Below are 223,608 nucleotides of genomic sequence, written 5' to 3' on the forward strand. Positions count from 1 at the left end.
TATAATAATCAAACAGTACTTTACTTACTTACTTACTTATCAGGCGCTACAACCACTTCGCGGCCTTGGCCTTGAGCAACAGTCCTCGATACCGCTCACGATTTATCGCCATCGTCTGCCACTCCATTATTCCCGCCATTCTGATGGTCTCATCAACGTCATCATTCCATCTCAATTTGGATCTACCACGCCTCCTCTATCCGTGGGTCTAAAAGCGCTGTAAGGATTAGATCGTCCGGTGTCATTCTCATGATATGATCAGCCCTCCGCAGCCTGGCGAGTCTTAATCGCTGCACGATGGTGAGATGATCGTACAGCTCGTAGAGCTCGTCATAACTACTAAGGGAATTATTTTAGATGACAAGTTGAAGTTCCATGCTCATATTGACTCATCGCTAAAGTGGCTATGAAGTGTGGAGTGATAAGTAGTGGCAGGCGAACGATCACGATTTTGTCCGGAAAGTTCACCTCTATAAATCACTCTGCTGTTTCTCGACAATAAGGGACAAATCGTTAGGCTTTAATCAAAGGTTGCAAAACCCCGTATTATAAGGTTAATATTGGGTAGTGATCGACGTGCGCGGTCCACCGAAATGATAGATATTCCACAATGGATGTCTGTACAGCAGAGGATTGTGTATCAAACCATGGGGCTTTTATATTCCGATTGCTGAACGGATTATTGCCTGCTTATCTAGGGGAGAGAATAGTACGAGGATCTGAAGTTCATAGCACACGCATCGCAGATGAGCCCAGAGTTCCGAACTTTAATTAGTTCCTAATGCCTCTCGTTGGTATTCTAGTGGATACGGAAGTTGCAGCGGCATTCTTAAATGCGGTGAATCAGTTGCAATAAGTGGTTCTCGGTTTGTTCTGTAAAGAATACCTAGGAACAATAGTATTGTTACGAAATTTGAACCGGTTTTCTCGGTGGAAACATGTCGGACAGCCTAGACGCATCAATCGGTAGACTCTTCAGAATGCTAGTCGATGCCACTGCTTACTCGTAGCCTTTTTACTTAAAAACGTAGCCTTTAAGCTTAAAAACATCAGAGTAAAAACATCCTAACGATAATTTCGTCCTTCTCAAAACTGTGTTGGGGGGTAAATGTGGGACTTATCATCATCATCATCATCATCATCCTAGGTAGATGAAATTTTGAACGACTTCAAAAGTGCAGTCACCTTACTGTACATCTTCCCTGCCTAAAGTTGTATTCTCTCTCGCTCACTCTCTTCTAGGCTCAACGACCTCTGAAGGCCATGCCTGCCATTCCTGGCTTACTAGACCACGTAGATGGATAGTCAGTCCTCACTACGAGGGAATGGTCCGGATGGGATTTGAACCCCGGTCCTGCCTTATGAAGATCGGCGCTGTTTTCGTCCGGTTATCGGGCCGCCCCTGAAGCTGTATTATTTCTAATGGAAAAATAATGACCCCGTATGTGTGGAAGGACAATGGGGGAGCTGCTACAATGACGAGCTCTACCAGCTGTACGATGAACTCACCATCTTGCACCGAACGACTGTATGAAATTTCATACCTACAATTTCTCAACTTCTAAAGAATTTCTAACAAAACTGTCGAGTTTTACCTACACTAAATGCTTACATTACATTTGTAGTATAGTACGTGGCACAAATACATCATAAAGAATATTATTAGCCGGTACACTTTCTTGATACTAACAAATGCATTAAAAAAGACTGATACAAAACAAAAATCGTGCAAGGGCCCATGTATTGCATGTACAGCCAAAACATTGCAGCATTGTGAGTTGGCCAAGAAACATCCGAGCAAACTGCAATTGAAGATTTTTTCGCCCGCTAAGAGATTTGTCCCTGAGCCAAAAAAGTTGGAACTAGTGAAGCACTTTCTGTTGACCGTTTTACACACTGCTTCGAGTTTTAAAACTTCTTCCCATTTCCAACGAAAGACGAAAAACTGATTTCGGTCAAGCGAAAGCGTTGCGAAGAATACTTCTAGCAGCATCAGAAACTTATCAAGAAAATCAAGGCTCTATTGTCAGTTGGTTTTGTCATTGGGAAACTTGAAAAGCACCTGGACAAGGTGAACAAATTTGCGCAAAACTTATCATCCATGGTTGAGATGGAGCTGTCCATGCGGAAATCATTCATTCAAGAAAATCAGTTAATGGTGCATCGCCGATCGAGGAAATTCGCAACGTTGATCACCCAAGCGATTAATCGAATGTTTAAGGCAAAAAACGACCGTAGGACCTTGCTGAACCGGTTTTTTAGTCAAGTCGCAGTATTAAATGATCGCCAAAGCTCATATTAACCTTAACCCTATACCATAGTTATCCTTTGTGCAGTGTCTAAAGTCCTCGAGCGTGTTATCTATTATGTATGATCGATCTGTTTCCTCACACAGTGGGCAGTTTGACGTCATCTATACCGAATTTAAAACTGCGTTCGACTGTTTGTAACACATTAACTACTCATGACATAGCTCGAGTGAATGAGTTCTTCTCTGGCTCTGTTCCTTTCTGGAGGACCCTTCATACTCCTCACCCTGTATGAGGGGGTTCTCGCTGACCCTTTTCATCAGCAAACCAGGAGTTTCTCAGGGTAGCGTCTTGAGTCCTTGGTTGTTTTCTCTTTCCATCTCTTTTCATCTGACTGCATCAGATCGCTATCACCAAATGATTGTCTGTTGGACTCCGAAGCTCTATAATCCTGTGTCTTCGTCCCACGATTCCCACTCCCTCCTATCCTATGCTGATGCTTTTGCAGACTGGTGCATCTCCAACGGGCTCGTTCTCTGTGTCTCGGAGTGCTGTTTAATTTCGTTTGGTTGTTCACCAGTATCTACTCTATATTTGCACCAGTATCTACTCTACGACTCAACGCTTTCGCGAGTTTCCTTGGCCAGGGACCTTGGGGTGTCCCAGCTGGATGACAAATAGTCCTGCGGGCCGCATCTCAACTCGGTCCTGCGAGAGAGCTAGCAAGGCCATCATCATCATCAAGATGACCTATTCTTTTAAAAAGCACGTCGTCGTGACATGGCCCGGTCAAGAATAAATTTCCAGGAAACTTGATCCCTGGCTGCAACTTCCCATCCGTGTAGGCTCCCGATCTCCGACAGGTCTCCCTTCACCTGATCCAGAATGAACTCGCTGTGCTCCCCGACGCCTCGTGCCGAACTGAGGGTCGCTGAAGAATACCTTCTTGGCGGGGCATGAGTCCGGCATCTTCATAACATGGCCCAACCATCGTATCCTGCCGGTCTTCGCCACCGTCAGGATGTCCGGTTCGCCGTATAGCTCAGCAAGCTCATGGTTCATCCTTCTCCTCCACACTCCATGCTCGAACACACCGCCAAAGATGGTCCGGAGGATGCGTCGCTCGAACACGCCCAGAGCGTTTGCATACTCCGCTCGGATGGTCCAAGACTCGTGGCCATATAGGACCACCGGGCGAATCAGTGTGCGATAGATCTCACATTTCGTGCGGTCGCGAAGTCTTCTGGATCTCAGCAGACGGTGAAGGCCGTAGCAGGCACGATTCCCCAGCACAATGCGTCTCCGGATGTCGCTGCTGACATCGTTATCCGAAGTTACGACAGTCCCAAGATAGCAGAACTCCTCTACCACCTCGAGATTGTCGCCGTCGACTAACACGCTGCTCTCTCTTCGTCTTCGTCGCATTGATCATCTGTCCAATTCTTGCTGCTTCACGTTTCAGTCGGGTGTACGCCTCACACACATGTCTATGTCGTCCGCGAAACCAAGATATTGGAGAGACCGGTAGAGAATCGTGCCACGGATGTCGTTGTCTAGCACCGCGACTCGTATGACACCTTCCAAGGCTATATTGAACAGTAGTCAGGAGAGTCCGTCCCCTTGACTCAGACCCCTGTGAGTTTCGAGCGACTCCGACAGCATGTTCGATACTCTCACACTGCACTGCACCCCGTTCATGGTGGCCCTTAGCAGCCGGATCAACTTTCCAGGAAAGTGGTGCCGCTGCATGATGTTGCATAGCTCATTCCTATCTATGGTATCGTAGGCCGCCTTAAAGTCTATAAAGAGGTGTTGCGTAGGGATCTGGCGCTCTCGGCACTTCTGGAGGACCTGCCGAAGAGTAAAGATTTGGTCGGTGGTGGATTTGCCTCCAACAAACCCAGCTTGGTAGCTTCCGACGAAATCCGTAGCAAGTGGGGCAAGTCTGCAGAACAAGATCTGGGACAGGATCTTATAGGCGGTATTGAGGACGAATGAATGACGCCCAGCTTCCACTGCTCCGGTAATTCTTTCTGTTCTCAGATTCTCGTGATCAGCTGGTGCATTTCGACGGTAAGCCTCTCGGGCCCCTTCTTGAAGAGCTCGACCGCCAGCCCATCACTAGCAGCAGCCTTGTTGCTTTTAAGCTACTCGATGGCGCTGGCAATGTCATCCAGAGATGGCGGAGGCACTTCGTCTTCTGCACTATTGCTGTCACTAATGTTGGTGCTGTGTTGCTGCTGCTGTTGGCTTGTTCTGCTACTTTTACAAACCTCTCCTGTCTCTGCTCCGTTCAGGTGCCCTTCGAAGTAGCACTTTCACCTTTCGATCACCTTTCGCTCGTCTGTCAGGAGATATCGGTCTGCGTCCCGGCACATCGCGTTTTAGGAGCAAATCCACTCCGTGCCTCTTTCAACCTCCTGTAAAACGAGCGAATGTCCCCCGGCTGAGAGAGCTGCTCCAGCAGCTGTTCATCTGACTCTTCGAAACGGCGCTGCTTTTCCTGGAAGAGCAGGGTCTGTTGTCTCAGTCGTTTGTAGTTTTCCACGTTCTGACGGCGCATGAGGGCGCGTGCTGCATTTTTCACGGATAATTCACGAGTGCATTCTTCGTCGAACCATTCCTTCCGTTGTCAGCTAGCAAGGTGTTGGGTCTCATTACTCGTATGGCTACTGAGATTGTTGAACCGTCGTGTCTAGGAGCGCTGTACTGCTGCTGAGTGCGTCCAATTCTGTATTTTATGGCGGATTACCCGCCAGAGTCACCACTATGAATAGGTTGGAGAGGGTGCAGATGGAGTTCACTCGACTAGGCGTCAGGCGTTTTTCGAACGACTCCTACGCTACCTTGCCTTAATATTCTGATGTCAGCTGCTGGGTTTGGTTAGACTTGAGGATCGTTATGCTCATGCCCGCAAATAATTTATAGCCAACATCCTTCCTTTCCAACATTGGCTCTCCCACCCTTCTGGCAGATATTCATTCATATGTTCCTTCCCACCGCTCACGGCGCACGTCCACCCTTGCTTATCCCTTTGCGTTCCGTAGGTTTGATCTGTTTGATCACCATGTTTCTGTCAATGTTTTCCGCCTCTTGTCATCCTCATCCTAAAGTTCTGTTATTCCGCCTTCCCACATTCTCACCTCGACCTGTTCCTTGTATTTGTGAATATGTGTTACCTATGATAGATTTGACTTTATTGAAGCCCTTGATGCAAACAATTTTAATAAATAATATTAATTATAATAAAGGCCTTAAAAATACCAAAACCTTTTTAATATGACAACAGTACGTACAATTGAAATAAAATTATCGCCATGCAAAAAACATACATTCTCAAACCGCCCGTTTATGTCAGACGCTTCTGCTAATCCCCTTTAGATTTTAGACTTAACCTAAAAAACACTATATAAACCGCAGCTAATAATAGCGATAAGGAAACAATCTTTCTGCACTTTTAATCACTGCTGCCTGGATGTCAATGTTAAAGTCCCAATGAGTGAATGGAGGCAAACCAAGCAACCAAGTACCGGTCGGTCGGTTGGATAGTTTGAATCGTTGGCTGATAGAGAGCAATTAAAAAAAAAGGCTCAAAAACACTCGAACGTTCTTCAAATGCCCTGCCCTGCACACACTTCGTCCATCCTGCGCCAGCCGTGATGATCACTTAAACGATGCAAATGATGAACGATGTGAAATAGACTTGCACGTGTAGAATCGGTTGAGCACTATGGCTATATCCCAGAGATTGAAAACCAGAGCCCTGTCCGGTGTGCCATCGTTTGCATGTCTTTCGCCGGCCTTCGCCATTCGTCGCCATTGCCGCCGCCGTCCCCACTGCTTCCAAATCCTTTAACCGTAATCAACAGGAAGAAGGTAGAAGATACGCTTCAACACACTAAGAAACCAAAGCGACACTGCACAACAAACTCATTACGGTTGGATATTCGGGTTTAGAATGGCTGCGGAATGGCACTAGAGGAGCGTCGGCAAACATGGACGATATACACTGTATATAATCTCATTTGCATTGTTGTTTTGATAGTATCCACCTAATGGAAATGGCTCTGAAGCAGTGGTAGACGAACAAAACAAAAAAATGAAAACGAGAAATGGGAGAAAACCTCACCGAAAAGCACTCACCAGACAAAGCAGACTCTTGTATGTTTCCTTGCAAAACAAGCAAAGAGGTAAGCCAACGAGAGTGAAAAGAGTTTAGCTGAGATAACAGGCCGCCTTAACGTGGATGGAGAAGAGGATGCAAACAAAAAATGTAATTTTGCAGCTGCCGAGAATAATTTAGCTGGCAAAAGGTAAGCAGCAAGGTGCTGCATAAGCTCATATGGCTGGTTGTTTTGTTTGCTAAATGCAATGAACGAACCAACAGCCAGCAGCAGCAGCAGCAGCAGCAGCAGCAAGGTATGTTTAAAACACTTTTAATAATAATCTTTTAAAAAGGGGCGTGCAGTTGCTCAATAGCGCTTTCTGAAAATAATTAATTATTATTAATAAAAGGAAAGTAAAAGCAACCGCCGTTAACTTTGACGCTCACCGATCCTATCCCCGTGGTGCGTGAGCTTTGGTTGGCGCCAACTCGTGCCCGGAGGCTTTTCCCGCGCAGCCTTTTCAAATATGCATGAATCCTTTCAAAACACTTTTATCGTTTCCCGCTCGCGTGTAGTATCAATTCATTGACATTCTAATTCTTTAACGCTTTGATCGATCGTAATTATGACCTAGCGGAAAACCACCGATAATACCGATCGTTCCCAATTCTGTTTTCCGCCTCCAAACCGAGTCATTATTGCACCAGCTGCTGCTGCTGTCTCAATCGTGCGAAACTCGCCCGAGCTAAAACCCCTCGGTCGAACATTCAATTGCACGTTCAATTATTTCATCATCCAGATCCAATTTCAATACACTAATGGCTTTTGATACCGTTCGCTATTTCCGCTTTCTGACTTCAGGAATACGGACTCTCGCATTGATACGTGCTGAAATTTCACAATGTTTCTGTTGCACGTTGCTTTGTCTCCGCTACCCGGCAGATCGGTATATTGACCCGAATCGGTACTATTAATTCAAACATGCCCATTAAATCATCCACGGTGCCGAGCTGCAACGCAGCCAGGTAGCATGTGAGCATAATTTCTACGAATACGAAGCGGCTTAATCGACAATGACAGTTTTTTGTTCATGCTTGAAACATAACACCGGTGTGAAGTTAAATTGACACTTTAAACAAAACATACTACTAATTTTGTTGAAAATAGTTTAAAAAAGTTGCGTTAACGTAACAGAAGCTGCTTCCATTTTGCTTTGGGTTTTAAGCAACTAGTCAATTAAAACTTTAGCCCGTTAGATGCTAGTACACACCAGCCACGTTAAACAGATGGTCCGTAGTGCGCGAATGCTATCACTCCGGCCCGCATCGAAACATACCGGCACATAGGTGATCGTGATTAAAATTTAATAACACATTATATCACAATTTTCAGGATATGAATTAGTTCACTCACCGAAGGATGGCTCGTCGGTAGAATGGATGTGGCGCCAGTCTTGCACAAGGCAGCACTGTATTCGAATTCCACCCAGAAAGTCTCCTGGCGAATCTGCTGCGGGTGTTACAATTATGTGCAGGGCGCTTAAAATAGAAGTGTTGACGAAAAAGAACAAAAAATTGCATGTGAATGAGCCCACGAGCCAAAATGGGTTTCGGGTCACTATTACTTACATGATTGACATGGTGTCCTCGATACTGTTAGTGGTCTGTCTACATCGTCTTTCAAGCCAATATACCGTCCATTTAGCCGGATGATCTCAAAACCGACTACTCGAGCTGGGTTGTTCGGTGCCATCCTCATGACAAGCCTTATTCGCTGTCCAAGAGAGCTCGCGGCGCTCATAGAACTCGTCCTTTTCCCGGTTCGTTTGTCGTCCTACCTCACAAACAGGGTTCAAACTTCTTCTACGTAACTTCTATTTAGAACACGGCTTAGATATTATCGTCGTATGCGCTAATCAGTAGTTGTTAGGAGGGTTTATTGGGTGGTGCCACCATCAATTTAGGTATCGCCTCAATTATCTCCAAACGGAAATTTTGCACCGCTTGTAAGATGATCGTTTGGTACATGGCAAGGCCTCAAATTAATGATGTATATCTGCATCTGAATTAAAGTCTCTCTAGCGCCAGACTTACGTGAAGAGACACCCTTGATGCTAGTACAGAGCCCTACCGCCTGCCTTTATCTGACACAAGATGTAGGTCATTGTCGTTCTATTATACCTGGTAAGCTTGACCAATGCGTCACAAAGTAGCATTTTCGTTATACTGCGTAATAAATCAAGATTTGCTAACTTCTTGTCATCAGAGCAAGAACAAATGTTTCGCTATATAACTGATTTATAATAGGGTTTGTCTTGTGAGCCTGCGTTTGTCGAAGTCAAAACATATTTCTGAGCAGTATTTTTCTCAAACTCCTTGGTTAGCGTTGGACAGAGTCCATGTCTCTATTATCTGTATACTCCTGAAGGGGGATATAAATTGAGTGTGCGGATTCTAATGAATAATTTTAGTTTTGAGTCGCTGGAACTGGAAATTACGCCATACACACACACGTCAAATGGTGTAGAGTAAAACTTGTTGTTCAACTTAAGTTTAAAATATTCTTTTCTTCCTTTCTGCGCCGTTTATCATTAATTTACGTTCATTACATTACTTTCTTCTGCCCGTTGAAGATTTGTTTTTATGTTTTGTCTTCCAAACCATTTATAATTATATGCCAGTCGGTAAAAGTCGACATTGGTTCGCTTATCCCTTTTTCTTCTGCTAAATGCATGCACATTTATTTTCTTGCCGGTGTATGATTGTTTGTGATTGTCTGTGGGCAAGGAATATTACTCACCTCAAGTAATCTATTGTCGGGAGCCCCTATTGTTAGGGAACAATTTAGGTTTTTTTTCCCCCCCGTTTCTTTATTTGATCCAGGATTTCAACCTTACTGCTACACCCCTACCTGCTGCTGTTACCCACGGTAACAGAACAACTCAAAAATAAAGGCACCGGGCAGCAGATGAAAGATGCAAAACCTTTAACAAAAGCTGGTGATCGTAGAGAAAGAATTAACGAAAGCAACCAACAGCAGAAAAAAATGGAGCAAAAATAAAAAGCTTGACACAAGAAGGTAGGAAACAGATATCGTACAGCCCGACGAGAAGCGCGCTGGTGGCACAGCAACATGACGACGGGGCATCGTGAAAAGTTTGTCCAATTTTCATATCCGCGCTTGTTCCACATTTGTTTCCCGGGTTTTTCCTTCGCAATTCGTCAAACATGACGGCAAAAGTAGTGGAAAACAAATTCATGAGACCGGACTTTTCCGATGCACACGCGCTTACGGCCGTGTTTTCCATTCACTACTGGCACGGTCGGCCCGACCCGGCCCAGCAACGGTGGTTGATTTAGTTTTCGCCTCTTTTTTGGTGGGTTATGCACCTCCTCCTAACCTACGGCCACAACACGCGGGCCACTCTGGTTAGATGCGTTTTTCGTCACTCTCATTCACCTCATAAATGCTCAACAAGGCGCAAAACTTTGTTCAACTTTTTGTTCGGTCGCTCTTTGCAAATTGTGTGCCGATGGAGGGATATAAACAGAACAGGAACAGGAAGAGAGAGAGAGAGGGCGAAAGAAAAGGGAAGCAGCATGCACATCCTTCTACATCCGTACAGCCGTAGTTTTCGGTGACTTTCACTCGTATATCCTTTTGTTCGGTTGTTTAAATAAAAAAAACCCTCCCGTCCATGTGTGTTCCTTTTTTCCTGTGTGTGTGTGTTGGATGGAAGTTGTGGAGCACACACATGATTATCGGTTAATGATAGAAATAAATGTATGCTAAACTAAAAAGTAGACCAACGAATTAACTTTTGCTCTGAACGTTATTTGTAACTAGGAAAACGTGTTCATAAAATCCAAATAACCTCAATAGAAAATATGTATAAAATATTAAACAACACTTATGAAGCAAGTAATCATTTACAAAAAATACATAAAAAGGTTTAAACGTTAGCAGGTATCGCGAAAGTAATCGTTTAACGTCGCGAAAGTAAAATTAACAGTCGGTAGAAAAGTCATAGAAACGGCATTGTATCGTTCGATCGATAAATTTAAGGCAGTCGTTTACTCCCAACACCCTCTGGGTTCGAGGGTTTTCCGGGCATAAAGGATGCATCGGAAGGGACCTTTTCCAGTGAGCTTTTCCGGTCTCTCACGAGTCGATGGGCAGATTATGTAGGACACAGATGATCGGGATGATTTTTATATTCGATCACTCCTTAAATGTCCTAATAAATAAGGCTTCAATTATTGCTATGAAATTTAAGGAGATCGTTCCTTCGTCCATATGTTGTCTAGGCTATGTTCTAATCCTTAATGTATAGGTCATGTTGTTTCCAAAGCATGAGGCTGCTTCCTCGGATAGCACGACATACATCAGTCTTTTAGATCTTTTCTGGAGTACAAGGCTCCACTACTCGTATTTCTGGACGCAATTGAAGACATCGGAAAGTTGCCACACGTTCCTATAAACGATCTACTGGTAGACGAAACCGAAGTTTACCTTGATGAGTTTAATTTTGGTCGAGATTATTGATTCTTTAGACGCCCAGGACCCACTACCAGCGTATTAAAAGATTAAACCCTATCGTTATTATAGCGCACCATCTGCAAAATTTCTTGAACTGTGAAGTGTCTCTGAATGAAGAAAAGAATATGCTTGGAAGCTAGAGAATGTACTATCGCAACTATTGTAGAAAGCTAGGATTCACTGAAAAGGAGCAATTTCGTTTCATGGAGGTACACATACTACGTTATGAGAAAGGAATTTTATTCTTTGTTCTTCTTGACTGCAACGAGTAATTCAATCACATCCCATCCAGATGGAAACAGAGCGCATCGATGACCGTGAGCTTGATTAGAGAACTAAAGATAGACAGAAAGACGATCCTTCAAGAACCATCATCAAAGTATTTGGTTTGTCTCGACGATAGCGCGAGATGCAACAGAGACGGGACCATCCTTCATGGGTTCATTTTTATAAGACTACAACAGTAGGTTTCGTTCGTTTATGGTACTGCTGGACATTTTTATATGCATTAGACGACAAGACGTATGATGCTATAACGATCGTTAATTTGATCCAAAATGAACACCAGATGAATTTGATTTAACAAAACAACTTTTAACGCTTGGTTAAAAACAACTTTTAACGATTGGTAAAAGCAGTTAACCACTGGGCGATACCGGCTGTAGTAATACAAAATTCTAATTTAAGAAGGAACAATAATTTTTATTAAATTGAGCGGCTACTTCGAACCCAAAAAATTATATTAAAAATTTAGATTAACAAGAAAAAGTCTGGAACGCAATAAAATTGAGCCTTCATTGTTTTCACTTAAACGATTCATTTCCTGTATCAAGAACAAGATCAATCGATTCGTAATAATGTTCAAAAGACAAAAAAAAATCGCTCGACTCAGCAATAATAGTATTCGTTTCAAACGGACAAAGAGGTTATGCGATACTGTTGAAGAATGCTTTTTACGATTTTTTTAAATGTATCAACTCTTTCCCACTTTTTGTTTTTGTTTTACCTAGCCGATATCGAACTCAACAGGATCAGATACACGTGGCAAGTGTACCGGAATGAATGGTCAGAGTATATTACAACACAAAACGAATGCAAAAGATTCTGGTGACAGACAGTAGGCTGAAAAATAAATTTGAATACTTAACAGCCGATTTTGCACGTGAGCGTGGTTCATGTTTAAGTTTGAGAATTCGAAATTATTTTATATTCAAAATGTTCCGAATATCCCGCAAAACAATTTCAAGGCCCCCGAGGCATGCAATAGGTCTAATAATAAAATAACAATTAATGCCATTGTTGCATTGAATGTGTCCATCCTGATGCTGCATGTTCAGAGCCGTCCCTAAAAACAATACAAATCACCATTGGCGAAAAGAAGCACGAAACATTCAAATATTCACAATAATCTCCATATGCATAATCGTAGCTCTTGCACTACACATTATTTCAGCATCAAAACAAGTTGTGCTTCAGCAAAAATTTGCAAACCAGCCAGAAACACTACTCGCACAAACACACACCGGGGCCACGTACAAAACACCAACCGCCCCCTCGACAATGAACATTGCCAACACCCAATTTGCGATGCTGGATGGACGAAAAATTGAGAAGCATGTGTGTCATGCCATTACTTATTCACTGCATGCCCATTTATCGCTAGAATCCAATCCGACTTCTGTACGTCATCTGTCGTGTCTGTATCCGATTTCCCTTGGCCGGTGCCCCTCCCTCCCCTGTTCCTACTGCTCCTTCCGGGGTGCATGTGGACAACATGAACCCGTTTTTGTATCGGATAACACCAAAGTTAGAAGTGTGCACATGTATCAACGCATCGTATTTTTCTTGCCGAGCACCAGCACTGATGAATGCAAACTCATATGCTCGATCCGAAACAATCTCGAAACTTCGTTTCCACCTGCTCTGTGCACTGCTACGCTTCAGGTGCGCTTTTACTGCATGCAAGAAGCTCACTCACTCTAGGGCTCACGTTTCCACAGCATCTGCAGTGCGATCTGGCCGATGTAGAGAAGTGTTTGGTCCCCGACTGGCGCTGCATAACAGCATCACACTCATTAGACATTTTGCGGAATTGAGGAAACGGTTCTGTCGTACCACAGATTAAAACCGAATTGTATTGTGTTTATCGACCGAAACACAAATCATTTGCATTGAATTCGGGGGCAAGGTTTCATCTGCAAGGGTTCGGATTTTTTGAAGCGTGGCATTCGCATTGTCCTGACAACGCGTGTGGTACACCGTAATATTTAACTTTTTTCTCAAACGTGATGATGTATTAAACTGGACTGAAAAAGATACGATATTTAATTATTTATAACAACAACAGCAATAACTGATCGCAAGGATACGAAGTGAAACATCTCTTTTACACAAATGGATTTACAATTTAGATACATAATATTGCAATTAATGGTATACCTTAGCTGAAGCTTATTGAGGGTATGCTGTAGTGATGGGAGCTTCGGTGCCGGCTCCGCTCCTACTGCTCCGGAGCCGGCTCCGACCTCATCCCGACGGCTTCGGAGCCGGCACCACATCAACTGCTTTGGAGCTATATAAAAAATAGTTTTGGTATTCCCTGAAATTCTTCATTATGTCCAAATTTTGTATACTTTTACCTTTGGTATTCGATACTCTCGACAAACTTAAAGCAATTTATATCCCAAAAAAGAGTCATTTCTCACTGCATTTATAAATATCCTGGACTTGTTATGGATACTGGACCTGGGAAGATAATTTTTGTAGTTTCATATGCTCAAAAATGGGATCAAAAGAAGCGATTGAATAAACTTTTAATCAAAATATACGAAATAAAAATTCCAATAATTACATCGCAGGGTTCCCTGAACTTAACATAAAAAAAGGGTTTTACATTATTTTTGAGCTTTTCTTACTATCTGTAATTTTTATCGAATTTTAAAATGCTGATTTGCATCATAAACGATGGATTTTCGTAAGAGGCCTGATAGTTATGATACATGAAGCAATTTTCAACCCAATGAAAAAAAATGTATTAGTGTGCGTAAGAATATGCAAAAAAGTTCCTACAAATTTGCTCAACATTATTTTTACCTATGTCTTCATCATTTCTAGTTATTCTTAAAAAACTAGTGGCCTTATAGCTCTGTTATACACTGTATGATGCCCTAAACCAGAGGCGTTAGTGCGGTGCCAGCTCCGGAGCCGTGGATGAGGTACCGGCTCCGGAGTCGTCGGAGCGGTCGGAGTGGAACTGGCGCTGGAGCAGAACCTTCACCACGTTTTACTGGAGTTGGTGGGAGCCAATATTCCCATCACCAGTATGCAGAATTAATTAAGCAATCAGTATTAGATCTCCTATTAAAAATCGTCACAATCCAAACCGAAATATAATCTTCTTCTTCTTCCTTGGCACTACAACCTCGAGAGGTCTCGGCCTGCCATTACTGGCTTTCTGTGACTTGATTCGACCCGTAGCAAAGTAGTCAGCCTTACGTACGGGGGGAGGAGGTCTGGATGAGATTTGAACCCCGGCCCTGCCGTTTGAAGGCAGGCGCCGCTGTCGCCTCTGTCACAGACCGCCTCAAATAGAATAATCGAATCCAAACTGAAATAGAATAACAAGTAATATTTTATTTATTAACTATTACGGTCCGATGCCGTATTGTCAAAAACAAGTAATAATTCTTATAAAAATTACTATAAATGCTTCAATTAACATTACCCACAACGAATAATTCAAATCCAATGTGAACATTCGCCTGATTAATGCCTATTGTTTACTTATGATGCTACAGCTTCCACTTCCATAGATCGATAGCTCCGAACACATTTGCATAATGTTATCTTTTTATCATTTAGCAAAAACTACAAGAATTATGCCTAGCAATTCTGTCAGGTCGTACCATAACATGTACAAAAAAATCGCCTAGTAATTTTCTGCTTTTTTGCTGTTTGCCTTGACAAAACAATAAATGTCCGGTTCTGTTGGACGTCTCGGTGCTAACTCTTAATGCTGCGGGCGCCGTATTTCACGTTTTTACCTTCAAACCAGCAGGAAACCCTAGACATAAAACATATTCTATTCACTGCTAATTAGTTTTTTGTGGCGATATGATTTTATGCAGATGGACGACCTGATTCCCCCAGCATCTTTAGATGGTTTATCAAGACAGAGAGAGGGAGAGAGAGAGAGAGAGAGAGAGAGAGAGAGAGAGAGAGAGCGAAACACTTGATTGCCGGTGTTTGGTTTTGGTTTGGTAATTGCAAATATTATTGTTTGAATATGCATTTTAATTTACTCACTGACAATGGGACATTCATCTCTGGGGAATGCATGCAATCGAGAGGGAGGACAGAAAACGATTTGTTGGCAATATGGAGCATAGCTACTAAATATTGCTCATCAATCTTTGATAACGTCATGATAAAAACATCTTGCAGGTAAACCTATAATCTAGAATGGTTAGTAGGACATCTTCAGATTTGGCTCTGCAAGGATTCGGTCGGTCTTGTGACTTGTGACCCAGAGATTTATCAGTCGGGCAGCTCAAATCGAGCTGCAGTTCGAATCCCAGGGAAAGTGTAGGCTAAATATTTCTTCTGATCATCATCGAAATTAACAAAGCATAAACATAATACATTGCAATTCTTTAGCTAACTCTTCCAGTCGTAACCTCATCAAATCGGCATGTTCTACGCAATAATAAAATTCTGCTAAATGCGAATGTTATCATTTCAAAACTATTTTCCAAAGAGTTCCTCTCGCTCACCGGTTCAGTTTCGGAGTCGGTAAAAGCTTTCTGCTGCCAAGCCCATTACAAAGCCGAGAACTATGGTGAGAAGTTTAATGGCAACCCCCAAATGAAAAAATAAAACACCAAAAATAATATTCTTAGCGGCTCCTCCGTTCACCCGTTCCTCCGTAGTGCTGGAACCACAGTTCGAATGATGCCATAGATTCAAACGACATGGTGACAAAGTTGCAGGCTGCCACTTTCACTTCGATGCACCGTATTTAACATTCGAAAGGATTAAACTCTCGGGAGCGCGCTACATACATTAGAGCCCACGATGAGCAAGCAAACATAGTGGGACGTTCCTCTTGCTGAGGAGCTGTGATGTGCAGCGTTATGTTGTGTGCGGCGGTTTGGTTGTTTTTGCTGAGATTTATTCGAGCACTTGTCGCGTACGCACATCACTGACTGGCTGTGGCAACAACCCAACAACAAGCTCATCAAATAATCATACTTCAAACCACATTCTTACAGCACCATCGCGCCGAAAGCGAACCACTTTTTTGTTCATAATCTTCTGTGTCATATGTTTGTGATATAATAATTGTGGATCTTTACGATAAATCGCAAGCGTATGCAATATGCTTAATAGTTTTAGTTCTGCTTCCGCTTAAAGTAGGAATTAACACTCCAACAAACAGAACATGTCAATTGCAATAATCACACAAATTCCACAAATTTAACATACAAAACAAAACAAAACCCCAAAAGAAGAATCCTTTGCAAACTGCATAACAACAAGAGATTATAAGTTACAGCATCAATAAACACAGTTTTATTTGCTCATCAATCCTAACAATTCATCACAAACTTTAGATAGCTGTATCCGCATTTTTTTTATTGCTTTAAGCACTTCTTGCCATGGTTTAAGTTTTCGCACAAAAGTAATGATAAAGTTTAAGTTCAGATACTGGTAACACTATGTCACACATGGCGCATCATATTAGAACGCTTAAAACGCAACGAAACAATTTTGCCGGTATTTTTCTGCAAGCTGACGTAATTATGTTCAGTGAAGCATGAATAAATCAATTACAAAGTTTTTAGAGGGATAACACTTGCACAATAGCTCCTCAAACATTTGTTTCTCACTAAGTAAATTTCTGCTTGCGTAATAATTGTAGGCATTTTGGCATTTTTTTCCTCTACTTTTTTTTTGAGTTTTAGGTCAAACTGTTGAAAGTATGCAAGTTGCAAGTAAGTAAGTTGCAAGCACAATTTAAAATCATTAACTGACAACTTTCTCAATAATGTTTTAACATCGTTTGTCTTTTTTATGAATCGCGATCAGGATCTTCATTTCTAGAGAACTGAATGTCTGTGGAGCAATGTAGCCATTACCTTCCCAGTTGATAACGGCGGTCATCTTTGTTTTAAATCATCGTTTTAAGCATGATCATAATACACATAATGATAAAAGCACAATGAGATCATAAAAGAAATAAAAATATCATGACAGAATGAAAATATACCCCTAAAAAATAGAACTGCATGGCACACGTTGGCCTGATACCTAATATTTGCTGCACACTCATCTATTCAAGAACTTTTCATCATCGTAAGCTCCGCCAAATATCTAAGAACGTGACCTCAGATTTATAAAAGCAACTGAATCGACATCCGGAAAAATGTTTCAAAAGAAAAAAAAAACATTTAAACGTGTTCATCCTTAAAACTGTCATCAACTGTTAACAACTCAGTGGTATCGAGATCAAAAAACGACATGGAGTCAATATTGGAAAAGGTGTACTCACTCTTGACCGACTGTCCCTGACTGGTGTCGCACGATTCATCGGTTGTCATATCGACGGGAGGGAAGATCAGTATGGCGCGCAGCTCCGTCGCGATATAGTTCGTCGATCGGGCTCGTTCTGCATTGCGTCGTTGAAACGCTTCGTGCTTCGGAGTGCACGGGTACAGATGGGTGAGCACATCGAAGTCGAGTATGCGATCAGCTAGCGACCGGATGGACAGGTCCCTTGCCGTAAACGGTTCGATGTGCAGTATCTCGAGCTGCCCGACACTGTTTTCGTGCACAAAGCCGATGGTGATGCCTCCCAGTACCGTGTCGGAAAAACGCAGCAAGAATGTGCCCGGCTTACAACTGGCCAGATACTGTTCCGCCTTGCTCTTGCGTATAAAACCGAAGATCCTGCCCTGAATCCACTGCTCCAGAAAATGGTCACGTGTCAACTTCATCACCTGGTAAAACCATCCCCAAAAGCTGCTGCTACAATCGGGCAAATTGTCCTTACAGAACTGGGACCAGGTTATGGTGAGGCCGTTCGGTATCGGGAACGGTACTTCTGTTCCGAGCGCTTTCTCGCACAGAAAGTGTATGTGATCCGCCGACAGTGGGTGATCTCTGGAGCCACTGAACCTCATGCTCAGTACGTCGGCTAGCCAGTTCCACAGCACCAGCTTTGGCACGTCGAACGTGGTGTGGCTAATTTTGGCGAAAACATTTTCCCAAATGATTGTTGCGCATGATTTCTGATCCTGGGACACATGGACGATACCAACGACCGGCCACGATACGGTCCGTATCGGAAGAACGAGATCTTTACGTACTGTAGCAATCGTTGCCTGAAACAGCAAAGCAAGCTTTTCATCCAGCACGCAGTTATGGTTCTGCTTTCCGAACATGCGCGTAATCTTTTTCATGCACAGTTTGCCTAACACCGCCGAAAACTGCTTAGTTTGCGTGTTGTACTGCATTTGGCCGACGTTGTTCAGAATGACGCCGACAGCGGATGTAGTAGCGGCTCCCTTCATACGATGCACTGCCCGTGCTTGGGCTTCGCTTATGATGGACACACTCACTAGCGGAGGATTCACCTGGTCGCATAGCGTCGTACCGACGAGCAGCCGCACGGATGCGGAAAACCGGTTATGCATACGAAGAATTTGGGGCGGTTGTTGTTCCACCACGAACGAATTGTAGATGAGCGTTTCTAGCAGATTCGTCACATCCTTCATGGCTAGCGTCAGCACCGGATCCGCAGATAGGTTGACGTACCCTTCCGACTTTAACTGCATCGTCTGCATAATCTGCTCTTTCGTTCTCAGGATAATCTCCATTAGACTTTCGCACCACAACTGTATGGTGTCCAGATCGCTCTCCAGCTTGGCATACGCACCGATAGCAGCGAGCCGCTGATTTATTTTCCACTGCGCGAGATACTTTTTCAGGACCTTGTCCTGCAGCTTGCCCGTCTTGTCTATCGCCGTCCGAAATCCGCTTGCCACAGCAAATTGCATCTCGGAAAATTTCTGTAAACGATCATTCGCCACTGCCTGATACCGGACGAGCTGGAATTGGGCGAGCATCCGTTCCTCCGGCTGCTTTGCCGTATTGATCGTTGCCTGTACATTCTGAACCTCACTTATCGCATGCGCCAAGTAGCCGTGCACCATTATCAAGCTACCTTTATCGTTTTCATTGCCATGCACCATCACCTTCAGCTCCTGGAATTCTCGCCACACCTCGGTCCTCTCGATCGCGTCCAGATTGATGCAATAGTACGGGTGCTGCTGCAAACAGTTGATCAGCTCCTGGTAGAGTGCGATCGGGTCGCGCGAAAACAGCTGTAGTAGGATGCAGGCCGTCCCGTCCAATTCGTGCTTGATATCGTTTGCATAGAGCGCACCCGTGCACCTCAGCTTGTCTATGAGCTTGTTGAGAAATTTGGCCGCTTCTTCATACATATCATCAATAGCATTCTGATCGTCGTAGAAAGCCGGTGCATTGATAAACTGAGCCTGGATCCAATTTGCTATATGATTGCGCACGTCCTCCGGTATATTGTTACCATACAGCAAACGAAATGGTTCCAGCGTGGGTTGGGGAAGCTGACCCAGCCAGGTCGATGACTGCAAAGCCATCTCTGCTGCTTAACGTGGCCAGTTTCGCTCCTTTGAAGTGATTTACTCCAAGTGCAAGTATTTGATGGGAAGGCCAAAACTGCAACTATCACCACGCACCCCGATTGAACGATTCGCACCGGAAACCACGCGATGGAAAAATACAAATCAGAAAAGGTCCTTTTTAGCGCATCAGTATGCAGCGCATAAATATTGTCCGATCAGTGCATGATATGCGCACTATGCTTCACGTTCTTGATGCACATAAACCGCGTGAAATGATGTTCGACTCAACGCTTGCAATGCTTGCCACAAACACGAAAAGAAAGTCCATCTTTAGTTTTTCGATGCAGCGGGGAAAACACTAGCAGCCATTTTGGAAATGGTCATCCCCACAAATTTGAAAGCAAACTGAAACGTTAGGTCGCGGCTACACATAGCAGGACTGAGGTTGCAAAACTGACAACATATTGAGAGAAATAGAGTCTGTATGGGCACACGAAAAGATATTTTTTTTTTTTTTTGCAATCATCTCAAAACGGAATTAAGGGAGCAAATTGGCAATAGAATTCGTTGAAATAAATTTAAAATAAAGGGAATGGCAGGCGTATAAACGTACAAAACATACCCAAAATGTCTTTCTTCGGCTATTAAAAAATTGCCTGCATGCAATAGTGCCAAAGTTAGTACAAGCAAGATGTGTCATCAAGTGCCAGCTTCGATTGCAGATGCTCTGAAAAAGGCAGTCATCATTTGACAAGTGCCAATGTGACTGTGTAGAGGAGTGTTTGTGTGTGGAGTGCTGTGCAGGAGGTACCGAAGCCGAGATCAAAAAATATGTTTTATGTGTCCTTGTTGCATAAATTGCAAGCTAGAATTGGTATAAAATGTGGTGGTGATGCTGCCTGAAACATTCTTTAACGATTACGCGCATGCTTAACAACCTGTGTCACAAATATGGCGAATGACACACAATTCACATTTGCCGGTAGTTTCTTCCCCGAACGATGGTGACCTGAACTTGAGCCGGGTAAGTTTTTTTTTCCATTTTGTGCAAATTAAAAGTGTTTTTCCCCATCAATGATCAATTCGAAACTATGTCTCAGTTTCATGGATTATTTGTATGTCCTTGAAAGTCGTATTCATGAAGTGCACCAAAGTATTGCTTTTCATAATAAGTCTGCACTATCCAAGGGAGTTGCCCTGCCAACACCAAAGTTGACCATCCTGGCAAAATACTCAATATCATTACCAAATAGGGCGATCATTGGTTCCGTTCGAAAAGCCAAAAGATCAGAAAATTTGCTGCATTTATAGCAATTGATGCAGTATGTTGCTTTTATTTGCATTGCGGGTTTTTCTTTTTGGTCCATTCCACCATTCTCGGGTGTATTTTAAACGCCTGGCAACATAGCGAGGCGGCGCTATGGCGCTGTTAGGTGCTGCCCGTGCTGAGATATTCCCTTGTGGGTTCCACAATATCGACAGTCACGGGTTCGTTTGTGTAAGCGCCAAAAGTTACGCTCACGCTTCAGCATTCACGATCTGTTGCATCGCATTATCTTAGTACGGATAGATGAACATTCAGAATGTCAATTTATCCGTACGGTCAAGTTGCTTTTGCCCATTTCAATTTAGATCAGGAAAGTTGTATAATCTGGGCATATATTCGTGGGCAATGTATGACGCCCGAGTGTATTTAAACTGGTAGAAAGCGTTGAAGTCCAAGCATGCTTTCATTCTAAAACATTTCAAAAACCTCCCCTGTTGATAAGGGATGGTAATAAAGTGTGTAGGTTGTTAGCATTAAACTTAGAGCTAGTTCATTAGTTCAGCATTTTTTCTCTACTGGTTTTAGTGGTAGTGCTCCTTCACACTAGCGGCCCGAGAACAAATCCCAATCTAAATGGCATGAGCCCGCTCCCGGCAGCAGCAAGGATTGGCTGTTCCGTATTTGCTTATAACAAATTTCGAAATTTTCCACTTTGCATAAGCTATAAAACTGTGGTTTGTGCCGCTCTTGCGTGTTCTATTTTGTTTAGCAAAACTGCTAAGATTAAGCTTCGTTTTAAGTCGTATTCATCCAGCTTAATCATACAACGACACGACTCTAGCTACGACCATGACCAAATTCCCATTTGCTATCCTGGCTGGATGAAATAAGAGTACCGAATCGCATGCTCTGTGCCATTACTTATTCAGGGCATGTCCATTTATCGCCAAAGTCCAACTCGACTGCTGGCCGTCATCTGTCGTTGCTGTATCCGATTTCCCCTTTGCATATCAGCTCATCCCAAACTTTCTATGCGACTGGTATGCAGACAACATGAGCCCTTTTGTACGGGATAACTGAACATTGCTAGAAAAGTTTACGTGCATCAACGCACCAGCAGTACACCTCTCGCATGTGCCATGCACTGGATGCCTGAATGCAAATTCATCTCTCGGAACGAAACAATCTCAAAACTTCGTTTCCGGTACCTCATCTACGCAGTGCTTTACCGCACACGGGAATGTGCGCTGTGCGAGAGTGGACAGCAATGGAGGGAGGTGGAAAGCGGGGAAGACGGGGGGTAGAGTCGCAATTGCAAGAGAAAAGCAAGGCAAAATGCAATTAAAACCGGCCGAGCTGGACAACTTTGGTCGAAATATTGCCACATAATAGCATCAAACTCATCACAAACCATTGCAGGATTGAGGAAATGGTTTGGCGATGCATAGATTAAGGGCAAATTGCATTGTGTTTTATCGATTGAAACGTACACCAGGTGCCGTAGCTTGCACAGCGTCATTTTATCGTAAATAAGAAATAAAAACACCACAATATGGGGGATACAAGAAACGAACTTGTCCCCGACGATTTTGGAACACGATTCACACCTGAATGATAAATGAGTCGCCATAAGTTGCCTTTCGGAGCAACATATTGTCAATGAAAATCTTTACCAAAGTTTGCAGTAAACTAAAGCCCACAAGGCATTGAAAAGGAATTTACAAACTGTTTTACAAATTGTCCTATTTGTTAGTCCAACAGTTCAGATATAACTTGTAGAAGTTTTTCAGGCATACCGGAATACGAAAAAGGGATAAAATCGTCGAGCCTACTAAAAACAACTGTGTGCGTTTCGATGATCGTTCCTTTGAAGTCGCCCAAAATTTCACCTATCATGGTTGCGCAATGAAGGAAATTTGTCCACTCAAACACATAATCTGTCCCAATCCGACGATAACTGCTGCGTTTAAAAGGATCGATAGTCAGAAGGACTTTAGGACCTGCAGTTGTGCAAGCAAACTGAAGAGCCCTAAGGGTTGTTCGATTATATCACTATTTTGTACAGCGAATTTGGCCATCTAGGATCCGGTGGCTTGATCATGTCATGAGAATGACACCGAATGACCCGACTCGTATTTATAGGGATATTCACATGGAGACAAAGAGAAAGCGTTGTGGGTCCAAATTGAGATGAATTTGATACGTTCACCAGAAACGTCGAACAATTGGATTGACAATAGACGGACTTTGGCTGAGAGCAGCATCAAGTAGGACTTTTGCACTAAGTAAGCATTGAAGAAATGTCTTCTAAAAAAAGATTTGTATAAAAGCCTTATAGAGTTCAAGTCCGATGGTAGCTGCAGTATCCCCGCCGGTCTCTTGGACATCGCAAGATCTTGGATCGAATCCCGCAAACCCGGCTTGAGAAATGGCAGGTCAAGACCACTCAAGGTAGTAGTGCCAAAGAAGAAGAAGAATACAAGCCTTATCAAAGGTGTTTTAGGACTCTAGGAAGTAATTATTAACCGTAGTATTAACTATGCTAAATGTTGTTTCAAAATTAATAAACTCAAGGACTGCATGAGGTGAACAAGTTGAATCACATCTGAATCGTCCTTGCGTAAACATTACAGACTATTTATTAAGGTACGAGCAAGATCAAGTCACGGAGGACATATTTGGTTGGGCAAGACGAATCGAGATTATAAGGAAAAAGAAGAAAACAAATTACCCTTAGGAACCCCATTGAGCTAGATAACCGGATATCGAATCTCCGTTCGACATAGCTGATGTATATGCCAAAAGAAAAACGATGTCCATTGCAGGTCCTTTCTAAAACTCCAATTGTTTCTTTTTTTGTGGGTTTACTTTAACTTTTTACTTACCTTCCCCATTAGACATTTGTTATCTTTCAACATGTATGAGATAAACAATCAAACGGTGTGGATGTTACTGATCGATTCATTTCTTTTAACTGTATTTCAGTTTCTTTCCCTTTTTTTCGTTGTTAATGTATTGTATATCGTACATTCGAATCAATTGGATGCCTTTGCTTTTTTGGTTTTGTATAACTACTTTCTTCACTTTTAGACGCAATTAGCACATCAGTACTTGGTTGTGTTTGTTGTACTGTTTTGAGCCAAATAGTACCATTTGCCTGGGTACTGTCTAGCGGTCTCGTCGGCTCAATGTTGAATGTTCCTATTTTTCCTACGATCTTTTCATCGAGTGGCGATAATATAAATAAAATGTTCATCTTCTTTCTAAAACGTTTATAATATCTCTTACATCCCTTATCTGTTACGCCTCATGTTTTAGTGTCCTTTAGTGTGATCTTAGCGTAACATCTAGCCTTTGCGATTTGTCTCGTTTTGATGGTTGTTTTGAAATGAATCCTTTTTTTTATTTCACCTGAAAGTCCTGTTCTTTTCCACATCCCCTTAAGTTAGAGTGTTACTTGTTATGTGCAAGCTCTCGCAGAAGATTTCCGAATATTGTTTCGTATAAAATCTCTATGCAAAAATTAGAAGAAAAAACGTTGTGAGCAATTTTTGTGCCTTGTCACGAAATTGCAGTTTTTTTTTATTACCTAAAACATAGAAAGCATCATTTATGGTGTTGCTGGCATGTGTTCGAAATGATATGGCACGCGGTTCAAACTTTGAGCAGGCAGGCACGCATGAGCGTTATGCTCTCATGTATGAATATAAATCTTGAACGCCAAGCTTACGGAAAAAGTTTTCGTTCCGCAGGTCAGAGCAGGTAACGCTTCCCGTGCGTGTTGGCAGTACGTCGGGAGTAAAGCTACGAATAAAAAATAAACTTTTTTTAATGTATTGTGTTGTGCAACATACGTTGCTTTCAACTTTTTTCCCTTCTATTTGTGTTTTTTTGTTTTGCAGAAAGTGGCCGAATGTGGAATGCTATTCAAACAGGCTCCAACTCGCTCTGAAAGCTCTGAAAACTGACCCAGTGCCGGAGGTGGCAAAGCCCGAAGTTTAAACAAATTGTGCATCACACATGACTTTTTTCTGTAAGTCTTTTAATTATAAATAAGGTATACAGCAAAAAAAAAAAACTCAGATCTCAAAAACAAGTGCCGAGCATGTAGAGCGTGATCTAGAGGGTATGTGTGTGTTAATTTGAAGAATCAGAAGTTAAGCTAAATTTTAATCGGATCGGAACTCGTAGTCAACTTCTTTGGTCCTCCTGTGCAACGTGGTGGTATAATGGGCGTGATAATTAAATTCAAACTAAACACGATAAACATCCATGGCAGAATATTGTTCTCACCCGACTGCAAGCGTACGGAGAGTAATATGATTCATACAAAAAAAATTAACATGATTCATTGTGTCCGTATCATGTGTTACATTTTGAGGATTATCTTTTAAATTATACCTTTTTGTTAGTTTATGTTTGGAATGTTAACATGTGATTTTGATTTGTTTTGTTCTTCGAGCGCATTATATATGTTTTATCGATATCTATTTCTCAATGTCGATTGCTGTAATTGATTCTCTCCGTTTGTGGTCCCGTAAAATAAATTATTTTTACATGACAACGAAATTATTATTCCCCCAAAACATTTGCCAGTCGAGCAGTAGCTAAACTTGCAGTGTCTGTTCTGGACTGACGGTGCGTTCCAGTGCATTTAGCAGCTGAGTAGTGTGGAAGGAATATACGTTGCTAAAAGCTCTATTTACACATACTCGTGAAGATTGGACGTACTGTATATGAAGTACTCTTTCTTTCTCTCTCTCTCTGTGTCTCTCTTGTTCTGCTAGTGTGATAAGTTCATCATGGTAAGAAATGATTATGTTGTCTATATTTACGCACAATAATCAGCATGGTTTATGACTCACACTTTGCCTCTTCGATTGGGTTGCAATAAGTTGTATAAGTTTTTTTTTCAGAATGAATCCACTGTAATCTACAGTACAGTGGTTTGTTGCGCGTTTTGTGGAAGCGATATGCAGAATGAGAATTGTACATTTTTTAACCACATTTCGACAGTAAAATACATACAGATGTGTGTTCCGTTTTATTACATGTACACAGCATTTCGAGGGAAAGATTGTTTCCGTTAGCACGTTGTTCGTTCATTAATTAATAGCCTTTGATTCGCCTACCATCCACCATCCCTTCCTTCTATTACTTGCTAGATGCGTCAATATATTACATTACTCATTTCGAACGTCTCTCTTGGCGTTGATGTAATTAGTGTTATAATTTGTCTTTTGTGAGATTACGGGGTCGTGTTGTGTGTTGAAAGATAGTATTCAACTAAAACTTTGGCTTATGTATTTCATTCAGTATTAAATTATGGGGAGGTTCAAGATAATAATTTTAAAACTAACTAAGAGAACTAAACAAAATTGGGTTCCAAGCTGAAAACTGTCCCACTGATGATGTTGTGTTAGAATGTTGCTTGCTCTCCCATGGAGCAAAACAAAGCGAAGTGATCGCTTATTTTTGAACACACCTAACCGCATTCGTGTTTCCGGTTCGTTCGTTCTTAGCATCCAGCATTTTGTTGACATCGTAATCGCAACAACTGCCCCATTTGTCCATAATTCATGATAAGGGCTGAGAGTACGTCGCGCACGTATATGAACTGAACTTAATTTACTAGATTAATGGCAAATTGAAATTGAGTATCGTCGATTGCATGCTTGAAAATTCTGTTGCCCATAAATTAGTGGTTGCTGTTGATAATATGTTTCCATACCTGCGGTTCCACAACGCACGCAGTAGTAGTGTAGCAGTATGGAGCCTGGGCCTTTCCGGTGAGGAAATATTCGGTGGATTTTTGGTCGAGCTTCGATGGTGTACTGAAGAGCGGATGTGGCGAGATGATGTTGCTGGGGGCGGGGGGGAGGGATGGGGGCGTGCAATGGGGAAGCTCCATGTAGCGAGTTTTCAATGATTCATTGGAATGGAAAGTGGAAGATACGCAAATCATACCGCCACCACCGATAAGGCGGCACGCAGCGACGGCAGTAGGTGTGTGGTAATTAATACGATGAAAATGGAAAGTGTCCATGATTTATGGAAATGAGTGCCTGCGATCGTACTAGTATCGCTGCTGCTGCTGCTGCTCAGCAATCCCTTATCTAGCAGCCCGGCACCGTGGACGGCTGGTTGGGCGGACGGTTCCAGCTCCATATCTACTAAGCAGGGTTGGGAAAAAGGGATGAAAAAAAAAAAGAAACACACGCGAACCGTGGTGGAAAAAGTATTAATGCAACGTCAGGAAGTGAGACCGAATGATGTAATTACTGAAAGATATTTGGCGGTTTTTTGATGTGGTACAGCCCATTGAAGGTGCGTCTTGCTAGCTACCGTTTTGCTTCAAAACCATACATTTGTATGCCAAAAAATAATGTTTAAAATCAAATTCACGCTATCTGACGAAACAATGCAGCAAGCAAATCACGCAATCAAGCCCGCACTGGACTGGACTGTTTTAACTTATTGAAGGAACCAGAATTATAAATTTGCCGGAACAACACACTGGGGTGGGGTTGGGTTTTATGAATGTAAACGACAGCATTCCCATAAAAGCAAAATTTTCATAAACGCGAGCTCTCCTGTCCGCGCGGGCAGCAACGGAAGGTGTTGTTTTCCGCTCTGCCCCTCTTTTTTGTTACTCGCCGCCATCCCTTGCCAATGTTTGGCAAGCGATGGTTCGCTTTTGGTAATGATTTGAATGAACAGGTAAAATTTATTCTCTCTAGTGCAATCACGCCAGCGCAAAAAGGAATCGAAATAATGAGATTCTCTAATTTCTTGCCGGAAAAGTTTCAAACTACCGCCCCCGTTCCTCCTGTGCTGTGCCACACTCATAGTGTCCTGGTGAAGCTGCTGGTGCCTGCCAGGGACTTACCTTCCGAACGAGTGGAGAAGTGAAATATACTCGACAGCTTGTTCCAGCCGTGATCGTTTCGCGCCTGCACCCGCGCCTCGTAGTTGCTGGCCGGTTTGAGATTCTTCAGCTGGAAGCTCATCCGGTGCCGAATTGTGGTGGGCTGGTGGTACGTAGCGTACGGTGGTGCCATGTTGAAGAAATGATTGGGCGCACCGTAATCATTCATCTCCGGTATGACAACGTTTTCCCACTGGTCGCCACCGTGGGCACTGACGCTGCCACTGAATGGGCTGTTGTACAGGTGACTGTTGGCCGCCGCCGCCGCCGCCGCCCGATCGCTGTAGATGTGATTGTCAAGGGGTTTTTCGTGGTGCAAAAGGTGCATGCCTTTCGAGGCAAGCCGGAAAAATAGACGGTACTCGCGGATGGGCGAGTAGCTCTGCACGGTCCAGGAAATGTTGTACTGATCTCGATAGCTGCTCAGCGTGGGCTGTAAGAGGACGTTGAACTCTCTCATGAAATATTGCTCTTAACCGAATGGACAACATGACGCACGGCAGAAAACAAGGCAAAGGTTTTTTGGACCGTTACTAACATGTTTGTAAGAACTTTGATACTTTTTTGCTTTTCGTCCACCTTTGCTTTGGATTTGCACGTGGTTGTCTCTATCGAGTATGATTGTTGTTCGGAATCAACGAATTTAATCACATTTAACGTTGCATGCAAGGAACTACACCGTCGTTTAGCATAAAGAAATGGATAAAATTCAGTGTGATACTTACCGAGTCAAAGTAACATAGCGTCGGTAACCCGCTAAGGGATAGTGTGCCTCGGTCCTTGCCAAGCGCATTCGATGCCTGGCAGGTGTAGTTGCCGATGTCAGAGTATGTGACATTTCGAATGACGAGACTGTACTTGTTTCCACGGTTCTGTGTGTGTGTGTGTGTGTGTGTGTGAAGAGAAAATCATTAAAAGGTAAGAATGATTAAAAATTAGCGTAATTGCAACATCTGCAAAAATGAGCGCAGCGTGAAAGAAGGGATTTTGAAAGTCGCAATTTAAGCTCACTGCTTAATTACTGACTTCGCATAGTATGGATTAAGCATATTTAGCATAGTACGGAAACTTAATGGACATCTGCTGATTTCAAAAGGTGTGTTGAGCTGTTTACCGCTTTTCTCTTTTCATCAAGTTCATTTACCAATTTGCTTCAGGTAAAATTGTATCAACATTTAACGCAAAGAAAACCCACTTCGGGCTCGTGCTCGCTCGATACTTTAAGGATCACGATTTCAAAAACGATGTAGTTACGGGTAACATACATTTCACTCATCAAACAACCATCTTTCGCATCAAGTGAAATGATGGTAAAGAACAACCACGCGGAGAAGGTCTTGAACTCTACACTTTGCGGCTGCAGCTCCCACTGATGGGCAAACACGGCCATTTCACAGCACGAGAAGCGATAGAACAACATGACGTTCTTGACGGGGTTGTGTGCGCTATCATGCTATCTTTATACCTCGGCACGACGCTTGTACGCCAACCCGGCAGTGACAAATCCGTCTGCCGGTCCGTCCGTCCGTCCGCCCCGTTTTTTGATGCTTTTGCTCGCTTGCAGCTCATGCAGGAAAATGGTGGTTTCAATTTCTCTGTTTCAAAATGAATTATTATAATAAAACCCCTCCACACTCATTTGTCGCATGTGTCTTAACGTTTCTTCCTTGGGTCGCAACTTGTCCCTGGCAATGACTCCTCGCATGCTGTCGAGTAAATTAAATTGAAAGTTTTAATTTACTTGGCGACACATGGGGGAAGCGCGCTACCACATAACTTATGTGAGTGACTAAAATCCGGCCTGTCAGCAAGAAAAGGGGGGAGGGGGGGGGGGGGGTTTGGTGATTTTTGTAGGGGGTATTGTTACTGGATCTTTAGCCAAAACGCCAATGAGCTTTGATGGTGATGGAGTTGTAAAATTTGTATGAACACAGTGTAACATATGTTACGCTTTGAACGTTTAAGCTACAGCTGGAGGATAGTGAAATTCATTCCCTTAGACTTTTAATTTTTAATTTGAAATCAATATGTGCTTTGGTTTAAATACAGTAAATGAAAATATAAGTCCTGATCATCATGCTCGAGTGTGAACAAAAGCTCTCTAAATCGTGTAATCGGTATGGTGGTTTTCACATGGGCTTTCCGCTAGACAGCGCAGATAGCTAAAAAACGCAATCTTTTACGCTAACCTCCACATTACGGTTCACAGAGCCAAACGGAAACTTGATTTATATAAAAAAAAAATCCGTCAGCCCAAAGCTACGGAAAAGTTGTCTTATGGTTTTATTTGCGGAATTTTGAGCACTTTTGAAGGGTTCTTTTGATGAATGGTTATGATTGTGCTTGATCTTATAAGTATAATAACAATTTCAATTATTTGTTTACAACAGGCTGCTTTTTGGATAATTCTTCTTGCTATAAAAGCTATCATTCCTCTGTAGGTTGATGTTGGCCGTACGCCCAGGTCTGCGGACTTGAATATTTTGTGTATGCATTTTTGTTATGCATAGAATTGCATGTTTCATTCGACATTCTATCAATCATTTTAAGAGCCGAATGAGGTCTCAGAGACTTACAGAGTTTATAGATAGACGATAAAAAATCTACAACTATGAAGACTGGGAAGAAGAATATCAAGAAACGGCTGAACGGATCCAACGGGCTTAAACTATTTCGTGTTTTTTGAACAAAAACATTATTTAAGCTGTTGGTATTGTATCCAAATTTCATTATTAGCCATAAGTTAAAAAACATCGGTTATAGCTGCAATTGCTTTTGCTACGTTAGTTATACATCTGTGAACCGAAATCATCAATTTGACAGCTAGCGTTGTCGCGATTCAACGAAGACAAAATCTTTTGGCGAATGTTTGACTTCTCTAACACAAAGCATCAATGCCGATCTACGCGATATGTGATTAGACAAGTTTTGTTTTAAAGCTTGACAGTTAGAATGTCGTAATCAGCATTATAATATGTATAACTTCATTTGCTTATGTTATGCATTGCATTATGCATTTAAAGTTTTGTTTTAGAACGATGCTACTTGCAAGAAACAGTACAATACACATAATATCCCTTGAGTTGTGTTGAAAATAAACATCTAATTTGCCTGGTATTCAGTTTCTTGTTCTTTTTTGGCACTATAACCTCGAAAGGTTTCGGCCAGCCATATTTGGATTTCTGTGACTTTATTTTACCCGGAGCGCAGTCTGGATGGGATTTGAACCCCGGTCCTTCCGTGTGAAGACCGGTTCCACTGTCACGTGAACTCGGAGTCATGTTGTCAGAGAAATATCAAACGAGATTTTCATCAAAATATTTCACAACTATTACAATTTGTGTTTGACGTTGTCACTTTCATTTCAAGTAGGGAATTATGAAATGGTTACCAAACTGGACGTTGGTCGTCGTCATTTTCATTCCACCCAGTTAGTTGGTCAATTTTGTGTTTCCACTTGTTTTTTTTTTGGCTTTGTGTTTGGCTTGTTCAAAGTGGCACACCCCGCACAAAGTAATTAAAGTGAAATTTCAAAACGTACCCTACCGCTGCAATCAAACAATGTTTCAATTACCAATGGAATTACAACCTGCATTCGCAAGTGAGCAAGGTAACACGTTCGTGTGTCATTCGGGGGCAGGGTAACAATTTGCAAAGTTTTCTTCCATTGTTGATACGTGAATAAAGTTGTTAATTTAAAGTTCTAAATTGTTACAGTGAACTTTATCGTGGTCGCCCAAACATACATTCAGCAGCCAATCGACGCGTGCAAAATTTCATTTTCATCCGTGCTCATATTCATCTTCCGGTGAATAGCAACATCAGGACATTAGTTGCTCTATTTTCTCCAACTCTGCGAACGTAAGAGTTCTCGGTAACCATTCTTACAATGTTACGTTTGCATGCCGTTTTGCTACATGAATATCTTGTTGGAACGCACCTGTTGTGAGAACTGTTCTGTAATGCCGAGCTGAGTTGTATCCTGGTACCAGACAACGCTCGGCGTAGGCTCGCCATGTACGATGCACACCAGCTGAGCTTCGTGGCCGATTCCGCTGTGCACGATCGGCTGTTCGACTTCAATTTCTGGAGGATCTGCAACGATAATAAATCTATCATGGTGAATCTGAAGTGCCAAAAATATTACATCTGTGTTGAGAAAGGTCCTTTTTTCCCTGTTCTTGTGAAATGGCGCAACCGTGGAATTTATTCGTACAAAGCCTAACAATTTAAAAGACAGGAAATTTGACAAAAAATTCCATTCAGTGCTAAACTGTGCGCCTGTGTCCTAACTGTGTCCTAAATTTGAAATTGTCTAATGAGTGTGCCACCATTGTGCCGCAGTAGCAGTGGGTTCTATTGGGTTTAATTGCATTTTGCCTTGCTTTTCTCGTGCAATTGCGACTCCCGCCATTGCCATCGCTCAGCACACATTTTCATGTGTGTGTGTGTGGTAAAGCACTGCGTAGATGAGGTCCCGGAAACGAAGTTTTGAGATTGTTTCGTTCCGAGAGATGAATTTGCATTCAGGCATCCAGTGCATGGCACATGCGAGAGGTGTACTGCTGGTGCGTTGATACACGTAAACTTTTCTAGCAATGTTCAGTTATCCCGTACAAAAGGGCTCATGTTGTCTGCATACCAGTCGCATAGAAAGTATGGGATGAGCTGATATGCAAAGGGAAATCGGATACCGAGACGACAGATGACGGCCAGCAGTCGAGCTGGACTTGGGCGATAAATGGACATACACTGAATAAGTAATGGGACATACAGCTTGCAATTCGGAACTCTCATTTCGTTCGATCCGACATCGACGCAGTGTCGTAGCATGGTTGCAACGCTGTTGTACTGGGTCAGGCTTCGGGGTGGATTTCCGTGGAAGAAATACCTTGAGAGTTATCAAATTAAGAGGAAAAGTGTAAATCACACAAGAATAGTTCAGTCTATCTTTTGTTAAATGGCACATCTTAACTACGCGCCAGATTTTGGTTTCGACCCGAGTGCCTAAAGGTACGTGGCAGTAGATAAAACACGTTGTTCGGTTGCACAATACTAATTCATTGTAAGCTTGTATCTCTGCTAATACTTACACAACACATTCACGAAAACCTCTCGAGTGTCAGCTTGACCGACCCGATTATCTGCAGTGCATTTGTAGTGACCACTGCTATGTCGGTTAGCGTGCAGTATGTCGAGCACATTGCCTGTTTTATTGGCCTCCCCGTTTGGCATCACGTTGTTCTGGAAATAAATGATAAGTGTGTGAAAAAAGGATGTATAATACATTAGTGGCATATTTGAACTTAAAGATTGCTATTAAGGGTGGAAAGATATTTAAAAGAATCGAGAAAGATTTAATAGAACATCGCTAGTTCATCTCGAAAACGTTTGCAATTTTATCAAAAAGTGTTCATTAATCTTATCACATTTTTCTTTAAATATGCCATCAGGCACAATGACTTTCCAACCATTTTCTTTTTCGTCGTTTCTATCTACTGTTACGAAGGACCGATCCGGATGAGATTTGATACTACAATCTCCCCGAATGTACTAGTTCTCGAGCTAGAACGGCCGATGTGTTGGACAGCTTTAACAAGCGTGTGGTACATTTAAATTAAAATATATGCCGAATGGTATAAGGGCAACATGCTCCATTCATTTAATGGTCATTGTAGCATGAATGGATGAATTCGTCCGCGTGCTATTCCATTGTTGTTTGGAAACCCTTCTGCCGAAGAAATATTATACCTTTCTTGACCAAACGATTTTGGGGGCCGGATTGCCGGATGCCCGACACTCCATGCGTATGGGTGCGCCTTTGTGAATGTCCATTTTGTTGGCCGGTGAAATGTAGTCAATTTTCGGAGGTACCAATATCTCCAGCGTGTGTACTATCTCTTTCGGTTCCATCGAACCGATCTGACAGATGTAGTCACCGGCGTCCGAGTTGCGCACGTCTCGAATTTCTAGGTTGTATCCGGTTGACAGCGCACCGTGCGGATCAGTATGGGCCTGAACCGGCATCAATCGAATCCTTGGGTTGACCGTTACCTTGACATTGCCAGCAGTTAGCACGGCAATGTCACGCTTCCATGCTAGGACATACTGGCTAGAGTTTTCTAGAGAGGAAAACGATTGATAAGAATTGTGTAGTGATAAGTCAATTTTAGCTTGTGCTATATGCTATATGTCTTTTGTGTTGGTTTACCTGTCTCATTAATTTTACATGGTAATACTACGGTGGAACCAATCGCTATGCTATACTTTTGTCCGAGTGTCAGGAACCCGGGCGAATATCTATCTTCCTCTAGAAAGTTACTATCTGGAAAGTGTCCACTTGGAATGGCAAATGAATCTGAAATGAAAGTAAAGCAAATAAAGTTATATTAACATTATTAACATTGAATCCTTGGCGGGAAATAGACTGGATGTTGCAAGATATACTGTGTCTACGATTTACGTACTGAAGTCACTAAGCACAGATTGGCGTTGATTGACTTATCATATACATCAATTTGGGTATCATCAACACAATCATTGCTATACTATTGTTTAATATAATGCTCTAGGGTCGTACCAAAAACCATGTAAATAATTTTCTCTAACTTTTGAACAGTTCGTTGAACACAGTATGATTGTTTTCGCTTTACTGCATAATTGAAGCAGTCATCTGCTCACATATTCTTTAACCTATTTCTGTCTAGTGCATGCCCCAACATATAGCACATTTGGGCCTTCTTCATCTCTTCATACATGACAATTGCGGCACGTGGCACAAATTTAAGTGTACATTCAACTCCAGAATATACACACCTACGTTCTGACGTAAATGACGCTAGACGTAGGTTTTACTCGAACTTGTCAGAAAGATGTTTGCGTCGATCAGCATGAAATAGATACATTTCCTCTTCCTCGGCTTTTGCCATCGTCGTAGTAAGTACGCAGTTTTTCATCATTACGAAAATGTGAAAATAATGACTGTTCACTGTCTGTCGGAAGTTAGTTTATCTACACGCACACTCGTATACGCTCGAAAGATTAAATTTCCAATCAAACTAGAAACCATAATATGTTATCGAATGTTGGAGCTTTTTTGATCGATGGAAACTTTGTGTTGCCGGTTTTTTGTTAGCTGATTCGTTTTTAGTATGTCCGTAAACGTTTTTTTTTACACTTTCAGTGTTATTTTTCTGAAGATATTTTCTGCTGGCTTTCACTGAATGATAATGTTGCAAAAAATATATTACATATTTTACTTCAAAATTAATGTGAATCAAAAGCCGTTACATTACATTTATTTGAACTTCAGTTTGGTTGTCCAATACAATGTACTGAGCAATTAATTCGTTATGCCAAGTACAACGATTTTTTTTACGTAATATGCTGTGTTCTTAAAATTAGTTGTAACTCTGCCTCTCTCTCTCTCTCTCTCTCTCTCTCTCTCTCTCTCGTTCCTTTTCTCTCTTCTCTCTCTCTCTCTCTCTTCTTGGCCTAAAGACCTGTTAGGTCATGCCTGCCAGTTCTGTCTTACTAGACTTCATGAGACCACGTCAGTCAGTCCTCGCTACGAGGGAACAGTCCGGGTGAGGTTTGAACACCGGTACTGTCGTATGAAGACTGGCACTGTCGTCACATCTACCACCTTTCTGTATTCAACTATTAATCGATTAAACCTTATTTGCAATGATTTTTAAATTATTTTTACCGTTCATCTTGCACTTCGTTCTATTAAACTTATTTATGTTATCCTGAGTTTTCATTTATCAATAAATTGAAATTTTGCAAATCCATCCAGTTAATTAAAACAAAGTTTCTTCTTCTTCTTCCTTGGCACTACAACATTGAAAGGTCTCGACCTGCCATTTCTGGCTTTCTGTGACTTGATTTTACCCGTAGCAAAGTAGTCAGCTCTGCCTACGGACAGGCGGGTCTGGATGGGATTTGAACCTGCCGTGTGAAGACCGACGTCGCTGTCGCCTCGGCCATCGGACCGCCCCAAATTTAAAATAAAGTTTAAATTATCAAAATTTGTTGCTTAAAACTTGCGTTTAAAATGACGTAGCTGATATTCAGAAGTGTTAAACATGTTTCACAGCTTCTGCACTTTATTTTCTTAGAATCGTGCTATCTTCCTGCGCCGCACCATACAATTCAGTTTTCAATTTAAAAGCTTTCACCATTAAAGCTACGCAAATGAGATTAAAATAAATCACCTCGTTCATGTTGTTTCTCGTCGGGAAATAACGCTTTCTTAACTGGGCGAAAGTAGTACAGCGCACACAAAAGTGGCCAAGTTCATGAACCTTTGCTGGTACATCCCCATAAGCCGGTAGAGAATTGACCAAAACTGATGTTTGTTGATTGTGCGAGAAACAAGAGTAAGGCGAAATGAAGCATCACGTTTACTGCAAGGATATCTTAGAGAAAAAGGCATTGCAACAAATGCTTATTGTTGTGATAACTTTCTGGGTCATTGTTATTTAGTCTTGAAACATTTTGATAACAATGTCAACGAATCGAACCGTTATCAATTTTTTTAAGATTTAGCATAAGTCCATTCTACTTATCATATAACCCTTAAAAGTGCAACTGTTTTTCAGCTTGTTAAATGATTTATTCTAAATCTTCAATCGAAAATAGTGGTAACAAACAGAAAAACTAATTTTAAATGAAGCGCAGTAGTAACACTTTATGGGAAGCGTTCCATCTGTGTTAACATTAGTGTTTTTGTATTCCCCTTGTTCACCACAACCAACCCTGATGTACGGCTGATTATCTAACACAAAACAACTTATTGGGCTGGCTTTTACGTCAAACTCGCATCGCGTGTCTCAAATTTACCGTCCACAAAATAGGGCTACTTATATTTCCATCATCTAAAAAATTATGTAAATTATGCAAATGGTTTTCTCCTATCAAGCATTTTGATTGAAATCAGACCATCCTCATCGTCTCCTGTCTGCTGTAATCCTGATTTTATCGAGGCCTTAAAGGAGAATAACAAAAAAACCGGAAAGCTAGTCGACCGGAATATTATGTTTAGGAAGCGCGTACTAAACGCCGATAGCTCATATAGTGTTCATTTTGTTTGAAGAGTGATAATGTTATTCCTACTAACGTTTAGCATATTAAACACATATTTTCAAAATGTGTGATATAAAATGTTAAACACACACACACTTTCTCTCTCTGGCCTTGTTGCAGGTCTTTTGTGTTGTTTGTTCTCTCTTTGAATAATTTATCTAAATTGGCTGCAATAACAGGACACTGGTAGGATGGAAAACGTAAGACGTCTGATAGTAAGGGAAAGTAAGAAAATTAAACTCGCCATTTGGAGCAGCAGCGCGCTAGCAGTTGGTTTGAGTTAACTTTTACTCAATTTTTAGATCTCACACTAATGGCAGGCGAAATGCTGATAGCGAGCGAGGTCGCATGAAGCCATGATGCCACACCGAATCAAAAGGCAACATCGTCGTAGCTTTCCTGCCCCTGGTGCTGGCTGCATATCGTCACAATCCAGAGGACGTGTCAATGAGTCCTAGCGCAGCACAGCAGGCACCACAGCTTTTTCGACCATTCTCATAAAATACACTTAAAAAGCTCCATCCTCCTTTTGGGGCCGGGGCACAGGATCCATAATGTTAGATTATGTCGTAAAGTGTGGTATGTAGTATTTGTATAAAAAGATAGCAAAGTATCAAGGGCGTATAGAGGACATACACACACACACACTGGGGACAGTTAAAGACGCGTTTCACGTTGTGAGTGAGCGTGGGCTCTGCTGCTTTCACTCACTGCACACGCAGGTGCATGGCTCATTCAACAAGGCTGTCCGTTGGCTTTTGTTTGAGCCCACCGAATGACTCAATCGTGATGGAAGACAGTACGAAAACACACCGTGCATGCTAATATACTTTACAGCGTGGAACATCGATGGGATAGGGCGCAAATATTTCACCTCTTTTCGTGCACAAACAAAAAAACTGGACCCCAAAAATGTGAGCCAACACAAAAAATTCAAGCCTTTTGAAACCTCTGAAGAGTGCGTGGAGCCTGTGTGTGTTGTATATTCGATGCCATTATGGTTTGAATTTTCATTTTTATAACAAACAAAAGTAAAACACATTTTCGGTCAAACCCATTTCCATCCAACATGCCCTCACTTTACGGCAAAAGTCAAAGTCTTTAAACAACACCTTTCGAAAAAGGAAAAATAGTATAAATAAATAGTTGATTGTGTCTTATCGGAATCAGTCCCCCAATAAGGGCCCGCTTCTGGCACACCGGCGACAAATCGCCACTTTGGCTTTCATTATTTCGCGCTTCGCGATTGAAAATATAATCTGCGAACTTAACGAGAGGTTTTTTCCTCGAGACACAAGGCTTTACCTACCAATGGGAGAAAGATTTATTGTTGAAAGGGATTTAATAGCCGGTCGGTCGGTCGGTATTGGGTACTTAGCGAATGACGTCGGCTGCGGAAGCGTTTTCACCTTTTTATTTTTAATGTTACGGACGCTACTTAAAATAAGCCATTAATTGAAAGCTGAGAAAAGCCTGTCCGCCGGGAGAATTCCATCCTCTACCGATGGCACGACAATTTTGTCAGCGTAACAGGCACATCCATTAACGAATCGGGCAGCGGCGAGTTGTCCTGCGCTATATTTATCAGAGGACGCAACGGAAGCCTTGCCTTGGATGCTGCTGCTGCTGCTGCTACGTAGTAGCAATATGTATCAAAATGTAGCGAATAAAGTTAGAACGTTCAATTCGGTTAGGTTAGAGGAGGCGATACATTCATACATACCGTCCGTCCCGTACCGAATAGTGCAAGAGCCGCGGCAGAAAATACAATTTATCCAAACAAAATGGAGCATACAAGATGAGATATTGACATATGAGATTTTCAACACTGTTCTTAATTATTCGCTGAAACCAATTCCAAACGGGGTCGATTAAATTTTTGAGCTGTCGTCGCTCTTCCCTTCCGGCACGCTAGTGCGAGTGGCGATCGTATTGTTACAAAAGGTGTAGTCACCATCTGCCCTTTATCTTTGACCGACCCTTCTTCCTGTTCGCACGGCGCTGGCTAGGGTGGCTCGGGCTCGATGCGAGAATTTAATTTCATGGGAATGAATTTCCAATTATGGGATTTCCAACCAAATGGAAAGCACATTCTTAATATCGGCTTAAGATGCATCCGGCCACCTCGCGTAATAAATTTCAGACATATCTATTAGGCAATGCGGCTCAAATTTGACAGTTATTGTGCAATACGGATCCCATAATGGAGGACGCATTAAATTGAATTAGTCATTGGTTTCGTTTTTCAATTGATTAAATGGAGTGTTCCAGTTAGGGATGTGGAAAGATAATGATATGAATTTGTATATTTGAATCATTACACTAAGTGTAGTTTTGTATTTCTATTTTCAGTTTCCATTGTTTTTGCGTAAAAAGGGAAAAACCGGACCACACATTTGAAATATAAATTATGGTGTATTATGTATTTAAACAAATTTAAATTTCTATTGTAACTCAACAGTTGCATCTCTCCAGAAGAATTATGGATGCAAATCGCGTTTAATTCTTTACCACAGCCGCTTCTCGTAATACTTTGCACAAATATCATCTACTTTTGTATGCAAAGGTTTAGAGACGGATTATGAAAATTTTATGATAATCATTAGTTCAAACAATTGCGAGATTTGCGTGTACAGGTTTACATTTGCTGCAACCCGACCCGTTTCTTTGCGATTGATGTAGTAATGTTAACATGCGTTGGATGCAAGCGGCCAAAGTTCACAAACTCAGGATGTGTTACCAGAGGTGTCCGTCCCTAACGGAACGGGCGACAGATGACGGGCGGACTTCAAGTAGTCATTTTCTCCTCCTGAACTGAAGGGATGGATGAGCGTAAATGCAATAGCCCCGGGCCTGCCCGGAGTCTTATTAAACGGTCCTTTGAAACGAGGGTTCTCGACGCATCCGGGATCTCTTGATTGTTTGAACAAAGTCCCGCTCTCACTCTCTATCTCGCTCGGCGTGTGTGTGTGCATTGGGTAGCAGTGCAGTTGATGATGAGTTGGTACAATGTTATAACGGCTCGGAAGGTAGGACGTTGCTTACTTAGCGGTTTCAATAAAACTCAACCAGATAGGGAAATATGAAGCGTCCTATGTCGCTTTCACAAAAGCGGACCCTCGATTCCATTAGAAATGTTGAACCAGGAGGAAATTAAGACGGTGTAAGCAAACAGAGACTACGTAAATTGCGGTTAGCACGAGGAAGTATTAATACGAGTGACTTTTAAAGGCATATAATGGGTTTGGTCGTTGGGCACACATACACACACAAAGGTTTAAATTGAAGAAGGAATCGGAATCGGATTGGCATTAGCTCTATATTCGGTTCACTTAACTTGTTGTTTGAAAAAAAGACTTAATGTTAGGCTTAAAACAAGCTCATATTATTCACCTTAGTTTCTAAAGCATGGCACTTCAACCAAACTTTAACAACAACTTTTAGTTTTAGTTTTCTTCTAGAACGGGTTCTCCGAAGAAAATATTGGCCATACACAGAACACAAATTATAAGCCGGAGGGAAAACTTTCTTCGTTCTGACTCATTGTTTGACGTGTCAGGCGGAAGAAAAACGGCATACAACACACCTAGCGGCGCTACCTTGGCTTCGATAACCTTTCCCTATTGTTCGGCCAGCTGCAGTAGGAAGCACAGTCGCCCAGCATATTGGGTAACATATTGGTTTATATCGGTTAATTACCATCCGTTCCAAGGGCGACGCATTGTTGCGGCTAGGACGACGCATAAAAGGTCAACGACTCACGTCGAAGAGGAAACCAGGCATCGAACTCAGGAAGGGCTCATTTGTACTGCCACATTTAACCTATCAATGTGAACAATCCAACGTGACAACGCCTCGGTTTGAATGCGCCATGGCGGTGCTATTAAAGTGTGCCGCCACAGGACGACGTGCAGCCGGCGAATGATTTACAACGTGTATCCATTTCGTATCCTAATGGCAATGCAAGAGAGGTACTTCACTGAACCGTGACCAAACAGGCAATCGTAGAATGGTAATGTTTCGTTTCGCCACAGAAAAGCTGCTGGGGTATGCTATGCTTTTTTCCTCTACGCCACGTTTGCAATGTAATGAAATAATTAATTCGAAAAATGGTCTAATGATTAGGGCAGGATTTTTTTTTTTATGGGAAGATTGCAGTGAGTGTCGTTTATGGCTCTGTTTTGTGCATAATTTCACTATTTTATGAGTAATTACATGTGCTTTTTCTGATTAACAAACCTTAAAATTTTTGTAATTGAAAAAAACATTGAAAAAGTACATTAAGTTAAAATTTCAAATGTTCGCGACAAGTAGCACACATCCACACCAGCAGAGCAATGCTGAAAACAAATTCTAGCGCTTTAAAAAAAAAGATTACCGATGCTTATGCGGGCTTAAATTAACAATGCCTATTCAGAAGGTTCATGGTCTACGGTCCCGTCTTTGGCGGTCGTGTTAGTGAAGCGTCTAATTAAAATTTATTTACGTAAATCATTTATGTCCCATCAATAGATAGCACCAGCTCCATCTCGTGCCTGACGCGCTCATGGAAGATGAAACAAACGGCGCGTGTTTCGCTGTGTTCATGGCAAGGAATGACAAAGTTTCGTCGGCTCAAGAATACTGTGTAGCCTTTCTCAAAATTCAGCTGCACATTATACTTCAGTATGAAATGAAGAAACTGAAACATTTCCAGCCGAACAATGCCGTTCGAACAGCAACAGAAAAAGTTGATACACTTCCACCCGCATTCACGGAGGCCGTGGCGCGCTGGCACACAATGACACACACAAACACACAGAAGGCACGGCAGATATGAATGGTTGGCTTAATTAGTGTTTCGCATTTGTGACGGGCGTAGCAATAAAAATGGATAAGATGTAGATTTATTTTAATTGATGCTAGTAAACTTTCCTTGCGCGCACTGCACTGGCAGAACGCTTCCTGACATCTGGTGCATTTAATATAAACGATTGATGTTGCCGATGATTGTGTGTGTGAAAAGAGTTAAGTTAATCTCTAGAGTTGATCTTGATTTTCATGCAAAACATGCAGGGCCACTAGTGAATTTGAAATGAAACGATTTAAACGAGTTCTTAGATGAAATTACTCTTTCATTCGTTTTTTTAAAGCTTTCTTTATTAATACTGAAGCAAGTTACCCAGTCCGTTTGATAGTACACGGAATTGAGGTAATTGGAGCTGTTGAAATATTTATACTTCACCATAAAAATAGCATACACACACACAACAGTACGCAATTCTCCAAACAGCCATTCTCCTACCCACCGGACAGACGTAGTGCGAAAAGGGAAATTGGTGTCCATCCTTGAAAAATTGTTACACAATTGTAAAAAAATAAATAACGCAAAATGAGACTATCCCTTTTCGCCCAGAACATGCTCCTACTCGTATTTTGTATGCCCTAGAGAGATTGCAACCGGCACACTCCATTTATATGGTTGCAATTGCGTCCATTCTTCACGTGAAAGTTGACCATGTTGAACACATGTAATGGTCACATCTGGACTAAAGAACCTTATAAATAGGATTATTTTCGTTCGATGTGTGCGTATGAATGTGGCTGTTGCTGTATTTTTTCTTGCTTCTCTCACTCACTGTAGCTTATATGATAAATCCTGGTTTTGTGGAAACGGAATTCAATAAAATATTTGGTTTCTGTTGTATTGCTTGCTATTGAACCTTGAGAGTTGAGGTTGAACTTTTGTCATCGATTTCGTAGAGTACAAAATAGACTCTTCAATTTTCATAAAACATACTTATTTGACTACATAAATCATGTGAAGCTAAACAAGCACGTAAAAAGAATATCAACATTTTTCTATACCTTTGCCTAGTAGCATGTAAACGAGCGGAACCACCATATGAAAGCTATAAATTACCTGTGGTTGTTGATGATATATCTAGAGAGAGAGAGAGAGAGAGGGTTGGCTGGTGCCGTCCGTTTTTCTAACCTAATGCTATAAAAATGACCAACGTTTGTTCAGCACTGATGTTAGATTTTATTTTTTTCCTGGGCAGAACAACCATTCCGATATTCCCGCGGGAGTGATTTCAGCGAGGAATCAAACATCCCCGAACAAAACTGAGGAAACATAATCGCGTTCAACATCCAGAAGTAATGATGATCATTTCTAAATTGTATGTGTCATGGGAATCTTCCCATCGACAAATAAGGGTTAGCAGTAGCAGCGGGGATTTAAAAGTATTCTCTCATTAAAACTGTAATATAATGCATAGTTATTTATGATGTGATGTTGACTAATGGTACAGAAAATATATTTTGATGGACAAACTTCTGGCTATCTATTAGTTTGAATATTATACTAGGAGTTCTTAACATTTGTTTGATAAGTCCAATTTTTAATATAAAGAGTTATCAAGGTAGAAGCTTGAAGGATTTATTGGATGTTTCCATTTTTTATAACAAACAACGATTAATAGTAACAACAGTAACATTAAAAGAATCAAGCAACTAATAATAGTTTTATAAATATATAACTAATGAAAAGGGCTAAAGTCTGAATAGATGCCCTCCCCCACTCACGGGCACTCATTTTTGGAGCTGAGTTACGCAAAGGGGTATCTTTTTCAGACGTTTTACTATAATTATTTATTTATTTATCATTATAAATTATTGTTACAACCATTTTTCAGACTTAAGCCAATGGGTTAGCCTGTAGTTTATGCATAACACATGTCACAAGCAGAAGCATTTTAACGACAAGATCTCTTTTACGGTTTCTTGCTTTGTGATGTTTGACAGCACACTACAGCTCAGCCATGGTCCTGGATAGAGATGGGCAATCCGGGTCGGAATTCCTATTCCGATCCGATCCCACATACAATTGAGTCCGATCCGATCCGACAGAATGATTCCGACCAGTTCCGGACTCATTTTGATTCTGGACTTTTTTTTGATTCCGGATTCGTTTTAATTCCGGATTGGTTTTGATTCCGGATTCGTTGTTGATTCCGGATTTAATAATGGACTCCGGATACCTGTTTCAGTTGCAAATCTATCTCAAAAAAATTGTTCCGCTTTCGGTGTCGCAATTGTTATCATCGCCATTATGGTTTTTGCAACCGTTAATCTTTTCTCATCTTATGGGACGGTCCGGGAGGCGATAATAGCGTCAGTCTTCACACGGCTGGACTGGGGAAAAAATCCCATCCAGACCCATTACCCAATCGTATTCAACTCTTGACGGTGAATCAAAGTTGCTTACTCCCCTTACTCCCCGCTTGCTTCCTTTCACAGTGTTGTCCGCGAGTAAGCGGGGTGTTTTTGACTGCTGTTTTGTTTATGAACAAGTTATATAAATGACAAAATGTTCTTTGCTATTTTTTGTTATCGCATCGGAGTGCTCTGGCCAGATCCAATGCGGCAAATGGTCGGATCCGCCCATCCCTAGTCCTGGCGGTTGTTGACTCATGTGCCAAACATTATGGTGTCTAATAAAGTCATTGCTATTAAGACCACGTTGGACGAATGATAAAAAATGAACGTTAATTTCCAATGATCTTCCACTGTAGCCTGAATCCCTCGGAGATAGCTGTCTTAAATATGTTTTAATTAATATAAATTGAATCAATTGCCCTTGTCAAGCACTATCTCTCAGAGCTACCAAAGTGCAAAATGTGGCAAAAACAATGGTCTTTTGAGACGGTAGCAATTCATTGCAAAAATTCAGAAAGTAAACTTTGGTTTGCATCGAAAATATGTATCCTAAAAATCAGAAATATTTTCTTCAAAATTTCATAGTGCATATTCATGCACTTTTTATACGATCAGGTTCCCTACAGGGTTTGAGTTGAGCCGCGCCGTGTTGAGTTGAGCTCGATTTTTTGTTAGAGTTTTGTATTTTTAAAGACAAAAAACGAATTTTTGATCGATCGCATTTAATTTGAACATCTGTCACAGCTGATGCTATCAGCGGGCTGATGAAATTAAATGCTCAAAAATCGATCAAAAATCCGTTACTTGCATCTAATGTAGTCGCAGTCACAGCTAAAACGGGAACCCCTGTATGTACCACAAGATTAAGACTCGCATTACACATTACAATGCATGCTCACAATACCCTGCTTCCATTTGTTACCCTTAATATACCAATATTACGATCGGTGAAATATTGTGCTCTGCCCATCGGTTATTGATCGTCTGAATATCTGAAGACATGCCGACACATACGTGCGAAATTTTCCCACCATTGTGATATCCCGTTTTCCCATGACGAAAATGTGTCGAACATTGAGGTGCATGTGTGTATGCTAACTCGCTTTTTCATCACCACTGCACCAAACCTCAAACCCCCCATAAAAAAAGGAAGAAAGGAAAGTAATCGGTTAGAGGTCTACAGCAGTTACATTCGATGCTGAAATTCTAGCTGAAACAGTTGCGTGTCAAATCTGAAAGATCAGCAAATCGGTCGCATAGCTTTATCTATATCCATCGCCGCCCAACCTAGACGAGCCAACCTGATCCCCGAACGAACGACTGAAAATTCTCATGTTGCCAAGCTGTAGATGGCTAAGAATTCGGTATCGGTTACACCTTTTCCGCTGATTGCTTTACAAAAGGGACCTTTCTTACGCAGTCCCATGAGATTTTCTTTTTTTTTCGGTTGCCTATGAGCTAACATCAATAAGTTTCGTTATAAGAAAGCTTGTAGCTCTCGAAATTTGACCGAAATATTTGGTGTGTGTGTGTGTGTGTGTGTGTGTGTGTGAGAGACAGTGGCAACAAAAAAAAACAAGCAAAACGAAAATACAATCACGTACAACCCCGGATTCGGTAATGTTGGATGCTGTTTTCTTTTTTGCTTCCAGAATGATGGTTGTCCTTTTTTGTCGGCCGATACCTTTCTTCCTTTTTAGCAACGGATGTCATTCAAAGGCGACAGCGAGAGCGACAAAAACCCCAAGAAAAAAAAAACACCGTGTTGTTCTCTTTAAAGTTCTTTATAGAGCTTATTGAATTCAATCCTCGCACATTGTATCAAGTCTAGTGGCTAGCTAGGGCAACCATGAGACGAAGGTCGGTAGGAACATGTACGTGGTAGCAACATCAGCAGCAGCAGCACCCACAGATTACCGGCTTTGAGCGAGTGAAGCAGCGAACACAAAGTTATAAAATGGCAAAGTGACAAAATTGATAGCGTGGCAAATCAGTGAGAAAAAGGTTGTGATTTTTGTATCCCCAACGACGGCCAAGACGACGACGACGGTGGCTCTATTCTTTTCCATCGGTACGAAATGTTGGAGGAACGGAACGCTCCGAAATCCGGCGCACGAAATTATGATTAATGTGTTTCGGCAAACGATTATCTCTCAAGTGCTTTGATCCTGCTGGTAAGAAGTACAATTTCGAAAGTAAAGTTTCGTAATTGGTTCTATTAAAGCGATTGAATTCTACCCAATGCTGCCAATATAAGATGATAAGAACAAAGGAAACCCATGTTCGAGCGTAACTGTGACACACTTCTGATGGGTATGTGCTTTGCCGTAGCGGAAGTTGAACAACGGACGGGAATCGGTTTATTTGTTGGTAGATTTAAAAATCACGCAAATGGAAGAGATGTATTGGGAAATGGTCTTTCACACGACAGGACCGGTAACAACTCTCATACAGACTGGAAAGACTTTCCTATTTCTTCTTCCTATTTTTCAACTCAACTCATGTTTCAACTCATTATATTTCAAAAGGCATCAATAATTTCAACAGCATGCCCCGCAGTATCAAAGAGGAAACGATCCTACCGGCCCTATGAGGGATCATGTGCTGGTTATATTAATAATAGTAATAGGTAAAATATGTAAGGACAATGTGGAAGGACAATGGAGGAGCCGCTACAATGATGAGCTCCACGAGCTGTACGATGATCTCACCATCGTGCAGCAAATTAGACTCACCAGGCTCCGGTGGGCTGGTCACGTCATGAGAATGACACCGGACGACCCAGCCCGTAAAGTCCTTTAAGGCCGTCCACACGGACCGAGGAGGCGTGGTAGGCCCACATTGAGATGGAGTGATGGCGTAGAAAATTCGTATTGTCTCGATGTCGTGTAAGCCTTGACTAAAGGTGTTACACTAATCTGAGAAATGGTCTGTTCTATTGTTTGTATAAACTGTGAAGAAGATTTTAATCCGTTAACACCATCACTTTTGGTGATGATGATGAGGTTTTTTTTGTTACGTTTTCTCAAAAATAATAATAAAATTAGAAATAAATTAAAAAAGAATCAAAATGAGTCTTCATAGCCTCGAAAAACGCACACGATGCATGAACTTCGGGTTAAACTAAATACAGACAAGGGTTTGGTAGGAGGTGACCCCTAGCCTGAGGTGCTTGTTGGTCTGGGTTTAACAAACAATTAATATGGTTATTAAACACATGAAATAATCATTTAAATATCTTCAGGAAAATTTCGACCATCTCGAGCGCATCAGGGGGTTAGGGAGGGATCATCATCACCATTATCAATAGTTGGTCCTGTGTACTGGGAGGCGGTCTGGATAGGATTTGATCCCTGATTTGATTTGATAGTTCTAAATAAATTCACTATATAGAGGGCGGCCCGGCTTTCACACGGCAGGACTGGGGATCAAATCCCATCCACACCGTCTGCCCATAGTGAAAACTTTCTATCCAACTCCACGTAGTATCATTAAGTTTAGTTGCCATAAATGACAGTCATGGCTTGACGTGACCTTAAGAGGTCGTTACGTTAAAAAGAAGAAAAGGAACTATATGCTCAGAATCATGTTCTAGGATCCTGCTAACAGGTCGTTATGCCAAAAGTAAGAAGAATGTTGTTTGTAAGATCTCTTATCTGGATCAATAATTAAAACGATTATAGGATAATATATTTCACACAAACAGTAAGCTTTCCTTTCAGAAACCTATTTGCTATTTCGTGAAGTAAATACCAAATGTAGAAACCCGTTGCTTTTTCTGTGTGCCAAGCGCCACGGGCGGTTCCAGACACAAAGAGGACAACGAAGGAGCATCTTTGATTGCTCCATTATGGAGTTGCAGGGTGCCAAACTGGGTCGATATAAATAATGGTATGAATGAAACATGAACATAAATGTTTTGAAGTACACTTATAATGGTGAGAATTGTTTTGTACGTTTGTAACGATTTTATAAACAAAAATTGAACAAATACTAGAGATATGTTTTAAACTCTATCCTGCAAAAAATTTTCGCCTAAAGCTTCACACCATTAACATCCTAATGCGCGTCAGCTCTCTTACCTTTCACTAAAGACAGCGTGGCAGCAGTGAAAATCATAGCTGTTGCCATTGTGTTGAGTTGTTTCCTTCCGGGGTTTGTAACGGTATCCATATAAATCCAAATGTCAGACCGGATTGGTGGTCGGGAGCGATGTGTGACACACGGAGATTTTGGCGCAAAGCTTTAATTTAAATCACACTTCCTTTGCACGACGTTCACTCACAGCTGTTATTATTTTGTTTAATGGACTTTTTTCACTTTTCATGAATTTTTATCCACTTTTAAATGTTGCAATCATCTGCGTGATACTGTAAAACAAAACATTAATTCATTCGTAGAAACAGGATTTTTTAGAATCTGACCGCTCTAATTGAGATATTAGTTATGAAGTGGTAAACTGTCGCTCGCTTTGTTTTCACCTCGCTGGAAAGAGTTACATACACCCGAAGAAACATTTCTTATTCCAATAATTAAAATGAAACCCCTTTTTCCTCATTAGCTTATGTTATGTTTGACTTGAATTTTACACAACACAGATGCACATTCACAAACTAATCTATTTTTTTATTTTTTATTTATTTCTAGTTAGACGGCTTCAAGCCCATCTAATCGATAAATTTTATTACTTATTTAGCAACATTGGTACCACGTTAAAACATTTCATGGCGGTATCACAACGCACTGTTAAATCCTTTCTGCTATCCTCCAATCTGCTGTGAGGCTTACGGAAATGAACAACTTGGTGGGAAGTGATTGATCTGCACGTAGCTGCCGCACTCATCCAATTCTTGGCCACAATTTGACACGAATCGTTTTTTTTTCTGCGTTTCAAGGATTATGTTAATCGTAGCCTTTTCTAAAAGCACGCACCAAACGTTCACTGTTTCACAACTGCTTTGTGAATTTTACTAATTGCGATAAACATTCTTTTTTCACTGATTTTATTGCACAAAAAATTTACGATAAATTTTAAATGACCTTTTGACAACACGAATCACGTTGCGCACTTGGCGGCTTTCGCTTTCGTACACACTTTTATGCTCGGTTCGTCATGTTTTTCCGGTTCACAGACATATTGCTTCGAGCTGCGACAGAATGCGACTGAACAACCGGCAGCCGGTAACGTTCTCGTGAAACTGGAAAATCAGAGCGTGTTTGTGGATGGTTGTCCTGTGAAAATTGCAGGGGTTTGCCGATTAAAGTTCTGGATGAACTGAATGTTGGGTACAATTGAGCTTGGTGACTTTTTCGTAGCCGTTTGGTGTTTGTTGACCGTTGTATCTATCTATCTCTAGATGCTAAACTGTATTTTTTATCACTTTTTAAAGTTTTTCTGGTGCAGTTAAAGCAACTTCATTAAAATTGCGAATTTTCGTCTTCAGCTGTCCGAGAGTGGATAATTGTTAATTGATAATTGAGTGGATTTCTGCTTTTGAAAATAAATCTTTTCATCGAAATGGATCACGCTAAATTGATCTCCTCTCATACCCTTGTTGGGCGAGTTGTAAGGCATGTCGTGCCGTTTGTCCAGCATCAAAAAGCGTTTAGTCATCGTACTAAAAAAATACGCGCAGAAGATCTATTCAAGATAAAGATGTACCAAACAGTTGGCTGGTTGGTTTGTTTAATTCTAGGGACTTTCAGGCGTTTGACTTCATTTATCTCTTCTTTGATTGGCAATGGTTTGAGATTATTAAACTAACTCCACAGAAACAGTAAAATAGGAGAGTGAATTTGTCAATTAGGTATTTGGGTATACTTTCCGAATGCTCGATAGAACTCATAGGTCTAAGCTAGAGTCAGTGTCCATACATTAGATATGGTTAGATATGGTACTCTTTCTCCAGTACCACGATTTAGCAAAAAGTCTTGCAGAATAAAAAAACACATCTTACCACTTAACAAATATTTATACAAAATTAAGCTTCTTTATGCATTTTAATTCTAATAATAACTATTCACCCGATTCCCTGGGAACGATACAGATTTTTTCTTAATTCACTCGCAAACCCTGCAACGCAATCAGCAGTTACCGAAGGCTGCCGAAGAATGAACACTCCCTTCGTAAATCGTCCGAAGTTCATGTTCGAGCATGAATGAACAACATAAGATCGGAATGCTTGACAACATATTTACAAAAAGCGTGACAACAGCGTGTTGTGTATTCTCGTATAACAAAAAAAAATGTAATGTATTATTTACTTGCTAAAATCTAACCGACTTTAGTTTCGCGCCCCTGTTTTGGGTAGGAACGGGTCGTTGTTATAAGTAAATGTTGATTTTTTATAATAATATAAACAATTAAGCGAAAGGAAAGGTTGCTATAGAAATTAGTATTGAACTATGCACCTTTATGTTATATGTGTTTAACTATTACTATTACAACATTATTTTAATACAATCAGTACTTATTATACTGTTACTGGAATTACCACGTGTAAAATTCTCCAATAAAAAAAAAATGTGTCACTACTTGCTTTGTGCGTGTTATCATGTAATTAATCAACCAAGGTAAATGTGTCCCATATCGAATTGGCTATTAGTATCAACGCTTTACTGTGGAAAGATAACACACATCGCCCGCTATGTTACGCTTTCCTGCGAAACATAACTTGTTGGGGGATAAATTCGTGACACGATGGTCGAACACACGAAACACGATTTTGATAGCTTTATTGTTATTTTTGCTTTGCAGTTCTTTTTTTGGCTTCGTTCAAACACGATCGTTACAATATCCACCCTGTCCCCGAAGAATGCTCTTGCAAAGCATTCGAATAAAAGTTGTAAAAATGGCTAAAGTTCTCAGTGCGCTGCCCCAAAATTCGTAATTCAGTTTGAAAGATTTACAGCAATAAAAAACAGCGCGCACAACGGCAATTGAAGAACACCGCCGTTTCAGGGGAGGTGATCTACCATCTATAAACATACTATTGCGTTATCTTGTTCCACTCGATACCGAGCGGGCCAACGTGTGCATATGATAGCGGCGTTCGTATGATAACAAAACACCCCCTTTCGATATGCTGCTGGTGATGGTGGTGCTGGTAGTGCGCTGTGTTGGTTCAATCTCTGGCACATGCAGAGAAGCAATTTTCCGAAACGTTTCGCACAATGACCGTTGACGTTGTGTTCCAAAATCTAATCATCAGCTCAACCGATCTACGTGCGACCGCCAACAGGATAAACAAATCCTGCCAACGGGCGTTTGTTTTGTTTTGCCTTTTTTCACCCCATCTTTTACCTTTTACCAGTGTGAGAACACACTGGTTTCTAGGAACCGGACGGGCCCATCCCGACGCCCTTCCCACGCGCCCAGGATCCGCGCAAGGGACTGTAGGTGCTATGCTGCTACCGCGGGCAATAGTTGCAACTCACGACGACCTTCAATGAGCAGCAGCGACACGTGACGTTACGCCAAAAGGGACAAACAAATAGTATCCCAACCGGCACGTTTGCCAAAGCATTGATTAGCATATGGTAAGCGTAAAGTGGCGCGGTGGTTTAGGACGACGGTCGGTCGGAGTGGAGTGTACGCGTTGCCAAGGGTACGTGTGTAACTGTTGTGGGTCTAGGAACATAACCTCGGCTCAACCGTACAGGACGTGGTTACATTAAAAGATATATAAATACTTCGTATGATAAGGCAACCCGCAGACGCAGGGCGATGGCTGGTGAATAATGAGGAAACATTAAACGAATCGGGATATTTCCTTTCCCGGTGGTAATTCGATTTCTTTTAAGAAGGTGATTATTAATGCGTTTAAGAAGGAAAGTTAGAGAGGTACGTGCTGCCGGCGACCGACGAATTTGTGCTTGTTTTGCTGGTTGCCTGCAACATTGCCAGTATAGTAGATACACACACTCAACCACCACCAGCCATAGCACACAGTTTCCGGAAGGATAATAAATGCTTAATTACTAGCGCACTCGAAGGTCGGAAAAGCGCCATTCTTCGGGCGGCCGGCCTATGGGGTGAATGACGTGACGAGTCCTTTTTAATGTTTCGTAAAAAAGGGTAGCAAGGTTCTTTATTAAAAGTGAACACGCAAGAAAATAGGAACTACCCCTCGCTCTCCGGTGTAGGTTTCACGCATTTTGAAAGCTGCTCAGAGTATACGGCAACAACCGACAACACACAAAACAAAACACAAACACACACAGTGTCCATTTTTATATATTTATGTTTTGCGGGTCTAAACCATTACTCAAACAAAAGATTTTAAATGTCTCCGTATGCAAATGTTGGTTGTCACAAAACCGGGACGATTTATGGGAAGGGAATGCGATTATTAAAGCGGTCTTTTATCATACATAATCCTTTAGTTTATATGATTTTTTAATGACGTATTTATAAGTTTTTCAAAAAATGTAATAGATAGCAGGTAGTTTTTTAAGTCCAAGTCCTTTTGCATGATGTATTAATGACCTATGCAGGGCTGATCTTCACACGGCAGGACCGAGGTTCAAATCCCATTTGGGCCGTTCCCCCATGGTGAGGACTGACTATCCAACTATGCGGTATCAATAAGTCTAGTAAGACAAAAATGGCAGGCATGGGGGCGTTTCGCCAACAAAGAAGAAGAATGTCCTTCCCTTAAATGTTTTTTCTCATATATATCTCAAGACATTTTATCTATTTCCTCAATTGACGAATGTGTTTCCTTGCAGAGCTATTTGTACAATTTTTATACGCTTTGTTCGCTTAATGACCTTTTGAATTGTGATGAAAAATACTGTGTGTTCTATCTTATAACAGTTTTAAAATGACCCATTCTGTTTAATTATTAATTGGGTTTATTTGTCTTTTCTACTATAATTTAGCGCTTTAATAGTTTCGTATTAAGCCTTTTAACCTTATTCACGGTTAAACCTGAAGCTGAGCGGAATCAGGCGAAGAAAAAAAAAACCGCACACAAATTTACTAACTTTGAAACAAAATAGTTTGATTGCCATGGGTAACATGTCACAGACACGAAATGTTTATTTGCATAGGAAACTCAGGCTATGGTCTCAAGGGAAAATTTAGGACACAAAAAAACAGTAGATGCTTGCCTACAAAATATGTGCTTTTGATATGTCATTTGCGAATAGTAATGACGGTCGGTCGGTCGGTCGGTCGGTCGGTTGGCTTGGGTTTCGTTATGAGTTATCATGTGCGTGTGTTGGAAACATTTTTCAAACAACTGCAACACTTCTAAAACACGTGTTAGCTGGTGCTGCGATTCGCGCACACATCTATTTGTTTTTTTTTTGTATTTTTTACGAAAAGAAAACAATTGAGACTGGTTTCTTACAACAATAGATAGTAGATAATAGCTTCATTTAAGAGAATCATTCACGTTTAGCTCCTTCATGAGGACATCAATGAAACGTAAAAAACTAAACAAAAATACTAACTGAACCATGTTTGACATTACCTCTTTCTTGAATAATGCTGGTTTTGTTGTGTCAGACATACTTGCATCGGCCATCGAAAACATAATAATACCGCACAACAGTCTATCATTCAGTGGTACTTCCGTTTTTCCCTCACTGGTGGGTAGCTAGCGGCGAGTTTCTTTGTAACAGTGAGTCCTTTTTTTTCTCGCTCGTACCACACAGCTGGCATAACATCAGCTTTCTTTTGGACCTAACCAAACCAAACCAAAAAAAAAAGAGTCTCACGAAGGGAGCAACGTTTTGATACGCATGCCCCATTATGGGATGATAAACCAAGCGTAACAAAGGGAGACTCTCGCCGCTGCTGCTGCCACACATACACAAGGGGTGAAAGTATAATTTTTAGTTCATTTTAGTCCCTTCCGACACTGCCAGGTCCTGATGGTGTTGACCTGATCTACCACCGGTACCAACAAACCTGAAGCTGTAGGTCGGCGGCCAGTGGTTTATCACACCAGTTTGCAACAATAGGTGGATTATGGTTGATTAGAGAGGCATAATCCGCTCTTGAAGGATGGAAATCGTCAGACGTATTATTTACTCAAAGATTTGCAACCAGATTAGGCAACGTGCGTGCGTATGAGCAAGCAATGCTTCATACAAATCGGTATTTGGGTGCGTGTTTTGAAGAGGGAACAAAAACTATCATAAGAAACGGAAAAACCGATACTCGTAAGCTTCGGAGCACAATAGGAGTTGTTTTTTTTTTTTTAAATATACAAAAAGGATGACATCAAATTGCTTACAAAAATGTTGAAATTTGTATTTAATTTTAAATGCGTTATCCACGTGTCCTTCCAGGATAAATATATTTAAGTAATTCTCTTTTATACTACTTCATTTCGAAGGAAATGTTTTTGCGGTACAATTTTTAAATTTAATCCACCCTTTGTCAGAATAGTCATGACACTGAAAAAACGTTTCTTCCTACAAGAAAATCTAAAACTTGCAATATGTTTATAATTTTTGTCCAGCTACGTGTTCCACATTATACTTTAAATTGCACAATGGCACAATACCAGCAGAGTAGCCCCATCTTAAAAAGGATATATCACGTCGGGACTGTGTTAATTGCTTTCAAACCCCTTTGAAATGCGTGTAACGTGGTTTTAATTAAATGTGCTTAACGCGTGCACTGCATCGCAACAAATTAGCATAGAAAAGTCATTTAAGCGCCCTGTGCGGGTGTGACAAAGACGCGCGTGTGAGGGTGTCGGTAAAAACCCCTTCTGGCTGGTCATTTCGTACTGTGTATAGGAAAGGGAGACGAGAGAAAGAGAGAGAGAGAGAGAGAGTAGGTGCCACACTTTCAGCCAAGAATTCTGTTCATGAAATGTAAAGTATGGTGACAGCTGCCATATCTTTGTCGACACAGTGTTTAACTAGGTCCGTCGAGTACAAACTCCAGTCGCAAAGCAGATAGTTCAAAGGCGGACGGTAAACATTGCATTTTTTATTGGATATTTTCTAGTCTAAGCTCGGAATGTGGTAGTTAAAATTGTACGTAATTGGGTTTTCCCTTTTTGTGTCCTTTTCTACAATGATTGGTAGAGATTTCACAAAACCTTTAGTAAAAATTGATATCCTAACTTCTGATATGGCCGATACTCATATCTAAATTCATTAGGTAATTTGCAACTTTATTTCATTTGAATCTGAAACCTCCTTTTATTTTGCACTGCTGTCAACCGTAACAATCCTTTGCCGCGTGCCATGCATCTGTTCACTACTCCTCCTGCCATTTGGTTAGTTTTTCACCTCTTATCTTGTTCGTTTCCGATCCACTCTTTTTACACACTCCTTCTCAAGATACTTTTTTCCCTATCTTCAATCTACTTATGGTTAGGTTAGTTTGTAAGCCTAGTTTTATGAGCTCAAATATTGAATCTGACGCAACGCACACATGCAAAGTCCTACCTGCGTATGGTTCTATAATGCTGTTAACTATTTGTACTCAGATGGTCTCTGTCTGTTGTGAAGTCTGAAGATTCTCTCTGTCTGTTGTGCCTAGAAGTAGGCTACGCGGTTGTCACCGTGCACTATCTTCTTGGCATAACAACCTCTTAAGGGTGTAGTTCCTCTTAAAGCCATGCCTGACATTTCTGGTTTGCTAGACTTAATGATACCGCATAGTTAAATAGTCAGTACTCACTACGGAGGAACTGTCCGAATGGGATTTGAACCCCGGTCCTTTCGTATGAAGATCGGCGCCGTTGTCGCATCTGCCACCAGGACACCCATAACGTGGCAGACCAGGAAGTCCTTTTTTTAAACTACCAAACTTATCACCAGACTTATCTCGTTTCCAGACAGTCAACTCTTGCGGACAGAACTTAGCATGTATTGTTTGTTTGTTATTTTCGAAACAAGGTACTATGGGAGATATTAGCAGAGCCTTCGCATTAAAATAATTGGCATGTCTCATTCCTATAGTCAACAGTTGAAAGTAATCAGAGAGGATTCCAAAATAGAATGTCCACAACTGAACAGTTTCTTCACCAGCTGGGATCAGTTCACCAACAAATCTTGGAGAAGATGGCAGAACAACAGCTTCTTTCCTACAAATTCTTATACGATTTACAAGTCACAAATGACAGGGTAAAGGTATACGACGCAATGAGTTCACTATTGGACTCCCATCCAAGTTTACAAGGCTCATTATACTTCTTCTTCGTATTGGCTTAAAGATTTTGCTTGGTCATGTCGGCCATCTAATGGCTTAATAGAATTATTGAGACCATGTAGTTGGATAGTCAGTCCGGTGTTAGGACCGGCACAGCTATCGCCTCGGTCACTGGACCGTCCCCTTGTTAAAAGGCTTGTTAAAATAACAATAACCAACTCATGTCGGGTGGTTTCATAAGGTCGGGTCTTTGGAAAATCGTAGGGCACTTTGCTGCCACCAAGAAACTGCACCGCAGATGGGCTTCGTTGTCTTCTCTTCAATATAGCGCTAGAGTGGGCCATACGAGACTAGGATCCGGGCGTTTATCTTCTATAAGTCAACACAGATTCTGTTACAAAGACCTCATTGATGTGAGACTCTCCTATGTAGCAGAAGTTTAAGAAAGGATCGAGCAAGAAGATATAAACTAAACTATTATCATTATAGGCGGTCACAGCTAACATATACTGATTTACGAAGGTGACATTCATTCCAAGTCTTCCAAAATTTCACTTTCATCTGAGGTCATAAGTCAACACCGATGTTAAGAAGTCGCCTTTACAATGAATAGCTCTATGAATTATAGCTGAATAAGAGTTATCTGGTGGGACTTTTCTTATTTCGTCATGAGAATGACACTAGACGACCCAGCAGCCTCTAAAGTCTTTCTAAGCTGTCCTTAAAGAAATGGGCCCAAATAATAATTGCGTTGAAACATCCACCTGCATATATAGAGGACGACGCTCGACTGTGAGCGGTATCGAGGACTACAACAGCAGTTCAAAGCCGAGACGCGGTTTGGCGCCTGTTAAGTAAGCAAGCAAGAATAATTGATTATGCCGTCTTGGTCACTAATAATTTCTCCGATACCAAGTGAGTCGATACCTGAGGTGAAAAACTCTTAAACAAGGGGCACAGCCAGACGCCATCAAGACAATAACTAACTTACAATTAACCACAATTAACTAGCTTTTCTTCACGAACTCTCACAACAACCTTCGCTACAAGGTACAATTAAGAATAATAACCTAATAACTTTTCTTCATTTGCGAGAAAAAAGGGGTGCCACGCTCATAGGCGTCAATCATCGCTTTCTGATATTTCCTTACTTTGTTTTACTCAATTATATTTTAATGATAGGATAAGGCACGTCGAGAGAGCAAAAGCGAATACTAAATGATATAATGACATAATTGATTCTAATTAGAAACAAAGCGGGATGTACGATCGATGAATTGTCAGCATGATACCTGCTTTATTCCGCGGGTTTTCTCATCATAAGAAAAAGGATACCGTTTGTTAATCAAGCAAAGAAATGTCGAAATAATCTTATAAAACAATTTTTAATCAAGCCTCAGTTGCATCGATATGTGAGTCACAACCAAAACACCCCTAGCAAATGTGTTGACAGTAGGGCAAATCAATTTTCAGCGTAGCGAAACGAAGCGAAACACTGTGAAAATTGAGATCAATGTTGATTTGGTTTGTTTCTTTTTGTGTTCGGAAAAATTCATTTATATTTTCATAAGAACTAACAAAGCAATTGCTGCTGCTGCTGCGCTGGCTGTTGCTGATCGTGAAAGTATTGAGAGCCACCACCGGTATCGGTGGTGAGTCTTGGGAAGGCGAACGAAATTAAAGCGATTCACCACTACCGGTAGCGAATTCGGGAGCGGAAATCGGTTTGCGGAAGGAAAAGTAATTCGATTGTTTACCCTCAGTGATTAAATACGAGGAGTTGTGTTTGGATTTTGAATTGTAATAGAAACACATTTGCTGTTCAGGTTCACTGCAGCTGCTGTCTATGTACTATGTATGGGTGGTGCTGGTTGTTGTTGTGTGCTACCGCCTGTAGTCTGCAATGAACGTTGCCGGTTGTTGTTTTTAGTTGGTAAAATCTACAATCAGATTATTGTGTTTCTGTGTTTTACAAGCAAGAAGGATTGTCGGTATATCAAAAATAAATCCGATAGACTGTTTAAAACTTGAGTAAAAAATTCTACAACCATGCCAACTTTCACAAGCAAGAACTCCATACATCTTTTTCGCAGGTTTTTTTTCTTGGACACTCTACACGAGAATCTTGTTTATTAATTCACACTTTGTAAGTGGTCCGTGAATCGCCATAAACGCCTCTATCATCGCCGCCTCACGTTTAGTGCGGCCTCTCAGCGCCGTGATGTGTAAGCTATACTAATTACTTTTCAAATAACGAACGATATTGATAGTCTACTGCAAGTAATAACAATCATCCGTTTCTTTTTTTTCTTCTCTCATTGCCGTACCGTATCGTGTCTGACCGAACCGTACCGCCGGCAAAAGGATAGCCGGGAACTAATGAAATAACTTTACCTCGGGCCTACTTTAGTGCACACCACCATCGTGCTGCCAACTTTGCGAAGGTGAAAGCAACACCAAAAGCACGCGTTCAGCATTATTTTTAGGGTGCTTCAATGGATTACCATTTTATGGTTGCATGAAATAAAAGTGCACGGGAAATAATAAAAATTCGTAAGGTTCGCTGCTTTACAACTATTTGAAGCAATTGTAGTTACGTTAAAGTAATGATTGTGTCTTGCTATTTTCTTAGCCATCGTGCCAAACGATTTCCCTCAGAAGAAAGTACTACCGTGCTGTTTGACCGTTTTGTTTTTTTATTCTTACGTATTTACATTATTTAAGCGAAAAATTTAATTTACTTCCAATTTGTGCGCTTCAATTTCGTGTCTTTTTGCTTGTTGTTTACTATTCCGTTTTAATTATGAATGCTCTGATCGGTTCTTCCTTCCTTTAGGTTTGCTCATTGTTTTCATGAACGTTTGAAACGTGTTGAAGCAAAATAAATAAAACATGAAAATACTTTCCTTCCAGAACGGTCCGCGGAACCGTTTTAATTTCAAACTTTAAAAAGCGCACCCCCGTTAGGCCCCTCGGCTATTATTGCGCGGTTCAAGTTCGGCTTAACCACCAACATGGAGATTTGTAATTGATTTGGCGACTCGTGCGGCAACCTAATGAAGCGATGAATTTCAATTTCAATCGTAAAATACATTTATAAATGGATATTTCATAACGTCTACGATCAGGAGGACGACTACGTCTGATTGCGTGGAAGATTTAATTTTCAAAATTCGTGTGATAATATCGATTTTTTGTTCGCTAGAGAGTATATGAAACTGATGGGTATCTTGTACTTCAAGATGAAGGTTTAAATTTACAGGGTTTCGAATATTGCAATCCTGTTGTGAAAAGTTGGGGCGGTCCAGGTGGCCGAGGCGACACGGAAGGGCCGGGGTTCAAATCCCATCCAGACCGCCTCCCCGTGCGTAAGGCTGACTACTTTATTACGGGTAAAATCAAGTCACAGAAAGCCGGAAATGAAAGGCCGAGACCACTCGAGGTTGTAGTGCCAAAGAAGAAGAAGAAGTTGTGAAAAGTTGAAATTATACAATGGCATATAATATCAATTATTATTAATCGATTCATTGGATATTTGTCTACATTAATTATTTAAATTTAACTTAATTTATATAAAAACGGGGACGCTGATGAAAAGCGAACTTCGACACTTTGTAATCTTATAATTAAAAGATTTCATAAAACTACACGTACACGACGTTAACTGGACCGGTCCGCTTTGTCAGAAATTAGTTCGATAACGCAAAATGGTTAACGGATAACGCAAACGGACGTGGTCTAAGAGATCTCGCATGGTGGCACCACAAGCGGCCCTGCTAACAAACACTGATTTACGCAGGGGTGATGTACAGATAGGTGACCATATTTTTGAAGTCGTAAAAAACTTCACCTACATGGGGTCAAAGGTCAGCACCGGCAACCACATTAAACTTAAGTAACGCGCAAGGATGCTGGCTGTCAAACGGTCATGACAGTCTGAGGAAGCTGCTCTTCTCAAAATACCTGTCGCGACATACGAAGCAGGGATTGTATAGACGATTCATGAACTATTTCATGGACCTATTCGAGGACTAACATACGCTGATACAAGAACTCTGTTCGAGACGAAGATGCTGAGAAGGATTTTCGGCCCCATATGTGTGGAAGGACAATGGAGCAGGCGCTACAATGACGAGCTCACCATCATCGTGCAATGAATTGGGCTCATCAGAGTTTTCGTTAGGTTGGTCATGCCATGAGAATGACATCGGACGACCCAACCCGTAAAGTCCTTTAAGGGCATCCGCACGGAAAGAGGAGGCGTGGTAGACCCAAATTGAGATGTAGAACGGCCAGGATAATGAATTGGTATACGACGGCGATGGACCGTGAGCAGTATCGATGATTGTTGCATCCGACCAAAACCGCGAAGTGGTTGTAAGTAAATAAGCAAGGAATCTCACCGTTATATGTATGTATCCGAGTTTGTTAGGACCATCAATAGTTGTCGAGAAGGACAGATACAAACGAAGAGTTGTCGAGAAGGACAGATACAAACGACGGACCGACAGTGATTGGAGTCCTAGTAACAATAACTGGTTATCAATTTTGTAGTCAAAAATTGCATTTTGTCTGTTTCTACAGAACGAAATAACACCACATTTGTCAACACACAAGGACAGAGTACGACGAGCTGAAAGTATTCAGCGCTTATCGCAATCGTCGAAGAAGATCATGATCATCTCTCACTGCCGGGAATATTTGAACGTTATCGGCAAATAGCAATTCCTCATATTTTGATAACAATATATCTATCTCTTTTTGGCCTAACGATCTCTTAAGGTCATGTCTGCCATTTCTGGCTTACTAGACTGAATTACCACGTAGTTGGATAGTCAGTCCTCGCTACGGGGGAACGGTACGGATGGGATTTGAACCCCGGTTCGGCCTTATGAAGACCGGCGCCTCTATGATGCTGATGATTATATCATTCACGTATAATAACAATAGTTGAGGTCCTTAAATACTCCGTTGTGTGACTTCGGTCAATATAGATTATGTCTACATGAATTCCAAAATCGAGTTTACGATTGCAGAAGCTGACGAATGAGACCAGGTTCGTGATAGTTGATTGTCTAGGTGAGAAGCGATGTTGCGTGCTGCTTAAACAATTCAAAGATGTTTTTTTTTTCGTTTTTTTATAGAGGGGTCTTTGAGACCTCATTCGCCTCTTTCTTGTCTATTGTTACATGTGTGATGATACAACGATTAGCTTAACTATTGCTTAACTATTATGGCTCGTGTTACGTATAAACTATTGCACTATGAATTTATATATCTCTGTACAAGTTACTGATGTGTAGAAATCGAATTCTGCTGTTGTTTGTCGGGTGTTAGTATGATGGCTAGGTCGGTATCGAGTTGGTAGGTGGCTCGGTGTGTAGTGTATCCATGACAATCTGTGAGTATGTGGCGGACGGTAATGTCGACGCCACAGAAGCTGCAAAGTGATGGGCTGGATCTGTCGAGAAGGTAGGATTTTGACAGGCGAGTGTGAACAATGCGATGGCGGGAAAGGACTCATTGGTTGTGGCTGGAATCGGGATTGTCCCAAGGTGCGGTGTTGTACTTGATGGAGCGAAGTTTTGTGGAGAGGTCTAGGTTGTGCCAGGTGGTGTTCAATTCAAAGATTCTGACATAAGAGAGTTGTAAATTGATGGTTTGTAGCGCTTTTCCGATCTCTTTTATGAATGTGCACCTTCCTAGATGGTTTCCATACTCTTCGGAACCAACCCGTTTGGAGTGATGTGTTGGCTAGTTATTGGAGCAATAACGTCAAAGCACCGAATCAAAACAATGGCTGAAATACCATTTGGATTGATGGACCGTTTAAGCCGTTGACGGTTTAAGTCACAACTGAAACTGGATCAACTATTGGGAAATCGTAATCCAGTATGTCTTCTAGGCTGCGTCAGTGGTCGCTGCAGTTATCGCGGTTGGATCCAATGATGAAGTCAAGAAAGTAGGTTCGAACTTTCTGGCAAATAGCTCACAAATTTCATCGGCAATGTTGCATTCAGATAGGGGAAATTTGAACCTCACCTGAGGAACATTGCAATCTGCTGTGGATTTTCTGCCTGAGTGCTTTGGCTCAATCCTGATAATACTCACAGGGTAAAATAAGGTGGCAATAGGGCAATATGTGCCAGGCCGTACTGCTTAAAACTAGATTACTAAAAAGAATACAATTTACGGTGGTTTGGAGCCATTTCCTTCTCCAAACCGTGAAAGGGTAGGGTATCTTATCCTGTGTGAGCTCTGCCGATCCGTTAATAGTAATTCCGTCATCCAAATTCGTGGTACTGTTGGTTGCGAGGGTCTATATCGTGTGTGATCATCTCATCCCGTCAGTTTTTGGGACATGCCTTCATGAGTTTTTCATGTTTAGAAAGGCAGCGTTTTTCCATCACTCTGCCTTGTCTGCAATCGTTGACCAGTGTAGCATGAGATCCTAGATCATCCAGGATATTCCGTCTGTGTCATACCAACCCTCTCTATCATTCAGTCATACAACAACATATAACAGACAAACAGCAGGAGTAGAAGGAAGGAAGGAAAGGTACAAAACTGCTATAGCATTTGGTCGGCAGAACTTAAAAATACACCTCAGCTAGGTATCATCCCCACCCCCAGCAGATATCGTATTTGGAACGTTGGATGTTCGGCCGATATCCCGAACTACGTCCAATAAGGAGGGTCGTTCAGCCTCGTACTCCAGACAAGACCATAGAATATGATCTATGTCATGGTATCCGAGGTCGCAGCCACATGCTTTGGAGTCGGCCCGTCTTATACGCTGGCAATGCGTGTCCAATGCAATATGATTAGTCCTAAGCCTAGACATCATTCGAATGAACGCACAATCTTCTGAGATGCCATGGAACCAGGGTTTCAGCAACACTTGGGGAGCGATCGAATAGATCCCAGGCTGGAGAGCAACTGAGCCACTGAGCGGGGCCAGTAGCGGGTCAAGGGTTTTGGAGGCCTCGAGCGGAATGGCAGTTGAGGTCCCTGGTGACTCGTTTTTGAGTAAGATCAACAGGATTTCGGCGCTCCATTCACTCCTAAGTTGATTCGTCACTGTGTGGGGTGCGTGATCGTGAGGCAGGATAAGCATATCAAAAAGAGATCCTTCCGAAGCGCCCTTTTTGGCCAATTGGTCAACAATTCGTAACGTAGAATACCGCATTGAGCGGATCCCCAAACAAGAAACATTCGAAAAGATTTTCAAACAAGGAGCTTAAGACCTTAAGAATTTCTTTCACGAAGTAGTTTGGGCACTTAATAGCCTTCACAGATTTTAGTGTTTCTAAAGCGCTTAAGCTGTCGGAGAAGATGAAATATTCGTCTGGAAGACAAGCACAATCAATACGGCGTAAAAGATTGCGGCGTGCTCATGGTGGGCGTAATTGGAAAAATGCAATAATGGTGCATTTTACGACCGTAAAGTCTCCGCCCACCTGCGTTTTCCACAATCGATCATTGTATCTATAATATCTCAATCGATCGTCGATATTATAATTTTAAACATGAACAGGAACGGAACGAAAAAATTAACAGTCAACATTGATAAAAAGTCAACACTAGCAAGATATTGGCGGTTATTGCCATTTAAGTGTGTTTAGCAAGTAATAAAACTTAAATTTAATACACACACATGTTAATTGTGCTCCCTTTGTTGAGCGGTGCCTCCCCGAAACCCCGGCGCAGAAACTCAATGCAAACTATAGTTCAAAAACTTGTTTGCCGTTCCATTTCTTTTCGTGGCGCACAATTCACTCGCTAACACGACGACGATCGACGGCGACCCTCGGAAAAAGGGGCCACTTGAAATTCACATCGTTAACGGAAAGTACTTGAGCCTGAATGCCTGAACTAGAAGAAGTTTTGGAGCATCAATCGTACCAACGGTTTGGTTGATTGCATGAAAAAAATAACTGACCTTTGGTTGGTGAGATGGTGGTGGGTAACACACTAACGAGCATGCCAAAGACTTCTTGTTACGTGATTGCACTAATGCACGTGCCTTGAAATTGTGACATTTTCCCGTGCTTTCCACTGCATTCCCTTGTCATCTTTTTTGCTCTATTTCCTCGATTTTGATAAAGAGAGAAAAATTTATTGAAATATTTGTTTTGTTCCAAGGCGCTTAAAAAAGGTGCCACCGAATATACCACCGTTAAACGAACACGCCTTCTAGTTTCGAAAGTTGTATGATTTTCGTATTTTCGGGAATTACTATCGAGCGAAATCAGTAGAGATCACGTAAACAAATGGCCGAGTGCGTTTGTACCGCTATTCCTTCCCATTGAGCGCATTTGCGCGGCGCGTCCCATGTGCTATTGATGTTTCGTTTTGTTCAAAGTCAACATTACAACCGTTTGTCTTTTTAGGCATGAATATCTGGCAAAGTTTATACAATCCGACCTGATGCCGTGTATCAGTTGTGAGAAAATGTCGCCTGCCAGTGTAGTAAATAGTAGCTCGCTCTTCAACATCATGCTGCTGCTGTCCAAACAAATAAATATTCGGAGGACACATACGCACTCGGGCTTTGTACTTTTTAATTTGCTACCTCATTTTCCAAGAAATATTTTTAGTACTGTATTTAGGGATGCAGCTAAATACTTGCCTTCGATAATGCTTGGACAGAGGCGTTTTAAAGGTTTTTTTTTGTTAAATAACTGGAACCGTCGAAATGACCATCGATGAATTCAAATATGAGGACGCGTTTGTATGAAACGAATCTACAGTAATCCATTATATTTGCAAATTTAATTCAAAACTTCGTTACATTAAGTCGTTACGTTATATTGAACGAATTTTAAACATCGTTAAATCCTTCTGCTAAGACATATCCTTCCGGCCTAAACCGCATAATGATTCATGTAAAATATGCATGCAAAATCGTATACATTACACCATCATTGTACCACGTACTACAATACAACTTTTTTTTTCATTCTATAGGAATCCAACCGTTCTGGCCAGAAAGCCGTACAGCAGCAGCAGCAGCAGCACACGGCAAGCAAAACAGAAAAAAAACGTTCCCGAGCGAGCGATTCATGGGTGCATTTGGTGGCTGACTGACATACGACGGTAAATCAAGATAGTGAAGTGTTAAAAGCAATCGAGTGGAATAAAAACAACGCCACTCGGTCGTTTGGTCGGTCGGTCGGTCGGACGGTATGGTAAATGATGGTACAATTCGCACTCCCATTCTCTTTTTTCCTAGTACAGTTGGATACGCTGCTTGGACATCAATCGACTTTTCGGCAGATTATTTATTTCGACATAGATATGGTATGGACTCGTTAGCCGATTAGCCCTTGCTATAAAGTATTATTTATTGCATTCGGAAATTCTTTTTCATTTCACATACTACTTATTTGCTTTTATCAGTAAAATTAGCTATTTTACTATCAAATTGTACAATCAAATCACAATGAAAAATTCTCATACGCTCTCATTTGCTACCATTTGCTTCTGCACTTGTATCACCATAGCATAGTCTGCAGTGTAGCATAGGGAAAAAAGCGCGCTTTGTTCATTATTTTCTAGTTTAACATTCAATTAAAAAGTTGAATATTCCAACAGCGGCAACAATAATGGCAAAAACAAAAAAACAGGAAATGACCGGGACATCACGAAACAGCCCCGTGTATCAGTAGATAGCGTTTATCGCTTCCCCGAGATGAGGACGGAATGATTGATGGTGGGTTGAAATTAAATTAAAACCACACCTACGGACGGGGGGACACGCCATCTGCGGGGACAGTGCACCCACAATGAAGATTTTACCATATACTTAACGAATCGAAACGACATGGCCGGTGGTGGTGGTTGTGGTGGATAGGGCAGAAGTAGTAGTAGAAGTAGTAGGGTCGAAACCGCTAAGGTAGATAGATCCCTGCGGGCAGGCAAGGCAAGGTGGTGCAGTGTGTATCCAATTTCTACGTGAGTCATTTAACCGTGCCGGTGCATGCAAGGCATGATTGAGACTTTGAAAATGCATTTTCCTGTGCGCCGGGAACCACCTCGGAAGATCGTTTGCGTATCGGTTTGATGTGGTTTGTACCCACAGGTAGAGAGCCGCCGGTGCGCTCGTGTCGATGGCACCAAGATGCAACGTCGTGCAGGCGCGCGTACTTCAATGGCCCAGCAACCCGGGAAGATAGAGTTATTAATTAAACGGTATCGATCGTTTGGTTTGGTCGCTGGATGTCATTATGAATATTAGTAATCATATTGACTCGTGTTACCGCACGCTTACGGTGTGTGCTAACGAGAGTAGTAGTCGTTGGTGGTGGCGGAAGAACCTTCAAGGACTTACCCCATATCACAGCATTGCTTTTTTTTACCGCCAAGAATGGTGCATCACGAACAATATTAATTGGCAAATAATAGAGTTTCGAGCGACATAATGGGTGATGTTAGTTAAGTGTACGAAGCTAACAATTTCAAACTTACATATGGGAATAAGTTCGTAGTATCTTCTTCTTCCTTGGTGTTACAAGCTAGAAAGGTCTCGGGCCTGGCATTTCTGGCTTTACGTGCACTTGATTATACCCGTTGCTGGATAGTCAGTCCTGTGTACGAGGAAGCGATCTGAATGAGATTTGATACCCGGTCGCGCCGAATGATATCCGACGCCGCTATCGCCTCCGCCACCGAACCGCCCCAGTTCTTAGTATACAATTACATATTGGACTTAGTTCTTAGTTCTTAGTATATATCTTGCAGTCCCGGGATAGTGATGGCCGTTCCGGTTCGAACCTAGCAAAAACGTTCCAGTCTTTTTTTGCCGTTCCGTTCCGATCCTTTTTTCAAAATAGTTCTCCGTTCAGATACTTTTGTTCCGTTCCGTTCTTTTTCGTAACGTTTCGATACTTTCGACGCTTTAGTTTCGTTCTGTTCTTTTCCCGCACCATTAAAACGTTTTCATTGCGTACCGTTTCGATTGGTTCGCCTTTTACTTACTCCGGCAAGAATGTTTTTCCTACTTTATCTATGCTAATGACAGTATGTGTTAGAATTTACGATTTTGAATTTTGTTTTGTTAATTGTTCTTTTAATGTTGAAAGCTTCATCACATCAAAATATTGATTGAGATTGATGTATAATTTAATATTGTATCAAATATTGAAAACGAAACATGTAATTGCAGTCTATCTTTTTTTGTTGAACTGTAAAAATAAACCAACAATCACGAGGACAGTGATTGCAAGTATGGAACCCTTTCATGTTTAGATAATAGACAGTTTTTTTGGTGGCAGTTTTTTTTGGTATTGCATATTGCAGTTCTGTTATCTTATAAAACAAAATCACATTTTTCGGATCTTTTAACTTTTTAACACAATTTACGCACTTACAACTTTCAATAAATTAAAATAGGTTCTATTGCACTTCAGGTTCACGTTCCGTTCCTTTTTACAAAATTAACCAGTTCTGTGGCGTTTCTTTTTTTTAGCGAAATTCTCAACACTAATCCCGGCAAAATGCGCCTCTAAACTAAATCAGCTGTAATTTGGAATCCTTTTAAATACTCACCAACTTTCGTCAGGAAAATAATGTTCCTAATGTTCCAGACACCTTCCCATCCTAGTTGTTGGCATCGTTTGGTACAACCATAATTCTTCAACATACAAACTTTCGTTCCCATCCGAAAGCAATTAAAGGCGAATAATGCAAATGAAACACCCACCAAACGTCTCACAACACTTTTCTCTGCTAAACAACTACTCGCCATCTTCCACAGCTTCTACAGGGAAATGCCAGGAAAATGATCATTAAAACTATTAAAATATTTCAACCCGATATGAAACGGTTTAGAATGCAAAGGGGGAACACGCTCAAAAAAACACACACATCCATATTAGACTTAGTAGACGACTGGGAGTGAAATATTATTGACTGAAAGTAAATGACGTCTTGCATAATAAAGGTACGGACAATATTATTACCCTTTTCACAGTTTCATCCTGATGTCTGACAGCGTCTGGCATGCAAACTACGCTAACAACGGGATACGAGCCTTTCTTCAAAAGAGGTGTAGGGGGGGGGGGGCTAATGTTAATTTCACTAAATAATTATTCATACTGCTTTGCATATCAACCACTTGCCGACAGCGGCGACTCTCGGCTCGCATTCCAGGCCCCGTGCTGTCGAAGTGAGTGCCCTGGGGTTGGCGCGTGTGCGCGTGGGTAGTATATGAGGCACATTTTTCAATGTTAATTATTAATTGAAATATGAGAATGTAATTAATTTGAGCTACATTGTGCACAAATACGCCGACCAAAGCGAAGCTGAAGGAGGAATACTGTCCCGCTATTCGAGAGTGTGAAACCGTCCTCTTTTTTCTCCACGAGCGAACATGGTTCGGTGAAAACTGCTAAACAACCCTGTTTTGAAAAGGGTAGAAAAATTGTTAAAAGTTTCAATGTAAATGCTGAGACAACAAAAAACCCCGAATGAATTAGAAAAAAAAACAATAGAAGCAAAATGATAACGATAATCAATACCGTGCTTGACTTTTTTCCAGCTAAACTAAAAATTCACGTGCTAAATTCTGTCACTCGCTCCGTCCCTGGCACTGGCGCTGGCATTTTGCGCTGAATGCACTGGGGGAATTGCGCACGGTGTAGAAACTGCGGCATAATATATCATTTTTCAGAACCATAGGACGCATATGACTTTACACTCGAAACATTACACATCACGGTGAAAATATGTTACTCTCTAGGTTAACCAACTCGTGCGGTGTGTGTATCCGATAGCGGAGTAGAGTTCGCTGTGAAATTAGCACACGCTTGAACGAGACCCCAGACCCGGTTACCGTTCATTCAGAACCCTCTGTACCGACCGACCGACCGACACAGCCACACACACACCCTGAACCGAATGGCGATGATAGCTATTGTGAAACGTACTTAGAAATCCCTCGGCTGCGATAGTCCCTTGCCGTTTGACGTATTTCTGGGACGAAAACTTTATTATTGCGGTGTCCCTCGAAACACAAGGCCTATGTATGGTGCTGCTGCTGCCGTTGTTCTCTGCCTACGGTTTAGCCAGCTCGCAAAACTTTACAGCAGCACTGTGTGCACTGTGTGCTGCGTGTTCCGTTGTAGCAATTCCCCAGATTCACTGTTCAGCTGTGCTGTATGGCAAGGATGACTAATCATTATGAATACAGACGAGTTCGTAGAAGCACGATTTACGCAGAAAGACACTTAGATTCCCATAGACACATGGACATGGATTCGGGGAAGATGTGTCGACATGCAATCTGCGCTGGAAATATGTTTCCTCTCTTATGCTTTTTGTGCGAAAGATTTTCTATATCCTGTAGCGCCGGATCGTTTTTACGTCGGTCATTACTGGTTCCTGTTTTGTTTCCTCCCCCCTCTGTCCCCGGGTCGTATGTTCGAAGATGATCGTCAAAATAATAATATCACTTTTTGCAAACTGGAGAAAAACAGTTGCTATCCTCGATGACTGTTCAGATATGTACGTGTTGGACCAGGCATGAAATGAACCTGGTGGGATGGATCAACCCAACGGCAGCACTATAGTTAAGGAAACAGTCAACTCCATAAATTTGTGTATTGTGTTCTTTGTCGTGTGGGAAAATGACACGTACATGTCACTATTGAAGGAGCGGGTCATCGTGGTGATCACGAAGCCGTTTCGCACAGGACTAAATAGAGTTAGGTTGAGGAGAGATTATGAGATTGAGTCGAAATTCGTACAAGGTACTAAGGTGCAGGCATATCCTGGAGATAACAGTGCTGTTGATAACTATTTTCTATACTTTTTGGTTTACGTTCACTGAACCACTTGACATCATTGGGGCCGCCAGACCGGCCGAGGCGACAGCGGCACCGGTCTTCACACGGGGCAGGGCCGGGGTTCAAATCTCATCCAAACCGCCTCCCCGTACGTAAGTAAGGCTGACTATTTTACTACGAGTAAAATTAAGTCACAGAAAGCCAGAAATGGTAGGCCTAGACCTCTCGAGGTTGTAGTGCCAATGAAGAAGAAGAACCACTTGACTTCACTTTTTACGGCTGCAAACCAAAATTACAGTCCGTTGCATAATTTTTTTTTTATGATACCATTACTTTATCTGTTGTTTTCATGTAACAAAACAAACATTTTCTATAAATGCATGGCATTTGTTTGGTTGAATAAGCTAAACAATTTTTTTACTGTAAAAAACTCCTGTACTTCAGCGATCATTTTCTACAACCATCGTACTTATCGTCTCAGTTCCTGCCAGTAATTTAAGTTAAAGTTGGGAATAAGGGAATTTAAAATAAAAAACAGCCAAGACCTGTTTTAAAGCTTAAAATAAAATAATAATTGAATATGTTCGAAAAGTTTGGCTTGGCCATGATTCATAATTCAAAGTATTTGAAGTTTTTGAGTCTAAATACACCGGTTCAGTACCGGGGCAAATACACATTTTTGCAATTTTATATTTATGAACTCTTGCTATAGTTTGGTAACGGTTTGTGACCATTAAAACGATTCAATTGATGATGGATGCACCTTATAGGATATTTATAGTATTTAAACCCAGTATCTGCCGAAACAAGCCACTTTTCTATATGCCAAACTTTGTGCTGTTTCAACTGTTTTAATTAAATGTTCTACTAAACATTTAAGCGATAAACTTTTGTGACCAGTGTCTTGCATAAAATTTAGTAAAAACATCAAAGGAATGATTATAACGCAATACTACATTAAGAAAACCATAATAACGGTTTTTTTTAGCTCGGCAGTACACTTTAACCAATTTTAGAAGATTTTGATGACAAAATGTGGTAAAGTGTGGTGTATACTTCCAGAATCTTACCAAAGGATCGAGAGAGCGGCACAAAACCTCGGATTTGAGATTAACGAGGCGAAAACCAAAATGATGGTGGCACCACCAGCGGCCGTGCTAAATACTGATTTATGCAGAGGTAATATACAGATAGGTGACTTCACTTTTGAAGTCGTCCAAAACTACACCTATCTGGGACCAAAGGTCAGCATCGACAACAACATTGATGTTGAGTTACGCGCAAGGGTGCTGGCTGCCAACTGGTCATACCACAACCTGAGCGAACTTCTCCACTCAAAATACCTGTCGTGACGGACGAAGCTGGAACTGTACTGAACATTTATAATCCCAGTACTCACATACGCCTCTAAGACATGGACGCTGTTGAATGCTGACGAAAACCTCTTAGATGCATTCGAGAGGAAGCTGCTCAGATGGATTTTAACATCGTTGTGTAGAAAGACGTATGGAGCAGCAGCTACAATGATAACCTCTATAAGCTGAACGATGATTTCATCATTGTGCACGTCATGAGAATGAGAGCGGACGACCCAATACATAAAACAGTTAAGTCCTTTTAAACAGAGGACCGTGAGCGGTATTGGGGATTGTTGCAGCAAAACTGTAGCGCCTGATAAGTAAGTAAGTAAGCAAGTTTTCACTTTTTAATTTCAAGCCTTATAAAAGTTATCATCTTTAAAAGATATTGAAGAAATAGAAAGTTTTAGCAGTGTAGACGAAACATTTATGCCCATTACTGTAGCATATAAAGTTTGCAAGTAACAACTTACAGGTTTGGTATTTCTGTATGTGTGTATGCAAACGTCATCTAATAGTGTCGTTTTACATTCACTAAAAAACCATTTAATCTCTTTTATTTTTACCACAAAAGGACTTTCATAAATATTCGAAAAGAAAAATCACTTCAGAAATTCTGCGTGATAGCATCCCAGCAAATATACACTGACTTATCGCACGATTGCGGGGGGATAGCATTATTCTAAGTACAAATTTGCATCAGTAAACGCCCCACGACGAACCAAACTCATCACCATTTTTGCGCTTTTTTCGTTAGCTCTTTGTAACGCTTTATTTCAAACGTGATCGTGGCCAAACACTCCAGGACCTTCCTTTATTGGGGGTTGCTTTACAGTTACGATAAGTTGAAGGATGTATTAAACGCTTCTCAATTCCCGCCCCTCAAAGATTGTGTGTCTGTTTTATGAATGCTTTATCTGCACTTCTGCCTAAATCTGGCCGCATCGCGCTCGAAAAATGATAAAAGAAGAACCAGTACTCGCTGCTGTTTTTTTGTAAGAGGTGGGATTTGCTCCGAAACTTAGTGCCATCAAGGCATGTGGCATGTCCATTAGGGGGGGGGGGGGTGTTTCAAAGTAGGCGTTACTTTCTACACATAAAAGTCCGGGTTCGAACAACCTTTCACTTTAAACGGTGCATTTTTTTGCGACACAAGACCAGAGACTTCACGACGTTCAAAGTACTTGTACATTGGTCCATTGCTGGTAACTGTTTTTCGTCGGAATTTAGTTCTGTATGAACGATTTATTTCATAAAAAAGTATTATAAACCAATATTTTTCAGTTAAAGACTCACATTATCCCGTATTTCAACTGCAGAAATCGCACCAGTTAATCGGAATTGGATATTATAATATTGGAGTGATGCATTTGCCAAATACAATTTTAACCATAATCGGTTTTAATAGACTAAGAAAACGCCCTGGATTATGGTAAGCCGCATTACCATTACCCTTTTGTATACCCTGCTACATGTGCAAAGTGTGTTGCAGGCTTATGGAATCCAAGGGATTTGCCATCTGTTCAACTTGCTGTTGCGCGAGCCTAGAGCATGGGGGGTATTAGTGGTTTAGCAGTACATATCATTTTCAATGTAATGAATTTTCAATTGGTGTGTTTCAAATTGACAGTGAAGGCGCAAAATCTTCTTTTTTTTAAATATTATCAACTTACGTTTATGCTGATAGAGGCCATTAGGTGAATAATGATGATAATGAAGATTCGCTCCTCTGACCCCATACAATGGATTGAGATGATCGTGGCATCTTGCAATATTAATTTAATTCATTTCATTCTTACGAATAGATGTATGAATCTACAAAATAGTTAACAAAAACGATAGGGCCTCGAATAAAGTCTTTAATATACTGCGAGGCAACATTCCGCGCGCGTGTCTCAATTCAATGTAGTCTCATTTTTACTATATTTTTCCAATTTTTTTAATTCATCTTTAAACATTTTAGTGAAAATACAATGATAAAAATACATGAAATGAATAACTAACATCGACAACTTCTTGATGCATATTATTGTACTACTGTATTTTTTTGCGACCACCACTGTCGTACGTTTGGTCTCCGTGTGGGGGAGTCCTTTTACTAAATTTACTTTTTGCCCTATGGTCATCCACTGTTATATTTAACGTGGACAACTTGAAGTTACAAGCCACTTGCTTGATTACTTTGCTACGGGAAAAAAATAGTCACAGAAAGTCAGGAATGGCAGGTCAAAAAGAAGAGAAGTTCTTACTATCAAGAAATAATAGCTTTGTGATTACCATTAAGTTCAATATTTATGGAAATATAATAAGTAATTCCAGTTGATGAAAGATCACCGTGTCGCCAGCAAATAAACTATTTTGAAAATGCTGTAAGACGTCTTTCATATCATTTATGCAAACTAAAATTATAATAGGCCCAAGTACACTCCATTGTACGACTCCAAGGGTATGTCCCACAGCACTGGTTATCTGGTTTTCGAACTTGAGTTCGAGTCTCTAAATATCGTATATCACTACATTGGCCTAATATATTGTTTTAAAGGCCCTTTTAAAGTCAACAAAAACATCTACAGTTGTATCATTATGATCAACCGTATTCATCAACTGTGCAAATCCCAGGGAAGCTTATAGCGAATTTACAAGAATGTGAATACACAGGATTTACAATTTATTTACATTTGGACTGTTCTGCGACCAGTAAGTTGTGGGTGTTTATGTATTTAGTTATTTTCTCTCTTTTACAATTGTTTTCAAATTTTGTTGATAGGCTTGAATTCATTTACCCTTATGGATTCCACTATTTTACCGATTGATACAACTAAGAACTCTTTGCAGACTATGGGAAACACTCCTCTTGCTATCGAATCATGTATAATGTCTAGTAATTCTGGATCTTTAATGATTTTCAGTTCCCCTTATTTCAATTCTTGCTCACATTTCTAAGTTTGTCATACGAAATAGTCTCTAGCTTGAATGCGTATTGCCCGTAATTTTCTAGTGTTAATTTCTGAGGCTCTTATCTTGATGAACAAAGCCATCGTGAATATCATATAGGCTACCTATAAAAAAACATGTTAAAAAATTCTGCTGCGATTAGTGTATCATGTGCCGCAAAGCCATTAAACATAATACATGTACTTTTGTTCATTTTCCATGGATTTAAAAGGGATTGTAGTATTCCGCTTGATGACATAGACATTATTGGCTTGAGGCTCTCTTATGTAGCAGAAGCTTATCAAAGGATCGAGCGTGCGGCACAGAACCTCGGGTTGGAGATTAACGAGGCGAAAACCAAAATGATGGTGGCACCACCAGCGGCCCTGCTAACAAACACTGATTTACGCAGGGGTGATGTACAGATAGGTGACCGCACCTTCGAAGTCGTCCAAAACTTCACCTATCTGGGGTCAAAAGTCAGCACCGACAACAACATTGATGTTGAGTTACGCGCACGGGTGCTGGCTGCCAACCGGTCATACTACAGCCTGAGGAAACTTCTCCACTCTAAATACCTGTCGCGACGGACGAAGCTGGGACTGTACAGAACTTTTATAGTCCCAGTACTCACATACGCCTCTGAGACATGGACTCTGTCCAAAACTGACGAAGCCCTCTTAGCCGCGTTCGAGAGGAAGATGCTCAGAAGGATTTTTGGCCCCGTATGTGTGGAAGGACAATGGAGGAGCCGCTACAACGACGAGCTCTACGAGCTGTATGATGATCTCACTATCGTACAGCGCATTAGACTCGCCAGGCTCCGGTGGGCTGGTCACGTCATGAGAATGACACCGGACGACCCAGCCCGTAAAGTCCTTTTAGGCCGTCCACAAGGACAGAGGAGGCGTGGTAGGCCCAAATTGAGATGGAGTGATGGCGTTGATGCGTCCGCCAGAACGGCCGGGATAACGGATTGGCAGACGACGGCGCTGAACCGTGAGCGGTATCGAGGATTGTTGCAGCAGGCCAAGACCGCAAAGCGGTTGTAGCGCCTGATAAGTAAGTAAGTAGTAGTATTCCGCTCGTAATATTTTTTTCCAGATCAACGCTTGACAATATTCATTTCTTGTTTGTATAACATATAATTACAGATTCAGTCTGTAGAATAATTGGACCTCAAGAATCTCCGGTATAGTCTATCTCTCGGTATGATAATCGTGGTATTACAAGTCGAAAGTTTATCTTGGCATAAGTAGTATTTTTGAACACACTATGTAACAGGATACCCACTATATTTTTGGAAAATTATTTCCCTGTCTATCCTTCCTGAATAGAATACGGCGATGCTTGGCACACCCGAACAGTGGTATTACAAATACGAAATGAAAATTTAATTAGAAAACAATCCTGCCAATTTTCATTTTCATTCATCGCTTTTCCCGCCACAGCGCTCGCTAGCTAGCACGTGAAGAATCTCATTAACTCTATATTTAACGAAACCCGAAAGAATCCCGCAAAACCAAGTAATATACAACAAAACGCGAACCGGTATAAATTAAGTTTTTGCCGTTTTCTAAACAAGAGCACACACACACTCGAAGCAGGGGCAGAGCATCCAAGCATCCAGCTTGTGCTGTGCTGCGCCACGATGTGATACAGCAATGTGAGCTAGGAGGGATGTAAACATTTCACGTTCTACTCAAGCATCATCGTCAAGTACAATTTTAATCGTTACTCATTGCTCTTCATGCCTTTGCAAACGTACACAGAGCGTTTAATGCGGTTTGCCTTAGCATGCGAAAATCATTTTCCTTTTCCTAAAGGTACGTAAATATGTATGATGTTTATGCTCGCAGGAGCATCATCGCGCTCTGTGTGGAACCATCGGAAACCCTCGTTATCACAAACCGCAACAGAGGCGGCCAACAGCACCGGAGAAAAAGTGTGCCGTAGCCTCCGATGGTTGATGAACACATGCATGAGTGTGCTATCAACAACATCGTCGTGATGAGGCTGGAAATGTTCATCCTTCCTGAATGAAGAATTGATTTGAAGTACATTTTCTGTGTGGTACAAAACCGAGAGACTGCTGATAAGATCGCTCATTTCAAGCAAGTGCAGTGTGCATCTCGAATCTCGCGTCGTGCCTGAACAAAATAATGAAAATGATATGAAAATACGACGCCACCGGGTGTTGTGATACTGCAGCCTGTGCCTGCCTGCCTGCCTGGTAGGTAAAGCGGATGAAGAATCGGATCGTTTAGCAATATTTACATTGCTTTCTAGGCTGTGATTTTAGATAAGCGTGGCTCAACACAGCGCTGCTTAGGTTTATTTTCTTTTCCCTCTTTCTAACACATACACGTTAGAAATATAGCAAAAAAACCAAAAAAAAACCTTCTAAAAAGGACACTTTAAGAGATTTGTAGGTAGCAAAGGTGCATAACGTACCAGCATCATCGAGCAGGAAAGATGCACGCTGTAATTGGTTGTAATTCTCTCTTCTGTATGGGAGGTCGTGCTTGTTAAATAATTTTGCCAATTATTTGATGAAGCCAGCGAGTCAGAAAGACCAGCATTCTTTCTTTTCTTTAGTCATCAACAATCATCGTCAAAGTTCGGACGGCTACTGAAGACGGCGGCTCCGTGGGTTAGGGTGGGAGGACGCCCCTTATCGTTTGACCTGAAAACTCTCACCACCCAGCAAAAAAGTGAATAAGGTTTTTAAGTTTTACAATTTCAAAAGTTGAATCATGTTTCGAAGTTTCAAGTCCGAGAAGCATATCTTGCACTAGCTTCATTTAATTAGCTCGAATCGTAAGAAATCGTAGAAAAGTAATAATGCGGAAATATTTAACAATAGGACAATCTTAGCAATACGGCCAGGCCGTTCTTCACGAATCAAAAATAAAGGACAATCTTAATTAGAAAAGTCCCGATCGGTCGGAATATTCTGCAATTACATAGATGTGGGTATTGAGTTTAGATTTTGCATGCAGCTCTACGATACACTGCACACATAAACAATTTAATTTGGGCACAAAGAAACTAATCTAAATAAAGCATTATTAAATGATTTTCAAATAATTACAGTAATTAATGTGATTTATCTTTTTTCTTTCTATTTTAAACTCTTTACAGGCGGCCCGAAGGAAGAGGCGATAGCGGTTCCAGTCTTTACACTACTTGACCGACAATCGAAATCCGTCCGGATCGTTCCCCCGCAGCAAGGACTGGCTAACCAAGTACGTGGAATCAATAAGTGTTGTAAGCCATTATATAGCTGGCATGACCTGTAGCAGGACGTTACGCCAAGCCATTTTTTTATCCTTTCTATCAAAATTAATAATTTTATTGCTTTCGACGTCTGAAGTCTGTTAAAGGGAATTTGGGAATAGATCTTATATAATAAATCCGAAGAACCGAGTTGGCTGGTGATCATACTTTGCCACGTCTGTCACCTTTTATCCAAATTCGTTGCAAAACTCTCAGTTTCCAAGCTTCCTGGTTTGGAAATCCTCAGAATCGGCTGATGAATGAAAGCAGAACGGCTTTCCGTTCCCATCTGGAGCAGCAGTTTGGTTGCATTTCATCTGCTGCTTGAAAGCGCTGATGGCTTCGTCCAATGTTGACGGGGACAATAAGATTAGCGATTAAGGAAACGGAAACCGTTTCGAAGCCCAATCAATATTCTGAAGAATTTTCAAATAGCCAGTGATGGAAACGGTAAGAAGCCCTCCTCTTAGATCTCGCAAAGTGCTGCTTATCCGAAGCAAATACTCCTAAGAGTATTTGAGTTCCCATTTAAACCAATTGGAAATTACTATTCACTCTCTCATGTATGGGCTCGCCTATCCATCGTCGGAGAATTAAGCTTCGGTTTTTTGGCGGGCCTAAGCATCTTACCTAAATAAAGACCCGAAGCATGCCAAGATGTGAGAAAAAGTCGAACGCCTCTAATGACTAGTAGTACAGACGCTGACTACCCTTTCCTCAGCTCGGTTTGCCCATATCACTCATCATTCCAAGTAGTGGGGTTTCCCCAATACACTCAAGCTCAAGCTCTTTGAAGAGACATATTACCGCTTCCCTGAGTCATGAAGGTATTGAGTCGGAGCAGGAAATGGTAGGCCTGAGATTTCCTCTAAGTGGCTTCGGATTAAGTCCCATACCAGCAAAGTATCTCGGGCTCGCAATACCCCATCTTTCCACTAAATTGAACATTAATGTAAACTAATTCAATACAACGGTTCCGTGAAACCGAAGGTCTCAATAGAATGTAATTAAAATACCTGTTACGCAGCGGAACAGTATGATATGGTTTTTGTAAGTATGAACATAAAATTGTATGACAAGACAAATTATCTCTTAATAATAATCAATTAGTCGACTTTTGTAGACTCTTTTAACGTTTTTTAAATAATGATTTTTCTGGCCTTAATTGTGTTAGTGTTACGATTAACGGGTATAAAGACTATTTTTATCCTTTTTTCATTTATTCATGACTCGTGAAATTATTTTTAAGATATTTGTTGAACCTCTATTTAAATGTTAATTTGGTGTGTTTAACAATATTTTTGAAAGTTTTCGAAAATATTTTTTTTATGAATGTCTGAGGACTTCAGACTAACCAGTACCTCAGGTTAGAATGCACCTCCTGCCGAGCCCTTGTTATTATTAAGTGTAACCCAAAGTTCATGCATCGTGCGCGTTCAAAGCTCATTAAGTTTCCAAAAAAATCCAATCAACGATTATTTTTTCGCTTTGAAGGCGGCCGAATCTAGGTGCAAGGTAAATGTTGATTGTTGACAGCGCAATCCTGAGTAATTTCAAAGCGAATTTTGAGAGACGTCAAAATTTGGCAGTTTGATATCCAAAATGAGCAACATAAAATTAATTATTTAGCTACTTTCTATTAAGAATTTACGTTTTAAATCGTGTATTGGCTCTGCCGAAAATAGGAACAATCTGTCGAAAACAGGAGCAAAACTAATGATTGAATTTTTTTGAAAATTTCTTTAATTACCTATTTGATTGATTGATAGTTTAACAGCCAAAATAAAACCACTTTCAACGAAAATTTGGCACATTAATATGATTAATCCCATTTTTTCTGATCAACTGTACTGCCTGCCGAAAAATGGTAGAGTTACCCTATTACTAATTTTATTATTATTGTAGAGGGAAAATAATAGAAAAAAAAATTGTCATCATCACCAAAAGTGATGTTGGCAACGGATTACGATCTTCTGCACAGTATGTACAAACAATAGAACGTAGAATTTCTCATATTAGGATAACACCTTTACACAATACGGATTTTCTAAAAAAAGAAACTAAATATCTCAATAAATAACTTAAATAAGTAAATAGATGAAAAACAATTTAAATTGTCAAATAACTAACAAATACAATATATATAAGCCTGTTCATAGTTTGGGCATTAGTTTGAGCCTACCATGCCTCCTCTGCCCGTGTGGACGGCCTAAAAGGTCTTTACGGGTTGAGTCATCCGGTATGATTCTCATGACATGACCAGCCCACCGGAGCCTGGCGGGTCTAATTTGTCCTTCCACAGATACGAGGCCAAAAATCCTTCTGAACATCTTCCTCTCGAGGGTGACTAAGAGGTTTTCATCAGTTTTGGAAACTGAGGCCATGTCTCAGAGGCGTATGCGGCTATTGAGACTATTAATGGTCCGTACTGTCCCAGCTTCGTCAGGTCTCTTCGCGACAGGTATTTTGAGTGGAGAAGTTCGCTCAGGTTGTAGTATGACCAGTTGGCAATCAACAACCGGCGTGCGTGACTTAAGTTTAATGTTGTTGTCGGTGCTGACCTTTGACCCCAGATAGGTGAAGTTTCAGACGACTGCATAATATTTAAATAAGTTGTAACTATTGTTGATTTCAAATTAATGGAAGGCACTAAGTTGTTTATAGTATTTATTCTAAGGATTTTTAAACAATTATCTAATTGAAACTAACTCCTGTTTAAATGGATTATAACTTAATAATTAATTATTTAGTAGATTATGATTATGCTTTAAATGGATTATTTGCTATGTAGAAATTGGAAATCGTTTTAAACCTATATATCTTTTTTTTAAATACTACCATACTGAGTTACACGCGTAAATTTAGAGAACCTAGAGATTTTTACTATATTTACTGTTTACAAAACATAACACGTATCAAAATTAATCATGCGTCCTGTGAGTTATACACCCGTTATTGCTTTTTCCTGATTGCTTATGCACAAGCTATTCAAAGCATGCAAATTTCCTTGTATGCGCTTCACCCCTTCGTACTGCATTTATATTACCAGCACGAAGTATAATGCAAAGATGCATACAATTAATTACAAAAATATTTTTCTTCTAGCTGTTTATTACATCACAGCACCGACTCATCATTTTCTTCATTGCACAGCAAGCAGATGAAACAAACGATCGTTCTCGTTTTATCACAAAGTGTTTAAGAAACGAGTTTAACACTAACCTTATGTCTAAAAGGAAATGGCCCCATGTTGCCCTTCGCCATAGTACGGTATGGGATAAGTTTTCTTCTGCAACGACTTGTGTTTTAATCAATTTTGTACTACTCTTTCACGAAGGAGAAACTTTTTTGTAACAGTTTCTTTTTATCGTAAGCGGGTTCATAAAAGGGGCTTTGTAATAAGCGCCCATCAAATAACCCTTTTAACCTTATGATTTACACTTGTTCGCTTCCTTCGCGGTCCTTTGATGATCCCAACAAGATTTAAAGAGGACGGATATTGAAGTACGGAAGTATTGTTGTTGGCTTTTTGAGTTCGTTTTAACGTTTTTCTACAAGTAGGATCGGTTAGGTGGTTTTGCTTGCTGGCAATGGTTTAGCCCGGCATTAAAAAGGCGATGTAATCGGTTTGCCTCTTAATGCCTCTTTAAATCGTCACATATGTTGAACTCAAAAGTTTAAAGATTATGCGCCTAAGAGGATTGGCATGGACTAATTAATTGACCGGATTGACATGGGCCATATTTTGGCCAAAGCATGGCAAACATTAGCAGTACCAGAGAGCACATAAGACATCATCAACCTGTAGTGAATATTGGTCTGGTCTGACTTCCTCACTCCAATAAATTTTGTTAAAGTTACCTCACTTAAGCCACTTGCAAAAAAAATCACCCTACCAACCTAACAACGATTACCCATCGTTATAAAGTAAATGCACTTTAATCGACGTTTCGTTGCTTTGCTTGCATCTCGCAGCAAAGAAATAACTCCTCTGTCTCCAATGCTCCGAACGAGCGGTTGTTCCATTCCAATCTGTTAGGTAAAGTCAACATGCTGAAAGGCAATCTCGTACAGCAGCATGCACCTTATTCAACACAGATGATACTATCGAACTATTTCTACCTTTTGGTAAACCAAAACCATGCTCGTGAAGCGTAAAGATGAAAGAACGTGGTTCAAAGCGAAATGTTACCGCTGGCCTTTGCATAGATGTGATTTAAGATAAAATGAGAAGCTTCTTTGTACCAAGTGTAACTTTACGAAAATATGTATTTATGTGCTGTTGTGCGTCACATTCGTCGTTTGGTGGTGGCTCGTTGGTGACTCACTTTAAATAGCGCACCAGACAGAGGTGTGTACAGTCATCCATCCTGCCTCACATTGAAAGTGGTAACTGTGTTTAAATGTTTGACCTTAAAGATTGCATTAACTGTAGACTTTTTTCAAATATCAGAAATATAGCAAAGGGGATAAATTTAAAAGGCCGATTAAATTGTAAAACATGCAACAAGAGATGACATCCCATTAATAGGTTCAAATATCGGCTAGACGGTGTGACCCCATACAGTCAGTAGGGATGATCATAATTGGCAAAAAAGAGGAACAGGTTCTGGGCGATTAAAAAAAAACTCGGAACCAGCTCTAAAAAGCAAGTGCAAACGAACCGTCCGGAACCGTCGGAATCGTTCGGAACCGTTGTAATTGTCCGGAACGATCGAAACCGTTGGAATCGTCCGGAACCGTCGGAACCGTTGGAATCGCATTCAGTCAGCGCGATAAAAAAAAAAAAAACAAAGTAACGTGCAAGTAGCAATGTTTTATCTTTGAATTCATCCGTATTACCCGAATTCGTTGCACTTACTGGTCGATCCGAAATTACGGGTCGACCCAAACCTACGGGGTGCGTATGCTTTGTTGCATGTATGGCTCGACCCGAACTCGTACCACCCACAGATCGAACTCAATTCCTATCAGAACGAACTCGAGTCAGGTTCGATCCGTGCAAAAGAGTCACCCAAGACTGACCCTTGAATACTAATGAGTATAATTGGAAAAAAAAACGTAACTACTCCGGGACAATTTAAAAAAAATCGGAATCAGCCTCAAACGCACGAGCAAACGAACCGTTTTGAACCGCTGGAACCTTCTGGTAGCTTTGGAAACGTCCGGAATCGTTCAGAACCCGGAAACCGTTGGAACCGACAGAACCGTTTGGAATCTTCCGGAACCGTCTGAAACCGCATTTTGTTAACGCGATAATAACGAAATAACGCGTAGTAGAAAAATATATGTATTATTCTTTAATTCCTGGCAATGTCAACGTCAAGCGTCATTACCAAAGGTGGGGACATACGCGGACGACGACGATTTCGTTTGACGGTTCCGCCAATTAGGATAATTCCGACGGTTCCGAGAGATTCCAACGATTCCGATGGTTCGAACGGTTCTGACGGTTTTGAATGATTCCGTACGGTGCCAAACGGTTCCGGGCGATTCCGCATGGAGCTGACGATTATATTTCCTCGGAGTCGGAACCGGAGTCAAACCGGCCGAAGCCGGAATGGAACCGTAGATGCATTCCAAAGATCCCATCACTAATATCCAGTCGACTTTTTCTTCTCTTCTTTGGCTCGACAACCTCGTAAGACCTCGGCCTGCTATTTCTGACTTCCTTTGACCTGATTTTACTCCTAGTGATGCAGTTTGTTTTGCCTACGAGATTCGTCTATTTGGTAACTCAAGTACCAATCCACAAGTCTTTATGCATGATAGAGCAAGTTTGACTAACAGAAATACAAGTGAAAAAAATGTTAAAAAACTATTAAATGTTCAATGATAAAAGGGAAAGGATCGGTTAAGTTCGGTTAAATTAATAAGAAATTACTTCCAAGCAAAATGAATTCTTTTGAATTTTTAAATTACCAAGCACGTTATGAACAAAAGTACTGCGCTCCGGTACCACACCCCCATTAGCACTAGAGAATTAATGGTTGACAAATGCCGAAATTATTCGCATTTATCATCCTCGCTAATATACAACGTCTCCGCCCTACTGGCGGCGGCGTCCCTTTGCGGCGAACTCGAAACTCTCCTCGCGTATGAGATGAGATGGGAGGGGGAGGGGGGGGGCGTAAAACACCAAACGTTACTTAGAGCGATAAAATATTCATTCGCTTGTAGAAGAAGGAATCTTTCATACTCCTTTTATAATTCATATATTAAAACCTTAGCCGTAGCACTAGAGAGATAGAGAGAGAGATGAAGAGAAAGAGAGTCCACACAGACAGAGCCGCACACAATGAGAAGCGCAAAACAATCGCAACAACTTATTCGCCCTGACATTACCACGTACGTACGCACGCACGCACGCACGCAGCTGCCAGCTCATGGTGGTACAATTGTTTGATGACGGTTTGCACAACACTTTCCGCATTGTCTATCAATCAATCATCATAACCCCGGACCACCTGGAAGCGTTCACCTAATTCTATGTTTGTCCAGGAATCGTTAAAGTTTAATGAAACTGTCTAGCGAGGAGAAAATAAGAGCGAGGAAGTCTATCTATTAAATATTTGAGTGAGAAGTCTATACTATTCCAGTCTCTAATACACGTCCCCAGAAGTTAAGCACATACATGCAACAAGCATCTGTACCACTTAGCTATTTCGTAAGCATAATTATGACAAGATGGAACATTCGAAACATTCACTGCCTGCCTCCCTGTTGTTGTCCCTTTAATTACTACTGCCTCGTGTTGTGAATAATGGCGCTCGTTTCCTTTTGCGTGACACGAATTAAATCCCGCTTGAGTAGCAGTGCGCCACCCGATACAATTTTATCTGCCGAAACCTGAGATGATGGGCAAGATTGATGATATAATTTGAACATGAGACTCTCTGTGCTGTCAGTAGTCAGCAGGCTGCTCACCTTTGTTCCCACCATTTCGGTTCCGTGTAAATGTTCGATACATCATAGCGAACTGCTTTATCTCAACAGACCGACAAATATTGCTCGATTGCTCCAATATGTCGAAATAATGGTGCAACGGAAAAAAGGCCGGAACCATTCCGTTTGACTAGTATTACATATTGTTAGGGATACAGCTTATTGGCTCTTTAATATACCGCGGATATTTGCAGTTTGGCTTCATTAAAGCTTCAATTAATGTCGTGAAGGTGATTGGTGTGAATTTTCCTTTGAGCTGATTTTGATTGAAGCATGTTCTTCCCATTGATCACTTACACGTTTTAATGGTTTTCTCGCTTGTACTTAAATTGTTTAAATTGGTAATCTGTACCCAATACTGCATCAGATCCCTCTCATTTGCTTCAAAAGTTTAAGAAACAACCCGCGACCCACACACCCGGGTCATAAATATAGATGAAAAGGCATTCGAGAGTAGTGCAAAATATTTACAACATTATCAGCGTAGAAATTGCCCTCCCAAAAACCAACCAGAAAAACACACACACACACACCCATTTCGGCAGGGCAGGACAGGAGAGTCGAATCATCAAAGCAAATTTTACGTGAGTGGTGTGACCCTTTGGATTGTTCTTGCCGGCCATTCACCCTCGTAAAGCCAAACAATCAAATACCACACCGAATCCTTGGCCACCGTGGACAGAGCGAGAGAGCAACCGAACCAAACCAAGTTCAACAGCAGCAAAAAAAAAATATCGTTTTACCATAAAACTCGTACATGTGTTGTTTTTATTCATTTGTATGTTAATATTTTACCTTTTCACTTTCGACCGGTGGCTGTGCTGTGGTGGTCCCGTACCCTTTCTTTCGGTGTTGCCCTATTGTGTTTTCAATATCGGTAAGTTTCCAATAAAAAACAAAAGGAAAACGCTATAAAAGCGCAATAAACTTCTTCATAATTTCTACCTACCGGCAGTGTTGCTGTTGTACCTTTTGAGGCTTCATTGTGCATTATATTACACTGCGAGGCACATTAAACTTTGTACGAAAGTATTGAAATGTATTTTAATTTTAATATGGAATTTAAAAAAAAAGTATCTTGCGATCTCTTATCACAATTAATATTTTACAAAAAAAAAAAATGGACAGATAACTAGCAAACTAGTCAAAGGAACGCTTTCTCTAAACTCTAACTCTACTCTAAGATTGTGGCATTTCACCTTAGATGTTCGCGTTAAGAAGTGTGTTCTAATTATTGGCTGTTCATGCCACGTGAGATCCAACTAGATGTAATTCGTTACTGAAATACGCATAAAGATGAAAGAAGCAATTGTTACAATGCTCGGAACATTCTTACTTGCTTACTGCAGGGGTCCACGGTTTTGCTAATGGTATAGCGTCGTCGTCTATCCCGGTATTACTGACTGACGCATAAGCGCCATCTCAACTAAAGCCTACCACGCTACCTCTGTTTATGTAAAGGGCAGCCTTAACCGCGTGACTGGTAGAGTAGTCGTTTGATGACATTCTTATGACATGATCAGCCCTTACCCCATAGGAACCTTGCGAACTTCACAGTTCATCACCAGTTTAGTCAGTATTGGACAAAGCCGACGACTAAGAGTTCTTCGTGAGTATCAATCAAAAATCAGTAGTAATTTTCTAATCTTCCAATTAAACGCCCTTTCAGAAAAAGCATTGATGTCGAATAAACCCCCTTTACACAGGACTGACGATACAGGTACGGGTAAACTTAGGCATGGCACTCAGTAAATACAGGCAAAGCCGAGACCTCTTGTGGTTGTAGTGACGAATATAGTTATGGTGCCATTAAGGTTATTTAAAATGACAAATTGATTTATCGTTAGTAAAGCTAAGTTGAAATTCATGGGAAAACGAACCTATGATAGGACAAACAAAGAAAAAAATCCAGAGCACCTTTTCCTTCTAATGAGAGCAGAGCCAAAAAACATTAGACAGTAAAATAGGACCATTCATCGAATTAAAAAAATATTTATAAACACTTTGGGCTTATTTTTTTTATTAAAATTTTAAACGCGGAGTAGCCCGCTCATTATAAAAGTTAGTTGTTTAATGTCACAAGTTATGTAGGGTTTTTAGTTTAACGCTTATGGTTAGGTGCTTTCTGGACGAAACGAAACAATTGCGGTTCAAAGTTAGCATGTTGCATATGTTTTTACCATACTTTAGAATGCTTACACCTGTACAATTAATACCCATTAGTCGTCCCGGTGTTTGAGACGGTAGCAACGCCGGTCTTCATACGGTAGGACCTGATATCGACTCCCGGTCCGGACCATCAATCGTCTTCCTGTCCGCAGAAGAGATCATCTAGCTACAAGTAAATTTGCCTCGTGGATGCAAGAACCGAGTGGCCAAGACAAGGCCAAAACCTCTTTGAGAATGTAGTGCCAAAGAAAACTAAAATCTTTTAGTAGTGTTGTGCTAAGTGGCAGACGCTCGCAAACATGTGAGATGTGTGAGCTCTCGGAAGATCCGAGCTCAATAAAACGAACAGCAGGTACCTCGTGAGGGCCAAAGCTTCCTCGAGAATTCTGTTTGAAATAGAAGAGCGCACTCTGAGCACCCAATTGATTGACGAGAGGCCTCCCAGTAGCTCTCGAGCCCACTGCCAAACACTTACTGCAAAATCGTTTTGTTAAACAATTTTTTTAAACTTATCACTCAGCCCAGCTTCCCCTGATGGAAAGTAGATCAGTGCCTCACTAACCGGTTCAATGGTTAACTGCATGTGACATGTTATTGTACGAAAAACGAATCTTCGGTTCTTATGCGAGTTGTAGCGGGCTTCGTCGCTGTAAAACACCGCTGCTGGAGATGTTCGCGACTATCCCCTGGCCAACATCAAAACAGTGGTGCTAAATGAATGTGATAATCGCCTGAACGTTGCATTTTGGTGTCATTACACGATTAATAAACGAGGCACTAGAGGCACCACTGTTTCACATAATGCTCCGAACTGCAATGTGCCTGAACGTAGGCTTGTAGATTGCACACCACCGAACACTGTTTCTACCAAACCTGCTGCACCATTGCACATTTCGGCACTGCTCCAATTCAACAGTATATCGTGCCTTGATGTAAAATCACTGATCACTCACCAACTAGGCATCGACGAGATCGCGAGGTAAGCTTAGGCACAAAAGCGAGGCTAGTCTTCTCCTGGTTAGTAGTCTTCCGTATTGGGCTATGGAGCTAACTATAACTTCACAGCACAAACCCCAACCCCAAATAGATTACACACCACACACCGAACCAGAAAGAGCACTACACACCGTGTTCTACCGAGACGTGAGTGGATCACGAACAAAACTTGACGATCTCCGTATAACTACTGGTGAGCCCGACTACGATGTGATTGTGCTCTGGTTGGATGGGAATATACCATCGTTACTTCGGCAGCTCTTACACTATCTTCCGCTGTGATCGGAATAATCATAATAGTAGTAACGTTCGAGGTGGTGGAGTATTGATCGCATGCTAAGACTTCTTTAACATGCATGCTTTAACTGACCTGGACCTGCATTAACTCCTCATCTTTCTCCCCAACTGACACAAACAGCTGCATTGCCCCGCCTCATCATCCGCCAACGACGGGCTATTTACGGATGGTAGGGCCCTTAATGGATTATCGCAATTTTCCGTAGTGAGAGATGAAATGTTACCGGACTAGCTGTTCTGGTGTTTATGAATCACTTACAACGCTACTCAACCGGAAAAAATACCACTCGATGTTAAAAATGATGCTATCGGCACGGTTCCACCTCTACCACCGCCTTCTTACGGTGATGGAAATCAGCATTCGCGATAACGTAACGTGTATGTCCAAAGATCAACAACCTCAAACGTTATATAATTCGTGAGCGACTGTCACAAATCCATTTATGCTGTTTTTAGATGGATGTAGATAACACCTGGATTTCAAGGCGGGATGGACTCCGAGAATCACTAGTGGACTGCGTGAGTTCCTATTTGATTGGTTGTTCCTATTCCTATTCTGCGAGGATGAAGCCCACTCTGTCAAGAACCTCAGAATAACAACCTTGATCTATTGCTGCTCTTGATATGTATAAATGATCTGTCTATATGGCACTACCAGGAGATAATTACCTTCTATACACGAATGACACTACGCTATTTACGGCTCGACTACAGGCCTCTCTTAGCGAGTTTAATTGCTGGTGCAAGCACAACATTTTAAATCTTCCTGACACAGCTCGACCATACCGTCTCAAGATGTAGGCGACGTGAGCTTCATGACCCGTGAAGCAGTAAGCAAACATTGTGTGGTGGCCTGCTACTTCCTTGGTCCTAGAGCAGAATGCAGAACGTCCAACCTTGGCTGCTTCAAATAACATTTGCAACTGATGACCTTTATTTTTTATTTTTAGAGGCTTCGATTCTTAGAGATTTCATTCGCCTCTCTGATGACCGTCGATCATTATTCTGGCGTATTGCTAATACTCCTAGCAATCTGAACTTCATAAGACGATGGCGTGACTGATACACCCTCTCTGGCTGCTGCTGCGAGCTTTATGCAAACCAGTTTTTGGAGAGTGTTTGTGAATCCGAGTGTCAGTTTAGTTTCTCTATTCGAAGCCTTGTCCTTAGTCCCGCTAACCATACGGTAGAACTTGAGAAGGAAGTTTCCCTACTCTTGGAAATACACAGCCTTGATCTGTGCAATATTTTCAAATGATCTTGGCATGAACAGCCTTGAAAAGCTCTGTCCGATATTTTAAAATGCATCGTTCAGTCACGTCCAATTATCAAGGTGCAGTAACTCTTTGCCCCAGGTGCAGTTAGTGTTATGTCCAAAGTATTTGAATTTCTTGTCGAATTCTTCATCCTTCCTTTAGTGACCAGCGCCTTTTTCCCCTCCTGTATGGTTTAAAAGTTCTACTACAACAAATTTTATGTGTGGAAGCTTTTTGGTAAGCCGTTTCTGGCATGGATATGATCGTTCCTATAAAATGCTATGCTATCAGACTAGAAAACTCCTGCTCCTCTTCACTCATCAATGGAATCAATGGTCTTATCCTTTTCATTTTATTTATAAACGACTGCATCAATGTTCTCCTTCCGCTTGATGGATACCTTATTTTTGCTAATGATATCAAAATCTTTCTCTCCGTGTCCCCGTGATTCGACTGTCGCTCTGAACGCATCTTAAATTCTAGATCCACTGTACCTAAAGGTTTTCTCCACTTTGGATTATTCCTGTGTACTCTGTACTCCAACTGGAGGCACCTCTATCGGAGGTAACTAGAGGATTTTGTCATACACCTCCTAGCTTTAGCTCCTTTCCTAGCCGTTCGGTTTTTGGCCAGAATGATCCCAAGTCAGGATCGAGTGCTGCACTCTCATGCATTCCTTACCCATTTTCCTCCTTTCATTGTTATTAAGGAACCAACTTTGTTGAAATAAATAAATAAATTACTAGTGTACAACAGGCATTGCAGCACGGTCAGTTTTCAAGCATTATTTCCACAGTAGATCCTTCGAACGTGGACAGTCAGGTGGACTTCACAAAGGTCATGTCATTGGGAAGGATTTTGTTTTCCCGTGCTGTGCAGCATATAAAGCGTCGACTTCAACCGTCGGGTTTATCGGTGCATGAAAATGCCGTACACAAACTTAAGTATGGGTCTTTATGCAATTAACCAGCTTAAAAAAAAACTGAATTGTGCATACATTTTTGTATTGGGCACGTCGGCAACACACTGGCGCGTTGGCACTGGTTTGTTTAATATATTGTTTTGCCGAACCGCACGCAAAGATCACACATCTCCTGGCACAATTGTTTGATACAGACACACACACACACATACGAGCGATACGACAGCAGTGTGTGCTGACTGTATAATTCACCGGGATGCACTCTAGCATTCAAGCCGTCGAATAACAAACGATGCTAATGTAGTGTTAAAAAGCAGCGGACTGGAAAACACTACATACACGAAAGTCACATGGTAAGTGACACGGGTGGTTCGCACACAAACAGACGCACTCTGTCTCTAACGAAGTTATGTCCATGCGTAATTCCACCCCAATTGGAATGGAATGGAATTAAAACAAAGCCGTCAAACAGAAGGATGTTTGTGAAAGAAGTAATGTACAACAACAAAAAAAGTAAGAGCATCATTATACTACGCCAAACCTTTGGATGTTCGTCATATTGCATAGGATATCTGTTTTCTTTAATATTTAGTGTTCGAATTGTGGAGACATTGTGTTTTAATAAAACTTTTTTTTTCTAACTAAACTGATTCAAACTAAACATTGTATCCAAAAATCTCGGTATGAACGCGTATTGTGCTTATGTTTAAAAATCGAAGGACAATGCAACATGTACTCTTACAGTTGACTTCCACTTCGTCAAATCGATTGGACGGTCAGAAATTCACAACACAAATTTGCCGTGATTCCTATCTAAACTAAGACTTAAAACAAAAAAAGGCGAATGGGTCTCAAAGACCCACAGCCTCTGTAAACAAAAGATATTAAAACAAAATCTTGAAACAGTATTATGCTTAGACCACCAGTCAAGTGACTTTATGGCAGTACACCGAAACCATGACCACGACCGACATAAAGATTTTTGTATTTCATCTCGTGCTTGATATTTGGTTTATTTTATTTGATCCGCTACCTATGGGTTAGTTGAAATCAACATCGTTGGTTATACCCTTCTGTGCAAATTATATCTTCTGAGAGACAATCTCATGCCATACTGAAAGGCCCAGACGGAAACTCCCATTTGACTGACCCCTCAAGACAGCTATTTCAGCATATGATCTACAGCTCTATAGGGGACATAAATTTCCTGTTCACCTGTTATTTCTTATCATCCAACGGTTGATAATTCGTCGTCCAGAACAATGCACTTCGCGTGAAAGAATAGGATTTTGCCATCGTTAAGCTTTAAGACAACATGTGAGTGATTATCTACTAATAAAACATGTACACAACCTCAATAATGAATGTCCTTTTTGTCGTTTTCTATCATTTGAGTAGTTCCTTTAACCGCTGCATGTAACCGAATGATCGATAATGTGGTGTTCCAATCAACATCATATTATTCCAGGATCATCTGGATTCTGATCGTGTGAGGTGTTTGAACTGCCGCTCGTTAAGCCTCTACAAGTGTTTCGTCATCTGCTACTATATACAGACCATGGGTCCTATATTACTGACCCCTTATGCCTGAAGGCGCTGTACTGCAGTTTGGTTCGATACATCCTTGGATACGGGAGCATCATCTGGTGCCAATTGTAGCGCTAATTTACCTGATTAGCCAACCGTAGGTCCCTCGGTTCCTCCAATCAGTCCCTCCCTCCATGTGAGACCCGATGTCAACTCCTGGGGCTGGCGTCTTTAGAGAAGCGGAGGCCTGTGGATAGTGCCGTCTTCATCGCTGGCTCCGATGCTCCTGATCTCCTGAACCGGATAGGCCTATACGACCCCACCCCACTCCGCTAGCTATCGTGTACCGTCGTACGAGTTTTGGTCATAATGACGCCCTCCATGTTTGTCTGTCTGTGCAGTTTCAATAGTTTCACCGATCTCTTTGAATCCTTACATCCCCGAACCTCACATACAAGTGATCCACCATCGGCCACCCCACTCTTACACTCAGATAGTTTTATGTCATTGGTCAGCTGTGGCGGGAAACAACTGATTTTGATAAATAAATAAATCAATCATCTACTGCAGTATCAGGCCTCTGTTCGATATTCTCATCATGTCGTGGCTTTCAGAATGCTTAAATGTTTAGAAAATGTGCTAATATCTAAATTAGCTTCAACTGGTCATCAGAAAGTTCTTTACTATACAATCTTTTGATCCTAGTTGCTTGATCGTTACCATGGCTACTACAAATCAGCTGATATTGTAGGCAAAATGGGTCTGTTGGATAGATCTTCTTCTTCTTGGTTTAACGACCTGCTAGGTCATGCCGACAATCTAATGGACGTGTTCAATAACTAGTAAGGTACTCATATCTCGAATCTGGCATGTAAATAATTCATTCCCACTTTGAAGGTCAAAGCTTCCATATGCTGCACCCATTAGCAAGCGATCTAAGTCGATCGCATTCTGTTAATGCTTACTTACTTGGTTATCAGGCGTCTGCTGCTGAAATCCTTGAACCCGCTTACGGTCAAGAGCCGTCGGCTGCCTCTCTAATATCCCGACATTTCTGGCGGAAGAACCTATACCATCTCTCCATGCGACCTTCCATGCTTCCTCTGTCCATATGGATATTCCAAAACGACTTTACGGGCTGCGTCATCTCGGGAAGTCCTTCTCGAATTCCGATCCAATGCATCCGATGTCCTGGCGAGATTAACTCGATGAAGCGGCTCCTCCATTGTCCTTCCACACCTACGGGGCCTAAAATCCTTCTGAGCATCTTCCTCTCGAACGGCGGCTTAGAGGAATTCGTCAGTTTTAGGCAGAATCCATGTCTCAGATACTTATGTGAGTACTGGGACTATAAATATTCCATGGAGTCCGTGCTTCGTCCGTCGCAACAGATATTGAGATTGGAGAAGTGTTAGAGTATAATCGGTTGGCAGTCAGCACCCTTGCGCGGGACTCAACATCAATGTTGTTAGTGTTGGGTTAGTGCCCAATGTTCAACATCAATGTTGGGTTAGTGCCGCTTGGTCGATCCTTTGCTTAGCTTCTGCTACGAAAGACAGCCTCAAACGAATGATGCCTATGCCTATGACCTATAGAAGATGGTCTCCGAAATATCCACATCCAAGTTACGCCCTCTCCAACACCATATTGAAGAGAAGACACTTCACCTGATATGTGATGATGGTCATTGTCATTCTTGGTCAATGACCAATGGTCGGCATGGTAAGCTTGGCACAGCTTTCCAAATGTGCTCATTGCGTCGTATAGTTTTGCTCTGATTATCAGTGATTGATTTCTCGTTTCGAAATCCTCTCTGATAGATTCCATCTATCAGAGGGAGTATCAGGGAGAAACTCTTGTGTCTTCTATCTGTCTTCTTGTGCATGAGATAGAAGTTGTAAAGATTCTTATCACATTTTTTATCCTTTCGGGTACTATTTCGTCGTGTTGTTCTTGATCGGACTGATGGCCTTTCGTTTTTGCTCAATGCTAGGTGGCAGTAGCATAATATCATCTGATAGTGGAACTTCTAGATATTCGTCCAACTGATCGTTTAATTATTCATCACAGTAGGTTGGTCAATCCACCTCAGGGTCCTTCCTCTAGAGTTCGTCATCACAGGCTGAATGAAATTAGGGTACAGAAAAGCTTCATAAATCTCCTGAGCATAATATCTTTCAACTAGATTTATTCGTCCCAGTTCGTATTGCATTTCATCTCACCTTACCGCCTTGGACAGCAGATGAGATTTTTCTTTTCCATTTCCATTGTACTGTTTGTGTGGTTTGTTCGTGAGTAGTGATGGATCCTTGCATCCTTGAGTTTGTCCCAACAGACCTTCGCTTGGTGGTGTAACGTGGCTAGTTTATTTACAATAGTTTCTTGCGGCTGTTTTTATTCTTCTGGTGGAATTATTACTTTCGTTGATGGCGTATCCTGTTGGCTGGTTTGTATGTGAGTTCCTATGCACTAGTAGTAGTAGAAGATTCTCATACAAACGCTTGTAAGCATGTAGTCGTTTGTTGTACTGGCAAAACAAATCCTAAGCATGCTTCGATCGGTATTAAAACCAGACATATGCGCGCATGGCATAAGGGTGATGTATGTGTGTGTCTCGAAAATTAAACAGTTTCTATGAAATTACAATAAATTAGGCTCAGTTCTCTTGCGGTCCCTTTGCTTGCCTGCCCAGATCTAATTCTACAGTCTTCAAGACTCGCAACAAGTGTAGCGTAATAAAGATTCCAATTTCAAACAAAAAACAAAGATTACATCTGCCGAATATTTAAAACAGAAAAAAATCAAACACATTGAGCTGACAGTTCCATGAAACATACGAAATAAAGAACGTAGGAAAGGAAGTAAAAACGAGAATATTTATCACCTGACTAACAACTTTTCTAATCCCAGCTGAACTTTTAATATGCTTCGCATCACCGGAGTCTTCTATGGGCAATTGTCGTGTTTTGTAGTTGTTGTTGTGTTCTAACCCGCAAAGAGCACGCTATCGATTGAATGGTGGGGGACTGAGATTTACTTCACACCTAGCACCTTATTAACGGCAGTGACAACATCAGGTACTTGTGGAAGGGCAGCGGCTTCTAGTGTCTTAGCGTAAGGCATGGGAACGTCGACACCTGGAACGAAAAAGTACACGCTCATTTGTTAAGGAGGTATGGTTTAGGCGACAGAGCTCAGTTATCTGCTTACCGGTGACGCGCCAGATCGGTGCATCCAGATGGAAGAATGTTTCGTGCTCCATGATGCGTGCACAAATTTCGGAACCAATGCCTGCACAATAAGAAAAGAGCGAGTGAGAATATTGAAACAGACAACAAGGAGGCCCGATCGGGCACTTACCACTCTGGGGCCATCCCTGCTCGACCGTCACGAGATGGTGCGTTTTTTGTACGGACTTGAAAATAGTTTCCGAGTCCAATGGACGAAGTGATCGTAGGTTGATGACTTCCGCTTCGATACCCTTGCCGGCCAGCTCGTTGGCAGCTTGGAGCGCGGTTTCGACGGATTTGGAGTGTGCCACAATGGTGATGTGCTTGCCCGGGCGCATAATCTTTGCCTTGCCGATTGGCAGTACAAAGTTCTTGTCTAACACCTGGTCCGACACGGGATAACCAACGCCGTACAGCATTTCGTTTTCCAATACAACGACTGGATCCGGGTCGCGAATGGCAGCCTTCAACAGTCCTACAATCCAACAGATACGTTATTGGCAATGTCACAGATCAGAAAAGCGACAGGGAGCGAAAGCTTCCTCACCTTTCGCATCTTCGCTATCGTACGGGGATACAACTTTCAGTCCGGGACAGTGCGAATACCAGGCACCAAAGCATTGAGAATGCTGTGCCGCAACACCAGCCGCAGCTCCATTCGGGCCACGGAACACAATCGGAACGTTTACTGTGCCGGCCGACATGTAGAAAGTTTTGGCGGCCGAGTTGATGACCTTCACAAGAGATAGAACAACAAAAAAAAACCATGTGTTAGTTCATTCGTAACTGAAATGCTTCTTCCGGCGGCTCCCAAATACCTGATCGATGGCCTGCATCGAAAAGTTGAATGTCATGAATTCGCACACCGGGCGCAGTCCGGCCATCGCTGCACCAACTGCAATACCGGCGAAACCCATCTCCGTGATGGGAGTATCGATGACACGCTTATCGCCGTACTTCTTCCATAGTCCTCGGGAAACCTGCCAAGATCGGAATGTAAACAAACACGCATCAGAATCCGTGACGTACACACCATCACCCGCGCCCCCACTATTGCATCCTAACATTGCGAAAATTTCCCGTCTCACAGCGCCTCGCTTTGATGGATTAGATAACCTTTCCCTGTGTTCATATATTATTTTTATTTGTTTAGCGCGTACCACAAACACCTTGACCCTTCTTTGCCCTCAAAGCGATGCTGTTTTTCTTTTCTTATTTTGCTTCTTTTTTCCCACCACACAGGATTGCCACTCGAGATATGTTTACGTAATCGTTCTTTTATCTTTGCGAAATGTCCCGAACCCGGCAGACACGGATCAGTTTCGCCACGATTTCTTACCTTGTACGCACCATCGTACTGGGCTACCTCCTCACCGAGAATGAACACCTTCTCGTCCCGTTCCATTTCTTCGTCAAGCGCTGCGTTGAGGGCATCGCGGACGGTCAACTGCTGGGCAGAGACCGCCTTAGAGGTCGAAAACGACCGACGGGACAAGTTGCGTACGGCGGAGGCGAGCATCATAGCAGTATCGGGTAACACGCTTCAAACAACGCAGCTTTTCACTGCGCCACTTGATCGAAGATGGGGGAAACACAGAGAAATGCCCGCGATTGCCACCGGAAAGGATCAGTCGTCGTTCGTGTAGTAGCGGTTTCACTACGCGGAATCGGTCTTTTGACTTAGGAAGAATTATCACACACTGCACCACAGATGTGCAATTTTTGTCACACAAACACAACGAACCAACATCGAATACATCGCGCACTGTCGTTCGTCCGTTTGACGTTTTCTGCCCAAGGTTTATCGATACACTTTCGAAACGAAATTGTGAAATTGTCGGAAAGAAAATATTTGCTGGTACCTTGGTTCTCACATTGTCTTTCTATCTACTTCACACACCACCGTACTGAGCGAGTTGCGTGTTTATCTGTTCTGAAATATTTCAAGCAAATGTGTGAATCTTTTCAATAGCAATAATTCATCATTGTGGAACAATACGGGTTCAAGGTCATGATAATTCATTCCGGAGAACATTGAATATCTGGAGAATCTAGAGTAAATGCCTCATCAACGCTCAAACAAGTCAACAGATAAGATCGAAACATATGGAGAGCGTTCACATTAGTATAGATACGAATGCTCTAGAGCCCGTTCGCGTAGCAATGTGCGCGCAACTTATGAACTGCAGATTCTCTCCGGTATTTTTTTTCAGCAAATATTGGTCGAGGGAATTGCGTTGCCGGTCTGCACACCAGCCAATTCCCCGCACACAGGACTGACTATCTTGCTGCGGGTAAATCCTGGCCACGGAGGGCCAAAAATGGCTGATCGAGACTTTTGGAGGTTATAGTGCCAAAGAAGAAGAAGAAGAAATATCCTTCAGCAAAAAGACTGGTCAACTTCTGGGAAGCCATAAGTCAGTCTCTAATTTCGATGCTATTCGATTCTTTTACAAATACTACCCCATGAAATCTTGTAGAGATCACCGATTTTCTTTCCGAACCGCTCAACGGATCATTCCTTGTGTGTAGACACCGCCTCAGCTATCGTTGTCGGATGATTGTATATATAGGGTGTAATTGTTAAATGGGCTATTATTAAAAATTGGCCACTGCTGTCACTTTTATGTCGCGTGGTTGCTTACCTAGGTACGTCATTTGTTTTTCGGCACGATCGTCGATAGGGCCAGTGCTAAAGTGAACCGTTTGCTGCATATTTGTTAAAAGTGTTTGCAGGAATACATCACCGCCTTGTCAACAGTTCTTGTTGGAAGCCGAAATCTTTGAAAACTTTCGCAATTCTCCCAACTGATATGACGAATCCAGCTGTCGCTCAGGATGGCGGTGCCACTGAGGCACCGGTGAAAACCGAAAAACAGCTTAAAAAAGAAGCAGAAAAAGCGGCCAAGCTGGCAAAGTTGCAAGAGAAGTTGAACAAAAAGCAACAGCAAGAGCAGCAGGCAGCTTCGAAACCTAAAGTGGAGGTGTGTTATACTCCCTGAATATTGCATCACATTCGTCCTATCCTTCCAATGCACCATGTCACACGTTTCACGTGTTGCAATGCAGGCGGGTGATTTGGGGGGGGGGGGGGGGTGGTATCAGAATTGGACTACACTGCACACAAAAGTGAAAGGCGATCCGGCGGTCCAACATTTCTATCGATGTGGCGGACACGTCTTTTGAGGGCTTAACATGAGTGGCAACCAACGACAGATAGCTTGAACTTTAACTTCCGAATCGTTTATTATTTACAGAAAAAAGTGAAAGAAACCAAGGAAGTAGCGGTGTATGCTGGCGCCACAAAGGATGGAGAAAAGAAAGATCTCTCCGGTCCATTCCCGGACGCTTACAGCCCGCAGTATGTGGAAGCAGCGTGGTACAGCTGGTGGGAGAAGGAAGGCTTTTTTAAGCCCGAGTATGGGGTACGAAGCGAACAATTTCCCCCACCTACTTTCCATGGCCATCTTCAATTGCGTTCGCTTTCTCTTTCCTTCCAGCGTAAGCTGAACAACCCGAAGGGACAGTTTGTGATGGTTATCCCACCACCGAACGTTACCGGCTCGCTGCATCTTGGTCACGCGCTGACGAACGCGATTGAGGATGCAATTACTCGCTGGCATCGAATGAAGGGCCGCACGACGCTGTGGGTGCCGGGCTGCGATCACGCCGGAATAGCAACGCAAGTCGTGGTGGAGAAGAAGCTTTGGCGCGAACACAAGCAAACCCGACACGACCTGGGACGTGAGAAATTCATCGACAAGATTTGGCAATGGCGCAACGAGAAAGGGGACCGCATCTATCATCAGCTTAAAAAGCTGGGCTCGTCCTTCGATTGGGACCGCGCGTGCTTCACGATGGACCCGAAACTGTGCAAAGCCGTCACGGAAGCGTTTGTGCGAATGCACGAGATGGGCATGATTTACCGGAGCAGTCGTTTGGTGAATTGGTCCTGCACGCTACGCTCCGCCATCTCCGACATCGAGGTGGACAAGGTGGAAGTGACCGGGCGCACGCAGCTATCAATTCCTGGGTATGCGGAAAAGGTGGAATTCGGTGTGCTTGTGTCCTTTGCCTACAAAGTCGTCGGTAGCGACAGTGATGAGATTGTGGTGGCAACGACGCGTGTTGAAACTATGCTCGGGGATACGGCTGTGGCAGTCCACCCGAAGGACGCACGGTACCAACATCTTCACGGAAAGTTCGTCCAGCATCCCTTCTGCGATCGGCAGCTCCCGATCGTGTGTGACGAGTTTGTGGAAATGACGTTCGGAACGGGCGCCGTGAAAATTACGCCCGCGCACGATCCGAACGATTACGACGTTGGCAAACGGCACAACCTGCCGTTCATTACGATCTTCTCTGACGATGGTATTATTGTGGGCGATTACGGAACCTTCACCGGCATGAAGCGCTTTGACGCGCGTAAAGCCATCCTGGCTGCACTGCAGGAGAAGGGCCTGTATCGGGACACGAAGGACAATCCAATGGTGGTGCCTGTTTGCTCGCGATCAAAGGACATTGTGGAACCGTTGATCAAACCGCAGTGGTACGTAAAGTGTAGCGAGATGGCGGCCAAGGCGACGGATGCGGTGCGTTCCGGGGAGCTCGCGATCACGCCGGACGTGCACAAAAAAACCTGGTACCACTGGATGGACGAAATCCGCGATTGGTGCGTATCACGACAGCTTTGGTGGGGCCATCGCATCCCGGCATATCAGGTAGTGTTCAAGGATCCGTCCAAAGCACCGAAAAATGTAAGCGACGAAAATCTTTGGTTCGTCGGGCGCACGGAAGCGGAAGCACTCGCGAAGGCGGTGGCCGCGCTGAAGGTTGATAAGGCGCTCATTAGTATGAAGCAGGACGAGGATGTACTGGATACGTGGTTCAGTTCGGGCTTGTTCCCGTTTTCCGTGTTCGGCTGGCCGGACAATACGGACGACCTGAAGCTGTTCTATCCGACCACACTGCTGGAGACTGGACATGACATTCTGTTCTTCTGGGTTGCGCGTATGGTGTTCTTCGGGCAAACGCTGCTAGGAAAGCTGCCGTTCAAGGAGGTATTCCTGCACCCGATGGTACGCGACGCCCACGGTCGCAAGATGTCCAAATCGCTGGGTAACGTGATCGATCCCATGGACGTGATAGCAGGCATATCGCTGGAAGGGTTACACAAGCAGCTGTACGATTCCAACCTGGATCCGAGGGAAATCGAAAAAGCGAAGGCCGGCCAGAAGCAAGATTATCCGAACGGAATTCCAGAATGCGGAACGGATGCGTTGCGCTTTGCACTCTGCGCTTACATGACCCAAGCGAGAGATATCAATCTGGACATTCAGCGTGTGCAAGGCTACCGTTTCTTCTGCAACAAGCTGTGGAACGCCACCAAGTTTGCGCTGATGTATTTCCCTGGCACGGAGAAGTATGACATCATTACGTCGCTGGTAAGCGTATCGCACTTTGTGCTATTGTTTGCACGCTCAAACCCCACTTCTGACCATTTCACTGCTTTCTTCTTATAGGACGGTTCCGAGAGCAATATCGACCGCTGGATTCTTTCGCGGTTGGCCGGGTGCATTGAAATTTCGAACCGTGGGTTCGAAAAGTATGAGTTCGCACTGGCCACAAACGCATGCTACAACTTCTGGCTCTACGATCTGTGCGACGTGTATTTGGAGTGCCTGAAATCCGTCTTCCAGACGAACGATGAACCAACCAAAGCGGCGGCACGCCGAACGCTTTACACGTGTCTCAATTTGGGTCTAAAGTTACTATCGCCCTTCATGCCGTTCATTACCGAGGAACTGTATCAACGACTGCCGCGCGGAGACATCGGAACCGTGGCCAGCATTTGCGTCGCATCCTACCCCGAACAGAGCACCAGCCCCTGGAAGGATGAAGCTGTCGAGAAGGGATTCGAATTTGTGCAGAAAACTGCACGCGACATTCGGTCGGCCCGTAGCGACTACAACATACCGAACAAAACCAAAACCGAGGCGTACTTCATATGCAGCGACGAAGGCGTACGCAGCGCCCTGGAACGGTTCAGCCTCGAGCTGGAAACGATGGCATTTTCGCAGGTACACTTTGGCACCGTACCACCGGCCGGGTGTGCGATCCTTACCATCTCCGGCCAGTGCGTAGTGCACCTGATGCTGAAGGGTCTGATCGAGGTCGACAAGGAGATAGAGAAAATGACGAAAAAGCAGGAAACTCTTGTGCAAACGATCGCAAAGCTGCAGCAAGCGATGACCGTCCCGAACTATGCCAGCAAAGTGCCGGAAGACGTTCGCAAAGCAAACGCGGAAAAGTTGGACCAATCGAAGGTGGAAATTGAACGACTGGCTTCCGCGATCGATACGCTGAAATTGATGTAATCAATTGGCCGAAACAAATTCTTAATACGCACCACCACCACACATGGATTAGAAGCGGTGTTCGGTTTCAACATTACAATATCCTTGCTGCATAATCATTCGTTTAAGGGGTTAATTTATCGCGTGAGCGTTATTATTCTCGCATGGCAATAAACGTTGACATCATTACAGTTTAGTATGTTTTCAAAATTAATTATTTTCCATTTGTTAAACCGTCAGGGCAAGTACATTACGCATTGCTAATGCTCTCGCCGCATTCTAATCAAAATAACGTTCGATTTGAAAACGTTCGACACGTTCAGAGCTGGCAACACTGTCGAAAGCAAAAGCATCACAAAGCCTACTTGGGTCGCGATAGTTTCGTCAAGTTGTTGACATTGCAGTCGTGTGTGTTCGTTTCCAGTGTTCTTTTGTTGTGAAGAAAAATTGCATCCTTGTTGTGTGGTCATATTCGGCATTTGCATTGCATTGCATTTGCTCATCATCCCCATACCCCAGCTTACTGCGATAGAAGGAAAATATAAGCTAAAAAGGCAATGGAAGAGGATTTACCTACAGAATTTGATTTAATAGTTATCGGAACGGGTGAGTCACGGGCTCGTAACTTTCACACCGTCGGGGCTGTTAAACGATTGGCCCTTATTTCTACCACAGGTCTGACGGAATCGATTGTAGCGGCCGCTGCAAGTCGTATCGGTAAAACGGTCCTCCACTTGGACACCAACGACTATTACGGTGGCTATTGGGCATCATTCAACTTGGAAGCGTTCCGCAAATATCTTCACTCCACGGGCGACGGCAGTAGTTCGACGACGGATTCCGCTCCAGCCACCGAACAAATCAATAGCAGTAATTTTCTTCGGTTGAACTTGCTGCCGACGGGCGTTCGGAATGGGTGCGAGCGTTGGTATGAGTTTGCGGAGAAGGGCGAGGTGGACGGTTGGAACCGGGAACGGATCGAGCAGGAGTTCCGGCGATTCAACATTGATCTGGCACCAAAGCTGCTGTATGCCCGCGGTACCATGGTGGATCTGTTGATCTCGTCCAACATATGCCGGTACGCCGAGTTCCGAGCACTAGACCGTGTGGCCACCGTATGGGATGGGCGCATAATGACGGTACCATGCTCCCGGTCGGACGTTTTTACCAGCAAAGATGTAAATGTGATCGAAAAACGACTGCTGATGAAGTTCCTGCAGAGCTGTGCGTCGTACGAGGAAGATGCGGAAGCGAAGGAGGAGCTGGAGGGCAAAACATTTATGGAACACTTGCAGGCACACAAACTAACGCCAAACCTGGTCCACTACGTACTGTGCGCCATAGCGATGGGAAACGAGCGTACGCCGTGCCGGGACGGGGTGGCAGCGGTTAAAAAGTTCCTCATGAGTCTTGGCCATTATGGGAACAGTCCGTTTCTGTTTCCCGTGTACGGGTGTGGCGAAATACCGCAGTGCTTCTGCCGACTGTGTGCCGTCTTCGGAGGAATCTACTGCCTCAACAAGGCCGTCGAAGGCATTCAGCTGGAACAGGGCAACGAAGGGCTTAGGTACGAATCGGTGAAATGTGGCAAACAGAACATTAGCTCGAAACATGTGGTCGTGGGACAAGGTTACCTGCCGCGCACGGTATTCACCACGCGTACGCCGGTGGAATGTGGGAAGCTAGAGCCGTGCGGGAATTTGGCACGGGCCGTGATATTAACGAATGTGCCTTTCGGTGGTGCATCTCAGAATCCGGGTGGTGGTGGGGTAGCGATTTTGAAGCTTCCGGCTGTGAGCGGCCGGCAGGATGGTGTCACTATTCTTCAGATGTCTCATTCCAGTGGAACATGCCCCAAAGAAATTTGTGAGTGAAAACCTGAATTCGGCTCTTATTTTCAGTTGAATTATTATTTTTTTCTTTACTTCCCCCTTCAATCCATTTGTAGATCTTATTCATGCGACTACAAGAGCTGTAAGCCAAAATCCGGAGGAGGACCTCAAACCGTACATCGCACAAATTCTCAGCAAAGAATATTCGAGCCCGGTCAAAACGGTCGAAGAAGATGGCAAGGGTGACGCTGGAGACGGAAATGGGCAGCAAGAAAATACTACTTCAACCATACTGTACGAAGCATACTTTAACATTCCCAGTTGCCTTGCATGCGCCGAAAATGCAAATGTGTCCCTGCCCGAGGGTGTTCATCTGGTGTGCGGTCCCTACCACGAGCTGGACTACGATCAAACGATCCAGCAAGCCAGAACAATGTTCCGTGAAATTTACCCCGACGAAGACTTTCTTCCCCGAGCTCCCGATCCGGAAGAGATAATTATCGGCGAGGAGGAACCGGTAGCGGAACCGGGTGACCCGGTAACGGAAAACAATGAGCCGGTGGATAATGCCAGTGAGTGTCGCGAAACGGAAGCAGACCCATCGGTCGCTCAGGAAGCGAAGGAGGATGCGATCGACAAGGCGGAAGAATGCACTGAGCACAAATAAGAGCAGCAGACCATGTAAAAGGTGCGCCGAGACTACTGCCAACTATACATTATTATTTGATATTGTAAACGATCGTACAGTGGGACGGACTATGATTCGCCTTACCGCTTTTTGCACCATCGCCGATATTCGAAATAAAGTGAGCATTTACGCTTATTGCCGCGCAAACTACAGGTTCTAACTGGTCTGGTCGCACTACGAATTACCGGAGGGTACCACAAAAGGCCTGGTTACCAATATTAATTAATATGTTTTTAACTAATCGCGATAGTTCTTAACTGCCAGAAGGATACAAGTTGATAAATCAAATAAGATGGGAAATAATTCCTTCGTCGTCCAACGCAAAACAAAAACGGTTGTTTTGCTGCTACAAAATAGTGATGGGCAGCAACATGATGGTTTGGTCGGAATCGATTCTGGAGCGCTCCGAATTTTGCGGATTCGATTGCGTAGAGTAGGGCGAGAACAAAAAATATGGAAAAGTAGCACTACATAGTAAGCTTAAAACGTATTATTGCTTATATGTAATGCATAAATATCATCTACCTCTCGAGATTGTAGGGCAACAGAAGAATAAGAAGTTTGGTGTTGGAATTTGTTGCCTTATCGTGATGAGGATTGAGTCCGGGCTTGGTTCCACCTCTTGATCCGGAACAAGTACACGGGTTCCGTACTTGATTCCGAACTTGATTTTGGTCTTGATCCCGGAACTGGGTCCAGAATTGGAGCCGGATACGGAAGCAGAATACATTCCAAACATAGAATCGGAATCGAAACCGATTATTATTATTATTATTATCATTGTTATTATATTTCACATTGTTTGCCACTAGAGCTATACAATAATAGTCTAATTCGAATGTTAAAACTCAAAACCTAAAAACTATGGTAGACTGTAGGAGCTTGAGTACATAGTAAAGAGCCAGGACCAACAAGAAACAGAAAGAGGAGAAAGAGTTAAAGGAAAAAAATAGGAAGACTTGGAAATGCCAAAGACGAAATGGTCAGAAAGAGCATTGAAGTGTCGGGAACAAGTCAGTAGCGGGTCGTTAGAGCCAAAAATTGTGCGGCGCGCAGGAATCTTTAGGGGAAGACGGGGACGAAGGGAACGTGGAACCCATCTACAAGTGGAATATCAGATAGAAGGGACGGTGCATCAGAAACGCCAAGGTCTACACCAGCGATAAACATAGCTTGTACCTGGGACCGTCTCAATTCCAGAGAGGGATTCTCCAAAATTTAACACCTAGTTGAGCAGGGTGGTAGTTCAACATAATAGCAACCAAGCTAGAAACGCCTTGCGAGTTAAGAGTTTTTGCACCTTCTCAACGGAATCGGAATCCGGTAGTTCCGATTCCGAGCGCCCATCACTACTACAAACACTTTCAAACTGAGCCGCTAGAAACGTCAGATGTGATACACCTGTCAATTTACCAAAGCCGACTGTACCTGTCGCTTCGCTGTTGTTTGTGTTTCGTTTGCACCTGTTTTGTGGCGTTCAAACAAAGCGTTCCCTGCGTGTGCGTTCCTAAACAACTTGCACAACTTTCATGTTATTGCCGATGGTACAAACAAGTGTTCATTGCACAAACAATTAAACGATTATTGTATGTAGCAGCAACGGTAAGCTTCTCTATTCACGTTCAACCGGTGTCCAATCGCAACTGAGCCGAGGGTGGTGAATCGTTCTGGCGCAGCTCGCTACCATAGCAACCAATGTCCATGGTTTGTGATAAACAGAAAATTTTCCTTATGATACGCAACCATTCAAACCAGCGATTGAAGTGTTTTCGTTCAAAATGATTGTAATGCTGTAGTAGCAAACGGTAATCCATAGTGCTTCAATAGCGAAAAGCAGGAGAGAGCAACGGCACGGTGAACGGAATGAGCAACGAAAAGGTAATTGATCCAAACAGCAATATCCGGTCATTTGCTAGCCGGCAATTATCGTTACTGGTTTTTCATGTGTTTCGGTATAGGTTCTTTACCGCCATGAAGAACCACACGGTCAGGGCGATGTATATTTCCTATGGCAGACAGGTGCTTCCGCCCAACTGTTGGCCAGCACCGGGAGTGATGGCACGGTGGCCATTTTCAACCGGCAAGGGCAACTGCAAGAACGGATTGTACTGCAAGGGTAGGCTGATAGGTTGGCGATGGAAGCGGAACTGAATAACCCAACCCAACCTCTTTCCCTGTTCCAGGCTGTGCGCCGGGTTCGCTTGGGATCGGTACGGAGACGTGCTTGCAATAATAACGGCCAGCTCGCATCAGCTCATCATCTGGGATTCAAACTCGCAGAAGAAACAAACCGTCGACATCGGGCTGCGCGATCTGCCGAGTTGCATCATTTGGTCCAAGAAAATAGCGATCCTTGCGGTGGGAACGTCCCGCGGCAACCTTTCCATCTACAACCACATCTCCACCAAACGGATACCGATTCTGGGCAAGCACACGAAACGCATCACGTGTGGTGCGTGGTCGACGGAAAACATTCTCGCCCTCGGGAGTGAAGATAAGTATCTGACGCTGAGCAACGAGGAGGGCGACACGCTGCGGTCGATCCAGCTGCGCGATTGTCCGAGCGATATGTACTTTGCCGAGATGAAGACGGATGAACGCGTGCCGGGCGAAAACACGATCAGCATGATACTGGGCAAGCGTACGCTTTTCCTCTACCATCTTCCCGAACCAGATTCGCCTACCGAGTTGGGCTTTCAGCAGCGGTACGGATCGTTACTGCAGCACAAATGGTTCGCCGATGGGTATATTCTGCTCGGGTTTAGCTTGGGCCATGTCGTGGCAATTTCGACGCATCCGCGCGAGGTAGGACAAGAGCTGTGGCAGGTGAAGAATCATCGCGACTCGCTCAACAGTATAGCAGTGTGCAAGGAACTGGAGCTGATCGCTTCCTGTGGAGATAACAAGTGAGGGAATGAGGGTAACAAGAATGTTCCCAATTTCAATTACAACCCTTTTCTTCTTTACAGTGTAAAGGTCCACTCGATGACTAATCTGCAGGAGACCGTCAAAATTCTCAGCTTACCCGACCAAGCGGCACTGAAGCACGTGGAGTGGAGTGCCGACGGCCAGCTGCTTGGTGTAACAACGTCTCAGGGTGCGATCTGTGTGTTTGTAACGAAACTGCACTCGCTGTACGCCGTCGCCCCACCGAGGATAGCCCTGCTGTCGAGCTTGGCAGAGATCGCTATCTACCATTATGCACACGATCGCCAGAAGTCACCGCCTGTGCTGATCACGCTTGAAATTGAACCATCGTTTTTAACGATCGGCCCGTACCACATGGCATGCGGTATGAATAATCACGTCTGGTTTTACGATCTCGGCCGTTCGTTGAGCGATACGCCGCTGCTGCTGGGCGATCGCGAGTACATGTCGGAGATCAAGCAGGTCGCCCTTAGCTCGGAGTATTGTGCTGTGCTTTGCGGAGGCCAAATAATGCTGCATACGGTAAGGATTAGGTTCTCATCCGGATTGAAGGTGTTGCAGATTGTACGGAATGTTACTCCTATGTTTCCCTCCTTATGCAGATCGAATCGTCCAACGAGGCGACACAGAATCGAGAACCAAAAATATTTCCTGACGAGATACGGGGTATCGCGGAGTCGGTCATAACGTGCCTTGGGTTGACGAATGATTTCCTGTGCTTTGCAACAGACGTAAGCTATTGTACGCTCAATATTGAGCCGTGTAACCCGCGTGTAACCCTAGCCTTTGGTTTTATAATTTCAGCTTGGTAATATAGTTTATTTTTCCCTCGAAAACTGGTCCACGGTACTACAGTTTCGACATCAGGTCGGCATACGTGCGATCTATCCGGACGTGGACGGTACGCGGTTGGTGTTTATCGATGACCACAGTCAGGGCTATCTGTTTATTGCCGCCTGTGACGAAACGATACGGATACCGGACTTCCCCAAACACTGCACCGGCGTTCTGTGGGACCTTTCACAGCCTCACATTTTCGTAGCAAACGATCGAAATACCTGCACCACGTACGCCTTCGTGCGCGTTTCGGTGAAGGGTAAAATGGTGGAAAAAGTCGGCACAACAGGCCTGATAAGTGAGCAGACACCGCTGCTGCTTTACGATGGCGATCTGTGCCTGCACGCAGCCGGCGGAAAGCTAACATCGATCGTGCTGGACACACACGCCAACAAACCAGGGCGCGATGTAAAGGAGCAGCTGCGTACGACGAAGCTGATGCGCAAGTACGGAGATGCGTGGGAACTGTGCAAGCTGATGAACGACGAGGACGAATGGCGAGAGCTCGGAATGGCTGCCATTGCCGATTTGAATGTGGCTTTCGGTGAGCATTTCGTACCGTTCGTTTTAACATGCGAATGAATGAGAATGTGTGGTGTCTTTGCAGCAACGAAAGTGTTCCGCAACATTGGAGACGTTGCAATGGTTTATGCGCTGGAGGAAGTGAGCCAAATCGAGGATCTCAACACACTGGCCGGGTTTTGTGCCGTGCTGGGGAACGAAATTGAAGAAGCTAAAGCGCTGTTCGCCAAAAGCAGCAATCCATCCGAAGCGCTCGAGCTGTGCCGCGATCTACTGCAATGGGAGCAGGCGATGGCGCTGGCCAGTACGCTAGCACCGGAGCAACTGCCTTTTCTAGCGCGCGAGTATGGCGCTCAGCTGGAATTTACGTAAGGAATGTATGAATGCCAATCTGTAGCGCTTCTACAGGGTATTTTTAAAATATTTGCAGAGGAAACCATGCCGAAGCACTGATGAACTTTGAACGAGGTCTTAAGCACACGGAATCGGAATCCAAACAGCAGCAGCAACAGCACGAGCAACACGTTAAGCAGTGCAAGGCCGGAATTGCCCGTACAAGCATAAAGTGTGGTGATGTCCGGCGCGGACTTCAGCTAGCGCTGGAGCTAAATGACAAGCAGCTGTACAATGAATGTGGTGAAGCAATGCTTGCCGCGGGCCATTTGGCTGAGGCAGCTGCAATGCTGGAAAAGGGAGAAAGCTGGGACAAGGCGGCAGAAATATTTATCAATCTAAAGCAGTGGAAAAAGGTGGACAACATCTTGCCGAACGTCGTCAGCCTTAAGCTGCACGCTGCTTACGGTCGGGCGAAAGAAGCCGAAGGCCACTACGCCGATGCTATCAACAGCTACCAGCTGGCCGGAGATTTGGACGGTGTTGTGCGAATATATCTGCAGCACCTAGACGACCCACATTCGGCGTCGGAGATTCTGCTGGAAACGCGTTCCGTGGAGGGATCGAAGCTGCTGTCGAAGTACTTTGAGCAGCACGGTGATTATGAGTCGGCGATACAGTTTCTCATACTGTGCGGCTGTGTAGCGGAAGCGTTCGCTATTGCCCAGAAGCAGAACAAAATCGTGTACTACGGTGAGGTGCTGGAACAGAGCGCAGCTGCGAAACCGGCCGACTTTCTGCAGCTGGGCGGCTATTTCGATGGCGAAAAGTACACGCTGCTAGCCGGCAAGTACTACTTTTTGGGCAAAGAGTACTCCAAAGCGCTGAAGCTGCTGCTCAAGGCGGCCTCCGTAGGCAGTGAGGAAAATACGGCCCTGTCCCTAGCGATCGATTGCGTAGCGTCGGCTGGAGATGAACAATTGTCCAACGTGCTGATCGAGTACCTGTTGGGCGAGTCGGACGGTGTGCCGAAGGATCCGAAGCTACTGTTCCGGCTGTACATGGCCAAGCGGCAGTTTAAGGAAGCGGCCAAAGCGGCCATGATCATAGCCAACCAGGAACAGATTGCAGGCAACTATCGCAGCGCACACGACTTGCTGTTTTCCATGTACCAGGAATTGAAACGCAATCAGCTGGCGATTGCGACCGACATGAAAGTAACGCTCGCCCTGCTCCATCGCTACACGCTCGTTCGGGTGCACGTAAAGCGAGGAAACCATTTGCTGGCGGCGAAACTGTTGCTTCAGGTGGCGAAAAACATTTCCCAATTTCCTTCACGTGTGTATTGAATTGCTAGCTTTTCATGCTGGGTTTTTCTTAACGTTTGAGTTTATCATTTTAGACGTTGTCCCGATCCTTACTTCAACCGTCATCGAATGCCATCGGACCGGTCTTCGAAAGTCTGCGTTCGAGTACGCGGTTATGCTGATGCGTTCTGAACATCGGAGCCAGATCGACGCCAAGTACATCAAGAAGATCGAATCGATCGTAAGGAAAGCTCCACGGGGACCGATGGAAGATGAAGGTGAACAGCAGGAATCGAGTCCGTGCCCGGTTTGTGAAGCACCGCTGCCCAACATGCACATAGTGTGCGGGCAGTGTAAAACCACGTTACCAATATGTGTGGCTACGGTAATCATCTATCAGAACTGCATGGGGAGGAACTCGATTAACTCAACCTACAACGATTTGTTTCCTTTTGTCTTCAAGGGACAGCACATAGTTCGCGATGACGTAGCTGCATGTCCCGAGTGTGATTTCCCCGCCATGAAGGTGGAATTTATCAAGTAACTATTGTTTGCTATAACTGATGAGAAGATTTGATGTGTTAAACCGCCTTTAATTGGTCATTCGTTACAGAATTTTGGAAACAACCAACAATCAATGTGCAATGTGTGGCGAGGAAATCGACGCTGGGCGACTGGTCGATATCGATGACATACAACCGTATATCAACGCCGGCACTTAATGGATTGGTCTAATTGCAGGCGCAGTTAGGAAAAGTGTCTTTACTCGGTGAACTCGTGTACCTTGTATTCTTGTTTTTTAGCATTTGACGTAACTTAACCTAAGAAAAGTAAGTGTTCAATATAATAATAAATGTAATATTTAATTTAACTACCTAATTGCAAGGTGCTTCCAGCGCTTGGTGGTCTTGATCCACTATGGAAGCATACAATAAGGCTCACAAACAACATTTTATGGGTTAGGTCGTCGGTTGTCTTGCTCATGACATGATCAACCCACCGATATTTCGCAAATTCATATCGCTGTACAATATAGAGATCGTCATAGAGTGACTGTAGAAGCGCCTCGATTGTGTCTTTCCACCTCTTTCTCTACAACTGAGCAGCCTACTGCATATCTCCCAACTATCCATTGATTTAATGTTTTTGTTTGTTGCAATGCACATTTTCGCGCCGCAATTTGCGCAATATGTAGCGGTGCGTTAATATTTTGCTAAACTGACGCAAGCGCGCCTAGCGTTCCCCCTTTTGTCAAATGTGCCGTTTCAGCGTTCTGTTTTCGTCTGCGTGTAGCCGTGAGCTAACCAACACAAGACGAAAGCGAATCATAAAAATAACGCAAGTGGAACTGGACGGACGTGCCGGGCACTCGTCTGCGTGCGGGTTTTAAGTTTCTTCTTACAATCGTTTTACGGGAAGCAGTGAAAAATTGAGTAAATCAGCACGATAACGCGAAACACGTGCAGTGAAGTGCGAATGGTATATCGAAAGCAAACCAAAAAGTAAGGGCCCAGAGCCAGGGAGTGTTGTCGGACGGCGGACGGGTACCAAATTTTCCGAGGGTGTGCTGCTAATATGTACGTGCGTGTTATTTAAATATTTACCTCAGCCCCATGAAATCCCTGATGAACCAAGGCTGATTGGATTATTTTCAACGCACAGTACAACTGCGGCAAATACTGGCTAGAATGTCGGTTGCTATAGCAAAAGCAGTGCGGATGGTGTGATGATGATATTGATGGTGGTGAAAAATGTTTTGTTTTCTTTTCGTTTCGTTTTGTGGGTTGGAAAAACGAAAACGCCAGGACGGAAACGTTGGTGCAAAAAGCATGCGTTGTAGTAGTGCAAGGCCAACCCTAGAGGCCAATAGGAAAATCATTAACAATATTAATCGCACAACTTTTCGCGTCTTGTGGTCGTGAAACCTTCCTCCTGTACGTGTGAGTGTGTGTGGGGAAAATCGTATTTTTTTTATTCCTAGTTTTTCCTAGGGAGTCCTGCAAAACGTAGCACGACGCATTATTTATGTATTATTGATTATGAAGCTCCAGCTGCTGCAGCAGCTTTAAAATTTGACCAGCTTTGAACGAAACACGGGGCCAAAAGTGATACCGGGGGGATGTATTATCAGCAGTAGGTTTATCCACTTCTTGCAACAACGCAATCAGTGCATGGAGATTTGCAGCAAAAACATACTCCAAGCCACCACACACCATTGGTGGATGACGTAAAAGTTTTGTTGGTGCCCTTTTTTGCATTGCTTCTGGAGTCTTATCAGCGGCATTTGATAACAGATTTTGCAATAGCTGTTGTCTTCGTGCATGTTTTGTGTGTATGCACATTTTAGCATACATTATAGCTTAATAAATTACATGACTCAGCATAAAGCCCAGAAGAAGAAAAAAAATCGATTCACTCTACAAAAAGTACAAGCATACATTTGCACTACCGTTGTGGTTGTCTGAAGATTTGATAAGAACGTTTGTAGTGAATGTTTGATGTATGCGTGTTTCTTTGCCTCAAAAGTTCACATGCATTTGTTGTGCAACGACATATAGGGCCAGGCACATTTCGTAAACCAAAATTTGGAAGATCGTCGCTATCGTCGCCGGTTGTCGTCGGTAATGATCATGTTTATGGCAATCATAACATTTCTTATCTTGGATGTTAAATGCACCGCCGTTTACAAGGTGAGAAAGGCGCTATCGTTTCTCGAAAAAGAGTTCAGGAACAGTATGAAGACACCATTACTCAACGTCCATATAATTCTTACTCATTCGTTGGCCAATGTACGCACCGATTAAAATGAGTTGAAGTAAGGTTTAAAAAATGCTCCTCGTCAGCATAAAGCAAAGAATCGTCCGAAGAAACCCACCTGCCAGTGGAGTGCACAAACAGAAAACTGAAGAAACCTGCAAGCGATGCGAAAAGCAGTGATGTGGACGTGTCGTTCCACATGGTGTGTTGATGCAAACAAAAATGCTTGTTCTAGTTTCAGAGCTAAGGAGGCTATCAACACCCCTTAAGAAGTTCCAGTACCTACCATAACCAGTACGAGTGAAAAGTGACCGGGTGGTGTTGTTTGATAGTGAATATAATGTGCTAAATCGACCGACTCGACCTCCAGAAAGTGATCTGAAGCGCGTATTCAACTGCGTAGCATAGTTTTGGATAGCATAGTTTGCAGAAAGAAAGAAGAAAAAACGCATAATCTCTTTGGTTATTATGGCTACTGCAACGGCTGCCACGTCTGCAACATCTAGCAACCAGCAGCAGGAACTGCAAGCATACGACGATGAGGACGAGGTAAAATATTTTAAGAACTGTTAAACCAATTACTTTGCTAGCATTACACATTTTACTAACCACTACAAAACAAAATTAGGTTGAAAGAGTTGGTTTTGGCGCCAAAGAACATGACATACTTAAAACAAATTTAACTGGCAAATCAAACTGTTAGTTATCTACAGTAGTTTTAAGATGGAATGGGACAATTTCAAAGTTGGATTTTTTCCACTACAAATAAGCAAGGCGATAACCGGCGCATTCCATTTGTTTGAATCCTCAAAATTACTCTCCAGAATGAAAGTAATTCAAAAGCTTGCATTTGTCCGCAAAACACGAAAAATATCAAAAACATTTGATAACGTCTCGCCAATGCTATCTTGTATTTAAAGTGATATGTTTTCACTTTGATGTTTTATTATTTTGGTGTCCCTGATTCTTCTCCTCGTTTGCCTGCTCCATGGAGCTCGTCGTTGAGATATTCCCAGGATTTGAATCCGTTTGCAAGAACCACGGGTCATCAGGTTTGACTGCCCTTGATCTTGGTAGCGAGCGACCGCCCCGTGACGCTGACTAGTATCATGCGGTTGTGGCATTGTTCCGGCATTTACTACTGCCAGGATAACTTACATCACCAAACAGCTCAGCTCTCTCGTGATTCATTCTCATTTATACTTGTCATATTGGGGCAGTCCGGTGGCCGAGGGGACAGCGGCGCCGGTCTCCACACGGCATGGTCGGGGTTCAAATCCCAGTCAGACCGCCTCCCCCCCCCCCCCCCCCCCACAAGGCTGACTACTTTACTACGGGTGAAATTAAGTCACAGAAAGCCAGAAATGGCTGGCCAAGGGGCACACACCTCTCGAGGTGGTGTATAGTGCCAAGGGAGGAAGGATCATCATATCCAACGACTCAAAGAAGGTTATCGGACGTATCTTTTTCCTCTCGTTCTTTGGTTCTACTACACGATGGTTACGTTGTTATCCGAAGATACAAAAGCAGTCAACTGATACGCTGCTTCTATCATAGTCAAGTTCTATCACAGTCAAAGCCATTTGAAAGCATGTTCTGGTCATCGTTGCATTGATCCTCCATCCAAATCTAAGAACCTCTCGTTTCATTCGGGTGTCCTCTTGCAAATCTCATCTGATAATGTTGATGCACATCGGTAAATTTATAAGGTGGCCTATTTCAGGTTGGAGGCACTGTAAATTTTTTGAAGGTTCGTTTATGTTGTAACTTTTTTTTATTTTTTTTATTTACTTATTCATTATTGAAATATTGTATTAATTATTTTATTTTATGTTATTACAAAAAAAATTATAACAAAATTATAGTATCTTATCACACATGCTTCACATACTATCATAAGATAAGGTGACGCATGTTAATGCTGTATACATACAACGCAATCGATTATCTACTAGTACATAATTCAGTCCTGCGGGTGTATTAGATACTCGGTGAAAGATAGCAGCATTCCATTGTGCATTCTATTCTCGTATCGTTAAGGCAAGAGGAAAAAAAAAACGCACCCACGATAGTGCGATCACAGCCACGACAGGGGCTGTATGTAGAAATGAGATTATAAAAGCATGTTCGGATTCATAACCATCGGCCTCCGTACAAGGTGTCACTGCCAGTCACGTTCATGGTGGCTTCGGGCACGTAGTAACAGGCCACGTATGTTATTCGCTGGCCCTGTGTTTATGGCTGCTTTCGATTTCCACTGACGCTGGCCAGAGTTAGTCCTATCCTTCCTTTTGTCGTTTCTTCTAACAGCGTCCAATGAGTTGTATTCAGAATGAGCCAGCTTTACTTGGCAGGCCCCATTTTTGGGCGATTCTTCCTTTGCGCTTCACAGCACGCTCACGTGACACATTGGGGGCGAAAGCGATATTGCGTGAGTTGTCGACGGAAACCTTAACAGTTCCTAGCAATGGCCGTTGGTGGTCGGTGGCCGTTGTTTGGTAATCGATTGAGTGTTAGAATTGTAATGCACACCCGGGCGTGCAAGCTGTCTAGTAGGAAGTTGTGCCAGAAATCTATGCTATATCAGGCTTTCTTTATATCTGCGACTGTCTGTATAATTATTTAGAAAATAATTGAAGCGTAGTGCATCTCATAGTCAGCTTGTTGGTTTCTGGTCTGCAGCTACAGAGAACCTTGGATAACTGAATAAACTTGCTGAAGGAAACTACTGGACCTAAAGGAACGCTGTTCCTTGTTATTTGTCATGCATTGAATATCGTGTGTGACCATTACGAACCTTTCTTGACGTTCGGTGCATTTCTGAACATCGTCCGTTTCGTGAGTCCTTGTACTCGGTGGCATACCGATCTTCATCAGCCCTGTGCGTATTAACTTAAAGTTTAAACGTCTGATTCAACAGGGTCTAGTGGATCGTTGATTTTTTATATGCGCCGAATCTGATTGGCTTTTATATATTTCTCGATCTCCTCTATTCAGGACTGGCAATCGTTTTGAGGACCGATCGTAGCATTTCCTCCACGGAAATGGTTTTGGTTTTGTTGTGATTTTTTTTGGTTAATGCATTTGTTTACCAATACATTGTTTCACAGGTAATAGTACAAGTTTTTCTATATTTAAAACTATTAGCAATAATGACATAACACACTATCTACTGTTTCCTGGCCCAACCTGACATAAGTTGATGACCGAAAAATAACTTTGGTAAAGACTCCAGACTAGCAACTGGTGTGAATTATTCCACACCATAATGTAGCAAATGGGACTAAATTATAGTACAGTACACGATATTGGACGATCGATGGTAGAGGCCACAGCGGTGCCGGTCTTCACACGGCAGGACCGAGGCTCAAATCTCATCTGTGCCGTTCCCCAATATTGAGGACTGACTATCCAACAATGCGGTTACAATAAGTCTGGTAATCCAGAAATGGCAAGCAATGACCTAAGGGGTCGTTAGGCCAATGATGAAGAAGAAGAAGTAGACGATAGTGAAAATGATTGATGTCACAAGCTTCGTAACATCGTTTCAGTGTGTTTTTCTATTGGTTTGAGAGTTTTTTGGACTGGAACTTGACATGTTTACATTGGTCTGATTACATCAATAATGGATTACATCTGGATTTGAACTACTCTACTTCCAATTTTTTTCCGTGCAAGGCAATATGCAACACGTTTATCACATTTTCTCCACTGCGTTCTTTTGTCGGTCGCTGTGCTTTGTCTGCGAAACCAGCATCTGCAACTGTCGTCGGTTTTATTGAAATGTTTTCATTGTCGGCATTGTTGGAAAGCGAGGTATTGTAAATCTCCACGTGATGATCGCTTATCCACTACAGAAACAAGGCAATAATGTTGTTTCCCAACTGGTATTCCCTCCCTTTCGCTGAGATTGTGTAGAAACTGAATTTCAACTTCCTTGTTCCATCTTCAGCCTCTAATTAGCCAAATTTATTAAGTCTAATAGCTTTAGCTGCAAGCAATACAGACCCGTTGCCAATACTTCTATTGTTTAACGTTTAATAGCGAAACACCTTAGCTTTTTCTTGTGACGGCAAATTTCGGTTTCGAATTGTTTGTTGGATTATCCGAATGACTCGTTGATTTTTTTTTACATAAATAGAGAAATATTGCAAGCCCGGTGTAAAGCTTTGCAATCATACATTGGAATCTTGCATACAGTTAAGGGAGATGTGCAAAGCAATTGTGGATTTTTTTTTCGAGACGAAGTTAAGTTAGAATCGAAATACCGCTAGAATTACTCTGATCCGCATTATTCGCTCAATTATTATACGGCTGTAAGGAACTGACCGCATGGGAATGTGCCTGTGCTGATCTTACTGTGCTGAAGACTGATAACATGATTTCGAAAGATAATCACTTAGAGGAATGTTTCTAATGAATGGTGGAATATTGCAACCCCGTAATGGAATTTTGCAAACAAATAGGGGAAATTGCGACTGTGGATTTTTTCAATTAGCATTAAAACAGCTTGTCCGAAATATCAATATGGCAAACAACGATTAAAAAAGGCGTTTTATGGCAGTAAAGACAGCTGCCATTGCCTCAAGTTGGAAAGATCTTCCAAGGTACCTCTTTGAGATCGTTTGAGAGTATGGATTTGACCCATTTAAAAACTGCAAACTCTTCGTTAATTGCAAATAGTTTCAAATAAAAAAGCAGCACAAGATACCACGCAAAAGTTCTTGAAGCTTTATGGCAGCTATGATGAAGACTAAAAGGTCTTTGGCACCAGGAATTGTTAGAAAAAAAGGAAAACAAATGTAGACAAAACCATCAAACGGAACATTGAAATGATTATAAAGGTGGTTTATGTGCTTTTTTTTCTTGAGATTCGCGTAAATTCGTTCCTTTACGACAGAAATTATTTATGTGGCAAAAAGGCCTACACTGCATTTGCAGCTAAGGAGATAGACAAATTAGCATACGATTTGCACATACACACATATAAGCAAGGTTGATGTTAACACGCAAAGTACAAATGGGATTAATACTTTTCATAACGAAAAGATTAGTTGATGTGTAGGTGCCAAGTCGTTACCTAGTTTTAAGAATATGTTTTAAGACGCACTTAACAGCGCTTTTAGATTATGATTTCGACGTAACAAAAATAGTTTCGATTTCGTTATCATGTAATAGAACTTCACCTAGCAGGGCCGAGGTGCAAATCCCATCTAGACCGTCTCCACATACGCAGGAGTGATTAGTGACAATTCACAGAAAACCAGAAATGGCAGGTCCAAGACCTCTCGAGGTTGCAGTGCCAAGGAAGAAGAAGAAGGAGGAATGTTTTAACAGGATAGTGGAATATTGCAATCTCATTGTAGAAAGCTGCAATCGTACAATGGAATGTTGCATACGTTTACAGGAAATTTGTAACACGGCTGTAGAATTTTGAAAATAGCTGTGAATTAAGCAAGTAGTTTTTAAAACAACATTTCACACAAGTTTCGATCTATAAAATTGAAAGAATTTTAAGAAACGTTCCGCAAAAATTGCACAGTTAATTGCAAAGCTCCACAGTCGAATATATACAGCACTGTATAGCTGAAACATTCCATAGAGTAATTCTAAAGTTCCATTATATGATTGAAACTTCCATAATCTGTCTTTCAACCGTTTTTAATATAAATAGCCACGATAAAACTATATTGGCTCGTTACTTCTTCTCCCATGGCACTACAACCTCGAGAGGACTCGGGCTGCCATTTCTGGCCTTCTGTGACTTAATTTTACCCGTTATAAAGTAGTCAAGCCTTACGTACGAGGAGGCGGTCTGGATGGGATTTGAACTCCGGCCCTGCAGTGTAAAGACCGGCGCCGCTGTCGCCTCGGCCACCCCATATTGGCTCGTTACACTCATGATAAAATTTGTTTAACACAGATTTAACACTAATGAGCTTATAATTCCGGGGCGTATCCTCTAATTTTTCCCTACATAAGTAATTCAATATTTTAAGAGATAATTTTACGCTACAAACCACGACTTTTCGTATGTTACAAATAAATATCTGCTTGTACCGTGTCTTACACGTACTATACATATTAAAAGCAACCTGCAATAGCAGCGCCACTGCTTTAGAGGTGTATGATGAAGGTGTAACTTTCTACACCACCCGGAACTCACACTTTTGCCACAAAGTCCAATTGCTCTTTTGTTTGCTTACCTTTTTATTGGTTGAAATGGCCAAGTGGTGAGCGAGTGACAGGTGAAATGGCAGCCTTACATCTCCCCGTACCCGATGGCGCGATATTTGCGTTGCGAAAGAGGGGTATGTTGTGTCCTCTGCTCTACGCGCCGATGCATTTTCCTCCCCAGTCCGTTTGTATGATTAACGAGAAAACATAATCGAAAACGTGCGGTTAGTGGGTCGGTTGGATTGGTTTGATTATAATATTATCAGCGATAGTTCAAGTGCAGGGTAGCTTCCTGATACAGACACGATTTAGTGCAAACACATTGAAAGTGATTCGATTATGGAGTACAGCAAGAACTATATTATCTGGTATGTAAAGTAAATACTTGTTGTAAATTTAACAACCATCGCAACAATCAATCTGGCAGTGCGATACCACCTCTCTCAACGACAATGGTCAATATGTTCACATTACTGAGCTTTATTTTTCCCGTTCACGCTTTATTTAGCAATTATGCGCAACACATGTCGCCACGTACGGTAGAATGCTATCGAAGATGAAGTGTGTGCAACCATGTAGAAAATAAGTAAATTTCCTCCTACAATAATGCCTCTGCCCCGGGGACTCGGTGCAGATTTTCCGTTCGAAGTGTTTACGGATGCAAATTTGCTTGCATCCTGCGAGTAAACTCTAACCCACCCGGGACTCGGCGTCCTTGGAATAATCCTTCACATTCAATTAACCTCCTGATGCTGTTCGATCGATGGGGCTAATACAGTCGCTCGCTTCAAATGTTAATGAGAATGGCAATGAAATTGAAATTTAAAAGGAATGCTTTCTTTAAGTTGTTCATTACATTATTAAACGTACATAAAACGTTTTTGCCATCTATCTATCAGCTCACGAGAAACACCCTGCACCATTGCAACAGGGAAATGGACTTTTGGTGTGATTGTTTAGCTGTGGCTGAGAACAGCAATTATCTCGCAAATAGTTGCATAAATGGATAGATGTAGATTTGGTATTCTAACGCTGATACGATGGTATGTGTGCGAGGCGCGAAAGTGCAACAGGGGCCCGGCCGCGGAGACTTGCAAATCCGTAACCTTCGACCGGTCTAGGTAATTTAGCCTCAGCGCCTCAGCTCGGCTCGGTGCTGCTGCTGCACTTGAACTTGCTTAGCGCCTTGCCTGTGATCAGAGCCTCCAATTAAGGCAATGTGTGATTACCGTGGCCGGTGTCGTTGTTGCAACAGCGTGTGTTGGATGAGTACTTGCGTGCTTAGCTTAGCTGAATCTGTTGACAGGTCTGTCGTACCGATCACTTTACTGCCGATTGCCTGTGCCCAGAGAACTTGGGCCGAAAACGTGCTGAAGCCTGCGTGAGTAGGCACACGGAAAATGATACCACTGTCCGGAAGGGGTGCGTACACGAACCTCGTTATTACCGCTATCGACCGGTCGCTGATATTCTATTATCGTTGGGAATGTGTTTCAGTGTGAAGTTATGTGTTTATATAATTACGAATAAGCTAGTTCAACAAATAAAATTATTAGATTATTTCTTTCCAAAATCGAGAGTCATCACGACCCTCCCAGAGTAGATATTTTACTTAATGTACTACTAAATATACTTAAAACAATGTGTCCACTAATAAGTTCTTCCTCTTTCGCCTGTCTCTTTACAGTTCCAGGATGCTTGTGATGCTGATACTGCCTCGTAAGTAAAGCTAACATTGTATGTCTCATACATCCATCTCTGCAGCAACCCTCGGACAATCAGTGTGCGATCAGCTAGCGATCTAACCAAAAACACTTTTGCGTTTGTCATGCTGAGTTGTGCTGTGCTCTGTACCAGGGGCCAACTAATTGCTTGTACTGCTACACACAAACCAGTTGATGAACGACACAATCGACCTTTTCGATTGATAACCACAATCAACGTGAAGGTGATGATGTAAGGGCGAGAAAAACAAGTCGCCGGACCGCGGAAAGGAAGCAATGGATCATATTATTTAGTATTTAGGTGCTTTGTGTATATCCTTTGCAATGATAATTTAAGGTCCCCGAAGCTGGGTAGTAGGAGGAATTAATCTAACAACTTTTATAATGAACTCAGAATTTGCTATCGCACGAAAATTTTAAAGCAAAAGAAGAATAACTAGTATCTAGACTAATACTGAGGGCTCTCGGCAATACTGTAAATTTACAAAACTTATTACGTTACTGTTAGTTCGATACTCTTCGGTTCAGTTAGTTCAGAGCATCGGTTTGTTATGCCGATTTTCATTTGACGGTGGAATATTCCAAACCTATTGTGGAGAAGGTTGCAATCATACAATGGAATGTTGCATTCAGTTTCGGGAAATTTGCAATTCAGTTGTGGAACTTTGCAATTAGCTGTAGATTTTATGTCTCATTTTTGGTTTAACTCTGTCCAATTCTAAAAAAGTAAAATTCAAGGGGATCGTTGGTTTACATCATCACTAGTATCCCACACCCTGTAATGCACATTTGAAACGGTTTAACGTGAAAGTTTGAGGGAAATGTGGCTTTATTCAGCACCTTCTTAACCTTCTGCTGATTGCAAAGTTCCACACCCGAGTTGCAAATTTCCACCAACATTCATTCCATTGTATGATTGCAACTCTCCACAACGGTATGGCTGCTAACACCTGTATTAAACAACGACTGTGCTTTGTGTTAAGTGTCTCTAACCAAATAATCCTGGTTCTTTCTAGGTGACAAACAACACATAAGGAAAATTGTTAAACATCAAAGTTTCCTTTTCCTTCTCACATCAAAGTCAAAGGAAAACATCAAAAAGGATTTCCTTCTTCCTTTTTCTCCCTAATTCACCACAATACTTTTAATATTGGGTCTGTAACTATGATAACGGAGTCAATGTGGTCCCCGCAGAAAGAACAGAGAGCTTGGAAAGCATTATATAGAAAATAATTTTTAATCTTTTTATTAAATTCCGAACACAATGAACTTCTTAATCAGAACTTTCAAAAATCGAAGGGACAAAAAGAATACACAATTAATCAATCTCTTACATCTCCAACTCAACATTGCTAATTTTGCTCTCAAAGGTCGAATCTTTTGACGATATATTGGGATAATGCTAATAGCGTTACGCACCCTTTACGTGCCCAGGAGCGGCCCAGTGGTAGAGATGACAGTGGCGCCAGTCTTCACAAGGCAGGACCGGGGCTCAAATCCCATACGGCTCGTTACCCCGTAGTGAGGACTGACTATCCAACTACGTGGTGGTATCATTCAGCCTATTAAGTCAGAAATGGCAGGCATGACCTTTCGAGGTCGTTAGGCCAAGTAAAGAGAACTTAAGCCGTTGACTGCCGTTGAAATAAATAAATTAAAATTAGTATAAACCATTTTTAGCATTTTATGGGTATTAATTATAATACCCACTAGGCTGCAGAATGAAGCTTCCGAAAAAGGTTTTCCAGTCTGTTGGGAGTCTTGAGTGATTATTGCATGGAAGGCTTCCTTTCGGAGATGGAGGCAAAATTTCTAGAACTACCTCTTCCTTGTCCAGGGTATTCTTCATTGTTTGAACAGATGCTTTGCTATGGATCCATGTTACACAACGACAATACAACCAGCTTATAAGCCTTGTGAGACTATAAGGTGTTCGCAATCTGTCTACTACTTGAAGGTTACATATAGGCGTTACTAGGCGTTATATTACCAGACCGTTCTAAATGAATAAAATAAAGACAATTACATGTTTCTCTTAATATTAGTACATATTGTAAAAGAAAAGGAAAAATCCGTGTTCGTCGAATGACAGTCCGTTAACATCAATAAACAGCTAAACAATTTTGAACAGCTATGAAGAACAAGATCAAGTTAGGTTAGATGAGGTTGAAAGGATCTCTAGGACACCGGGTCTTTTCTTAAATGCATACGTTATAATGGAATTTCTCAAAGAAAAATGTGATTTTATACTAATTTAACCCAAACATTTCTTTTCCTACACAGCGCGTCATGTGCGTTAGATCTGGAAACAGCACTGGCGGAGGCAAAGATCGCGGTCGATCTGTTCTTCAACAATAAGTTTAATGAAGCCGAAGCCCTTATGAAACCTTTGTAAGTAAAGGCAACATTGTGTACACATATATTAACCAACTAATTCAACTAATAACTTGTGTCTGACCGATCATCCACTACAGGGCAACATCCAGCATGTACCATTCCGTGGGACACAGCGTTTTCACCTATCTGGAAGCGATGCTTACGTTCGAGCAGCAACACATAGCGGCCGCCTCGGAAGCGCTCAAGCAGTGTTTGAACGTGTGCAACCGCTATCGGAAAAAGAACACACTCACGGAAACAATAGGCAAAACGTTCAAGAAGGTGAACTACGACCAGTACACGGATCTGGAGGCGCACGCCGAACTGTGCTCGGCCGAAGCGCTATTGCTTAAGGCGATGCTGACCTTCATAGAGGATGAAACGCTTACTAGTCTAATTAAGGGTGGAATGAAGATTCGCAATTGCTTTGCCATGTACAAGTAAGTTTTGTGTGTGTGTCTGTGTGTGTTTTTTTTATTATTAATTGTTGAATACAAAAAAGCAAAGCAATTAAACTGTCCCATCCTGCTTTCCCTTTGCCTTGTAGGGAGTGCAACAACATACTCAATCACCGTCAGTGGGAATCGGAAAGCTCGAGACTACACTTCGAGAGTGGCGTTCGTATGGGGCTGGGCACGTTCAATCTTATGATATCTTTGTTACCGGCTCGGATCATAAAGCTGTTGGAATTCATCGGGTTTTCTGGCAACAAGGTAATGGTCATCACAGCTGGACAATGTCTCTCTCTCTCTCTCTCTTACCTTTACTTCCGTTCCGTGTAGCAATCGGGCATGCAAGACTTAGTCACCGGGTCACAGAGCGAAGGCATTCGGCAGGTGCTGTGTGTGATGACTTTACTAGGATACAATCTGATCGTGTGCTATGTGCTGAGCCACAAGGAAGGTGACTTGCGCTTCTGTGACGAGCTGCTGGTGAAGCAACTGAAACAGTACCCGGATGGCGTTTGGTTCCTGTTTTTCAAAGGTCGGCTGGAGTTTATGAAGGGCAATCTGGACGATGCGCTTAAGTGGTACAAAAAGTCGTGGAAATCACAGAACGTTTGGCCCCAGTTTCATCATCTGTGCTTTTGGGAGCTGCTTTGGGTGAATTGGTAAGTGCATGCTAAACGAGCTTTAATTTTGAATCGATTAATTGAACAGAGAATTGCGTTGCATTGCAGCTTACGGCTAGATTGGCGAGAGTCGCTTCTATTTGCGACGTACCTGGTCGAGAACAGCAAGTGGTCGCGTACGATCTACACATATCAGAAGGCATCCATCATGTGCATGCTCAAGACGGAGGAACTGCACTCGAGCGAGGTCCGGTCGATCGGTACGCTGATGAAGGAGGTACCCAAGTACAAGCAACGGATAGCGGGCAAATCGTTGCCGATGGAGAAGTTTGCGTGCAAAAAGACGGAACGCTTCTTTGCCCAGCAATCCTTCCTGTACGTGCCGGCGCTGGAGCTGATGTACGTGTGGAATCTGTTCAAGATATTGGGCAAACATTTCCATCTCGCCGACGGCGTGTATCGGATAGTGGAGGAGAATCTGCAGCACTACGGCGAACGGATAAACTCCAAAACGAACCCAGCGTACGGGGTGTATGCGGCGGATAATAAAGCTTTACTGTTGCTGCTAAAAGGTGCCTGTTTGCGGCAAATGAACAGCCCACTGCAAGCTACCCGGTAAGTACCAGCCATCTTCCAGACTGACAGACGGTCCATAATCTTCTGATCGGTATCCTTCGATGTAGGTGCCTTGAGGATGTGATTGCCATGTACAAAGATATCAAAGAAGATCATTACCTGGTACCTTACGCGATCGTTGAGCTGGCACTGATCTACATCGACCAGGGCAACAAAGACCAAGCCATACTAGCTCTCGAGGATGCAAAGTGCGTGTGCGCATTTGTGCGAACCCGCAACGTTATGCTCAGCTAATGTACGCTCTCTGTATTGCAGGAAAAATTACAGCGGATATTCGCTCGAGTCCCGATTGCATTTCCGAATACACACGGCACTGATAGAGCTGAAGGGTAAAAGCTACGAAAACATTCCTGCTGGCGGTGAATGAAAGGTTAGTGTAGTGCCACCACCTTTCGCCATGACCATGCAACGATTAATTAAAGTAGAAAGAGAAACAGTAGATAAACTAACAACGACTATGCTATGCAGTAAGTAAGACCAAACCAAACGTGACACTAAAGAGCTCATCAACCACCCATCATCATCCAGCAGCCAATGGATAGAAACTAAAGGGGCAGGCGTACCAACGAATATGAATTCAGGTACGTCGTACGGAATCGTTTCCTAGTCATGATTTTACGGCGTGATCATTTAGCTCGAGCATCTATGATAGGAGCACACCTTCGTAGGAGGGGCGCGTTAGGACAGAATAATGCGTTTTATGTTTTGTACCATACATAGCGATATTACGCTTAGCAGGGCAGCAGTACATATTCACGAAACCAACTCACACACACACACACACACACACACACACACACACACCCAGACATGAAAGCCATGCATACGTATACGCATATCCAACCATAAAGGTAGGAGTTCAACAATGGCGTAGGTATTATTTTAATTATGAAAATTCACTTCCGGTAGAGAGCTTCAAGCATGTGGGAAACTAGCGAAAAGGGGCAACTTTTATCAAAGAGGTTGACGAACCAGGACTTATTTTGTTGGGGGATAATTTATGATGTAGCGTGTAGGGTAAGTTTGGGGTTCAACTTAAGATTTGTATTTCTGTGCATTACTAAGATGAAAAATAAACTGATCTTTCCACCGATCGTGGCGAAGCAGCTGCTATTCCGTAATTTGAAACATTCTTTTAGCCTAATTGAGTTAACAATTTTTATAGCACATCCATCCAAGACACAGTTCTTCACGCTAACGGTCAAACTTTTCCAGCGCATGCGCTCCATCGTTTCCCGCTTTCTGAATCGTAAAGTTGTACCGGGGATTTGGTGATGTGATAAGTTCCGAGAAGAGACAGATTAGAACAGTAGATCAATTCGTTTATGTACGGCGCGGTGTTTAAAAGTAGCTAAACGATGGTAAGAATGTAGAAATATTTTTAGTACACGCTCTTAGTATTCGCAATTAGAGTTAGTGTGTTAATCCTAGAATCACTTCACTAACTTTATAATATAAATTTAGTTTCTCATATAAAATGTCGTAAAATTCGTAAACTTCATTCTATGTGCTGAATGTTTGCTTATTTCCTTTAATTCATATAAAAAGTTGTGAAAATCCTTTTGAAGCATTTCCCACCAGAGCGCGCTAGTGTGCGTTGTCGTTCGCTTGACAATTTGACAGAGCGTTCCACGAACAAAAGGGGGGCCAGTAGCTCGGGAAAATTGACGGCAATCATGGATGACAGGATCCGGGGGAAAGGAGGGTAACGGTGCGTGCGGTATGCATTGTCACTGTGTGTTCTGACGAAGAAAAGCTATCGGCAGTGAAAATGTCCTGTACGCGAGTGGTGATCCGTAATGTAGGAAGCGTTTGCTAGAGCTAGTGATTTCGGTCGGCGTCCAGGCACAAGCCGTCTAGCGTGTGTATTTCGTTTAATCAGTTTCATTCCACCATTTAACGAATGCCCTTCGGCCGTTGTGTTCCTATAAGGGGAAGGTGAAAATTTACCATTGCGACCGCCTATCGCCCTACTCGCTTGCTTTGCAGTGAGGAGCAAAAAAAAAGGGCGAACACATTACATTCTAACGAGTCAGTGCATTTGGCCATTACGGGTACGGAACAATCATCGCTAGCAGTAATAGCACTGCGAAATGTAGTTCCAAAAAAGGGATAAAAAAGTCAACCTTTTCGGTCTCCAACTAGCGCCCATCGTTCGAGGGATTGATGCCCTCGTCTAAGCCTGCTGCAACACGGAGCAAGGACAGCGAAGTGGTAAGTTAGCAAACTCGCAAAATATAGCGAAAATAGCTTCTGGTTCGCATATTAAACTGTTCCGGAATGGTGTGATGCGATACAAGCGATGGTGGAAAATCATTTTGCCGTGGGCGCGTTTGAGACATCCGGAAGTGTTTGACACTTAGCGAAAAATCGATAATTTTTTCAATCATCCCATCATCGGCAAAGCAATGTCAAGCTGGTTGTGGGCAAGGGTGCGAACAAGGAAAGCCTGGGTGAGCGAGCGAGCGAGCGGTGTACATTATGCGCTTCAGTGTGTGTGCGTGTGAGGGTGAAATGAGAAAATTATAGCATGACTTCAGCGCCGGTTGCTTTGGCGGGCTGTGAGTGTATGTGGTGGGAAATTTTATAGCAAACGCGCGCCGCGAACAGAGCAACCCAACCGCGTGGTGGGTCAAGTGTAAACAAACTGCACGTGTGGATTGTGTTTGTGATGTTGTTTTTTTGTTGTTGTGCAGACATTCTTCATCGCTCCCTGTGCTTAATTCGTTTGTGTTTGTGTTGAGTATATTAACAATCGCGGGTTTTAGCCCATTTGAACCGCTTCTTGTTTTTCTTCCCATTTAAGCATGCATTAAAAGCGGAGCGAATAATCAGCGGCAGCAGAAAATGGAAACGACCGTACTGTGACTCCACAACATAATCATTAGCTAAGGAATATCGTATCCGTGCGCATCTGTCGCTAGCACCATTTCCACCAGTATTATTACAACGAGAACGGCAAGCAATCGTGTAGTAGTAGCGCAACACGAGCGGGCCGCCACTTACAGCACCAGCAGCGATGGGAAAGGACATGATGAATACTAGCAACTTCTGCCAGCAGCTCGGCGCGACGTTGGTTCGCAATTTTAAGCTAAAAATCAGAGACTCACGCAAAACGATAGCGGAGGTGTTTCTACCGCTCTACACGCTGGGCACGCTGATCGTGCTGAAGATCCTCATACCGAATCCCAACTTTCCCGCCATCACGGAACCACGCGGCGCCGCCACACTGTTCGAGCATTTCCAGCACCATAAAGCTCACACCATTGCCGTGCTGCCACAGCCAAACTCATCCACCACGGTACCCTTTCTGAGTGAAGTGAACGAGCTATGGATGTCGAACAGACGGCACCAGCCCGGCATTCATCCCATCAAGTGGATGATTTACGAAACGCCGGAAGAGCTACTGGCGGCGTACTGGCGCGATCCGAGCAAGATGCCGCTGGCTCTGATATTCCACTCGGACGACCCACTGTTCGGTCCGCTACGGTACGAAATACGCACGAATCCGTCGTTCTACGTGACACCGTCGACGACGGAGCTGTACTCGTCGCTGGTCACGTGCCGCCAGTCGGACAGCTACTGGTCGGCGGTGATCCCGATCGAAACGGGTGACTCGTGCCCGGTGAATCAGTACTACTATTCGGGGTTCGTCGCACTGCAAACCCTGCTCGACTACACCAAGATACGGATCGTAACGCAGAACGAAGAGCTGCAGATTCCCCACATCACGCTGGAGATGTTCCCCAAGGAGGCGTACACGGGCAACTGGATGGTCGCCTTCCGGCTGGTCATACCGATCTACATGGTGATGGCACTGTCGCAATTCATTACATATCTGCTCATTCTGATCGTCGGCGAGAAGGAGAACCACATCAAGGAGGGACTGAAGATAATGGGGCTGCGGGATTCCGTCTTTTGGTAAGGCTGCCTGAGTCATCTTACTGCCCCTGGTGCGTAACATTAAAGTGCACTCTCTCTCCCGTAGGTGCGGTTGGTTCGTCATTTACGCCGTGTTTGTAACATTCCTGAGCTTTGTATCGGTGATTCTGGTGTTCTCGCTGGGCGTCTTTCAAAACACAAACTACCTGCCAGTATTTATACTGATTCTGCTGTACAGCTTTTCGGTCATTCTGATCGGCTTTATGATTACACCGTTCTTCGACAACTCTCGGGTAAGTTGAGATCACTTCCACCCTGTCAGCTCTGCGTGCTGACGTTTGTGAACCTTCTATTCGCAGACGGCTGGCATCCTGGGCAACTTTGCGGTGAACATCATGTCGCTGCTCTACTTCCTGCAAGTGTTCATCGACGACACGCACACCTCGGCCGCACTGTGGACGGTGTCACTCATTTCGCCCACCGGATTTGCGCTGGCAATGGATAAAATTCTCGTGCTGGACATATCCGGCCAGGGTGTCACGCTGAACAATCTGTGGACAGGGCCCGGCATACCGATCGGGGGCTCCATCCTGATGCTGGTGGTGGACATTGTGCTGTACGCGGCGCTGGCCTTCTACTTCGATTGTGTCATCCCCTCGGATCACGGTACGAAGCAGAAGCCTTGCTTTTGCCTAAACAAAAACTACTGGTGTAAGAAAAAAGTGCCAAAAGTGCCGCTGCTGAACGGCGAATCCGCCAACTCGTTTAACAATCCGCTTGAGGATCAGGCACGGGACGTGGAACCGGTGTCGCGCGAGATGCGCGGCAAGGAAGCGATCCGCATAGTGGACCTGTACAAAACGTTCCACTCGTGCCGTAAGCCGGCGGTGAACGCGGTCAACGGAATTAACTTGACCATCTACGAGGGACAGATCACGGCCATCCTCGGCCATAACGGGGCGGGTAAGAGCACGCTGTTCAACATCCTTACCGGGCTGACGTCACCGACGTCGGGTACGATATACATCTTCGGGTACGATGTGCGCGACCCGAACGATATGACCATGATCCGGCGGATGACGGGAGTGTGTCCGCAGCATGACATACTGTTTGAGACGCTAACGCCCAAGGAACATTTGTACTTTTTCGCGGCCGTACGTGGCATTCCGCCGGCACTGGTGGATAGCGAGGTGAAGAAAACGTTGCGCGACATCGACCTGTTCGATACGGCGGAGACGCGTGTGAAGCATCTGAGCGGTGGTCAGAAGCGGAAGCTTTCGGTCGGTATTGCCATCATCGGTGACCCGAAGATTATCATCCTGGACGAACCGACGGCCGGGGTGGATCCGTACTCGCGGCGCCACATGTGGTCCATACTGCAAAACCGCAAGCACGGCAAGGTGATCCTGCTGACGACACACTTCATGGATGAGGCGGACATACTGGCCGAGCGGAAGGCCGTTGTGTCGCGGGGCCGTTTGCGGTGCTGCGGGTCGTCTCTCTTCCTGAAGAACAAGTTCGGCATCGGGTACCATCTGACGCTGGTGCTGGATACGAACGCGTGCGAAACGTCCATCACGAAGCTGGTGAACGAGCATGTGCCGCAGGCGGAGAAAGCCCGACGGCACGGCCGGGAGCTGAGCTACATTCTGCCGCACGATGCGGTCAACTCGTTCGTGTCCTTGTTTGACGATATCGAGAAGGAGATAAAGAGCAAACGGATGATGCTCGGTATCTGTTCGTACGGTGTGTCGATGACCACGCTGGAGGAGGTGTTCCTGCATCTGGAAACGCAGCGCGAAGGTGAGCAGAAGGCGGGTGGCGCGGGAGAAGGCGAAGACGAGGAAGGCGATGGCGAAGATGACGAGGAAGATGGGCAGGCAGCGGGCTATCCGGTGTCGGAAAACCTGAGCCGCAAAGTGATGAAGACGCGTGGACTCCCTAGAAGCTTGTCGCTGCAGGAGCGCAGCAACAGCTATCAGTCGCTAAAGAACGATACCAAAACGCTGCTCGACGAACAGAACGCCGAGAATAAGGCGTCGCTGCAGGATAATCGCATGCAGTTCGATACGATCATTCCCATCAACGGGCTCGGTTCGGATGGTGTTAGTCAGGGTACGGCAGGTTCCGGAGTTCATCCAGCGTCCATGGGTGGTGGTAATGGCGGTGGTGGCACTGGCGGTGGCGTTGGTGTTGGTCCCAATTCGGCCGTCAACTCTCCGCAGACGCAGCGAATGCATCGCAAAAAGCATCACCGTTCTTCGCGCAACGGTGTGAGCAAAAGCACCAAGAGCATCTACGAGGATCAGACGCAAACGCACGCGTCAGCATCGGCAGTGAAGCTGAACAGCCAAAATCGTACCAACTGGATGGACCTGGACGACATCCCGCTCTACCCGTCGAGATGGAGCACGATCGGAGCGCTACTCAAGCTTCGCCTGACGATCCTGTTCCGCGATATACAGCGCTTGTATCTGTTGATCATACTGCCACTGGCGTTCACCGCACTGGGACTTTACCTGAACTCGATCCAGGTGCTATCGCCGATCATGCGCTCCATACTGCTGGATAACACCACGTACGGGAGCAACATCACGAAGATCGCCGTGCACGACAATACCAGCCCGGCGGTGTGGCCGCCTCATGCCGCCTTCGTGTATCACCATCACCATCAGCAGCAGCAGCAGCAACCGAGACAGCAGAAGCGCGAATCGGCGCAGAAGCATTACGATCCGATCCCACAATTCCTGCACCAGAAACACCACCAGCAGCAGCAACAGTCGAAGGAGGCGGCCCATTTCTACCGTCGGTTCCTGGCCGAACTGCACCGGTCAGCAAACGTGACGGAGGATTACAATGGCAACTTTTCGCAGCTGCTGGATATCGCCCCGCATATGGCCGCATTCAACGTGAATGTAATATCCTGGTCAAATGTGTCCATCACGACCCTCTACAACGATACCACTCAGCACAGCCTGCCGATCATTCTGAATCTGATCAGTAACACGCTGCTTCGCGTGTACGCGGAACTGTCACCAGCCTCGATAAACTCGCAGCATCTTCTGTACCAGCGGGCCGGCGGTGGTAGCGCACGGAAAGGTCCGATGCCAACGTCGAATGCTCAGTCTGGTGCGTTCGATTATCAAGATGATGGGGCAGACGGTGAAAGTGTGGACGATTTAGCGCTTCAACCATTAGCGTCAAGTACGAGTTCCAGCACGACATACTCATCCTCCGGGGTGGCGTCAGACCGTAGTGCTTCGGGTGACTCCATGTTGCGCATCGAGCTGTGGTCACATCCCTTCCAGCAGACGGCACAACCGCAAGAGTTCAACATCGGCACGTTCTCGTCCGCACTGTTCGTGGGGATGATATTTGTGCTGATTCCCGTCTCGCTCGCCGTCGACATGGTGTACGATCGGGAGATGAAAGCCAAAAATCAGCTGCGCGTTAATGGACTGTCCTCATCGCTGTACCTGTCCGCGTACTTTATCGTGCTGTCGGGGCTGATGTTGGTCATCTGTGCCGCACTGCTCGGGCTGGTGTTTCTGTTTGACATTCCCTCATTCCGACAGGTGAGTAGTCGGCGGCTGCAGGGATAGGTTTGGTTCTAATGGACGCTTCTGCTATCATTCTAGCCTCCCGCACTCATCACACTGGGAATGTTGGTGTTTCTCTACTCGCCGGCCGGCATCCTTTGTTCGACGTGTTTCTCGTACTTCTTCGATCGTACCGATTCCGCGCAATCGATCCTGCCCAACATACTTACCTTTGTGGGATTAATCCCGTTCATATTGGTTGTGTTTTTGGACATGCTGGGGATCGGTAAGTGATGTGTAAATGCGCCCGACAAACATGCCATTATGAATACAAACATTTTCAAATCTTACAGAGGTTAAAGCAGCGATCGCTCTTCACTACGTGTTTTCGCTGATCAATCCTATGTACATTCCGTACGCGACGGTGTACTTCGTCGATCGGGTGTACATCGCGTGCCGGTTGAGTTCCGCCTGTGCCGAGCTGTCGATGGCACACTACATGACCGAGGAGGTGATCGTGATGGCGTGCGGGTGTCTTCTGCACATTCCGATTTGGGCGTTCTGCCTACGTGTGTCCGATGTGATGAAAAGTGGTGGCCGTATGCGGGATCTCTTCCATCGATCAGCGGTAAGCTTTCACCGTGCTGGATGGTCAATGCTTTAAATGACTCAACCCCGTAACTTCTGTCCCTGTTCCTGCCCTTTGTAGAGCGAGGAAGATGTGATGACCGAAGAGCAGTGTACCGGTGAGTATGAGGATGAAGATGTCCGCCACGAGCGTAGTCGCGTTTTCCGGCTTACATCCAACCAGTCGCAACAAGATGATACCGCCGGTCTGCAAACTCAGCCGGTAGTGCTGGTCAAGGTTAGTTAGGGAGCTGAGTGCCACCAGCAGACTGTGCATGTTGCCACACTAACACTACTCCATTCTCACACTTCCACCCAGAGTCTTCGCAAAGAGTTCTCCCAAGAGTCGCTGTGCGGTAATTGCTGCTGCTGCGCGGATGATGAACTACCGAGAAAGAAGATTTCCGTACGCAGTCTGTCGATCGCGGTGGACGCCGGCGAGGTGTTGGGATTGCTCGGACACAACGGTGCGGGCAAAACGACCACCATGAAGATTATGACGGGCGAAACGGCTCCCACGCGGGGTACGGTCCGTGTCGCCGGTCACAGCATTACCATCAATCAAGATGATGCCTTCAAAACGTTGGGCTACTGTCCGCAGCATGACGCACTGTGGAAGAACGTGACCGTGCGCGAGCATCTGGAGCTGTACGCACGTATACGGGGAGTGCGTGGAAAAGATCTGAACCGGTTGATATCGACGTATCTGACGGGGCTGCACATAAACGAACATGCGAACAAGCAAACGCAGCACTGTTCCGGTGGTACCAGGCGCAAGTTGAGCTACGCGATGGCGATGGTAGGAGCGCCCAAGGTGGTGCTGCTAGATGAACCGTCGACCGGGATGGATCCAAAGTCGAAACGGTTCCTCTGGGACACGATACTGGCTAGCTTCCATGGCAAGCGCTGTGCGATGTTGACGACCCACTCGATGGAAGAAGCCGATGCGTTGTGCTCTCGTGTAGGAATCATGGTCAAGGGAGAGCTAAGGTAAGTGTCTGGTCGAGTGTTCGGTGAGGGCAAATCGAATACTAGTTGGATCTCGTTCATAGATGTCTCGGTTCGACGCAACACCTGAAGAATCTGTACGGCGCCGGTTACACGCTGGAGATTAAGCTGAAGCACATAGAAAACGTGTACAGTGAGACACCGATCGAGAGCCAGCCCAGCAGCAGCCAGGAGCAGCTGCAGCTCGACCAAAGCACGGACCACATTGCACCGGTGATCAGCAACTGCATTGACAATCGTTCGATGGCGTTGCGCAACTTCGTAACGGATCTGTTTCCGAGTGCCACCCTGGAGGAGAGTTTTGCCGACCGGCTCGTATACTCTGTACCACAGCAAGCCGTCAGTTCCTTAGCTGAATGTTTTTCACGGCTCGAGAAAGGTAGGGCGCTTCTCACCCCGGTGTATCTGGCGACTTTTCGACTAAACGCCGTTCTATTTTCAGCCAAAACCGAGCTAGACATCGAGGAATACTCATTCAGCCAAACGACACTAGAGCAAGTGTTCTTAAAGTTTGCACACTACGACGAGGAAACCTCCAGTGTGCAGTAGACTATACGGCAGCTCGATCGATCATAGATCGATCGGCGAGAAGCACGAGACTACTCCGATCGCAATGTCCTTGAGATAAGTTTTGCAAAAACCAACCACACTACAGCGTTTGATAATAGATACTTGTGAGCGGAAAGCAAATCGCTTCACCATCGAAGCGTGTGGAATGTGGAAAATGGCGACTGAATTTCGAAAATTCAGCGTTCAAAACAAAGCATTTGTAGTTAATTGAAACCATACACATCCAGCCAGACAGAGGGCGTCCGTGAGGCGTAAATCTCACCGCGCGAGAGAAGGGAGCATTGTGAAAATGTAAGTAAATTTGATTAAAAGTAAGCAATTTGTGCAATAATTTCATGTGACAGGGAAGGGACATCTAGTGGAAACTATATACAAAACAAACAAAAAATCATCGAACCCGTTGGTGGCTAAGAGGGCATCACTAGAAGAAAGATTACTTGAAGAATGTAAAACTCATCTGCAAACAAAATAAGCATTAAACCCAACATGAATATTAAGCACGCTGGCTGGCAGAGGGGAGTGCAGGAAGATATTGGAAGATAGAAGAAAAAGGTTAGTAAAATACTACAATAATTAAAAAACAAACCAAGTACAGGGTTTCTCAGCTTATAATGTTAAAGCATCGATCTTTGCTGTAGGTTCCTTAGATGAAATGGGTAAACAAAGCTAGTTGACATGGGAACGGCTTCAAATGGCAGGGAAATCAATTTCCTTTTATTATGCAGGTACCAGATGATATTGTCATAGTAGCCGCTGATATTGTGCACGGCCTGTCAGCGCTTGGGCAGCGCGTAACCTTCAGGTATAAACAAGGGCTGTGAGATATTCACAGGATCTTGGTTTGAAGTTCATGTCTACTAGCTTTGTTTACCCATTTCATGTCTCAAGAGCTTACAAAAACGGATCGTTGCTTTTACATTATCAACTGAAAACCACTGTACGCATCACATAGCAAACGAAAGAATGCCACTGTTTTTGTGAAGCAGTTGAAGCGTCTTCTCTGTATGCAAATTTTTGCTGAGACATCTTTTAGATTTAAACACGATATTTAAAAGATAAACCAAACTAGTCAAAAAAAAAAAAAAAGAAACTCTTAAACGAACAGGCGAGCAAACACGCCGCGAGCATGCTATAGCAGTGAGATGGGCAAGTGAATTAAACAATAAGATACATAAGCTAAAGTTAGGAATGTAAGGAAGGGCGAGACCCGCTAAAGGGAAGGTAACGGAATCTGAAACAGGTGTCACATCATGGGCGAAACTCAATGCCTGGGATGGGCAATAAGGAGCTCTGCATTGGAATTTCAAGTGCACATTTAAGCACGCTAAAAACAAAATGGAGTACAGCGCAGCTGCTGATACTGACCCAAAACCATCGCCATGCAAAATTGGAAGTACGAGGCGCAAAGACAAAAAAAAAAAAGGAAACAGATAAACATTTCAAAGAAATTTGATTTGAAAACTGTGATTATAAGAAGGTTGGCCCGGAAATTGTAAGTGAAAGTGAAGCATTGAAATTCTAGATAAATAATTTAAAAACCCACTCACGTGAAATCCCGTTTCGCCAACGATGCATAGTGGTGCTGATTGGGGGTGGGGTGAAATATGTTGGAAAGCATTAAAAGACAATTGCAAAAAAAAAAAAACAAACACAAAAACCGTAGGATAATCGTAAAAATGGGAGTAAAACCAGACAACTAAAGCTGCATCTCACCGATGCCAAACAAGGAGCGAAGCAAGGCAACGTGTCGAGTGCGGTGTGTCGAGATCCAGTATGGAGATCAAGCGTCGTCACCAAGAGGCCACGAGAGGAAGCTTTTATTGGCATGTACCATGAGAGTAAATGTAGGATTAGGTGGGCGCGATTGAGGGAGGAATAACAACGTGAAGCACTTTGAAATAAAGTTTCGGAAAGGAAGCATTGAAATAAAAAAGGCCTACCCCATCCTTGCTGTGTAGAATTGCTGATGACAATTCTTTCGTTATGAAATAAGTTCGGTTCAATTTATCACAATTCTTTAAATAGCAAATATAGCAAATGGCATAAAGAATCCAGTCGTTACCGAGATAAAAACGGAATAGATTGGACTGTGCATTCAGTATTCAACTATATCAGACTACTAATGTGTCGTGTTCAGTGAAGTTATTAGAGTTGTTAGAGGTTTTAGTTATTATTGTCTATTGTTTATTATCATTATAATTCAACGGGGGCAGGGGGCACGCAGGGACCCCTTGAAGTCTAATTGCTAAGACACTTAACAGTTATGAGGACGGACGGTTCAAGTACAATTTAAAAGCGCAGCGCGAGGCATGTCCGGTTGGTGACGTTTACTAATACAATTATATTCACGGCACATACAGAGAAAGGGATCAAAGGTGCCAAAACGGGTTCGGCGATCTTCTAAGTCAAGCAGCGCCCTTGGGCGAAGCGGCCTGGTTGGGACGTATAGGTTGAGCCCAGAGAGTAGTGTTGGGGAGTCGATCCGATAGTCCAAAAGTTCCGCAACAAATAGTCTCTGGGCGTTGCAGTTACGCTGGTTCAGCGACTAGATACCCAAAAGCGCACACAATTACGACAATGATCACAATTACGACCGAATACTTATTTTGTCCTCTCCGTTAAACGACCTCGAAACGAAGATTTGACGTTTCGGAAGAACTGAGTTAATTTACTTAAATAGATACTCGTAGGACACTGGCTGATTGTCGAAAAGGCCAACATCGCAAGGATAGTTGCTCATTGAAGTGTTTGGCGAAGGGTTGAAATAAAACCTTAACGTTGAGGTACGAACTGAAGTGCTGGCTGTCAACTGGCCGCACTACAACCAGAACCAAACTTCATCACGCAGCGGAAATAACTCGGACTTAATAGAATATGTATCGGCTTACATCGCTACTCACATGCACTTCTAAGACAAGGATTCTGTCAAAAACTGACAAAACCTTTAAGTATGGGGCCGTACGCAGGGCTGACTTACCATGCTACGGTTAAAATCAAGGCCGAGACCGTTCGAGGTTGTAATGCCTTGGAAGAAGATGTGTGGAAGTACAATGGTAAAGCCGCTGTTATGGTAAGCCGCTCGCGTCCCAGCTTCGATGGCTTGGAAATTCCATGGGAATGGCGCTGGCTCAACGGCCATCTAGGCTATGCCGGCCACCTTATGGCATACTAGACTTCTTTATACCACGTAATTGGATAGTCAGTCCTCACTACGGGGGAATGGTCCGGATGGAAGTCGATCCTCGATCCTGCCGTGCAAAGATAGACGCCGCTATCACTTCGGCCACAAATTGAGATGGTGTCGAGGACGTTTACTGCTCGATAGATAGTCAAGCGAGCGTAGCGTTTTGGAAACTTCACAGCAAATCCAGTGGCGGATCAACCTAGGAACGGAAGGGGCGGCCGCTCGGGGCCTCGTCGGTCAGGGGGGCCTCATCGGTGAGGGAAGTTCTGTTGTTTCCCTCTCATATCACAATAAGAGGGGTCTCAACTGCCATTCCGCTAGGGGCCTCCAAATATCTTGACCCACCACTGAGCAAATTAGTAACGCTTTTCTCAACCAACACGAAAGGAAAGAACTGTTGGAAACTGTTGGTGATCCACTGTGGAGCTTATCAGTAGGTATCATAGAAGAAGCTAAAAGTGGGTACAAAATAAATATTGGCAGATGAAAGAATACTTACTTACCTATCCGGCGACACACCCGCTGCTCATCACCGATAACATACCTCGATACCGCTTACGGTTTTGCGCCGTCGTGTTTCGTTAATCCATTATCCCGGCTGTTCTGGTGGACGCATCAACGCCATAGCTTCATCTCAGTTTGGACCTACCACGTCTCTTATGCGTGTGGAAGGCCAAAATAACTTTACGGGCTGGGTTGCCCGGTGTCATTCTCATGACGTGACCAGCCCACCGGAGCCTGGCGAGTCTAAATCGCTGCACGGTGATGGTGTAATCATCGTTCAGTTCGTAGGTCCCAAAAGTCCTTCTGAGCATCTTGCTCTCGAACGGCGGCTTAGAGGGTTCTGTCAGTTTTAGACAAAGTCCATGTCTCAAAGGCATATGCGACTACTGCGACTATCAATGTTCTGAAAGAATTGAGAAGTCGCAACGGTTTGGCTATATAGCACCATACTATAAAGTGTACTTGATCAGCCAAAACTTGACTTGAGCCGAGATTAAAGTTGATTTGCTTTTGATTTACACCTGTTTACAGTTACAGTCCTATCGCTCCCCGTTTGCTTCGACTCATGAGCTGCCTGCTTCGATTTGCGTGCCATTACCATCGAATGCGCGACATAACGACCGAATCACATGTTACCATGGAATCACGAGCCGATATACATGGATTTTTGATTGCTCCTGTATGAAGCATATGGTGTAATGAACAGACCGGTTAGTTCGTTACCATTAGAAAACATTTCGTCGGCATTTTTATACGAACAAACGGCTAATAAACCGTAAATGACGAAAAAATGTGGAGTACAATACCAACATCGAACAGTAGCGATACACAAGACAGCTAGTTTTTCAAAGTTTAGTGGTGATCTATACATTAAACTAGCGGAAATGAACGGATTCGAACGGCGCAGAAAATCTAGAAAAGTTCTTGAAGCTATTAGTTTACTTTTTTTTCTCAATATTTTTCATTGAATTCCATGAAATACTTTGTATGTATCGTTCATTTTTGCTTTGACACAATATTTAAAACACGTGTGAGTTTCAAATAATGCTTTCCCTTGCGTTTAGTCGTTAAAATTATCCTGTTAAAATTATCCGTAAGTTTAAGCGATAAGAAAAAACTATTGCTTCGAGAGAAGAAGCGAATTTGAAACGTGCTAACATGCACAAATCCATAGATACCAGCACGAGATTCCATAGTAACGGCATGCAATTCGACCATAAGGTCGCTCTTTCGTTGGTAATGACACGCAAATCGAAGCAGGCAGCTCGTGAGTCGAAGCAAACGGTGAGCGATTCGACTGTAACTGTAAACAGGAGTATATCATTTGGATTCAAAACCAAGTTGATAGTTTTAGTAAAGTTGCAAAACTTTGCAGAAATGTTTGTGTGCTGTTAATAACGATTTTCTTAATATGGGGGAATGGTAAGTTGCAGTGAAAACAACCTAAACATCACTGGTCTAATCAGTCATGTATGGGATTTCCCACGATTGCAGGGGAACGTTTCGGTGGCATACAGGGTTCACCGATAGATAGCATACGGCGAGCATACCTTAGCGGTTCGCGCAAACGTTTAAGATATCTGCGGCCATCGATAGCGATTCACATGTACAATTAGCGACTGGCCCAAAATGGATAGCGATTCGCGTGCACACTTTAGTGAATGTCAGAATTCGGCGCGGTTTGAAAATATAGGTTTATATGACCCAGGTTGAGGAGTCAAGATTGGAAAAAAATCGTTTAAATTTCGTTTTTTATGTAATTGGAAAGTTGTTGCGCACAAAAGTGATGTGAAAATTAATGTTCATGATTATAAAGCATAAATTTATTGATTTTCAGCGTTGGTTAAAAAAATAAAAACAAAACTATGTGAAACATGAGAAGAACAGCCATGTGGAGAATTCAAACATGGACGTATATACACGAATTCAAAACTGATGCGATCTCGAAAAAAAATCCGTTCAGGTAATGAAAATATTTTGCATATTGGTCCAGCAACCGAAGCGTTCACAGTTTTACCAAGCGATTAACAATCAGAGCATCATCATCAAAAAATCCGTTCAGGTAATGAAAATATTTAGCATATTGGTCCAGCAACCGAAGCGTTCACAGTTTTACCAAGCGATTAACAATCAGAGCATCATTTGCGGTTTCATTATACATTCCTTCGTTGTTTTTGGTTTTGGCAATCATCCTTTCAAAGGTACGAATTTCAGCACAATTAAAATGTGCTACAACTAGAATTCTAATTGAATTTGAGTGTTTATTAGGTGTTTGGCTACGATAGGAGCTCTTGCTTGTTGAAGTGCGCCCGTGCAACATTTTTATTGTCGGTAAATTTGTTTTATTAACGCACCGTGAAAGAATACAGTGAGTATCAATAGCGGTATGTGCTGAAGCAAAACAACTGAGACACACATCGTTCTTTTTACTTTTTGCTTGCAGATATGAATTCCAGCCAAAGCTCTGTACAAGAGGAAAATGCAAGCAGCGCTATGCAAGCACCTCGCCGCCGAAAAACTACCAGCAACGAAGATAGAGAGCGCGTGGTAACGGCGTATGAAAACGGAGCCACTGCAGCTACGATTAGCGAAATGTTTAATTTGAAAAAACCGACTGTCCATGGTATCATCAAAAAATACCAAACCCAATGGCAAATCGAGGCAAAGAAGTGTGGTGGCAACAGATCTAAACTATTGTCGCAGCAAGCCGTAAATGATGTTCGGAACTGGATCGACGAGGACTGCACGGTGACGCTTAAAGCACTCGCAGAGAAAGTGTTCGAACAACACGGTGTTCGAGTTTCGTCCACAACCATAGCGAGGGAAATAAAAGGATTCAACTACTCTCTGAAGATGGTCAAACTGTTACCGGAGCGACGCAACACACCAACGACTATCGAAGAAAGGAAACATTACGCTACACAATTTTATGAAATTGCGCGCGGAATTCCGGATAATGGATTAATCTATTTAGACGAAGTAGGATTTAACGTCAGTATGCGTACGCTAAAAGGACGATCGCAGAGAGGAACACCGGCCACCATCACCGTTCCACAGTTAAGGACTAGGAACATCTCCATCATTTGTGCTATGCATCGGTACGGCGTGCTGCTTTACACCACAAACACTCGATCCGTAAACCGTGAACGGTTTATACAGTTTATTGAAGAACTAAAGCAAACCCTGCGATCGAAGGACATTAACAGCAGCTACTTCATAATGGATAATGTAGCTTTCCACAAAACACCCGCAGTAAGAGTTGCAATCGGAAATGATAGCGACAAACCTTTATATCTACCACCCTACTCACCATTCCTTAATCCTATTGAAAATCTTTTCAGCCAGTGGAAGAATTTTGTGAGGCGAAACAATCCTTCAAATGAGGATCAATTGATGGAAGCGATTCGGAATGGATCCAGGCTAATAACCGCACAGGATTGCGATGGCTACATTTCGAATATGTGGCAATACATGTCCCGTTGTTTGAGGGGCGAAGAAATTTTAGATTAAGTTATGTATAAATATATATAAGATTAGAAAGGAAGATTTTAGTTTTAATGTGTAACATATTGTACTGACGATTCTTAAAAAGATGCGCATGCGAGAACATGCGATTTTGAGGTGATTAGTACGGCCAGGTCAGAGTGATTATAATTAAAATGCCAATAATTTTTTTCTTACACATTCGGAACGGTATTCGAATCGCATGTTCGGATGAGATAGTGATTGAAAGCAACGGAAATGTTATTTTAATTCGTCCAGCAGCATTATTTACATTTCATCTTTTTAAGAATCGTCAGTACAATATGTTACACATTAAAACTAAAATCTTCCTTTCTAATCTTATATATATTTATACATAACTTAATCTAAAATTTCTTCGCCCCTCAAACAACGGGACATGTATTGCCACATATTCGAAATGTAGCCATCGCAATCCTGTGCGGTTATTAGCCTGGATCCATTCCGAATCGCTTCCATCAATTGATCCTCATTTGAAGGATTGTTTCGCCTCACAAAATTCTTCCACTGGCTGAAAAGATTTTCAATAGGATTAAGGAATGGTGAGTAGGGTGGTAGATATAAAGGTTTGTCGCTATCATTTCCGATTGCAACTCTTACTGCGGGTGTTTTGTGGAAAGCTACATTATCCATTATGAAGTAGCTGCTGTTAATGTCCTTCGATCGCAGGGTTTGCTTTAGTTCTTCAATAAACTGTATAAACCGTTCACGGTTTACGGATCGAGTGTTTGTGGTGTAAAGCAGCACGCCGTACCGATGCATAGCACAAATGATGGAGATGTTCCTAGTCCTTAACTGTGGAACGGTGATGGTGGCCGGTGTTCCTCTCTGCGATCGTCCTTTTAGCGTACGCATACTGACGTTAAATCCTACTTCGTCTAAATAGATTAATCCATTATCCGGAATTCCGCGCGCAATTTCATAAAATTGTGTAGCGTAATGTTTCCTTTCTTCGATAGTCGTTGGTGTGTTGCGTCGCTCCGGTAACAGTTTGACCATCTTCAGAGAGTAGTTGAATCCTTTTATTTCCCTCGCTATGGTTGTGGACGAAACTCGAACACCGTGTTGTTCGAACACTTTCTCTGCGAGTGCTTTAAGCGTCACCGTGCAGTCCTCGTCGATCCAGTTCCGAACATCATTTACGGCTTGCTGCGACAATAGTTTAGATCTGTTGCCACCACACTTCTTTGCCTCGATTTGCCATTGGGTTTGGTATTTTTTGATGATACCATGGACAGTCGGTTTTTTCAAATTAAACATTTCGCTAATCGTAGCTGCAGTGGCTCCGTTTTCATACGCCGTTACCACGCGCTCTCTATCTTCGTTGCTGGTAGTTTTTCGGCGGCGAGGTGCTTGCATAGCGCTGCTTGCATTTTCCTCTTGTACAGAGCTTTGGCTGGAATTCATATCTGCAAGCAAAAAGTAAAAAGAACGATGTGTGTCTCAGTTGTTTTGCTTCAGCACATACCGCTATTGATACTCACTGTATTCTTTCACGGTGCGTTAATAAAACAAATTTACCGACAATAAAAATGTTGCACGGGCGCACTTCAACAAGCAAGAGCTCCTATCGTAGCCAAACACCTAATAAACACTCAAATTCAATTAGAATTCTAGTTGTAGCACATTTTAATTGTGCTGAAATTCGTACCTTTGAAAGGATGATTGCCAAAACCAAAAACAACGAAGGAATGTATAATGAAACCGCAAATGATGCTCTGATTGTTAATCGCTTGGTAAAACTGTGAACGCTTCGGTTGCTGGACCAATATGCTAAATATTTTCATTACCTGAACGGATTTTTTGATGATGATGCTCTGATTGTTAATCGCTTGGTAAAACTGTGAACGCTTCGGTTGCTGGACCAATATGCAAAATATTTTCATTACCTGAACGGATTTTTTTCGAGATCGCATCAGTTTTGAATTCGTGTATATACGTCCATGTTTGAATTCTCCACATGGCTGTTCTTCTCATGTTTCACATAGTTTTGTTTTTATTTTTTTAACCAACGCTGAAAATCAATAAATTTATGCTTTATAATCATGAACATTAATTTTCACATCACTTTTGTGCGCAACAACTTTCCAATTACATAAAAAACGAAATTTAAACGATTTTTTTCCAATCTTGACTCCTCAACCTGGGTCATATAAACCTATATTTTCAAACCGCGCCGAATTCTGACATTCACTAAAGTGTGCACGCGAATCGCTATCCATTTTGGGCCAGTCGCTAATTGTACATGTGAATCGCTATCGATGGCCGCAGATATCTTAAACGTTTGCGCGAACCGCTAAGGTATACTCGCCGTATGCTATCTATCGGTGAACCCTGTATACAGGTTTAAGTGAAGAGTGCGGTAGATCAGGCTTCAGATCAGGGGTCGTCAAAGTTCAGACCCTCCGGCTTTAATTGGCCTTTATCCGGTCCGCGAGAAAAAAATTGGTAAGACTCACAAAGAACACAAGATCAAGCCCTTAAGACACCAGAGTTTTTTTTCCTGTGGATCATCAAATCCCTATTAAATAATTGTGAAGTTTGCTGTCATAGTTTTGGAAAGATCTGGCAGTCTTGGGTAGGTCTACTGGCTGCTAAAGACGCATCTTTTTAACCATTGACTACATGAGAAATTATTCAAATTCCACTCTACAAGACTGCTCTTGCCGAGAAAAACGTGTGCCGATCCCTGTGCTAGGTTAACGCTTACTATCTAGATTACGATCGCCAACAACATGGCGAGGCGCGGAATCACACGCACATTCAATGCCACTCAAAGTCATCGACGGCACCATCTCGCCACACCATTGCAAAGCAGCACTGGGAGGTGCTGCGTGTGCGCAAACCTGATTTATACTCCACTAGGAAATGGATACGTTCTAAGTAGTTTCCTCCACCGCTCGCAGTTCGCTTTGAGAGTGTGGTGGCCAGAACATGAAAAGGTGGCCTGCAAAGTAACGGCTCATGCGTCGTTAGTCTTATTTGATTGATCGAGTGCCCCCTGCTAACGATCACCGTCTTTACGAAGCATCGTTTAGAAGGCAGCGTAACTTGCGGTCACTTTTCGACTGACGCTTATAAAAGCAATACAACAACAACAAAAAAACCCACACATCGAGTCAAGCATCTTCCCGGGGTTCGTAACCTTCCGACCGATCGGACCCGATAATCGACCAGTACGAACTGAACTTCTCGTCGGAGAAGATCGTTCATCGATCATGCTCCACGAAACGACGACGCTTGGCCGGTGGGCGGCGGTCTGCCTGATACTGGTGCTTCACAGTGTCCGGGCCAATGGGGCCAATGTGGTGCTAGACGAGCTGCAAACGAAGGACTTTAACGACAACGAGTGTGGCCAACGATTGGCGCAACGGGAGGGCCTCGTCAAGGGTGGCTACCTTACGCGCCCCGGCGATTGGCCGTGGCATGTGGCTCTCTATCAGCGAGGCATCAACAGTGACGGGTTCGAGTATGCGTGCGGCGGTAGCATCGTGCATCGGTACCTGGTGCTGACGGCGGCACACTGCGTCACGTTCGCCGCCAGTCGACGGAAAATACCGACCGAAAATTTGCTGCTAAAGCTGGGCCGTTTCAACCTTTCGAACGAGGTGGAGGAACACGCCGAGGAGTTCAACGTGATCGAAACGGTCGTGCACGTCGGGTTCCGGCCGACAACGTTCGAGAACGACATCGCCATCTTGCGGGTGGAAATTCCAATCATCTTCAACGAATACATTCAACCCGTTTGCCTGTGGAAGCGAGACGATGGGTTTGTCCTGCCGAATGTCTACGGACAGTCGGGCACGGTTGTCGGGTGGGGTCTGGCGGATGAAAATCGCGCCGGAGCAGCGCTCAATGAAGCCCGGATGCCGGTGGTTGATTCGTTGACGTGTCTGGCAAGTGATCGTGCATTTTTCGGCAGACTGCTGTACTCCAAAGCGTACTGCGCGGGATATAAAAATGGTAAGAATTGACCACCGGGGCCAGGCCCATAAAATGTACATAAACACGCGATCTTTCTCGCCTCATCTCCAACAGGAACGGGCGTATGCAACGGGGACAGTGGTGGCGGAATGTTTTTCCAGTTCCAAAACCGTTGGTATCTGAAGGGCGTAGTGTCGTTCAGCAACACGATCGACTCGTCCGGGCTGTGCAATTTGAAGCAGTACATCGGATTTACCGATGCGTCGCAGTACATCGATTGGCTGTACGAGAACACCCCGAACAGTGGCATCAGCGACCCGATCCTGGGGCATCCCAACATTCGACTGATCAACCAGGGCAACTGTGGACGGAACGAGCACATTTACGAGTTCGAGGAGAAGCGTAAACCCATCTTCAAGCAGTACCCTTGGATGGTGACGGTGCGCCACCCGTTCCAGGATTCCGAGTACGTTCCGTGCAACGGCGTGCTGCTCAATCGAAACTACATCCTCACGACCACTTGCGTCGATTGGCAGTGAGTATACGCGGCTGCATCGCTTTCATCACAACCAACGTCATTCCAACCATTCTAGGGACGAAGTCAGCGTGACGCTAGGCGATTACGACACGGGGAAAACGAAGGACTGCGGTACGATCGACGGAAGCGAGCAGTGCGTGTCCTCGGTGCAGACCGTCTCAGTCGGGCAGGTGTTTCGGAAGGATGAGCTCGTGCTCGCACGGCTAACCATCCCGGCTGTTATCGGTCGCCGGGATCACATCGAGGCGATCTGTCTGCCGGTCACTCCCCAGCAGCGCGATCGTCTCTACAATCGCTACATCATGACGGGCTGGAAGGAGAGTGGATCGGATTCGAAAATATTGCAGCGTGCCGTGCTGGACGCAGTCGATCTGAATCAGTGCCGGGCCGAACTGCAGTCCGAGGGTTATCATGCGGAAGCGTCCCAAAAGCTCGACGATAGCATCATCTGTGCCCGAAACCTGAACAATGCCTCGCGATCACCACAGTGCAACGATTACCAGCCCGGATCGGCGATACAGGCGATCGAGAAAAAGTCGAATCGATACTTACTTTACGGGCTGCAGACGGGCATTAGCTATTGTACCGTGCCGGAACGGTACATTGCTATCAGCAAGTATCTGCAATGGATTTTGGATAACATTCGTGGATAACGGATGGATGGGGTTCGGAACTGAAGATGCGGAAGCGGGCATATTTAGCGGGCACCGTGACGAAAAGCTGTGTGTGAAATAAACATGAAATATAAAAGGTGTTTAACTCAACAAGAAAACAAGGTTAACAATCAGCATAGACTTATTGAAAATCAAAATTTAGTAAAACAACTTCGACGTTGTTTTTTTTTAAACCACTTTCCATTACTGTTTCCCATGCATTTTTGAAGCAAATGATAGATTTCATAACCACTTAGAAACAGGCAATACATTGCCGCACAATTTCTGATAGACAAATCATTAAACCCAAGTTGTATGTCCTTAGAAACACTCGACACAAACGTTAACATTAACACCCGCAATCGGACATTTAGAGATCCAATCCCTACACACTGTTGAATGGTATTCCGCAAGGAGCCATTCTCTCTCCAACCTTTTTCCTCATCTGCATGGAATCCCGCTTTTGCTCCATTCCCACAGAAATCCAATCCATTCCTCTAGGTAGACGATATTATCCTGGCCTCTTCATCTCGTTCCGCCTGCAAATCTCGTAAACTCATGCAAATAACACAAGCTTCACTGCTAACATACTCGGCGTTACATTCGACAGACGTCTTTCATATATTCCCCATTCTTACACGGTTAGCAAGGAAGCAAACAGCCGGCTGAACTTGTTACGGATGTTCGGAACCGGCAAAGCTCGGTCCTCCCGCTCAACCCTAAATCACATCATCCATACCTGGCTTCTACCCAAACTGTTCTACGTCATCGAGATTGTTTCCTGCGGGCGAGCAACCTTCAAGAAGAGAGTAATAGAGTCTTCGTTTCCCTCCTCTGCGAAAGCGGTTTCCTGCCATTTTAGCTCATCATCATCAGCAAAAGACTCGTCGCAATTGCAGCTCGCATCCTCGGAGAAGGGAATCGACGCTCATTCCCTCATCTAACCAGAGCTTACACCGACCTGCAACAACTCACCAACCACCAGCTACCAGCCGGGGAATACGTCCCTGGTACTACCTCACAATGGTGTGACAAGCTCCATTCGCGCCTTGGCATATCAGACTTTGGTTATGCTTGCCCGGATTGCTCCCGCTCCATCTGCTGGTGAGAGAGGACGCGAGATGTCAGCAGAGGATACTAGCCGCTCCGGATATTAGTCGAAAGGATGGTCGTCGTGAAAAACGCGTTACAATGCTGCAAGAGACGCAATAATCCTGGTATCGGGTGGCCGGAAACCCAGCGGTCAGTAGATACATCAGATGGGCACTCCGAATGATACGACCGCCATGCCTCTGTGGACCGAAAGGAAGCATGGGAAAGTAGGTTTCTACCTTGAAGAGGCTGCAACAGGTAATGCAGTAGATGCCGTAACACGTCCAGAAGAGGATATCCGGCATAATCGTATGCGTGCCAATAAGAATCAGCAGAAATGAGCTGCGGAAGGCTAGCAAGGATAGCAAGGCGGCAGTGGTAGCAGAGCCAGGCAGAGAGAATGAGCGGAGAGGGCTGGAACGGTACCGTCTTCTATATCACGCAACAGGGAAAGACCTCCTTCTAGGGAAGGAACGCTAACATCCGGAAGAAGCGGGTATAGACGAGCGCTACCATCGGAAGCAGAGATGATTCTGCAAAGGCGACGGAAGAGTGAGAGTGACCGAACCCGCAGAAGAACTCGTATCGCAACGGTGGCGATTAGTAACTTGTACGGACCTGTGAGACAAACGAACAAATACAGGGGAGTTGCATGGACAAAGGAGGTAAATGAAACCCACCCCCCCCCCCTCCAAAAAAAGCGGGAAGAAAACCAAGGCACGAATTCCTCGCAGGAAATTGCTTCGACGCGGAGAGGGATGGTATTCCTTAAGATTAACAATTTTAAAATCAACTGTAAAAAACGCGCCGGTCTTCTCCCGGCAGGTCCGGGTTTCAAATCTCATCTGGACCGTTCCCCGGTGGCGGAAATCAATCTAGGAGCGGGAGGAGCGGCTGCTCGGGGCCTCTTCGGTTAGGAGGGGCTTCGTCGGCGAGGGAAGTTCTGTTGTTTGCCTCTAATATCACAATTAGAGGGGCCTCAACTGCCATTCCGCTTTCAATAAACTTTTCAATAAACTTTTCTGCATAAAGAGCAAATTTGTATTCAATATAAACTGAAAAATCTCCCAAAATTGATCATTTGGAACTGGAACCAATTTTTATTGGATTTTTTCCGTGTAGCCAATGTGTGTAACAAACGAATAAACCGTTCGAATGTAGCGAAAAGCGAATTAAGCACCTGCAGCTATTTAAGGCATCATGAGCTGCCGGTTTCCTCATATGTTTGGAAACATCGGGTTACGTAGCAGAACTGATGCTACCGAACGCGAGTTAATGAACTCTACACGAGGGAAATGCTGTTTCCCATTTTCGGTTAATATTGAAACAAGCACGTTCACGCTCATCCACCAGGAAAGACCTTGTCATCGAAGAGACCACACCAACGTCCGAAGGGTTTTGCTCAGAGTTGCAGTCACTGGCCTACTCTGGTTTGGATGCACCACCTCCGGGGAACGATAGGTTAATTAAAAATATTGAGAAGCTATGTATGTTTGCTTATGTTTACAGGCTGGCAAAACAACATTTGACGCACTTTGTTGGGCGGACTTGTATGGGCGGTCTGAGCATTGTCTTGTGATATCAAAACGAGATCATAAAATTCAGATGGATCCGACGGTACGATGTAATACGAATTTAACCAACATTTCTGAACAGACATTAAAAAAGTTGCAACAAGTACAGCTTCACCTACACTCATGACGCACACTGTAAGCGGCTTGTGCATCGATAGTGAAAGCTTAGGTAATTATGCACCATTGCAGGGGTTTTCTCCTTCTCATCGCCATTCACAGATGTGTGATGAGAACGGGCCAAGATGCGTCTGCAAAATGACGCCACCCCTCTCTCTCTCTAGACAGAAAATCGCGTCAGAAAACATATTTTAAAAGTCCACTAGAGCACATCTTCTCTGCACACACGAGCGCTCATAGCTTTGCTCACACAGAAGGGCTATCCAGCCAATCACTGTAGCAACGGCTCAACAGCGCACGCAGTCATGCTCACCCCGTCATATTGTATCGCGCAGCATCGGTGTAGGCATTCGGTGGGCTGCCTGCCGCACGAGATGTCAATATAAAGGCAACCATACGATGCTGCGCACCGTTTAGTACAATTAAGTCCGTGAGCTGGTGTGGTGAACTGTAGTCGGGATCGTGCAAAATTCGAACGGTGTGTGAATCGACCCTTCTAGTGCCTAGGGAAGTGCGTACTTTGATCTAGTAGTTCGAGATCGGCTCAACGGTCAACCGTCAGTTTAAACAACACAATTACTTCAAAGACCAGTTGCAAACCAACCCATCGCCTGCTGTCGTGATGAGTTCGATTTTGTGGTCCGATTTGCTGCCCAAAGCACTGCAGCTACTATCGCCGACTGCTTGGATAGTGATGCTGGGCGTAGTGGCTTCCGGTGTGATTTTTCACCGGCAGCGTGCAGAGATAGTGAAGCACATCAATCGCATTCCCGGCCCCCCGGCTCTGCCATTGCTGGGCAACAGTTTGCAATGGTTGGTTGATCGCGACGGTAAGCAAATTAGCATCCGGCACTATCAATGGCCAAGAACCCAAACGCTGAAGAATGTATTGATTTGCGTGCTGCTGTGAATTGTGCGAAATGGCGTCCCGAGTAGCGTACATGAGCGTACGAGAATCATAACATAAACAATTCCCGATGTTTGTGTGTGTTTGGCGGTTGGTTTGGTTGTTTGTTGTCTGCATTTGTTTAACATCATTTAACAGCATTTGGTATTTGAATAACATTTAAAATCTAAATAATTCTGTACAACGTTTTTTCCCCTCCAAAAGTCTCAAGGTCGTAAGGTGTCTGCAATTTTATTTTAAGAAACCATCTTGAAATTCACTTACATTTATTCTGAAGCCATATTACGGTCTGGCTCATATAGAAAAACTGATACGTTTTGGAAATATTTTGCTGTGTGTTGGTAACGTCGCTAATGTGCCATCTAGACGATTCGCAGCCTAATTAATCAATGTGATTTACAGAAAAGAGCTTTTGCTTTGTCCGGACGTGCTTGACGTTGGGGAGTGGTCTCATTTTCTTAAGACCTTAAAACCTGTCAACAGAGGTATAAATCTAATTATACAGTTGCTATCCAAATGCGCGCGAGTTACGGTTGAATCGCGTCCCATATGCTAAAACACACATTCTCATACGACCATTACCTCGCCGTGGAACCGGAAGCGTGACCATTAGGTGTGACTAATGATGATCGGCAGGTATCATCAAGCACTGCGAAATAAGTGGAGTGAATCTTCTCCCTAATGAGCTTGGGGATAATGAGAGCAGTTTCGTCGGACGAGAAAACTTGGAGTGAAAATATTGTCACCTTATTATACTCGGTGAGATAAGTCAATCATTTCAACTCCGTTGTGTTGGCGTTGGGTTGGCAACTTCTTTTTCTCAGTGCTAAAGGTGTTGGCTGCCGCGATCACGATTTACTCAATCCTTCCTGCTAAGAGGTGCAATGAACTTGGAATTGCGCGGGTTGCACACAGTCATGGGCATTACATGCATCAAAACCTTGAAAGATTGTCGAGATTGCGCGAACTCACATCTTTATTTCTGTTGCTGTCCATGTCAACCAAAAGGAAAGACAGGAGGTTACTTCAGGATCAAACCGTGTCAAGTGTACAGTTCTGTTTTGATTCTGATCTGATGAAGTGCCATGAATGAAGCGACCCGAGTACGAGTGTAGCTCAACTTAAGATAATTTTTGATCCTCTTTCAAGCCACACGAGCGGAGTACAAATAGTCCCGGCGCAAAAGACTGAGACACCGCCATCCAAATGTTCCAAGGTAAAACAGGCGTGTACCCCGGTTCGTTCTCCTGCGTCTTTCACTTTCAAACCCCCCCCCCCCCCGACCCACACTTTCCACCCACCTCCCTGTCTCCCATTTCCAAACAGAACTTCCAGCCCCGAAAGTTTTATGCTCCTGTCTGCTTGTAGAGAGTTGTAGGAAAGGATTGTTTGGTAAATTTATGTTGCAATAGCTTTCGGCAAAAAAGGGGAACCCGCCGTAGGGAGTAAGGACGGGGTCGCGATGCACATCCGAGGGGGAGAAGATGTCGAATATGTTTTAAACATTATTGCGGCGAGGTGTAAAGTGAAAGGATCCATGACGGTTTTTTGAGGAGGTATTTCGTTAATTCAAAGTGGATGCAGTAATCGTCTGCCAGCCAGCGTGGCTATCAAGTGCACACCGAACAACTGAACGGATAAAATTGTTGACTCGAGCCTCTTTCAAAGGGCCTGGTTCAGCTGAATCGCAACGATTGGTGGTGGTTACTTGTTACAGTTACAGGTTACAGTAATTTCCGTCACGAATAATGAATAAACACGTTTGTGGATGTGCCACCGTTGCCTAAAGTGTAGCACGACCTTGACTTCAAGAAAGATTGGAACCATGTCTGGCAAGGTCATTACCTCATACATTGCTTCGGACATTGCTTCATACAGACCCTAGTGTAGCGTGGGGCTTGCAGTCACTGTGGAGCAAATTTAGCAATGCTATTGTTTTAATGGAGTGCATCGGTTGTAAGTTTAAGTTTGAACATTTTAACAAGTTGAATCCTACAGGGTGTTATTCTAGTGACGCAGCCAGCTCATCGAAACACGACAAGTCTAATGAGTTGCAGGCAATAGGGCAGCAGCAGCCGTAGCAAGGCGGGTTAATGAAGCTCATCAGGGTGGCGAGTTCTCCCAGGAGTCCTTGCAACCATGCGTAACACAAAAATCCTTGTGAGATACGGAACGTATTATTACGCCCTGTTGGTGGTGATTTGGATTTTGGGTTGTTTTCCATCGTCTCCGATTCAAATCAAAAACATTCTCCGCTTCGATCGTCTCTGATGACTAGTCATGGAATTAAGGGTCGTTATTGATTTAGCCTCCAAAATTTAGCCTTATTTATCAGGCCAGGTTGGATGGTTAGATTCAAAGTAGAAAAAATGGCAATGTTTCGCGCAAACCGCAAAAGAATTTTATGCGACGCACGGCTTTTGAGATTTTACAAATTACTACTACTAGAGTTAATGATACCACATAGTTGGATTGTCAATCCTCACTAGGGGGGAAAGGCCTGGATGGGATTTGTACCCCGGTCCTGTCGTTTAAGAACCGGCGCCGTTGTCACCTCCGTTACCGGACCGCTTTGTGTCTTGTATGAGCATTCAATCGGAGCGATCGGACATTTCTCTGCTATCGCAAAGCTTAATCGCCAGCGAAGCTACGCGGATCACAGGCAATAATGTACTAAAAGCATAAAACTGTTATCGTCTCGCCTGTCGTTACACGTGAAGGCAAAAGTTTATATTATTCATGCTTCCTCATGATTCATTCCATTATTCCATCTGTTTAAAGCGCAGGTAAGTCCGGAATTTAAACATGTACACGCACTATTCACATAAGGCGCTCAATAGCGAGATGGCGAGATGTCAGTCGACGGCTATCGATCCTCAGCCCTTTGGCTTTGAGTCTTGGAGACTCAATTACGAGCATGGCTCGTGTAATGGTAAACTTATTGCACTATGAATTTAAAGTTGGTGGTTGCTGCGTTGCTGGTTTTTGGTCTTCCAACGGCGATCTGAACTCCACCCCAGGAGCGTCGCTTTTATTTTATGGCATGCTAGTTGCTCCGCGAGGGTGGTCCAGCAACCGAGGCGACAACGGCGTTGATCTTCATAAGGCAGAATCGGGGCCGCCTACCTGAACGCAGGACGGATTACCTTGCTACGGGGAAAAACAAGTCTCCATCAAGCCAGAAACTGCAGGTCGAAACCTCTCGAGGTTGTAGTGCCAAGGGATGAGAGGGCAAGAGAGGGCAAGAGAGAGAGAGAGCAGGAAATGTTTAATAACCGGTAACAGAGTAATATAAAGAAATTGTTAAAACAACTCATTTCATAGTTTCTTAGTGTACTAACAGACATCGTGAAGCACTTTACGATCATCGGCTATATCCTTATCTGGCCTTGTCTGGACAACATTACCTACCTTGTTGAGCAAGGCAAACAGATTGAGCGGAGGTCAGTTTCCGGTCGTGCGATCGTAAAATCTGGCACGAGTTAATGGCCCTGTTCAGTGATCGACACAATCGTCCAAACGGCGAGAAGTATCGGCTGGACATCACGAGCAATGGCATGCGGAAGCATTAATAATGGTAAAATATCTCTGAGCACAAGGTGATAATTCAGCAAAAATGAAAGATTTCTTAAGAAGCGTCAAGTAGCATGTATTTACTTGGTAGGATCAGGGCAGAATTTTAGCAATTTTAGCAGAATTTCAGGCAGAATTTTGATAGGGCCAGCATGCCTAGAAATCGCTTCAACAGATGAACTCGCTTACTATGATCTTTAAACCGTATTCCTCCGAGCAGTTGCGGCGTCCCATAGACTCTCTCGCTCTCTCTCTCTCCCTCTCGCTCTCTTCGCCTGACGACCTTTTAAGATTATGCCTACCATTTCTGGGTTATTAGACTTAATGACACCACGTAGTTGGATTGTTGGTTCTTACAACGGGAGGTCCGGATGGGATTTGAACTGCGGTCCTGAAGAGAAGTACCTCTCCCTAAACCTACGTTGTATTACGAATTCTAGCCATACTGTACTGGATTTGGCTTAGTCATCAACTGTTTAGCAAAACATGTGGATATCTATCTTTATACCAGTCTGAGGTCTGAATGCTGCAATATTTTTTCCCCTTAAAACGAGAAAGATAAAAAATCTAAAAAGGGACAGATTTCGGCTATCCTACAGAGTTTGTGTCCTACATATGCAGAAGAGTCTGACGTATGAAACCAACTTTTTTCGTAGTTAAACTCAGAACATGCTGGGAAGCAACCGGATCGAATCCTTCAAGAGGCTTTCAACCTTTTTTTTCATAACTATCACGATCGGACAGACTCTCAACTGACTTTAGCAGCGACTAACAGATTTTGTTAGCAACCTCCAACGAGGAATCTTATCCAATGATGCTTCAGCCAGGACGGAGTATCAACTGATGATCAAGAAAACTGCTTGAAGGGAGCACAACAATTTTGCCATTAGCGATAGACACTCTGGAGCGGAGCCACGGCTCCGGAAATGGATCCGACCCTACCACTCCGGAACCGGCTCCGACTTCGACCCAGAGTCGGCTACGCTCAGACAGCTCTGGGGCGAGCACAGCACCGACGGTCCATGATGACCTAATCCAGTTTTTTAAGAAACTTCTGCCCTCAACCCCCCCCCCCCCCCCCCTTCTCTCCTCCCACCACATCTCCTTGTCGTACGTTGTTAACCGACTAGCGCGTCAAAGGCAAAGACAGCTCTTCCTTTGTTCCATAGCCGTGGAGCCGTGCTTTCGAAACCGTTGGTACGAAGCCGGCTCTGGAGGCGTTAGTGCGTTGCTGGCTCCGGAGCCATTGGAGCCGACTCCCCGTGTTACTGAAGCTCCGGAGTAATATTTAGAGACTGCAAAGCCGATGTTAATATCACTAATCGCCATGATTAAGTTTGTGGCTTATACCGAGGAATCAACCGGCAATAAGAGGTAATATTTTTTGAGGGATGCTTTTTAGCTGTAAAACTCGAGCATAATCGAATTTATTTCAAGTTGTTGTTTCTTAATCACCCTCAAAACCTGCGCCCGTTTTTTAATATAAAAAAGAAAACCAGAAAGAGAGTGATTCGTTTCGTCTTCGTACTTCTTTGCAGAAATGTTTAGTACGATCAATGGAGCGCGAGTGCTGTATGGACGCCGGCAAGGATTTAACCGTGTCTGGGCCGGACTGAAACCGTACGTGCTGATCTCGAAGGCAACGGCCGCTGAGGTAGGACGAACTATGCCATCGGCTGACGATGAACAGCCCCGTAGAATGTATTAAGGTAGCGTGCACTGTGCTGTCCTTACTGTTGGTAGAAAATTCTTTCCAGCTCCAAGAACATTGAGAAGGGACGCGATTACGATCTGCTGAAACCGTGGATCGGTACGGGGTTGCTGACGAGCCACGCTGCCAAATGGCACCAGCGTCGGAAGATGCTAACACCGACCTTTCACTTCAAGATACTGACCAACTTTGTCGAGGTGTTTAACAAACAGAGCTTCGTGCTCGTACGGCAGCTGGAGAAGCAGCTCAACAACAGCGAGGGATTCGATTGCACCATCTATGCGACGCTGACCTCGCTAGACATTATCTGCGGTATGATGAACCTTAGAATTTCCCATCCCATTTCCTTAGCTTGGTACTAATGTGCAAATTCGTTTCGCAATTAGAGACGGCCATGGGGTATCCTATCCACGCGTTGGAAAAGTCTGACTCCGAATACGTGAAGGCGCACGAGAAGTATAACTAGCACCGTTTTACCGCTGCCAGCTGAGGGGCATAGGCAGACGGGATGAATCTTTAATCGCTTCTCTCGTTTCAGAATTTCCGAAATCATCCTCGAACGCTTGCAGAAGTTCTGGTTGCGTCCGGATATTATTTTCCGATTTACCAAAGCCCACAGTGAGCATGAGCATTGCTTGAAGGTGCTGCACGACTTTGCCTACAGCATGATCCGCAAACGGCGTGAAATGTACCGGCAGCGAAAGCAGGCAATGTCATTCGAATCTGAATCGTCCACGGAAACAGACATCGATGGTTCGACTGGCCAACGTAAGCAGCTCGCTTTCTTGGACCTGTTGCTAGAGCTGTCGGAAGAAGGAAAGATGCTGTCCGATGCCGATATTCGTGAGGAAGTGGACACGTTCATTTTGGGCGGACACGATACGACAGCGACGGCGTTATCCTGGATTCTATACCTGCTAGGCACGGAACCAGCCGTACAGGAGCGCGTCTTCCAGGAAATCGACGGCATCATGGGCGGCGATAAGGAACGCTATCCAACGATGGCAGAGCTCGGTGAGATGCGATATTTGGAGTGCTGTCTGAAGGAAAGCCTGCGACTCTTCCCAAGCATACCGATGCTATCGCGTACCCTTGCCACAAGCGTAGACATCGAGGGACACCACATTCCGAGCGGAACGAATGCCGTCATCATGCTCTACCAGCTGCATCGCGATCCGCAGTACTTTCCCAACCCGGAGAAATTTAATCCGGATCGCTTCTTGCCCGACAACAGCACCAACCGTCACCCGTACTCGTACATCCCGTTCAGCGCTGGTCCGCGAAACTGCATCGGGCAGAAGTTTGGTGCGCTGGAGGAGAAGGCGGTCATATCGGCGGTGGTAAGGAACTACAGAATCGAAGCAGTCCAACGTCGCGAGGATCTGATACTGTACGGTGATTTGGTAATGCGTACCAAAGGAGGTTTAAAGATTCGTATCCAAAGAAGAGTGTAGTGTGTGCGTGTAAGGTAGTTCGTTTGTAAGTGTGCAACACAAAGTTTCAGGTAACGTAACTGTCCGCATAGGCGTCAAGCCGTCATAATGAAAATATAAGAAAATATTAATAAATGTCCGCATTAACCTTTATATAAGTCATGTATGGAGTTTACTAATAAAGCCAAACAAAGCAATATTCTTGTGTTATGAATTTAAAGGTAACATGAAGGTTTAAGAGGCCTCAACAGCTGTGGGACGTATAGTAGTGAAAGACATAGTACGTTAAAATCTGGATGGTGGAAATTTGTTCGCGGGACGGCGCTCTTCACCGAGCCCAGCTCATGGAAGCTGCTTGAAGGCCCCTAAAACGTACGACCAAGGCTGCTCTTGATATATGTGTATAACAAATTCAGGTGATTAAGACCCGGGGACCTTAATGAAGATCCCACAGTCTTCAAAGGTAAGATTCATCATGTGTGTTGATAATGATCCTTCCACGTAGACTTTCTCCAGAACCTCGTTCTTATAGTACTAGGCGCTCATGTTCACGGTTTTCTTGATAAAAAAAACCGATGGAAGCTATTCAAGCCAGGATAAAGCCTTCCAAACCATCGCGCCTAGGACATTATGTCAAAATTTTGATTTGATATAGCTTAGCTACAGGAAGAGATTTCGTCCCTAAATTTAAATAATAGAATTATAATTTTTTCCCCATTTTAAGGGAAAAAAAAACCACAGTTTACTAATCGCACCATCACAGAACCCCAATCCTTCTTTCTATTCTTCTTCTTTGGCACTACAACCTCGGAAGGTCTCGGACGGGCATTTCTGATTTCATGTGACATGATTTTACCCAAAGCTGGGTAGCTGGATAGTCAGTCCTGCGTACAAAAGGCGGCCTGGATGGGATTTCATTACCAATCCTGCCGAAAATCTGGTGCCCCTATCACTATTGTTCCTAACCTTATCACTTCTTCTCATTTTGAACCTACCACGCCTCCTCTGACCGTGATTCTCATGACATCACCAGCCCACCGGAGTCTGGCGAGTCTGATTCGCTGAACGATGGTTAGATCATCGTACAGCTCGTAGAGCTCGTCATTGTAGCGGCTCCTCCATTGTCCTCCCATACACGCGGGGCCCATAATCCTTCTGAGCATCTTTCTCTCGAACGTGACTAAGTAAGTCTTGTCAGTTTTATACAAGGAACATGTCTCAGAGGTGTATGTGAGTATTCGGACCATGAATGGTATAAACAGTCCCACCTTCCTACGTCGCGACAGGTATTTAGAGTGGAGAAGTTTCCTCAGGCTGCAGTATGACCGGTTTGCAGCCAGCACCCTTGCGCGTAACTCAACATCAATGTTGTTGTCGGTGCTGTTTGTTAGCAGGACCACTGGTGGTGCCACCATCGTAATGGTTTTCGCCTCGTCAATCTTTAACTGGAGGTTTGTCGCCGCTCTTTCGATCAAGTGGTAAGCTTCTGCTACATAAGAGAGCCTCAAACCAACGATGTATATGTTTTCAGCGTGCACCTGGATCTGGATTGACTTATAGAAGATGGACCCCGAAATTTCCACCTCCGTATCACGGATAACCCTGTCATAAAAGACATTTAAGCCCATCTCGCTGGCGCAGGCCCTTGAAGGTAGCAAAGGGACCTGAGAGTTTTCTATCCACCTTCACCTGGCATGTGATGTTGGCGATTGTCATTCTTACAAGCCTGGTAAGCTTGGCCGGAATTCCAAAAGAGCTCACTGCGTCGTACAGTTTTACCCAGGCTGTGATAGGCGGCTTTAAAATTAATGAAGAGTTGGTAGGAGTGGAGGAGCAGCTCCGCCATTTTCTCGAAAAATTTGCCGCATCGTGAAGATCAGTCAGTCAGTCAGTGGTTGATTTTTCGTTTCAGAATCCGCTCTGATAGTTTCCAACTATCTTTTCAACGAATGGAACAAGTAGATCTTGAAGGATAAGGGAGAAAATCTTCTTGTATAAAGGATAGATGATACCACAGTAATAATTTGATGAACTTTCTGTTCGAGTGGTGTACCACCGTTTTTTATCAGAAGGGCTACTATTCCGTCGGTCCCTGGTGCTTTGTTGTTCTTGAACCGACGGATAGCCATACGTGTCTCATCAATGCTAGGTGGCTGTTGCATGATATCATCTGCTAGTGTTGCCATCAAAGTACTGAGCCCATCTCGAGAGGACCTTTGGCTGGTAAGTGACCAGATACCCATACTTATTCCGACAGCAGGTCACTTAAGATCTGAAGTTGTATCGCTGACCTGCTATCTCCTGGTAAAACTATATATATGATTTAGCAATAGTGTCTTCCATACGATGTTTCTATTTTGATAGCATAAAAACGAAGAAAATCTTATAAAACTCGTTGTCTTTGCAAAGGGTGCTTGTGCTGTCTTGACACCTAAAAATAGGCAATATGACCAAGGCTGTTCTTGATGAATAAAAAACTGTAGAAAGTTAAACCACATGCGTTACGGTGTTTCGGACATGGGAATCGTCAGTTCTAGCGTCAGCCACGCCACGCGTCAGCTATTATGTATCAATATTTTTTTATTTCAATATCATACTAATGTGGGGTAGAGAATATTCAATAGTTGATTGACATATTCCTTCTTAAGTATGTGTGTATGTTGACGAGTGTGAAGGTGATTTGTGTTTTGGGGCATTTTGTTACTTTGTCGAGGGTTGCAAGGAATCTGCTGGAGTCATGTGTAGTCACACGGTTCAATATTTGTGTGTGCACATCCCCGAATTTGGGTTGGTTGGATCTGAGAGCGAGTGGTAGTAAACGCTGTTTGTAAATTTTTTTTTTCTTTCTACCAGGCGAAAATGCTGTGTTGGTTGTTGATTATGGAGCTGTGTTGTTTGGAGCTATCCGAACTATTAACGCGTATATACTTGATCCCTGAACATTACATTCGATTTTCAATTCTCAACCGGGATCGAAAAGTGTTTACGATGATGCTTGTTTCACTATACGAATTGCGACAAATGCACGTGTTTAAAAATGTTCCCTCATTGTAAACACATTAATGCGATTTTGTTTCTCCTGGCGAACATTTACTACGACGGAATTCGCTGCTCGCGAGCATTCGTTTACCATAAGAATTTGTGTCTATGCATATTTTCGTTGCTATTGCTATTCGATTTCAACTACTGCGTTACATCACCGTTGTTGCGTTTGTGTGTGGGGTCTGTGATGCAGTGTGTAGTATGCTCTGGTGGCTGTCCACGTGCGCGGGATAAAATTCTGAACAGACTCCGTGTGAATGTCGATGGTGATTTTCTATCGCGCATTTGTGATGGCGTTAGGCTGTTGCCCGACGGTTTTCCGGTGGCGCGAATGGCGCGCAGGCGTTTGTTGTGAGTGATGGATCAAAACTATGGGACGACGATTATTTCTAGTATGCACACTCGCCCCCATCCGAGTACACCTCTTTCCCACCCGTGCTATATAAATACGTTCGATTTGGTTCGTTCGTGATAAAATGGATCCTGATTTTAAAAAGAAAAGAAATATGCTTTATCGCTTGCTTGTTGGACGTTTTTTTACCTAAACATTGTTTCATCATTTTTGCAACAAGTGACTCGCTTCATTCCAAACTTCCACTAATTTACTGCTCAACTGCTTCAGTATGCATTTGGCCATATTGATGTGCGCGGATACTTGTTTCTTCTTTTATGCTTTGTGTTAGTTGTTTTGTTGTAATAGCAAACCCTCAGTGTTTATATTTGCTAGAAGCTAACCCGAATGATGACGGATGGGGTTTAGTTTCTCTCTGCCCGGGACTTCACGTGGGTTCATGATCGCTCATTCGAGTTGATTAAACGTGAATCCATGGGACGAGAATTACGTGTGAGAGAGAGCGAGCATCAGAACATCAAAATGCGTTTCAGTGAAGCATGTGCAAACCCTAATGTGATGAGATTTGTCTCAATACGAATTCAACTGCATCGTGTCCTTCGGGGCCTTTTCCCGTAAATACTCATCATGCTCATGTGAAGTGCTGCTGCCAGTGAGCAAAATCGAAAACAAAAATACAGCACACGCGATACGGTGCTGCTTCTCTGGCTGTGTGTTAACTTCCCCTTTACCTACGATCATGCCACATTACTAATTTGGGCGACTGCCGTAAATTAGCCGCGTTTCCTGTAGACAAATCTTAGCTTACCTCTATTTAGCCTAGGCTTATCATCTCTGTCTGTGCATTCTGCCCTACACAAGCATTTCTTAATATCAGCTAACGCTTAACCGTTACGTACCGTTACGATTCATTAAAACAGGTTCTATTTGTTTTGCCGTACTGTAATATGATGTTCAGAACTGGTTGCACAAAAATCTTAAATGCCAGATGCGCAATTTAATCTGAGACTTTAAACAAAAAATTGTTTGTCAAATATTGTACACAATGACAACATTATTTCCATTACTGTTGATGAATGTAGTTAATGTTGTTGCTGTTTTTTGTGTGTAACTATCACAAGGAGACAAAATGTCTTTGGATTGTGATATTAAACTGTGGTGGCTTAAATGTCTTGTCGCTAATCGTTCCTCGAGTGTTCGCCTAAACACAAAAGATAAACCATCATCACTGATGGCCGCCGATGGTTGATGATTCACACGCTTATAATGAAATGACTGGTTTTTCCCTAAACGTTTAATTTAACCTTACTGCTGCTTAAAACAGGAAAGAAAACAGCACACGCCTATACGGTGCACGATCGGTAAGCCGTGGCTTTTAAGGTGCGACATTATTTACATATGCGTCATCGTGCTCCGTTAGCTAAGCAGCAACCGGGGTCTGTGCCCGCCTACCCCTAACGCCTAGCTGCATGGTCTTGACTTGGTTAATTAATGTAATTAATGAGTGCGTTAGACAGTCGACACTTAAAAACTTCAATCGAAAGAACAAAACCGTGTGAACAAGGGTATGGAGTTTTCCATCCTCTTCCTTTTTCTTTTAAAAAGAGGAAACAATAGTGATTTTGATTGAATACATCGAATAAAATACGAATTAATACAAAAACAAAAACTTATCTCAACACCATTCCCTTAAAAGATGAGACCGCTCGCTTAGGGAAAAGGAATGAGTTAAAAGAAATTTTTGACGTATTTATCCACCGTTTAAAAGCCCGCCCTAATTCCCGCAGTGCTGCTAATGTTAAGTAAACTTATGTTTCCTTTTTACATTTGCACAAACATAAACGACCGATGATGATGATTACCTGACGTGAGAGGGGTTTTCTTTACCCTGGACTCAGCCCAAAAGTGTTGTTGCCGTTTACTGGCTGTTCATGCGATTGACCTTCGGAACGGCGCCAACGATACGGACCCGCTTGCAATTCGGATTGTGCCCACCAAGCACTAGTGATCCACTGCTGCCCGCATGCTGATGATGGTGGTGGACGTGCTGATGCTGATGGTGCTGATGCGTATGCTGGTGGGAATGGTGTCCTTGCACGCTGATGCTAACACCGCCGTTATTGGCCGATATCGGTGCGCTGTGGCTTACGGTGGAATCGCTAAACTCGGGTGGCGGTGCCAACACTACCATTCCGCCACCTTCCACCAACTGTGCGGCACTGTCGCCACCGGCAGACTGCAGTGTGTGTGGCCACGAGTCGGCTTCGTCGGAATCGGCGGCCTCTATCGGTGGCGGTAGTGTGGCCAACGTTACCGCATGCCGTTGCTGTAGATTTTGTTGATTTGCCTTGGCGCGGTTTGCCGCTATGGTGGCCGCCTGTTTCCGCGTGAGTGAATTGTGTCGCTGAAAGCCCGTCGCCGGTGGACTGGGACTGTCTGTGCCGTCCTGTTCACCGTCCTCATTATCCTCCACGTCGCTTCTTCGTTCCGGCAGACTGTTGCTCGGTTTGAGCTTTGGATTCACCACCGCAGACCCTCCCAACTGTAGCGTCACCTTCTTTGGTTCATTCAAACCAGATGCGCCGGTTCCGATGGCGGAAGTGATGGCGTTTGCTTTCAAGGCAGTCGCACCAACCACCTGCTGTTTTGGGAAGGCTGGCGGCTGCTTGGGTTGCTTCATGGTATCGTTACAGGTGATCGTTACTTCCTGATCGCTGCTCACGCCGGACGATGAATTGTCACCTTCCTCGTGCGGACCACCGGAGGCACCGTGATCGACCCCCGGGTGCGGTTGCTGACTGTTCTGCTGTCGCAAGAAATCGTTCGGGTAGGATTTGGAAGATTTTAGCTTCGTGCGTATTTTCTGAATCTCTTCCACCGAAAATGAGTGAGGCATTGAGCTGGAGCCAGTCGAGCTACCACTGCAAAATGAGACAAACATCAAGAATAAAGTAAGTTAGCAAGTTAGTAATTAAATATACAAAAATTGGTAATTTTTGCAGACAAACACCGTTCAGGCAAGCACCCACCAGATAGGTCGACCATTTGCCGACCATTTGGCTAAGTAGCACTCCAAGCACTAACATCTGCTTGTAATGAGGCCACGTCAAGAATACTTCTCTTGCAAAGAACATTTTAGCGAGTATTTTGGTGGACAGAGGAAATTGCACAGCTGCGGAGAGAATCTTTGTGAGCTAGTCGTACCCGTCAGCGGTATTACGATGCAGAGCGTTACGAGCAATCACTACTCGAGTTTCTTGAGGTTCGTAACAAGTTGAAACGTGAGACACGTTCTACAAAAAAAAGGCTTCTCGACGAACTAATCTGGTTGACTCGGAATAGCGAATCAGTTGAAAGTAAACCACACTCCTGAAGAAACCTGTCCGATGCGTTTGGGTGAGATTTTTAATGAGATATTTACAGTCTACCCATCCTTAGAGTGGCCTCCACAAAGTTTCGTCTTTGGAAATAGTTCGCAGATCAATACCACTGTTACGAATGGTGAGGTTCTTGCACTGCAACTGCTAGATTAAGTACCGAGAAAGTCCTGATGACATTCCAAACGTTGCAATACGTTTGGCTATCCAAAAGCACCAGGACGCCTGTAAACGCGTACGACTTGTAATAATTCCAAAACCTGGGAAAGTACCTGGCGAACCTGGATCGGCGAGACCTATCTGTCTGGTTGATGGTCTAGGTAAGGGACTGAAAAAACTGATTCGAAATCGCCTCACGGATCACCTCGAAACTGCTCGAAAAGGTTTTAACCAGAATAAACATATGAATTCCAATCACATTAAACATTCAAGGCTTTTTAAGACAATCGAAACGTACTATCCCCTTTTTCCAATTCACAATTTGTTCAAAATTACCTTGTGTTACTGTTGCCACTTGTTTCGGCTGCCATTCCCGGGTTTTGCGCTGCTTTCAAATCACCGTTTGCTTTCAGATGCGTTCGCACTAAGCGCACGGAATTGTCCTCATCCGGATCGGATTCACTCAAACTGTAATCAGGTTCCGGAAGTGGGGGAGCATTGTTAGGTGGGGATTTATACAGCGCTTGAGGTTGTGCCACTTGCTGCTGCGTGTCTGTGGAACCGGGACGTCCCGGTTGAGCATACTGATTCGATGATGCGCTGCTAGCATTGCTATTGCTGCTAGCTATTGCGTTGCCACTTGCGCTTCCAGTGATCGTCACCGTTGTAACGTTATTAACGCTACCAGTCACGCTGCTAGAATTAACGCTGATCGTCGAACTGCTGTTTGAACGAAGGGAGGCCGTTTTGCAGAGCTGTGAAACGAAAAGGTGGTTTGTCGTTAATAGTATGCACGGCAACTGGAAAGCATTTTGGATATTCGCCCTGTCCCTCCAGCCTTCTTACCTCAACGTTCGGGTTTGTGTTGCTGCCGTTGCTACCACCGCATGATGAGGCACCGTTGCTTGCCGCTGGTCCAGTCGTCGTTGCGCCCGTAAGTGATGGCGACGGGCTAGCGCCGGTCACGTTCACCGTTCGATAACCAACGTTGCGGATGTCCTGCGGAGAAGCGTACAATTTCGCGTTCGAGGCAGGTTTGAAACTGGACATCACTTCGGACTCCTGTACTTGAGATTGAACTTTGGCTTTCTGGGCTATGTGTTTGCGCAAGGCGGTAAGACACTCGTACTCGGAGCCTCGCGAAACATCCACCTTTACGACCTGCCCGACGGGTGGCGGTGGCGGCGGATGGTTTGGCGGGGGAAGGTTCAGTCTTTGCAGGGACATGTGTAGACTATGCATATCGTCCTGAGATCGGTGTCCCTTGTGACCAACGGTGTTGTACCAGCCGTTAGCGTTGATTGCCAGCTGCGATCCGGTGCCGCTGGAGCTGCTTCCATACAGCAGTGAAGACGCAGCGCCGCCATGCTGATTGGACGATGACATCGAAGCTAGGTCGGGCGTACTGTGGAATGTGCGCTTCAGATCCGAACCGATCTGTGGTATCGGTATCGGTCGCCCCTTTAGCGTACCCATGCCTGCTTTGGATGACTTTTTGCGCTTCATTTCGGCGACGCTCGCATACACGATCGGGCCCTTCTGCGGTGAAATCGGTGGTGTGCCAGCACCACTATCAAATCCGGTCGATTGGAACCGCGAGCTGGACATAAGCATTGAGCAGCGGTTTGCGTCCGCTCCTTGCTGGCGTTGGAACAATTCCTCCAGTTCGGCGGCCGTTATTCGACTGGATGTGGGTCGGGATTTGATGCTAGCAGTACGCGGCTGCACCGGCGTACCGGGCCCGGTCTGTGTGGGGGTCCCGATGGCCGAATGACACTGTTGCGCTTGCAGCAGTTGTGTCTGCACCTGGTGAATCGATTCCGCGGAAGTAGATTTGGTCGCGTTCAGTAGCTCATCGTCGTCTACGCCCTTTTCACCACCGCCCTCCAGCCCGGCTACCATTGATTTGGCCCGCGCTCGACCTACGCTTAGGGTAGTCTTTGGATCACGGCGCGGTGGCATCGGTGCCGGCTGCTTACAGTTGCTTCCCGGCGGTCCCCCATTCATGCGCCGCGGCAACGTCGAACATTGGCGGGACGAGATCGGTGTGCTCATCCCCGAACCGGACGAGTGTTGGCTTCCGATCTCGGACGATTCAAGCATCATGGAATTTATAAGGTTTTGTGAAAGCGTTACTACCGTCATAGATACCAGCGAACCGGAATTACGTATCAAATCGACCACATGCTCATGCGACGCACAGGTCACATCTTCGCTGTTTATCTGCAGGGAAGAAATGTAGTCAGACATAAAGTTAATTTGTATATTAAATTAGTTTGTAAACAAAAATACTCACGGCTAGCAAAAAGTCTCCCGGTTTTAAGCCAGCCATGTCCGCCACACCTCCGGGATCTACGTCATCCAGATATTGCAACGCGGGACACCGGGGCGATGGTTTGAGTTGCATCAACGGTGAAGAAGCTTTAGCTCCACGGAGAATGAAGCCGAAGCCACGCTTGGCACGATGTAGCACCACCGTTCGTGGCTCTCCAATGATTCTGAAACGCAATGGTAATGTTAAATATTTGAACAAAACTACGCAAACATGTGCATTTGTATGTTTCACGCTTACGATTTCTTCACCCTGGGTGCTGTTTGGCTGCTATATTGCTGTTGGGGATGTTGTTGCTGGTCTAGGGAGGATGGCTGTTGTTGTTGCAGATGCTGATGCTGCTGCTGCTGCAGTTGATGGTGCTGTTGCTGCTGCTGCTGCTGCTGCTGCTGCAATTGCTGCTGTAGATCGTGGCTGACTATTTCGTTGCTACTCGTGTTTATCAGATAGTGATGGTGAGGGGTCGAGGTGGAGACGTTTATAATACTCTTCTGACGGAACTGCACCTCTTGCACACAGCTGGCCGGAAAGAAACCCGTCTTATTTGTACCACGTACGAACCCTTCCAGTAGGCCACAGTCGGTCGAACCAACCACCTCAATTACATCGCCCGGCTGTATATGAATGTGGCCGGAAAGTCCCGTATCGTAACCTTCCATGCAGACGACCGTTGTGCTTGGATGGCCAATCGAACATGCGGCGCTGTCCGAATTCGTTCCCACGCCGGACGAGTCGCTGATGATATCACTTGTGTCGCCCAGACTTTTATCTGTAGATAGAGCAAATACATGGATGAATGCAAACAAACACATGGTTGGAATTTATTGGTAATTTGTTTGGGCACCAGATTTTACTTTTTAAGTGTTTAGCACCACAAAAATTGGAAACACAAATCTGATAGCAAGATTTTTGCCGTGTGCTTAGTTCGAGTTCTCGTAGAATGTTGTTCGAGTTGGTGACGATGGAAAAATTGTATGAAAAATGCAATAAACAATTCAAAACTGTTTCGAGAATAAAGTCCGAAATTATTCGTTAACAGGCAAAAACAGGCATGTATAGAGAGAAGAGAGAGAGAGAGAAACAGTCAGAGAGAGAGATTCGAACGGTTATTTTTAAGGCAAACAAAATTCAAACAGTAGTAACTAGTTATGCTAAATGTGTTGGTTAAAAATATGCTATGAATATAAAAGTCCATCTAGAACAAACACTTCATGCAACATTAACAAACATTGATAGAAATGATGACATAAAACGAATAGAGTAACGCACGTACGAAGTTTTTGTGTTTATGTAGACCTAATGCGTTAATAACATGGCTTGAACATTTAACTGATTCGTTTCCCTGTCCAAGATCACACAACTATTGAAAGACGTACGCTTTGCACAAAGTGAAGATACTACCTCACCTGCCACCAAGCCCATACCAACCAACCAAGTCAGTCGTCGTCCACGAAAAGCGGTTACACTATGTACGCAACGAATCTTCTCAAGGGCGCATAAAAACAAAACAATTCCTGCAGTTTTCCCTCTTCTCATACAGGCATCGGGTTACGGGAGGATTTGCGCGCGGGTTCTACAACGAACCTGATATTAAAGCTAAAGTGTTACCTGTTACTATGCTGATGTCATCTTCATGGCTTCGGTGGCTGGAACCTTCGGACAGGCTGGAGCTAGCGGAACTGAACGGATGCTCGGACGGGCAGGGGGACGGTGGTCCACCATATATGCGGGATAGAGTCGATCCCCAGCCTAACCCAGAACGACGCCTAGGATTGTACCGTGGTGGTCCACGGAATGGGACTGCGAGTAGAAGTGAATGGATAGGAGTTTGGATTTGACCAAATGCATCAAATATTAATCGCGCACCCGTTTCTTATGCTGCTCCTAAACACTAAATTCATAGCTTTGCAGCTTCAGTATCACCACCATCATGATTGTTTTGGGAGGGGAGGAGTGACTCTTTATACCGAGTCACAAGTTGCTTAACTACTGCTCCGAAAACGATTATTTATAGTTCATATGGCAATGAAGATAGACAAGCATTAAATATTCAACATGTTTTCTTACTACAAAGCAACCGCAATCGCTCTTATTGAACGGCGATGTTATACAATTATAGCGGTGCCACCCAGAATAAGATGCCATACAAAGTGAAAGGTTATGATTCCATGACACGTGTATACGATTAGAATCTTACTTGGTGATCAATTGAGTTATAATAAAATTGATAAGTACACAAAAAGGACTTTGTTGATGAAGTTGTAGCATCCGAGCATTTAAGCTTACGCGTCAATGGAATACAATTTAATACTTTACTGCTACTGTGATTGGGTGGATGAAGTGGATTTGGCACGGATTATATAGGTTCAATATTCCCCTGAGTGCTACCCGAGTGGTACAGTATCTTATCATATGTAAATACGATCGTAAAGCAGACTGCGAACAGATACTCGAAGCAAGTTTGCACAATTTACAACAAGCACCTGAACATCTGTAATTGGGGCTGATACTGTATGCTTGTGAGACTATTAATGTGAAGAAACATGTTTCCACCAAACTTATTAACTGTCTTACGCGGAACAAATATATTGAAACGGGTCAACTAGTAATTACTAATACATAAATTGCTCTGCTACAGTTTAAGTACTCTGTTATAGTTTTTATCCATCCTGTCTACATTTCTATTTTATAGAGATTGAATCAGCATAGAGAAAGAAACAGTCAACGCAACGTTGAAAAACATTTAAGCACAATAACTTTCCTAAGTTTACCTTAAATTTCGACGGCCCAACGATAACGTCTGTCGTTGAAAGACAAACTCACAGTTTTAACGTAACGGTGTAACAATAACTTCAGTCTAAACGAATATTCTAAACACACTAGAACATCAACCAGAAAGGCTATTAAAAATAAAATACACTTAACATGGAACGGGGGGAATGGTATCGGTGCGTGTTATATTTGTGATGCTATTGTATACCGTTTGTTCATAAAGTATATAAAAACAAGTAGCGCTTGCAAAGCTAAACGAGAAACAGAACAGCAAGCTAAGTGATGATGAATGGATAGCGAAGGACACGATGCAATCGAAATGAGTCGTTCGCTCAGTTAGATGTGAACGTTTGTGATAGTGTGGCGCAAGTATTACATAAGTTAAACACAAATATTCAAAAATTTAAAAAGGAAGCCTCGTTGCCGACAGACCAACAAATGGATTTGGATAGAGTAAAGTGAACATAATTTTGCTATCAATTTCCATAAAAAAAGGTTCATTTTCCACATGGTTGACATGATTGACAATAACTCAACAAAAACGTTTTTTTTTCATCGAATAGTAGTAAAAGTCCTAAAGAAGAGTTCTATTAAGAGTTGTTTCAGAAATTGAATACCTAGCAGCGAACAGAGAGAACTTGCTGATTCTAGCAACTATAAAATCACGATTTAAACCCAAAATAACAATCATGATGATGTAATATGGTGATGCTGATGGTAAAGATGAAGATGATGATGATGATAGTAAAGTAACAGAGCGAATAGGAATTCGAGCAGAACAAGAAACAAGTACTATAAACTGACTAAAAAAAGTAGAACAAGTTGTGTGTAAAATAGAACTTTATCTGATTAAATAAAATAAACAAAATAGCTTGCACCTATTGTGACGTGGTTTCTGTGCGCAGTCGTGTGCGATACAAGAAAACTTTAAAATAAAAGAAAGCCAAAAACTGATGTATTTTTACAGCGAAATACATGCGTTTTACTTTAACAGAATGAAATGATCCCGAGAGTAATTTGGAGAGTAGTTTGTTTTCCATTCGCTGAATGAGGCCAGCTTACATTTCGTGTCGTTTGCATGTTTATTTTTATTTAACACTGATGATAAAGATATACTTTTGCATACAACGGTCACAAAGAATTGGTGCTCAATTAGCACCGACTTACCAATATCCTCGTTTTTATAGTTTTGAATCATTTCAGCCAACTCGAGATTACCGGCAATAACGGCGACCTGAGACGAAAACATAACATTACTTAGCAATTTTGCCAAAAATATAGGAAATACTTTTTATGGAAACAAATTTACAAATAATGAAAGAAAACTAATAAAAAAGAATCAATTTAAAAAACTTATTATAATCAAAGACTAGCTAATAGTTAAACTAAGTGATATAATATGTACAGTAAATTATCTATTGCTTCTAGTGTTAAAAAATAATGCACTTCTGCCTAAAATCAATCAAAAAGAGAGGTTATAAAAATAAAACTCAACTAACTACACATTTTAACGCCTCACAAGAACACAGCTCTACGTTTAAATAGAACTTTCATTACAACAAATAAGAAATTGCTTTTTTGAAATAACATTTTATCGTGTGAACAAACGTTCTTATTGTGGTGATTTTCAGGACATAAAGAAGCGTCCACATGTTTAAAACAACTTACAGTTGTTATCGCGAACAGCCCATTGTTTTAAACATGTGGACAATTGATTTATGACATGACATTCTCGCGGCTACTTCTATTACGAACTCAATGTAAATAATGTACGAGAAAACGCAATTTTATCAATAAAAAGAAGTTATAGTATACCTGGTACGGTGTCTGGTTGGCATAGTTTAGTGCGCCTCTGTTGGCACCACGAAAGAGTAGCATTCTAGCACAAGCCTCCTGATTGTTAACAGCGCAAACATGCAGCGGCGTATTGCCGGAAGCGTTTTGACCATCCATATCCGCACCGTAGAACAATAAATGCTCTAAATGATGAACTAACCCGTTCCGACAAGCCTACTCTCACGCACATACGCACATCACACACACGCACACACGCCATAGTCATTAAAAGGGGTAAAGGTCACGGGTGTTGTGCAAAAAGATGTTCCGAAGGGGAGGGTGACAGAGAGAGAAGTATTGTCATCCCAATTGAGGAAAGGACCGGAGTAGGAGAAAGTGTGATGTGTGTTGATTGTGTTGTTTATATGATGTGATAATGATAATACATTTAATTGATCGTTGTAATGTGACGTAACACCATTGTTTAAATTGATTTGCACAATGTTGTGTACGTAGTGGAAGCGTCGTGTATAGTATGGAAGTTGTATAGTGTAGAGTGTAGCGTAGCATTAGAGAGTGGTTTGTTGATTCAAAACGTTAGAGAAATTTAAGATACAGGAAAGAGAAAGAAAAGAGAATAACAAAGATAATCATTAGATAGTTGAACAACAATATTGTGAGAGAATCCAAAACATTATAATTCTAAAGTAAATTATTTCTTTACCATCTTTGCCGCAATGGTTTTTTTTTGGGGGGGAAATCGAGACATTAAAAGTTTGTGTTGGGAGAAACTAAAACTCGTTCGTTTAACCTTGCAAACATGTTTTACAATTTTTAAACCTTTTTTAATTCAATAAAATACATTTCTTGCTGGTGCGGCCATTTTTTATAAGTAGTTATCTCAACACAATAATACTTCTTGAAATAAACAGTTCTTTTCTTTAAGTAACGTAAATTCATCAGCTGCTTGTTTGGGTTCCTTCGCAATGGCTTATCAAGAAACCTTTAAACCCAATCACCAGCAAATCGATCAAATTAAAGTAAACAACACTAATGCAAATTACAGACCCCGGACTACAACATATAGAATGCTACAATCTTCCAGTTTGCTGCGATAGCATCTGGCCGGATGAAAGAATTTCGATCAGTATCACCTTAACCATTTTCATACCTGATGCACTTCCTGCCAGCCTTGACTGTCCTGAATGCCCAGTGTGGCATGATCGTGCAAGAGCACTTCACTGATTTTGGGATCTGTTTTCCGTGTTACGGACAAGTATACAGGTGTTAGGCCCTTCGTATCGCGATAATTTGGTGATGCTCCCAGTTCCAACAGCGTGCTAAAATGAAACAAAACCTCATTAGTAGGTTGGACATTTTACCTCGATTCTATCCACAGCAACTGTGATCTGTCCCTTCAGTTGCAATGGACAATACTGGTAATTTAAAATACGATACCAGTTCTTACCTTACTGCTTCCAGACTGTCGCGTTCGACGGCGCGATGCAGTGCGGTGGCGCCGTCTCGGGTCCGATAGTCCAGCAGCGCTCCACCGTTTACGAGCGCGATTAGCAGCTTGTTCGGTTTTTTCGAACCGGTAGCAATGGTAAGCGGCGTTTCACCCGTTTCCTGACAGTGGAAGTTGGGATCCAAACCTTTGGCACACATCTTGGCGATTTTTTCCACCTGGCCGCTATTGATGCACTCGATGAAGCGCCGCAAATTGGCACGGGTGTGCAACGCTTTCAACTGACGCTCGTCTAGATTGAGCATCTTGTAGACGCGCCGCTTGTACTTGAGCTAGAAATACATCAGAAAGTACAATTGGATGAGCATAACAGTAGACATTGCATATTGATGAATGCAAACATATCCAGATGGACATCAGACATTATTATTTTATTTGGTTTCTATCTCTGAGAGCAAACCACAGCAATTTCGACTAAACTGATCATTCAATACAATTAATATCGTGAGAGCCTTCACACACCTCAATAAATGAAATATAGAAAAAATGTTAAAATGATGATCTCCCATTTCGTTAAGATAGAGGTGAACACACCATAAATATTTCAAACTAGACACAGGCATTTGGGGCTGCCTCACCAAGAGTTATGCTTCCCACCTTCGATACAAACAATCTGCACGAATATGCAAGACACGAAGAAAGTGCAACAAACACACGGTATAAGGGAAATTTGAAACGGCTATGTTTATCTAACATGCACAAACAATAAATTAGATGTGCTTCACATGCAACAACGGCAAGGGTTTCGTTGCATGGGCCGCGACAAAATTGAATAAACGCACTTGTACGAGTTGGTCGATTATTTGACGAGATGCGTGCGAGCATATGTAAATTACGGTTATTGACTCGTGTCGCGTTTGTTTCGAGCTCACTGAACTGCGTCTCCAAGATCTGTTGGAGCATAGAATTGTGCCCGAATTACTACTGCTGCACCGTTTTTGCCTTTCCCTTTGCTCTCTCCAAGAAACTTTTATTGAAAACAATGAACTCCCGTTCCGTAGCTGACCATCTCTGTGATCATCCATTGTTAGCGTCCCGTGAAACATTAGCGATAAGTTGGAAAGCATTCGACTACACATGTAACAACAGCAGGTCGGTACGGGCACGGATACCGGATGGGAGCGATTAAGCTGCTCGATCATGCAATTACAGTCGGGACTAGTATTAAAACCGGACAATGTCGCACAAGAAACAAGTAACAGACTATTACTTAACAGAACGTGTGTTAAGACACTTGATACCGTACACAACATAGGGATCGCTTTTTTCTTATAATATCTTTTCAAATTCAGTACAACTAATACATACCTCCAAATAGCCCACCGGTCCATTGAATGGGTAGTCGCCTAATCGTCGTTCTTCATCGAGGAATTTACCGGCTTTACCGTTTGATGGCGGAGAGAATAGCCCATAGTTGAAGCTTTCTTTCAGCTCCTGTAAAACGAAATAAGAAAACCACTTCAATACACTGCTGCCTGACGACATTGGCTCTTCTCATGAGCTACGGAGAATGTTGTTGAATAAATTATAAGACATCAGGCAACGACATGTGACTCGGTTAAATCAAATGTACGGATTTCTTCACAGGCCATGTTTAATGCCAAATAAATTTTAAGGACACATTAATAACGAGACGGTTTGCTCTAGAAAATTCACCATCCTGCACATGTGCGTGGTAACGTTTGTGCAAGAATGTTAATAATAAATTACATCATTAATGAGTGATAAGGTCGCTTCATTCAAACTTTTATGGAGGTTTCTTGTGAGTGTTCTCCAAGAAAATCTTGTCCTTCATTTAACCTCGTTGATTCCTATCGACCAAAGCTAGCTCAATTGTCTTATTCATAGTGGATCGTATAAATCCAACAATTTCATGTAAAACTCAACCAATATGTTTGCATATAATTCTAAATGAGAAATCCCTCTTCCGAATAACGTACGGTGTCTCAGAACTAGAAGATATGTATTGTATGATTAGATTAATTTTAAATTATCCAGCCCCGATTTCCATCATCATCCATGTAATGGATGTAAATCTGACAATCTTAAGGGTGGAAATTTCATATTTCTACCAACACACTCACACAGCATCATCATCGTTCCCGCCCCAGTACAGCGATTTGCAAACGCTGCTGCAAACTGATGTGTACCGACAGGAAACCTGAAGAAATTGGGTAATTTATTTAGCTTCCGGGCTTACGTGATTGCTTGCTGAAATGAACGTGTGCCTGAACCTCTCTCATAGGTTTGATTTTTTACTTATAATTATAAAAAAAGAAACCCGAGCTTGCAAATATAAATAATTTAAATACTGTGACTCTAACTTTAGCTGTCAAAAATGTCAGTCGTTTTATTTTGAGCAGTTATAAGCACTGCTGAACAGATCTTTGCTACGCCAACGCCATCGAAATTGCTATTGCCGTTGCCACCTTGCTAGAGCCCAATGAATGGATATTTTGAGAAAACTTGCGACTAGCGAAACAAATCCCCTAGTGCGCATTGTCAAGCAAAGAATAAAGTTCTATATTTCGCTCACGTACATACAATGCAGTCAGTTGCGGCGCTTTATTGTTTTCCATGCACCACATCTTAAACTACACACACACACACTCACCTAACCCTAGTCACACACCGGCTGGTTATGGTGGCATTGTCATTTTCAGCACCCATCCTTTCTACGTTGCAAACGTGTCCGGGAGAGCAAGACTTATGCAACTCTAATATATTCCACCGCCGAATTCAGATCTCTTTTTTGTTTGTTCGAAGGAAACGTAACAGAATGGGCGACGATAATGATCGTTGCAAACATTATTCGTGTTTGCTTGAACCTTACGTTAAAATTGGTAAGCTGGATGGGTTTCATCGAAATACTAATTATGAAACAATTTTTAGTGATAGAAAACTTATACATCTGAAGCAAAAAAAACCGGTCATGTGCATGTGCATGTGCAACGCCGGAAGTCTAACGCGCCTTTGCATAACACATTCAGTCAGTTAGTCACACACTATCTTTTTTTTTTTTTTTGTTAAAACCCATTGTCATGAAGGGTTCACACTCTCAGCTGGTAGAAATTAATTAAATCGCTTTGGTTAACGCACCATGAAAATGGAGCGATTGATGAGCAGTTTTCAAAGGGGTAGGAAAATTAATTATGGAATTGTTTGTTTAGAAACAAATTTGCAGGGCCAATCAATAAGCTGTTGAGTAAGAAACCAAATAAATTGTTGTAACATACTTATCAGGTGTCTGAGTATCTCTGCAAATCAGCTGGGATTTGAGCTAAATCTTTGCAAGTCCTCCATGGACTTGGTTAGCTGACACTATCCCACTTACACTTTGTCCTATGCTCACAGAATGGTGCGAAACTTGAATTCCGATCCAGTAACAAACAAAAAACCAGCGCTGCGTTCCTCTGATGGTCAAACTACCGGTACCACCAGCGTCTGCAGCTGCTAGCATTGGAACGGTGATCATTGCACAAAGCATAGAAGAATAGTGGCTCGATTGTGCGTTTCGATCCCAGGAATGTGATGCGACCTACCGGCCAACCCTTTTCGTTTTGTTGCAGTAGTTTACAACCAAAAACAATTGCTGTCCATCTGGGCTTTAGACCAGAGAGAGAGAGGGAGAAAGAGACCATTGAGGACATACCATGGGATTTGTAGGTCTCGCCTGTCCGCCTGCTGCTGAAACCATCGCCATAAAGAGCCTCCCGTCGATTCGAGCGACGCAACGCATCATTGGCGATCATTTGTCCGAAGGTTGGTATACTTAATTTTCCATCCCAGTTCGCTTGGTTCGCGTATTTCCACCGGCGGGGAAAGGAAACCATTTCTGCGCTTCGCTCGTTTGGCATATCTAAAACCATCGCTGGCAGCATAAAGCCAATTGTTAAGCCTACCCCGATTTCCCCGATCGCCAATGGGCATGGATCGTTTCAAGTATTGTCGTGCATTTTCTGTTCGCAACATTATTGGTATTTTTACACGCATCGCTGCACAAGGGAACACAACGCAGACTTTTGGATTGTGCACACACAGTAAAGGACCGAATCGCCGTGCAATTGCAATATGGGGTAACGCGTGGAGAGCAAAACAGCAAACATGACAACCCATTGGAGACAAAATAATACACGTCGCCGGTGTCGCTTTGGCTTTGAAGTGTTAATATGGGTTCTAAAAGTGGATTACTAGCGCGAGTTGGTATCACCTTGAGCACATCCCGTCTATAGTTTGATTATCTGCTTGCAAACATAATACACTAGTTTAAATCAACAGTTGGCCATATTGTGAATTTCTACCGAGGATCGTGCTGGCAAGACGAATATTGTAGTAAACTCTTATAATAGAAAAAACGAATGCAAAAGCTGTATCTGTTCTGGCCTATACTTTTGAACAACTTCGAATCATCGTCCGTCGTCCAGGATAGTCAACAGCACTCTGAGAGTACGAGTAATATCTTCCACTTGCAGTTCGTTGTATAAAAATCTCAATACCTCCACTCACAAATGTGTAAAATTGTTTACTTATTAAACATAGCATCACGCAACACCTTCGTAACAACAATAGCGGTATTTATCACTCCATCTCTCCAGCCAGGCACCAGGATTTGTTTAGTTTTAATGGCACTCTGCGCATCCTCCTAAAGAAGCGCTCGTCGTTTACGGCAGCTGCAGAAATCTGATCGGTGGTTCTTTGGTATCCTCACCACATCGATTTAAAGATGCGTGCATATGTTAATTTATACCGGGTTAGCAGGTTCCACACATCCACATGCACATCACTACACCAAGGCCTTATACAAACCAGCGATCGAATCCTTCAGTACGCACCTTACGATTGCTCAAGCACAGACACCCCGTTGGTGTTGAATCTGGGCATGGGACAAAAAACGGCGAGCCGCAGTTTGAAGGCCAATATCGGTCGGTCGCCATATGCAACAATGTTGTAGGTAGTGGCAATAGTTTGGCGCTGCAAGACACGGCCGGCCAGACAGGAAAAATCTCCTGCTTTTGCAGATGAACTTTTGCAGAAGACATCTCGGCATTGGGCCAGCCTTCGCGAGAGGATATAGCGATCGTGTCGGTGTTGACCATTTTTGTGCGAGATTTTGGTTTGTGGGTAATTTTTCTTTCACTCGCTGTCTGATTTATTTGCTCACACAATGCTGTTGCAGATGATCATCCGGCTGGGCTAACGCTTCTTCCATTGGAAACGACAGAGGAGGAACTTAACGGTCATCTGGGAACGTTGCTCACTACCGGTTCGTTTTTTTATAGTAAAGCTGTTTATTACGTGTGCGAGACTTTTAACAGCATACCGCTTCTTCCTAACGAACCACCAATTCGGTGAGAATTGTTTTCTCGTTACTTTTCAACGCACTAAACGGTGAAAAATCATGCTGCTGCTGCCATCGTTCGATCGCTTGTTTCCATTTTCTGGTGAGGGTCACACACCGATGTGCATAATACGCAACTGTTCCGATCGGATCGGCGAAAGGTGAAAACGTTTTGCCATTTAAGTGTTGGAATAATAAAGGTTAAATTGCCGACGAGGAGATATTCATACAGCAAGGTTACATCGCAACAGGTTTCTTGGTGTAGAAAGAATTGGTATCTATTTGAGCATGGCGGGGTGAGAGAATAATCATAAAAAAAGACTTCGAGGTTTTGAATTTATATCGAGTAAAACGATTCGGATATACATCGCTATATAGTGTTGAAAAGATATACCGACTAGCAGATCCTTTAGGATCGCTCTTTATACCTACTTCATTCAGTACAGTAGGCCATTTAAAGTCTCAATCAAAAAACTGTAACTGACTCGATCGCCAACCATTTAGACCAGCCTGCGCCAATGCAAACCTAACTAGGTTGAGTCACGGCCAATGCGGAGAAGAACGAAATATTCTTGCGTTGGAGATATTGAAACTGTTGCAAAATTTCTTCCCACAACAGCTCACAGTGACAAACCAACACCTTCATACCGACTGCTACATGGTTTACGTATTTCTTAAGCAAACTGGAACACTACCAAGAACAGCTCCAAAAGAGGATTGAAAAATCGCGTCAGAGTCGGATCAGCGCAATCAGTACGTAGGCGCGACTCTGCCAATTGTTCACCACAGCCACACAGCAACTGGTAGACTGCCAGGTTGACAGAGAAATGCACATGTGGCCCACAATAACGCCAACATTGAGTCCGGTAGGGAGTTAACCTGATGTGTAAGTTTTAGAACAAGTGAAGGAATAGTTGAATATTATGTTCTAGTTATACACTTTATAGATGATCAAAAACTAAGAGCAATAAATTTATCTAAATGAACCTTTTAATGTGTATGGTACATTGATATATCACACATTTCACAGCTCAATACATCTAAACTTACTGTTTTCACCTAAATAATTAAACCAACTGCATTTGGTTTATTCTAGAGAACAACTATGCCGCAGTTATTATTTGCTATATTGACGCCTTTCATCGTACGTGGCCTTAATAGAGCTTCACCTTTTGACGCTAATAAATCTCCTGACAAACCGCCAGAGATAGAGCTTTCTCTGATTTGCCAAATTAATGATCACCATTTTACCGGGTCGTAACATTCGCAAAGTAACGGGTGAAAAATTGTTCATCGTTTAATGCATCGTTACTAATTAAAGATGCATTTACGTAAAACATCCAGGATCGTTCTTCATATTGAAATAACAATATAAGAAGAGCAGCAAAGAAAACAAAAGATATATGATAAATATTATTAATATTATAAGGAAAACACTATTATATGTATCTAGAATATAAGTTGGTCCCTTGATTCCCGAATTCCGAATTAACTATCCAGCTCAAGACAAGGATGACAGTAATGCGAAGTCCAAACGGTGGCGGATCAAGTTTCTTGGAGGCCATTTTTTATTCATATAGAACAGCCAGACCGTATTGCATTCTTGGAGTTGAGGTCCTTAGCAGAATAAAAGTTAGAGGCCCCTTTAACACATCCAATCTACTGATATGACCTGAATCAAAGCTCAAGCGGAGACATAATACGAAGCGGGATTTATGGAGTTCGAAGCATCTAAATAATCGAGGCTCCCAGGATCCCACATTCAGACTATACGAAGATCCAGCCTTTATGTCTATATGAACAGGCTCCCTTGGAACCAAGTGCTCCAAGCATCTGCTTAGTTTGCTTATACTAAGTTCCGCCCCTGAATCCAGACATCTCGAGTGTTGACTATCTAGTTTTAAAAATATATGATACAAACTCCACAAAAGAAACCCAAACCAAAATTCGCTATACCAACCAAGCAATGCTGCTTTAGTTAGCCGATTGCTTACAATCCCCGTGCATGTACGACATTCCAGCCAGTCGTCACATCATCACATCAAAGCTATACACTAGACACACGAGAGGTGCAAAAAGAAAATCTATCAAACCTTGGTTGCTAATCGTAATTGTCGATTTTGGTAATTCCTTCGCTGCCATATAATTATCGAACAAAACACACGCTTTTCGATCCTTATTGGTGTTGACTATATGCTGAGTAGAGAGGCTAGGAGAGTGCCCAACTGCGCCAAGCCAAAAACCCCCCTCCTTTGGCAATGTAGGGGGAACAACTATTCATGTAGATTAACGTTTTGGCCAACTATTCCATGGCCCGTTCGGATCGTTGGAACCGAGTGAACGAACCTCACCTCTAACTCCACTGGGCTATAGCTAACAGTTCTTCATCTTTCTCACATGCCTGATCATCACCCGTTCGCGTACTGGTAGCTGAGACGTGGTTTGCTGACGAGATGAATATGAAATAATTATTATGTCAGCAGTTAAGCACCCGCAGCATAGCCATTTTTTCCCCTGTACAATATGCTAGAGTTTGTACCGGGTTAGTGTGTTGGTCACTCGGCGACGGGTAATAATAGGGTGTTAAATCCAAAATATGAATAACAGCTTCTTTTTTCTTTTGCTGGAACGCAGTGAATGAATTTAGTTAAAAATAATCGTTTTGACACATTTGCAAACGACAGCTTCTTCGTTTCATTTTTTTTCTTCTTGTTTTATATCCATCATGGCCTACATAGTTAGTGGACAATTGAGTTTTTTTCATATGCTCATAGTCTATTATTCGGAGTCTGGAGGCAGTGTGAGAGGACAGTTTGCAGAGCTGTATACAGCTGAAATTGCACAGACGAGAGCCTAATACTACTGTTGCTATTGGGACGGTCCGGTGGTTTATTTAGTAGAGGAGCAGCACCAGCAGATCATCTTCTTGTCTGTTGGTCTTACCATCCAGCAAAGGGTGATTGAACCTAAAACAGTCAGAAAATGCAGCCCAAGATCTCTCAGGAGAAGCAAAAACTTTATTAAACAAACCTTTTAATGAAATGTACCGGATTGGTCTTCTATGTTTCGGAAAATGAAAGAGAACTTGAGATCCCATTTAATTTGAAAAAAAAAATGAAGTTTTGTCTGCAATTAACCATTTACAAACGATCAGAGGTGGCAGATGTGTTGGATCGTTCGATTGAGAACGCCAAATTTTAATTGCAACCAGCGGTTTATGGTCAAACCTAGCTCATCAATGTCAGGCGTTAAAAAAAGCTTAACAAAACGATTGACCGATGTTCATGACTTAATTGGGCGAACATATGCACAAAACACTTATTTCAATTCTCATCGCCAGCGCTTCTGAAATGGTTCATCGGAGATGTTCGAGGCAAAATTTTCAAATTTGGAAACAGAATGGCTAATCATGCCTATATATTCTGCTGGATGGCTAGGGTGGTAAAGCCGACAAGGAGCGGGCTCGGTCTTCACACGACAGCGCCGAGTTTCAAATCCCTTCCGTGGGGTCGTTGCCAAGTAGTGAGGAATGACTATCCAACTACGAGCTATCAATAATTATAGAAGGCCTCAAATAGGCAAGCATGGCCTAGGAGATCGTTAGGCATTTTCATCATACACTTCGGCAAAAAAAAAACACAAGAACGAATGAAAAAAGAAGATGAAGCCTCCTTCACACAATTTTTGTTTTATTCAATTAGAATGGCATTCCCCGTAATGCTACATTCACGCAAGTAACAGCCTGACAAACCCTGCACACAAATTTAAGCGAGAAACGCCTTTAGTTTCCGGTATAGTCCATCTCACACTAAGATTTATGTTATAATAATGAGGTTATCTACAATTCTTTAGCAGTGCAAAGGTTAACGGAAGTGCAGGTGATTTTTAAAACCATTTTTATTCGTTACACAGGTGGGAAGGTCAACCAAACTTCTCACGATATCACCAGAAAAACAAAGCAGTAAATGTTGGCTGTTTCCCGCCCGAGAGAAAAATTAAATCTTTCTTATATTTTTTCTTAAATTTGGTTTATTTGCTAAAAAAAAACGTTGCATTAGCCCAAGAGTGCTAGCCTGAAACTCTGCATTCACTAGATTCTCATAAGTACACCCTGTACTTGGAGCGTTAGGAGTCAGAAATTAAACCTCCTCTGTAGAGTACGTTCGCTGATTCTGTTTCTCTCTAGGAAAAATAAACATTTCCACGTTAATTCGTTCTTAAACCATTTCCCGACAAAGGGAAAACATTCAATTCGAGGTAGATTCTAGATACTTGAATTATCTTGGCACAAAAAGTGTGACCGGTCACCAACATACCATCATGCAAATGATGGATAAATAATTCAATCTTCCGACCTATTGCGCATTACATGCAGGAGGGAGGGATGTATTTCGAGGTTTGGTCGATGCTATATAGCTATAAATATCTGACGACACAAAATATCAACAATCATCCACAGAGCACATAACGAGGGGAAACGTTAGGTTAAGCATGCAGCAACAGCCCGGACGTTACGTGTTTGTGCGAGAAACAGAGTACACGATAGATGAAGAGACAATATTGAATTTACGCGTCGTACATAAATCACATACCGAGTGAAATCTTGCCACGAGCAAATGACATAATCAATCACAAGAAATAAACATAAAATATTCAATAGCGCATTTGCCAGTAACTCATGTGTTTCAAAATTTTACTAAAAAAAGTATATTTTAAGAACTTCAATAACACCTCAATATATGCTCCAAGAAACATTATTTTAATTCACTTCCATTTCAGATTCACCACCACAAAATCACTTCTAGCTCTTGGCAACCGAAATGGTGCAGGTGGATTGAAAGTATGTTTAACCATTTCCAACCCTAGCCCTCTCAAATTTATAGAGAGATCATTGACATGTTGGCTACGCACGGTAGATTAGTAACGGACTAGTGCACGGCGTTCATTCGTTTGCGTCGCGGCGAGAATGTACAGGTGAATTTTGGGGCTACAAAAAAGGGTAGCAGCAGCCAACAAGTCTGTCATTCTGGTTTTCAGATTTCACAGATTCCAGTTGATGCTTGGTTGTTCTAATGACGCAAACCGATTAATCCGATCAAGAAATCCCGAGTCCCAGATCCATGAACGAGCCCGCCTGCCCATTGTATTACGTGTACCACCAATTCGTTGGCCAAGTCAAGAACTAAATCACAGGCTGCTGGCTGCTGTATGCTTCTCGTCATATTCTTCATTTAGCACAAGCGCGACAGAGTCTGCGAGAACCAACTGGTGAAGGTTTGTGACCACCAACCAATCTTCAACGAAACCAGTCGGTCTGTCGCCAAAACACCACCTCGGAATTCGGCACAATCGGCGGTGTGTGAACGTAGAAGAATTGAAACAGGTTTGATTGAGAGACTACTGCTCCAACTGTCCAACTCTTGCAGAGAAATGAAACCAAGACAACAGCCGCGTTTCCTGTCGTTGAACAGATGACATTTCTGTGCACCTCGTTCTGATGACATTCGAGAATAGTTGTGTGTGGATCATACTTATAAACCTCGCCCGAAGAAAACTGTCCAGAGCCCAGGCATTAGGCAGGCATAGAAGAAACCTCGCCCCGATTTTCATTGCCATCCGTGGCGATACCACCAGTTGATTAGCATATGTCATAATGAATCATTCGTCACAAAGTTGAGGATTTAGAAATGTGATTTGACTGTGATCCACTTCACGCGCTGTCGGTTAGACTAGGGCAAATTCGTCAGAACCTACGCACACGGGTCCCGGACTGTAAAACCAGTCGCACTGTCGCCAACAGTCCCGATGACGCAAATGTGTCTGTTCTATGTTGGTTTCTTCCTTATGTAGTTGCGTTTCTTACACGTTTTAATATTTTTCGATAATAACGAGGTAACATGGATGATTCAGACGCAGAAATTCAAATTTCAATTATTTAGTAACTTGTGATTAGTATGGATATTAAGCCACATCATATCAAGAAGATCGAAGTTAAACAAGATATAAAGGCTTATTACACTGCAACAACAGATAAATCTGAAAAAACGTTTTAAACAATAAAAACACAGTTTCTTCTTGTTCTGGGTGATTTTCGGGGCATTTGCTGTCCAAAAAAAAAAAAACAGAAATCTCAACCTGAACCTCAACCATCATTCACAAACCATTGCCTCTGCATAGCCAAGCCAGCAGCGTACACCTACCGGGCGTAAACACTTGCACGATAAATTATGTTGAAGCAATGGTAAAATTAAAAAACATTAGACCACATTAGCCTGCACAGAATTGAATGGGACCATTGTTGTTGTGGTAGGTGCAGCAGGGAAAGGAAATGTGGCTCAGACAAAAAAAAAAGGTATCGTGCGAAATCCCACGGCTGGCCTTCTCAAGGTGATCACTATTCGGGGGGGATTTCTTCATTTCAACTCTTGACGCTCTCTCGTCAGGGCTTTTTCATCCGATCTCGAACTTCACGAGATATGGTGGTGTCGGTCATGACGTGATTACCTAACAGCATGCTGCCACAACTATGCTGCTTATAGTGCCTGCCTGCATAATCATAAAAACGTCACTTGCACAGCGACATAATACTTCGTGTTCCTGATGAGGACGTAGAGAATCATTTGGAGACCAGTCCGCATATTTGGTCACTCTTTGGAAATTTCTCTTTAGAAGTTATTCACTTTAACTCTAAAGCTTTATTTTCTTATCATAGATGAGATATTTCCATTAAAAAGACATAGGGTTGCGAATCCAATACAGCTTCCTTTGAGTGACAGTCAATGTGTGATAATTAACTGATATTAGGTAACAAAATGGACGGACAAAACATCAACACACACAATACGTGCGCTGCGAACACGCTTGAACCAATACCAACGTCTTATAAGGTTTGACGCGCATAGATCTAAAGCAATGCGCCATAGAGTGTGTCTCTACATGTCAGTCATGTAGAGAGACACATTTTACGCAGCAATCTATGCCTTCAATTACAGTAATCAACGAATAATTATCCTCCAACTCGGATACACACACACACAATTATTTGCAAACCGGTTGGATGATTAATGTTCCTTTTTACCATCGTCATCGTACCGACAGCAGATGGTGCTTGTTTGAATTTAAACGGAAAAAGTAACGTGCAAATAATCTCCAAATGACCTTGAGTTGCAGCTAAAGCAAATGAATAGATCTACCCCGTGCAAATACGCTTCCGATTTTACCAACTTTCTTTGTACTATTTCATCTACCTTTAAAAGCACTTCAGACATAAAAGTTGTGAAACCCTCTATTACACCCTGTAGTGGATTGTCTTTTAATCAACAGATAATTTCGTTCTATTTACGAAGATCAATAACTCGAAGATTAGCTTCACATTATTAATTAAGTGCTGCGGCCCGTTTCGTCCATAGGGCGCACGTCTAGATCATATTTCGTGAAAGGAAGGTTTGATTAAATAGATCGGGTGAAGGTTTATTATCAGTTTTAATTTATCGTTCCTTACTCGCAAACACTAATTATCGGTCCTAATTCAGTCTGAATTTGGGATTAGTAGCTCAGTGCCTTTATTGAAGATAATGGGAAGCTAGTACCAGTTGCTGCCAATAAAAACACATCAAAACGAGAAACCCTCGTTGTCGACATGTGCAACAACAGCAAATGATGACCCTTCCCCGGTATACTTCCTTCCAACCCGTGTGTGAGGTATGGCTAGGTCTAACTACAAACGAACTGCGGGAAAAGTTCAGCGCTAAAGCGCAACCATAAAACGTTTACAATTTTGCTCGCTCGCTCGCTAAACTGAACCAAAGCCGGCGTCGTCCACCCGAATGCAGTTCGTAAAAATGGCAACTTAGCAATCAGATTTATAACGGTTATTTTCCTCCGAGCCCAGGGATAATTACATTCAGCAAAGCGAAGTTTTTCCAGCGGGTGGAAGCAAATCGCAAGGAAAGCAGTCTAAACTTTCATTTAAAACTGTTTGTGCAGCACTCTCTCTTTCTTCTACACCACACGTTCCGTTTCGCCGTTCCGTTGCAAATGTAGCACATGATCCTCTTCTCGGCACATTGTGTGAGAAGCATCGTTCCGGCTACTGCAATTCGCTTCTTGATCATTATTTGTTGCCGGTTTTTGCTTGCGATGCACGCGATACTAAGAGGCAGAAGCAGCAGCAAATGATGCCTGGGTATTGTTCACTTTGCAGACCTTAGCATCGTAAAATACGTTTTAAGTGCATGTAAGGGTAATTGTGATACTGATATCATTTAAATCTCGATGCCATACGATAAGGACTAGGTTAAGAATGAGTGAGACTATTTAGAAATTCAAGCATAAATTTAAAATATTTTGTGTACGGAAGCTAAAGTGTATATAGTTCTAGTGAAGCGTTTTGTGCAAGACGATGCTATAATTCTACTACGAACCACACCAGTACCACATCAAACCATATAGTGCGACACACAAAGGTAATACGATGATTGAAATATTAACTGTCCCACGGTGCAACACAATTACGCCCCCCGATGGAAATTTGTACGGACCGCGACCGGTGGTACCGTTCTAGGTGACACACCACAAAGTCGATTCCGGTTAGCTTCTGCCGACATATTGAAAACCACAAATTGGTTTTCCTGTGGCTCTATTGGCCTTCATCCTGTAGGAAGCAAATTTCTGAGATGACATTTCCGACCGATTGATGTGCATTATAGCCGCATGCTAGCAATGCATAACAATGAGGAGATGTGTAAATCGATCTTTTTACTGAGAACTACCAATTGTTCTATACCAAGCGTTCTTCAAGCAAGGGTGTTCAACTTTATAACTTATAACGATCAATATAGAACCAGATGCATTCACTACAATAACTCAATATTACAGGAAAGGTTCTAAATCGAAATCGATAATATTGAGCACCTCAACAATGTATAGTGCAAATGTAGCATTAACAACTGGAGAAAGTATCTTCGCTCGAAATCGGTCAAAAATGTAGGCATATTCTTGTGGAAGGCAACAAAAACCCCGTAAAAGCAATTGATTCACCCCTGATTCCTAAACCTGGTTGGATGCTTCAGATACGAACCCCTCATAAAACCGATCAAAACCAGCTCTCCTAACCACGGAACTATCGTTAGCGTCAGCGAAACGCAAACCACAAAGGTATCTCGTCTGATCATCTAAGCCAGGAGAAGTGCAACAACAGTCATCCTCTTCGAACGGCCCGTGACTTCACTTGTCTATTATCGCCCAGACCAAAAGGGCCCCGGCCGGCTAGTGGTGGCGCGCAAAATTAGACACTAACGCTGTTGTTAGCCCAGTTTAATATAATCTGTCTTTCGAGGTCACACCGTGTACATATCTCGGACAGGTCTAGGGTACGCCGGAGCCATTGTAGACATAGTGTGAAAAACGAGAGCCAACCGAACGATTCACGACGACCCAAAATTGCATGCCCCATGTCGATGAAAGTCCGTGCCGACAGACAGCAGCAACACATGCATCGTCGTCGTGGGTTCACGCTTATTAAATTAACCTTCTACATCGTGATAATTGGAGATTGCGCTAAGCGTTATTACTGCTATGCCTGCTCGTCATTTGCGTCTTTAGCACGGACACAACTGACAATATGGAATTTGCGTTGCTTCCTCAAATCGAGGAACTGTGGGAGCTAATAAAGAATCATTACTTTTCTGGTGAAAACGAAAAATCCAGAACATGCTAAATTGAATTTTAGATTAGGACTTATTTGAATTTATGTCTAGAAATGGCCCTGTTACAAGGAGGATCAATCTAAATTATTGCATGTTCGTCAATCTTCTTAACAAGTATGGTAATAAATTCCAAGTCGCTTAAAGGTAAGATGTCAAATTCATTAAAAGATAATATTTAAAGAAGCAACAAATTAACTACCTCTCCAGTCGTATTGTTGGGTAGACATGACATTCCATCTAGCTTACTTCCGATGTTGAAGTACCGACCAGCTTTCTCAGAAATACAGGTGAAATATAAATTCACCGACCATACATTTGCTACCAAGTGTGCACATTATATCACCAAACATCTGACATTCTGCTAAAAAATTAGTTCATAAAATTGATCATTATATGCATGTTATTCATAGTGCAATGTGTCTCGTAAACGATCACATATAAACAATCGTACGAAAAAGTTGGTTTTACCCAAGCCGTGCACGCTACAACAGCTTTCGTGCATCGTGAATCATTCACATATTTCTTGCGTTGTCAAAATTTGCAGACATCGCTGATGGCCATCCTAAAAGGTAATAAATTTTCGTGTTGAGCATACTCACTCGATTGGTCAGATTATCGACACACAGACACACTGCATGGTAAAAAAAAAACAGAAAAACATCATAAGTGTGACGAATATGGACACACCGTCTACAATCGTCCTTCTCAGTATATCGCTTGAAAGGTAGCAGCACTTCAGCTCCGGTTGTGACGCACTGTTCGTTCGTTTCTTTTTTCTTACAGTCTTGGTTGGACTTTTCGCCAACTTGAAGGCGCAAGCAATGCCTGATATTGCATGACTACATGCCTACATGCTTTAGCACAGCAAAGATCTTTACAGTTTAAGGACGTAGGCCAGAGCATATGCAATCGTTTACGTAATGCATGTCTCGTGATGCATGAGCTTCCAAACGTGTGGCTTGTCAATACGGTCCACCATGACACTTCACTGGCGGGTAACAAAGAATTTTCAGCATTATAGGCAAAGTAACTAAATGTTTAGCCTGGTAATGTTATAAATAAGTAAGCTAAAACACATATTAGTTTAAAAGGACTCTACTGTAACTTAATCTTCATGCCATGGTTTTCTTGCATTTAGCTGCATCGAAAGCAGACAAGGCTCCTCAAATGTCGATTGTTATTAATGTTCAAAACAGGACTCACTTTATAATATTTTTTAGTATTGATTGTTACCCTACACACCAACAAATCTCGGAAAGCTTGACAGAAGCTTGGGTTTTTAGTTGATACACAATTTGTGGCCTATTCGCATGATAATTTTAAGTATTTACAGCGTAAAACTCATTTTGCATCTTAAATTTCTACCGTCTAGCTTGACATCTTATCGAATTTTTATGGACATACTTATGGAACGTTGCGTACATATTTATTAACTGCATTTATTAAGCAGTGGCTATTCAGGGCAGTAGACTCGGATCTGGAGTTATATCGAGTTGCTTGTAACTTCCGATCAAAATCCATCGCATTTAAATGTATATTATACAAATTAATGTTAAACGAAAGTTCTTCTTTCCAAAAACATTATTAATTATCAGCGTACATTTACATTATATTTTAATCTCTTCAAATGTTAACACACTGCAATAAATGATAAAATCCAAACCCATATGAAGATCAAACAAGCTATAGACGTAAATTTAGTATTTTAAATCAAAACTGATGTCACGACAGATAACACAGCCAGAATTGTGACGAAGAATTGGTGTTAGGTAGCCTTGAACATTTAACGAGAGAGCTGACGGTTACGATTCGTTGTCCGTTTCAGTTTATTCTACTATGCTGGCGTACTATAGGACAGCAAAAAAACTTCCCAGGCCAATCATGGAGATTGCGCTTTCACCCTGTTATGTTCCGTTTGTTTTGTTTTTTTTTCTAAATGATTAAATTGATTGAACACATCCGGCACAGGAATCAAATGTTATGGGATTTGCGGAATTGGCACTGACATAGAGATGTAACATTGAGTTTTTATTTTTGCCATGCGACACACTGGAATATATTTTTCAAATATTGAAATAAACGTATTTTAATGAAAGATAAAATTTCACATCACATCATGAATAGATAAACTACCGAATTATAGCCCAAAGAAATTCATAATGTTTGTAGAGAGAATAAATTTGAGATCGAAGGTAATTCTCAGATTATATTAACACTCAATACACGTTCTTCACACTAGACCGATTGATTGTTAGCATGTAAAGTACGTCTCAGAATGTTTTATATAATATTTGCGTTACTTACTTTAGGCTTTGATAGATACAAATGGTTTAATAGAAGTTCTATTGTAAATATCTTACATACATAAGTAAGTTATGCCTTATATATACATTTCTTACCCAAAACCAATAGGCCACCTATTGGATGAACATCGATACGAAGTAGGATTTGTTGAATCGAACGTTGTCCAATATCGATAAGCGTGTGGCAGTTTTGCGAGTTCAGATTCCATTTAGGACCGTTTAAAAGCGTTATGAACACAAATTCACGAAAATATATAATAATAATATAACATTAAATAAATTATATTTTTCATTATATATAAAAAAATGTAAGAAACGAAACTTATCCTACATGCAAATGATGTAATTTAAAGTAATTGGCAATCTTTTACAATTGTGCTGCATTAAATGATGTTTGAGCACAAGCATCGCATTACCAAGTGCTATACAGTCGGACATCCAAATGAATTGAAAATGCAAAAATGAAGTGATACAATTATGAATCCAAGAATATTGAAAAAAAAACTAGGTAAAAAAACGATCATTTTTTACAAATTATAATGGAACGAGCTTGAGTAGAGGGAAACTGGGCCAGCGGAAAACCAAAAAAACTCATTTATTAGCTAACACTGCACATGATGTAAAGAAAATTCAATACTTATCCGCTTGCACATATAATTAAATTGCGGAATTTGGCCAAAAGCGCTGATGTGCTTTTTGTTAATAATTGTTTGTACTTCAAGCAATTATTCAAACGTTTGTACCGTATGATCTTAACAGCCAACGGTTCTTCTATACGCTGTATCAGCATTTGAAGAACCGTTATAAGGGTTAAGAAAATAATTTCTATTGATTGTTATTATTGTTTTGCAAAATTTGCAGAATAAAAAAGGACATGTTTAATTGGTAGCCATGTAAGCGTCAAACGTAATTGCACAATCAATGATACACATTCCAATGCAGTGGAACAAAAAAAAACCATTTTGGAATGCACGCAAAAACACAATCATCCAAAAATCGTAATTGCTCCCAATAATCATCAAAACTTCCTTCCTTCCAACAGATTAATGTCAAAACAACGTGAGGAATGCAGACTCATAAATCTTATCGCCCATGGGTTACAATTGCTCTTCCAATATGGTTCGGCGTGCCGCCAATGTAGGGAGGTATATTTGCTATTAAGCTAAACTCCCATCTTTCCCTCGCAAGGTCAGATACGAGCCATAGGAGCATAAATAAAGGTTGTAAGGCAAGTTTTGCCACGTGGCCTAATTCATCGCACCCATAAGAAAACAGTATTGACTCGTCGCTAGTGGTCTGTCGGAACGGCAAAAAAGAGCAGCTAGAAAATGCTCCACGCCTTACCATGTCAAAGAGTGTGCTAGAGGCGAGTTGAAAAAGTATTGTTTCAAATTGAGCTCGCATTCTGCTGTAAGTCAACTAAAGGGCACCTAGAGAAAGGCCACAACGAACGGGACCAAAGTAGACCAATGCCTGGTTCAAGGGGAAAGAAATTAGGCTTCATCAGGCCCGGCAGAACGAAACGGCTCGTGACCAGTTTTTTTTTTTTTTTTGTTACTAACAATAGAATCAACCCATCGATGGTTAATCCAGTTCAATCCCAACAATATCGTGGACACTGAAGTACTAGGTCTGGCCTCTTCGAAGACCTTTCCGGAGAAGTGTTAAGTTTAAGTTTTTAGTTTTTCATTAGAGCTTCATATCGGTTCTTGGTCTAACGAACTCTTTTCAGGCTATGCCTGCCATTGAAGATGGATAGTCTGACCTAACTATTGAGTTATATTATATTTAGTTTTATACAAAAAAAATATATCACCTTTAACAAACTCTAGTTCGAAAACTAAGATTCCAAGATTGCGGACAAAATTTGCTCAATTCCCGAAAATTCTACAAAACGCTTGGAAGCGAACGCAACAACTAAATAAGGCACCGAGAAGCAGGACTTTTAAAAATCTCTCTTTCCTTTTTCAGCTGACCGTAACGTAGGAGGGTTTTGACCGACACTACGCCATTTCCTCAGATTCGCACCGCTGGCCGTTAGAAGCACCGGACGAAACGGGTTCCCGCTGGTGGCCAAACTAATACACACATACACACATACTAATTTCCTCCCATGTTCAAACGGTCGCCCCACGATGGATGGGCCCGAACTGCCGCCCAAATTCCCGGCCAGCAGGCGCGCGCACACCTTGCACCTTGCCGCTAACTGAGGCCCTGGCCGCGGCAGCCACCACATTTCAGGAGACATACATTCGTAAGATATTCCAGTGTAGCTTAACCCATTTCTCTTTTCCGCGTTGCCACAGCACACGTCGATCCGCGAGCGAGTGCGCACACTTACGTAGCGCGACATGACCAACGGCTATCGATTGGCCACGCTACAACACGGGAGGAGCGCGCGCGTTCGCGTTTGTGTGATGTTGAGCGAAACGAAAAAAGAACAACGGAAATTCAAACCGAAAACCGGTTTTCCAAAACCCACCACCGTGCTGCTCCACGTTCCACCACTCGACGAAAAGCTCTCGACCGGGCGAAGCGTTGGGCTTTGGTTTGTGTCCACACAGTGCGCCCTACACACAATGCCGCGAGCCGTCTGGACATAGTGTGTGTGTGTGTGTGTGTGTAGGTACGTGATCTCGACCAAGTGTTGGTGAATTTGGCTTGCTTCTGGAAGCTGGCCCGCATTCCAAGCCGGTTTCAGTATGAAGTGTATGTACATGCAATCATCGATGATGAAGAACATGATGGTGATGACGATGATGATGACGACGGCAATAGCAAGAGCACCAGCACTAGCAACAACCAACTTCGACGATTACGTTCGAAACGCTCCACCAGCAGAAGCGATCAATGGGATAGAGCGCGCAAAACTACTCCACTGACTTAGACCGCCCGTCAAGTCAAGACCCGAAAGCTTAACCGAGATTTGCGACCATTCGTGAAATGCTTTCGAGGTTCAATTTTAAACGTGTGCCATTGGGGATAAAAATCCTATCCTGCCACCCGGTGCCGTTGTGCAGTCCGGTTACTTATGGAGACTTATGCTACACCGCAGTTATACTACCTTTATTTGATTGAGATTAGCACAATTTTGAATTCCTCAAGATGCCTTCATGAAGAAAAAAGGGATAATTTAAAAAAAAAACCTGCCTTCCGTTCAAAAAGCTACTCAGTGGTATCTAACAGACAAGTTGATGTACATCTTGCGACTTGCGACGAGGTCCATACTCCACTTAAAGGATACTGAGTCACCAGACTACCAAACTTCATCAAACCAACTGTCCATACTAACTCCAAACTGAATGTAAATGATGCTGAAGCAAACCAGTTCCAATTAACTTTTCACGAAAGAATGTCTCGTCTGATAAAACCTTCAACTAAATATAAGCAACTACTACTGGCTGCTGTACTGTTATTTTCAGATGACTCTGGTTGATGGAAATGCACGCTTCCGTTTCGTGATCGAAAGAGGAACGCATACCTTGGGCATCCCGGGATTTCCTTTCGCATCAAAGGGCCCGACCAGAAACAATAACAATAAAAATACCTTCGTACCGTAGCCGCTCCGGGAATAATGAGTTTCTGTTTATCTGATACAGTTTCCATCCATCCAGTAGCTTTTACTAGCAGTTTCGATAAGTATGAGATCGTGCCGCTGCATGTGAGCTACGCGGCCATATTTAGCGTTCCTTTTTCGAAGCACTGCACCACTGCTGCTGCATCCACTAACCAGCCCGGCCGCTTGTTAAGACTCCCGGCACCAAGCTAACCAAGCCAAATACTTCTCCGTAGTGGTGGTTAGATGGATGCACTTCCGCCATGTATACCTGTGGCATGCAGTGTGTGGTTGGGCAAACACACACACACACGGGTGACCGCAATTCTGGAGCGCGTACATTCCCTGTTTCCTCGCGCGATCGCCGCCGCGCACGGATGATGCTGGGAACCCATATGAACAAAAGTGAGAAATGTGCCACTAACCAGAAATGGATCTACGGAATCAATGCCACAGAAACGCTCATCAAATGCAGTTCCCGAGATAGAGTTTCTCTTGACGATTCACACAGATGGTCGTGGAATCAAGCGAAGGTACCTCCACACCACAGAGCTTCTCATGTGTAGAATGAGGTAGACCGATGTAAACCGTGTATCTGTCATTAACACTCATAATCTAATCGGGAAAAGTGAGGCAAAAACAAATAGAGGGCTTTTGGCAGGAGCAGAAGTTAATCCATTTTAAGCTTACGACTTTCATTAACGGTACGCAGGTCGTTCAAAGTAATCTCTACAGTAATACTGCAAAATCCACCATTCTCTAGAAGCAAACCAAGTCGATTACTACAATCTCCCTGCCCAAAGTACTTATATCTTCATTAAGCACTATCGCGTTACGTCAAAAATGGAACTCTTATTTTTTACAACAACTTACACCGCAAAGAATCGACCCCATGTTTGATGCCTAAAAACATATCAGCCGTCACACGCATAGCGAATAGATGGAGCGATTTGTCATAAATGATCGATGGTAACAGGCAACGTTCGTATTTGAGACATGATAAAAGGCAGACGACCATTTCTTGGCCCCCTTTCCTAAACATGCGCCAGCAAACAGACAAGTAGATGTTTATCACTGACTTCCTTGAATGCTAGTACGAGCTTATCATTCTGGAGTAAAGGTGTTACGCATCTCCTAAGCAGCTAGCGACAGCAAGCGACCCACAAGGTCATTCAGGTCGACTATTGAACGAACCGCAATGTACATGCTCTGTCTAGTTGTTCTGACAACTATACGAAGTGAGTAATAATGCTTCATAATGCAATCGATGTAGTAGAACAAACGCCATGCTTTTGGCATGGGATGAATGTAAGGAAATGTAAACTAATCCTAACTTGCCATCAGTCATCATTTTGCATAACTTACCTTCGGCAACGAGGCGAGACACTGTTGCTTCACATCCCAGACGATCTTATCCGATGGAAACTGAAGACTCTTGTGGACATTCAGCTCGGGAACGAATACGCGGACGAGCAGCCAGCCTTCCCGCGGTTCAGGCGGTGGCTCGTCGTCAAATGTCATTGTGTCCATTTTTGAGGCTGACGTCGTGATAAGAAAGCGCTCAGCAGAAGAGCGCTAGGACGCTAACGATTGGTTTACCTTTCTCGCGAAAGAAATATGTCCTCGTGTTTATTTCATCGTTCCTTCGGTGCTTCCTACGGCATCCAAAAAGTTACTACAGCAGCTGCAAAGAAAGTAAGATATAGATAACAATGAGTAAAAGTGCACACATACTTCGTCTAAAAAGAAAGAAATTTCCTAATTGCAGTTAGTAACGATCATGATCATGTTTCTGTTCTGAAACCCCTCGATCTTATTCTCAATATCTATTTAACCGATATTTTTACCGTGAGCCTAGCTTCTCGCGCGATTATAGCGTCATCGGTGGTAAGAAACGTAATTATAGGTCATTGAATCTTCAGGAAAGCCAATGGACTACACCATCACTTATCTGTGCATCCCCCCATTCAGGTCTCCGCGTTCACAGTTCAGGGCTGCAGCCAGTTTTGAACGACTCCGCTCGCTCTGGAGTGAGCCTTACACCGATAAAAATAGAACTGTAACGACATTTGCTCTCTAATGTATCATGCCATCTGCCGCCATAAGTTTGAGCAATCTTAGGGCAAGAGCATCAATTACACGAGACACTTTCTGTGCAGTATATCAATCCGCCCCGCAGGTTTTTTCTTTCGTTCTCCTCCGATGACCAACTTCTAGCTTTGCATGCGTTCTCAATCAGCCGCGCCAGGATAGCATCAAACTACCCAAGGCTAACACCAAAATTCTAGTCTTTGCCCTAGCAGCCACGTCTTCCTATTACGCCGACGGACATGCATATTCTGTAATTACCGTCAATCCAGCGGGGCATACACCGTCGTGTTCCGTTGCAAGACACGATCACGTTTTGAACCGAATTAAATCCGCTAGCTGGGCTGCATGCATTCCTGCCAATGTCTCAGCACGATGAATCTGCATCTAGAACCTAACGGCAGCGCGCCACAGCAGAGCATGGACACAAGACGCACCAGACGCAGTATTTAAATCACTCCAATACCTCCGCGACCGGTTCTATTTGTATCTCCCGCGGTTTTCCAACGTCTTTTGCATCTAGACGTTTCGTATGCGTTCCGTAGGCTAATCCCGGAGATTGGAAAACCCGTTGAATGCCTACGGAGCTCAACGCAAGCCACAACGATTGGCTGGTTGGGAGTGATCGTTTCATAGATCACGCAGCAAAACGCTTGCATGAAGAATCATTAATTTTTAACCATAGCTTCATGCACAAGAGAGCTGTCTGGTGCGGAAAAGATAGTTGGACTTTCTCGTCAAAAATAAGAAAAAAAATCATTTGCTATATTTGCGGCCGACGATTTCTGTTGGCTCTCAGGGCACAACCAGGAACATTATTTTATATTCCATAATTTTTGCTTAAGATTCTAAACTAGCTTTCGGTACTTTCGGCATCTCCTGTACAACGCTACGCTACAATCATCTCAAACTTCGCAACGATTTTCTTTTTGAAGCATTAAACAATTTTGAAGAAACGGTTCCGATGGCAACAAAGGGGCATCGGCGACCACCCGTAGACCCGTGGATTAAGCAAGCGTAGCGGGAATATCTAAGGAACTAATTCGGAACCTTCGCGTTACGGTTCGAAACGAATCGTCTCATTTGCTTTCGTAGAAAATCTTGCATGCACACAAGTAAATACTACGCCACTTAAGGTGCTTCCTTCTTACTTATAAGCCAACTCCACCGGCACAGATCTCGGTGACACGGACAATCGTTTACTGAGCGATCGATTACAGGGAACACATAAAGCACATACCATCATTCGACAAACCCCGTTTGAAACTGAAGCGAGGGCGGTCAAAACAAAAGTCCAGAAACACGTGAAAATTTTGTGAAACCAACCTTCGCTCTGGAGGACCGCCGTACATGGTCCGTGTTGAGTCGCGTTACACTTGGGTTTTGTGCCCACAGAAGACCCAACCATCGTACAACCGGTTCTAATGGACGTCGACACGGTCAAAGGTTAGGCAGCGATCGTGCAGACCTTCTCCAATCATACATAAAACGGTGGACTTTCAAGGGCCTCCACAAACATTGAAGTTACACTGGCAAGTGAATCGTTTGCCGACCGACTCCGACCGTTTGCATTGGTGGAGAATTGGAATACGGGCAGGCAGCACCAGGGTGGATTGCAACTTAAGACGACCTCCGTACGTTGTATGGCTTCTAACGTTCTTTACAATCTCTCGAGCAGCCTCGATAAAGTATCAGCTTTTGGAGAGCTGCTTTCAGAAAAATCGACCAAAGTGAGGAAACTTAATTATGTTTATTTTTGAACACTGTCAACACTTCTCACTCTGTCTTTCGACTAGACAAATGACTGTGTGTTACTGTCCCAGTTTTTCTTGCCCATGTTCTAGTCCAACATGGAAGTAAACATATTAAGTTTCCAAACCCTAAAAAGTAGATAACAGAGAGTTAAGTTTGGAATTCGGCCCGCCATGTCAGCACCGTTACCACATCCGATACCGAATCGCACATTTCTGGTTGTTTTTTTTTTCTTTGTTTCATTTCTCGTCGAAGGTGTGTAATATAATTTCTTCCGTTCCGATCATCGTCCAAACCACGGATGCAGAGAGCCATCCAATTCCCAGAAGCTCTACCATCTGTGATTTCCTGTGGTGCGAGCGATACATTAATGCCCGCAGCATCAGTTCTTCTGTGCGCGCCAGTTTATAAACATTCTATTTGCTTCTCTTATTCATTTTGCTTCCTGTTTCCTAATGTTCAGGGAATTCATTCGTTTTTTTAGCAAGCGCAACTTCTTCACACCGGCAATAGAGGCGCTGTTTGCTTCCATTTAGATGCTTGAAGCATCGATTATAATTTACTCCGGCGCGAAGAACTTAAATCAATATCTTATGGATAAGTAAACCCCCATTTCAATTTCAATCGCTATTTTGGAGCCCAAGCTCCCGTACACAGACAGTTCGGCAATAATCAAGATTCTGATCCGCTACAAGGCGCGAATGTGTCCAGGGCACTGGACTGTTCGTGACTTTACGAAGAGTGTGAAGCGGCTTGAGAAAGAGGAAGTAACGAACGGACGAACATCTAGGTCATGACCAGCATTACATCGGCACAAAACTTATTTCAGCCACGACGAAGGCGATATTTCGAGCATACTGCCCAAAGTGCTATAAGTATTCCACTAACTCGATTTAAGTAGAGACAAAATGAAAAAAATCAACTATCAAACGTCATACAATGTTTGAAGGGCCTATAGGAAGTATAAACAACCCTTCAACTTCAATGTCACGTTAGTTACATTGTAATCCTATATTATGCACAAGTAACGAATCGTGGAAAAGGCGTCCAAGGAAGTGTAAACAATCTTTTCATTTTCAAGTTTTGTTATCGAATTTGGCACAAAATGGATTCGTTGGCGTATGGATTTCGTTAACATATGAAAACATACGACGACTTGCTGTATAAACATTGTTCGGGAGGGTTGTAAAAGAATTCTTTATCAAGTGCTCATTTCCAAGTCTTTTCTGTATAGGGCTGGACTGCTTCGAATATAAGTTCCGAAACAAACAAATAGAATCGCAATATTTATTTTCGTCTAAATTGCCCCTGCTTTAAGCTAGCATATTGCCAAATCGGTCAAAGTCAACATGAGCGAGGAAGATATATCGTGGTCTGATGATTTGTCGCCACAATACACACCGGTAAGCCACACCCGTCTATCACATGGTCATTTTGAACCGTAACAAATGATCTAATTAACTCGAGTTGGCTCCAAACATCAGTGTCCCCTCATTTCGTTGCTGAAAAACGTCACGTGACGGGAGTAAACATGCCATCAATTGTGTATCACCATGAAACTGTCTACCACGATACTGCCGCCGGAAGCAGTGAATGTATCGTTTAGCAAACAAATCACCATCGATTATGCCACAGCCAGCAAGTTTGAGGTGTTCTTTGGGTGCGATTTCCAATAGTTAATCAATGTGTCTTTACTCAAAACTTTGTTTAAAGACCAGCATCACATACATAACTTCGATTGCCAGAGACAAAGGAGAAATCGGACATCGAAATCCGCAAAACGCGGGAAAGTGTAAATTTTTCAAAAACTGACACCTCTCTCTCACTTGACATTTCATTTTCTCTCGCTCTCTCTCCTTCTCTTTGTTTCACGATTTTATTGAGCCTCGAATCCTTGGTTACCCTAAAGATTGTGTGTATCAACTGGATTTGAGTTGCTTCAAAAAGTAAACCGCCTGGGCTGGCTTCCAGTGGGGTTCCTCCAGCCATTGCCAGTTGGCCCTGGCTGGCTGGCTGGCAGCGACGAAAACAAAAAACAGAAAAAACGCAACATATATTCCACTTGTTTTCCTTTCCGTGCGGGTCTCTGTAGCGAGTAGCGACCCAACAAAAACAACTTTTAGAGGACACCATCAATTTAGGCAACAGGTTTCTGGGCGGTTTCCTTTCCATTTCGCTGATGTTTTGATGGTCAGAGCATTCGAGACTCTCACCGAATGATAGGGTACTTTTTTTGTTTCTTGTTGTGGTATATTTTCATAAAAGACCGATCAGAAGTCAGCTTTTGCTTTATGTGTACGTTTTATCTGTTGTCACTGCCATACTCAAAGCAATCGTTTTAGAGTATTACTGAGAACCCAGCGGCTTCACGAGCTTTCAGCCGCATGCTCAGGTTCAGTCATGATGTTTTGTTTTTAAACCATTTAAAATTATAAGAAAATACCTAAACCTTTAAGCATTGTTTATTTATTGCCATAATTGCTCCAGGCGCGCATAAAAAAATTGTAAAACCAACGGGGTAGCACAGACTGTTACGTCTGATCGTGCCGAATAGCTGTGCATGCACCTCTCGCCTAAAAGAACTATCAACCAGCAAAACGTGTGAATATGACATTTTGCGTGAACAACACCACATCAAAACATGATTGAATTCTGACGGGTTCGTTCTAGTCCGACAGTGCAAAACAAAACTTACTTCAAATAAAACCATTTTGTGCGCTCTGACAATGATCCCTTGCACAACGATCTGATTTCAGTCCCGACAATTCCCGACAAAACACCTTCAAGATTAACATCTGTTAGGCTCAAACATGTTACTTAGCACATCAAAAAAATGTGTGCCAAAAAGGCTAAAGCTACCAAAAAAAAAAAAACACGTATAAACACATTGTAATACATTGCCGTAAGCAACTGCAGCACTACTGCTCCACTATTTCAAGTGTCAAACAGCGCTTCTGGAAAACAATCGAAACAATTTCACGATTATTTAAGCACCGTAATTGCGAACTAGTCAGCATCATAGTGATGTTGCTTCGATCAGTTCTTTCGCTAACCGCTTCGGCCTATTACATGTATCTAAAGGAGCGGCGGCAATGCCTTAACACTTTGCCGGCAGCTACACACACAAACACGAATAATCTTGAGTCTTTAACTTTTCTGGCTGTCGGTCGGTCGAACCCCGCGCGCTAATGCTCTCAAAAACTGCTCACACTCACTATAAACGGACCCTTTCGGTGGAAAAAGCGGAGAAAGGCATCATTGCAAGCCTGCCAATGGAATGTTCGACTTTCAAAAGTGCTGCCGTCTACCGCACAAGGTACGAACCTCCTCTCACCACAATGAACGTTTGTTTTTTGGTTTCTTTCCTTTTTTTTTTTTTTTTTGAAAACTTTATGTTGGACCATACTACCCAAAATCGAATGGCCGGAATAGCGAAACGTCTATTATATTACGGTAAATCAACTCGTTTCCTGCCACTCTTGTAGCGCGCCGCATGGTGGTGATGGTGGTAGGCTTACATACATACATCAGCATTATGTAAAACTTAACAAACCCCAAATGGAAGAAATAAGGCGGCACAACGAGATTCTTGCAAGCAGCTTGCATTTTATGCGACATTGCACAGATTGGAGGAGTTTTGCGATGTTTCAGGATAAATTATTTTGTATCTTTGTTAGGTCTAGCAATAAGATCATGTTACGAGACGGTAATACCAAGCACTTAAATAGTCAGTCCTCACTACGGGAGAACAGTCCATATGGGATTTGAGCCCAGGTCCTGCCGTATGAAAACCGGTGCTATAAAAAGCTTTACTTGCCACAAGAGAAAAATAAGCCAAAAACAAACGTTAGAAACATGTAATAGCATTGCCTCTAAAGACACTTTTCATTCGTGTTGGAATCTTTCTTGACCATGATTATTCTAAGCTGAAACGATGAACTAATAACGAATGCGAAAAGAGTTCCAGTATTAATGCCATACAATGGACGCACAGCAGGAGGTTGAAACAGAATGCCCAAGTTTTTAATAAAACCCAAATAAACGTACTCCACACCTTCAACACTATTTCTTCGTCTTCGAAAATTTTGAATGTAACAGAATAATATAACATTCTTCTTGGTTGTTGTTTAGACGCGGAACAACAGGCATGGAAGGCACCGATTTCGTTAGCTAATCCTAAGCCTCCTGCAAAGCATTCAGTCAACCACACGCTGCGCGACTGAGGTTTGAGTGGTCGGTACAGCAGTTTGTGCTATTTTTCACGCTTTTCTATTTCTATATGTGCCCATACTGATGATTCAATGTATGTCGCAGGTTCGGGTATATCGAACTAATAAACGTTCATCGCTTCTCTTTCAAACTATTTTCACGGTTAATATGATATCTGGGTGCAATTGTTTCTGTTTCAGTTTCCGATACTCTCACGAGCCAATGTCATAAATATTTATGTCACAAAAAAACTATTCACCTCAAACTTGATTAAGAATGCTCTATTTAATTTCGGGTAACATATCATTTTCCAATTTGTCGAGAAAATTGTCTAGTAAAAGGGTAAACTATTCTTATGATTTGATTTCGAGGCATGTGTGTTATTCCACGTGTTTGTACTTTCGATCTCAGGAAATGTGCAAATAAAAGCAAAGATCTTATGGTGACCTTATCACTTTTATCACATTTGTTTGTCAATAACTCTAACGCTGATTGAAGCACTTGAGACGAATGCCGTAGTGGAAAGTCATGCGACACTCAAGTACAGCGGATGAGTAACGCATTAGAAATGGCTGGGTCATAACGCGAATGTACTGAGGAAAACAAAAAACTTCCCTTAACTTTCTTCAAAGTAACTTTATACATGTTAATGTAAATATGGTGGTTGCTTCAGCACATATTTACAGGTATATTAAAGACATTTCGTAAGAAACAAATGTTCCCCGATAGGGACACATTCCATCCGAATCACGTCCGTCTGAAGTCAGAACACCAGGACTAAATCTCCAACTATTGGTAAAATATAGTCGTAGAAGCGAGCAATTGCAAGCCCAAGATCTCTCCATACAGTACTTCCAAAGAATAAGAGGAATAAATGGTACATTTCTTTGGTACGAACACTCAATTCAAAAAGAAAAGATTCAATTGTAAATGCTATCCCAATGACGTACTCACAGTAGTCGTCTTATTATTAAACTCTTCAATTTTAAACATATCGTGCATCTATTATCACAATATGATAGCCGGAGTTTCTTCAAAATAAAATTTAAATAAAAATGTATTATGATCAGCAAACGGCAAATAGCAGTTGAAGGTTAACCCTCGATTTATATATCCTTTATAAGGGGTAGCTATTATATCTGTAACATAGTCAAAAATCACCCTTCAACTCTACCAATTGTGCCTTGTAAAGTGTATCATCAAAAACAGGATGTAAATAGTTGACTAGGGTGTATCGGTTCATACGTGTTGCTCGTCACGAAACATATCATGCCAAGAATTACTTTAATTGAATGATTGTATGAATTAGTGGTGCTGAATAACGCTTTAGCAAATAAAATAAAGTAAATAAAAACTTTTGCTGATATTTGAAAATACTTTGCTCAGTGTTCGTATTACACGAAGCATTAAAACAACGCTAAATCTAATTGCTCCATTAGTTGCCGAGAATGTTGCCTTTGTATCCTTATTGTGTACTGCTCTATGCAAACAAAGGCTTCGTTCGCGACGGTAACAGTAGACACCACACGTATCTTTCTATTATGATGATACGAGAAAAGTCGCATTTCTATGATAGTGATGGTCGGTGCAATTCTTTTCTTGGCGCTATATCATCATCATGGCACGTTTTGCACGCCAACAGAGCTGAAGATTATTTTATTCCTGCTGCCATTGCTTCACATTTCTGTCTTGCTTGTACACTTTGGCCACCGCCATACCACCGCTACATCCTGCGGGGCGGATGATTATGGGCTTTGGGAGAACTCCATCTCCTAAGGTAGAACACGAAAGGTCATCGACCAGCAACTGTGCATTAGCATTTCCCTCCGAATTGCCCTGAATCGTAGGGGTAACATTCTTTTGGAAGGTAGAATGATATAGAAGCAATGCCGACAGCAACCACCTTAATTCACTTCTCCGCCAAGGTTAGTTCGGAAACTATACCAATTTCTGACATAATTCGCAGTAAGATTAGTTTCATCTTTACTGAAGATTTATAAAAAAAATATCTTATATCAAGCATGCATAATGTGTCTCAACTTTTTAAACATTCCATCTGAAATATTGAAGTCCTAACATTGAAATATTGAAGATGGGACACAGTTATGCGATGCAGAACTGACTATTCAACCACGGTTAAAATCAACCCACAAAAAGCCAGAAATGGCAAACCGAGACCTTTCGAGGTTGTAGTGCCAAGGAAGAAGCAAAGAATTAACACGAACACGGAAATATTACTCATTACTTAATATCTGGTAGCTAAAGACTGCCCGTTTTTTCTGTACCTAAGCAGATTATTTAAATCTTCAAGAATTATTTTTAATTCCAGTCTGTCAAGCTAAAGGTTTCAAGAAAGGCTTTGAAAATGGCACACTCTCAACACGGGACAACACTTTAGTTGCCGGTGTCGGACAGAATAAGTTCGTTTCAAAGTTGTTGGAGACATTTTAAACATTTCTGCCTCGAAGTCTTAAAAAAACTTGTCTGCGGCAGGTTTTCATCAACATTCATTCCCTGCACGTATTGCTACCTTTATATGTCAGTCAACAACAAATACTTTCAAAGTTTTCAAATAAACACCAAAGTTATATCAAACGAATAAATACATTTAACGTTATTGATATTTGTGAGTATAAGTGGTACTCATTTTTCTATCCTTGGGATACACTACAGTAAATATTTAACACAGAATTTGTTGCTTTAAACAATAGCTTCATGACAGTGGTTATAGATCTATTAAAAATTATATAGGATGACTCCCTGAGCAGATATCAACAACTTTCGAGCCATTTGCATTATTTATAAAATTTTCTTAATTCTCATCACAAAACTGAGATCGCTCCTATTATGTTAATGAATTGCATCAAATTGTTAGTTAAGTGATAAATTAACAAAGTAAAATTGAGGTGATCAGGAAGATTTATTTCAAAATTCTACATACGAAGTAATTCGTCCTAGTTTCAGATTTCTTTTACTATCGGTGATAGGGAGTGCTATGTTGAAGTTTACACAGGCGCCACTTTGTTTCATAAAAACAAAGGCATTACGCCTCAAACGAATTAGCACAGGCGTAGGACAGCAATTTCTCATTGACAAAAATTGGAATAATTCAAAGGTTATGCTACAACGAAGGAATGTAGATACTATTGATTATTCCTTTATTATGAAACAATCCTAGGCACCAGAAATAACTGCAGCGGGTTTTCGAACACAGGCACCGACGAAAACCGACCAAACATTTACCAGAGGGGTTACTTACGGATCCTCCCTTGCTATGAATGGTGGTCCGCAGCGAAATTGCACACACAGTCCTCCCTTGCACTTTCATTCTGGCAAACTCAATAACATTATGTACGGGTGGAACACGCACACCAGCACACCCTAACTAACGCCGAAACAGGGATGCGTTTATCAAGGCGCAGACGCATCCTTATCGACTTACTTGTGTTCCGTGCATAACACACACGAAGAAGACCCTCCACCATAATACGATGCGATGATGTTAGTACCACAACCCAAACGCCCTTTTATGTGGGTCCACTTTATCCTACACCCTGAATCGTTCCGCGTCTGTGTAAGTATTGTTTACCGTTCGGACAAAACCAACACCACCAAACGGGTAAGATTTTGATCATAAACATTTAAGGGAGTCGATGATGCTACAAACGGGTGGCAGGACATAAGAATGCCAGTTTTTCATGGATGATGGAACAGTTTTTCTGTAGGATAGGAAGTACAGGCATTGGCTGTAAATATCCCTCTCGACGCTCCTTACAAGTTTCTCACTGAAGGATTGTTCACTGAATCCACTAATTTATCTTTTCTTATATGATTTGAACACCACATTTAGTAAATTCATAGATAGAGTTTTTGCACCTGTTTAGTTTCGGAATATATCACAGTTGAGAAAACAATTCATACTGGTTGAAATCTATATTCTACATCATGCAGGAATTCCTACGATATTGCAAACTTTTTTATAGTGCAAGAAATAAGGTTCCAAAGGATTGCCGTTATTCAAGTCTCTCTCTGCCTCTATCTTCTTGGCCTAACGACCTCTTAGGTCATGCCTGTCATGTCTGGATAACTAGACTTAATGATATCACGTAGTTGGATAGTCAGTCCTCACTATGGGTGAACAGTCCGGATGGGTTTTGAACCCCGGTCTTACCCGTCATTCAAGTATGGACACCAAATCAATCACACAAAGAAAGCTACTAAAGTTAATGGTTTTGTAATGGTGGAACAGAAACAGAACAGAAGGGACAACATACATTTAAACGTTTACGTAAGGGCAATCAACGTTACCAATAAACAAGGACATATGTGCTCCTGTCTAGACAGTGTCATGCATCCATCCATCAAGCAGGAATTAACTTTACTAATTCTGTTTTGAAACAAAACGACACAATCAGGAATCAGGAATTTGATGTGACTACAAACTAAAAACTCTTGGTAGGATGTAATAGTCTGGACCACTGATTGGTCATTGAAAACCGAGATTGTAATGAAAAAATTCTCGATCACAAGGTACGTCGCTGTCCAAAGAGCTTTCTTTCTAAATGTCCTCCTCGTCTAAGTCGTCCAACGGATATCGATGTCCAACGAATCACGTCAACTAAGCGACATCGTACTCGAATTGACCTCTTCTTCCAAGCTACCAAGAGACCTAGAGCTTCACATTGTCCTCAAAGTAGTATAATTTGAGTGATTCGAGCATAATGCGATGAGTCTTGCCCTGAAAAAGGAAATTTTTGCGTCTTTAAAAGGAATGCTGGAACCCTTGCGTGGTGTATTAATAGAATGGAAACGGTTTTAAAACAAGTCTTGCTGCCACATGAGTTAGCTAAACAATGCGATACCCAAATCGAGCACTACTAACCTTGGCATGATCTTGACGAATAATTGGAACCAGAAGGTACGAAACAGAAGCTTATTTTTAAAGGGGCTCTTTCGTCCATCATCTTCTTCCAAGCTACGTTGCAAGAAGCATGGTAGTGTTGGTAGAAAGCTTCACCCATCAAGGGTAAGCAGGGGTATTGTTTGTGTTTGAATTACGGTTTGAATCTGTTCATAAAGCTATCTTCATCAATCAAACACACAAACACAAAAACTAAGAACGGTAGGAATGAACCTATGAAATTCGCAGTATTCCCGAACATTGTTCGTATTCTTCGATTAGCAATACCTGCTCTTTTTATCGGACTTGTCATGAAGAATAACTCATTCCAAAAAAGAAACGAGCTTATCGCATCTTGAAAACGGCAAACGACCTGCCTTCACAAGGCGTGCGAGATAAATGACCATCATCGAAAACGGAATCTACTGCCACCATTGACTAAAATGACGCTAGGTGTGTAAGTGAGTAATTTTATATTGCAAAACGTCTTGCCCACCATATCGCGGCACGGCATGGGCGCCCTAACGAAATTACATAATAGCGTCCGTTCCGAATGTATCACACGTCAACACCTACGAAAATAATAACGTCCAGTTGATGCGTTGTCCGTGAGCCGTGGCAGCTTTGCCTTGAAGGTTCTCTATTACATTTCCATGGAAATTCCACTGCTTATTGTTAATTTGTAGTCATTCACTTTGGCCAGGAGATGTTATGTTTGGTAGATACTACTACATACGGCCCACGACACGACATGTTGTCTCCATGGTTTCTTCGATGGCAAGGATTGTTGGAGACGGCTAACATGAGCATGTCAATCGTAACCAAGTAGTGCACAGGTGAGCCTTGAGTAAGGTGGTGGTGACCCAGGTAACCATGGTCGTTACACACAAAAATCGAGAATTTCCGATAGCATCAAATTTGAAATGCTACTAGTACGATAAGTTTTTCGCATACATTTTTATATGAAATTAAAAAGATTAGCAACTTAAAAAAAACCTAAAATATTGCTTGTATTTTCTTCAGTGTACTAAAAAAGCAAACAAGTGTATTGTGCCAGAAACAATGTTTGCATCCGAAAGCCAACGGCAAACATCTTACCAGAAACGCTACGACCTGGCGATATAAGAAATTCAGCACGGTCTTAACAGAAGGTGACATCATCACCTCACACAGCACGGCACATACAAACCGGCATCGGAACGGCATACATACGGTGGGTAAATGTTTAATCAAGTCGCGAATGTGTGTGTGTAAGTCTCTATGTGTTTTTATAGTTCATTTGTTTCTCAACCCATTTCTGTACTGCTTCGATCCACAGCACCACAGAAAGAAGGGTCACATCGGGAGGAAGAAACCCCGAGAACCGAGACCACAATTATATCAACAGAGTCGCCTTGGGGGTCTTGCCGAATCTAACCGCGTGCAAGTGCCAGTTCAGCACAGCACAGTACCACCACATCGTTCTTATGCGCGATAACGAAATAGGAATGCGTTATCGAAATAACCACTCGAAGGCCATTATTGAACGTTTGAATAGTAAATAGATAACGAACACATTTCGTTCAATGGTTGCAAATAAATACATATGTACAGAGCAGCATCAGAACCCTTCGTGGCCGAAATTAGCAAGCTTCCATTATCCATGCTTTATATCCCCATATAACGCTGTTAACTTTTCACCCCAACAATTAAAGCCTCTTCCGGTAACGATCCTCGATCAAACAACTTCCTTGTTCTTGACATTGAATGTCGGCTATTCGAGCAGATCATTGCACGGTACGATGAGCACACGGCATTTGTATGTTGCATACCGGCAGTGAGCAACTACCAAACGTTTTGTTTTTGTTCTCTCGACAGGTTGAACATGGCGTACAACATGCACGCTACATTCGCAACAATCGGAGGTGATTGGAAGAATCCTATTTATTTTTTTGTTATTTGCTAATCGAAGCCTGTCTTCTCATCTTCCTCTTGAAGTAAAGATCTGCTACGTCATGTCCGGCATACAATGGCCTATTATAGTCTGACTGACGGGGTGGCTCGGTGGTAATTGCGACTACGGCGCCGATTTTCACAAGAAAGGACTAAGGTGCGAAATCTAATCCATAACGTTTCCCCATAATTGAGCCCCGTAACTGACTGATACCATATAGCCGGATGTCAGTCCTTTCTAAGCTGTCGCAGTCGTATTGGGATTTGATGCCTGCCCGGTGGTAGCGTGTAGAGCAAACCGGGCGCCACTATAATCTCGACCACTGGACCGATCCATGTGAACCCTGTCTTATTCTGATTGAATACTTAGAATCTTAAGTAAATATCATGAAACTTGCTGAATATGTTACAATTCTTGCACATCGCAGACATTAGGAAATTAATGGAATAGTATCCTTTTTTAAGCATAAAGTTTAATAAATATGGAAAATAAATCTCATTCGCAAGGAGTTTTGCTTGAACTACCTGTTGTTTTTGATACAATGAATGTAGGGTATATCCCTTTGTTTCGGAACGATACGGAACCAGTTTCCTTACTGAAAGGAATGGAATGAACTTAGTAGGCCCTTTGAACCTATTTAAACGGGAACTGCAAAGTGTGCCAATATTCTCGTCTACACAAAAATAGTTAAGTACAAGGATAGCTATTTCCTTAGCTAAGGGCTCTACAGGCTAGCTGTAATACAGCATTTTTCAATCCTTACAACAAGTTTTTCCATGTTTATAGCAATTAGTGATATTGATATAACACCATATCGAAGCAATCTCTGTCTTGTTGTTCTATCCTGAACTACATATGGTGACAGCATGGTGACACTTATTCAATGACCTGAGAAAATCGGTAAAAGTGAGAAGTCTGATCTCTAAGACTTCCTTACCATTCTAAAATCCAACTTACCTTTAGCTACAAGCCGATCATCAATAAATATTGCTATACCTTCCGGAATAATACTTTTCTATCGTTTTTTTCTCTCTCTCTCTCGTTCTCGCTCGCTGCCTCTCTCGCTCGTGCTTATTATCCTTTCTCTGCAGAAATTAATCGATTGCCGGAACTGGGCTGCTTTGTAAGTTGGCTGGCACGCCAACAGTGCACATTAATCCTTTTTCAATCAAAGAAAGCACACTGCACTGTTGACGTCCGCGTTTCGGTATACGGAAAATCTCACTTTTCACACATTAAAACTTCTTCAGAACAATTTGGAAACACTTTTTGCACAATACACTTACTACACGAAATGGAACGTACACACGTACACACGCAACTATGGAAACCACACAAAAAACATTGCTTTGATTAAAATATAAATAAGTAGCACAATCACATTTTCACCAACTTAACAGGTAAAATATCGCAGCAAACATTAAATGACCATTTTTAATTTCACGCTTTCAAAGCATCAGCCAGTTAGCGCCGTCAACCGGATTTCTTCGCCTGCTATGATGTTTAGCACTGATTTTGGCGTTGGGTTTGTTTAGCTATTTATTTGTTTATTTTACGGTTTATTTACTTTACTTTTCTTCCTATTCTCAATCCGCGCCAGATTGGCGCTAGCGAGAGCTCGTAAATAAATTACGCTTTTTTTCACCAAACATTTTTCCTACGCATTGTGACTAGAATGCCGCTTTGAGAGACTGCCATAATGTGTATTTAACAGTTGACAAATGCATTATCACGCGCTACTCCATCCGGTGCGCCGTGCTGGAAAATGTATCAGCACAAAGTTGCTGCTCGGAATGCCTGCTGCTGCGGACAGGGGTTCTTAACGTTCCCATTTTCCCATATAAACGACGTCGTCTCGCTGGCCCCACGTTCAACACAACTTCACCGCCCGCAAAGAATACGACGCTCACACACTATCTCACAGCCGATAAGTGAGCAGTAGCAGCAGCAGCAGCGGTGGCGATCCCAACCCGGGAAATAGAGACACACGCATACAACGAGCGTTTACTGTGTGTGATTTTTTTTTTTTTTGCAAGCTCTGTGAACACGGTATTGGGAATAAAAAGTAGCAAAACAGGCCCGGATTCTATCGAGCAGAATAGTCGGCGGCACTGTATCCAAGCAAGCCTACACTTTCTTCACAGGCACGCCATCACCACTTCGCACGCCAAGAATCCTTAGGACGCTTTTACTCTTTGCCTGTTTATTATCATCCTGCCGTCGGTGCACCGGGTTACGCGGCCAGCTTCCCTGTGTGTGCTGGCATTTTCCGTCGTTTCTCACTCACTCTCACACACCATATCTCCTTCTGTCGATACCTGCGCACATGATCACACACACACACACTCACGAACACGCACACAAGCCTGTGGGTCGCGCAGAATCCGAAATGCCGCGGATCCAAATTGAATTCCAGAGGAACTAGCAATAACAACAACAACAATACCACCATCAAACCAGCCACACTTAGGTCGCACAATGTTTTGTTGTTTCACACACGCACCGAACTTTGGAGGACGAAAATGATTGACAGATGCTCAGGGTCTCGGGCGCTGTGTGGGACTTTTCTGCTTCTTCTTGATCTTCTGTTATCCTTCTTCAACTTTCAGTTTTGCTGGAGCGGCACTGCGCACGGCTACGGCTGACCAAACACTATCCACGATACGTACAACATCCCACAGGTGATTACGACGCGGTTATTAAGAACAAAATCCCTATCCAACCACAAATTCACTATTCATTTGCAGGTTGCCTTCTACGGTGGTGTGTCTTGAAATTCAACAGCAAACGACAAAACGCACGCACGCACGTCAACCCTACCTGCTTACCATTCGAACTCCTCGAGAGAACTAATTTTTTTCCTCTCGCAGGCCCGTTTGCGAACCTGCAAAACAACATTCGTTGCTCTCTTTCATGCGCGTGCTGCTCTCTCTCTCTCTCTATTGCTAACGCGAGCAAATTGTGGTGCTCACACGGACAGTGGGTCGAAACGTGGACAAATGTCGATGAAAAACACACGATGGAGGGATGCGGATCTTAAAATTCAGCGGACGTTTAAACGGTTAAAATGTTTTGCTGTTTCAGAAGCTGAGAAAACGAATCGGCAAGAGAGCGTGAGAGCAAGAGCGATCGCAGCAGAACGCATTTTTCAGAATTCTCTTGGAAACAATGCGAATATACGTTGTCAAACCTGTTTTTCAACTTTTGCTCTCTCGCTTCCGCTGCTTGGGAATACGCAATTCGCCTGTAGTGCTATCTGTTTCTTTCGCATTCTTCATGGACGGGTTTCGCTTCGTTCGCTCTTCCATACTCAACCTGTGCTGTTGTTGATATTGTGCTACCTGTTTTATCCATTTCACGTATGCTCTATCTCACTCTATCATCTCTGGTTCGTATTTGCTCAGTTGTACTGGAACTATGGTGCTGGTTCATGATTAGCGCTGCGCTCGGTTATTACGAACAGAAATAAAATATTTAATTGATCGAAAATTTTGCAAAATAGTATTTTTAATTACGGTCGGATACAAATTTAGCGTAATAATTAATTAAAATAGCGTTAAAGTATTTTTTCTATAGAATCGATTTTATTTTGTACGATTTGATATGCTGATAAACATGTTTTTATGTATTTTTGCCCCACAATTAGATTTGTATTAAATAAATTAATCATTATCCAAAAAAAAAAAAACTTGACTCGATGACACATCCGATGCGATGGAATTATAATATCCGTATTTTTTTCTTCTGTATTACTTCCTCTCCCAAGAGAGTACAAAGTCTCGGAAAAATATTCTTCGCGAACGACGATATATCGACTCCCTCGGAGCAGCATCCGATTCCTTTCCAGGAACACGTAACAATAACAAAAGACCATATATTTCACCAATTTCATCATCCGGCAGCGGAAGAAACCCCAGCCCCAATGAAAACGGCAGCCACCCACCCACATGCCGCCGATGAAACACTGGCGGTAACCTTGAAATTTCTCCTTTCTGTAAATTGTTTGGGTTCATCGGAAAAGGTTATGCTTTATGAATGAAATGGAAATATCTTCCTTTTCCACCAGTTTCACGGCAGATGCCATAGCAAGTATGGAACGGCAGTCTTTTAATAATTGCCAAAAGATTGTATGCGATGGAGCCTTATCTCCCATCATGACTTACCGGGAGCCAAATTTGATAAGTTATTTAACTTCCTAAAAATTATATTTTTTATTTCAAAAAACCTTAACCAAAGCTGTTTGTTCTTAAGCTCCCATCTTTCGTTTACATTCGCCAAGCCATTCGTACCATCACACGCGCCATTGGCTGCAAAACACCTATGGGGCCCTTCGCGAAAATGATATTTTACCAAGAATTTCACGCAAAAACACTCACACAAAATGATCAATGTTTCACCGCAGGGTTTCCACGATTTTTGTTGTTGTTGGAGTTGGGGTTGGGACACCGCTATCACGATGAGTACGCCAAGATGGGATGATAGGCTCGGTACCATTGCGAGGCCAGGCTCCTTGTCAAGTTGAGCCCTGTGGAGGAATCCGTAATGAAAAGATTTGGCGTTTTATTTCGTTTAAGTCATCTTAGCCACGGTACAAGTACCGAAAAGGCGTTTGTCAGGAGTACTTCGTGCCGTGGGGAAATTAAACAGACCAAGGCCAATGAATTTTGGGGAATCCTGCCCCATCGAGGAATATCCACCGGAGGAACGACCGGGATACAGGACGTGGTGGTTTCGACCTCCTGTAGGGAAACTGTAATTTACAACATTTAACACACGGACTGACGTACAATTTAACTCCACTTGAGATCATCTCCGATCCTTCTAATTCGTTTTCTGGAAGCGAGGAACCATTGGAGCTAATGGTTCTACTGCTGTGTAAAGAAATTGGCACTAAAATTTATCTTTATATCACTATTTTGGCAAACATTTCCTAATAATCCTGCTAATGAAGTACACCTAAATTTATTCCTGACGAGACTTTTTCCAACACAATGATTAAATATTATTTAAAAACCTTTCATTTATTTTTATTAAGCTCAACTGTGAAGTATATATATATATACGACAAATATTTTAATAAATAAAATATCACGGCCCAAGAAATATTTTCAAGGCTTTTTAGTCTCAAATATGTTTTATTGAAGCTTTAGTATGGGCGTATCATTTTTTTTATATTTTTAGTATTACGGCTTGGCGACATATAGTATAGCTGTATTTAGTTAAAATATTTTTATTATGTATTTTCATGATGCTTAACAGTTTTTACATTTTAATCATCCTTAAAGCGTCGTAAAAATAATTAGAAAATTGATTATGAAAACTATAATATTCGTTATGTCGGTGTCCTTGCATAAAGAACGTCCTTGCGTTAAGACCACCTTAAAGCTCATTCTTAAAGCCAGCTAATTATATATTATTAGCCAGAGTGATTATATATTAATATGAATAATGAAAATTGTAGAATTTGTTTATCCAAACGGAGTATTTATGTTTAAAAAAAAAGCTCCTAAATCGCCTTTATCCTCTCACAAAGCTCTGTTTGGACGTTACGCTTATATTTGTTTACGGATAGTTGATAGTTCGTGGTGCCTTTTAGACCTTTAAGTCCTTTCATCAGCGCTTACACACGTGTGCTTTGGAAAATAAGTTGCCCTTAACGTAGCATTTGAAGTGCCTCACAAAGCAGCTTGTTGTGTGCACAATCCTAAGAGCTCCAGGAAGAGGATACAGGGAAGCTCTTTTAAACTTTATGCAAGGACATCCATTTATATTGCCAAAATTATTAGCGTTGCTTTCAATCTTTGTAAGCCATTTTGATAGTTTGGTAAACCATTTCAGGGACCTTTGCCTGGTTTACATATAAAGAGGTCTTGCGCTTGCAAATCCATAGACTAGCGCTGGAAGGCCAAGGAAGCTGGATATATACTCTCTTGCTGGATATCGTGCAATACCTCATCAAAAAAAGTACACCAAGTCAAGAGTTTCGTGATTTTACATGCGAAAATCATAACATTGATAATGTAACAACTTTTTCCGTGTCATAAGAAACCCCGTGTATGGATTTGTGAAGCAAATTTGAGCTATAGAAAATATTTCAAGGTATATTACAATACAGTATGATCATGCAAAATTAAATCAAGCAATCAAGCAGCTTCAACCGGTCACCGGCAGATCAATTTCAGACATTTAACGTCATTGTTTGAGAGCATCGAGTAAATTAAAGGCTCTATAAATCTAGAAATTTGGAAACAGTTTTAAGAAATGATCCTAACAGTGTGGTGCAGTAGAATGGTCCTTTTTAGAGATTCTTTTTTTCTTTATTAGCAATAGAACTCGTTGCAAAGTAGTCAGCCCTGCTTACGGGGAGGCGGTCTAGAAGGGATTTCAACCCCGGTCCAGCCGTGTGAAGACCTAACAAAACGTATTATTGTTTCATTAGGCCGTTGAAGAATTACAGCACTTGAAATTAGTCTTAAAATTTAAATGTTTCTTGGTGGGCTTTATTACTCAAATTGTTTTAAATTATGATATATAAAGGTCTATCCTCAGTATTAATCTAAATTTATATGTTTAACTGAAACATTTTTTATGTTTGGTGTTCGATGTGGCAAATTGATGGTAACTTCAACTAAGTAAGTAAATGCAAGTAGTTATAAGTAAACACGGTATTGTAAAGCTGTAAAGGTATACAAACTGGTTCCAACTCGATGCGACCCTCGACAGTCCTAGAGGGCAGCTTACATAATGCAATTATAATCGCTCGTATGGAACAGCATACCACGACAAAGGGACAACAGTGAGCGAAAAAAAACGAAACATAATGCATTACCCAGCAAAAAGCTCAACCTCAGGGTTGCCAGCACTCTGTCAAACCAAATCCATATCAGTAGGTGGAGAACATATCTCGGGCCAACGAGGAAACGAGTACAAGTGACGCGGCTGTGCAACGACCGAGACACTTACTGTTACTGGCGACGGACAGGTTCTTAATGGAGCTTTTCCAGTTTGAATTGGTCCCCCAAAAACCCTGGACGTCCCCCTAAAACCACGAAGCATGTTTTATGAAATGCTGAAGTGCATGTCTCTACCATGATTCGGATCACTCGAGAAGCCAGGCCGGAGCCTGGCGGGCACGCACAAACTACAGGGAAACCGTACGAAATGTAAATCAGAAATTAATATTAATGCTCCATTCTATCGGGTTCTAGCTTTCCACGGTTGACGATTTCCTTCCCGAGCGGTTAGGAGCTAGGCAGATACGCCTTGTCGAGGACACTTTCTGTGTGAGCTGCTGGGGTAAAAGGAACCGATCGAAACAATGACAAATATGATCGTATAATGTTTATGGCCGACAAATTGGTCGTCACACGATTCAAGTAATTTGGATGTCATTTTTACGGACAAATTAATAAAGAGAGATGTTGTTTGAGTTTTCTGACGCGTTGAACGCTGAAGCTTAGCTCCCAGCATTGTTGCATCATCTACGATCGACCCTTTTATGATCCGCCTTTTTCATAACAGGTAGTAAGTTGATTAGAAAAAGCATAATCATGGTCGATAATTTGAACCTAACCCGATCTCAGATGCAATGGCGCAGATGAGCCTTGCTACGCATCGAAACTCCAAGCGATCGCTGCAATCGACCGTTTATCTTGAGTGTGCAGAATTCTTCAGACGAGCGGATTAAAGTGGTCGGTGTGCAACCGGTGCAGCTCTGTAGCCGTTACCTACCGATGGGCCAATCATATCTTATTAGACTCATTTACATGAAGCCCAACCGACACTTACTCAACCGATGTGTTCCGTTCCTGCGATAGGGGTGATCTTGCCCGGGCCGAGGGGTTATCGGTTGTCCGTCCGTGCCAAAGGGAAGACTTCAATTTGATGTAGTACAGTTTTTGTTGTTGTTTTTATCCTCTTTTTCTTCTGCATTCTTCAGCTCCTCAGATGTTCCAAGTCTCTTTGGGCGAGAACTATCTGAAATATTTACAATGGTGAGGGTTAGACGAAGGGAGTCTGATCAGTGGATTGGTGGAAAAATTATCACCTTCCCGCTCTGATCCGGACAGCACGACTGGTAACCACAGCTGCCTCGGCCAGCTGTTCCAATCCGACCTTGGTGGACCGGCCATGGCTCGTCCACCGACACTCCGACGCCTATGTGGACGGCACGGTGGACTGGACGACTCCGGCGGGGGCTCCATTATACAACGACCTAACGGGAATTGGTAAATCGGTGATCTTTCTCCTCCGGCTGCTGCTGGATGGGCTGGCTGGACGTAGAAGAGCGACGTTTGCTGTTCTAGGCGCAGGTCCGTACTCGCTGAAACCGGATGAAGCGGGAGAAATATGCAGCTCGGAGCGATACGTTCTCGAACCACATTGGACGGGTAACGGACATTCAACCGTTTCGCCATGCCATGGTTCAATGAACATACGTACACTAAGCACACACACACACACGCAGTACACGGATGTCAAGCAACTCTTTTGCTGTTCGCTGGCTAGATTCTCGTCTGTGCCTCCATCGTGACTGCGCCAGGGAAATCCTAATGGGACCATGCTGTGATAGGCACGGGAGGGTACCACTACGTCACATCACATGGATCTATGTTTACTTTTAGCTCTACTGTACGAGCGTACCAAGTGAAAGCAACGTAGCAGCGTTCCCCCGTGGCCATGTACTGGCCCTTTTAAGTGGCGACTTACGATACGAGCTGGACGTTCTACGGAGGCAGCAGATTCGGTGAGAGGTTCCTGATCGTTCACTTACGAAACTCACTCAGAATTGGGAGAGTTGATTGGGAATAGTTTCTTTAACTGAAAGTTACAATAAATTGAACAAGGATTAGTTAACAAATATTAGAATCCTCGTAATCTACCTGGCATCATGATTGACCCAACGGCGGGAGAATCAATTTATAACATAGTGCAATATTAACATTCCCCGTGCAATATTCATCCCGTAACACTCCACCAGAGGTTGAGCAGCGTTGCATCGATGTTCATGTCCAAAACGAATCAAAAGCATCTCGATGGCTCGATGGGCCCTTCACACGTTCGCATACCATGCATGCCTCTGCTACCGGAGTCCCAAGCCCGTGGTGGATACCGTTGAAAGTCTAAACCGTAATCTACTCGCCGAAAAAGGGGTGCTCTCGTTGTGCTACCTCTCCGCCGCAGAAACAGGCCGGGCAGTCCCTTTTCGGTGAACGACGACGACTCGGTCCAGTGCGGACACGTGCGGTTTTGCATTTTGTCGCCCGTCCTGGCCCGGCTCAACGGCACTTGCAACGGCGTCATCGAGCTAAATTACGGACCTTGTTGCATTTCTACAGGCACAGCAAATAAAAGCCCGCTCCAATAAATCTCTGCACGGCTGCAGACTGTAACCGCAGCTCGGTCCGCTCGAAAGTGATCAGCGAGACTCCACTCGTGTCCACTGGCGCTGGTCGGTGATCGATCGATCGTGGTGGAACCGAAATGTTGTGTGCGATTGGCGCTTAAATGTTGGTCACTTTTGTTGGTTGATTAGATGTTTGGAGCGTAGGACCGGTGGGACATTAGTGCATGCTGTGCTATAAGATGGCGTCCTTCAAGGACTCGTATTTTTAGCAACTTTGGGTCGAATGTTTCCATTTCAGCAGTTTAATAGGACTCAAACAATAATTCTTCAATTCTTATTCTCAAAACATTCCAAGACCTTGAAATAGCGAACAGTTGCGCACCGTCCCGACGGTGTTCTTTCGATGTTAACCAGCTAGATTCCCAACTAGATTCCCATCGGCCGTCGGTGATGGACAAAATGTTTACAACCTGCTCGTTCGAATCAGTTTTAACAGCTTTGCTGCAGCCGGCGAGGCACTAAGCGATCACCATTAGCAACCTGCTATCCGACGATCTAGCAACCGGTTACTGACATCACGACATCACGAACGGCTTACAGCTCGCCACCGCCATCAAGCAAACGACCCCCGAAGATGTCGAATCTTTGGCAGCGAAAATCATTAGTGTCACTGCGGCTGAGCGGATGATTTTGCCAGCTTGTAGGCTGTATTTGGTGGTGGCGATCGTGTGCCTGAACCGCTGGATCTATATCGGGACAGAGTAGCCAGTAGTGGTAGTGGTAGCAGTGGTAGTAGTGACCAAGTGTCAAGATGCATTACGTCCCAAGCCTTAGTCTTCTGTTGAGGGCCTTTGAGAACTTCGGCGAGGACAAATAGTTTGACAATATCTGGCAGTTAATCTGGTATGATGAAGCGATAACATTCAAGCAACATTAAATGAACACCGGTAATTAACAGCTGTAGCAGCTGACTTTGGAAGCGTATTTGTAATTTTAATATAAAAATAAATTATTCTTTCAGCAATAAACCAGAACAATTACCAAAACTAAACAAAAACTTGCAAAAATGGGTCTCACTGTGTTTGTGTGTGTGTGGCTTCAGCGCAGAAAAGATCGAGCCGTACGGTCGTTAACATGGTTCAAACTGTGTTTCAACACGCCCGAATCTGGCCGGACCCGTTAATTTTCCCTTCTTCTTCTTCCAAACCCGACCCAACAATATATCTAAACCCCCGCTTGCCAGGTTCAACGTTTCCTACTTCTTCCTCTTGCTCCTCTTGTGGCATTCCTTTCAAACCCCTTTACTCCGTGGCATGTGGGAACACGTGAGAAAATTCAATCAATAATCGATCTTAAAAATCCCCGGTCTCCCGGTTGAGAAATGTTGGACCTGGCGAGGCCCTCCGGTTCAACGGTAGCTGCCGAAACGCGCGAGCCGCTTTTAAATAGCAACAATTTAATTGCACCGGGTGCAAATGTGTGTAGCTGCGTTGAATTGCTCCAATTGTCGAAAGGCTGCTAACTTCGTGAAGGCTGGCCGGCTGGGCCCCGCAGCATTTGGAGGGCTCACTAGCTAAACGTTCGCCGGCCGATAGCAATCGGAATGTTTTTGTTGAATTTCTCACCACTTCACCAAGTACCCTTTGTGCGAGTGTATCTGTTGGCTGTAGTTCTGGGTTAGAAAATCAAGAAAAAAAAATGGTTCCCCCGGCCCCCAGGCATCAGCGATCCCCACTTTAAATAAAAACCTGCCTTCTTTCTGGACCGGATGGAGCTATCGATCTTGCAACTGTTTGGTGAGTTTAGAGGGATCACTCCACACTAACTTTGAAGCACAACGAACATCAGCAAACCCCCGAAATCGTCTCGGGGCAGATTTGGAGAAGGATCGCCTGCAACCGATCATGTGGCCCGAGCATCGACGCAAGGACGCCTGGTTTATCATTTCCTCGAAAGCCCACCGGTTTGTTTAACGCGCCGATCGTTGTTAAATGGCTGTTAAGCGTCGTGCCGCGAATATGTAAAAGCGTGGTGGCGCTTCGATACTGGGCCGGTTTCGTGTTAGGGACCCGGGTAAGGGTCTCCATCCATCCATCCAAGCCAATTACCGATGGTCAAAAAATCACGCTCAGAATCTCAATCTCGGCCGAGGGAGACATGTTTTGTAAGCGCTGGTGGCGCTATACACGGGCCGCCATAGATGCCTAAGCCTTCAAGCGGCCATTTTAATTTGCATTTCTTCACGGTGATTTACTACTTGAATGAAGCTAATCGACGCCTACGACGCTTTGGTGGTGGATTGCATTGCGTCTAGACACAGATGTCACATGAATATCTCTTCTACCCCCTCTAGACATGAATTATATTTAATGGTAAATAGTTAAAGAAAAAAGATTATAACTACTTCCCTGGAAACGATCAATTTACGGACTTGAAACTGGACAACAACCACCACCAAGCCACTCAAAGTTGCTGACGATCGGATCGGATCTTGGATTGTGTTCGGTTTTGCAATACGAACTCCCAGAATTCTGAGGCCCCTTTTCCTATCGTATCAGCAACTTTAACGCGGCATGGCCAAACCCTAGGAGTACATCCGTTCGAAAGAACGGGGTTTCTTTTTACTTTCCGCTCAGCAAACATTCCTCTTGGATCCGGTGTGTGTGTGTGTGACCGGCAACGCGACAGCGAATATCGTGTCAGGAAATTCCACAGCTCACCACACCGGCAGGAACTCGAACCACGGTTCTGATGAGCATGGGCATTATGAGGCGTGCACGTTGTCATCGGATGCCACACCACTAGCTCGTCGTGTGAACGCGTTTTTCCCTAGCTTTGCATTTCTGTCACTCGACCGACCGACCGACCGAGCGACGGTATCGAGTATCTATTGAGACGTTGCACTTTTGCACGAGCGCATCATCATAATGGCCGTATTCTTGGTATTTTATTTGTTCCGCTAGTTTCCCGTGTGAAAACAGAAAGCGAGAACCACCCCATTTTGGGGTGGACCCACGCTGCTAATCAAGTGTCAATTCTACCCGGTATGAACTTTGCGGCCTGGCACTTGATTATGGCCGCAATCAACAATCAATAGACAGACGGTGGTATTAATCCCTTTGTGTGCAATATTTCGGATGGCTCTCGTGGACACCTCCCGGATTTTTTCCTTCTTCGCCTAGTCTAGACGTGGCAAGAATGAAGTCTTTCTCTGCTAGCCCTGGACTTTGCCTGGGCTCTTGGTGGTAGCGAAACGTGATAAAATTCTAAATCATGATCAACCCTACCAATGGGTGTCTCAGCGTTGCGTTCCGCTTGGACCGCAGAATACCGTGCCGCTGGGTGACTCGTGGATGAAATGGTAGCATGAGCTATTGTTGGTCAAACGGCCGACAATAACTTATACAGCTTGTATATTAGTAATATGCCTAAAATGTTTGCTTCATAAAACCCAACAGTTCATCGATTGCATCAGCAGGACGGCATCTCTCGTGTTCCGTGTTATCTCATCGTTGACCTAATCCACTGCGAATCGTTCGCGGCCGACAGGGCGCGTTGACAGACAATGGCCTCTTGGAACCGATGACAGCAAAGCAAAGGTGAAATATTGAGCGTTTTTCAAGTAAAAGTACATACGCCCGATGTAACACCCAGGGAAAAGAGCCCCAGCCCCAATAGGACTGAGTGACGTGTACCGATGATCTGACCGTGTGCGGTCGCTAACACATTTCTGTTCGATCAAATCCATCCCCCGGGGAATGGTTTGACACTGCCAGCCGGGAAACACCCGATTCCTTCAGTGAAAGCTTGAGACTGGCTGGAGTGCATTTATTCATCGTTGATCATCGCCAGTTCGGTCGCCGTGCCGGAAGACACTTTCAATGGTGTCCCATGATCCGTGACGAACGCAGACCGATTGTGCTATTGGGCTGGAGGGGGCGACTGGCTATTGTAGGTTTAAATAGAGACAGAGTGTTAATCGTGTCACGGAAAGCACCCAGGGGGAGGGTGAAAAGCCATCAATCAAATGGCCGAGGTTAGTAGGTGTTCGATTTTTGTTCGAAGTTTTTAAAGTTAAAGTTCGCGTAGTAGATTTCAGTTCCACAATTCGGTCTTAGTTTTGCGCCTCAGCACAATATTGAAAAACAATTCATAACGTGGACACAAATTACTATCCAGTCTAATCCATTGCAAATCAAGCACTTAACTCCTTTAGCCGCACATAATCGGTCTCGATCGCTTTCGTTGCTTCTATACATAGTGCTCACATTTGCCCAATGAAGACATTAAAGTGTACCCAATCTCTGTATCGACACGACTGGTGATGGTGTCAGTTACCGGCGGGTTTGTGACGCTTTCGATTTTCACCACTCAGACCTCAGACCTGGCTCGGGATGCACATCGGCGATTTATTTTCCCGGTTCCACAATTAATTTCCCCCCGTTTCGAGCACTCTTATCTAATTTTGTATTATGATTTCTTCCCCCAAATTCAGCTCCAGAGGGGTGAATTTTCTTTGCTCAAAAGCGGGCTCACATCTTCCAGGCCGTCACCACGCAGCCTTTTGCTGAATTTACTATGGTACTACGGGAATCATTGGCAACCGATCGAACGGGGATGGGGATGCTTGCAAGGGCAACCCTTGCGTGGAAAATAGGTTTACCTGACTTCATTTTTTTTGCGCAATTTCCTCACGCGGGAAACGACCCATTTTCCGTGAGCCTGCTTTAGCTGCTGCTGGCACGATATGCGGTGGAGCAAAAATTTAGGCCAAATGCCGGAAATCACTTTGTGGAAGCATGGGGTTTGGCAAAAATTGACGAAAGTAAAAATAAAGTTCGTGCAGTGCTGCCTGGTTCCACGCTGCTGGGTTTTTTTCGGTTTGCGGGAGAATTGAACAAATATTGATTTGGCTCCATTCGATTTGCCGGTTGTAACGATATATAGTAAATCGGCGAGCGGAACATTCAAACATGTGTAAGGAACAGTTGTGAAGACATTCGTCACAAAACAACTAAGCGGGCATATTGAGCTTTAACTAGACCGATAGTAATCTAAAGAATAAGTTAAATGCGTTTACTTACTCACTGAACATCTCACAAAGACCTCCTCTCCGGTAGTCACTACGATTCGGCAGAACTCACATCACACTGAACTTCACACGATTCTAATGCTTCACCACCTCACCAACGCACATGATCAACACCAGAAAGCCAACTGACGTGACAATTCGCCACCAGACGCGATCGTCGACTGGCCTTTCTGGGCCAGCGTCTGTAACGAAAGTCCGACCCAGACCTCATATTGCTACGATCGACATTATCGAGCTGCATTCCGTTGCCTGGGTCGTACCAGCGATCGTACCACCAGCATAAGCGCAATCGCCTTTGATGACGATCGCAGTTTTCGAAACAATATGTTGCTATATTTTCATACCGAAGGATGTCTTCCACCGCGCCTTCTCCTTCTTGCCCCAGGAATAACTTTGAGACGATCCAGTAACTTCACAGTGCACCGTATGGGACGGCAACGCTCGTCTTGATCGGGTTACAATTTCTGCCTGCCATCCTCGTCCCCCAATGCCAATGGCTCTGCGGGAGATGGATGGATGGAACAGCAAGTGCCGTTTGCCGTTTGCCCTTACCGGATGTTACCGGGTTACCGTCTGCCGCACCTGCCGCCAACTTGCCAGCTCCGAAGACCGAGCTACTAGTTGATTCTTCCTTGGTTTATTTATTTTTTTCCCCTGCTCGGTCTGTGATACATGGCTCGGAGTGTTGAGCAAATATGCTCTCTAAGCATAAGTGAAACTTGTTTACCGATGTTAAATTCGTTCGCTCAATGGCAAGAACAAAGCAGCGATAAAGACCATATTCTGGAGTGGTGCTTTAGAATTTCAAAATATTTCATACAAGTTGATATATTGGCAGGCGCCGGTTTTACAAAAAGATAACCATTTCTATGAAACTAGAAGAACTCATTTTTGTGTACTTCTTCTCTTTAATAAAAAAAGCTAATGACAACTTTTAATGTGAAAAGGTTCTTTTAATACACATTAACGGTGGACTCCAGTATGAACTAAGCTTGTTATTATTATAATGACCATTATGTTTTGCATTTGGGATTTACATGTTTGTGTTGGTGATTTTACAAGATTTTTATTGAATATCATTTTTGGCCCTTTCTGTGGCTTAGTTTTACCCATAGCTGGATAGTCAATCCTCACGTCAGTGAGCAGACGGTATGGATGGGATTTTGCATAACTCGGTGGAATTGTTTCAACTGGAAGTGCGAATATTGCAATCCGTTTGCGGAAAGTTGTGTTCAGTTTGAGTGAAACTTTTCAACTTTGTGGAATTTTACAGTATG

The 223,608-nt window shown here is 43.0% G+C and overlaps 14 protein-coding genes across 24 annotated transcripts; 8 read left to right on the top strand and 6 right to left on the bottom strand.

The window, feature by feature from the left end:
* Positions 1 to 16,459: 16,459 nt before the first annotated feature.
* On the bottom strand, positions 16,460 to 20,622 carry LOC118507373 (signal transducer and transcription activator-like). Its single transcript, XM_036045815.1, has one exon. It carries the CDS (start codon positions 19,573 to 19,575, stop codon positions 17,344 to 17,346), a length of 2,232 nt encoding a protein of 743 aa, XP_035901708.1. The 5' UTR covers positions 19,576 to 20,622; the 3' UTR covers positions 16,460 to 17,343.
* Positions 20,623 to 23,776: 3,154 nt separating this feature from the next.
* On the bottom strand, positions 23,777 to 49,240 carry LOC118507374 (neural cell adhesion molecule 2-like). Of its 2 annotated transcripts, none has more exons than XM_036045816.1 (9): positions 49,083 to 49,240; positions 48,125 to 48,412; positions 33,967 to 34,113; positions 33,507 to 33,877; positions 32,849 to 32,999; positions 31,696 to 31,850; positions 28,481 to 28,627; positions 27,717 to 28,188; positions 23,777 to 27,000 (listed from the first exon to the last, which is right to left on the bottom strand). In XM_036045816.1, exons 2-9 carry the CDS (start codon positions 48,213 to 48,215, stop codon positions 26,789 to 26,791), a joined length of 1,746 nt encoding a protein of 581 aa, XP_035901709.1. In that variant the 5' UTR covers positions 48,216 to 48,412; positions 49,083 to 49,240; the 3' UTR covers positions 23,777 to 26,788. The 2 variants fall into 2 exon arrangements, with proteins under 2 accessions (XP_035901709.1, XP_035901710.1); XM_036045817.1 differs by having other exon boundaries at positions 23,777 to 26,997; positions 49,083 to 49,239.
* A 44,553-nt stretch (positions 49,241 to 93,793) lies between these two features.
* On the bottom strand, positions 93,794 to 96,643 carry LOC118507375 (pyruvate dehydrogenase E1 component subunit beta, mitochondrial). The gene is made up of 6 exons (XM_036045818.1): positions 96,206 to 96,643; positions 95,685 to 95,846; positions 95,414 to 95,600; positions 94,997 to 95,341; positions 94,847 to 94,927; positions 93,794 to 94,773 (listed from the first exon to the last, which is right to left on the bottom strand). The coding sequence occupies exons 1-6, from the start codon at positions 96,386 to 96,388 to the stop codon at positions 94,670 to 94,672; spliced, it is 1,062 nt and encodes a 353-aa protein (XP_035901711.1). The 5' UTR covers positions 96,389 to 96,643; the 3' UTR covers positions 93,794 to 94,669.
* An 849-nt stretch (positions 96,644 to 97,492) lies between these two features.
* Positions 97,493 to 101,418, top strand: LOC118507378 (valine--tRNA ligase). Its single transcript, XM_036045823.1, has 4 exons — positions 97,493 to 97,850; positions 98,124 to 98,291; positions 98,367 to 100,310; positions 100,389 to 101,418. Exons 1-4 carry the CDS (start codon positions 97,680 to 97,682, stop codon positions 101,241 to 101,243), a joined length of 3,138 nt encoding a protein of 1,045 aa, XP_035901716.1. The 5' UTR covers positions 97,493 to 97,679; the 3' UTR covers positions 101,244 to 101,418.
* A 171-nt stretch (positions 101,419 to 101,589) lies between these two features.
* Positions 101,590 to 103,926, top strand: LOC118507379 (rab proteins geranylgeranyltransferase component A). The gene is made up of 3 exons (XM_036045824.1): positions 101,590 to 101,828; positions 101,898 to 103,088; positions 103,171 to 103,926. The coding sequence occupies exons 1-3, from the start codon at positions 101,780 to 101,782 to the stop codon at positions 103,719 to 103,721; spliced, it is 1,791 nt and encodes a 596-aa protein (XP_035901717.1). The 5' UTR covers positions 101,590 to 101,779; the 3' UTR covers positions 103,722 to 103,926.
* A 1,223-nt stretch (positions 103,927 to 105,149) lies between these two features.
* On the top strand, positions 105,150 to 112,899 carry LOC118507377 (WD repeat-containing protein 19). The gene is made up of 12 exons (XM_036045822.1): positions 105,150 to 105,620; positions 105,701 to 105,858; positions 105,926 to 106,648; positions 106,712 to 107,192; positions 107,273 to 107,401; positions 107,475 to 108,051; positions 108,115 to 108,397; positions 108,460 to 109,700; positions 109,765 to 110,054; positions 110,133 to 110,209; positions 110,283 to 110,499; positions 112,662 to 112,899. The coding sequence occupies exons 1-11, from the start codon at positions 105,606 to 105,608 to the stop codon at positions 110,389 to 110,391; spliced, it is 4,083 nt and encodes a 1,360-aa protein (XP_035901715.1). The 5' UTR covers positions 105,150 to 105,605; the 3' UTR covers positions 110,392 to 110,499; positions 112,662 to 112,899.
* LOC118507760 (tetratricopeptide repeat protein 39B-like) lies at positions 112,895 to 124,778 on the top strand. Its single transcript, XM_036046777.1, has 9 exons — positions 112,895 to 112,975; positions 120,291 to 120,322; positions 122,611 to 122,718; positions 122,802 to 123,143; positions 123,251 to 123,416; positions 123,486 to 123,814; positions 123,884 to 124,390; positions 124,459 to 124,599; positions 124,667 to 124,778. The coding sequence occupies exons 1-9, from the start codon at positions 112,895 to 112,897 to the stop codon at positions 124,776 to 124,778; spliced, it is 1,818 nt and encodes a 605-aa protein (XP_035902670.1).
* A 1,209-nt stretch (positions 124,779 to 125,987) lies between these two features.
* On the top strand, positions 125,988 to 134,519 carry LOC118507376 (ATP-binding cassette sub-family A member 5-like). Of its 2 annotated transcripts, XM_036045820.1 has the most exons (11): positions 125,988 to 126,465; positions 126,557 to 126,625; positions 127,218 to 128,332; positions 128,400 to 128,586; positions 128,653 to 131,868; positions 131,932 to 132,118; positions 132,186 to 132,460; positions 132,542 to 132,697; positions 132,779 to 133,449; positions 133,512 to 133,846; positions 133,910 to 134,519. In XM_036045820.1, exons 3-11 carry the CDS (start codon positions 127,431 to 127,433, stop codon positions 134,014 to 134,016), a joined length of 6,036 nt encoding a protein of 2,011 aa, XP_035901713.1. In that variant the 5' UTR covers positions 125,988 to 126,465; positions 126,557 to 126,625; positions 127,218 to 127,430; the 3' UTR covers positions 134,017 to 134,519. The 2 variants fall into 2 exon arrangements, with proteins under 2 accessions (XP_035901713.1, XP_035901714.1); XM_036045821.1 differs by having other exon boundaries at positions 125,988 to 126,625; positions 127,180 to 128,332.
* A 5,426-nt stretch (positions 134,520 to 139,945) lies between these two features.
* Positions 139,946 to 141,235, top strand: LOC118507762. The gene is made up of 2 exons (XM_036046780.1): positions 139,946 to 140,093; positions 140,169 to 141,235. The coding sequence occupies exon 2, from the start codon at positions 140,171 to 140,173 to the stop codon at positions 141,233 to 141,235; it is 1,065 nt and encodes a 354-aa protein (XP_035902673.1). The 5' UTR covers positions 139,946 to 140,093; positions 140,169 to 140,170.
* Positions 141,236 to 141,589: 354 nt separating this feature from the next.
* On the bottom strand, positions 141,590 to 143,528 carry LOC118507767. Its single transcript, XM_036046785.1, has 4 exons — positions 143,137 to 143,528; positions 142,899 to 143,037; positions 142,732 to 142,831; positions 141,590 to 142,656 (listed from the first exon to the last, which is right to left on the bottom strand). The coding sequence occupies exon 4, from the start codon at positions 142,652 to 142,654 to the stop codon at positions 141,590 to 141,592; it is 1,065 nt and encodes a 354-aa protein (XP_035902678.1). The 5' UTR covers positions 142,655 to 142,656; positions 142,732 to 142,831; positions 142,899 to 143,037; positions 143,137 to 143,528.
* Positions 143,529 to 144,411: 883 nt separating this feature from the next.
* LOC118507380 (polyserase-2-like) lies at positions 144,412 to 146,485 on the top strand. Its single transcript, XM_036045825.1, has 3 exons — positions 144,412 to 145,210; positions 145,286 to 145,706; positions 145,765 to 146,485. Exons 1-3 carry the CDS (start codon positions 144,466 to 144,468, stop codon positions 146,360 to 146,362), a joined length of 1,764 nt encoding a protein of 587 aa, XP_035901718.1. The 5' UTR covers positions 144,412 to 144,465; the 3' UTR covers positions 146,363 to 146,485.
* A 2,988-nt stretch (positions 146,486 to 149,473) lies between these two features.
* LOC118507381 (cytochrome P450 4c3-like) lies at positions 149,474 to 156,968 on the top strand. Of its 2 annotated transcripts, none has more exons than XM_036045826.1 (5): positions 149,474 to 149,975; positions 155,164 to 155,279; positions 155,369 to 155,648; positions 155,723 to 155,792; positions 155,875 to 156,968. In XM_036045826.1, the coding sequence occupies exons 1-5, from the start codon at positions 149,768 to 149,770 to the stop codon at positions 156,788 to 156,790; spliced, it is 1,590 nt and encodes a 529-aa protein (XP_035901719.1). In that variant the 5' UTR covers positions 149,474 to 149,767; the 3' UTR covers positions 156,791 to 156,968. The 2 variants fall into 2 exon arrangements, with proteins under 2 accessions (XP_035901719.1, XP_035901721.1); XM_036045828.1 differs by lacking the exon at positions 149,474 to 149,975 and adding an exon at positions 154,980 to 154,999.
* Positions 156,969 to 159,329: 2,361 nt separating this feature from the next.
* Positions 159,330 to 210,747, bottom strand: LOC118507382 (SH3 and multiple ankyrin repeat domains protein 3). 7 transcript variants are annotated; one of them, XM_036045829.1, is made up of 15 exons: positions 210,714 to 210,747; positions 208,851 to 209,214; positions 194,377 to 194,695; positions 189,552 to 189,569; positions 173,416 to 173,541; positions 172,048 to 172,379; positions 171,751 to 171,919; positions 170,619 to 170,813; positions 169,971 to 170,037; positions 167,640 to 167,831; positions 166,272 to 166,800; positions 165,996 to 166,197; positions 164,546 to 165,922; positions 164,036 to 164,454; positions 159,330 to 163,084 (listed from the first exon to the last, which is right to left on the bottom strand). In XM_036045829.1, the coding sequence occupies exons 3-15, from the start codon at positions 194,539 to 194,541 to the stop codon at positions 162,082 to 162,084; spliced, it is 4,794 nt and encodes a 1,597-aa protein (XP_035901722.1). In that variant the 5' UTR covers positions 194,542 to 194,695; positions 208,851 to 209,214; positions 210,714 to 210,747; the 3' UTR covers positions 159,330 to 162,081. The 7 variants fall into 7 exon arrangements, with proteins under 7 accessions (XP_035901722.1, XP_035901725.1, XP_035901724.1 ...); XM_036045832.1 differs by lacking the exon at positions 170,619 to 170,813; XM_036045831.1 differs by lacking the exon at positions 167,640 to 167,831.
* A 3,618-nt stretch (positions 210,748 to 214,365) lies between these two features.
* On the bottom strand, positions 214,366 to 222,500 carry LOC118507383. Of its 2 annotated transcripts, none has more exons than XM_036045837.1 (3): positions 222,328 to 222,500; positions 215,941 to 216,713; positions 214,366 to 215,870 (listed from the first exon to the last, which is right to left on the bottom strand). In XM_036045837.1, exons 2-3 carry the CDS (start codon positions 216,308 to 216,310, stop codon positions 215,770 to 215,772), a joined length of 471 nt encoding a protein of 156 aa, XP_035901730.1. In that variant the 5' UTR covers positions 216,311 to 216,713; positions 222,328 to 222,500; the 3' UTR covers positions 214,366 to 215,769. The 2 variants fall into 2 exon arrangements, with proteins under 2 accessions (XP_035901730.1, XP_035901729.1); XM_036045836.1 differs by having other exon boundaries at positions 222,324 to 222,500.
* Positions 222,501 to 223,608: the final 1,108 nt, after the last annotated feature.

The sequence above is a fragment of the Anopheles stephensi genome, chromosome 2 (assembly GCF_013141755.1).
Source record: "Anopheles stephensi strain Indian chromosome 2, UCI_ANSTEP_V1.0, whole genome shotgun sequence".
Lineage (NCBI taxonomy): Eukaryota > Metazoa > Arthropoda > Insecta > Diptera > Culicidae > Anopheles > Anopheles stephensi.

Coding starts and splice junctions, on each gene's coding strand:
- LOC118507762 (XM_036046780.1), top strand. CDS start 140,171: ATGAATTCCAGCCAAAGCTCTGTACAAGAGGAAAATGCAAGCAGCGCT.
- LOC118507374 (XM_036045816.1), bottom strand. CDS start 48,215: ATGGATACCGTTACAAACCCCGGAAGGAAACAACTCAACACAATGGCA. Junction 28,189..28,480: donor CGCTATGTTACTTTGACTCG/GTAAGTATCACA, acceptor GTCCTCTTACAG/CCCACGCTGAGCAGCTATCG. Junction 27,001..27,716: donor CTTCTCCACTCGTTCGGAAG/GTAAGTCCCTGG, acceptor AACCCTGCTTAG/TAGATATGGAGCTGGAACCG.
- LOC118507375 (XM_036045818.1), bottom strand. CDS start 96,388: ATGATGCTCGCCTCCGCCGTACGCAACTTGTCCCGTCGGTCGTTTTCG. Junction 95,601..95,684: donor CGATGCAGGCCATCGATCAG/GTATTTGGGAGC, acceptor TCTCTTGTGAAG/GTCATCAACTCGGCCGCCAA. Junction 94,928..94,996: donor GCAGGGATGGCCCCAGAGTG/GTAAGTGCCCGA, acceptor CTTATTGTGCAG/GCATTGGTTCCGAAATTTGT.
- LOC118507378 (XM_036045823.1), top strand. CDS start 97,680: ATGACGAATCCAGCTGTCGCTCAGGATGGCGGTGCCACTGAGGCACCG. Junction 98,292..98,366: donor TTTTTAAGCCCGAGTATGGG/GTACGAAGCGAA, acceptor CTTTCCTTCCAG/CGTAAGCTGAACAACCCGAA. Junction 100,311..100,388: donor ATGACATCATTACGTCGCTG/GTAAGCGTATCG, acceptor TTCTTCTTATAG/GACGGTTCCGAGAGCAATAT.
- LOC118507381 (XM_036045826.1), top strand. CDS start 149,768: ATGAGTTCGATTTTGTGGTCCGATTTGCTGCCCAAAGCACTGCAGCTA. Junction 149,976..155,163: donor ATGGTTGGTTGATCGCGACG/GTAAGCAAATTA, acceptor ACTTCTTTGCAG/AAATGTTTAGTACGATCAAT. Junction 155,649..155,722: donor CTCGCTAGACATTATCTGCG/GTATGATGAACC, acceptor TTTCGCAATTAG/AGACGGCCATGGGGTATCCT.
- LOC118507380 (XM_036045825.1), top strand. CDS start 144,466: ATGCTCCACGAAACGACGACGCTTGGCCGGTGGGCGGCGGTCTGCCTG. Junction 145,211..145,285: donor CTGCGCGGGATATAAAAATG/GTAAGAATTGAC, acceptor CATCTCCAACAG/GAACGGGCGTATGCAACGGG. Junction 145,707..145,764: donor ACCACTTGCGTCGATTGGCA/GTGAGTATACGC, acceptor CAACCATTCTAG/GGACGAAGTCAGCGTGACGC.
- LOC118507377 (XM_036045822.1), top strand. Junction 105,859..105,925: donor GAACGGATTGTACTGCAAGG/GTAGGCTGATAG, acceptor TCCCTGTTCCAG/GCTGTGCGCCGGGTTCGCTT. Junction 110,055..110,132: donor TACCAATATGTGTGGCTACG/GTAATCATCTAT, acceptor TTTGTCTTCAAG/GGACAGCACATAGTTCGCGA.
- LOC118507379 (XM_036045824.1), top strand. CDS start 101,780: ATGGAAGAGGATTTACCTACAGAATTTGATTTAATAGTTATCGGAACG. Junction 101,829..101,897: donor TTTAATAGTTATCGGAACGG/GTGAGTCACGGG, acceptor TTTCTACCACAG/GTCTGACGGAATCGATTGTA. Junction 103,089..103,170: donor AACATGCCCCAAAGAAATTT/GTGAGTGAAAAC, acceptor ATCCATTTGTAG/ATCTTATTCATGCGACTACA.
- LOC118507767 (XM_036046785.1), bottom strand. CDS start 142,654: ATGAATTCCAGCCAAAGCTCTGTACAAGAGGAAAATGCAAGCAGCGCT.
- LOC118507383 (XM_036045837.1), bottom strand. CDS start 216,310: ATGGCGAAACGGTTGAATGTCCGTTACCCGTCCAATGTGGTTCGAGAA. Junction 215,871..215,940: donor GTCCGGATCAGAGCGGGAAG/GTGATAATTTTT, acceptor TAAATATTTCAG/ATAGTTCTCGCCCAAAGAGA.
- LOC118507760 (XM_036046777.1), top strand. CDS start 112,895: ATGGCTACTGCAACGGCTGCCACGTCTGCAACATCTAGCAACCAGCAG. Junction 120,323..122,610: donor TGTGATGCTGATACTGCCTC/GTAAGTAAAGCT, acceptor TTTCCTACACAG/CGCGTCATGTGCGTTAGATC. Junction 123,144..123,250: donor AATTGCTTTGCCATGTACAA/GTAAGTTTTGTG, acceptor TTTGCCTTGTAG/GGAGTGCAACAACATACTCA.
- LOC118507376 (XM_036045821.1), top strand. CDS start 127,431: ATGGGAAAGGACATGATGAATACTAGCAACTTCTGCCAGCAGCTCGGC. Junction 128,587..128,652: donor CGTTCTTCGACAACTCTCGG/GTAAGTTGAGAT, acceptor TTCTATTCGCAG/ACGGCTGGCATCCTGGGCAA. Junction 133,450..133,511: donor ATGGTCAAGGGAGAGCTAAG/GTAAGTGTCTGG, acceptor TCTCGTTCATAG/ATGTCTCGGTTCGACGCAAC.
- LOC118507373 (XM_036045815.1), bottom strand. CDS start 19,575: ATGGCTTTGCAGTCATCGACCTGGCTGGGTCAGCTTCCCCAACCCACG.
- LOC118507382 (XM_036045829.1), bottom strand. CDS start 194,541: ATGGACACAATGACATTTGACGACGAGCCACCGCCTGAACCGCGGGAA. Junction 164,455..164,545: donor ACACAAACCCGAACGTTGAG/GTAAGAAGGCTG, acceptor TTCGTTTCACAG/CTCTGCAAAACGGCCTCCCT. Junction 163,085..164,035: donor AGTGGCAACAGTAACACAAG/GTAATTTTGAAC, acceptor CTCATTTTGCAG/TGGTAGCTCGACTGGCTCCA.